The 288358-nt window shown below is 46.1% G+C and overlaps 1 protein-coding gene across 1 annotated transcript; it reads right to left on the reverse strand.

Annotated features, from left to right (window-relative positions):
• Positions 1 to 74951: 74951 nt before the first annotated feature.
• Positions 74952 to 219857, reverse strand: MFNG (MFNG O-fucosylpeptide 3-beta-N-acetylglucosaminyltransferase). The gene is made up of 8 exons (XM_078657839.1): positions 219369 to 219857; positions 156036 to 156084; positions 152974 to 153076; positions 123992 to 124145; positions 123593 to 123678; positions 105250 to 105415; positions 89306 to 89391; positions 74952 to 77603 (listed from the first exon to the last, which is right to left on the reverse strand). The coding sequence occupies exons 1-8, from the start codon at positions 219618 to 219620 to the stop codon at positions 77534 to 77536; spliced, it is 966 nt and encodes a 321-aa protein (XP_078513965.1). The 5' UTR covers positions 219621 to 219857; the 3' UTR covers positions 74952 to 77533.
• Between the last annotated feature and the right edge of the window lie 68501 nt (positions 219858 to 288358).

A 288358-nucleotide genomic window follows, 5' to 3' on the forward strand; every position in this document is an offset into this window, starting at 1 on the left:
GCTGTGGGACAGGGGGGCATGCTGGGAGTAGTGAGACAGGCCTCCCTCCCTCCCTCACACCCACAAACAGCCTCCAAGTGAAGATGGCTACCAACCTGTAAGTTTGTTTGTTAAACAGTACAATGGCTGACACGTGCTCCTGGCTGGGGAGGCCTCCATGCTGCTGGGCTGTGGGACAGGGGGGCATGTTGTACTGACATTCCGGCCCCATACAGGCCTCCTCAGCAGAATGGCTGGCTACATGTTGGTTAGGGATGGACAGTGTATTGGTGGTTGGGTATTGCAAGGAGGTAAATCTCAATGTGGTGTTACACATTTGTCGGTACTTACCAGCCTCCGCTCCCCCGGCTACTCCTGTGAAACTCTCAGGTAGCAGGATAGCAAGCACCTTCTCCTCCCATGGTGTGAATGTCTTCGGTGGGATGGGAGGGCCACTGCCAGTCGCGTTTGCCAGCGTCCAGTTCTTGCTCCTCCTCTCCTTGACAACCCTCTTGAGATCATGCCACCGCTTCATGATCTCCTTCTTGGATCTTGGGGTGGCCCCAACTGCATTCACCCTTTGGACTATCCTTTCCCACATTTGTGTCCTGGTGGCTAATGGTGTCTGTTGGACTAGGTTACCAAATAGTTGTGTTTCTACTCTCACAATCTCGTTGACCATGACTGTCCACTCACTCTCTGTGAATTTTGGCATTTTTTGTGATGTCATGGTGTGGGGGGGTTGAGGTGTTTGTGGGTGCAGGGGTGTGTGGGTGCAGGGGTGTGGTGATGAGGTGTGTTTTTGTGTGCTGGGGGTTTGATTGTGATGGTGTGATGGTGGTGTTGATGGTGGTGGTGGGTGGGTGTGGTGTGCGATTTTGCCTCTCCTCTCAGATGTGGTGTGTGGCCTTCTGTTCAGGAAAGATGCAAAGGATTGTGGTGAGTGGAGGGGGTGGCTTTATACTCAGCTGTGTGGGTGTGTCCAATTGGATTGTGGTTGTCAGGTGTGTTGTGGGTGTGGTTATGTTGTTTTGTATATTTGTTTGACATTTCTGTATCTGTGTGTGTGTGTTGTATCTATTGGGGGCAGGGCTACTTTGTTTATGCAGTATTTGGCATCACTGCGGTGCTTTGACATCGACCGCCATGTATTTCATGTTCGTCCGCTGCGGTGAGTTTGCTGGTGCTTGGCCGCCATTTCTCCCATGCAATCCTGCCTTCGACCGCGGCGGTCGGTGCCTGCGGTTCCGCCCGCGACACCCTCGGGGATATCGTAATTTCCCGTGCGGTGTCTCCGCTGTCCCTGTGGCCGGTTTTGTATTTTCCGCTGCTTTTCCGACCGCCGCGGTCGGAGTTTTGTCATCACCGCACACGCCGGGCGGTTTCATTTTCACCGCTACCGCCGCGGTCGGTCTGTACTGGCGGTCGATCCTAATTTGTCTGCCGGTTGAACCGCCTCCATGGCGGGCGGTTGTTTTCCGCCTCCATGGCGGGCGGGGTGGTTTTCCGCCCGCTATCCTAATGGACCCCTTAGTGTTGAGTATGCAACCAATATTACCTTTGCATACCAAATAAAACACCTAATTGCCTTAGCATACATGCCAATCACAGTTGTGGCTGAACACTATAACATTTTAATAGAAAGTCCTTTCTATACACAAAATGAACAAAAACTAGCTCCACTTTTGGATTATTTCGAGGACACCTGGATGGGAAGACTACACAAGTGAGGCCACAGGCGCCAACCAAAATTCCTAATACCTTGGTGGAATGTCTATCTACCAACCCTAACCAAAGAAGCCAAAACAAACAAAGCAGTTGAAGGTTGGCATAATGCCTTCCTATCTTCAACTGGCCGAACAACTCCCACACTACACAAACTTCTAACAGCAATCCAAAAAGAACAAAGTTTTCAAGAATTAAGAATGGAGCAATCTGTCTTACAATTAAAACCCAAACTATCAAGACAAACTGCCCAAATGTACCAATATTTACAACAACAAGTACAACTTTACCCTTCAACAAGAGGACTAGAATACTTGAAAATGATAGCCAAAACACTCAACTAAAATCACTAACCATATAAAAAGTTAAAACTCCAAAAAATTCATAAAATATAACACCACACATCCCCATAAAATATTATACGATATGTATGTTGTCTAATATATTTAATCATTTTTTAATATATAGACAAAATAAATATCACACTAAAATAAATATGTTTAATAATAACACATTTCCCAACCCACAAAAATATTGTCATTAAATCACTTACCTTTCAAAGGAACGTAGTAGGAAAATCCAATTATCGTTACCAATCCATGTAGTAATAAATCCAAAACATAAAAAAAAGGCCCAATAAAATGAAAAAATACAACTGTGGTAAATCCATCGACCATCCAAATAAATCGATAATTCCGATTCCAACAAAAACCCGAAAATGTCTTAAAAATTTAATAAACGCTCCAGGAAACCCGAAAAATAAAGGAAGTGTAAAATACATCTCAGTTAAACAACTGAAACAAACTTCCTTTAAAAAAAAAAAACGTTACAACTCGGAAACGGAAAAGGCTGTATCTTAAAACCTAGAATAGAAAAAGAAACATTCCCACCCACAAAATACTGAAAAGTACACATAATTAATAACCATAACATACATATTTTTAACCAAAAGTCAATAAAATGCCAAAAACACAATAACTCCAACGCCGTGAAACGACAAAACGCAAAGAAAACGGGAAACCGTACATAAACAACTACATACTACCTAAATCTTAATATCATAGTCCACAAACACTAAATAACAAACTACTACCTTCAAAACTTACTTAAAATAGTTAAAATATAATGAAAACCACTCTTACCTGCTCTGCTTCCAACCGCGAGCTTCAATCTTCCAAAATAACCCAAAAAGACAATGAGCGGTTACAAAATAAAAGACCCAAATAATAGTATAATCACAAACATAGTGAAATAAATGTCTAAATAATTTATTTTACTAGTAAAAAATTAGTAAAACTGTTGTAAATGTTTTTGCTATTATTCAGATCAAAGAGAGAGAGAGGACTAGGTAAGCTAGCCCGTATCCCCTGTGTTAATATGTAAGTATCAATGGGGGCTAGCTAGCTTTAAAGGGAAGGTAAAGGGTGACTCAGGTACGTCAGACAATACAAGGAAAAAAGCAATATTTTCCTTTGAAAGCCCTCACCCACCGACCTAGTCGGTGGCATGCTTCATCATCGGGCCCACCACAGTGGCACCGAATGTGCCCCGGGTGTGCTGCAACGCCAGGAGACTGCGGAGCTGGTATATTGCTGCGTGTGCAGTGAAGGAGTGAGATGTGAAAGATTAAAAAGCTATACAAGCGGTCCCAGCACCCGAGGGTTAACAAGTATTTAATCAACTGGGCCTCCGTTAGCTGCTTAAAAAAGGCGAATGGACAAAGTGGAGTAATTAATGATCTCCCATGTCCAGTGTGGTCTACATGTTTCTGCCAGTGCCTTTTCTATTATAAGCTGGCTTTCCTCAGGACCAAAGAGTTAAGTGAAAAAAGTGCAATTAAATAATAAGCTAGTAAACTATATTAAGTGATTGTGTTATTTGTTGGCTATGTGTCGCGCTCGCTAAGGCGCTGTAGCTGTTAGAGGGGGATTCCCTCAAGCTTTTCTACATAAAACACATAGGACAAAGACAGGACGTACAGGGGAGAGTCATATTAGGTTGGCATTTTTTAGAACTCATGGTGGCCGGCTCATAGGGTGGTGAATGACGGAACACAGAAGCACCATAAGATGTGGGAAAAACATCAGTAAGCTCACAGACCACTTTCTGACCCACAACCACACACCCAATGACTTCACATGGACCGTCATTGAGAAATTTGACAACTTCAGGGATGAGAAACTCCTATTACAAAAAGAACAACGCTGGATTTACCGTCTTTCCACCCATACCATAGGCCTTAATGATTCCATTCCGTGGAACAGTCTGGCCACTTAGACACTCTTGTCAAACTCATGAGGTACCAGTGCCACCATGCTCCTACATGAACGTCCACCTCCCTAGCCCATTCTTCTCCAATAAAGACTGTCCCATGCGGCAGTAACGTACTTTTGCTGACCCAGCCACTTGAACTAAGCTAATATAGCTAAATATTGCCATTTCAGAGCATCGGCAACCCTTAGAACTAGTTCGAAAGAGCTTCCGCTACCGCGCATGCGCAATCTCTAGACCGCTACAGCAGCCTACCGCGCATGCGCTACCCATGCGCACTACTCCTCCGCACATGCGCATGCAGACTCTACATGAGACAGCGTTTACCGCGCACCCCTCCCTCTTTCTAACCTGAACAGGTGCATCGAGTCTACCAAACCATATAAATAGAGAGCGAGGCGGCCCTCTCAGCTCACACCGGGCGCCGCGGAAGGACGAATAGGTCCAAGGAGGAACCTGACCGAACTACTCGTGAGTAAAACCGCTTGTCCAACAACATGGGGTAAGCCAAAAACTCTTCTTTCCTTACAGGTTAGACAGCCTTGTGAACCTCATTTATCTCCACAGGGTCTCTTTCTCTGCCAGGCGACCCATGAGGCTTTTTACAAAGAAATAACAGAGTGAGGACCCAGAACTAGTACTTTCCTGTACCTCACCTTGTGATTTCGTTTTCTAGCCCACCACTACCCACCTACGGTTGTTTTTATACTCTCACCAGTCTCATACAATCGCTATGAGCTCACCCTAGCCGGTTTTAAGTCGTACACCACCCTATGAGCCGGCCACCATGAGTTCTAAAAAATGCCAACCTAATATGACTCTCCCCTGTACGTCCTGTCTTTGTCCTATGTGTTTTATGTAGAAAAGCTTGAGGGAATCCCCCTCTAACAGCTACAGCGCCTTAGCGAGCGCGACACATAGCCAACAAATAACACAATCACTTAATATAGTTTACTAGCTTATTATTTAATTGCACTTTTTTCACTTAACTCTTTGGTCCTGAGGAAAGCCAGCTTATAATAGAAAAGGCACTGGCAGAAACATGTAGACCACACTGGACATGGGAGATCATTAATTACTCCACTTTGTCCATTCGCCTTTTTTAAGCAGCTAACGGAGGCCCAGTTGATTAAATACTTGTTAACCCTCGGGTGCTGGGACCGCTTGTATAGCTTTTTAATCTTTCACATCTCACTCCTTCACTGCACACGCAGCAATATACCAGCTCCGCAGTCTCCTGGCGTTGCAGCACACCCGGGGCACATTCGGTGCCACTGTGGTGGGCCCGATGATGAAGCATGCCACCGACTAGGTCGGTGGGTGAGGGCTTTCAAAGGAAAATATTGCTTTTTTCCTTGTATTGTCTGACGTACCTGAGTCACCCTTTACCTTCCCTTTAAAGCTAGCTAGCCCCCATTGATACTTACACGTACATTTTTTTGCAACATTAATACAATGTATTTATCCTTTTTCCAATAACTATTTTATTATAATCATATTTTTAATTTCTTTAACATTAAATATTGTTACTTTGTAAATTGTTATGTTATAATTATGAGAAGAGGTTTTGTTAAAAATTGTGAAACTAAATGTATATTTTTTCTGTATTTATGTGAATTTTTTAAGAAATGTTTTTAATTTATTATTATTAATACTATATAATTAATAATAACAAATTAAATATATTTCAATAATATTATAATTTAATAATGTTATTATATAAATGTTTATTGCATGATGTGAAAACTTTTGAATATCAATGTTGATATGTAAAAATATAGAAATCTATATAACATAATTTGTACAGCACATTAATATGTTAAAAATCATTTACATTTCATGTAATAAAAATATATAATTTTTTTTATTTATCTCTAAATGTATGTACTCTCTGATTGTTATCTTCTATTTTTTTTCATGTACTATATTATTTTGATTTCCAAAAAATGTACTGCACTGAACAACTATCAAAAAATGTATATTTGTATTTAACATTGTACTTATATTTATTTGTTTAAATATTATACATGCTTTATCCAATCATTTCTAATTTAATTTATGTACTATATGAACAAATAAAGAAATTTTATGTTCCAAAAACTGAGTGATGTTTGTCTACTACCTATTATAAAATTATTACTAACACTATATAAAAATAATTTTATAAAAATATTATATATATATTATACATTGAAAAAAATAAAATAAAATATTTTAATGCTTTTAATATTCACATTTAAATATTAATTTAATGTATATACATACTACAAACTTAACCTATTTAATTTACTATTCCAACACCAATCTACATTTAATTAGGGTAGGTGCTGAACACTGAAACTATTTAATTTACAATTCCAACTCCAATCTACATTTAATTAGGGTAGGTGCTGGACACTGAACCTATTACATTTACTATTCCAACTCCAATCTACATTTAATTAGGGTAGGTGCTGGACACTGAACCTATTAAATTTACTATTCCAACTCCAATCTACATTTAATTAGGGTAGGTTATGGACACTGAACCTATGTAATTTACTATTCCAACACCAATCTACATTTATTTAGGGTAGGTGCTGAACACTGAACCTATTTAATTTACTATTCCAACTCCAATCTACATTTAATTAGGGTAGGTTATGGACACTGAACCTATTTAATTTACTATTCCAACACCAATCTACATTTAATTAGGGTAGGTGCTGGACACTGAACCTATTTAATTTACTATTCCAACTCCAATCTACTTTTAATTAGGGTAGGTGCTGGACACTGAACCTATTTAATTTACTATTCCAACTCCAATCTTCATTTAATTAGGGTAGGTGCTGGACACTGAACCTATTAAATTTACTATTCCAACTCCAATCTACATTTAATTAGGGTAGGTTATGGACACTGAACCTATGTAATTTACTATTCCAACACCAATCTACATTTATTTAGGGTAGGTGCTGAACACTGAACCTATTTAATTTACTATTCCAACTCCAATCTACATTTAATTAGCGTAGGTGCTGAACACAGAACCTATATAATTTAATATTCCACCTCCAATCTACTTTTAATTAGGGTAGGTGCTGGACACTGAACCTATTAAATTTACTATTCCAACTCCAATCTACATTTAATTAGGGTAGGTTATGGACACTGAACCTATGTAATTTACTATTCCAACACCAATCTACATTTATTTAGGGTAGGTGCTGAACACTGAACCTATTTAATTTACTATTCCAACTCCAATCTACATTTAATTAGGGTAGGTTATGGACACTGAACCTATTTAATTTACTATTCCAACACCAATCTAAATTTAATTAGGGTAGGTGCTGGACACTGAACCTATTTAATTTACTATTCCAACTCCAATCTACTTTTAATTAGGGTAGGTGCTGGACACTGAACCTATTTAATTTACTATTCCAACTCCAATCTTCATTTAATTAGGGTAGGTGCTGGACACTGAACCTATTAAATTTACTATTCCAACCCCAATCTACATTTAATTAGGGTAGGTTATGGACACTGAACCTATGTAATTTACTATTCCAACTCCAATCTACATTTAATTAGCGTAGGTGCTGAACACAGAACCTATATAATTTAATATTCCACCTCCAATCTACTTTTAATTAGGGTATGTGCTGGACACTGAACCTATTTAATTTACTATTCCAACTCCAATCTACATTTAATTAGGGTAGGTTATGGACACTGAAACTATTTAATTTACTATTCCAACACCAATCTACATTTAATTAGGGTAGGTGCTGGACACTGAACCTATTTAATGTACTATTCCAACTCCAATCTACATTTAATTAGGGTAGGTGCTGGACACTGAACCTATTTATTTGACTATTCCAACACCAATCTACATTTAATTAGGGTAGGTGCTGGACACTGAACCTATATAATTTACTATTCCAACTCCAATCTACTTTTAATTAGGGTAGCTTATAGACACTGAACCTATTTAATTTACTATTCCAACACCAATCTACATTTAATTAGGGTAGGTGCTGGACACTGAACCTATTTAATTTACTATTCCCACTCCAATCTACATTTAATTAGGGTAGGTGCTGGACACTGAACCTATTTAATTTACTATTCCAACTCCAATCTACATTTAATTAGGGTAGGTGCTGGACACTGAACGTATTTAATTTACTATTCCAAATCCAATCTACATTTAATTAGGGTAGGTGCTGGACACTGAACCTATTTAATTTACTATTCCACTTCCAATCTACATTTAATTAGGGTAGGTTATGGACACTGAACCTATTTAATTTACTATTCCAACACCAATCTACATTTAATTAGGGTAGGTGCTGGACACTGAACCTATTTAATTTACTATTCCAACTCCAATCTACATTTAATTAGGGTAGGTGCTGGACACTGAACCTATTTAATTTACTATTCCAACTCCAATCTACATTTAATTAGGGTAGGTGCTGGACACTGAACGTATTAAATTTACTATTCCAAATCCAATCTACATTTAATTAGGGTAGGTGCTGGACACTGAACCTATTTAATTTACTATTCCAACTCCAATCTACATTTAATTAGGGTAGGTTATGGACACTGAAACTATGTAATTTACTATTCCAACACCAATCTACATTTATTTAGGGTAGGTGCTGAACACTGAACCTATTTAATTTACTATTCCAACTCCAATCTACATTTAATTAGGGTAGGTGCTGGACACTGAACCTATTTAATTTACTATTCCAACTCCAATCTACATTTAATTAGCGTAGGTGCTGAACACCGAACCTATATAATTTAATATTCCAACTCCAATCTACTTTTAATTAGGGTATGTGCTGGACACTGAACCTATTTAATTTACTATTCCAACACCAATCTACATTTAATTAGGGTAGGTGCTGGACACTGAACCTATTTAATTTACTATTCCAACTCCAATCTACATTTAATTAGGGTAGGTGCTGGACACTGAACCTATTTATTTTACTATTCCAACATCAATCTACATTTAATTTGGGTAGGTGCTGGACACTGAACCTATTTAATTTACTATTCCAACTCCAATCTACATTTAATTAGGGTAGGTGCTGGACACTGAACGTATTAAATTTACTATTCCAAATCCAATCTACATTTAATTAGGGTAGGTGCTGGACACTGAACCTATTTAATTTACTATTCCAACTCCAATCTACATTTAATTAGGGTAGGTTATGGACACTGAAACTATGTAATTTACTATTCCAACACCAATCTACATTTATTTAGGGTAGGTGCTGAACACTGAACCTATTTAATTTACTATTCCAACTCCAATCTACATTTAATTAGGGTAGGTGCTGGACACTGAACCTATTTAATTTACTATTCCAACTCCAATCTACATTTAATTAGCGTAGGTGCTGAACACCGAACCTATATAATTTAATATTCCAACTCCAATCTACTTTTAATTAGGGTATGTGCTGGACACTGAACCTATTTAATTTACTATTCCAACACCAATCTACATTTAATTAGGGTAGGTGCTGGACACTGAACCTATTTAATTTACTATTCCAACTCCAATCTACATTTAATTAGGGTAGGTGCTGGACACTGAACCTATTTATTTTACTATTCCAACATCAATCTACATTTAATTTGGGTAGGTGCTGGACACTGAACCTATCTAATTTACTATTCCAACTCCAATCTACTTTTAATTAAGGTAGCTTATTGACACTGAACCTATTTAATTTTCTATTCCAACACCAATCTACATTTAATTAGGGTAGGTGCTGGACACTGAACCTATTCAATTTACTATTCCAACTCCAATCTACATTTAATTAGGGTAGGTGCTGGACACTGAACATATTTAATTTACTATTCCAATTCCAATCTACATTTAATTAGGGTAGGTTATGGACACTGAACATATTTAATTTACTATTCAACACCAATCTACATTTAATTAGGGTAGGTGCTGGACACTGAACCTATTTAATTTACTATCCCAACTCCAATGTATATTTAATTAGGCTAGGTGCTGGACACTGAACCTATTTAATTTACTATTCCAACTCCAATCTACATTTAATTAGGGTAGGTTATGGACACTGAACCTATATAATTTACTATTCCAACTCCAATCTACATTTAATTAGGGTAGGTGCTGGACACAGAACCTATTTAATTTACTATTCCTACTCCAATCTACATTTAATTAGGGTAGGTGCTGGACACGGAACCTATTTAATTTACTATTCCAACTCCAATCTACATTTAATTAGGGTAGGTGCTGGACACTGAACCTATTTAATTTACTATTCCAACTCCAATCTACATTTAATTAGGGTAGGTTATGGACACTGAACCTATGTAATTTACTATTCCAACACCAATCTACATTTATTTAGGGTAGGTGCTGAACACTGAACCTATTTAATTTACTATTCCAACTCCAATCTACATTTAATTAGGGTAGGTGCTGGACACTGAACCTATTTAATTTACTATTCCAACTCCAATCTACATTTAATTAGCGTAGATGCTGAACACTGAACCTATATAATTTAATATTCCAACTCCAATCTACTTTTAATTAGGGTATGTGCTGGACACTGAACCTATTTAATTTACTATTCCAACACCAATTTACATTTAATTAGGGTAGGTGCTGGACACTGAACCTATTTAATTTACTATTCCAACTCCAATCTACATTTAATTAGGGTAGGTGCTGGACACTGAACCTATTTATTTTACTATTCCAACATCAATCTACATTTAATTTGGGTAGGTGCTGGACACTGAACCTATCTAATTTACTATTCCAACTCCAATCTACTTTTAATTAAGGTAGCTTATTGACACTGAACCTATTTAATTTACTATTCCAACACCAATCTACATTTAATTAGGGTAGGTGCTGTACACTGAACCTATTCAATTTACTATTCCAACTCCAATCTACATTTAATTAGGGTAGGTGCTGGACACTGAACATATTTAATTTACTATTCCAATTCCAATCTACATTTAATTAGGGTAGGTTATGGACACTGAACATATTTAATTTACTATTCAACACCAATCTACATTTAATTAGGGTAGGTGCTGGACACTGAACCTATTTAATTTACTATCCCAACTCCAATGTATATTTAATTAGGCTAGGTGCTGGACACTGAACCTATTTAATTTACTATCCCAACTCCAATGTATATTTAATTAGGGTAGGTGCTGGACACTGAACCTATTTAATTTACTATTCCAACTCCAATCTACATTTAATTAGGGTAGGTTATGGACACTGAACCTATATAATTTACTATTCCAACTCCAATCTACATTTAATTAGGGTAGGTGCTGGACACAGAACCTATTTAATTTACTATTCCTACTCCAATCTACATTTAATTAGGGTAGGTGCTGGACACGGAACCTATTTAGTTTACTATTCCAACTCAAATCTACATCTAATTAGGGTAGGTGCTGGACACTGAACCTATTTAATTTACTATTCCAACTCCAATCTACTTTTAATTAGGGAAGCTTATGTACACTGAACCTATTTAATTTACTATTCCAACACCAATCTAAATTTAATTAGGGTAGGTGCTGGACACTGAACCTATTTAATTTACTATTCCAACTCCAATCTACTTTTAATTAGGGTAGCGTATGGACACTGAACCTATTTAATTTACTATTCCAACACCAATCTACATTTAATTAGGATAGGTGCTGGACACTGAACCTATTTAATTTACTATTCCAACTCCAATCTACATTTAATTAGGGTAGGTGCTGGACACTGAACCTATTTAATTTACTATTCCAATTCCAATCTACATTTAATTAGGGTAGGTTATGGACACTGAACCTATTTAATTTACTATTCCAACACCAATCTACATTTAATTAGGGTAGGTGCTGGACACTGAACCTATTTGATTTACTATCCCAACTCCAATCTACATTTAATTAGGGTAGCTGCTGGACACTGAACCTATTTAATTTACTATTCCAACTCCAATCTACATTTAATTAGGGTAGGTTATGGACACTGAACCTATTTAATTTACTATTCCAACACCAATCTACATTTAATTAGAGTAGGTGCTGGACACTGAACCTATTTAATTTACTATTCCAACTCCTATCTATATTTAATTAGGGTAAGTGCTGGACACTGAACCTATTTAATTTACTATTCCAACTCCAATCTACATTTAATTAGGGTAGGTGATGGACACTGAACCTATTTAATTTACTATTCCAACACCAATCTACATTTAATTAGGGTAGGTGCTGGACACTGAACCTATTTAATTTACTATTCCAACTCCAATCTACATTTAATTAGGGTAGGTGCTGGACACTGAACCTATTTAATGTAATATTCCAACTCCAATCTACATTTAATTATGGTAGGTGCTGGACACTGAACCTATATAATTTACTATTCCAACTCCAATCTACATTTAATTAGGGTGGTGCTGGACACTGAACCTATTTAATTTACTATTCCAACACCAATCTACATTTAATTAGGGTAGGTGCTGGGCACTGAACCTATTTAATTGACTGTTCCAACTCCAATCTACATTTAATTAGGGTAGGTGCTGGACACTGAACCTATTTAATTTAATATTCCAACACCAATCTACATTTAATTAGGGTAGGTGGTGGACACTGAACCTATTTAATTTACTATTCCAACTCCAATCTACATTTAATTAGGGTAGGTGCTGGACACTGAACCTATTTAATTTACTATTCCAACTCCAATCTACATTTAATTAGGGTAGGTGCTGGACACTGAACCTATATAATTTACTATTCCAACTCCAATCTACATTGAATTAGGGTAGGTGCTGGACACAGAACCTATTGAATTTACTATTCCTACTCCAATCTACATTTAATTAGGGTAGGTGCTGGACACGGAACCTATTTAATTTACTATTCCAACTCCAATCTACATCTAATTAGGGTAGGTGCTGGACACTGAACCTATTTAATTTACTATTCCAACTCCAATCTACTTTTAATTAGGGTAGCTTATGGACACTGAACCTATTTAATTTACTATTCCAACACCAATCTACATTTAATTAGGGTAGGTGCTGGACACGGAACCTATTTAATTTTCTATTCCAACTCCAATCTACATTTAATTAGGGTAGGTGCTAACCACTTAACCTATTTAATTTACTATTCCAACACAAATCTACATTTAATTAGGGTAGGTTATGGACACTGAACCTATGTAATTTACTATTCCAAATAATTTGTAAACACTCCCCAACCTTATCCCATAGAAACCCTAAATCCCACTACTAAAAAAAATAAATTATACAAAAATATTTTAATATTTCAAAAATCAAAATTGGATAAATTTTCTAATTCATATTTTTTAAATCAAAATTTCTTTTTTTAATAAAAATATATTAATATCTATATATATATTTTAAACACTCCCCACCCTTATCCCCTATAAACTCTACATCCCGCTACTAACTATTATTATTATTGTACAATTTAAATGTATTAACTATTTTTAAATTGATAAATAATTTCTAAATGTACATTTAAATTTCTATTTTCTATTTATTATCTAATTTCCAATTTCTAAATACATCATAAATTTAATGTATTATTTCGAATTTATATTTTTTGTCTTTTTTCAAATTTTGAACTATTTTTTATTATTAAATATTTATTTTATTTTTAATTTTTTTATTTATTTACAATTTTCAATTTATTGTCAATTTTCAAATGAATATTTCTATTTGTTATTAAATTTATTTAAAATTTATATTAATCCCTATATATATTTTTTATAACACTCCCCACCCTTATCCCCTATAAACACTACATCCCAATATTTAAACATTTTATTCATGTAAAATTAAAAACAAAATCCCAATTTTCTAATTTTTTGTACATTTTAGAATTTTTTTAAAATTTTACATTTTTTTTAACAAATTTCGAAATATTTTCTAATTTCAGTTTAATATTTCTAATTTCTAAATATTTTATTATAAATTTAATATTAATCCCTATATATATTTTTAAAACACTCCCCACCCTTAACCCCTATAAACCCTACATCCCAATATTAAAAATTAGAGTTATTATAATATTTAAACTTATCTTTTTTAAATTTTCAAAATAAATTATATTTTAAAATGTTATTTCGCTTTTTAATTTTTTTTTATTTTACAAATTTCGAAAAAATTTCGATTTTCTAAATTCTATAAAATTTTTGTAAAATTTATATAAATCCCTATATATATTTTTAAACCACTCCCCACCCTTATCCCCTATAAACCCTACATCCCGCTCCTAAACTTTTACATTATCTTGAAATTTCTATTTTCAAAATAATAATTATAATGTTTTATCTTCTATTTATAACTATATAAATATATATTTTTAAAACACTCCCCACCCATATCCCCTATAAAACCAATATCCCGCTCCTAAAAAAATATTATACATTTAACTATTAATTATTAATATAAACTATTATAGCTAAAAAATTACACACTTCTAATTTTAATTTCTATTACAAACAACACTTTTTTACATGTCGATATTTTTACTTTTCGATATTTGATACATCGATATTTCTTATCTCGACATTACTTAAATCGATATTATTGTCATTACACTAAAATTGATATTTAGTACTACGATATTTACTACTTCGATATTTCTTACCATCGAGTTTTTAGACTCGATATTAGTGCTATTCGAAATTTAGTACTCGATATTTTGACTGTGTACCATCACATTATATCACTGCACTGAAGGCACTGATTAAAAGTAAGTTTTTAGACATGGTCTTAGAACCATACCTCCCCCGTCCCCATGACAATGCCATTTGTGCACTGATGAAAGTAAGTTGTCATGTCCATCCTGTTTGTGGCCCACATTCTTATAGAGGAAGCAACATTATAGTCTATTAAATCAAACACAATATGTTTGTTTGCCTCCTATGCTGAACTCACCTATTTAAAGGTGCTTTCAAATACGATAATGATGAAAATGACATATTTCTGAATTAATATATTTGCCAAAAGTCACGCAATTTGGTTATGCGGGAAAGCCGGGATACATCCCAGGTCTTCTGCTTTCACTTTGTACAAATCAGCCACTAAATGGGTGTTTGAACTGTGAAATGCAGCAATAATCAGCTTTCAGTGGGCCCCTCTAGCTCTGGGCCCTGGTGTCGCTGCACCTACTGCATCAATGGAAGCTACGCATCTGCACAACACTAATTGTAGCACTTTCTTTAGAGGCATCAGCTCACTGTTTCCATGTAGTTTGCATGAGCTGATGTTATTACCAGGGGAGTAGCTTCTTTGGTGCAGCAGGTGCAGTGGCCCCAGAGACCATTAAACAATGTAAATTTCGTTTTTTTCCTATTCCAACAGCAACCAAAGGGCCATTTTCCTTGCTTGCTCCAGAGCCCATGGCCCCATTCCTATGCTACTGGCTAGTACTGTTCTTTTCTGAAATATACATAAACCTGAGCAAGTAATGTGCCACTTCTAGTAATGATGGAGGATTGTATTTTTTGATAGGAAAGTGGATTTGCGCGGGACCTTGCACACCACAGATAACAATACCATCTTTATGTCTACCTGCAGCACCACTGTCTGAGCAGACGTGAAACCTTTGCCTACCTCTTCTTTGTTCATGCAGGCTTCCATTTAACCTGAAATAAAATGCTCTACTTGTTTCATTCACAAGCACAGTTTGATTTTTAATAATGTAGCACTAATAATAATCAATGTACAGTACCTACAATGGTAAATCTGCATGTTTTGGAAGTACACACCACACACATTCTTAATAGTCACTCCATTACAGCCCATTTAAAACAAAATGCCCTGAGATGCATGGATTCTTCATGTATTTCATTGTGCATTACCTGAGAAGATGCGGTTTTACAAATGGTGTGTATTTGCAGTTATTCCTGCAATATATGAATCATGTGCAGTGCATATTGTAAACTGAGCTGCATCCACGTGTCCTACCAAGGAGCCGAATCTGATGCGGTTAGAAAGATCCCTGATTGTCGGTGGGAGCCATTCCGACCACATTGGAATTGGCTTTTCGGATTTCTTTCCAACTGATCCATTTTGATGGGGTCGGTCAGAAAGGAACCAGACTTCTGAATGGCTTGCGACAGGCTCGGAGAGCCCGGCTGCCATTCGGAAAACCTCCATCAATCCCTCGGACGGCTCTTTCCAGCCAAGGGATTCCAATGGAAGATTCCCACAGCCTTTTTGTGCCGGCCTTTCCAACACAGAAAGGCTGTTGGAATCCTACTTTGGGGGCCCCCAGCAGGGCCTCTGAATGGCCCCTTTGTTGATTCCTGTACGGGGTGCAGGGATGAACTGCACATCTGCTCTTTGCAATGAGAGCATGCATTTCATTCGGAATGCATGCTCCCATTGTAAAGAATAGGATTGTGACCGAATAGGGTTCGGTCCATCCTCCTTGCGTGGCTGGAACCGACGACAGCAAGCTGTTCGGTTCCAGTTCCAAACCGATGTCGGACTGAATCGGCCCCGAAGTAGAAACTGTGTGTGTGTGATTATGATAGGATGTGAGTGGAAGCTCTGTAGCTAAAGCAGGGTGCAGTGCCAGTTTCTCACAGAGCCAGTCATTGAGTCCTAAAGTTGTTCAAACTACATGCGGCTCCAATGTTGGCCTCCATACAAACTCCAGAGAGTGATGGTCATATATATGCTAACAATAAATGTGGAAAAATGGGTGGAAGATTTGCACAACTTTCCAAATAAGACATCACAAAAGGGAAACAAAATGCAGCGCTTGCAGCAGGTGAGTGGATGGTGTGTGTGTGGGGGGGATCATTGAAGGATGAGCAGGTTTATGAAAAGGTGAGAAGATGGATAGATAAGATGGTTGAAAGGAAGAAGAAGGTGTGAATGAAACTCTGCCAAGGAGAGTCAGGTTCACTGCTTTGCAGGCCCCGTGTGACCGGAGGTATGTCTCAAAGTGGGGGTTATTTTAATTCTCTGGCTACTCCCTTGCAGGAACGAGAACCCCAGCGGGCAATGTAGATAGGTGTGATAGTGTCACTTAGTGGAGTCCGTTCAATCAACCATAAGCATAACTAGCTTAGTAATGTGGACGTTAGAAATAGCAGGGTCACATCAAAGCTGAACTTGGGCTACTATTGGAAGTGGGGTCATGAATGGTTTGAGAAATCTCAAGTGATGTGCTTCAAAGTATACATTCACGTGCATTGCTTGCGCGATGGTTCACTCAGGTTTTGGCCATCACTTCTATTTTGCTCCAGTTCTTTCTGTATATGTTTGCGGGGTAGTCCAGGTCTTTCTGCAGTGTGCTGGGTCTGAACATGCGTCACATCGTTGAACAGGCCTACAGGTCCACTTGCAGTGATTGAGCTGGTTGTGCCGCCGATGGCATGTGCACTGCTCTGTGTGAAATGCCAGGGTCTGCAAGGCAGTGTGTCATAAGGAGGAGTGAAACATAAGCAGCCAGGAGCAATGCCTGCCACGGGGGTCTCACTTCCTCTTGCATGGCAGCCTGGCATACCTCCTTCCCTTGTACCTGCTGCAGCAGCTGGTTATTGTATCAGCCATCTTCCTTGTATGGGCTCGACGCCTCTCCCGCCCCACTCCCTACAGGTTATCTTTAACAGAGTGATAGGGGCCTGTGTGTAGAGTCTTAGGGGAGCTTACCTAATACACCACTGTGCAGAGAAACCTACTGTTAGTCACGAGCAGGAAAAGGCCCGTGTAGCTCTTTGTGCAGAAGAAGACCCTGATTTTCCTGTTGGGCGGGATTGATTTAGGGCAGCAGATCTCTGGCTTCTGTTTGATCTTTTGCCCTTTTAATTCTTTTACACTGTATCTACCTGTTGACCTGTGAAATATTCCCATGTTGTGCACACCTCCGTGTAATTGTGTCCAAGTGTTGTGCTCAGCAACAGTGGCGTAGCAAGGTCAGGTGGTACCCGGTGCGGAACATTTGTTTTCACCCCACCCCCTGGCTTGATAAAATGGCAAAAATATGTGTTTAAAACACATAGTTTTGTCATTTTGTCAGTGATGACACACGGGGCCGCCCGCACCCCTCCTTCCTACGCCACTGCTCAGCAACCTCCTTTCCTTTTTAGGTTTCGCCTGGCCGTAGCAGGCGAAACCTTTTGATCCTACAGTGTGGGGCTTTGTCCCACCTTCTCTTCCATTGGCTAGCTCCATAAATGGAGACTAGCCATTGGAAGAGATTGGTTGTCAATCACTCTTTCCCCGTCACAACGCGATTCGGGGGCGTTTCCGTGTCTTTTTTTAAGTCCCGCCCCTTTTTTCGTCATGCCGCATGTTCCCGCCCCCCCTCCCGCTGTCCGTGTCTCCATAGATGTTTTATGTTTGAGCAGCTCTTGTTCTTGTTGTAGAACTGAGATCAACAGTGAAAAAAAATCCAAGTAACAGGGTCGGAGCCGGACTGTCTAGTACTTTTCTTTCATGGTCAGAAAGCAGTAAATAATAAAGCCACAGGCCTTAGTGTGTACACTGCACAGTTATTACGCAAACGTGGCAGCCATTTTAAAATCTTATTCTATTCAGTTCAGATTGGGCAGGGACATCTGTAATAAAACCGGTGTTGATCTGAAGTACTACAAAATTTAATTTTCTTGTACAAACTGCCGCTTACATTTATTGGTGAGGTAATTTGATCATAAATAGTGAAATAGCACACATAAAGTACAGTAAAATAAGAAGATAAAATAATGTTTAAGTATGCTCCTAGACTATGCTCTTATGTTGCCAATTATGTAGCTCTACGTTATTGCCGAGCGAAGAAGTGACAATTTGATAATACGATGAAATATATGCTCTTTAAGATGGCCACGTCTTTTCCTATTATGGCGTTAAACAGGGACCCCCTGAGTAAGATCAGATTCCTGGATCAGGGCAAAGCAATTGATAGCAAAAAATTCACATCCAGGCAATAACAATGTAGACAACTGGCAACAACTTAGTATGACATTATAAACACAAGTAAAAGAAAAAGATATAACCAATAATTATGATGACATAAAATTTAATAACAATGATAAAATTTGATAGACAAATTCATTTAGATACAAAATATTATAAAAAGATAATAAAGAAGAAGAATACAGTATTCAATTGCAGTATTCACTCTAATATTAGGGAGAAATAAAAAGCTGTGATAACTCCCAAGGCTGATTGTAGGAATTGATGTCTGTCTGTCGACGCGTTTCGACACAACCAGTGTGTCTTCATCCGGACAACATCAGCGTATTTCTATAATTTAAGAGATACCAATTTTAAAATGGATTTACTTGTGTTTTAAACATATACAGATATTTTCCTTTTTCTTTTAGTAAACTTTTTGTCTCTTTTTAAGTCTCTTTCGATTGTACTCTTACAAATTGCCAGATATGTCTTAACAAAAAAACAAATTAAACCACGATATGAAGACACATAGAAAGAGACACTCAACAGTAAAAGTGTTCAAATGGAGCTTTTGAATGTTACCCACTAGTCTAAGGAAATATTCACAAACGGCACTTGATATAGAGACATGTCATAACTGGTTCAGTTTACAGTATTAACGCTAACATTTTACATTCCAGAATTATCTATCCTATAACATTTCAAAATATAAACCTTAGAGACAAAGGGAGAGAGGTAGAAAGAACATTGGTGCCAATATCCTAAATGGAATGAGTTTTAAGGTCAGGGATACATATTGTCTAGAGGATATAGCTATAATCTATATGTTGTCTAATTATTGTCTAATTGGCAACAGTATCCCCAGACACGTGACTCGAAACGTAGGTATAGTATTTTATCCTGAGGAAAAAACATTAGGATATTTTACAAAGTCCTATGGTTCTTATCATTATGACTATTTTTTCTCTATCCTTCTTATACCTATTACTCTTTTCAATGTCCTCATCATAATAACTAGATAGCATCAAGATTGTTAATTTTTTACCGTTGGAACATACCTATTGATTTTTTCATACGTTTTCTCAGGATTCGTAGATAAGAAATATAGTGCAGTATATGATGTACTGTCCTATTACTACCTCACGGTCTGTGAAAAAGAATATAATTACCGTGAATGATGATTTATCTTTTTATAATATTTTGTATCTAAATGAATGTGTCTATCAAATTTTATCATTGTTATTAAATTTTATGTCATCATAATTATTGGTTATATCTTTTTCTTTTACTTGTGTTTATAATGTCATACTAAGTTGTTGCCAGTTGTCTAAATTGTTATTGCCTGGATGTGAATTTTTTGCTATCAATCACGTCTTTTCCTATTTCATCCGCAGCTTCTCATTCGGATCCTCCTATCAGGACTTTCCTCACAGTGACGCGACGCTCCGGAAGCGCTCTCTCCCCAGTAGGCTGTTCTTCCCCACGTGTGGCGGGGCAGTTCAGCTCGCTGCTGTGTTGTGCTGTGTGTGCGCCGAGGGAGGTGCACAGAGGCACCCAGTCTGGAGTGGCCTTTTTGCTGAGACCATGGAGAACCTGCAGCTCAGCTTGGACTCTCTCCAGCTGATAGCGGCCAGGAACGAGAAGAGCAGCACCGAGCTCCGTTACTTTCTGTCCAAGCAGGTCAGTGTCACTCTACCCTCTCGCCCATGTAGATAGACCTGCTACGTGCGATTACCAAGGATGGCGGGCTCCAGTATCTGGTCCCCTGTGCTATTTTTATTAGCTGTATGCGGTAACTCTTAAAATATTTCTTGCACATCTGCTACAATATTTGCAGTAGGCATTGACCCGCAGTGAGCGGGCAGCACACCTGCCGGTGCACAGCAAAGAGCAGCAGAAGCAGGACCCCAGATATGCACAAAAAAAGTGTTTGCAAGGACCGGGCACGCCCCTCCGTGATGTCAAGGGTGTCCCCATGATGATATCACAAAAGGGGCGGGCCCGGACCCTGCAAACACTGAGAGGAAGCTCACAGCGGCCATGACGCTGCCATCAAGCACACGTGGGCACAAGGAAGAACCGCCAAGATCCCCAACCCATAGAGCATCGCAACCAGTAAGCGACCTCTGTGTGGCTTCTATTTTTAAAAACTGGCCCTCGCGCCCCACACTGTCCCCAAGCCCACAGGAGCCCCTAGAGTCCTGCACTTGGGAAACGGGATCTGGGGTCCTTTTATTTATTGCAACAGGGGCTACGCGCCCCAATCCTCAACTTGGGCCGATCCCGCACCTCAGCCCCTGACAATCCCCAGAGCCCCGTCATGGTCATGAGGGCTCTGGGGTGACCACCACATGTTTGGGCTGTAGACCCCCACCGCCACACTGAGCGACGCAGTCTTTTTTTTATAAAAACAGAGGCCACAGCCCCCATCTCACCACTGCCGTACGAGACCCCAGAGTCCTTCATTTGGGGCCGCGGACTCTGGGGGCCTAATTTATTTCATCAGAGGCTTCAGCCCCAGTGCCGCCCCTATGCCCGAGCACCTCACATAGCACCAGAACCTGTACGAATCTCAGAGGGCTCTGGTGCTGCCCCCAGCATGTTTGCGACCACACCGGGACCGCCAACACTCAATCAACAGCACCCCAGAGCAACGCATGGCTGAGCATACTCTGGGGGTGGAATAGTCCTCCCGTCCAGATGGTGCCCCTTGTTTTATTTTCACAGGCGCGGCTGTCAATAAGTGGCGCTGCCTTCTCGAAGGGCTGACGGGATAACACTCCTAGGATACTGGGGAACCCTAAAGTAAAATTTTAAGTCCCTTACACAAGGAAGGTTTTAAGACCAATTTACACGAGTTGCAGATGGGCTACACCTTACATTAAAACTAAAGAGTTGTTGATCAATCAAGCAGACAATTGCCATCACAAAACTCTGAACTGACCCTCATTCTTCTGGCCAGAAACTGCCTGCGTTCCCTTTGGAATTTGTTGTAGGCACTCAACCAACCAAGCTATCTTTACTGGGGTTGAAACCTGGCACCTGGATAACACCGACACACCTCTGGGGCAGATAACCAAACTTTTTGTTCAGTACAGTGCACTTTGACAAAAAAGTTCAAGTTGGAAGTAGCCTTTTAAGGCTTCATGAGCCTGCCAGTTCAGTGCCATGCACGCCTTCTAAATTCATGCCATGCTTCGGTTCCATTTTATTTTTACCTACTGAGTACCAGCATCTTTGTGACACCTTCAGTCATAAGTGCTCGTGTTTTAGCCAACAACACTTTTGTGTGCTAGGGTGTGTAGCTTTAATTTTAACGTACATTTACGGCTGTGAACATCGCAGCATGCATAATGCTGCTGGGTAAAACGTCAGGACATGTGTATAATTATATCAAATAGACATGACAAAAGTAAACAAGCCACAAGCAAACCAAAGGCAGTGCATGTTAAATCATCAAATATAGAAAAATAGTAAACACTCAAATATCGTAGGCAATCAAATTTGTTTGCCAAGCTAAATGGGTAATCGGAGCAGCTTTCAGCTGCAAGTGGGAACTGTGTATTAATTAGATGTGACAAAGTAAAGATTTACTGCACACTTCAGACTGGAAGAAAGTTGTAGCATGAGTCACTGAGGCCACCGCAGACAAGACGTTGAGGGTCAGATTCACCTACCTCCATGTGCCATAGGTGGTGGCCTATGCTTTGTATACCAAGAGTCTGCCCTTTTGATGGTGCAGAATCAGCAATGGGCAAAATTACAGCGTAGGACAGTAAACAGAGCTGGGACTGGCGCAGCAACAAGGTGGGAGATAGCCACACCTGCCTTAGGGCAAAGCAAACTGACAGGTGTGCAAATTGACGTACCCCCTGCCCCACACACACGCTCCTTTACAACCACTCATCGGGCTACTCTACTCCATGCTCCAGATTCCTGCTGCCTTCCTTGCAGTTATCCCCAATGCATGGATTACTCTGCATTGCCACAGCGACTTACCCTTCAAATACAACCTTCAGCCTTTCTGAAAACAATGTTAAGAGCAGGCAGCCATGTCTGGAACGGTTCTGTAAGTTTTTACGTTTTCGTCTGAAAACTTCAGGTAGTAGTTTGACGACCAGAGCTGCCACCTCATCGTCGTCACAACCTCGTCAGGGGTAGTATGCCCTATGGAATGCAATTTAACTGCAATCGATGCACGCCTAATTGCATGAAGATGGAAATGCTTCAGTAATAGCCAACACCACTTAGTTTAAGGAGACAGAGCTTATTTTTCATCATATTTTAACCTACAACGTGAGAGTGTCAGAAAAAGGAAAAAAGAAAGTTGTAAAAATAGTGACAAACTGCGAAGCAAGGATGAAAGCGGACCAACCAGGGCGACATAAGGTGGACTCAAGACCGAGCAGCCTTGGCATTCAGCAATCCTGGTATTCAGCAGTAGCTGCAGCCGACTTCTAAGAATAACTTTGAACCCATGCACTTATTTTGGCTTTGATTTTTTTTTAAAGTTATGCAGTGATGTTAGTGGACTTAACACCCCTGCTAAAAGTGATTACAAATAAAAAAAGAAAATGTAATATAATAAAATAAAAATGTCATTTACAATGCCAAAAGCTCTAACTTTTGCAAAGGCGAGACCGTTGCATTGTAAATGCTTGTTTCTATTTTATTTGACTAAAGTTTCTTGTGTAGTAAAATTACTTATAGGGGCTTTCTGCTAGCCCTTTTCATCCATTGGTCTGTTGTTGCATCATTCATATTCTTACGCCCTCTACACCTTACAACATGGGGCAGTGCTCAGCCAGCTTCAGCCTCTGGCTAACTTCACTGTAAGTGATGGCACTCTACCTTGCACAAGGAGCACAGCTGCCCGCTGCACACAGAGTAGCTCTCTTCAGGGCAAGAGATTCCCATGGCATTGTGAACTTTTGGAAACTAAAAATGGTTTTTGTGTTAGCCAGATTTTTTTTACCCATTCCCCTGTGCTGTATCCTGCAGTGGGAGAAAGAAAAATGTGAATAGTACAACATACAAGTCACACCAATGGATGAAAAGGGCTGTCTGAAAGCCACTTCAAGTAATTTTACCTCCTGTTCTGAGTACACATACCTGCCAGGAAGCACCCATGCTGTTCTATTAAAATGATGAGTGATGTTTAACGCTTTTTAAAAAACTATGGGGCATATTATCAAGCCTGTGCGATAAAATTATCTCCGCTTTATCGGCCGAAAACGGCCGATAAAGCGGCGATAATGAGCTTGATAATATGCCCAATGGAATTCCAATCGAAGCCCATGTTAGATGTGAAGACATCTAACATGGGCTTCGATTGGAATTCCACAGAGCATATTATCAAGCCCATTATCGCCGCTTTATCGGCCGTTTTCGGCCGATAAAGCGGAGATAATTTTATCGCACAGGCTTGATAATATGCCCCTATGATTGCAAGCAATGGACGTCATCTGTTTTTTTTTCTTTTAGTGGCATAAGGCTGCAGGAAAAAAGGATTGGCCTAGTCCATAAGTCTGCCTTTGATTACCAGCCTTTTGGCTTTGTCAGTGCTTGCTTTATTTTGCCATGGGTTTTGTAAAACCTTATTTTTTGGGGTATAGTGGGGCCCCAAGCAGCATAAAAAAAAATTGACTTAAAGCAAAAAATATGTTTGTTTTGCCTCCAAAATAATTCTTTCTTATATTAGTTTCAGGCACTTAAGGGAACTACTTTGTGTGTGGATGTGCTAATTGTGAATGAACAGAGTGCCATCACATGCTGTGAAGTTAGCCAATGGCTGAAGTGGCCTACACCTAGCCCAGTGATGTAAGCTGTAGTGGGTGGATGAACAATGTGAGTGACACAATAACAGACCAGTGAACGAAGAGGGATGTCTGAAAGCCCCTAGAAGTGGGTCTATTATATACATAATTTTAACAAAACCAAAATGACAATCAGTCTTTCACCGGAAGTGCCTGAAAAACTAGAACTCACTTCTCCCTGCCTACATCTACTGCTGTTCCGTAAGGTGCCCAAAAATCTCTTAAGGAAGTATCTAACAAACGGAATATTATCTTCAGGTTTATAATCAATAATATAATAGGCTAACAGTTTTCTGCTTTAACAGATTTTTACTCGCAGAGGGAGTGACAAGGAAATATCAGGGTCTCCTGCTTTAGCAAATGTGTGTCCTGGCCACGTGGCATTAAATGAACCTGTGGCCCTTTACCATCTTAGGCTGGAAGACTTGGGCGAGGCCAGGATAACTGGTTTAGCGTGCTGTACGTTTCTTGATTTTTTGCGAATTTATATTTCCTGGTCCCATGGTTTTTATTTTGTTTTAATATAGATTTGTTTACCGCACTTGCTCTTTATTAATATGCTTGACCGGTGACACCCTATTGGATATGCACATTATTCTGTATGGGGAGGCATGTGAATAGTTCTCTGTATACTGCCTTGGGGAAGGTCATGTCGTGGTTTTTATATTGCTGCTATTCTAACCATGTAATGTTGAGCATACGGTTGATTATTAATGATGTATTTTATGTATTTGCTTTTATGGCCCTGGATACTGAAATAAAGTGTTTAACTGATAATAATTTATTAAATTATTCACATTATTTGACCAAAGGCTATAAATAATTTTTTTAAACTTTATGAATCTGCACTAAATTCAGATTGTGAGTTTCTGAATGCTAGAGTGGGCAGAAGACGTTTGTACATGATACAACAGATCAGTGGACGAAGAGAGCTCATGGAAAGCCCCCATACGTAAACATTTTACATCATTTTTTACCAAAATCAAAATGTCTTGGCTAAAACCAGAACAAAAAAAAATGAACTATTGCATCAGCTAGTTAAGGACAGACCTATTGGATTTTCCAATGCTTGTTTATTTTGAAAGATGCATTTATTTGCAAGATTTACTTTTGTCACAGTGCCAGGTACTTACATATTGCACCTTGGTCGTGTTTTTTTCTGAACAGAAAATAGAAAATGTATTTTTTACAAGTCAGTTTTTGCTTCTTATCAACAAATGTTTCATTCTAAAAGTTTATCAGGTTAACTTCGTGTGAGGTACACTATAATTCTGGGGTGAGGGAGAAAAATACAAAATAGATTCACTCGGCAAGCACCATGACTGCACTTCAGTGGATGATGTTTTACATGACAGACTTCAGCACGTAACAATGGGTGATGTCTACTGATTGAAGTTCTCACAGTGTTGAAAAGGCAGGATATTTGGGGAATCACATCCACTTCAGTTTTAGAGACAAAGGGCTCGATTCACAGAATAAACTTAAGACTAAATCCTAAACTTACTACTATTTGGTATTCACAGAATGCACTTACTACTTTCGGATTCACAGAGTGAACTTACTACTTTCGGCATTCACAGAATGAACTTACTACTTTCGGTATTCACAGAATAGATTTAAGACTACTAACTTTACGTCCGCACTCGGGCCGGAAATTCCGGCCCGGAGGTGGAGTTTCTGGCCTGGAGGCGGAGCTTCCGGCTTGGGGGTGGAGCGTGCAACCTGGAGGCGGAGCTTGTGGCTGGGAGGCGGAGCTTCAGGCTCGGAGGTGGGGATTTAGCCAAGGCTGAAATCTCCACCTCTGGGCCGCAAGCTCCGCCTCCGGGCCAGAAGCTCCGCCTCCAGGCTGCAAGCTCCGCCCCCAAGCCGGAAGCTCCGCCTCCGGGCCGGAAATTCCAGCCCGAGTGTTGACGTAAAATTAGTAGTCTTAAATCTATTCTGCGAATACCGAAAGTAGTAAGTTCATTCTGTGAATCCCGAAAGTAGTAAGTTCACTCTGTGAATTGCGAAAGTAGTAAGTGCAATCTGTGAATACCAAATAGTAGTAAGTTTGGGATTTATTCTTAAGTTCATTCTGTGAATCGGGCCCAAAACGTCTGAGACAGTGCATGTGCTGTCACTTGTGAGATCGTTTGTTAACTTAGACTTAAAAGGTGCTTAGAGTCTGCCAATTACTTACCATTAGTTGGCTTCATAATCACTCTTATTTCCTTGCATTTTGTTGGTCATCACGTTCCGTTGTCCCTTTCTGTTTGTGTGTTTGTCCCTTCGATGGAGCATTGGAGGGTGTCCTTCCGCTGCTCTTACTTGGATTCAGGTACTCTTTTTTTTCTTGCTTTCTCGTCATCGTTGCTTGTCCATTATTAATTGCACCTGTCCACATGCCTTTGTTGTTTCATGGCCTCCTGTCATTGTTGTTTGCACCCCTCCCACAGTTGCTGCTTGCCTCTGCGCCCTACCCATCTCTCATCATTGTTTGTCACCCCTACCCACTTCCGTCATTGTTGCTTGCCTGCTCCTCCTCTTCTTCGTCTCGTTTCTGATTGCCCCTCTCTCACCAGAAATACAACTGTTATGATGAGGCCTGTGATAGTTGCATCAAGGTGCATATTTTCCAAACTTTTAGCCATTTTTCACAGTAACTGCGCTATTGCACAACATGTCTAAAATATATTGACGAAGCCAATAGTGCTGGCATAGGTGAGACCTACTGGCTTTGCCAGTGCTTGTGGTGATTTGGTGTGAATCTATTCAGTAGTTTTGAAGAAATTAAGGTCTAAAATAAGTGTATATATCACACCAAGGAGTATCCATGTATCTAACAGATCAAAAGATGAAATGAAATTAAAAAAGCATTTATTAAGCTCCTAGCTACCCAGGGGCATCCCAGCTCTAACAGCGGTAAAACACAGTAGACACCACGACCACATTAAGAGAAGAGCCAAGTTTTTAGAAGTTTATGAAAGGCCAAATGATTGGATTCCCTGTGTAATCAAAGTGGAAGAGTATTCCTGGCAGCATTGTAAGAAAACAGGCGGCCACCACTTCTAGCCTTGTTGATCCAGTTGATGGATGGTTCCTTCCCTGCTAGCATCTTGTGGACAATACACATGGCCTTAAAATTAACTCTCTCCTGAATAGGGAGCAAGTGGAGAGATTTCAGGGCTGGTTTCGCAGATTGACAGTTCGGAATCCCAAGAAGCATCCGCACTTCGCAATTTTGCACCGTCTGGAGTTTTGAGATGGTAGCACACAGGGCTCCTCAATAAAGATCATACCCGTAGTCCAGGCGAGAAAGAATGAGCACCTGGACCATAAGCCTTCTTGCAAGGAAGGGAAGAAGTGGGAGGACTTTCCGAAGCATCCTTAGGATGCCGTAGCAGGAAGCTGACACATTCCAAGCCTGTACCTTAAAGCTCGTATCTCGATCAAGCCAGATACCTAGACTTTTCATCTCGGTCTTGGGAGCAGGAACGGAGCCCAGATAGGCTGGCCACATTACTTCTGCTTTAAAAAAGGAAGGATTCCCTAGAAGCATCATCTCTGTCTTTTCTCCATTCAACTTCAAATAGGAGTGATTCATCCACTTGGCTACTGCCTCCAAACAAGGACTAAGGCCAAGAGAGGAATTTTCAGAATGGTTCAGTGCCACGACAAGTTGAGTGTTGTCTGTGTAGGTCACTAAATGAGCGCCAAAAGGAAGCACAATCTCCGCTAGCGGGCTCATATAAACATTGAATAGGGTGGGACTCAGGGACGATCCCTGTAGAACCCTACAGCGGAGGGGCATCCATTTTGAGGTGACATCACTTTCGAAAACCTGCAAGGATCTATCCTCAAAGAATGATTGCAGCTATACTATGGCTTCCCCAGTCACCCCAAAATTTCTGAGTCTATGGGCCAAGATTTGGTGATTAACGGTGTTGAAGGCTGCACTGAGGTCCAAAGGGATAACAACAGTGGTGCCTCCCGCGTCCAGAATCTTCTTGGACTCTTCGACTACTTCTAAGAGGGCAGTTTCTGTTCCCTGTAGTGGTTGAAAGCCAGTCTGTGAAGAGTGGAGAACATTATGGGACTCTGAGAATGTAGAAAGTACTGAATTAACATGTTTTTCCACAATTTTACTGATTCCTCGGAGAAGCGAGATGGGGCAATAGTTTCCCAGGAGATCAGGATCAAGATTAGACTTTTTTAACAACACCTTCACCATAGCACTTTTCCACGGAGGGAGACCTACTCCAGTGGAAATAGAGGCATTAATCAGCTCCAATATAATAGGGGAGACAGTTATGGACGCTTGCTTCAGAATATATGGTGGAGCGGGGTCTCTAGGCGACCCACACTTCACGAGTGCCGAAATGGTTTTGAATGACTCAGAGTCCATCAAGGGAATTACCTCCAAGTAGTGTTCCCTGCTCTGAGGACTAATATCCAATGTTTGGGGATTGCTATGGCATATGCAAGGGGAAATGACATATAATTGGCATGAATTTTGTCATAAAAGAAATCTGCTAGATTGTTACAACGTAAGCCGGTAGCGTCAGATGTGGCTGGAGATAGAGGGGCTCTAAGCAGTTTTTCCGCAATGCAAAAAATGTTGCGAGGGGAATTAGCTGCCAAGGAAATTCTTTCTTCATAATATAAGGCCTGGGCCAGTCTGATTTCTGTTCTATACATTTTAATAGCCTCCCTATATTCCAATTTCTTGCTTAAGGAGAAATCCTTTCTCTAAATTCTTTCGAGTTTCTTGCAGATTTGTTTTAGCTCACGGAGCTTGGGAGAATACCATGCCATTCTATTGGTCCCAACTTTAGTCTGGGTCCATTTCTTCGGGAGAACCCGGTCTAGTGAACGCTCCATCCATTTATTAAAATTTTCATGAGTAATTATAGGATCTGGGTCAGGGATCGGCTTAGTATTTTCTAACGCCAACATCCACTGTTCTAAAGGGAGTTTAGACCAAAGACATGACAGGATGAGATTTGATCTGATTGGCTGTCACCCCATCAACAAAGATGTGGTGGCAGCCATTTCAGGACTCAAGGACTCTGTCCTGTCAACAATGACAAGAAAATATATAGGGGAGACAGGGTAGTGATTCCCTGTCCCCCTAGGCCTGGAGGGGGCACAAGAGGTGCCAACAAATTTGATTTTCTCAGCACCATAAATTCACAGAGAATCCCCAGACCTAAAAGATTTGCAGGCACCTGCCCATTTTGAGCTTCAGCCCCCAGGGTTGGGCCAGGCTCAGGGGGTCAGCGCATTAGTCGTATTTTTAAAGGGGCGGGGGCATGTTGCCCCATTCTGGCCTCTTTGAGACCCCCGGCACCCCACCACCCATAGACATTGAGGTTTTTGGGGGGCAGGGGGCTTTGGGCTCCCCCTCACTGGCCGTACATCATCACAAGGGACCTCATTCCCCAGGGTTCGATCCCCCAGGACACTGTAGTTCCCTGATCAGGAGAGTGCAGGCAAACCCTGCCCACACTCTCCCAGGTGGGGAACACAACTGTTACTTAATTGGGGTTTACTTTTATTTCTTTGACTGCAAAGTGAGGGGATTTTGTTAAATGAGCTATGTGACAATTGTGTTGGTGTGAAAGGAAAGGCTGTAGATTGTCATCATCATAATCATTTTATTTGGTTAATTAAGACCTTGAAAGTACACTACAAAAATTATTTGAAAACAACAACACATAAACAACGTTTATTGCAAATATTATTATGCACAATAAATATAATAATAAAAACGCCCCTCTCTTTATGATATACAGATAAAATCTTGTGCCAGTTCCTTTCCAAGTTAATCTTATGTACTAAGAGCATCCACTTAAGCATTCTTCTCCTTATATTTGTAAAAGAGTTAAAACATTACAGATAATGAGGTCCTGCTTTTTTCTTTTCTCTAACCACCGCAATTACAAATCTAGCAATATTAAAAGTTTCTCATACATTATTCAACATCTGTAAATATACTAGAGCAGGCTTTACCTGCACAAAACCTTTATTCTTTAAAATAGGTACAAAAAAACCTTGCAAATATGACAATAATGGTAATAAATCATGATAAAGTGCAAAGTGTCTTGGGTGGAAAAATTATCACAGGAACAGGGACCCAAATCTTCCGCCTTAATCCACCCCTGTGGTTCTGCCAATAAAAATTGCAAATCATGAAATCTCAATCTTGTTAAAAGAAAGCAGTGGTAGGGTTTTGTTACTTCATTTAGATAGAGTTCTATTCCTGAGTTTGTTTTCAGGAGTGAATGGGCTTGTACCATTGATTTCCTCAACTCTCTGACCTCTCTTTCTGCTTGTATCATACATAAGAAATGTTTCTTGACCTATGATAAATCCTCCTTTGATAGCTTATTTTGTGAATTAAACAATTCTGGGTGCCCTGATTTCAATTTTAACTTCTGAACATAACATAACCAATAAATTCTGCTTGCTCTATCCAGGGATAAAAAGTCCTGAACAATTTCACGATTCATCTCTAATTCGGGGTTGGTCCAGATCATTATCCATTTAAGTAGGGGTGCCATTCCAATCAGATCTGACACAAACCAATACTCATCCTCCTTATAGCCCCATACTTCAGACCCATTGTTACATTTCGCTCTAAATATATTTAACATTGTCATTTATTTTCAAACACAAAAAAACATTTAAATACATATAAATGAAGTGTAAAAATATCTCAGAGTATATCTGTAGTTACGACAGCACAAAATAAGTTATTTCTTTGTACTTCGAAAGTGCGATGGAAACAAAATCAAGACACTTTACTTGTTCATGACCAAATGACACATTTTTGCTTAAATCCATTTCCCACACATTATCATTTGTGGACTATATCGTTTTATTAGTAAAATATGTCTGTAAGTTCTTATTTCAATGGAGAATGTGCTCTCTGTAAATGACAGTGAGCTACCACACCATGCTATAATATATTTTCACAGTGTACTCCAAAATGAGCAACCTGCTACACAATGCGCCCTTGCTTCTTTCTTGCTGAATAGGTGTGGCTCATTTTCTACACTTAGTGAATCACTCGGATTTTTCACTCCCTTTGACTTCAGTGATGTAAAATTGATGGCAGCACCCCACTCTGAAAACTCTCACAGCACCACTGGTAGTAAAGAGGGAGGTTGACGGGTAGAGTCATGAATCATTGTATAATGGGATTTTTTTTCATTCTGGACCAATACATGAAACTGCACAGCATGATTAATAACTAAGGGGGTAAGGGGCATTTGGGACAAGGGAATGGCATGGTATGCATCTAAACAATGTTCCATTCCATGTGGAGGGCTATGTGCTTCACAATACACTGCTGAATAGATGTGCCACAGCATATACCAAAGGTGTACTAGCATATTGTTCAGGACAAGCGTTTTTCTACCTGATTTTGCAGAAAAAAATCAATCTCACAGTGTAGTTTTTTTATGTGACTTGCTATTACATTCACAAAGTTTAACCCATTTAGGCCACCAGGGGAGGATATTGATTAGCAAAATAAACAATAAATAAATTATGGTGCTCTCAGCTTTCTTGGTTCCAGCTCTTTGCTGCATCCCAGTCCATCATTAGTTTGCTCACTATGCCACATGAGATTAGACAAATCTATATGCAAATCAGCCTGGGTAAGGGTCTCTGCCTCTTAACAGAAGATTTAAGTCTTCCATCACATCCCTCAACTGTGGGCCCATTTATCGTTAGGCTCATCCATACGGATATTAAAATCCCCTAACTCAGGAAAATTCGAGCATAGTAAATTTTAAGGGGCTATCGCTTTTGCAATAATTCGCCAAAAATTGCGAGGCAGCCTGAGGGCCGATATATTAAGGCGGGAAAAAACCTTTACAACGCAGTCATTACATCGCACTACACTTACAATGCAGTCATTATATCGCTACATCCTTTACAACGCAAGTCACTACAACGCAGGTATTGCAACGCATACCATTACAACGCATGACACTACATCGCATTTCACTACAACGCAGGCATTACAACGCATATCATTACAATGCATACCATTACAACGCATAGTACCCCTACACTATCTAACAGTTACCCTACTGTTGCACCCCCTGGAGTTAGAATAGTAATTTTAACCCCTACACTATCCAACACTTACCCTACTGTTGCACCACCTGAAGTTAGAATAGTAATTTTTACCCCTATACTATTCAATACTTACCTTAAATGCAATGTAATGGTATGCGTTGTAATGGTATGCGTTGTAAAGGTACTATGTGATGTAATGGAATTCGTTGGAAAGGTATTTTTTAGGCCTCGCGCCTAGAGCTGCAGTGCGCAGCACTGCTCGCACAACGGGAGACCTCTTGTATGGGCTTCAGAAAGCTGACCACACGCTTGTGCGTGTGGTTTTGCTTTCACGGCCTGCCATTGGCTTGAGCGTGCTTTTTTTTAAAAAAAAGGCACGCAATTGGGCAAAGGCGGGGGCATGTCCCGCCTTTGCTCCGCCCATTCCCACCGGTGTCTAGGATGCGCATCAGCGCGTCCTAGACACCGACAGGCTCCCTCGCCCCCGCTCCTCTGTGGTGTGCGCGCACCACTAGTTTCGATTTCCACCCATTAGGTCTCGTTCATTCAGGAGGGTGAGAGGGCTAGCAGGGCCCGGCTGAGTTATGTGAGAGCGAAGGCAAAGGTGGAATTTTATCAACGTCAATATCAAAATAAGGCAACAAAAACTATACAGACGTCATGCGTGCAGACTGGCGAAAGGTAGAATAAGCAAGCCAATAATATTTAAGAAAATACTTCTATTGCGTACAATAACAGCTACATGCACTAGGATAGCTTTATCATTTTAATTGGAGGCTGCTGCTTAATTTAATTTCATGTTTATTCATCTGCTGCGGATACAAACCTTGTTTCTAATCGCGTATAGCACTGGTCTAGAGCTGCTGTGTAGAGCGGTGACCTGGGTCCGCCTGAGAAATAAACTGACACTACTCTGATGATTTTATATCTGAGTAACTCCGGCGAGATAAGCTAGGTTGCAGGGTGTAACCCTCCGATGGTTTACGCAGTGAGCGTCCCATACAAATTAAGATATTTCTAGAACTTTATCCTGCGGAAAAATAACCGCACTAGCTTGAGCTAAAAATATTCGCTGCTGTGCCCTGTAATTTAACCTAAAATGAGTGACAACCAAAATATCTGTGTTGTAGACACGGTTAGACCCAACACAATGAACCGATTTAGAAGTTTGCTCTGGACACAGCTATGACCACGGACTCCGCTCACTATCCACCAAGACGTTGACAGACACAGAAGTAAAGATAAGGGCCCTTTCTCAACCCCAATTAGCCCCGTTCTTTCTTTCCATTACTTTTCGTTCTCTCTTTTCGTTCTCTCTTTTCCCTTACATGTTGCTCCCTCCCACCTGGAGGGCGCAGCAGTTTATCTGTAGCCCGAGGACCACAGAGTCGGTCATATGTTGGCACCCGCATACGCCATCATTCCTAATGTTGAAAACCTATGGGTTGGAGTGCAATAGAGGCGTGTGTTCAGGTTCTGTGTCCCTTTGTGTGTTTGTGAGAGCAGCGTTCTGTGTCTAATGTACTTTTGAGCGCACATTTATCTATTTCCGGGTGTGCGTTGGTGTGTGCGTCTGATTATCGATGACTGTGAATTTTTTTGTGTGCTCCTGTCCCTTTATGCCCATGTGAACGCATTGAATTTGTTATTATTGTGTGCATGTGGCTGTGTGTGCCATTGTGGGCACGTAGTATTTGTCATTATTGACTGCATGCGTGTTTCTATTTTTGTGTACGTCTATGATTATCGATGGCTATGCCTATGTGTCTGTGTTTGTGAGCGTGTAGCACCTGTCTCAAGGTTCTCAATCAGTCTTCATTCCATTATAAACAATCATAAAAGACACATGTACAAAAAGACATTTAAAAAAAACAAATTGACCAATAAAACATATAAAATATCAGGGATAAAATCAATGAAATCCATTTTCAATTCTTATCTCAGTAAGCATGGGCGTGAAATCCGTTCCGCTTGCGGAATTTGCTGATTTTTGGCAAATTTGCAATCCGCGAACTCTCGCGGATTTGCCGAAAATTCGCAAATTCGCGCGAAGCGGATTTTTTGGCTTGGGGTCGCGCTTGACAAATACAATATTGCGGCGCGCGGCGTTCACTTACCGTCATTCAGCGTTTGAAGAGTTGTTTTTCTCCATGTTTGCGTGTGCTCCGCCATTTTGGATCTTGCTGCGGGATCCCGCGGGAGTTTGTCGACCGCGATTAGGTCATCGCGGCTTGCCACCATGCACAGCGAGAGTTTGTCAACGCGAGTACGTCATAAAGGCCCGTGATCACGCATCGCGGGAGTAAATACTTGCGAACACGTAGATGCGGCGGGCAGCGACAATCTCGCGTTTGCGAAATTGCAAAATTTGCAATTCTGCACAAGAAATCCACCAGCAGGAAGCATAAACCTTCTGAAAATGATGAATTTTATCAGAATAACTCCTCAGGTTGACATTTGCCTGCACTTTTTTTGCAAAGAGTCCATTTTGGGGGGGGGGGTGGGAGGAAGTAAGTGCCCCACAGTCTCCAACTTCCTGTTCCTGTCCAGCAGGCTCCTCCCAGTGCTTTGTTCATGTCCTGGTCACTTTGATTTGGATCTTGACCTGGAAGGATTACTTTTTGTGGATGCTGCTGGATATTTGGATTTGAGGCCTTTTTGACTTTCTTTGGATCACTTTTGGATTAGAAATTTCACAAGTAAGTTGATGTTGTTTGTTTGGGGCATTACAGTTGCTGCAACTACAATTTTGGAACTTTTTCAGAACATTAAATAAAATATATTGTGGGTAGCCACAGTATCCAGTAGGACCAGGGTTAGTTATGGGTGCATGATGCAACTGTTTTGTTGAATTTCAACATCATTTAGAGCATGGATGGCATTGGATTGTGGTGATTTTTGTGTGTTTTTCGATTTTGTTTGCTGTTCTTGGGGCCTTTTGCCCAGGGGTACTCAGTGGTGCATGGACTGAGTCTTTCTGTGGGGTCTCTTTAATGTAAAAATCATGGAGGGCATGGATGGCATTGGATTGTGTTGATTTGTGTGTGTTTTTAGATTTTTTGGGGTGTTGATGGGGCATGGCCATGTGGGTGGGGGCCATTTTGAGGACTGGTACAGGCAGGGGTCAAGGGGCCATTTTGAATCCAGGCAGTGTGCTTTGTGCCATAGGCCTGCATTCAATGTGCCTTGCTTTCATCCATTATGCCCAGGGGTACTCAGTGGTGCAAGGGCCTAGTCTTTCTGTGGGGTCTCTTTAATGTAAACATCATTGAGGGCATGGATGGCATTGGATTGTGGTGATTTTTATGTGTTTTTCGATTTTTTGGGCTGTTGTTGGGGCCTTTTGTCAAGGGGTACTCAGTGGTGCATGGGCCTAGTCTTTCTGTGGGGTGTCTTGAATGTAAACATCATGGAGGGCATGGATGGCATTGGATTGTGGTGATTTTTGTGTGTTTTTCGATTTTTTTGGGGTGTTGATGGGGCATGGCCATGTGGGTGGGGGCCATTTTGAGGACTGGTACAGGCAGGGCCTGGCCATGTGGTGGGGGTCTAGGGGCCATTTTGAATCCAGGCAGTGTGCTTTGTGCCATAGGCCTGCATCCAATGTGCCTTGCTTTCATCCATTATGCCCAGGGTTACTCAGAGGTGCATGGGCCTAGTCTTTCTGTGGGGTGTCTTGAATGTAAACATCATTGAGGGCATGGATGGCATGGGATTGTGGTGATTTTTGTGTGTTTTCTGATTTTTGGGCTGTTGTTGGGGCCTTTTGCCAAGGGGTACTCAGTGGTGCATGGGCCTAGTCTTTCTGTGGGGTGTCTTGAATGTAAACATCATGGAGGGCATGGATGGCATTGGATTGTGGTGATTTTTGTGTTTGTTTGATTTTTTGGGGTGTTGGTGGGGCATGGCCATGTGGGTGGGGGCCATTTTGAGGACTGGTACAGGCAGGGCCTGGCCATGTGGTGGGGGTCTAGGGGCCATTTTGAATCCATGCAGTGTGCTTTGTGCCATAGGCCTGCATCCAATGTGCCTTGCTTTCATCCATTATGCCCAGGGTTACTCAGAGGTGCATGGGCCTAGTCTTTCTGTGGGGTGTCTTGAATGTAAACATCATTGAGGGCATGGATGGCATGGGATTGTGGTGATTTTTGTGTGTTTTTCGATTTTTGGGCTGTTGTTGGGGCCTTTTGCCCAGGGGTACTCAGTGGTGCATGGGCCTAGTCTTTCTGTGGGGTGTCTTGAATGTAAACATCATGGAGGGCATGGATGGCATTGGATTGTGGTGATTTTTGTGTTTTTTCGATTTTTTGGGGTGTTGGTGGGGCATGGCCATGTGGGTGGGGGCCATTTTGAGGACTGGTACAGGCAGGGGTCAAGGGGCCATTTTGAATCCAGGCAGTGTGCTTTGTGCCATAGGCCTGCATTCAATGTGCCTTGCTTTCATCCATTATGCCCAGGGGTACTCAGTGGTGCATGGGCCTAATCTTTCTGTGGGGTGTCTTGAATGTACTTATATCAAAAAAGGAGGGAAGAGGATTCACGGTCCATTCGGTTCCCCTGGTTCAATGCTGAATTAATCAAAATGGGAATGGACACTAGTATCTACTTAACCGTCGGCTAAGTATTGACAACCCTCATAGACCACCTGGTTCAGATCGTTGCGGTATATCTTTTTTCCGCCCCGCCAGGAGTCATGGCATAGTCATAGGGTTGCCAAATAACGTGCGGTATGCCTGCCTCACCCGAGGCTACCTCTGGTTCAGGTAGAAGTGTCCAGAAATCATAGGGAAGGAAAAAAGGGGAATTTTTACTTTAAGAACAGTGTGTCACCTTAAAAGATTTTTTAATGGGAAAAGGTTGACACTGTATTAAAAATTAACGATATATAAGGTATAATCGAGTAACTAGATTACCATATATCTATCTGTATATGGATGTGTCAACATGTTTCAGCTCTTTTGGCCCAGCCGGGTCTGGAGAGCTTTCGTCAGGACAATAAACAAACAAACAACATATATAAGGTACTCACACAACTAGTGTTGGGTCCTATTTAGCTTTTTTTAGCTTATCATGTTTTGCCACCTATAATGGGGGGACACAAAATACCACATTTAGAGTATACCATATTGGTGATTAGGCATTGTACTATTAGGTAAAAGCACATACTAGAATTACTAGTGCAAAATTTTTTATATGTATGTAATGGGTAGTTCTAGTTCTATAGCCACTTGCAAGAGAAGCGTGCTTGTTTATTTGTTCAAACGCTAAGGCGCACAATAACATTAGCGTGCTAGGGCCCAGGCTTCCATTTATTGCTGACGCTGGCAAGCTAAACTTAATAAGGTATTTCCGCCGACTAATTGTGTGCTTGTTTATTTGTTCAAACGCTAAGGCGCACATTAACATCAGCGTGCTAGGGCTCTGTCTTCCATTTATTGTTTGGAAATAAAGCGACTAGACCACGCTTCTCTTGCAAGTGGCTATAGAACTAGAACTACCCATTACATTACCCCATGTATCCATGAACGTGATACTCTATCCGCTCCTTACCTTTACTTAAACCTAGTCTCCTTCCCTTCCTACCCTGCGTAATTTTATGTACTCTGAATTAGATACATATAACATTTTTTGCACTAGTAATTCTAGTATGTGCGTTTTACCTAATAGTACAATGCCTAATCACCAATACAGTATACTCTAAATGTGGTATTTTGTCCCCCCCCATTATAGGTGGCAAAACATGATAAGCTAAAAAAAAGCTAAATAGGACCCAACACTAGTTGTGTGAGTACCTTATATATGTTGTTTGTTTGTTTATTGTCCTGACGAAAGCTCTCCAGACCCGGCTGGGCCAAAAGAGCTGAAACATGTTGACACATCCATATACAGATAGACATATGGTAATCTAGTTACTCGATTATACCTTATATATCGTTAATTTTTAATACAGTGTCAACCTTTTCCCATTAAAAAATCTTTTAAGGTGACACACTGTTCTTAAAGTAAAAATTCCCCCTTTTTCCTTCCCTATGATTTCTGGACACTTCTACCTGAACCAGAGGTAGCCTCGGGTGAGGCAGGCATACCGCACGTTATTTGGCAACCCTATGACTATGCCATGACTCCTGGCGGGGCGGAAAAAAGATATACCGCAACGATCTGAACCAGGTGGTCTATGAGGGTTGTCAATACTTAGCCGACGGTTAAGTAGATACTAGTGTCCATTCCCATTTTGATTAATTCAGCGTGTCTTGAATGTAAACATCATGGAGGGCATGGATGGCATTGGATTGTGGTGATTTTTGTGTTTGTTCGATTTTTTGGGGTGTTGGTGGGGCATGGCCATGTGGGTGGGGGCCATTTTGAGGACTGGTACAGGCAGGGCCTGGCCATGTGGTGGGGGTCTAGGGGCCATTTTGAATCCAGGCAGTGTGCTTTGTGCCATAGGCCTGCATCCAATGTGCCTTGCTTTCATCCATTATGCCCAGGGTTACTCAGAGGTGCATGGGCCTAGTCTTTCTGTGGGGTGTCTTGAATGTAAACATCATGGAGGGCATGGATGGCATTGGATTGTGGTGATTTGTGTGTGTTTTTCGATTTTTTGGGGTGTTGGTGGGGCATGGCCATGTGGGTGGGGGCCATTTTCAGGACTGGTACAGGCAGGGCCTGGCCATGTGGTGGGGGTCTAGGGGCCATTTCGAATCCAGGCAGTGTGCTTTGTTCCATAGGCCTGCATCCAATGTGCCTTGCTTTCATCCATTATGCCCAGGGTTACTCAGAGGTGCATGGGCCTAGTCTTTCTGTGGGGTGTCTTGAATGTAAACATCATTGAGGGCATGGATGGCATGGGATTGTGGTGATTTTTGTGTATTTTTTGATTTTTGGGCTGTTGTTGGGGCCTTTTGCCCAGGGGTACTCAGTGGTGCATGAGCCTAGTCTTTCTGTGGGGTGTCTTGAATGTAAACATCATGGAGGGCATGGATGGCATTGGATTGTGGTGATTTTTGTGTGTTTTTCGATTTTTTGGGTGTTGGTGGGGCATGGCCATGTGGGTGGGGGCCATTTTCAGGACTGGTACAGGCAGGGGTCAAGGGGCCATTTTGAATCCAGGCAGTGTGCTTTGTGCCCTAGGCCTGCATCCAATGTGCCTTGCTTTCATCCATTATGCCCAGGGTTACTCAGAGGTGCATGGGCCTAGTCTTTCCGTGGGGTGTCTTGAATGTAAACATCATTTAGGGCATGGATGGCATGGGATTGTGGTGATTTTTGTGTGTTTTTCGATTTTTGGGCTGTTGTTGGGGCCTTTTGCCCAGGGGTACTCAGTGGTGCATGGACTGAGTCTTTCTGTGGGGTCTCTTTAATGTAAACATCATGGAGGGCATGGATGGCATTGGATTATGGTGATTTTTGTGTGTTTTTCGATTTTTTGGGGTGTTGGTGGGGCATGGCCATGTGGGTGGGGGCCATTTTGAGGACTGGTACAGGCAGGGCCTGGCCATGTGGTGGGGGTCTAGGGGCCATTTTGAAGCCAGGCAGTATGCTTTGTAGTGCCATAGGCCTGCACCCAGTCTGACATGCTTTCATCCATTATGCCCAGGGGTACTCTGTCACTGGTGCATTTTATTGGTCTTTCCATTTTGGGGGTGGGTATAATAAAAATGCTTACTTGCAAACTATTAATTGAAGCGCTACATATGCAACATTTATTTAACTGATGTTCCTCTGGCTTCGTTTGCTTTTAGGTGCAGAAAAACGAATCATGAGCCTCATCGTTCCTCATCAGTGCCAGGAAGAAGTCCTGCTGCGGTGTGTGAAGCACAACGTCACGTGTGGCCACAGACAACTCTGCAACTTGTGCAACTGCGGCCTGCTGTTCTGACACCTGAAGAAGATGGCCCAAAAAAAGTTGCCCGTAGCTCCTCTAGCCAGAAAGTTGCCAGTAAGGAGCAGAAGAAGCAAGTGGCTCCACTTACCAAGGAGACTGGTGTGCCGACCGCCGCATTTTTTGGTAAAAAAAAAAGGAAGCCTGCAGCAGCAGCGGGGTCTGCTGGTGACCAAGCTGGGAGCAGCACCTCCGCTCCATTGGGCTCAGTGCCACCACCACCACGCCAACTTAGGTCCAAGCCCTTGAGTGCTGCAGAGGCAGCCAGTATAGTTGTTCAATCACCATCGAGCAGTGATGTTGGCTCATAGCAGGAAAGTAGCAGCATCCCTCAATCAACACAGGTTGTTGTAACTCATCTGACGAGTGTTCAACAACCACAGCCGCAACAACAACCACATGTGCAAGTACAAGCACAAGTACATGTGGAAGGAGAGGTGGCGCAAGGAGAGGCGCAAGCAGAGGTGCATGGAGCGGCACAAGTGCCCATAATAGTTGTTCCTCCCGAAGTAGGGGCACATCAGGAAATCGACATTCAAGCCGAGGTATCACATGAGGAAGCCACTCCTCCTGATGATTCATTGTCTTCCAGATCCCCAGCAAGGAAAAGATCAAGGATGGTGTCTACTTCTTCTTCAAGCCCCCTTGCTTCTGATGATATGGATGAAAATTGGGAACCACCAGTGCTGCCTGAGAGTGAGGCACACCATGATCTGACAAAGGTAGCTAAGCGTAAAAGGAAGGTCCCCGAAAGTCTCAGAGTTATGGAGTGTGATGACGACGCTGAAGAAGAAGTGGCGTATACTCCTGCTGATGAAGACTCTCACGACGACGACGCAGTCATCATAGGCGTCACTCCAGCCTCAGCGGGCATGCAGCAAACAGACATTTTTATTCTATCCCGAAATGCTGCTGAGCGTGATGATGGTGACGTGGCAATGGGACCACCACCAATGCAGTTAACTAGTACACCACCACCTACAGCTTCCATATTTTGTCGCCAGAAGGGACCTCCATCCACCTCGACCTCCATTTCCTCAATTAGTGGTGCTGTAAGTGCACAACGTACTACATTTCGGCAACACACATCCTCCACTTCATCTGGCATTAGCAGCATTCCCAATATCGCCTCCTCTGTCCCCCACAGACATTTGAAGTCCGAAGTTTGGGACTTCTTTAGTGTTAGCCCAACAAGGGAAAACATGGCCATTTGTACCATTTGTAAGGTTCGAGTTAGTCGTGGTAAGCTTGGTACCAACTATGGTACCGGAGGCCAGAGAGGTCATCTTGAAAGACAGCACACTGTAAAATGGCATGCGCACCTAAAGGAGATCAAGGCAGGCCGAATTGCAAGTCAACAAATTGTATCCGTTGATGTTTCATCTGCTGATGACGAGGAGGAAGAAGCGTCAAACATTTCTTCATTTACACCCAGTACCCCTGTCAGCAGCACACCCCCTGCAAGATATATGAGCCAAACTAAGAGTGTGGGAGATTGAGACACCAATGCGAAAAAGTTCATCATCACTGAGCGTAACTGGGTCGAAAAAGTCATCATCATCCCGTAAAATGGTCCAGCCCACCATTAGAAGCATGTTGTTTTCAGATGCGCCATTTGAACGCAACCACGCAACGGCGCGTCTGTATAATACTAAGCTGGCTAAAATGCTAGCGCTGGACCTTTTCCCTTTTTCTTTTGTGGAAGGGGTGGGTTTTCGTGAAATGGTGGCAACGCTCTGCCCTAAATGGAAGGTTCCTAGCCGGTTCTATTTTGCCAGAGTTGCGGTTCCAGCACTACATGAAAATGTGCTGGAGGTGATTGGGGCAGCTTTGCAGAAGAGTGCTGTTCACACTATACATCTGACAACAGACATGTAGACCAGTTGCGCAGCCACTGTTTACATGTGCATCACTGCACACTGGGTCTCTTTTTCAGGGGTTAAAGCAAAGCTAAGCGCAGGTGTTGACACGGACAAAGTTTTTAAAGCTGCTCGGAAACATGCAACAATAGCCATGTTTGCCATGGAGAAAACTCATGCAGGAGAAAACATTTTGCATGAGTTTAACACAAAGGTCTTTGAATGGCTGTCCCCAAGAAAAAGCATGATTGGTTATGTTTCCACGGATAATGGCGCCAATGTAGTTAAGGCCATGGATAAGGGTAACTATCTCAGAGTGCCGTGTCTGGCGCACTGTATAAACCTGGTTGTTAAAAAATTCTTGAGTGAAGAAAGTCCAGTCTCCGAGTTACTGACCACCTGCCGAAGAATGTGCACACATTTCAACCATTCTTTTAAGGCCCGGAAGCAGCTGAGGTGCCTGCAACATGAACGTAAAGTGCCAGTGAAAGCACTCATCCAGGAGGTGGCAACACGTTGGAACTCAACCTTCTACATGCTTAAGCGTCTGTATGAGCAGTATGCGGTAGTCGATCAGTATTTCTTTAAACTGGGTACACCTATGATAGACATGAGGATACAGGTGGAGCAATGGGAGCTAGTTAAAAGCCTGACAGACATGCTTCGTCCTTTTGAGGTCTTCACGCGTGCAGTCAGCAGGGAGGACTGTAATTTGGGAAAAGCTATCCATTGTTGCGCATGCTAGAGGACAAACTGAAGGCGGTGTCTTCTACGTTTGAAAAATATGGAAAGGAAGAAGCATTTGAGTTGGCGGAGAAGTTAGTACAGCGCCTACTTCGCGATGATCGTCTTCAAATGATCCACACAGAACAGCATTACATTACTGCTACTATTCTGGATCCACGGTACAAAAAGGCAGGGGCAGGCAGAGTATTCTTTCCTTTTGATGACGCAGATATTACAAAGTACAAACATTGGCTAGCTGTGTCAGCCACTCGGTTTGAAAAAGAACGGCAGGAAATTGAAGGAAAAGGCAGTACATCAGCAGGCCATCTGCAGTCAAAAAAATCCACTTCTGTGGCAAAAGTGAGTGATCCCTCTCAGCCGTTAACGACACCAGCAACCATATCATCTGCACCAGACACAACAGCAATATTGTCTGAAGAAGAGGATTGGCTAACTCAGCTTGGGTTTGCTTCTCAAATGGTCCCAGAAAAAAGTAAGCAAAGTGGAGGAACCCTGGAGAACCTTGAGTCGATGGTGCAGGCCTATCTGAATGACTCAACAGAGGTCCATGTTCCTCATGACCAATTGGCGTATTGGCATTGGAAAACAGGTGTGTGGCCAGAGATCACCAACCTGGCTATAAATTACTTGTCTTGCCCACTCGCAAGCGTGTCTTCTGAACGTGCTTTCAGTGCTGCTGGTGGCATTGTAACTTCCAAAAGGACCCGCCTCTCGCCCAAAAATGTGGAGAGGTTAACAATGATCAAGATGGAATCAGCACTTCATACCACCAGATTACAAAATACGAGAATGCACGCAGGAAGAAGAGGAGGAGGACACCAACTTAGATGAGGGAAGTTCTTCCCTGTTAACTGACCTACTCCTGTCTGAATTAGCAGAGTTTGAGGATGAGCTCTTCTTCCCTGACACAGAGCCCTGAAAATGAGTCAATGAATCACTAACTTTCTTTTTCGTCCTTATTCACATTTATTCCTGTGTGTCTGTCTTTCTTTGTTTTGCAAAATCTATATAAAAAAACTTTAATCACCTAATCACAAAAACAAGCCCATCAGCAGAACTGTCTTCACTTATTTGCTTATTGATTTGAAGGTGCCGCAGTCTGCATTCCTCAGGTTCACAAGTTCACAAGAACATGCTCCTCTATCCTCCTCCTCCAGACTCCTATTTCCCTCAAAGCAGATGGCTGGATTACGCCCAATGAAGAAATACTCTGCACTTGTGGGGGTGTTCTACTTCTTTGCGGGTGAGTTGACGGGTCTGGGGCATTGCTGTGAAGGTCTAATACCGGATAAAAGTGGTTTGGAGAAAATCGGAGCAGAAAAAGATTTTGCGCTTTTGATCACTTGCCTGTCTTTGGGGTGCTGTTTGGCTGGCTTTTAGGTTGTTGTGGGTGGGTTTTGGGGTCTGGGAGCACTGCTGGCACAGTCTAATGTTGATTGCATTTGTTTTTCAGGAAATCCATGGTGGAAAAGGGGAGTTGGGGCCTAGCTGCAGAGCGTATTTGGACAGAATTGAAGGTAGTAGGCCCATTTTTGCTTTTTGCCTGTTTGGGGGTGTTCTGCTTTTTTGCGGGTGGCTGCAGGGGTGTGGGGCCATTGCTGGGAATGTCTAATACCGGATAAAAGTGGTTTGGACAAAATCGGAGGTGAAATTATTTTTGCGTTTTTGCTGACTTGCTTGTCTTTGAGGTGCTGTTTGGGGGGTTCCGGGTGTTTGTGGGTGGGTTTTGGGGTCTGGGAGAGCACTGCTGGGTATGGATACTTTTGATTGCAAGAGGTTTGAAGCAAATCCATGGTGGCAAAGGGGAGTTAGGGCCTAGCTGCAGAGCGCGCACGGAGTGATTTTGGAAATTCGCCTGAAAATTTCAAAGTCCCCATTTTTGTAGTTTTGCTTTTAGGCTGTTTGGCAGTCTTCTACTTGTTTCCGCCTGGGTTGAAGGGTCTGGGGCCATTGCTGGGAAGGTCTAATACCGGATAAAAGTGTTTTGGATAAAATACATGGTGAAAAAGTTTTTCACTTTTTATAGTTTTCGCTCTCTTTTCAGTTTTTGGGGGCCTGTTTGGGGGGGTTCCTGGTGTTTGTGGGTGGGTTTTGGGGCCTGGGAGCACTGCTGGGTATGGATACTTTTGATTGCAAGAGGTGTGAAGCAAATCCATGGTGGCAATGGGGAGTTAGAGCCTAGCTGCAGAGCGCGCATGGAGTGATTTTGGAATATTGCCTGAAAATTTCTAGGTCCCCATTTTTGTAGTTTTGCTTTTTGGCTGTTTGGGGGTCTTCTACTTCTTTCCGCCTGGGTTGACCGGTCTGGGGCCATTGCTGGGAAGGTTTAATACCGGATAAAAATGGTTTGGACAAAATCGGAGGTGAAAATTTTGTTTGCGTTTTTGCTGACTTGCTTGTCTTTGAGGTGCTAATTGGGGGGGGTTCCGGGTGTTTGTGGGTGGGTTTTGGGTTCTGGGAGCACTGCTGGCACAGTCTAATGTTGATTGCATTTGTTTTTCAGGAAATCCATGGTGGAAAAGGGGAGTTGGGGCCTAGCTGCAGAGCGCATTTGAACTGAATTCCAGGTAGGCCCAAAGTTTTTTAAGCGTGGCTTTTCTTGGGTTTTGCCTTTTGGCTTGTTGGGGGGGTTAAACTTGTTTTCGCCCTGGTTGACAGTTCTGGGGCCATTGCTGGGAAGGTCTAATACCCGAAAGAAAGTGTTTTGGAGACAATCCCATGGGAAAAAGTTTTTGCATTTTCTGAGATTTCGCTCACTCTACCGTTTTCGGGGGGCTGTTTGTGGGGGTTCCTGGTGTTTGTGGGGGGGGTTTGCGAGTCTTGGAGCAATGCTGGGTATGGATACTTTTGCTTGCTTGCAAGTGGTTTGAATACAATCCATGGTGGGTAAGGGGGGATTTGGGCCTACTTTACTTTCAAAGTACGTTTTGTCACCATTTTCTACTAGGCCTCGTTTTTGGAGATCTGATTGGGGGTCTTCTACATTTTTGCGACTGGGTTTAGTAAGGGTCTGGGAGCACTGCTGGGAAGGTCTAATTTTGTTCTAAAACACAGTTTACAGTACACCTAGCTTGAAGGGAAAGATCCGCTAAATTAATTCGCCCATACTTATTTATCCTTCAAAAGGAGACTCAGACAGAGTAGGCACTTTCAAAAATATTGTACTGTCTATTAGGAAACTTAAAGAGTGACTTTTTGCACTACACAGCGTACATACCTTATATTTATTTGTCAGTGGTGTTCTAATATCACTTCCTGTTTTTCCATCAATAATTACAGGCCGGGTTTCAGCCTGTGAAATGGGAAAAAAAGGATGAAGTCAGGCTTCACATTAGCGAGCCGCAATTCAGCATCCGCCAGGCAGGCAGTGGACAGGGTATCTTCTGGTCACCAACATTGATGGACGGAGCGTCAGATGGAATGGAGGAGTCCCGCTAATAAGAGGAATGGTTGGATGCATGCAACTTACCAAATTCAACAGGACAACTACAACAATATACAGATACAGTATCCGTTCTTTTCTAATTATCTTTTAAGTAATGTTATTGCTGTGAACTTCTATGAGTGTGACTCTGCATTTCTTTGATCTCTGCTTCTAAATTCATCCCTACAGCAATTCTATAGGTTTTACTTCTGCTATTTTTTAAACCTAATTTAATGTAAGAAGTGTTTCTCTGAGTGCAGAGATAGGCAAGTGAAAACGCATAATTATTACTGCAGCCCTGTACTGTCGCATTCTTTCATTCACGGTTGTCGAAAGTACTACTTACTTTTCAGTAACCATGCATGCAGTAGTGCATGCACTTCCTTTATGTCACTTAAAAGATTTATGGATAGCTTTGTACCCAAAGATTTGTTTATCTTCAATTATTGTTTGTCCATGCTGTGCTTTTTTTTCTTCTCTCAACAAAACTTTCCCAAAAACCCCCATTCCCATCCATTTTCCAAACCCTAACCCTCTTTCCCCGGGCTGTGTGGTTTTGATTGATGTGTGACTAAATGACAGCAATAATTCCACACACTTGCTGGGGAGGATAAGGTCATAGCAACAAGCTGGTGAAGGAATCCGAGGATATATTCTTACTCAGCTTGACACTGAGTCACTATTGGCAAATGAAATCAGATTTTCATGTGTGCCATCAACTTGATTGGTCATCAAGAACATCCTCCTCCTAGACGTGGCAAATTATTACGCTGCTGTGTCCTTCACCTTCAGTACTATTTCTTGTAGTAGTAGCCAATGTCGAAGAAATTCAGCGCAAGTACTAGTTATACTTTCAATACTTTACCATTTGTTAGGCTACATTGTGGCACTGTTCTAGTGTACTGTCACCTGCTATATTCTCTATCGTACCGTTCTAATGCTACGGTAAGGACAAACAAGGTTTCATTTTATTTTTTTTCAGATGCTGCAACTGCCACTGTGTAACACCACAAGTACCACCGCAATGATGACATTTCATGCGCCCAGGATTGCCAACCTTAATCGCCATTTCCCGTGCTGCCAGCCCTGTGCCTAGCCCTATTTCCAAACACAAATTACAGGTAAGATAAGCGTTTGGGGGGAGGTAGTATAATGGAGTATTAGGAGAGACGAGAGACTGACGGTCCTAGGACTATTGAATTCACTTACTCTGTGACAGGCACTTAGTTTTGAAAACATTTGGGCAATTACTAGTACTTACACAACTTGAATCAAGATGCCACTTAAGTTTCAGGAAAACAAACTTACTGAAAAAACCTCCACCCACCAGCCTCAAAAGCAGTAAAAAACACGTATGCTAAGATAAAGTTTAAAGTATATTTATATATCCCTAACATAAATAATCTCCCGCAAGACCCAACCCACCCCCCCTCCCGAACCAAAAACGAATGTCCGTGAAAACTAAGTCCAAAAAAGTAGAAAACCCAACTCCCAATTCCCACCCCCCAGAAGTCTTTAAAAAAGGGGCAAGGGACAGTCTCCTCCTACTGCTGGCTGCTGTTGACTTTTCGGGCCAGGTCGGCATGCTCCTTGCGGAGGGTCTCGAGCAGGGTTTTGATGTTGAGGAGCTCCTGCTCGAGGTAGGACACCCTAAGTGAAAGGCGTTGCACGCGTGCCTTGTACCTGCTGTGGGGAGCAGCTGATTTCTTTGCTGCTCGGCGGTGGCGGGTGGCTGCGGTACCCCGGCTCCGTACCGCTGGAGACCTGCTGCGCTGACTGGCTGACCCAGGGAGCGTGGAGGTGTCAGGTACTGACTTGCGCCTACCGGACTTCAACCCCCATGACGCTCTGGCAAAGAACTACACCTCCCTTGATCCTTTGCGGCGCGGTGTTATAGCGCGGCTAGACCATGGCGCAGGCGTACTTGATTCTTCTCTGTTTGTCCCGCGGATGCGCTGGCGGCTCGCTCCTTGGTGTCCTGCCAGGTTGGGGAGAACGTTGACTGGATTCCAGGGGTGGATTCGGCTTTCTGGTAGAGTACCGCGCTTTGCTGTGCAGGCGCTCCGGTGTCCAGTGTTCGTGAGCTTTGCTCACAGGATTTAGGCTTGCTCATCAAAGATTGTGTTCTGGATTTAAAGACTGTGGGGGAAGTGGGTGTTCTCGCTTACCTGCTGTTGCTAGTCAATTACTGGATTCGTCTAGTGGCGGAGTGTAGGGGGTTTTTACCTTCACATTGCCGTCATGAACCAATGCCTTAGGATTGTACTGTTAATGTTTAAGGACTACAGGTACCAAAGCGGAGGGCAGTAGTGCAGGAACTACGCTCTGCCGTGTTTGGGGTTTATCTTTCAGTTGTATTTAAGGACTACAGGTACCAAAGCGGAGGGCAGTAGTGCAGGAACTACGCTCTGCCGTGTTTGGGGTTTATGACTTCACTCGTGATTGTGGATTACAGGTACCAAAGCGGAGGGCAGTAGTGCAGGAACTACGCCCTGCCGTGTTTGGGATGTTTTGACACTACTATTGCTATTCTGGAACTCACCAGGATTAGTGGATGAAGGAATCCACTTTGTTGGTATACTATATAGTAGGATATGGATTGGAGCGGGAGGTTATTTCCCAGGGGTAGGTTTTACACCTTACCGATGTAAATACCATAGTTTCTATTGCGTGCATGTATACTAATGTTGGCTTTCATGTTATTCAGGGAAGGAGTGAAGAAGGCGTGCATGTTGGCTGGATGCTCAAAAGGACAGCAAAAGGCAGGTGGCATCTAGACTGTTGTTTCAGCGAGAAATGAATGAGAGTAGGGTTTTGAGAACATTATTAACTTGTGCATCTTTCTTTTCACAGCTTCCTTTCCCAGCTGCTCCCTCCCTTTCCTTCCCGGGTTTTTTCCCCTTTTTAGGGGTTTTTCCCTCGCCGTATCGCTTGAACACCCTGTGAATTCCTATTCAGGGTATTTGGGAGGTCCGGAGGTGGAGCTTTATCACGTCGCATCGATCCTGCAGAGTGCAGACGTTGACAGAATCAAGTACCCAAGAATTACACTCTGCCGGTTGGTGTGGCGTTGATAAATGGCGTCCATGGAGGATGTGTTGCATGCGTTAGTGTTAGTGCAGCAGGAGTTGGCTTCTTCCAAAGCCGAAACTGCCGCTCTGCGAGACAAGGTAGAACAGTTGTCAAACAACCCCTTTAATGCCTCATCTACTGCGTCTTCCATACAGGTAACGGTACCTCCGCCCATTCCTTTGGCCAATCCTGAAAGGTACTCAGGGGATCCAGGGAAAATACAAGTATTTTTGACCCAGGTGTTGATGCATTTTTCATGTAAACCGGCTTCGTTCCCAACCAATCATTCCCGAGTGGCTTTCGCCATATCTTATCTGGTAGGGGACGCCGCCAACTGGGCGGTGCCTTTAGTAAAGAATAACAATGCCATCTTGTCTGACTGGTCGGCTTTTAGAGCCGAGTTCGAGAAAGTATTTGACCGCAGGGCAACTAATTTTAGCGCCGATAGAGAGCTGTTGGAGTTAAGACAGGGAAGGGGCGAGTTGATTACCTATTTGACTAAGTTCAATAAATTGGTGGCTGAGGCTGAGTGGCCAGAAGAAACAAGCACTGGCGTTGCCAATAGGTCTCGCATTAGGAAAGTTTGAGCTATTGGTATTTTAAATGACACATTTTTTATTTATGTGTTGGTTTTGAAAGTAGCGAAATTAATATCTTTGTCATTTAAAATGCCAAAAGTTATAACTTTCGCAAATGTGACACCTATAGCATTTGTAATGCAATATGTGTTGTATTTACGTGACTTACATGTATTGAAATTACAAATAATAATGGCTTTTAATTGTTTTTTTCAATAATTAATGATTTTTAAAAAGTTATTGTAATTTATGATGGCAATAGCTTAAACTTTTGTAAATAACTTTTGTGAAGATTATGTTCAGTGTATTTTATTGTGACGAAAATCCAAGAACAGAAGTGAAATATTAACATCTTTTTTGACATTTGTAATAAAGCTTGAAACATTGAGAGAACATATTTGAACCAGTGATGCTGTGGTGATGCTGAGTGATGCTGTGGTTGCGCTGAGTGATGCTGTGGTTGCGCTGAGTGATGCTGTGGTTGAGCTGAGTGATGCTGTGAGAGAGTTGAGGGATGGAGACAACATAGCAGAGCGTTGAGAGGGGCCATAAAAAGAAAGGGTACACAGAGAGAGAGAGGGGGTAGGGAGAAGGTCTGAGGGCTGGGAGAGAGAGAGGCATGGGAGAAGGTAAGAGAGACGGCAGTGACAGTGAAGACGCGAGGGTAAAGAGATGTCGCCATAGCACCCATCAGCCTGTGCCACCTATAGAGACCCACACACCCATATGTAAAACTGCGCCGCATTACTTAGGAACCTGCAGTAATAAACATGTATGTCTATAATGCTTGCACATATAGAGAGAGCGTTTCATACGAGACCTGGTGTTTGAAAGCACCCTAATAATGTATCAATAAAATAAGCACTGTAAAATAACAGATGTTGCTTTTACCACTCCCTTTACCAACCTCAGAAGGATGACAGGCTCGGTCGGCATTGCCAGGATTTTAAATGGCGACTTTCAGATCACTATATTTGCCAGCAGGGAGTATTCAACTCGCTGTGCTATCTTGCAGACAGCAAGCCAATAAAGCGATGAGCTATACCCAGCCCTCGGTACCGTCCTTGCATATGTTTATATGACGACTATGACGCTACTGGCGTCTGATGCTGTACACTACGCTCTGCACCTGATCTGCAGCACTCACTCATGCATGCAATGTGACAACCACCTCACCCAGCAATGACCCCAATTGCTACCTTCTTAAACATCTGTGGCACATACGCTACCAGATTAGTGCACAATAGGAAATGATTTGCTCAGAATCACACGATGTGTTGGAGTGGGAAGCCGCGACCAAAGTCCACGTTTCACGGATGGCGCATGCAGGCAGTGGGCCTCGCTCTCCGCCTCCTCTGGACAAGCGCGGCGCCTGTATGCTCCTCTCTCAATATACCGATCAAGATGATGGCCAAAGACATTCTGCTTTTTGTGACCTGAGGGTCTCTGATGGGAATGCGGAAATTAAAGTTCCAGAATGCACCGTGTTAAGAGTTTAAAACAGGAGGGGGGAGGAGAAATGCGACAAGGCGGGCAGGGGAGGGGGCGGAGCGGCGATGAGGGTGTGAAGCAGCCGGGGCAGAGAGGGGGTAGGGAGAAGGTCTGAGGGGTGGGAGAGAGAGAGGCATGGGAGAAGGTAAGAGAGACGGCAGTGACAGTGACGACGCGAGGGTAAAGAGATGTCGCCATAGCACCCATCAGCCTGTGCCACCTATAGAGACCCACACACCCATATGTAAAACTGCGCCGCATTACTTAGGAACCTGCAGTAATAAACATGTACGTCTATAATGCTAGCCTTTAAAAAGCACTAAATCGGTGTGTGTGTTCCTTCATCTCAATAACATGAAGAGAAAATAAAAGATACAATATATCACTGCAAAAACACATTTGCCCATAAATGCTGATAACCGCAAAATATTTTTCATCGAGCGCCTTTTAGCTGTAATAATATATGGCAGGATTAGGGAGGCATTCATCATGTGTCTAACTAAGCTAACTGTAATGGATTTTTAAATGTAATGGTTTCTGTCACAAAGTGAAAACACGCGTCATGTTTTCTGACATCGTGCGCCATTATACGTGGGTCTGGGGAGTGGGGGTGAAATGTAAATGCTGCTTCCTTTTTAATTGGATTTATGAAGGCAAGCATATTTTCTTTTCCAACTGCGGAAGGCTGAGAAGGGGCCACGCCGTATACATGCGGACGGGTAATGAAACTACAAACCAAACTGCAGCCTCATTGTTTGAAGTGAAATAATGCACAGGGAGTACGTGTGCATGTGCTCGGGCGTGAGATGGGGGGGGGGGGAAGCACAGCGGAAACAAAAGCTAGCCTGAAAGGCAACGAGTGGGACTATTTGCAGTGTCAGGCAAGGCTACCTACAGTGAGTCAGTGACTTGGAAACTTACATTTTTAAGACAATACCGCAGCTGAGCTTCAAAATACACATTTGCGCAATACATGCATACCTGTCTCTGTGGAGAAAACACAATCAAACTACAGGTTAAAAATAATGTGCGGCAGCGATATTTCATTATAAAGAGTACAAAAAAAGGCAGGGAAGCAATGGAGCGACTCGTGCGCTGAGTCCTCAGCACGAGGTCGTGAGGAGTTGCATGAAACCGCAGTAGTTTTATAGAAGCCCCAGATCGCTTATGACTCTTACTGTGGGATGTTGACGGGGACATGGGGAAAATGCGAACCCAAATATATGAAGAGCATCATAATACAAACAAGCAACAACAAGGAAGCAAAGCAAACAGCCGGAGAAGAGAGAAAACGGCAGGAATCGAAGTAAAGAGGAGGATGCAAGGAGAGGTACAGAGGGAGTTAGCATAAAAGGAGACACGGCCGGCGGTACGAGGAGTACGAGGAGAAATGCGACACGGCGGGCAGGGGAGGGGGCGGAGCGGGGAGAGCGGCATGAGGGTGTGAAGCAGCAGGGGCCTGAGACGAGGCCGCCTTGCCTTTGATGTGGTAATGCGAGGCAAGCGGCTGGTGGCATTGTGCACGCGCTTTCACGTGCACTGGAAGAAATCGCCTGGGAATCGCCTGATCTCGGTAAGCTCTGTTTAAGCCGCAATAGATCGAGCTCCCGCTCTCAATGCGCATGCGCATTGAGATAGGTCGCTCGACCTAAAAAGGATGTCCCTTTTCTATCAGGGTTTGAAGGAAGACCTAAAAGATGTCATAGCTCAGGTAGACCCCCAGCCAAGGACATGCGTTGATATGGTTAATCTGGCTTTGAGATTGGACAGCAGAATGACGGAAAGAGGGGGTTCCAGGAGAAGATGGGAGAGAGGTTCATTGTATATGGATCGTTCCCCTCGGAAGGTGTCAGGGGGAACGGAGAGTAGCCCAGAACCAATGGAGATAGGAGCGCTTAGAGCACCATTGTCCAGGGAAGAAAGGGAAGTCCGGAGAACCCAAGGGCTATGTATGTATTGCGGTAAAAAAGGACACTACGTCCGTGAATGCCCTTCCAAGCCTAAGACTTCTGTTGTTAGCCGGTTCAAGAAAGTGGCGGTGTCTACCACAGGGGCTGAAACCGAACAGGCCAAGGACAAGAGGCAGGTGGTGGACGAAGAGAAGGAGTGGAAACTCACCTCTCTCTCTACTATAGGGATAGGAGAGACCGAATCCCATCTGGTTATAGGCATGACCTTGGAATGTGAGCAACTGTTCCATCAGGTGTTGGTCATGTTGGATTCCGGAGCCACCGGTAATTTTATCGATGATGGCTTGGTGTCTAGGCTGGCCTTACCTCGTGTACCCAGAGACAACCCGGAGGAAGTACTGGCGGTGGATGGGCAGCCATTGAAATCCGGACAGATAACGGAAAAAACCTGTGAGGTAGGGCTATCAGTGAGACAAAAGGGATTTGTCCACTCCGAAACTTTATCGCTAAATATTATAGCTGCTCCCCAGTATGAGGTGATCCTTGGTATGCCCTGGTTGTGTCATCACAACCCTGTCGTGGACTGGAAATCCAAAACGTTCCGGTTCTTGCCCGAGATTTGTGGAGCACATATGGTGCCCTATCCTTCCTCACACATCGCAGTTTTGTCTTCATCGTATTCCGCGGCCACGGCGGTGGAAGCGAATGTGCAACTACCAAGAGACTACAGTCTCTATAGCGACGTATTCAGTGAGAGCAAGGCGGAAACCCTGCCACCACATAGGGACTACGATTGTCGAATAGATCTGGTGGAGGGGGCTACGATACCCTCTTGTAGAGTTTACGCGCTATCCGTGCCTGAAACAGCTCATTGAGGGAATACATAGACCACTATCTTCGGCTGGGGTTCATTAGACCGTCCCGTTCACCTGCAGCCTCCCCTTTGTTCTTCATAGCGAAAACTAATGGCGATCTCAGGGCTTGTGTGGATTATCGCGTCTTGAACAGGAACACCGTGCGGAATCGTTACCCTCTCCCTCTCATTTCTGTTTTGCTCGACCAGGTGAGAGAAGCCAAGATTTACACCCGGTTGGATCTGCGGGGGGCTTATCACCTGGTCAGAGTCCGCGAGGGGGATGAGTGGAAAACCGCGTTCAAGACGCGATATGGGCTATATGAGTACCTAGTGATGCCTTTTGGTTTGTGTAACGCCCCTGCGGCGTTTCAGTTTTTTATTAACGACGTGCTAAAGGACTATGTGGACCGTTTTGTAGTGGTATACATAGATGATATCCTGGTGTACTCACAGAACGAGGAAAGTCGTACAGCACAAGTTAAAATGGTTCTGGATAAATTGAGAGAAAATCGGCTATACGTCAAGTTGAGCAAGTGTGAGTTCGGGGTCAGCGAGGTGGAGTTCCTGGGGGTCAACCTCAGTTCCAAGGGACTACAAATGTCCGTCAGGAAAGTGCAGGCGGTAAAGGAGTGGCCCGCTCCAGGGAATGTGCGTGAAGTACAGAGTTTCCTGGGGTTCGCCAATTATTATCGCCGATTTATAGTCCATTTCTCACAGACAGCTGCCCCCATTACCAGACTGCTGAGAAAAGGGGCACCCTTTGTGTGGACTGCAGAAGCGGATGAGGCTTTCCGGACATTAAAAAAGGCTTTCACTTCGGCTCCGGTGCTGGCTCACCCCGTGTTGGAAAATCCGTTTGTGGTGGAGGCCGACGCTTCGGACGAAGCGATAGGAGCGGTCTTGTCTCAACGAGATCCTCTTACCGGTCAACTCCATCCGGTCGCCTATCTCTCCAAAAAATTGACCTCTGCTGAATACAACTATACCATTGCAGAGAAGGAACTTCTAGCCATCAAGAGGGCCTTTCAGGAATGGAGGCAGTACCTATGGGGGGCTTGTCATGCCGTGACCGTGTACACTGATCACAGAAACCTGCAATATATGACCTCCGCTAGGCACCTAACGCAAAGGCAAATGCGCTGGATGCTTTTCTTTTCGGAATATAATTTCGTGGTAACATTTAGACCAGGTACAGACAACAGAAAGGCCGATGCGCTGTCCAGACAACAATTACCAAACGAACAGCAGACAGAAACTCAGCATGCTATCATCCCCTCAGCCAAGGTGTTGTGTGTGGTTAGGGCCGGGACCTTTCTGGAAGAAATCAGGAACTCCCGATCGGTGGCAGCTTGGGGGCTCTGGACTGCTGAGGCTCCGGGAAGGGCGTTGAAACAAGGGCTCCCCTTGCAAGGGAAATGTTTGTTCCTTCCTACTAAGGTGCTACGAAGAAAGGCGTTTGAGTGGTGCCACGAAGCTCCCATGGCCGGGCACCCTGGTGTGACTAAAACCGTGAATCTCCTTAAAAGGCACTTTTGGTGGGAAACATTGGCCCTGGACGTGGCCCAGTGGGTACAAAGGTGCGACACATGTGCAAGAGCAAAAGGAGACACCAATAAACAAAAAGGCTTGCTGGTGCCTATGCCATCGCCTGCTCGACCATGGCAGAACATAAGTCTGGATTTCACCACAGGCTTACCAATGGATCAGGGGTGTTCAGCAATCATGGTGGTGGTGGATAATTTGACCAAAATGGGACATTTTATCCCATGCAAAAATCTTCCTACAGCAGGGCAAACGGCTCAACTGTTGGCATCTCAGGTCATACGGTTACACGGTCTTCCGCGGGTGATTGTGTCTGATAGGGGTCCCCAGTTCGTGGCCCGTTTCTGGAAAATGTGGTGTAAAGCGTTGGGCATTGAAGAGGCTCTTTCAACCAGCTTTTATCCACAAACGGATGGACAAACCGAAAGGTTGAATCAAACTTTGAAGAAATACTTACGGTGTTACTCCAGGGAGGCGCACGAATCTTGGGTGAATCTGTTGTGGATGGCGGAGTTGGCCTACAACAACGCCTGGCACAGTTCCACGGGGATGTCTCCGTTTAAGGCCAACTACGGGTATGATGCACACACCATGCCAGTGGACATCCCTGTGGAGGTATCCAACCATCCCTCCGTTCTGGCACACGTTTGGGCGTTGAGAAAGGTGCACAAGGGTGTCCAGAAGCATTTGGTGAAGGCTAAGGAGGTGTACAAGAGGTGGGCGGATAAACACAGAAGGCCGGGTCCCTTGTTTAAGGTAGGAGACAGAGTATGGCTCTCCACAAAGAACATCCGATTTAAGCTGAGAAGCGTGTTCCACCCTCGTTACATCGGTCCTTATCCGATTGTTCGACAAGTGAATCCTGTGGCCTATAGATTGAGGTTACCTGGCTCATTACGAATCTATCCAGTATTCCACGTGCACCTTTTGAAAAAAGCTCATTCAGCGCGCAGAGTAGCGCCGCCGCCTGTGGATGGTGAAAATGGTGTGGAATACGAGGTGCGTTCCATACGTGATTCCAGGCTGCGCCGCGGAGTGCTCTGGTATCTGGTCTCCTGGAAAGGTTATCCGGCGGAGGATGATACCTGGGAGCCGTGGAGCAACGTCCACGCCCCGAGGGCTGTTCGTTCCTTCCATTTGAGGTATCCGTCCAAACCGGGCCCTAGGAGGCGCTTGGGAGGAGGGCGTACTGTCAGGTACTGACTTGCGCCTATCGGACTTCAACCCCCATGACGCTCTGGCAAAGAACTACACCTCCCTTGATCCTTTGCGGCGCGGTGTTATAGCGCGGCTAGACCATGGCGCAGGCGTACTTGATTCTTCTCTGTTTGTCCCGCGGATGCGCTGGCGGCTCGCTCCTTGGTGTCCTGCCAGGTTGGGGAGAACGTTGACTGGATTCCAGGGGTGGATTCGGCTTTCTGGTAGAGTACCGCGCTTTGCTGTGCAGGCGCTCCGGTGTCCAGTGTTCGTGAGCTTTGCTCACAGGATTTAGGCTTGCTCATCAAAGATTGTGTTCTGGATTTAAAGACTGTGGGGGAAGTGGGTGTTCTCGCTTACCTGCTGTTGCTAGTCAATTACTGGATTCGTCTAGTGGCGGAGTGTAGGGGGTTTTTACCTTCACATTGCCGTCATGAACCAATGCCTTAGGATTGTACTGTTAATGTTTAAGGACTACAGGTACCAAAGCGGAGGGCAGTAGTGCAGGAACTACGCTCTGCCGTGTTTGGGGTTTATCTTTCAGTTGTATTTAAGGACTACAGGAACCAAAGCGGAGGGCAGTAGTGCAGGAACTACGCTCTGCCGTGTTTGGGGTTTATGACTTCACTCGTGATTGTGGATTACAGGTACCAAAGCGGAGGGCAGTAGTGCAGGAACTACGCCCTGCCGTGTTTGGGGTGTTTTGACACTACTATTGCTATTCTGGAACTCACCAGGATTAGTGGATGAAGGAATCCACTTTGTTGGTATACTATATAGTAGGATATGGATTGGAGCGGGAGGTTATTTCCCAGGGGTAGGTTTTACACCTTACCGATGTAAATACCATAGTTTCTATTGCGTGCATGTATACTAATGTTGGCTTTCATGTTATTCAGGGAAGGAGTGAAGAAGGCGTGCATGTTGGCTGGATGCTCAAAAGGACAGCAAAAGGCAGGTGGCATCTAGACTGTTGTTTCAGCGAGAAATGAATGAGAGTAGGGTTTTGAGAACATTATTAACTTGTGCATCTTTCTTTTCACAGCTTCCTTTCCCAGCTGCTCCCTCCCTTTCCTTCCCGGGTTTTTTCCCCTTTTTAGGGTTTTTTCCCTCGCCGTATCGCTTGAACACCCTGTGAATTCCTATTCAGGGTGTTTGGGAGATCCGGAGGTGGAGCTTTATCACGTCGCATCGATCCTGCAGAGTGCAGACCTTGACAGGAGGAGGATGCAGGTGTCGCTGTGGATGTTGTCGACGTACTCTGCGTGTCCCCCTCCTCCTGGGCCACCAGCCGCTGATATTCGGCGACAGTGGCCTCCAGCCTCCGTTGCCGGGCCCTTTTAGCCAGCTCCTTCCGTGTTGGTTTGGAAGGAGCATCTATATGAAGAAAGAAAGACATAGTCTGTAACCAATGCTCTTTAAGATTATGATTCAGCAGAAAGTTGTGTCACAGTAGAACTAGCAACTTGCAAGCGCAGTACATAACTATTGTGGCCAGTATCTATCTAACCTCCCACTTCTTCATCCTTGCTCTAACATTAGTGGGAGTTTAAGGAATCAATTCTACGAGCACTATGGACTCACTCCATTAGAGTCGACTATGACAGTACACCAGTCTTATTCTTCTTCTTCTCTCTTGTTTAGCAAAATTGGTGCGTTAACTTCTGCAAGCCGGCATAATGCCAGCGCAGTCAACTTGCACCCGAGAAAAACAGATGCCCGCCATGATGAGTGAGACAGACTTGCGTTACTGTACCATTCCAGTACATGCAGGTGGTGATGCTCTTACTTTTCTATTACGGGTGGCACTGAGAATACTCTGTTACAAGGGCTACTGCTTAATTAATTTAACTTTCCCCCTACAGTGCCAATGAATACTAGAAAAGGAAAATGAAGAAGATAAATAATCTGATTATCTATCACTGCACATGGTATGTATTTGCTTACATATGGGATGACTTTAGGTGCTTTCCTTTTTATTGAGTGAACAGTGATACATCCACACATGAATGACCGAGTTCTACTAAACTTATTAACAGAGGTAGTGACTGGCCATCGTAATAGCCGGATATATGCTGTGCGTGCAATACAAACTACTGCTACTATTCATGGTAGTATTCGGACAAAATTACAACTTCTTTTCCTTGCCTGTCCTACACTGGGACGGACGTGCGGGTGCGGTGTTACATGCTCTTCAAAGTAACACTTAGTTCATCCAGTGACCGTCTACTCTCTCTAGATACACATATGCTATCTAAGAGTCAGATAGTACCATGATCCAGGCATCCATCCATTCAAACTATATGTCAATCATTCTTCTTCATGTCTCTCATCTGGACAAACCTTACGTTTTCTCACGGGAAAACAACCTTTTCATTTTATTTGAGAAACCGCAAGCCATACATCCGTGCTTGACTTGCATTTGAATTTCAACCAAAGCATATATTGCACACACATGCAGTTTCTGTTTCACCCACCCAGGCTGTTCTCCTTCCACTCATCCTTGCTTCATCCTTCACCCAGTCATGCATCATATTCCTTCCCAGCCACCTCGGGCACCAATCAAACACGTATCATTCTTCTTTGTCAGTCATCATTACTTTTAACTTGCTCGTCCTTCCACACTTACTTACACCCTTCTTTCGCTTTTCGTTCAACCCATCCATCAAGTTCATCTCAGATCTGATTTGGATTCTCGAAAAAAAATTCACCGCTGAGTTGAAGTAAATTTAGAGGAGGCTACTACCTGGTTGATAAAAACTTTGTTCTAAATTTGAAAGTCTGCTTAACAGTATAGTAACTTAACTGTAGAACAAATATACTACACCCGTGCAGAGAGCACACTATGGAGTCTGCAATCTCAATAAGTAAGGAATATAAGAGCTTACCACTGCCCGCCACTACCGTGGCAACCCGCACAGCAGTTTCGTCCGGCACTTGCATCGCCTCCTCCCCAGAAGTGTCCTCCTCCACCTCCGCGCTGGGCCCAGCACCAGATTTTCCACCTACAAAGTACATTTAAGAATTTTAGATGTCATAGACATACACCACTCACTAGTATTTTGTCTAGGAATGAAGAAATGTGAATACAGAAACCAATCTAATAATTTGTGACTGTCTACTCTAAAGTAAAAATGTCCCTTTTTCCAGGGAAGGGTGTTGTCTTGCTGCACTTTTTGGCACAACTGATGAATGCTTGCTTTTTAACACGCACCATTTTTCTCATAACAGACAGAAGCTTCACTTCTAAGAACAAATCATCATCACTAGGACGGAGTGACCAACGATTCAGCACCAAAAAGAAAAATTAAAGTTCAAACCAGGTGAGGGCTCGGCTCGCCCAAAATAAATGTGTGAAATAAATCACTAAGCACTTTTCCATTTTTAATCAACCGTTTATGTTTTATAACAAGCTTGATTTTAATAAATATTTTTACTTTTAATAAAGCTTTAAAACTTAAATAGACTCTGTGGTTTTTGGTCAAGAGTGAATGAGCAAAAGGTTTTGCAATTTGCAAGCATGAGTCCGTGCCTCTGACACTTCTGGACTCTGACTCCGTACTCTTGTCCTGCGTTGGATAATCATCATTGGGGATCAATCATCGATGAATTCGGGAGCTAAATGACTCTGCCACACTATCTAGTCAGTAAGGAGATTGAGGGTTCTTCAAAGTCTGATATCACTGAGGTATGTGGAAAGTCCACCTGCGCCTATTATAATTGATAAACAATGCACTATTTAGTGTTCATAGTTCTGTTTGTGCAGATTTGCCCCTGCAACAGTAGTAGTATGGATTGTCCTCCTATCCAAACCAAAAGTAAAGTAGTATCTTATTCTTTCTTGGTGGTCATTCACCTTTTTATTGTTGGTAATTGTCAAAGCATAAACATTTAGAAGACTTGAAAAGACATTATGGACAATCCCAGAGGACTGCACTCAGTGCATAAAGCTATTGCTGACTAGAATGGGAGTTTCGTTTAACACCTTTTGCCAAATGTACAATCTTAGTTAGCTACACAGACAGACTAATAACTAAGAATAATCTAGTAATACCACAGGGAGTCATAGTAGAGGCAGGATAAGAATTTAGATACAGTCTACAAGAAGATCAAAGACGATTTAGAAAAAATCGAATGAGGAACGCTAGGAAAAAATAGGTACTCTAGATTAAAATTAAAACTTACCGGGGCCAGCAAAGGAGCCCTCGCCTGACCGATCCTGGCCTTGAACAGCAGCAGCAGCCAATAACCCCTCCTCCTCTGTCCTCTTGCCCCTGGGGGGAGCTGATGTAAAACATGAAAGAAAGAAAGACCCGAAATCATGGATGATTGTTGTCAACCAAATCAAACATTTCAAAAGAACAATAACAAAATATTTTGGCGAAATAGCAAATAGACAACTATTCCACGGGATATATTGACCTATCTCATGTGGTCTACTACGATATTAGTATTGCTTGATTTGCGGACCGTCGACTTGGAAAGTTATGTAACTCACTAAACAAACTACTAAAAAGGTTTGCCTAGGACTGGCAGGCAGCAGTCCGCAGCACGCGAAGTGACAGACAAACTCCATCGTGATTGCAGATCAGCGACAACACTAAAAAGTTTCCTACTACATTAACCAGTCATTAAAATACTCAAACTATCAATCCACCACCACTATTTCTTCTTATTGCCAGGTGTACAAAGGAAGGACTGGACTTGAGTCTGTAGGGGCAGATTTACAAGCCCCTTGCGGCTCTTTTGCTCCATTGTTGCGTGACTTTTGTGACGCAGCGGCAGAACAAAAGAGGCGCCATGGTGCGGCGTATATTAACCACGTGACGCATATGGGAGATGCATCACGTTGTAAAGCCCTGCGCCATCAGGGGGCGTTCCAGCGCAAGGGAGGGCTTTCCTGCGCAGGAACGCATCCTAAAAGTGGCTGAGGGAAATCTACAAGATTTCAATCAGTCACTTTTAGGACAATGATGCGTGACTCAAACCCTGCGCCTGCTTGAAACAGACGTACGGCTTGATGCAGCATTGGGGAGATAGGGCACCCCAGAGCATTGCTGGAGCTGCGCCATTGTTGCGACGCAACTCCAGCAATGCGCCGCCTTTACGGCACAGATGCGTAACGCTTCGGTGATGTTTTGGGCCCATGGTGCGCCGCATTGTAAATACGGCGCACCATGGGTGGTGGTGGCGTGGCGCACAATTACTGGCGCATCCCTGCTACTTTGCAGGGATGCGCCGGTAATTGAAAATCTGACCCTTAGTGTCTAGCATTATGCAGTTCTTTAAACTACACTCATACATCATTTCTCAGGCCAATGAAATGAACACAAAATCGAAAACAAATAAGCATAGTAGCAACGCTACTGAGAAGGAGAGCAGTGCACCTGAAATGCACAGAAGATTTTGAAATATAATTTACCTACAATGTAATCGGCAGCATTATTGCTCTTGGTAAAAAACAAAGATTTGCAATATAATAACACACAGAGCAGGAGAAAACAGAGTAGTGATGAAATAGCTACTACTACTCACCAAGCCCGGGGATCTCGATGCCGAGCAGGTCGAGCAAGTCGCGTTCCCGGTCCAGGAGATCCGTCCAACGGTGGGTGGACTGGTTGTAGGTGCGCCGGACCCGAGAGTGTTGATACATGGCCCGGCACACCTTCTCCCCCCGCTTCTGGCGCTCCCAGAGCCCGTAGCCGCTTGCGATCTTGCCGCCTGCCATGATGGTCCTAGGGAGGCGGCGCTGGACATAAAACACTAGTGCGGCCACCTCCTCCGCGCTAAAGATCTCCCGTGGCATCACTAGCTCCCCCCTCAAACGCCCGCACGGGAGCCGGGCACGGGGTGCGGGACCCTTCTCCTTCTCGGGCTGCTTCCCGGCTCCCTTTACCATGGTCTGGGCAGAAAGGAAGGTAAATAATAAAGAAGAAATAGAATAGGGAAGAAGAAAAGAAAAGAGTTAAAAAAAATTAGTTTAAAATTAACCAAAAGTAGCAGAAAACACAAAAATATAGAGCTAGAAAAATAGAGGGATAGATAATAAGTAAAATAGATTAAAAAAAACTTCAAAAAAGCAAAGGATGGCAGAGATTGACAGAGGATACAGAAAGCATGCCCAGAACCATAGCAATGAATGAAAAACAAGATGGCCGCGCCCGTTCACGACCGCGTGGGTAAGTTCGCGTGAGATTTCCCTCGCGATCACACGCGAACTTGTACTAGCGAGCCGCACACTTTGCGAGATTACACATAGCGCCCGGAAACGGAAATACGTCACGCAAACAAGATGGCCACTCCCATGTACGACCGCTAGGGTAACTTTGCAATGTTGCGCTACAAGTGGCTTGCGAAAACGCAAAAAAATCACGCAAACTAACACGCCGCAAAAAAAACAAATCGTATATTTGCACGAATTCGCGGCTTCCGAATTCAATCTCGTGTGAATTCGCGCCCCGCGAATGACGCAAAATTGCAGAAAAACGATTTTTGCAAAACTGAAAGCACTCAGCAGGTGCAAAAGTTCAATCTTATCATTAGTAACCATTCCCTGTAGTGCTTCCTGAGGGGCCCCTCCAGAGTTCAGTTGCCTACTTGCAACTATTCTATGACCCAGCTCTGACCCTCACAGCAGGCTCAGAGAATAGCTACAAGTATGCCACAAAGGTCCTGTTAAAAAAAATCACACTGCAACAGAAAGCAATTACAGATAAGGAAGCAGGTGCGAGACTGGAAGTTCAAATTCAGTGACACATTAATCAGCCCCTATTTCATTCATGTCAGTTGAGGCAGGGCAGGTGTGCTAACAAATTTTACAAAACTGAAAGCACTTAGCAGGTGCAAAAGTTCAAGCTCATCATTAATGAGGAAGCACTTACAGCTAAGGAAGCAGGTGCCAGCTCAAATTCAGTGACACATTCATCAGCCCCAAATTAATTCATGTCAGTTGAGGCAGGGGAGGTGGGCTTTTCCCCCCATAATCTACAGTGATGAACAAGAGGGTGGCATGGGTGAGCCAGAGGGTGGCAGTGGTGAAACAGAGGGTGGCAGTGGTGAAACAGAGGGTGCTGTGATGAACCAGACGTAGAAACAACATGGTCGCGACCGTTGTTACCCGACAAGTAAGTTCGCGTTTGCGATCTGGTAAAAAACCCTTGCGAAATGGCAGAAACACTTGCGAACACAAAAAAATCTGCAAAATTCGCGAGAGTTCGTGAATTTTGCAGATTGCGAATCCGTAAATATGCAATTTCGCGGATTGCGAATTCGCAAAATTCGCCCATAACAAAAATTCAATCATTAAAGGTAAATAGGGTCGAAGCCAAAAAATAGATCCACAATTAAATGCAACAGGAAATTCGCGAGGAATAAGCACATATTAACCTATTTATATTAGAGAGTACTGAAACACCAAACTCAACAACCCTCTAACAGGATGGAAAATACAGTTTTATGGTGATTAGATAAATACATAATTACATAGTTACATAATGCCCTGCATCCTGATCCTTCTTATGGCCCATGTCTAGCTCCAAAATGTTGCTATAGCCACCACTACGACTTCACTGGTGTCAGATTTTATAATACGCAAAGCCATTTGAGAGGATCTTGTTCCCATTTTGGCGCAGACTGGTTGAGCCATTTTTTGAGAGGCGCCATATATGCAGGGCAGATGAAGAGGATATGCGACAAAGACTCTTCCCCACATAAACAGGAGTAACAAAGTGAGTCTTAAAAAGACCCCCAGTTTTTAGTAAACGATTTTATAGGGAATCTTCCCACTCTAAATTGGTGGTAAAGCTTCCTGTCTCCAAAACTGGTACTATGTCTCAATAGGCCTCCATACTATGCTCAATTTTATGGCACAGAAAGAGGCCAGTTAAGGAATCTCCGTTCACCTGAGAAAAGGATTTCTGCCAAATCATCTCCCTGCATAAGGCTTTGAATTCTGCTTTTGGGGGGAACGAATTCCCTTCTGGGTCCCGCCATAAGTGGGTAAGGCCCATACTTGAAAGAGTCACCTTAATCTTGTGTAACCATGTAATCCTATTGGATTTATCAGCCTTTTCTTAAGTGCCTGCGCATAGTCTGCCACCTCCGGGGTGGTCCAAAGCCGTTGCCAATAGGCGAGAGGTCTAAAACCCGCTTCCTCTTCAAAAGAAATACACCCAAGGTCCATCAATAACGGCCTTAAAGGTGTTGACATCGGGAGACCTGTCAATGCCCTCAGAAACTTGTTCTGAGATTGGACTAGAAAAGATACATTTTCGAACCCCCAGAGTTCTGCTCCATAGATTATTGAGGCTCTAATCTTTCCTTGATAAATTGTCATAGCCGGCGCCACTGGTTTGGTTAAGGATAGACGATATCAGGAGGGACCCCGCTAGTTGATTGTGCTTAGTGACCAGTAGATCCATCTGTGGCTTCCAAGTCAATCTTTTGCCCAAAGTGACCCCTAGATAGGTAAAAGAATCGGTTTGTTCAAGGGGGACATTAATCATTACTACTCTTGCTTTCACTGATTTACTTTTATGCAGAATCATGAATTTGGTCGTGGCGACATTAACTATAAGTTTGTGGTCATCGCAAAACAGGATAATTCGTTGAGGGTCTAAAACCCGCTTCCTCTTCAAAAGAAATACACCCAAGGTCCATCAATAACGGCCTTAAAGGTGTTGACATCGGTAGACCAGTCAATGCCCTCAGAAACTTGTTCTGAGCTTAGACTAGAAAAGATATATTTTCGAACCCCCAGAGTTCTGCTCCATAGATTATTGATGCAAAAACAACAGTTGATGGACAGAATGCAGAACAATGTCATACATTCACCCCAGTACAGGGATCTCTGCCTAAATCCATTATTTTTTTGCACTCCACACCACCCCAGTTCAGACATGGCCATATGAAAATCAGCCTTGACCCTGTGCCTCATGGGAACAGTCCAGTCCGAACTGCCAAGCCATGTCTTTCCTGGACCGGAATCAAGCATCCTAGGACCGGTTTCTGGCTATCAGCCGTCTTCAGCCAGGATAGCTTGACTCCAGTGGTGTGGAGAGCATGGATCTCACGTCTGAGCATACCCATCGCACTCGGGGTGACAAATGCAAAAACAACAGTTGATAGACAGAATGCAGAACAATGTCATACATTCACCCCAGTACAGAGATCTGGGCCTAAATCCATCGTTTGTTTGCACTCCACACCACCCCATCTCTGTACTGGGGTGAATGTATGACATTGTTCTGCATTCTGTCCATCAACTGTTGTTTTTCCATAGATTATTGAGGCTCTAATCTTTCCTTGATAAATTGCCATAGCCGGTGCCACTGGTTTGGTTAAGGATAGACGATGTTCTTTCAGGAGGGACCCCGCTAGTTGATTGTGCTTTGCGACCAGTAGATCCATCTGTGGCTTCCAAGTCAATCTTTTGCCCAAAGTGACCCCTAGATAGGTAAAAGAATCGGTTTGTTCAAGGGGGACTTTATTCATTACTACTTTTGCTTTCACTGATTTACTTTTATGCAGAACCATGAATTTGGTCTTGGCGACATTAACTATAAGTTCGTGGTCATCGCAAAACAGGATAAATTGTTCGAGGGCTCTTTGTAGACCAGCTTGGGTTTTTGACAAAATTAAAGTATCGTCCACAAACATTAATAGAGGAACCCTCGAACCAGCAAGAGCCGGAGCGTCTGTGGGATAGTCAGAGTAATATTATACCACAATGTTGATAAACAGGGAGAAAAGGGTAAGGCTAAAACACAACCCTGCCGCACTCCCTTGTTAACCATAAAACGTTCTGTTGTCTCCCCTTGTTGTCCCCATCTTACTCGGGCATAAGTAGAGTCGTGTAATTTAATGAGGAATGAAAGAATCTCTGCGGGCATCCCAGGTTTGTTGAGAGTGTCCCATAGTTTTTTACGGGGCACTAAGTCAAATGCAGACTTGAGATCTATAAATGCTGCATAGAGGGTGCCCCCAGCTAAGATCACAGTGTTCCAATATAACATTATAAATATAAAGACTTGGTCTATAGTGCTGGCATGGGAGCGAAATCCTGCTTGATAGGTGGATAGTATCTCATTATCAACAATCCACCTGCTTACCCTGCTCAGCACTAATCTAGCCACCAACTTTTGCATGGTATCAATAAGACTGATGGGCTGATAGTTGGATGGGGAGGCTCGGTCCCCTTTTTTGTATATGGGGATAATCTCCGCCCCGTGCCATGATTCTGGGATGGGGGCACCTCTAGCTAGGCCACTGGCAAGAATAAAGACGTATTTCAGCCAATTCTCCCGGTCAGATTTAAATATGTCTGCCGGGATACGATCCGGTCCCGGGGCTCCACCTGCAGCCACCCCATCAAGTGCACATTCTATTTCTAGCGGGGTAAATGATAATATCTCCTCTGAAGCAATACACTTACACTGTTCTGAGTCGTGTATGTGAGAGGAGAATTGTGACTGAAAGTATGTAACCCAAGCTTCTGGTAAAACGTTATTAGCAGGTACCGGGCCTGCATTGTCACCTCCCCACTTAATTAAGTGCCAGAAACTACACCAGTTTTTACCGTTGCATGCTACTGACAGGTCCTTCAATCGATTCTCATCATTGGCCTTTTTTGCCCGTTGTTGGATAGTCTTTACCAGATAGGATCCAAGCTTGGTGAACAGGGCCTCATGATGTGCTATAAGGGCTAAAAAGGGTCCTCATCAAGATCTAATTGGGAAAGGGCTACCAAGGAATCTGCTAACGTTAGCTTGATTTGGTTTATAGTGGCCTCATCCGCGGCAACCTGCGCCCATTTTAACCTGCGCGAATCATTGGACATAATCACATCTGATGGTACCGTGTCCGGGATACCACTCCGGTTCTGGGTGCAGATCACATCTAATGTCAGAAAAAGAGGTTCATGGTCTCTCTCTGGTCTTTTCACGACCTCCATATCCCTCAACCTGCGCCAGAGTTCTAGATTAGTGAGAAAATAATCAATCCTACTTTTCCTTGCCCCATTACTGAAGGTAGAGTTGCCTTTCGTGTCTGATATTGATCTATCATTTACTGCACGGACCCCACACTCCATTGTAAGACTTTTAAGCTGAAGCACAGCTTCAGTCCACTTCTTAACCGGGGCAAGTGATAATGACGGGACGCCCCAAACCGCATCTTCGTCACTGGTTAGATTCCCGTCCTCATAACCAAGAGGCTCAAACGTGCAGTTAAAATCCCCCGCAATTATCTTATTGGAGGACCCCTTTAAAGTTTTCAGAAAAGAATACAAGCTAGAAATGATCAGGGAGGCCTTTCCGCCTGCCTGCCCTCTGGCATAGACGTTTATAAGTATACACTCAGACACATAGAAGTTATTCTAATAGCCTGAATGTCTGGGTTATCAATGACTAGCTCCTTAACCTGAAAACCAGCTTGTTGTCTCACCCATAACAATAACCCACCAGATGGACGCCCTTTACTGCTAGGAGTTGCCGGCTTGCCAAATGCCAAAAAGCCTGTCCGAAAGATAGTGGCCATAGCCCAGGTTTCTTGGAACACAACCATGTCACATGTCTCAATAAAGTTAGACCAGTCCTTGGATCTGGTCTTCGAAAACAGCCCCGCAATATTCCAGGATATTATATTAAATGGCCTCTTGGCAAGCCCATCCTTTGCTCAAGCATAGACATATTCTCAGTACCCTGATCCCCATTGGGATTTATTGGATTAGGATGTGAATCCAACTGATGGAGGGGGTAAAATGAATTAGGGGTCTCTGCGTTCATACGTGTGACAGCAAGTGACAGTCAATCACATCCATCTAGATCAGACAATGGAGCAAATCTATTTGCTAAATTAAGACCAGGCGGATATGCCATAGCTCCATAGTGGTTACTACGATTGTCACTGTTAGCCCTCGCTCCTAGTAGGGAGTTGTGATAGGGACTGTAGAAAAACCCTAGAGGGAGCACAGAGATTTTAGCAGAACAAAATCCTTCATTCCTATCTCCCAGACAGTCAAGTATAAGCCTAACTACATGTGCATTATTGAAATTAGCCACCACACAATCTCCCCCTCCATTCTTCAAAGAATAGCCAACCCAAGATGCGCGTCTAGCCATTATAAGTTGTTTGCAGATGTCCCAGCCCCAAACCCCCACTTCTTTCAATTTAACATACAGCCAGGGCATAGTTTTTGCCATTAACTGATGCGTGGATTCCTCCTGGCCTTCCTGCAACATAGGTACATTCCCCAAAACTACTACCAGTGGTGCAGCAGCAGGAGGGAGGTTTTCTTCCCTGTGGTCATGTTTAGGTAAACTATTTCCCTGCCCATGATAAAGTACAGGTGGAACATGTCTATTGACCCCAAGGGCAGGGATTGGTTGGTTATCTAATCCAGGCATGCAGTTGTTACCTAGAATGCGCCTAGTAGTCCTAACAAGGGGACCATCTCCCTCCGCCCTAGGCGTACTCAGAATGAGCTGGGCAGACTCCTCAGATGTATTTACTTCCTCTCTCCCTCCACCTTCCTGGACCCCTGTGCCATTTTCAGAAGCGGTTGCCATCCCCCTATTACTAGATTGTATAATGGGTATTGAGTTAGATGGTTGTGAGATGTCAGGCAGTGAGTTTGGGATTATAGGATTGGTAATCACATTATACCCTGGTTCAATAGACCCAGTTTTCTCCCCCAGTAAAATCATGGCCGTCGCATGATTAGACACAGCTAAAAGTTCGAGGTTGGTTACTTTCACCTCTATTGCAGTCAGTTTTTCAAGAATTGGCGAGAATGATGCTATTAAAAGAGCCCCCAGTTTAGTCCATAGGCTCTCTTCATTTTCACCCATCAGAGTTCCAGTGGTAGCTGCATTCTGAGTGCCTGCTGTAGAAGTGGTGGGCTGTGACTTCGGTAAAGGTGGTATTGATAAAGGCATCAACCCTCCAGTTTAAGACACTTTAGGCATTTTTGCATTTTTTTGCCTCTGGGGGCCCCCTCTCCGCTTCCTCTTTGAGGCCAGTTCCGGTAACTTTTCCAGCACTGGAGTTTTTGATTGGGGAACAGACCTAGTGGTCACACGATGCACCGTGGGGATTGCTGAGCTCGATTGCACCGGATCATGCGGGGTGGAGCTAGTTGGTTGCTCCGCTGTAGTTGGATTATCCAACGGTAATGAGGGAGTTTGGCTACAATCCCCAGCCGAATTCAGTGAATCTGAGCCTAAGGTCAGGCAACCTTCTGGTGAACGTACATGCATTAATCCACCCAAGGATGACCATTTATTTTGCTGGGGATCAAGAGATAACCGCCGTTCAGTCAAGGCAATTTCATGAGCAAGTACCCAGGTGGCTCTCACATTGAATTGGTCCAAAGTCCCGACAACACTCTCACCCGTGAAGGCAGGCCGCCTCTTCCCCTCTCGTGAATTAATTGTAAACAAAACTCAATAGCTCTTAGATCGTTTGCCGACAGCCCAGGTGCCACAAAGCATAAGGAAACTAACCTTAAGGTGCTAGGCAGCTAAGAGGGGTGCCCAGCCTCAACCGGTCTCCAACGGGCTCAAACGGGCCAACCCTTGGCCCGGGCATCCCCGCGGAGAGGGGATCGTGATGCACTAAATAGGCAGTGGGCAATGCGGCTCAGGTGCAGGCGTGTCTTGTGGCCCCCTGGGACATGGAGTCCCACACCAATGCAGCATCAGGTCCTATCTCCAGCCTCCAACAACAAACAACAGCGCAGCGGCTCCCGCGAAGCGAGAGCGGCAAGCCGCTAATGAGGCAGTGGGCAATGCGGCTCAGGTGCGGGCGTGTCCTGTGGCCCCCTGGGACATGGAGTCCCACACCAATGCAGCGTCAGATCCTCTCTCCAGCCTACAACAACAAACAACAGCGCAGCACCTTTCGTTATTGACTTCGTTTGTGTGTTCCCTTGTGGACACACATTTTTTCTTTATTGACTTCATGTCTGTTTATGTGTTCCCTTGTGTATCTGCAGCATTTGTCATTATTGATGTCATGTGTATTTCTGTGTGCGTCTGTGACTATCGGTGACTAAGTGGCTGTGTTTGTGTGTGCTTGTGAGCTTATAGTATTTGTTGTTATTGACTTTGTGTTTGTGCGTGCCCGTGGGAGCGCATAGTATTTGTCATTAATTACATCGTGTAGGTTTGTATTTGTGTATGTGTCTATGATTACCATGGCTATGTGGCTGTGTTTGTGTGTCCTTGTGGGCGCGAAGGATTTGTCATTATTGAATTCATGTGTGTCTGTATTCCTGTGTGTCCTTGTGGGCGTTTAGGATTTGTCATTGTTGACTTCATGTGTGTTTCTGTGTGCCCTTGTGGGCGTGTGGTATTTATCATTATTGCCTTCATGTGTATTTGTGTCTGCGTCTGTGACTATGGGTGACTGTGACTGTGTTTGTTTGTGTCCTTGTCAGTGCGTAGTATTTGTCATTATTGACTTTATGTGTGTTTGTGTGTGCGTCTATGATGATCATGGCTATGTGACTGTGTTTGTGTGTCCTTGTGGATCCGCAGTATTTGTCATTATTGACGTCCTTTGTATTTGTGTGTGCGTCTGTGACTATGGGTGACTATGACTGTGTTTGTGTGTGTCCTTGTCGGCGCTCAGTATTTGTTATAATTGACTAATTATTGATTAGTTATTGACTCCATGTGTGTTTGTGTGCACACCTGTGACTATTGATGGCTGTGACAGGTTTTGTGCTCATCTGTGCCTGTGCCCTTCTGAGTGTGTACTTGTTGTCATTATTGCATGCATGTGTCTTTCCGTTTTCCTGTTTGTGTGTTCCGTGTGTCCTCCTGCTGTCATATATTTTACCCTTCCATCTTTTTAGTTGGGCAGGTAAAATGGTAACGGTGGATCACCAATACTCAATACACAAAAGAGCAGACCAGGTCTGGGAACAATGTGTAGCTCTACCAGTCACCGCAGGCAAACGTGGTGTATGTGCGGGTGGAAAGTTGCTGTCTGTGTGGAATCTTTGAGAACACATTTTAACAACAATGGTTGAACAAAAACTTAAGCAATTCCCATCAGACCACCCTTTTTGGTGGATTTTACGTCATGTGGGGATTGCTGAACATTCCTTCCGACCATATAGTGCCAGTGTGGGAATGAATAACAATAATGTAGTCATGATCAACATCTCAGTGTGGTGTTGGTGAACAAGTGCAGTGCTACAGTGATAGTGATGGATAAAAATGACTACACAGACTCAAAAAGTAAGTTTAAACAAGAGTCCATGTGCCAAAAGTTAAAAAGTGCGCCCAGTAGAGCTACTTACTGGCGCAGTGCAGAGCGGTCGACATGTTTCAGCCATAGGGGCCATTACCCCGGCTTTCTTCAGGACCTTATAACATAAATTTGCTACTGCACCTTTAGTGAAGGATATGCAAACATGTACTACAAAAACAACATATAAATTATTGTCTACCAGGAACTTCAATACTTAAGTGTCCACTGGAAGGTGATCAATGTGTTTTCTTCCCAGCTTTGTGTGGGTGAAGACCTCACCTCACCCGGCGACCGCTCGGGAGTATGAGGCCCCGCTCTCTCCGTCGGTACCTCCCGTCTGGTGGCGAGCGGAAGTGGAGGTGGTACCTCCCGTCTGGTCTCCTCCACTTCCGCTCGCCACCAGACGGGAGGTACCGACGGAGAGAGCGGGGCCTCATACTCCCGAGCGGTCGCCGGGTGAGGTGAGGTCTTCACCCACACAAAGCTGGGAAGAAAACACATTGATCACCTTCCAGTGGACACTTAAGTATTGAAGTTCCTGGTAGACAATAATGTATATGTTGTTTTTGTAGTACATGTTTGCATATCCTTCACTAAAGGTGCAGTAGCAAATTTATGTTATACGGTCCTGAAGAAAGCCGGGGTAATGGCCCCTATGGCTGAAACATGTCGACCGCTCTGCACTGCGCCAGTAAGCAGCTCTACTGGGCGCACTTTTTAACTTTTGGCACATGGACTCTTGTTTAAACTTACTTTTTGAGTCTGTGTAGTCATTTTTATCCATCACTATCACTGTAGCACTGCACTTGTTCACCAACACCACACTGAGATGTTGATCATGACTACATTATTGTTATTCATTCCCACACTGGCACTATATGGTCGGAAGGAATGTTCAGCAATCCCCACATGACGTAAAATCCACCAAAAAGGGTGGTCTGATGGGAATTGCTTTAGTTTTTGTTCAACCATTGTTGTTAAAATGTGTTCTCAAAGATTCCACACAGACAGCAACTTTCCACCCGCACATACACCACGTTTGCCTGCGGTGACTGGTAGAGCTACACATTGTTCCCAGACCTGGTCTGCTCTTTTGTGTATTGAGTATTGGCATGAGGGGTATGAGCAGACAGGTCGTTAAAGATTCCCCTTGACCCTCCACACACCTGTTTTGTTTAACGGTGGATCACCACCATACTACCCCCAACTTTGATTTCTCAATAGCAAGAGACTACGGAGTAGCCATCTATTAGTGCAAGTGAATTGCCCGGGCCTGAGATAATATTCATCCAGGTCTCTGCAATAAATAGCACATCCCAATAATTTTCAGATAGCAATTCCCAAATGTCCTCTTTCAGTTTAACTAAGGACCTGGCATTAACTAGGCATGTCTTTAGATGACATTTTTTGGGTGCTACCTGCCTTATGGAGGTAGTCTCCACCTTAACCCGAAGCAAGACTCTGCGTATGAAATTCGATGAGTCCCATAATCCAAGTCACTAATGTCCCGAATTAATATAACAAAAAAAAGTGTTTAACATAAGAAGTCAGATTTAGTGGTTGAACCACAGATAACTCGAAGAACAAAGAACTTATATATAAAAGGGTATATTGTATTAGATTTTTATTTTACTATTCTGTGTCTATGGGAAAATTCAATGATATGTAAGGGCCTCAATGTTTTTGGTCATCCTTGAATCAAATAGGCATAGGTGAAATTGAAAATACATGAAATTCATAAAGAATTACGCAGATTATCACGTTATTAGCTTTGAAATTTTGCATTTTTTGGTGCAAAATGCATCTTCACTTTGGATTGTCTGCATTCTTCCTGTGCTCCTGTATAAGGTTATTAACCTGAACAAAGTCTCTATTACGCAGCGCGACATAATGGCATAATCTCAGACACTTCTGTAAAAATTTTACATCTTGTACTGATTGATGTGTTGTGGGATTATCTTTGTTGATATGTACATCATTCCTTTCATGCCAACCCTATCTGTTCACTCCTGTCTTAAAAGGATACAAACTTGAATCATTGCCATTGGGATGAGAGCTACATGGGAGTCCCATATGTCTGCCCCTCAGGTTACGTTTATCAGTTTTATAAACTGTCTTGTGCACCGAGGATTGCATCGCAGCGGTCACCTGGCAAACCTAACATTGGGATTTTGAGTGCCTCCCTTATACCACTGCAACCGTTACAAAGTTTGAAAACAAATACTTTCAAGTATGAAACAAGATAGTTCACAAATTCCAATCAATAATTAAATACAAATAATTGCTGTAAAATAATCCGCATTTATTGAAAAATGTACAGTCTTACAACTAATACAAACAAGTTTGAAAAGAACGTTAAGTGCCTCCAGTTAGTTCTGAAAAAAAATATTTTATTGACTGAATAAAACACCTTTTTTTAAAAGCAAAATTGTGCCTTCACTATATGACTATAATATGAACGCTTAGTACTGAAATGTATAGTTTAAAAACGAATAAAACACATTTTAGAAAATAAAGTTCAGTCCCAGCAAAGATTAACCAAATCCCCGTATTTTCTATTCAGAGAACCCAGGTTTAGTAAAAAATACACAAAGTTTATAAATTAATTTTTTTAAAAATCCAAAAGAAACTGTAGCTACAATTAATGGATTGATTGTCCACACTTTCTACTGAGAAAACCCACGAATACAGAAAAATGTAAAAAAATTCAAAAAAACGTATACAAATGTTTTAAAAAACTAATGGATTTTCCAAGTCTTGGAAGTAACACAAACAGGTTACATAAACAACTTTGGGTGTTTGAACTTGATTTTTTGAAAGTCCATTTGTCACAGACAGAGCCAAAGTATAGCAAAAAAGTGTTCACAGTGGAAGTACTATTAAAAAGTTCAAAAGAAAAGAAAATTCACGGACTCAACACAATAAATTTAAATTCCACGCTTCGTATTTTAACAACCCAATTCTACTGAAACATAACCAAAGTCTTAAATCTATTTAAACAAGTAAAAAAACACGAATGTTCCATTCTTCAACTCAGTGAATTGAATGTCCGCTCTTCCCGCTGATATGACATAATATTACTGAACAATATACGTTTCAAAACTAATAGAACAGATTTAAAAAGCGAAGGTTTTCTGCCTCGACTAGATGAATCAGGTGTGCACACCTGCCTTTACGAAAACCCAAGATTATTGAAAGAAGTACAGATATATATATCCTTAACAGGCTCACCTCGCAGCTCTTTGTCGATATCTGAAAAATATAGCTAAATATCTATGTTTGTCGTAATCGTTCATGGATTCCAAGATTCCATCATTCATGAAATGCTACAGAAGTAAATCCTTATTATGTTCTTACACCACTCTCTTTCCAATGTCACCTGAAACAGCACGCTGGGAAACACCATCTGTGATCAGGCACACAATAACATCTCTCCCTGGATTTATGGCTTTACATCCCAGGTAACTACATCAGGATTCGCTGCACTTGGAATGCCATTGCGACTTCGCAGGAAAGTTAATTATACATTTTATGTTGTACTCCGTGTGTTGCACATCATTTACTGGTGATTTCTTTTGGCTTTTTATCAAATTTGTGTTCATGGAACCATAAATAAGCTTTAACCGTGCTTTTGTTCAGTGGATTATTTAGGTCTAGCCTAGAGACAGCGTTAGGTTTTTTCAAAAGTCTCATGTTTTCCAGAAAATCCATAATAAATATAGATACATATATACATAGAGGCGCTTTTAAGCCCTTTTCTTCGAGTGGTCAGTGCAAGTGGCATTCACATTTTGCTTTCATCCATCACACAATACTGCAAGGGGCAATGAATCATCCCACTAAAGTGTTTGGCTCTGATACCTGTGAGTGATAGCATTTTGCTTGTATACATGATGTGCACACTCACCTCAAAAGTAGCTCTTTTTATTGCCAGGACTGGTAAGTAAATCTTTCTTTTCTGCTACCATTCCAAGTTTTGGGTAATTTCTTTCCACAAACACAGTTTTAGATGGTAGTATTTTAAATGTTTTATTGTTTTTCACTTTCAATACATATTGTTATGTTTCTTTAAAAAATTGCAGTCTTCACAATTCCAAACCTACTAGCTTTGTCAGTGCATGTTTTATGAGGTTCTGCATTCATCTGCTTTGAACCCTTTTCATGATGCACATAGTCTTTTGCTCTGCACATTGGGGTTTGACTGCAGGTGCTAAGGCTTCTTTTGCAGCCTTCAAAAGCCTGCACCTATTCATGAGCCCTTTACCTTTTTGGGATTTTTTTAATACAAAGAAATATATAGATGATTTTGTGGAAACTTGTGAATTTCAAAATGTGCAAATATGCTTAAACTTGTAAAATGATGGCCCTTTCTGAATACAAAATGGCAGCCCCCATTCTCATGAATTTTATAAGATTTGTGAATTCTTACAATATGGTAAGTGCATTTCTAACTTGTTCTTTTACAATATACCCATATCACACCCCTTTGGGGCTTAAATCCCACCACCAACGCACATCAAATCACGACATCGAAAGGTTGCATCACGTTGTCGAGCTAGTCCAGTAACCTCGTTGAAGCTAGTAAAATCACATTGTCTCCTTCATAATGCCCACTGCAGTCCGATGGAAATCAAAGAGCGTATGAGCAGTCTTAGAAATGTTTCTCTGCTTCAGCTTCCATCTCCTGGCAGGCACTACTAAACATGGCCATCTCGGGTCAATCTCCATAGTAGTTTGTAACAAGGTGATGACACCGTTGCTACTGGATCCTCAACGGGACATATGGCGGACATCAGTCTGATGCATCTCAGTGTAAAGCAAGATGTGAATTCACAACTTTGCGGCTGGTACCTTTCAGTGCAGTCAAGGATGTGCCGCATGTGGATGGCACCATGATGTGTCCGGATAGAGGAGGCAATGGAGACAGCGAAACCTGCAAAGCAGGGAGAGAGGTGAAAAAAGAGAGATTAGAGAAAAATATTTTTGGGTGAGGCAGAACCTGTCAGCTCGAGTGGTAGGTGAATTCAGGTGCTTTGCATGGGCTATAGAGCCTCTCGTTTCTAGGGATGGGTGGGATCAGAGGATGGGCAAAGGAAAACTAAGACTCTCAACTCTAGGGTCATGTGTAATTTGGTGAATTGGACGAAGACTTCTCAGCAGGGCCACTAAAATGAAGTGGTAACTGTGGGCCAAATCATGCAGTAGGTTTGACTAAATTATGTGGCAGGAAAAGACAAACAAAATGACATAATGCTGCTAGTTCCATGGTTGTATTATTTCACTATTTTGTCACTTTGACTCACAAGGATAGAGCCTGAGCAAAAGTTTTACCTCCATAGTTCCAGTTTTATACACCTTAATACAACAATAAGCATCTCATAAATGACGAACTAGTATTTGTAAAGGATCTGCCTCTGAGATTAATTATTTAATTGATTATTAATTAGGTAAATTATGTAATGCTCATATTTTTTTGTTAAATTTTAGGTGTGGGCTGCTGGGTTGGTAGAGGTAGAGGGTGTAATTAAGCAATAATTAATTAATTTATTATGATTTGTAATTTATGTACATTGTGTAAAACTATTATTTTAGTTATAATGTAGTTGTGGGTTTGTAGTGGTAAAGGATGGGAAGTAATTTAGGAAATATTTAAAAAATATTTTACAAATTATTATTATTGTAGAATTAAATATTTAAGTGATTAATAATTATGTAAATTGGGTTATACTTATTTATTTTAGTTATATTTTAGTTATGGGTTGTCAGGCTTGTAGGGGCATAAGGTGGCAAGTTAATTAAATACCAATTATCTTTCAATTGAAAATTAATTATTACATTGTTTATGAATTTTGTAAATGGGTTCATTGTTTTTAATTTTTGATAGATATATATTTTGTTAAGTTACAATGTTTATGTTAAGAGTTTAATATTTTTTCTAAATGAATATGGTTATTCAAATATGTAATGTGTTTGAAGTGAAGTAGTTTAGCTACTGTTGCTTAGATTGGAGTGGGAGTAGTAAATCTTACACCTCTGGAGTCCAACGCTTTCCCTACCGTCGCTTAGACTGTAGTGAGGATAGTAATTTTAACCCCGCCGAAGTCCAACGCTTTCCTTAATGTTGCACAGACTGGCGTGGGAATAGTAAATATTACCCCTCCAGTGTCCAATGATTTCCGTAACTGTTGTTAAAACTGGAGTGGAAATTGTAATTGTAATCCCTCCAAAGTCCAACTATTTCCCTAATGTTACACAGACTTGAGTGAAAATAGTAAATTTCACCCCTCCAATGTCCAATGCTTTCCCTACTGTTGCACAGACTGGAGTGGGAATAGTAAATGTAACTCCCCTGAAGTCCAATGTTTGCCCTAGTTTAGCACAGACTAGAGTGGAATAGTAAATGTAACCCATCTGAAGTCCAATGCTTTACCGACTGTTGCACAGAATGGAGTGAGAATACTAAATTTAACCCCTCTTAAATACAGCACTTTCCCTACTGTGGCACAGACTGGAGTGGGAATAGGTAATTTATCTCCTCTGATTTCCCCACTGCTGTACTGTTTGGGGTTGGAATAATGTATTTAACCTCTCCGCAATTCTACACGTTCTCTACTGTTGCCTGAACTGGAGCAGGAATAGTTTAAGTATTAATCCCAGACTCAAGTACATTTCTTAATATTGTTTAAATAGATTTATCATTAGTATTTGTTTCAAAGTATTATTTTAGAATTTTTGTTTATATTTTCATTCGTTTCTAAATGTGTATAGTTGTTGTAAATGTCTTTTTTTATTTTTTATTTTATTTGCTTAGCAATTTATGTAATGTTTTCCAATGTAATTGTTAATATTTTGTATGTCATAAAAAAAATATATATATATATATCACTGTATCCCGTCGCAAGGCCCGCCTGATTTCTGTTTGAGGGGTTTGAACGATTGTGGGGACCCAAGGGGGCTTGAGGACATGCTCAAAACACGGAGGTAAAAACGAAAATCCTGCACCTTGTGCCCCTGCAACACAGACTATTGTGGTCGTCAAAATTTCTTTCCCCCAGCAAAGCCAGTCCCGATACAAAGAACTCTGGGACCTGTAGTTTCTCCATCGTGCTGCAGCGGGTATGCTGACATGTAATCTAAGGGGAGGTGCTCCTCGACGAATGGGAGCACACCAGGACGCAATTAAAGGTGTGGGACATCAGAGACTGTATTCTAATTGACATCTGAGGAAGGCGCTTGTTGCGCCGAAATGCATTATGCCGCATTGCTCTCAATAACAAAGCCTCCAACAGGTTTCCCCCGTGTGGCTTCTCACCTTTTTTCAGCGGAGAGGTGCTATTGTGGAGATATATATATATATATTTTATATATATATATATATATTTATATATATATACAGTATACTTGCTACTTCTAGCATCAAACCACTGGTATGGCTAAGATACATTGATGACATATTTATAATATGGAATGCAGGAAGTAGAACATTGGAACAATTTACAGCTAATATCAACATTATCCATCCTACCATCAAATTTACCAGCAGCAATACTAAACAGAAGCATCATCTCCCTTTTCTGGATGTGCTAGTCACCATTCATGAACACAAAATTACAACTGATCTGTACCACAAGCCTACAGATGCTCATTTGTATCTAAACTGGACTTCATGTCACCCTCATCACACTAAACTGAACATCATCTACAGCCAAGCACTCAGAATAAGACGCATCTGCAGCAATGAGGAAACCTGTAAAGACCATCTACAGGAGCTTGCTACATTATTTAGAAGGCGAGGCTATCCTCTGCATATCATACAGCAACAAATTGACAAGTCTTTGCAGTTACCCAGAGAAGCACTTATTTGGAATACCAGCGCCAGAAACAAAAGTGACAGAACTCCATTTGTAGTTGACTATCATCCATCAGCTCCCAACTACAGAAATATAATGCAAAAAACATTTCCCTTACTGTCCACTTGCGAAAAATTGCAAAAGGTTTTTCCAAAACCGCCAGTCATTGCTTACCGCAGAGCTCCAAATTTACGATCTCTTATTGTGAGAGCTGAAATCAAGCAAGCTGTAACAAATGCAGGGGTTCATTGCTGTGACTCTAAAAGATGCATCACGTGTGAATACCTTTTACAAACATCATCAGTTACTAGTTATGTTACCAGAAGAACCTAAGCAATAAGGCAGCATCTAACATGTCGCTCAACATGCATTATTTATGTGATTCAGTGCCAACGGCAAAGCTGTAAAAAACAATATGTAGGCCAAACAGTGAATGACCTCCGCACACGATTCAGGAACCACAAATCAGCAATAATTAATAAGAAAATTGACCAGCCTGTAGCCAATCATTTTAACCTTGTGGATCATTCACTATCAGATTTGAAGATTTTCCCCGTAGAACATGTCTCAAAGGAAGAACTACTGGACTCCAAGGAAAACTTCTGAATGTACCGTTTAAAATCATTGCATCCAGATGGACTGAACATTACTGACAATACAACCTGATTAATGCATATCTCAAGAACTCTCAGGGCTGCATTGATTCCACATTCCAAATGGAATCTTCACTCATGATGCTTTTTGAAAATTCAGCTGTGTCATCTGTGCAGCCACTGAGCTTACCATCTTGAAACTACCTGAGGAAGGCGGAAGCTGAAACGTTGTAGTGGAAATATATTTTTGTTCTTTGGTGAATCTATCTGTTTGAGTCACTTCTTTCTTATATATATATATATATATATACATCCTACTGGCAGTTGCCGGTAGGTAGTTATAGTTAGGACTTTGTTTCTATTTACTTCAGCTGTTGTATTGAAAGCTTCGGGGAATTTCTCAAGCGGGACCGAGAACAAGGGGGAGGGGGCCCAAAATGCTTTTTCTCTATGTTAATTTCCATTGGAAACTTTAGACACGGCTACTGCCTGAACTGCTGAACAGAATTACACCAAATTTGGCAAAAAGGTAGCTCTTGGTTCAGAAAGCAATCTTTTAGTTAAATGGTGTAGATCAGTTCAGTAGTTATGGAGAAATTTAAACATTTCTTAGATACATAAATCTGACCACTGAGGATCCCCAACCCTCCCGATCTCGTGCCTGAGATACGATTGGCTGACAACACTTCAAACCAGGAAGTGTTTGGCAGCCATCTTGTGACTTGGTTGAACCGAGTCACAAGAAAAAAGGTGAAAAAGGGATACAAAACAAGAAAAGGGGTCAGGGTAGAAACACCCGGATCCCCTAGGGCTGCTCAGGGGGGTTAAAAAAAGCATTACAAAAAAAGATTTCAGCGTAAGTCAGGTTGGGTGCGCGAATTCCGCCGAAAATGTTTAAAAAGGTCTCCTTCGTTTCTTTTTTTTTTTTAAGCCCCCGCGTGGGCCTGGTCCCAGGCAATGCAGATAATGATGTGGGGACCAGCGTGCGCACCCGCAGCCACAGGGACCGTCACTTCCCCGGGGCTATATTAATGAAATGCAGGGGGACCATGTGGCCTCCTGCAGCCCCGGGGACCGCCACCTTCCCGGGGCTTTATTATTTTATAAAAGGTGTAAGGGGCACCTACCCCCCCCCCATGCAGTACCGGGACCGCCACCTCCCCGGGGCTTTAATCATTAGGGGCAGGGGGCTACACGGCCATTCTGCAGCCCTGGAGACCGCCATCTCCCCGGGGCTATATTTAAAAATGAAGAGTGGGGGGCTCAACCCCCCCCACACAGCCCTGGGGACCACCACCACCCCAGGGCACCAATTAAACATGGGGGTCTATTGCAGCCTCCCGGCTCAAGGGACCACCACCTCCCTGGGGCTACACACAAGCCCTTCATGGCCCTTGGGACTGCCATCCCCCCACCAGGGCTGGCTCCAGAAATGTCCTGGAGTACCCACCCCCGGGACACTGCAGTTTGCTATGCTCCCGCCAAGCCATAGAAAACTCTGATTCGCTTCACGGAAGCGAGAAGCTATGCAGAATTGCTATTGAGCAAAGGGAGCTGCATGTTAGCAGCTCCCTTTGTCCAAAAGCAATGCTGGCTCCCGCTTGGACCTCAGGGGCCTTGGGGCTCCCCGCGATCCCCAACGATAGGCCAGGCCCTGGGGGATGGGGTCCTCGGTGCCGAAAATGGCCCGGGAGGGGGGCCACTATGCCCCTGTCCATTTTTTATTTAAAATAAAAAATGGCCCAAAGCCAAAATCGGCGTGGAGAGGAGAACCCCTACTTTTTCAAAAAATAAAATAAATGGCCAAGCCCCAAGGAATGGGGTCCCCGGGCCTTTAAAAAAATATATACATTTAAACAAAAATGGCCGGGCCTCGGGGGATGGGGTCCCCAGGGCTGAAAATGGCCTGAGAAAGGGGCTGCACAGCCCCCTACCCTTTAAAAAAAAAGAAAGGCCCATCCCCCGGGGAGTATATCGGCCTCAGAAGGGGGGCTGCTTTGTATTTAATTTAAAATAAAAAAAATAGGTCAGGCCCCGGGGGATGGGGTCCCCTGGACCCAAAAGCAGCAAGGGCAGGGGGGCAACACAGCTTCCTTTCCTATAATAAAAAAAAGAGATGACCCGGCAACTCGCCAGAAGTCCCTCCCCTTTCACGACTGCTCTGCAAAAGCGCCTCCTGGCACGTTCTTGGTTGGGGAATGAAGTCCCTGTCGCTACTGAGGGTCCTTGAGGGCCAGCTAGCCCACTAAGTACCTCCAGTAAGCACCACACAGTGGGATTGCTGAGAGGTGGTCCGAGGCCACACCCCTTTTTACAACACTCTACAAACCTGCCTCTTGGTGCACTGCCTTTGGTGGGATGAGGTCCACTTGTGGCCCCGGGTAGGTGGTAGTCCCTGGGGTCGTATATAGAGCGGAAAGAATGCCATGCAGCCCCCTCCCATTCTTTAATATGTATTTGGCCTGGGAAGGTGGTGGTCCCTGGGGCTCAGGGGGAACCGCTGGACCCCCCCAATTGGTATTTATTTAGCCCCAGGGAGGAGGTGGTACCCAGGGCATTTGTAAGCCCCAGGAGGAGGTGGTCCATGCAGCTTTCCTCCTTTATTTCAGTTGAAGCCCCAAAGGAGGTGATGGTCCCCGGGGCTTCTAGAGCACAATGGAGAGACGTCCACGTGGTCCCCTCCATAGTTTCAATAAAGCCCCGGGGAGGTGGTGGTCCCAGAGGATCATAGGAGCCTTAGGAGGTGGGCCCATGCGCCCCCTTCTTTATTTTTAAAATGCATTTGCACGCCCCCGGGACAAGGCCTACCGGAGTGCTTTTTAACAACAAAAAAAAAACGCAGGAGCACATGCTTTAGTTTTTTTCATTTTGCTGCCCATTCGCGAATCTGTTGTGATTATCGCCACAAAATGTTTTTAAAAAATGCTTTTTAGCCCTGGACTTCTAGGGGTTTTAAAAAAAAACGCTTTTTAGCCCTGGAAGTCTAAGGGGGTTAGGGTATTCCTACCTACCTGCCTCCTTCTCTTTTGTATTTTAGGTTTTTGTTTGGGAGTCTGAAGATGGCTGCCAATACTTCCTGGTTGAAGTGTTGGCAGTCAATCAGATGTCTGCACAAGATCAGGAAGGTTTGTGTGCCTAGATATACGAATTTGGATTTATTTAAATAAATCTAAAACTACTAAACGGATTTATAGCAAATAACAAAGAGGGTGCCTTCCGGACCAATATCTACCTTTCTGTCAAAGTTGGTGTCATTCCTTTAAGTGGTTCGGACTGTAGTCGTGTCTAAAAATTCCTATGGAAATTAACATGGGAAACGCACATTTGTTGACCACCCCCCACCCTTTTTCTTGGGCCCGCATGACGGATCGCCCCGAAGTTTTCGATGCACCCAACTTGATACTTTTTTGGGAAAACTTTTATGAAGATTCTTCACACTGCGCCTATGTATAACTTCCTACGCCAGTAGGTTTTATATAATATACCCTGCATTTGCATATGGCTAAGCCAGAGGGATCAAGTTGACAATTGATCACCCAAAGTTAATTAGGCCCGCCGGACCTGACAAAATCCCTGCAGTGCTGATTGAGGTAAACTGTGGCTGGTGGCCAAGGGTCAATGCTAACTGGTTTAGTTGGTTAGTTACAACGGGGTCCTATCCACCCTCATGGAAAGGCTCGGTATTGAAGCCCATATTGGAAAAAATGGGAATTGTAATCGCCCTTAGAAATATAGGTTGATAAGCTTCCTAGGTATTTCTGAGAAGATTTTGTTAACAAATCCTGTTACCTAATCAGGAGGAATAGGCTTAGGAGAATAAGATTATTCCTATTGAGCAGGGGGTTTTCGTAAAGGCCATTCCACAGTGGATCATTGCTTTGCTTTATGGGCAATTATTAACTAAATTTAGAAAATGAGTGGAGCTTAACCCATCTTTTCTTGCTCTGTCTGGTGTTAAGAAGTACGTAGCAAAAATTATGTTTGTGCATGCCTTTCTCATGTAAAATGCTGTGTATGCCATCATTTGTTGGAGTGTACCTTTTATAAGAATTGCTCGTATTACGTTTTTAAGACCCTTGTTTTATAAGTAGCAGATGCGCTCCAGGTGGGAGGGAGTGACTCTACTGTCAGAAAATCGGTTTTACGATGTTGCAGTGAAATTTGCATGTTTATACTGTTTATCTTGCAAGGTTTTTAAGTTTGGATCGGGGAATTGGTTTTAGTGTATGTATTAGTGGTTTTCTGATGTTTTATCATTTTTGATGTTTTATGGATATGTGTCCCAATAATGTTATTCTTACTACTAGAACTATTAGTTGAGTTAATTTGGAGGTGAGGATGGCCCAAAGTTGTATTAAGGAGGTTGCAGTTACCAACTGATGGAGGAGGACTGGGAGCCATGCATTTTAAGGGCCCTTACCTTGCAGCTCAGTTGCAGTGGCTCGCCAGATTGCTGGCAGGAAGGAACCGGTTGGAAACTAGTCTTTCCACCTTCCAGTGGCAGGATAGGCTTTTACATGCTGACTTTTTCCTGGGTCAAAACCCATCCATAGGCTCCCTGAGACTTTGTTTGCATCACATTGTCCAATTTACAGAGTGCCTGCGCCTTTCACGAGAAATAGAACCACACGCTCCAACACTTCTGCTGAAGGGGCTGCAGAAGCCTGCAGAAATACTTTACACACACTACCATATCTGATCTGAGGAAGTAGTGATCTCGCATTTAGGCAACCTCTTTCAAGAAGAGAAGCAATCTCAGTACTTGCCAAAAGAAACAGGCATTGTATTAGGCCAATTTCTGCTCCACTCTAGAATTGGGAAGGTCCTACAATCCCATTGCAAAATTAAACAAGAGGAACCACCCGCACATGCAGTATTACATTCCATACATAAAGTGGATGAAGGTCAGATTAATTAGGGGGCTTTATAAAGCCTTTATTGATAATTCTACAGTATCCCTTCAGTCAGTGAGGGAGAAATGAGAATCTGTTGTAAGTAGGGTATTCAATGACAAGGAGGGGGAAGGATACTTCAATATCCTCAGAAGGTATCCCGCATTGCCCAGTTTAAACAGATACAGTTATATATTTTGCATAGGGCATATTTAATCCCAAGTAAATAAATCACAGAGACCTATTCTAACTCTCTTGCCCCAGATGTCACAACGAGGATGGCTCATTTGAGCACATACTGTGGGATTGCCACAGGTTATCGACCATTTGGCTTTAAATCACAAACTTTTTAACTCAGACTGGCAGTATCACCGACTAGGTTTATTTCAAGCATTGTATGTCTGGACTGTTAAATACCTCAATAAAGACACACTAAGGGCCTTATTACGATGGCGGTCGTTGGTGGTGGTCAACAGCCTTTCGGTCCGACTGCCGGATTACAATGCAGCCAGTGGGACCCACAGCGGTTGGGGGGAATAGGGCAGGCACCACTGTCGGGATTACGATATCCCTTACAGACAGCTTTTTTATGTCGGGAAGACCGCCATGAAAAGGCTGTTGAAATAGAATTTGGGGCCCCCAAACAAGGCCCCCACCCACCTCCATGCACCATGTGCCATGCATGACATGGTGCATGGATGTGCAGGAGGTGCTTCTTACCACGGCGGCTTGTGCTGCGGCCCTTTTCCTTGGCCGCAGCACAAGCCATAGTGGTATAGAGAACTTTCCAACTGCTAGAACAGCGGTCAAATCATAAATCAGCGGTTGGACCGCTGCATGCTTGTTGGGCAGTCTCCTGACCGTGTCAATAGCAGTCGGCAGTTCTACTGACCACCACCGTAATAAGGCCCTCACACCTAAATGTTGAGGGACCTTGCACTTCTAATTGGAAAAAGGGAGCTGATGTGTGTTTGGAAGATCCTAACGACCCGTTCTTTGCCAAGATGAAAGAGTAATGTAGTCTATTAGGCAGATGCTGATAGCAATAGCATACGTAGGTAAGACACATGGGGTCTGTGTAAACACCCAATTGCTTTCCAATGGGATGAACGTCTGTTCACCTTAAAGAAAGTAAGTAAAATGACGACAAACCTCCGTGACATTATGTATTATCGCAGTAAATCATAATCACATTTAGATTAGCCTAATCATTATTTTAGATTTGATCAAAATCATTGTATTTTAGATTTTATATAACAATTCGTCCTGGTATTTGAACAATTTGGCTCAAAATCACTCCCTGAACACTGTATATTACTGTGTAACTGGAACTACGGCACGTCTTTTTCGACTCTTTAGGGTGGGTTTATTTACTATTTGTTTCATTGTAAGTTTTCAACATGTTTCACAGAAAATGCGCTTGTTTTAGCCATTCCTATTGTTTGCTATAACTAAAGAGACATTATCTTGCAGGCCATTGCCTTCTTGCATTACTGATCTGATGTAATGTGATGCCCAAATTTAATGTTACTCTTCCATAAAGTGCAGTGAAAAGATCAGTACTTTAGAAAAACAATGGGGCTAAAATGTTTTTGAGGAAAACAAAAAAGTGATGGGTCGGTGTTTTGATTTAATCTCAGCCATTGATAATTACTTCAGTTGCATTCCAGTCCATCAGGGTGTTTTTTTGCCCACCATGCCACCTCTGAAAGGAACCAGGCATAAGCCAGTTAGCCTTGGCCCAGCACCATTATCGACAGGCCAGCCCAAGCCTGCAGGGAAAGTCCCCTCTGAATGAGAACAGAACAGGCCTGGCCTAGCTGTTTGGGAAGGAATGTTCCTCTTGAGATTAATTCAAGCAATCCACCCACCATTTTTTTGTTTTGTTCAGTCTGATGTCCTGAGTATGACGAGCATCTACAGACGCGGGCCTTGTGCTTACTGTACAACAGGAATGAAGCTGCACCATACTGGTGAGACCCAAATAGCTCGAAATTGTTTTAGAGTTGCTTGGGTCCCCATTCAGATGGGCCTTCCCTGGTAGTTTGGGCTGGATTTTTCCTATTGGAGCCATGACCAACGCTGATTTGTGTATGGCTAGTTCTTGTAAGGAATGGATTGGCGCCCAGACTCATTACCAATGATTGAAACTCATTCAAGCATTCTACCTATCCCTTTTTAATTGTTTTCCTAAAATGTTTTTCAGGCAAAGCCCATAAATGGAAACAGGAGACTGATTCAAAAAGTGGAACCAGTTCATTCTGTGATCAGCATTTGCCCTCGTATTGTGCCCCCGAGCTTAGCTTGGAAAAGGAAACTTTAATAGGTTCACTCACTGAGCTATCCAAAGCTCAGCAAAACAGACATGGTTCAGATGCAATCCGGTTTGACTCGTGCTTGGCTATGCACCGGGCTGCATCTAGCCAGAGAAGACGTAGAGGAAGGGATATTGTAGTGGGCACACACATACAAGGTTCTTGGTGTGCATACTCATGTGAATTAGGGATGCACACATAAATATACTTCCCAAGCTCAATGGCGCACCACCTAGCGGTACAAGTCCTACTCTCAGCACTCGGTTGTATGACATCACAACGTATGCTTTTACCACGCATGCCATTACAACGCAGTTTTTACAACGCAAGTCGTTACAACGAGTTGCGTTGGGGGGCGCTGGATAGTGGAATAGTTTAATTTTCTATTCCAACTCCAGTCCCCGTGGATAGTAGGGAAGGTGTTGGATAGAAAATTAAGCTATTCCCTCTCCTACAGCGCCCTCCAGCGCAAGTCGTTGTAATGACTTGCGTTGTAATGGTAGTGCGGGGTAAAAGTTGCGTTGTAAAGGATGTTCCCCCAGCACTCCTTCATGTGTTTGGCATAATCTGTTCACAAAGACGACATTCACATTTTGTGTTCTTTATTTAAAAGGCTGTAATAGCCCTCGTCTTTGGTAACGCTGTGTGTGTGCCCTCGGAGAGTATACATCTCCAGTGCAGGCGTATCCACTTCTCCTGGAGTATGCACACTCCCTATGGGTGAAGAAATGTGATAGACGCTTCTCTCCCATCTGAAGCAGTGCACGATTGCACGAGTAAGTGCACTCATTCGTGCTCTACATCATGGAGTGCATTGTCGGATGGCATTGGGACACCACTTTACTATATTGAGGCCGCCTCTTGACCTCGCCATTATAAAAAAAGAGCTGGATAAAGGCTACAATGCAAAATGGGGTGTGACACGCCCTTGCTGTCTCCCTTACTCTGGGTTTCTAGTACTGTGCTCTGTGCAGGCCTGTCTCACCTGGAAGGATCTTCCTGCTCGGAGAATGGACCAGGAATTTTTACCACGTTCTGCTTCTTTTGGAAAACCCCATAACTCAGAGTGACCTGTTGGGGGGAATAAAGAAGAGAGGTCAGATGCAAGCCGAAATATTTTCACAATTGTATCTACCCACCTACAGTGTTAAAACCCTTCGTGTCGACACTCTTGACTCAACTTTGTGCACAAGACCATACATCTCAGGTGTAAGTGTTTCATTCTGTTCTGTTTCTATTCTATGCATTCTATTACATTTAAATAACTGCCATCAATGCTTTAAGTGGACTAGGTCATGCTGGTGCTGAGCGTAAGAAAAGCAGAAAGAAATGTGGACACGTACCCACCAGACCCTCTTTTCACGGCTTTCCATCAGCATAGAATTCAAAGCAGTCCACTTAAAGCATTAATGACAAGTACTAGATTGCAAAGAATAGAAACAGGACTGAATGAATCGCTTTCACCTAGTTTGTATACTTTGTGTGCAAAGCCAAAAATATCGTCTACAAAGATATAGACTACAGTAGCTTAATAAAAGAGGTAAGTATATCAAATTCTAAATATTAGGCATTATACTGTTAAAATATACATTAACTTGAAAATAATATTACATTTTCAAAAGATATATACTTATAATGTCAAAAATATATTAATACTATTTGTAATTCCAAATGCTACATATTAAAAATATTCAATACCAGTATTACAATTAAAACTATTGCTACAAAAATATATATAATATAAACTGTAATTTACCTTAAACTAACTTTTAAAATTAAACGTAAATAATCAAGCATATATATATATGTCTTACATCATTTAAAAAAAAAAATCAGATTACAAAACTTGACTTAGAGCAGTCAGATTCACTACTGCCACTCCAACTTGACCAAAAGTAGGGAAAATGTTGGACTTTGGAGGGGTCAGATATAATATTGTCACTCCACTGTAAGCAAAATTAGGATTTTGGATGCATTAGATGTACCATTCCACCTCCAAAGTAAGCAACAGTAGAGGGGCGTGACCAAGATGGTGGCAGGCTACAACGGTCGAAGCGGAGCTCCGTCCTCGCTGCCCAAGAAGCACGGTTTTGAGCCCCCACAGACTGAAATATCCACTCCTGTTTGCTGCTCAGAGCCCCCTGACTCCTAGGGTGCAGACAGCGATCGAACAGCGACTGCAAAGTTGATGTATGCAAAGAGCTGCTGAGGTGCGCACAGGCTGTGGAGCACTGGCGGAGGCTGGAGATGAGTAGCAGCCCTCGCTGCCCCACCAATTGGCATGGACTTTTGGCCCCTCCTGTGCGGTCGCCCTTGGCGACCTGGTGCTGGTGTGGCCCCCCCGGAGCAGGTGCCAGCCATTTTGCTGGCTCTTGCACCAGTGAGGCCTAAAGCGGAGGTGAGGACTCAGTGAGGTCAGCTCTTAGAGCAGGGCCTCGGATCCTGCACTTGAGAGCAGACGGTAGAGGAACAGACGAGAGGAGGTAGGAAGCAGACCCCGTGCCCTCCCTATAGTTGCATCACTTGGCCCGCCTGGGCTGCCAGGGGCTTTTTGGGCGGCCTGCTTTTCTGGCAGCATGGCCAACTGATGGGGGGCCTTCTGATCTTGGAAGTGACTGCCCCGGGCCGCGGTGGTGATTATCCTGATGGGACAGGGGTGAGGTGAAGTGCCTGGCGGGACTTGGCCTCCCTGCCCCACGCCCCTGTGAGATCCTGAATACTGGAAGGCCCACATTTAGCTTTGGATATTGTGTCTTCTGCAGAGGACTTCTCTACCCTCCATCCCGACCTGGCGGCTGACGGGTCTGAGAGAGGCTGACCGGAGCCTCCCCCACACATACCAGTGGACCTGACTGGGTGGCTGGCAGTCTGAGAGAAGGGAGGCCTGGCGCTGTACTCTAGCCCAGATGAGCACCAACTTACCCTCCATACTAGCGTGGTGATCCTCTCTTGAAGCCATCTCTACAAGAAACGCGTCCACATCTCCCGCTCTCCCTCGGGAGCGGTGCATCCCATTTGCAACTCACTGTAAGGCACTCCTAGGCCTCTTACTTCATATATAAGCATCTTGGGTAAGCATTGCAAGACTTTTGCAATCAAATGTTTATCCCTATGCCCGGTGGCTTGCCTCATTGGTCAGGGTTGCTGGTCAGGCCCACTAGCATGGCATCCACTAAAGGTAAAATGGGCTGTTCAGTAAGGGACATGCTCACCAGCCAACATGATGGAGCCACAGGCAATACATCTGCAATGGCAAACACAGAATCTACGGGCGAAGTTGATGACACAGACAGCCCAGTTACTTGCATGTTTACGGAGTCCATGTTCACCTCTCTTCATGAAGACCTGCAGATGGTTAAGAGGGATCTCTCTTCGGACCTGCAAGAAGTTCGTAGAGACCCGGATGAAGTAGGGTAAAGGTTTGCCTCCTTAGAAGATGAATATGCAAAAAGAGACAAGGAGGTTGAGGGCAAGCAAAAGGAGGTGATTCGCCTCCAGGAACAGCAGATATACTTACAGGCACACATCAAAGACCTTGAAAAATGGTTTCTAAGAAATAATATTAAAATCTGAGGTGTTCCAGTTGCTGCAGAGGGTACCAATCTGGAGAAATATGTGCCAGCTATGTTCCACATGGCGATAAAACTGGATAGATGCCACAGAGTTTGTCTACCGAGATCGGCGAAGCAACCCCTGGTGGATATCTTGGTGTGCGTTCATGACTTTCAAACTAAGGAGGCCATTTTGCACAAGGCTAGAGATGCTCATCCACTTCAGCTTAAAGGCCACTTCGCTCAGTTATACCAAGACTTAGCAGCTATCACCTTGCAAAAACGGAGGGATTTCAGGCCATTCATGACCACCGTTCCCTCTAAGGCGTGCGCGCGCGCGCACCGCTCCTGACCTCACCGCGCACCACCTAGCGTGGAGCGCGCACACGGTCAGGAAGTCGAGCCGCCGGCTGCTTTGAAAGAGAGCGGCGCGAATGCGGCGGAGCGGTCGTGAGGCGTGCAGGTAAGGAGGTGGGGGGAGGGCTTGTGGCGCTTGAGGCTAAGAGGGAGGGCGGGGTAGACTCTGGCCTTTTGTTTAAGTATTGCTGTTAATCGGTGCCCCTTCACGGGCTCCGATTAACAGTAATACTTAAACAAAAGGCCAGAGTCTTCCCCGCGCTTTCCTAACAAAAGAGTAGACAGTTTCCAAACACAACGTATGTTTGGAAACTGCCTACGCTTTTGTTAGGAAAGCGCGGGGAAGACTCTGGCCTTTTGTTTAAGTATTACTGTTAATCGGAGCCTGTGAAGGGGCTCTGATTAACAGCAATACTTAAACAAAAGGCCAGAGTCTACCCCGCCCTCCCTCATAGCCTCAAGCGCCACAAATTGCTATGTGTCACATTTTCATAATTTCATTGTAATTTCGAGTGACATTTCAACAACTATGAGTGACACTTTATCGGAAGCAAAAATCAAGCATGAAACATATGGAGAAACATATAAATATAAAAAATGACACCCATTTGAGCAACAAGAAACTCTAAGAAGTGCACTAACAGGGAGGGGCCTGCCTGTGAAGAGCGCGCTGCTCTGCCAGACAATGCTGCCAGTGCTGAGTGGCGCCCTGAGTAAAAGCAACCACGAAAAAAAAAAAACCATCATCAAAAGCGAGTGGGGCAGAGGGCAGAAGGGCACCAAAAGCGAGTGGGGCAGAGGGCAGGAGTGCACCAAAAGCGAGTGGGGCAGTGGGCAGGAGGGCACCAAAAACGAGTGGGACAGAGGGCAGGAGGGCACCAAAAACGAGTGGGGCAGAGGGCAGAAGGGCACCAAAAACGAGTGGGGCAGAAGGCAGAAGGGCACCAAAAGCGAGTGGGGCAGAGGGCAGGAGGCACCAAAAATTAGTGGCATTTTACGCCGCAGACACGCGAGGTTCGGTTCCTGGCGCACATAGCCATGGTTGCAGCGCACAGAGACCCTCCACTGCCGCACACAGAGGAAAAAAATTAGAGGGAACATTGGTCATGACCCATTTGAGAGACTCTGGCATTTCCTATTGTTGTGACCATCCATTTCGTCTCATCTTTTATTTAGACAGGAAAGTCCACCAAATCAGATCTCTCTCCGATGCTTGCAGGGTCCTTGGCTTAGAGCATCCTCCCCAAGATGCTCATCCTTCAATTACACAGGAGCGATTGGGAACATGTGGAAGGGCAGGAGTCAACACAAATCCACTCCTGACTGCCTATGCCCTGACCCGGACACCATAGCACAAGAAAAGGAAGCCATCCTGCGCTCCCAGTCCATAGAGCGGCTGGAACTGAAGAGTCTTGAATCCTGGACTGTTAAATGAGTTATTTGGCCTTGGCTGGTGGGCCAGGGGGCAGTGGAGTCTGGCCAGGAGGATTTACTGACATTTTGACAATGGAAGTCCACGTTGATGTCACCCCTTTGCAGTTGTTCCCATGTTTAATGGACTTGTTACAATCAATCTCAGACTGTTCTTTACATATTGTGGCTTTTGTTTTTTGGGGTTTTCCTTTTCTTTCTCACTGTGCGATGCAAACTAGACCAATCTGCATGCTTCGTCCTAGCTTTACTTCTTGGCTTACTTTCCGCTACCTAATGTTACATGCAGTCCAGGGGGTGGTCACATCAAAGCGCTGCTTCCCCATTTAGCCTTCCTGTGGCTTAAATTGGTCAGTCTCAATGTACAGGCCTTAACAAACCCATCAAGAGATCAGCTTTCATCCCACTACTTTGATCAAATTTGGGGGATATCTGTCTCCTCCAAACGATACACCTGGTCAATAAAGATATTCAAAGAATGCAATCCCAGTGGTTTCCACTGCAATATTGGTCCTCTGGTCCTACTAAGAAGAGTGGGGTTGGTATTCTTTTTTCCAAACGCTATAGTGTCTAGGTGTTTGCCACGGTTGCAGAGACCAAGTATCGCCTTCTGGCACTCTGCCTACATATAGGCTCTTTTCACTTTACCCTAGCAAATGTTTATGCCCCTAATGAACAGCAGGAGAGCTTCCTTATATACTCGTTGGCCTCTGTCCTTCAGCCCCCAGATGTGTCCATATTGGTTGGGGGAGACTTGAATCTTGTGATGAACTCTGACTTAGACTGTTCTGGCCAGCGTTCCATCCAGACTGGGGCCTTTTCACCAGTAGGCCTCGGTTGGCTTGCAGAATGCAGCCTGCATGATATGTGGCGAGGTACGCATCCCAGTGATAGGGACTACACATTTTTTCTGCTGCACATAAGACAGATGCGCAAATCGACCAGTTCTTAGTTACCCTGCCCCTCTTAGACCTCATCTCTGGTGCCACAATTGAGCCACGGTCTCTTTCAGACCACGCGCCTATTCCTCCGACGATAAGGATACCTGCCTCCCGGTTCCAGAGCCCATCCTTGCATCTCTGAGATGCTATGTTGCAGACCCGGCCTACAGTGGATGTGATACAGGCGGTTATAAACAATAACAGGGAGACCTCGTTGGCCTCTGTTTGGGAAGCCTTAAAGTTAGTAGTCCGAGGAGAGCTTATTGCTCTCTCAACGTAGAGAATCGTAGGTGCAGAGACAAGCGTAGTGGCCTGGAGAGGAGGGTCTCTGAACAGGAGACTATCCACAAGAGGACTTGCGCTCTTAGAATTTGGACGGAGTTGGAGAAGGCCCAGTTGCAACTTAAACGGTTGGATCTAGACTGGGCAGAATTTGCTATGTTGCGCCTTAAGCATAAATTCTACATGCGTAATAATAGCTCAATGGCTCCACAGCACACTGTGCGCTGGCTCAATGAAAACCACACGCCAAGGTGCCAAAACTGAGACAGGTAGTGATGAGGGCATTGCTGCGGCTTTTCAGACCTTTTATGCCTCATTGTATTCATCTTCAGAGGGTCCAGTTGATGATCCTGTGGGATATGTCAGCAAAGTTGCTCTCACTCCCTTGCCTGCGGAAGAGTCTTGTACTCTGAACCAGCCTATCTGCGTAGAGGAGGTGATCTCGGCTATTGCTCACTTGAAGCCTCTGAAGTCCTCCAGACAGGACTGCTTCAGTGCCTTGTTCTACAAGACTCTCTGCCCTGACTTGGCTCCCTTGCTTAATCAACTTTTCAACTCTTTCTCCGAGTTGGGCTCGCTGACAGATTCCATGTTGGAAACCTCCATCTCTGTAATACACAAGCGGGGTAAGGATCCGGCCCTCTGTGTGCTGTAGGCCCATATCGCTGCTAAATATTGATGCCAAACACTTTGCGAACGTCTTGGCACATCGTCTCAATCTCCTTATGCCGGGCCTTATAGAACCAGACCAATCAGGTTTTATTCCCTCTCTCCAGTGCGCAGACAACACTAAGCGTCTATGCCCCCTTATAGACAACGTGCACCGGTCACGTAACAAAGATTTGCTGCTTTCTACAGATGCCGAGAAGGCGTTTGACCGGATACATTGGCTTTACCTTTTCGACACATTGAAATTGTTTGGCATTGACAAGAGACTAGGGAACTGGATTCTGAGTATATATAGCGCACCAAGAGCATTGGTTAGAGTTAACGGAGTTCAGAGCCATCATTTTTCTATCTCTCAGGGCACTGGTCAGGGATACCCGTCATCGCTGGTTCTTTTAGCTCTGTGAATGAGTCCCTGCCACATCGGCTTTGGGATTACCCAACTGTAATGGGGATCCCATTTGGGTCCCATCACCACCTGATTAGTCTCTATGCCAGTGACGTCATCTTCTCAGTTACGGAGCCTTTGACTTCACTACAGGCTTTGGTTGCAGAGCTCCAGACATCCGGGTTGGTGTCTGGGCTCAGGGTTAATATGCAAAAGTTGCAGATCTTCAACCTCTCGGTTGCCCCTATGAGTGAGCTGGTCTTGAGATCTCAGTTTCCCTTTGAATGGTCCTCAGAGGGAATTCCGTACCTAGGCATTTCTTTGATGCAAACTTTACCCATGACCCTTGCTGTTAACTGTGGGTCCCATGCCACTCAGATTCGTAAAGATCTCTCGATATGGAATCGCCTACTTCTCTCTTGGATGGGATCGGTTGTGGCAGTCAAGATGCCCATATTCCACGACATTCTCTATATTTTCCTGACTTTACCTCTGACCCCCTCCGCCCAAAGCAATTCGTTCTCTTCAGCTGGACATTAGTACACTTATATGGGGAGAAACCCAGCCTCCATAAACATCTCATCTATTGCTCTAAGCAAGAAGGGGGACTAGTGGTGCCCCAGTAGCTTCGATATTATCAGGCTGCCAGTGGAGGCTTTTGTTGGAATGGAAAAGAATTCGTCTGGAAATGCACTGGGCCTTTATGGACCAGGCAGTGGCGGGAACACAGTTAAAGAAGGAGTTGTGACTTCCTTGTCAACTTAGAGAATGAGGGCTGTACTCTTTGCCAAAGTTTAGGATGTGGTAGCAATAAAGTCTGGCCTAACCATCTTCCCCTCACCAATGGCTCCTCTTTTCACTAACCCTGAGTTTGCCCTGGGTAGTCCCAGAGCAGGTTTTCCAGGTGGATTGACGGGGCTGTAAGTGACTGAGATGCTTTTTCAACTTGAACGGACCTACCCCTGTTGAGCAACTCAAATCCAATTATTCCGACTGACACTGACCATGTCTGATATCTGCAATTACGCCACTGGGTGACGTGCTCAGAGACGCGACAAGGTGCGGGATAACTGATGACCCCATTTGAGAGATGGCTGTTCCTCAAGATGGATGATAAGCACCTAATAGCCGTAATCTATGCACTGTTGGGGAAGGGTGGGCCACAGTCCAAGTCTCTGGGCCAGCAGAGATGGGAGGCCAAGATAGGCAAGACCTCTTTCCGCTAAAGATTGGGATGATATATACTGCCGGGTGTATCATACTGTTCATACTATGGCTAGCACTGAAACAGCCTACAAAATTGCTTCTTATTGGTATTATACTCAGATGAGTCTTCATAAGTGAAATAGGGATCGCTCTGGGGATTGCTGGAGGGGCTGTGTAAGCGCTGGGACTATGCTTTATCTTCTTTAGCACTGTCCCAAGCTCACCAGATATTGAGAAAAGGTCTTGGATGATATTGATTCAGCTTTCCACACTACTATCCCAAGACTCCCAGCTTACACTCTCTTGGGGCTCCCGAAACCCCTGACGTATCCCTTTCACTCCATCAAAGGAAGACAGATGGCTCTTGCTTTAAACGCAACCCACCAGATAATACTCTCACTATGGGGCGAGGATTAGACACCGGATCACATCGCTTGGCTGCACAAATTGTGGTTCCTCCTAGGGATGAAGAAGCTCTCTCTAGCAGTCACCCAGGGACCATCCTTCTTTTGTAAATTTGGCCCTTTCATACACATCCTTTCTTTCTCCTTCCCCCTGAAGTTTAGCCTACCCAAACCAGTTACCCTGTGGCATATACACTTTTTTGCCTTAGTATTTGATTGCTACATTGATTATTTTCTCATAAGCTTGAAGGGATTGATGGGGGAGGGGGGAGTTATTGTTCACCTTCGTTCTTTTCTCTTTAATAAAATTCAGTCTATATCACACTCCTGGTCCCAGGATTGTAGGCAGCTGACATGGAATAAAACCAGAACGCAGCCACCACCGAGGGGTTGTAGGCGACATGCTGTGTCATAAGGTGCTTTGGCTGTACCAATAAATAGAATGAATCCCAAAGTAAGCAACAGTAGGGAACGTATTGGACTTTAAAGTGGCGACTTTACTGTATCCACTCCAAAGGTAATAACTTACACCCGATCTCAACTTTTGTGTATTGGCAAGACTTTAACTGATAAACGATGTTCCCATTTTTGTGCAGACTCTCTGGCCAATCTACCTACTAATCCTTGTCTAAACTGCGCTTTTAAATCTACTCTTCCTCACTCTAATCTAGCTGCCCCTAGGTTCCCACTAATCCCTGAAGAATATATACATTGTGCTCTTATAAATGCCCGCTCCCTTGTCAAACACAGGGATGAGGTAGCTGAACTTATAGCCACTCAAAATTTAGACATCCTGTTTATTACAGAGACCTGGGCAGACTCTACTTCTGGCCCGAATTTCAAAATAGCCACTCCTGATGGCTATTATGTCACCCGACTAGATAGATCCTCTGGAAAAAGAGGGGGTGGTCTAGCTATCATACATCGTATTAACCTGGCTCTAAAAACTGAGCCAATGATCCATGATTCCATGGAAGCCTTATGTTTCACCTTTACACTTTCGCCTACTCAAACCTTTAAGGGAACATTACTTTACCGACCTCCCACCTCACGCACATCTTTCTTAGAAGCTCTCAATCCTCTATTAGAACCAGTAGCTGCCTATACAGAATATACAATACTGGGTGATTTCAATTTTCATCTAGAAAATCATGCTGATAAAGATTCCATCAAGATTATCTCTGACTTTCAGGCTGCAGGCTTGGAACAACGAGTCTCCTCAGCCACTCACCAAGCTGGTCATACCTTGGACGGATTATTCACTAACAACTCCTTTATGAATCAACCTACTGTGATTCCACTCACCTGGACTGATCACTCGGCAGTCATATTCTCTATACTAATCAGGAAACGCAAATACTGCGCGCTCTCTGCACGCTCACAGATCAAATGTCGTGACTGGAAAAATATTAACCACCAGGTCTTTAATAATGTACTTAAAGCCACTAAATTCAAAGATTCAAATGACCCAGGTGAAGCATCCAATAACTATGTGCGCTGGCTGAATAATGCACTAGATTATGTGGCACCTGTCAAAAAACTGCAGCCTAACCGCAATAAACCTTCTGCTCCTTGGTTCTCCGAACTACTAAGGCTCGAGAGACAACGATGTCGTAACCTAGAGAGACGTTGGCGTAGGAATTACGACAATAACGATAGAGAGAGATATAAGACAGCCCTACATAACTATAAAAAACTTATTACTAAGGAAAAATGTAATTTCTATACCACATAAATAGAATCAGCTCAAAATTCGAGCAAACAGTTATTCCAGGTGGTAAAAAAGCTATCCAACCCTACGGTTCCTGACTCCATAGAACCTTCTCAAGCCTTCTGCAATGAAATTGCGGATTTTTTTAAAGGAAAGGTCACAGACATTTTTAATAACTTCACAAAAAAAACTTCTGATATTATAGCTGGCCCAGTTGCTCCTCATATATCTACCAGGCCAACCCTGGAAACATTCTCTTCACTCCCTCAGGTGTCTATAGAGGAAATTATGAATGCGGTCAAATCAGGATCTCCTATGGACCCTTGCCCCCCAAGCATTCTTAAACTAGCATCCGATCAGGTAGCCCCGGTGCTTACCCATATTTGCAACACGATGTTCCAGACAGGTGATTACCCTAAAGTCTGGAAGAAAGTCATCGTGAAGCCCCTTCTAAAAAAATCAACACTAAATCCAGCAGAGCTAAAAAGCTATCGACCCATTGCCTCGCTTACATATCCTTCTAAGGTATTCGAGAAGGCAATTAATTTACAGCTCTCAAGCTTTATTGATAACAACAACCTACTAGATGATACCCAATTTGGGTTTAGAAAGGGTCACGGCACCGAGACCGCTTTGATAAAAGCAACCGAAGAAGTCAGAATAATTCTGGACCAAGGCGGTACAGCAATCTTAATACTCTTAGATCTATCGGCTGCCTTCGACGCGGTCGATCACAACATCTTGATCGACCGTGTCGATGCCATGGGCATCCAAGGCAAAGCTAAGACTCTTCTGGCATCTTTTTTATCAGACAGAGAACAGTCTGTAAAAATGGGTAGCTACTACTCGCCTGATTTCACCTTGCATTGTGGAGTTCCTCAGGGCTCCTCGCTAAGTCCGACGCTCTTTAATATCTATGTATCGGACTTAGCGAGGGTGATCAAGTCATTCGGCATTGGAATAACATCATACGCCGATGACACTCAATTAGTCCTGGCTATTCACAGAAACGGAGCTGCAGTGGCCGCTAACTTCCAGGAAGGAATGAGAGCGATCTGCACCTGATGGACCAGAACTGCTTAAAATTAAACTCCGACAAGACGGAGGTCATGCTTTTTGGTGACTTGACCCCGTCTTGGTCACCAGTCTGGTGGCCAGCAGAGCTGGGAGATCCGCCTCTCCCGGTGTCAAAAGTTAGGAACCTCGGAGTTCTATTCGATAATAAGCTTACCTTCCACAGCCATGCTAACGCAGTGGTTTCAGCGTACTTTTTTACCTTGAGAATGGTAAAGAAACTTCTCCCTTTCCTATCTCCAAACTCAGGCAAAACCCTAATGTCTACGCTAGTCCTTTCAAAGATTGATTATTGTAACGGACTATTGCTGAATGCACAGGAACAAGTTATGAATAAACTACAACTAGTGCAAAACGCTGCTGCAAGAATTTTAACCGGTACACCCAAATTCTCATATATATCTCCCATCATTCGCCAACTTCATTGGCTGCCTGTCAGAAGCCGCACAAAGTTTAAGGCCTTGTGCATCATTTATAAAACATTGAACAATACTGGACCGGACTTTTTAAAAAAATCCATCACTCTCTATAAACCCAATCGTTCCTTACGCTCTGCGGCATCTCAGCTACTTGATATTCCACGCACTAAGAAAGCAACATGGGGCGACAAACGCTTCACAGTTGCTGCCTCCAAACTGTGGAATGAGCTCCCCCTTAATATTAAATCAAGCTCTTCCTTATTTATATTCTGGAAGCACATTAAAACGTGGCTTTTCAACCAATAAGTCTTGTAGGAGCCCTCTGCAATCTTGACGAACTCTAGCGCCGAGACACCGGAAGGTATTTGTGCGCTCTAGAAATTTTATAAATAAATGTAAGCAACAGCGGGGAAATGTTGGACTTTGGAGGGGTTACATTTGCTATTGCCACTCCAGCCTCAGCAACAACAAGAGAAAGTCTCGAATTTGGAGGGGTGTGATTTACTATTCCCACTCAAACGTGAGTAAAAGTAGGGAAAATGTTGGACTTTGGAAAACTCAGATTAACCCCTTGCATTCGCCACAAATTTTCGCGCTGTGCGGGCAATTGACAATTTGGGCGGGATTCGGACGGCCCCTGGCTGTCGTGAGCACACGCCCACGGTGACTCATGACAGCCGGGAGCCATCATGTGCATACGAGGGGTTAATGTTTTCCAACCCTAAAATAGTAATAATTAAAATACACACACAAACAAGGACATATAAAATATATTCCCTATCACACATAAAAAATAATACTTTAATCAGTATATGATTAATATAAATAATTAAAAACTAAAAATACTAAATCATAAAATGTACAAAATTAGACATACAATATATTAAAAGCTTATATGAAGTAAAAAATCAATGTAAACACTTCACACTCTCTCAAAATATAACAAATAATACCAATATAAAAATATTCTTCAAAAAACCTAAGACTTAAGATAATTAATATCCAAATTATTAATAGCAATTAAATTATCAAAAGCAATTATCTAATTAACCAATCAACAATTAATACATGCATTACTATATATTACAAAATATTTAGTAAATAATTATAAACATTAATTTACATAATAGATCATCAAATGAACAAATCGAAACTGATAGGGAAGAATTATAATCAATTAAAAAATATTTTAAAAAGTCACACCCTATTCCCCTAGAAACCCAAAAACCTGACCAAAAGAATATAAATAAAATAAAAAACCTTAAAACCTATTACCAAATCATAAAAAACGAAACTACACTAAAAAGAATTCAACATACTTAACGTGAAAGTACTACCTTGTAACACAAAAACTAATAAAACTAAACAAACTAATTTTAAAAAGACATTATGTACAACTATATTTAAATAAAATATATAAAAGCTAGAAAAAAAGATATACTTACCTGCAATATTCTTTCCAATTATATTTTGACTTCATAATATTTCTGTTAATATTCGTGCCAATATTTTGCTGGAATACTATGGCTAGTCCCGTACGGTTTTAGTGCCCCTGCCCTGTGGTTCTGGCCACCTCCATGGTACATGTGAAATTCAAATTCACAAATGTATTCATTCGCTTTTATTAAAGTTTCCAAATTTAGAGAGGAACATTTTTGAACAGAAGGAAAAAAATATGTTTCCTCCTTTAGGGCACAATTATTTTGACTAACCGTTGAAAAACAAATACAACACAGAGTCCTCTGTCTTATGTGAAAGTCATCAATACATAAACGCCCAGATTCCTATGAGACCTCTGCAGGCTCCATAAAACATCAACTGCTTTACGCTTCACCTCCAAGTGCAAACTGATTGTGCCAAAATGGAGACTATCAAGATTCGGAGGCAAAACACTGAAAGTGGTTGGAGCAAAACTCTGGAACAAACTCCCCATTAAAATCAGGTTACTGACGACTTAACATGCTTCAAAAACTTGCAAAAACAACTGTGACTCTGAAACAATATTTATTCATCAATGCTACTTCAGAAATCCAAATACCTCTTAACAGTCCTTCTGCATCCTTTCCTACGCTACCACACCTGTGAGGTTCCTACAATCACTCCAACTTTATACAAAATAATGCCATCCATCGGCTAATGGAGAATATTTCTAAATCACCTCTGTACTCTGTCCCGACACCACTCTCATTCTGCATATACTCTACACCTCTATTTACCATCACTCGGTCCACGCTCACCCCTCCTTTAAACAGATTGCTTTGCAAAGACCAGGAATAGAAGTGACAGTAGAAGGTTAGTGACCATGAGAAGGAAGGTAGAAATTACCAGGAGAGTCAGAATCACCAGGAGAAAGAGGGCCTAGAAGACCAAAACAAGGAGGAAGGACCAGGCATAGGACCAGGAGAAGAAGGAGGAAGGAATTAACCAGGCGTAGCAGGAGGCCAAGGAGTAGGTTTAGGACAAGTACCTGAGAACCAGGGCAAGAAGGACCAGAAAGCTTGAGAGGTAGAGGGCAGCCAGGAAGTCTGGAGAAGAAAGACCGGAAAGAGGACGACAAGGAGGAGGACCAGAACCACCTGGAAGAGACCAGGACCACTAGGATAGCTATAACCAGGTGATACATGACCGTGGAAGGAGTAAGAGGTCTAGGAAAAGATGGAGCAGTCTAGGAAATGATGGAAGAGGAGCAAGATGGTCAGGAGGAGGAGACAGACCAGTTGGGAGACTAAAAACCTGCAAGCTACCATAAGAACTAGGACTACGAGGAGAATCAGGAGTAGAGAATCAGAAGGGCCAGGACTAACGGACTAGGTCCTCGAGGACCAGACCAAGGAGGACCATTACTTCCCAGAAGACCAGGACCAGAACAACCAAGATGAGGAGTAACAGGAGGACTCGAAACAGGACAGACTGTGGAGAGGAGAACCAGCAGGGCCAGGAGGACCAGAAAGACCAAGAGGAGGAGGCCCAGAAAGACTTGGACTACCAGCATTGGGATTACCAAAATGGCCAGGACAGTAGCATCAGCGGGATGGAGAACTGGAGAATCAAGATAAAAAATGACCAGGGTCTATAGCTCAAAGGGGACAGAAAAATGAATAGATGGAGGAGTGCCAAAAGGAGAACCAAAAGACCCAGGATCACCCTGAGGGAGAAGATCAGGTCCAAGGCGACCAAGACCAAGAAAACCAAATGGACCAAGATGACCGGAATAGCCAGGGTAAGGAATGCTAGTGGGAGGGGGAGAAGGAGGAGGAGTACTAGGAGGCTGTGAGTCAGATGACGGAGGTCCACCAGGTAGTTTAAGATCACCAGGACTCCTCTCTGTTTAGTCTCTTCGCCCTTTCACTTGACGGTTGTGTCCTTATACCAGAGCGCCAGGATACCCGTAGGGTGGCAGCTTGAGCTATATAAGAACACCTAGAATACAATACAACCAGGAATACAATGATCAGAATGGCCAACACTGGGAGGACTAGATGTGAATTTTGGTTATATGCTTAAGGGCATAGTCTTAGTAACAAAGGTCACACTTCATTTGACCTGTTCTTAGTTACATTTCTTTTAATGCAGATCTATGAAAGGGCAACTAAGTTATTTTCAAACTTTCCCTCCACCCCAGCTTTTTCGCTCCCCCCTACTTAGTATAATTGAAACGAGAAATCTCGGATTGTGGCTTAGCTTTTTAACAGCCTATACACCTCATGGAACTGTTATTAAATAGTACCCCAGAAAATGTATGTTTTTTCTAAATACCCCCTTATCTGTTGCCCAACTGATGAATTTGCATGACACTTAAAGAACTAGTAATAAGCTAAACATCTGCCAAGTGTCTGATACAACCATGAAACTGCACCAAAGTTGTTAGCAAATCAATGATTTTTTTTACCCCCTTCCCTTTTAACTTTGAACCCCCGCCCCGTTGGCGCTGCATGCTAATAGCCTACCAAATCTTATACATATTCATGAACATCAGCAAAGTTATTAGCACCAACATTGTTAGCACAAAACCTCCTCCCTCAATCCCATGATGGATCTACACGATCTACACGAAGGCTGCCATCCACAAAGGCTAAAGATGCCAAATGTTTGCAATGTTTCATGTGAATTCATTACAATAGGGCACATATCACAAAACAAGCACTTTTTAAACCCTTTTTTAACTGAGCCCTCAATTGACATACTTGCATAAATAAAAAAATACAAAAGAGTAAACTAAACATTCTAAACCTATGCCAAATGTTATGCAAACGGACATTTAAAAACAAATTAAACTGTCAAGCAATCTCTGTATTACATAACAATTCAAAGCCTGCTTGACACCTTTTTCAAATGAAAATAACTAGAAAAAACAAACAAAATACGGAGCACAAAGCCACTATAATATGCAGACTGTGAGGCAGTAAACAGGTTTTCTCTCTCCATTCGTCTCTCGTCTCTCTTTCTCCTTCTCTCACACTGTCCTCTCTCCCATCAACCCTCAACCCCACCCATCTCACCTGCTTTGCCAGCTGGGTTGTGGGGATCTGCGGCAGGTCCTCAAGGTGGGAGTGGAAGAGGGGGCTCCGCTGCAGGCGTACCCCCAGTTTTCTCCCAATGATGTAACCCACTGTGCAGTCATCTGGTAGGTGGATCTGCTCTGACAGCTCCATGAATTGGTGACCACTGGAATAAAGTATAGGGTTTGGGGTCAGAGAGGTTTTTTTGTGAAAAAATTGTGTTTATTAGTGTTTAGTCAGTGAAATAGTACATTACAATCATTAACATACAATAACAGACACAGTATTGAAGAATATAGATAATGCCTTCTTCTCTCAGAAAAAACGATTTCCAGTATGAGGAGGTAGTAGTTCAGTCCAAGATAGCATAATTGTCCTCTTACTAGTCACCGCACATCGAGGCAAGTCTTACAGCAAAAATAAACCTGTGATTTTGGCATTGATTACACATGAATTGAAGAAACTATCATCACAATAGGGCCTGACATGAACATCACAGTACTGGTGTATTATACAATGCAACATGTCACTGGGCTTGTCATGGAGGGAGGCAAGATGAAGTGGGCAGTCCGACATATGCCCCACCCACACCCCATACCCTCTTAATGTGAACACCACTATGGCATCGCTACCTCCCGAGTGTCAGTTGGGGTATCTGGTTGATGCGGTAGAAGATAGCTTTTGAGAGGGTCCCAAATATCCTTAGGCTGTGATGCCAGGGGAAGTGTTACGGCATAGTTAGTTAATTGTTCCTGGCAGGATAGTAAGTCATTAAGCCATTCTTTGAACTTTGGCGCTCCTCCCCTACCCAATCTACAAGCCACTCGGCATTTGGCCAGCAACAGAGCAATGGTGAGATATCGGTGGTATGGTTTTGGGATGAGTTTGGTGTAACCTAATAAAGCTATCAGGGGAGTGCGCTCTGCCGATTGTGTCGCGAGGGAGGTGTCCTGATTGGAGTTGTGTGAGAGGTAATCTTTAATGGCATGTTGTACCTGCTCTATGACATCTTTGCGGTGTAGGAGAGTGTCGCGCAGGCACCAGTGATGGGTAGGGCATTGTAGAGGAGGAAGTGTGAAGGTAGCTATTACTGGTGCGTGGTTTGAGAGTGAGGCAACCCCTATTTCGGCAGTAGTCAGGAGTGTGTGCAGGGGTGACGTACCCAAGAAATAGTCGAGCCTAGCATATGTTTTGTGAGCACTTGAATAAAAGGAATATTCACAGCTGTGGGGGTGGGAGCAACGCCACAGATCCTTTAGGTCTAGGTCTTGTAGTCGAGCTAACCCTGCTGCTGAAAGCGCTCCCGTCTGGCCTGTGCGCTGGCACGATCTGTCCGATATGACGATTCAGATCCCCACCCAATAGTATTCGGCACTCAGCTGTAGCTGTGGCCTCAGTGAGTGCTGCATGTATACATTTATCTTGCCCTTTGTTAGGGGCATATATCGACCCAATAGTGAATGTCAGGCCACCTAACGTGAATAGATAGGCGAACAGCCTCCCTTTGATTTCGGCCTCTTTCTGGTGGATTTTTCCCTGAAATGTGCGGGAGACCGTGATAGCTACCCCGGCCGATTTAGCTGGGCCTGATAAAAACATTTGGATCAGGAACATGCGGGATTTGAGGCAGTGGCAGTCTTTTGACAAGAGATGCGTCATCTGTAGGAGGCATATGTTAGCTTTGGTATTATCGAGGTAGGAAAGGACCGCCCTGCGTTTGACCGGATTGTTGAGTCCCCACACATTTTGGGTGAGGATTTTAAGAGTGGTGGGTGGCATCTATGTGGATGTGACGTCAGCAACCGCAATAGCTAGGTGCACAAATGGCCTCCAGCGTTGCAGTGGTCTAGCCAGTGGAGCAGGGAGGAGGCCGAGGTAGGTGTCTGTGTGATTAGGCGAGTGGATGGTCAAGGGATCCCATAAACAAAGTTAAAAAAAAAGGAACAAGGAATCAAATGCAAAACTACAAAATTGAAGTAGAGTTAAGGAGTAAAGTCTGTCATCGCTGGATGACCCGAGAAGGGTCAGTGTGGGGTCCATGTTGTGACCAAGTGTCTGAGCTCCCGTCCCGCCCGCGCCCACCCCAGAAGCAGTGATAGAGAGCGAAGTCAGCCGACCCACTCATATGTCTTCTGTCGTGGGCTGTGTGGAAGTTTCTGACATAAATTCAAGGACTGCCTGTTGGCCTTTGGCAATCTCAATCTGATCAGGCCGCCTGCTTCATTGTAATTGGCCTTGTCGTCTCCAGCCTGATGGGGCGACCTCCGGATCGGTGCCTGCACTGCGACGCTCATCTTCCTTGGACGGGGGTAGAATTCCTAACAACTGGCGGACTTCTGTGAGGGAGCGCAGCTGTGTCAGTTTTCCGTTGTGCTTGAATATGAGTATGAATGGATGGCCCCATGAGTAGGGGACACCCTGCTGGCAGAGGTAGTCCGTAACGGGTCTGAACTGGCCTCTATGATGAAGGGTGAGGAGAGCCAGGTCCTGGAATAGCACTGGGGTCTACCCCCAGAAGAAGATTGGGTGCATGGCTCTGGCCTTGTTTAAGATCTCCTCCTTGGTCCTGAAATCATGCACGCAGGCAAGAATATCTGCAGGTGGAGCGTTGCCTGTCTGAGGAGGCCCAACTCTATGGGCCCAGTCTAATTTGATGGGAGCATCGGGCGAGGCACCAAGAATGTGATTAAAGAGCTCCCTAGAGAAGGTGAATAGATCATTAGTGTCTGCTGTAGCTTTCACTTCCCGGATGCACACTTTATTTATTTATTTATAACATTTATAGAGCGCACTGTTACCAAACGGTGTCCTGAGATGTCTCCGAGAGCGGTTCTCCAGGTCTTCTAGGTGAAGCTGTAAGTCAAGGTGCTAATCCTGTAGTCGTACCACTTCCTGTTGAAGGCTAGACAGTTGAATGTCTCTATTGTCTCCTCTATCCTCCAGAGTAGAGACCCTCTCCCGATACCATCCATGTCCCTGCGAATGTCTTTTACTTCGGAGGTGAGATCTTTCTTCACCTTCTGCAAATCCTCCCTTAGGGCTGCGAAGAGGGACTTCAAGAAAGCCTGAGTTATAGGCTCCTTTCCCTGGCCCCCGTGTTCCCAGACGTTGAGCCCCCCCCCCCCGCCCCAGGCGGAGTGCACCATGGTGGATGGGTTCTGTTGGCGAGCGAACGGGTCTTTTAATGATTTTTCTTTTTTCGCCCTCGTAGTGGACATAGTCCAGGGCCTCGTTGGTTCCTGGGGGGTTGCAAGGCGAAGCTGGGAGGTGGTCCGGGTGTAGTCAGTCTGTTGAGTGGCGAGTGCTGGGAGCAGGCTCCAGAGCAGCGGCGCTGCTTTGGCTCAGGGACTGAGAGCGTTGAGAGGAGGTTCTCTGCAGTGGCGCACTGCTAGGCACCCCGTTAGAACCAGGCCAAATCGTTTGGTTGCTGCGACTTGCGTTGAGGTGCTACAGCGCAAGTGCTGTCTTTGGGTCATCCGTGGGAGCTTGCGCCAGGCAAGGCAACTCGGCTGATGAGTTGTGGGGCAGTCCTGTAGGCCCCGGATTATGGTATGTCCAGCCAGTGATTCCTGACAGGCTATTACCTGGGTTGCCACCCTTCAGTGGGCAGTGGGTCGCAGGCTTGTGGGGGTCTGCTCCGTGCCGATGTAGTTGCCTCCGGGAAGGGGGGGGCCTCTGCCTCTGTCCGGCAGTTCACTACTCTTCGAGTATGGCCAGCATGGGTGCTGCTTACTGGTGCAGTAGATCCAAGGGCTTTTTTCGTAGGGGAGGGACAGGTCAGTGCATGAGCGTCCCTGCCCAGCGCACTCCGTCCCACTTGGTCCCCTCCGCATGCTTTCACAGTCCCCCCCAGGCGTACGCTCTCCTTACTTTGTGGTGGTGTCCAGGGGAAAGGTGCTGTCGCCTCATGCGGCGAATCTCCAGTGTTGGCCACAGGACTCCGTCAAGGGTGGAGGCCTGTGTCTCTCAGAAGGCCAGGCGCCGGGACTCGTCATCGGCGTCTGCACCACAGCTGTCCCCGGAGCTCCTGTCCCACCGCGCCACGTGGTGCAGTTTGCGCCCCCCTGGAGAGGGGAGCTCCAGGCCGATCGGCCGTTCCCCTCTGGGCCACCTACCCCTCCATAGGCTCCAGACCCCGGGGTCATCCGGCATCAGGCAGGGAAGCTCCGGTATACCAGGAGTCCTCGGTTGCCTCTTTGGTCTCGCCGTTTCTCCATGGGGAGGGTGTTGGGTCGTAGGACTTCGGGCGCGAGGTAGGCCATCACTAGAGGCCGGGTCCTCGTGTCGCTGCTGGGCACCTTGTATACAGGAGACCGGGGATTGTGTCTGAGAGGGGCCTGAGGGTTGGCGATGTAGTAATGTGGGTGGTGGAGCTACAAGGAAGTTGTGGTGGGTTAAATAATGAATAGTGTACAATAAACCATGGAGTGCAGAAGTGGTGAGGCTGGAAGAGGAATAGAGCGTGGTGGGGCGGAGCCTGCATCTGGGCTTGCTCCAGGATGAAGGATCCAGGAGCAGTGAACAAGCATGTGGATTGCAAAGAGGATGCATGGGAGAGAGGCAAAAATAAGCAGAGGGTTTCTAGGAGATCTCCTGTATATAGACACCAACCGCAATTTTGACATGTCTAAAAAGACAAATCCGGCATATTTTTTAGTATTGCTGGGTCTAATAGACGGGGCATATTGTGTGTGAGGAGTAGCAGGACTGGATCGCAAAGCATCAGTGCAGCCCATGTCCAGTGTCAAGTGGGCACCGCCTCTGGCAGTGCCTAACCGGCTGCAGGGTACTTGTGTTCAGTGAACGGTAGGTTTCACCATGCCCAGCGATAACCACAGGTATGGATATTTTGGCCACAGAGAATGCCTAAAGTACCTAAAGTGTCGAGATGGATTGTTGTGGTAACGCAACTTACCATAAATGGTTTTAAAGCCTGTTTTTCACAGGAATTATGTCATAACTGCTAATTATTTATTATGCATAATTCACTGAAATTGCATTATGCCTGTACATAAAGGGTTCCAATAAGTATTAATGCTAGAAAGTAGTACAGCAAATGGCTGCATGGAGCAGTATTATGCAATGCAATTTGTAATGCCCGTTTTCCTTTAAAAACAAAAAAAGGTACTATAAACAATGTGTAAAACCTAATATTGTCTGGAATTATGGTTACATTTACAAATCTCTCTCCCTCGTGGTTGATTATCGTGTCACAATAATTTCATATGGCGTTATATGATAGCAGGGCTGTTTGATTTATAAACTAGACCAGAGGGAAATTTTATAAAGCTTTTAAAATTCAGATAATTTCCAAATTTAATGTTAAGCAAAATTCACGAAATTACTTGAAATTTTGCATTACACAATGCTGTGTCATTTTTTTGCCTGATAGGTTCATTCAAACGGAAAATAAATCGGCAAGAGAAATTTCCTGATGGAAAAGAGGTCTCCTGATGGTATCTAGTGAGACTTTTTACTTGAAGTGCATGCTCACCTAAAAAAAAAAGTGAGAGGTCGGCAAACCACATTTTGCTCTAAAACATAATTTTGTGAACTTTTTATTGCAGTTCATGAAATTGAGAAAATAAATTATGTGATTTCACCCACCATTAGTAAATTTTACTTTTGAAGTTGCTATTGATTGTAGAATACAACACTGAAGGCTGAGTTCTTTTTATAAGGTCATAGAACTCAAAGGTGACTTGCAATTTCCTTATAGTGTATGACAGGGGGTACCTTATTCCTAATAATACATGGTCATACTATTACCATTGCCGCTCATACATTTAAATCCTTGGTGTGTTGCTCTTTCATATGAAAGAAATAGGTTGTTTCCAGTCATGAAAAATAAAAGTAGAATATGTAGTTCAAAATTAAACACTCCCATAAAAGCATTTAAACATTTATTTAAAAATATTTTTTTTAAATTAGCTGAAGAGTCAGATTTAAAAAACACTGTAGCTCAGAATGTGTTGAAACATGCAGAGGGATTAAATATCTCCTTTTTGCTTACCAATGTTGAGCTAGAAAAACAGACCAAAAGAAGGAAAAGCCAGGTTTAGTTTTTGCTCTTTAATTAAACCCCTGCCTTTTCCATTAGCTGCTGGCTCTGGCAGCAGACCTTATGAGGTCAGACCTCAACTGTAATAAGTTGTTTGAGTTGAGCAGCTATGTCACTTCTTTATTACAGGTGACACCAAACATCACAAGTTGTCGGTAATAAAGAAATTAGATATTGACTTGTATACAGGTATTTTAGGCTCCCACATAACACATAATTGTTCTATTCAGAATCCTTGACTAGCTAGGTGTAAATGATCACCAGTATTTGACAGTTTAAGTCCATGCATTATTCTAGAATAACTAAGATACTTGTGTAGTGCTAGTATAGGGGCTATTACAATGGCAGGCGGACAAAGTCCGCCCGCCATCGCAAGGGAGCCAGCCACCGACCGCCAAAGTTGCGGCAGTCCCGCCATTGGCATTAGGATGCTCCCAACACACTGGCGGGTGCATCCTGGGCCTTTTACATTGTGGGTGGATCTGCTGGCTGCAGACCCACTCACAATGTAAAAGTACTGTGCACAGCATTGCCATGCACTACATGGCAGGCACCACGTGGTGCCTGCCACGTAGTGCATTGCAATGAGAGGGGGGAACCATGCACCCCGCACCCCCCCAACACCTTTGGGGCCCACAACGGGCCCCCAACAGCAGAATCCACATGCCTTTCCATGGCGGCAACACCGCCATGGAAAGGCTGCTCTCCGCCTGCATCTTAATATGGATGGCAGTGTCTTGCAGACACTACCACCATATCATCCCCCTTTTGCGCCTGGTCGAAGAGTCGACCGGCGGAAAAGCGGCGGACAGTCTTTCCGTCTGCCGCGGACCCCCCAGCCATACTAATATGGCGAGGGGTCTTTCAAGTATGTATGGCGGGCGGATCGCCCCCGCCGGGCCATCAGTGGCTACGGCCGGCCCGGCGGGACCGAGCCGCCCACCATCCTAATGGGCCCCTCAGTGTTTTTATTTTTTAGAAAATCTCAATAGATGTGTGTCTTTGCCTTCAAAATCTGTTATTTTATATGCTGTAGTGTGTTCCCATTGTACATTTAACCACTTGCCATCCCTCAGTACCTATACATACATCATTCTTGAGGTTAGAAAATATGTTCTTATGGCATGTATATGTAGGTCAGTGGTTTGTAACCTTTTGAGTTTTGTGTACCTCCACTTAATCCTTACTAGAATCCGGGGACCCCCACTAAATCAATATTGGAACTCGGCGACCCCCAACTGAGTCATCATTTGAATTCTGGGACTCTTAAGCAATTCTGATAATTTGAACTGCAAAATAATACATTAAAATACAGAAACAAGCAGTCATCAAACAAATAAACAATTTCTGAAATATTTTGTTCCATTCATAAACAAATACAAAATCAATCTAAATTTTAATTTTAATCGAAAGGTTGGAGCTTTTATAACTTGGATTAAGATCACCCATTGTCCATAGTATATTCTGTTGGATGTATTTGGACTGCCCCCATGAATCAATCTGAAGATGTCAATTTAATTTTTATCCTCATAATTCCAATTCCTTCACATTTACAGAACGTGTAAACATTTTCAAATTTATATTTTGCTTCTTTATTTATATAAACGTTATTAATCTGTTACTATTATTTATTTGAAAGGCTGTCGCGGACCCCCTGTGTAGTCATCACTGACCCTGTGTGGTCTCTGGACCACAGGTTAAGAACTGCTGATCTATGTAATAGGCATAGGGCACATTTGTCAAAATAAGCCCCCTTTCCCAAATGTTTATACAAGCTCTGTTCAAACATTGAAATGATTTGACTATCAATCTATTTAAATCTATTAATATTAGAATGATCTATATTGTGTATATTGAAACAAGTGCCTAGGATACACCATTCAGGTTGTTCACTTTCTGTTTAATGTATTTTTCATATAGCACTGCAAGTTAGGAATGGCTTCACAGTAGGAGGAAAATAAAGCACTAATAAGATACTTGTCATGATTCTATATTGTTGTTTTCCTTTCCCAGGAAAGCAAAACCTATGTTCAGATTGGTTCTGTTATGTAACTGTCTTTAACTATTTTTATATTGGTCCTGCTATTTCACATCCTTTAACTCTTTTCCGATTGTTTCTGTCATTTTACTGTCTTTAGATCTTCATTCGCTTCTGATGAGAGGTGCATTCCGTGTATTTTATTGTGGTGGGAGAGTTATAATATACTCTTTATTTGTGGGTGGGAAAAGATGTGAAAACATCAGCTTCCCTACCTGCTGACTTCACAACTATTCCACACAGACATTGCTAGTTATCTTCCAAGCGAGACAATTAGGCAGAGATATGGGTCTTGAATGCGCACCCTTAGTGCTTTAAATGGGCTGGTACTGCCCAGTACTAAGTACCGGCACTTTTTTATTTTGAGAGGGAGTGTACCGGCACTTCTCAAGAGACGTAATACGTTTAATTGGTGAGTACCGGCACTTCTTAGAAACCAGAAGGTACTCTGGTACAGGGTACCTGCAGTTCTATTTTTCCATTTCAAACACTGCGTACCCTAGTCATTAAAAACTAACAGAGAGCTGCTCCTACACTTATGAATGGACAGTGGGTGGACCAGGAAGTAGGGTGCCATCCAAGGTTTAGAGAGGCCTGGCACACTTGCCTCTGCCTTCTAAAACGAGGTCTAGTGTATGATCAAAGTATGCAAGGCGAGGTAAGACTATGAGTTGGGCAAATAAAGGTCACAGCTAGATAGGGGTGTAGGACTTAAGGGTATGAAAGGCAGTGGTATTGCTGATCCTGGCTGGCATGATGTGAGGTAAATGGGAGTATATTTTACAAGATAGGGTAAGCTAGAGAACCAATAGGAGGTGGGACAGTACCAACAGGAAGGTAAGGGTACTATTAAATAAATAAATACTAGAGATACAGAGTGGTAGGGTGTAGAAAAAGGGTTCAGGGACAACCAATAAACAAAGATCCTTAAGTATTGCCCGGCGGTTTCGCCTCTTTAACCCACAAAATATTAATCAATGAAGAGGCAGGCGCTGGAGACTGGAAGGCAGGAAACAAGGTTTTATTCTCTCCGGAGGAGAACACATCAGTTCGGACAGCAAGTATCGTCACGAGGTGCTCTAACCGCATCTCTGAGGCCTGGCCTCTTATACACAGGTTTCTGATCTTTATTGCAAGTAACACATTCTTCAAATGCTTTGAAGTATGAAAGGACATCCTCGGAATCTCCCCTTCAGGCCCATTCCCACACACATTTACAGTTGAAGTCCCCACCCCGGTCACAACAGGTGATGATTATCGCGCAGCTGGACATTCCGCCGATTCACGGGATGTGTGGGGTTGATCGGATCTCATAGGGTGGGGGCTTTGATCAATCCGAGGGTCCTTTAATGGGGGAAGCTTCCTACTGTACGGGGGGGGCAATAAACAGTATCCGCAGAGCCAGGTGGCGGCCTGGGAACGGGGAAGACAAACGGGCACACAGGAAAAGGGGGTTTGTATCAAAGGGCCTGGGACCATGAAAGGAATGAAGGGAGGTGTTGCGCTGGGAACAGGATGGGATTTCGAGGCAGAGCTGCGCTGAAGAGGGGTTTATGACCCAGGGCATGTGAGAGCGGGGGTGGCCAGTGCGTGGGGGGGGGGGCTTGCGAGGGCGAAGAGCTGTGCTGGGGGTCAGTGGTGTGCAGAAGGTGGTTCTGATCGAGGCACCTAAAATGGCGGGAACGCACGACAAAAAGTGTGGCATCAGGGGAGAAGGCAAGATGGCGCAGATAATGTTTACCAAACCGTACTAATTTTCCACAGTCCTCCCTTTAACATTCCCAAGACATCTTGCTGGCCTATTTCCTATCCATGTCTACTGTGGCGATCATGAGTAAAGAAGTAGGAACCCAGGTGAAGGAGCTGTAAACATTACATTTAAAATCTTTCATCCTAGGAGGCGGGCCCATCGTTAAGCTCGTTGCAGGAAAGTCATAGTAATGCAATATCGGACAAAAACAATTCTGTGGTGAGAGCGTTGGGTATATTTCATAGATGCTTATAGTCATTCGGAATATGAACTGATAGGTTATTACATATGTAAGTTCATTTCGTATTCGGTTGGAGCATTAATCAATACAATGGTGGTTGGGAGAGAAATGAGACGTAGTAAAAACGATAATCAGGGGTGTCACTGTTCGAAGGGGAAGTCTTATTGTCGTGGACCATCATTAGTGAGTTCTCAGCATTCTTTGTCGTCTTCTGTTGGCACTGTTGAGCACCGGCGGTGGAGCTAAGTCCAGCTCTATTCTAGGTCCTGCGTTGCAGGGCATGACCTTTTCCTCGCTCTCCTGGTCAAAAAGGTCCTTTTTCGCCCTGTGTCCTAACTATTCTTTCATGGGTACCTTAGACAGGGCACCCAAGTTTCATTTTAGTTTGCAACAAAACCCTATTCTATTTGACCGCAGTTTTTCTTTTTCGAGTTGATTGTCAAAGAGTTCAGGTGGAAGAAGGGGTGTGTGAGTAGTCCTTAGGGTAGGTCGGAGGAAAAGGGGATGGAGCAGGGCCAGATCGGGAACAGACCAGGGGGACGGAAAACTTCAGGTAGGCGGGCCCATGACCGAGTTCAGAGGGCGGGGACTTTTCGGCACATGTTGATCATCGAGCAGGGGCATCAGGTCAGCCCTTTCCTCTCATTTTGTCGGAAACAGTGCCTCGTCCTGCGACTCCTTACTGTTGCGGTCTCGCCTTGGCCAATGTCGCAGATGTTCCACGATCTGCAGTCAGGCCGCGTGCTCCCACATCCGGTCTCTCTCTCCTCCGACAGTGGTACCCTTAAATGAGTTTGAAAAGACAGTCTTTAGAGAATTGGCAGAGGAAGGTAATCACATAAGTCTATTTCTCTCCCAACTCCAAGCAACTGAGAAACATCCGTTACATTGGGGTTTACAACCAACATATAAATAATTGATGATGGGTTTGCTGGATTTCCTATAACTTTCCTTCGTAACTATTTCTTTGGTGTTTGTTGGTATTACATTCATTGTCGTGGTACGAGATCTGATACTTATTCATTGCATTTGTTTATTACAGTCACATCAGTTCTTCTGGCAGAGACCCACTTTCCTAGTACGAGCCTTACAAAGCTATACCGTTCTCCAGGGCTTTGTATTTTACGAAAAAGTGCAACGTGCTATCACCATGGTCTGATAGGTATCTTTCTGAGGAATGAACATAGGCTAAACAATTTTCCATTATATCAATGCATCCTATCTTTCAGCTAAACATTTTACTTTCAACAGGGTTTACTGCAACAATTTCTTCATTTCGGTTTAATCTTAACTTCGCAAACATCATTCTAATTTCTACATAGTCTCTTACAACCTGACTACTTCATTAAAAACCAGGGGGCTTGCGATAACTATTCGACTCATCCTTGGGGTGACCGGGGTCTTTATGGAAAACAACTAGGAACATAGTAAACTGGGGTGAGGGACTATCGTCTTGCTTTGTGTCATGAGGGCGTTATCTAGCAGAAGGCCACAGTTCAGTTGGTAAGCGTTCAGTGACATTTCTCGAATTCTAAACTCTGTAGCTTGCTCATCAACAAATCATTTCTAGGAACAACGGCTGGCCTGTGTCAGTTGTAAGTCGACCCATCTCTTACAACCGGGGGTGAGGGATATTTTTTTTTAAACTCTCGTCCGGGGCAGCTGATACAAAACTGGGGGCGTTCTGGGAAGACGGGGATGCTTCGATCACTTTTACTGTTTGGGTATTGAGACAATTCGGGACGGGGAAGGTCGCGTTACCTGAGGCATTTTATCATAGAAGCCACTGACATGTAGTTCCCTTATTACGGGTCAGATTAGGGAACCTCAGTCGTCTTACCTGTCCTTTCCTTTTTTGGCCAATTCTAGGTTTCATCAATATTTAGCAGAAAGGAGAGGTAGTAACATGGCATCAAGGTGATTTTATTTAAGACAAATTTGTGCAAATACTTGCGGTATTTGGAGCCAATTGGGTGGTGCACCAGGGGTGGTGGTTTGCCAATTAGGTGCCAGTCGTTAGGAAGAGTGAGAGTGTGGAGGGGAGAGAGAGAGAGAGAGAGAGAGAGAGAGAGAGAGAGAGAGAGAGAGAGAGAGAGAGAGAGAGAGCAACAATAGGCTAAATAGTACACGTGCGACATGGGGAGTGGCCGTGTATTAAGATAGGCTATTCAGCGCATTACACAACATTGAGACATTACGGGTCTGTGTTAGAATTTCGAAAGCATGCAGTTTGGGACGGACGAGCATTAGGCCGGGTACAAAGGGACATGCATTGAGTAAAAGGCACCATTGTGTCGCACTTCTCGCACTCTCGGTCCTTTGACTAGTTAAGTCAATGCTTCAGTCGCATAAAAAACATTTTCTCATAGTTTCAGACATACGTGACATGTGCTCATTCAGGCAACACGGATTAGGGGTGGTCGTGTTTCATCATATCATACAACTTATTGGCTCTTTCGTTACAAGAGTAGTTTGTGGGTGTCCTTAGGTGCCACCTTGCAGCGTTAGTCCGCTTCATGTATCAGACATGGCGAGGCTTCAGATCTTCACCATACCTCAGTCGTGAGTCCAATGTAACCTGTAGAGGGAGGAAAAGAGGGGAAGGGAGGGGGGGACAACATTCGAGCATATCAAATGCATGGGCACGAAAGTCCTTTACTTACCACATACTCGTCTTATCTCCTCGGGATATAATCCCTGGGGTCTTGGTTTCTGGAGTCAGGGGGGGCGGGCAGTGTGGCAAGGATGGCGAGCGATAGGTTGTTCACGAGGGAGACGGTCCGAGTGTGGCATTATAGGCCGTGTGTAGGGAAACGTTAAAAATCAGAGGCGCTTAGTGCGAGGTATCTAGTTTGTAGATGTATCTAGCTATCGGGGTCCTTAAATCTTTTCCAACGCTGTGATGTCCTAAGGCATATCAGCTCTTCGGCCAACCCTGTTCCCTTAGTACCTTTGAGTACCATACCTTTATAACATTCTATCATTTACACCGCTTCACTTTACCCGTCCTCAGAAGTCGAGGTCCTTCTCCATGCGTTAGTTCCTGAGCCAGTCGCATTTCTGGAGGCAGAGTATCGTGCCTTAGATTCGATCCTCAATCCGGGACTGAGCAACCATCTTCCAATAACCTTAAAAAGAGAACAAAGCAGAGCGCACAGAAAAACTCTCCCGCTGATCCCACATTTTACAAAAGCATGCAATACCTGTTCATAGTTTGGAAAACCTTTATTTGCACAATCGTTCAGCATGTAGATATGAGAGTGCAATCGTATTTGGCCGGACACGGCGATGGCTGAAGCGCGTACAGTAGGGGGCTATTTTGCAGCATTAAAAACATTTTAAAAGGGTTTATTTAGCCATTTGCAAGAAACTAAAAACGTCTATCAATAGGTGAGGGATCAAGGGGCATTCATTTCATAATTGGAAGCACAGTCAGACTAGTTGCAATCAAATTTCCTATATGCATACCGTGGGCGTGTGTCATAAGCGATGTTATGTATCAGTTACAATAATATCATAATAAATCGTACATTGAAACCAACATTTTAACGGGATCCTTTTACATGTTCGCCAAGTGAACCCTCCCTCTTTTTCGTCAAGTGTACAAAGGATCATATACATATCTCAGAACATCAAGTCTTATTAGCTAAAAACACCACGAGGTGTTCGTAAGTTCCTATTGACACCGGCGCCATTTTGGGCGAGGCCGGGTTAGTCCGGAAGTAGCATCAGGGACAAAATGTTTCCCACAACCGGCGGTTGGACCAGAGTCCCTTTCGGCAGTTCAAAAAGACTTGCGCTAACAGAAGGGGTGGCTATGTCGTGGTTATTTCGTTAGCGATCAAGGCAGTTGTTCCTCACCGGAAGCCTACAGGGGCCGAGGGCTCCGGGGACTTTTGTAGATTCTTCAAGGCTGTGGGGATGCTGTCGGAGGTGGGGGCTCGTGCCCCGGTGGGCAAGCGTCCGAGTTATATTGCTGGTCAAAGTTACTCTAGCGGCCTAGACCCGCCTTCCAGGGGGGCCCAGACGCCATTTTGAGACCCCGCAGCAGCCGCCCTTCGTCGTGTCTGCAAGAGTGGAAGAGACTTCTTGGGGCGAAAAAATGGAACACCGTGCCGTAGGAGCAGGACATTCGGTTCGGGCGCTAGGGTGCAACTGTGGCGCCTCCACCTGGGGAGGTGAGGGAGACTCGTTCGCGCCGCCTCCCTCTCCCAGTGCACCCCACGCCGCCCCTTTTCATGGGTATACATGATGGCCACCCCACATCCCGTGCTCCACAAGTACACTTGAGGGCCATCGTATGTCTTGTGCTGCGCAAGTATGGTTGCTGGCCATTCCATGTCCTGGGCTGCGGAAGTATGGCCGCCGCCATCCTATGTCCTGTGCTGCGGAAGTATGGTCGCCGCCATTCTATGTCCCGTGCTGCGGAAGTATGGCCGCCGCCCGGCTGGAGGATTTCGGCGCCGGGCCGGGGCTGGGAAACCTCCTACCTGGGGAGGTGGGAGAGGCTCGTTCGCGTCGCCTCTCCTTCCCAGCCCACCCTGTACCAATTCTTCAGCGGAGGTATTTGTGATGGCCGGACCAGGAGATACGAGGGAGGGGGTCATCTGCATCCGCCCCCTCCCTACTCGTGGCCCGGGGGACGCCGCCCCAGGAAGAAGAGGATGGGAAGGCCATTTCAAGCCGGGCCCGTGGTGCCTCCTGGACATCCCACTGGCGATCTTTTCGATCGATGGCTGTCAGTAGGCCCCGCCCCACACGTGCTGTGTGTTTCACCTTCCGGATGGGCGTGACCGGTGACCTGCTGCATTTCGGGAACTGCCGGAGTGGGGGTAGGTATTTTGTTTGGACAGGCATGTCTGGGTAATGGGGGGGGGGTTGTCTATGCAGGCCTGTAATTGCTTTTTTTCCTTTCACAGAGTGGGGGGGCAACAGAGAGTAATCAGTCCCATTGCACTCGGAGTTTGAGCTCATTAATGGAATGTATACTAATCTGTCCGAGACTACTCTGTGTATTGTTTCTGTATGTTATCCGAAAGGGTGGCTTTTGTGTTCGGGAACAGTAGCGGTAGTACGGGGTTCGTCACCGGGTAACTTAGAGCTAGACTGGGTTTCCCGTCTTAGCGTTGTTCGATCTATGAGGACTCAAACATGTCGCTGAAATTGGTCTGGCGAAATCTGTGCCATCGGGCGTAATCGAACGCGGTGGTTCTATCCGGCCTGTCTGTGCCAGTCTGATTCATCTTTGTCTCACGCCTTTTCCCTTTCTGCCGGCCTGTTATTTCTGCCGGCCCTCTGCTCTTACCCTTGTTCAGTAGAGTCGGGCATTGGGCTTTCCAGTGCCCGGAATATTTACAAAAAGCACATTGGTTTTGCCCTAAGTCTGGTCGTCCTGCGCGTAGTGTCGGGGGATTACTTTCGGGTCGTTGTGTCTTGGGGTTGTCCTGTAGGTATATTCCTTTACACCGTTCCCTTCCTGCGTTTACTCCTTGGAACCGTGTTGCCGCTATCCCTTCATTTTGCCTACCAGATGCTTGGAAGGTTGTCTGTCGCTTTTCTTTACCTACTCTGACTTCGTCTCTTTTCTTTCGTTGCATTGCTTCTTTGCGCCACATACCGAGACTGTCGAGCATAATAGGCGTCGTCTTACTACTACAAAGGGCTATTTCTAACGTTTCTATTTTATCAAGATCGAAGGATCCTATCAGTGGCCACTGTTTCTCTTGATTTTCTTTAGTATACTTGTGCCACAGCTTACTATAGGCTATGGTAACTAATCCATACTTTGTGAACATGTCTTTATTAGGGGTGCCTTCCAGCGGAGCTAGATGGTCCACCTCTAATAAAAGGTCCGGGCTAAACAGGCTACCAATCAGTGGGGAGAAGACAGACATGACGGATCACAACGGGGACAAAAGTCAGCACTGCCTATCTTATCACTGCGTGCAAAGACTAGACAGAATATTTCTATTCTACGTTGTTTGCAGGTAGTGAATACCTCATGAACCAATATCGAATAGTCAACGTTCGGTCAATCAAATAATTCAGTGGGGAGAATAAGTAGGCCCGCAAAGGTCTGCGTTACCTACCCTTTCACTATCTGCAAAGAGGAACCTGTTCTTTCCTGTTTGCAGACAGAGGATCTCCAGAAAACAATCCGCGAACAGTAGTTCGGGGTCAAAACAATTAATCAGTGGGGGGAGAAAGATAGGCACGACGGCTGCGTTACCTATCCTTCGCTGCTTGCAAAGAGAGAGCCTGTTGTTTCTCCGTTTGCAGACAGCGAATCTCCAGACAAATCAACAAAGAGTAATACTAGTATTTTCTAAACAATCAAACAATCATTTCGCAATTCGTCGTGTTTACACGACCTTACCCGGACCGTATGGACAGTTTCTTGTCTTCCGAATCCAGCGCCCGATCGTCCTCTTTTCCTCGTATTCCTCGCGGCACTCCTGATGGTTCCCAGTCAGGACCGTAGATCACTCGAGAGAGGTCTGTTCGGAACTAGTGAAGTTCGGATGATCGGCTGCCAGACGAGGGTCTATTGGGCAGGAGCTCTCCCGATCGTTGCAGTCGTTCACTCTGTCGTCAGGACCTCTCCCACTGGATCCACGTGTCGCTGATGGGCCCCACGCTTGGGGCGCCAATTGTAGAAAAAGGGTTCAGGGACAACCAATAAACAAAGATCCTTAAGTATTGCCCGGCGGTTTCGCCTCTTTAACCCACAAAATATTAATCAATGAAGAGGCAGGCGCTGGAGACTGGAAGGCAGGAAACAAGGTTTTATTCTCTCCGGAGGAGAACACATCAGTTCGGACAGCAAGTATCGTCACGAGGTGCTCTAACCGCATCTCTGAGGCCTGGCCTCTTATACACAGGTTTATGATCTTTATTGCAAGTAACACATTCTTCAAATGCTTTGAAGTATGAAAGGACATCCTCGGAATCTCCCCTTCAGGCCCATTCCCACACACATTTACAGTTGAAGTCCCCACCCCGGTCACAACAGGTGATGATTATCGCGCAGCTGGACATTCCGCCGATTCACGGGATGTGTGGGGTTGATCGGATCTCATAGGGTGGGGGCTTTGATCAATCCGAGGGTCCTTTAATGGGGGAAGCTTCCTACTGTACGGGGGGGGGCAATAAACAGTATCCGCAGAGCCAGGTGGTGGCATGGGAACGGGGAAGACAAACGGGCACACAGGAAAAGGGGGTTTGTATCAAAGGGCCTGGGACCATGAAAGGAATGAAGGGAGGTGTCGCGCTGGGAACAGGATGGGATTTCGAGGCAGAGCTGTGCTGAAGAGGGGTTTATGACCCAGGGCATGTGAGAGCGGGGGTGGCCAGTGCGTGGGGGGGGGGGGCTTGCGAGGGCGAAGAGCTGTGCTGGGGGTCAGTGGTGTGCAGAAGGTGGTTCTGATCGAGGCACCTAAAATGGCGGGAACGCACGACAAAAAGTGTGGCATCAGGGGAGAAGGCAAGATGGCGCAGATAATGTTTACCAAACCGTACTAATTTTCCACAAGGGCCTAGAGAAAGGAATAATGATAGGCCTAGGGGAGTCTAGCTGTAGGGGATATTAGGGGAAGTGGCGGCTAGGGACTGAGAAGGTAATGGTGGTAGGCTCGGGGTAGTGTAGAGTACGGGTTAGCAGAGGGTGGGTAAGCAGCACTTAGTGCCTGTGAAGAGAATGGCAGTGGGTAGAAGGAATACGCTGAAAGTCAATATTGCATAAGGAAAGCATAGAGCGGATAAGGTGACGGACCGGTGGCCGGGTAGTTTGTGGTGTCGAGGAAGAATGGGATGCAGAAGTTGGAAAAGCATGAGTAGGTTTGAAATTGATATGGGGTACTGTAGTGTAGCTAGGAGCTATTTGTGGCAGGGGGATGACGAGAGGGCAATGGGTGTGGAATATGAGGAGTTGCCTTCAGGAGGGGGACTCTCATACGATAGAGAGAAGTGGGAGGCCTCAGCTGGATGTTCTAGTCTTCTTGCCCTGTCTCTCAATTGGCCTCCCTCCCACACCATGCCTCCTTCCCACACCATGCCTGCAATTACTTATTTTAACTCTCCCTACGAAACTGCTTCTAGTTTTATTTTAGATTACAAATCCCAGTATAAGCTTTTCTGCCTTTCACCACCCCAACCCCTGAATATCACACCGTCTAAGTTAAGCCAATTGTGCAAATGCAGTTCTTTCTCATTGTGCCATAAAAACATCACTCTGTCTTGGGCATTTCTACTCACCTGACCCACGGCGCCATCCTGCCTGCCAGTTTGCGGGTGATGCAAAAGCCTGCCCCGCCAGTTGCAAACCAGAAAAACACAGGCCTCTATGAAAGAAGAGAGACACACGCAAGAGCCTTAAGCACACAGGTAAAACCGTAAGAAGTCGCCTGCAGGAAAAAGAATTTACATGTCTGGTAGCCCCTCAAATATTTATACATATCTGTTTAAAACTCATACGAATGTAACCATTTGTATAGCTTAATGTGTCCAAAACAAGGCCCTCTCTTCGCTCGTGGACCTTCAAATTTTGAGATGCTGACTGTCAGCACTTCCAACTTCCACCTTGTGTCAGTGAAAGTCTTTTGTAAGTCTGACCTGCAACCCTCATCGACCCCCCACCAAAGTGTTGTAAATTACCGTCTTGTTGTTTGCCAATGGTTCGGCCGCCTGGATGGGTCGGTTCAGACTGGGTTTTCCAATGTAGAGGCTATGTTCATAAGAATAGGAAGCGAGAAGCAACAGCATAGCATCAAGGTTCAAGTAGTTGTCATCATCCAAGTGGCAGAACCAGCTGTTCAGTGAGACAAACAGAGGTATAGAAACATACATGAATAGACAATGATGGCATACACGAACCCCTGGACTTAGTGTGTCTGTTTCACTTTCTGTTGTAAAACTTAACTGCATAGGTGTCCAGTGTAGGCACAGGAAGATCATACCATAGCTGGCTGTACAGAAAAACCTCTGCTGATACAGTATTAATGTAAGATAAATTAACATACATTGAATCTAAATTTCATCCATTTAGATTCATAGCATGCACATGTATCTTTTGTGGACATTCTGAAAAACCTGACATGGATGTGGCCTTTGTGAACGAAAGCTAGAAACTCATGTTCTTGATATTACTTTAAAAGAAGCACAATTTTCATAAGTCAATGATCTACACTTGAATTAGGGTGAAGGTTTCTAGGTTGTACTGCTGAATATGGACAATAACAATATTGATATACAAAATATTGAGGGTAAGAGAGGTTCACAGATGGCCCTCGATTTCCAATGAGAACCGGTTAGCAGTTTCAACGTTGGAACTGAGGGGGAGTGGCTAGGTGAGTTTTCCGACCACTTACCGGTCTTTGCGGCTTCATTTGCGTGCATGCCACCCCTCCTTACTCTGAGCCGCCCCTCATTTTCTCCTGCCATAAACTTGATGTTTTGATTTAGAGAGCCATGCTGCCAGACTGTACTGTGGCAGTGTTCTGGATATAAGGACTTATTTCCAGTTTTTAATTCATGTGCTGATCTTTTTCTATGGTGCCACATCTAAAGGTCCTCTGAGTGAAGCCTCTTTAGGAAAAAGATGCTGCGTCAATGCTCATCATGTTGATATGACCTTTCTTCTCTACTCCAAGGATGCGTATATGTGCGGCAGCAATTTAATATTAGAACCCCCTTGTCTTTGTCTTGTTGATAGACTCTTTTCCAGTCAGCAGTTACTCCCACCAGTTTTAGTACTTTCACTAGGTGCACAACATCTACCATTTGTCCTCTAGAATGGATAATCAAGTCCCCTCTGTCCTCAAGTCTTTTACCTCACCTACCCCTCTAATTAATCCCTGTAACAAATCGACTGGGTATGTTAATAAACAAGCAAAGAAGAGTCCAGTTTTCTCTACAAAGTAGCAGCTTCCTCCAACGCTGAAGGATAATATAAATGAAATCAAGAATTTAAAATCTTTTGTGATGAAAGCGAATGCCCCCTTTGACAAATTGAAGAAAAATAGTCTTAACTAGATTCTAGAACCTCAGAGGTCAAACAAAGAATTAGAGACACCCAAGATGTTCCAACCAAAGTTAATCTCTTGTCTGAAGAAGTTGCTATTCTTAAAAAAAAAAGCTGGTGATTTAGAAATCAGTAATCAGCAAAATAATCTGATGATTTATGGGGATCCTGAAGGCACAGAAGGCTCAGACATGATAGCATTTCTAAAGACCAAAATTCACAAATTTGTCGGATTAAAGGATGTCTCTGATCTCAACATACTGCGCACCCACCAGGTTGGTTCTGTATTCACTTTCAAATCTAATTTCACTCGCCCCAGAGGTAACATCTCCTTTTTTCTATAGTACTTGGATCTTATGATTGTCCTCTGCAAAGCATTGAAAACAAATGTTCTGGTCAGAGCAGAAGATATTACTCATTCAGGACATACCGTTCAGCAGCTGATAAAAGAGAGGAGTTTCTGGCTCTGCTCAACTTTACGATCCATGAATGCCAGATTTGGCATCTTCTTCAAGGTTACTTACAAGGACAAAACTTCCACTGTTGACAATCCAGAGGATTTGAAAAAAATCATCCATTTCCAAAAAAGGGGAGGAGATGGCTTTTGGCACGAATTGATTACCCTTGTTACAAATGACTCACTATTGCCTCATTTTCTTAAATAATCTCATTTGTTGACCATTTTTTTCTAATTTGTTATGGACTACTGTTTAATATTTTCTTTTTCTTTATAGGTACATTGCACATCCTTGATACTCAGATTGATGTGTTCCATGTTTCCATGTTCTTATGTTTCTTTCCCTCATCTTGTCATATTGTCCCTTCCATTGTTGGTGATTATCCCCTTTTCAAATGTCTCTCCTTTTTATTGATATGACCCACAATTTTATACTCTTCATATTTATCTTATTATTATCATTTTCTCTCTTATCCTTTTTAGGTCTCGCCTGTCGATGCGCATGCGCATCGAGCTTGCGAGCCTATTGCGGCTTAAACAACCTTTAACTAAGAAGCAAGGAATCGTGGCGATTCCTTGCAGTGCCCGTGACTTTTAAGCTCAATGCGCATGTGCATTGAGCTTAAAAGCGCGTGCACATCAGTTCCCTCAGCCGCAATTGCAGTCTGTTCCCTCACCCGCATTTCTCCGACACCTTTTGAAGTGAAGCTTATCTTCACTTCAAAGGCCCCGGCTTCTTGACACCCACATGCCGCTCTCCTCGCTCCGCCCCCTCCCCTGCCCGCCGTGTGCATTTCTCCTACACCCCCTCCCCACAGCAATGCCCTCCGTCTGTTTTACAATTTGAAGAGGTAATCGGAGTGCCTCCTCACATTTCACTTCACTGCCTCCCAACCTCCCTTCCAAACTCTCCAAGTTTCTGCCTCTTTCACTCTCTCTTCCAACTCTCTCCCCCCTCTCCATTTACTTACACAAATCTCGCAGATACCCCAAGCAGCAGTGCCCGCACTACCAATCCTTCTGTTATGCCACATCTCTCAGCTTACAGATTCCTTCGCTCTTTCTTTTACTCTCCACGTTTCTGCCTCTTTCACTCTCTCTTCCAACTCTCTCCCCCCTCTCCATTTACTTACACAAATCTCGCAGATACCCCAAGCAGCAGTGCCCGCACTACCAATCCTTCTGTTATGCCACATCTCTCAGCTTACAGATTCCTTCGCTCTTTCTTTTACTCTCCACGTTTCTGCCTCTTTCACTCTCTCTTCCAACTCTCTCCCCCTCTCCATTTACTTACACAAATCTCGCAGATACCCCAAGCAGCAGTGCCCGCACTACCAATCCTTCTGTTATGCCACATCTCTCAGCTTACATATTCCTTCGCTCTTTCTTTTACTCTCCACGTTTCTGCCTCTTTCACTCTCTCTTCCAACTCTCTCCCCCCTCTCCATTTACTTACACAAATCTCGCGGAAACCCTAAGCAGCAGTGCCCGCACTACCAATCCTTCTGTTATGCCACATCTCTCAGCTTACATATTCCTTCGCTCTTTCTTTTACTCTCCACGTTTCTGCCTCTTTCACTCTCTTCCAACTCTCTCCCCCCTCTCCATTTACTTACACAAATCTCGAAGATACCCCAAGCAGCAGTGCCCGCACTACCAATCCTTCTGTTATGCCACATCTCTCAGCTTACAGATTCCTTCGCTCTTTCTTTTACTCTCCACGTTTCTGCCTCTTTCACTCTCTCTTCCAACTCTCTCCCCCCTCTCCATTTACTTACACAAATCTCGCAGATACCCCAAGCAGCAGTGCCCGCACTACCAATCCTTCTGTTATGCCACATCTCTCAGCTTACATATTCCTTCGCTCTTTCTTTTACTCTCCACGTTTCTGCCTCTTTCACTCTCTCTTCCAACTCTCTCCCCCCTCTCCATTTACTTACACAAATCTCGCAGAAACCCTAAGCAGCAGTGCCCGCACTACCAATCCTTCTGTTATGCCACATCTCTCAGCTTACATATTCCTTCGCTCTTTCTTTTACTCTCCACGTTTCTGCCTCTTTCACTCTCTCTTCCAACTCTCTCCCCCTCTCCATTTACTTTCACAAATCTCGCAGATACCCCAAGCAGCAGTGCCCGCACTACCAATCCTTCTGTTATGCCACATCTCTCAGCTTACAGATTCCTTCGCTCTTTCTTTTACTCTCCACGTTTCTGCCTCTTTCACTCTCTCTTCCAACTCTCTCCCCCCTCTCCATTTACTTACACAAATCTCGCAGATACCCCAAGCAGCAGTGCCCGCACTAACAATCCTTCTGTTATGCCACATCTCTCAGCTTACATATTCCTTCGCTCTTTCTTTTACTCTCCACGTTTCTGCCTCTTTCACTCTCTCTTCCAACTCTCTCTCCCCCCTCTCCATTTACTTACACAAATCTCGCAGATACCCCAAGCAGCAGTGCCCCCACTACCAATCCTTCTGTTATGCCACATCTCTCAGCTTACAGATTCGCACTTTCTTTTCCTCTCAACGATTCTGCCTCTTTCACTCTCTCTTACAACTCTCTCCCCCTCTCCATTTACTTACACAAATTTCGCAGATACCCCAAGCAGCAGTGCCCGCACTACCAATCCTTCTGTTATGCCACATCTCTCAGTTTACAGATTCCTTTGCACTTTCATTTACTCTCCACGTTTCTGCCTCTTTCACTCTCTCTTCCAACTCTCTCCCCCTCTCCATTTACTTACACAAATCTCGCAGATACCCCAAGCAGCAGTGCCCGCACTACCAATCCTTCTGTTATGCCACATCTCTCAGCTTACATATTCCTTCGCTCTTTCTTTTACTCTCCACGTTTCTGCCTCTTTCACTCTCTCTTCCAACTCTCTCCCCCCTCTCCATTTACTTACACAAATCTCGCAGATACCCCAAGCAGCAGTGCCCGCACTACCAATCCTTCTGTTATGCCACATCTCTCAGCTTACAGATTCCTTCGCTCTTTCTTTTACTCTCCACGTTTCTGCCTCTTTCACTCTCTCTTCCAACTCTCTCCCCCCTCTCCATTTACTTACACAAATCTCGCAGATACCCCAAGCAGCAGTGCCCGCACTACCAATCCTTCTGTTATGCCACATCTCTCAGCTTACATATTCCTTCGCTCTTTCTTTTACTCTCCACGTTTCTGCCTCTTTCACTCTCTCTTCCAACTCTCTCCCCCCTCTCCATTTACTTACACAAATCTCGCAGATACCCCAAGCAGCAGTGCCCGCACTACCAATCCTTCTGTTATGCCACATCTCTCAGCTTACAGATTCGCACTTTCTTTTCCTCTCAACGATTCTGCCTCTTTCACTCTCTCTTACAACTCTCTCCCCCCTCTCCATTTACTTACACAAATCTCGCAGATACCCCAAGCAGCAGTGCCCGCACTACCAATCCTTCTGTTATGCCACATCTCTCAGTTTACAGATTCCTTTGCACTTTCATTTACTCTCCACGTTTCTGCCTCTTTCACTCTCTCTTCCAACTCTCTCCCCCCTCTCCATTTACTTAAACAAATCTCGCAGATACCCCAAGCAGCAGTGCCCGCACTACCAATCCTTCTGTTATGCCACATCTCTCAGCTTACATATTCCTTCGCTCTTTCTTTTACTCTCCACGTTTCTGCCTCTTTCACTCTCTCTTCCAACTCTCTCCCCCCTCTCCATTTACTTACACAAATCTCGCAGATACCCCAAGCAGCAGTGCCCGCACTACCAATCCTTCTGTTATGCCACATCTCCCAGCTTACAGATTCGCACTTTCTTTTCCTCTCAACGTTTCTGCCTCTTTCACTCTCTCTTACAACTCTCTCCCCCTCTCCATTTACTTACACAAATCTCGCAGATACCACAAGCAGCAGTGCCCGCACTACCAAGCCTTCTGTTATGCCACATCTCTCAGCTTACATATTCCTTCGCTCTTTCTTTTACTCTCCACGTTTCTGCCTCTTTCACTCTCTCTTCCAACTCTCTCCTCCCTCTCCATTTACTTACACAAATCTCGCAGATACCCCAAGCAGCAGTGCCCGCACTACCAATCCTTCTGTTATGCCACATCTCTCAGCTTACAGATTCCTTCGCTCTTTCTTTTACTCTCCACGTTTCTGCCTCTTTCACTCTCTCTTCCAACTCTCTCCCCCCTCTCCATTTACTTACACAAATCTCGCAGATACCCCAAGCAGCAGTGCCCGCACTACCAATCCTTCTGTTATGCCACATCTCTCAGCTTACATATTCCTTCGCTCTTTCTTTTACTCTCCACGTTTCTGCCTCTTTCACTCTCTCTTCCAACTCTCTCCCCCCTCTCCATTTACTTACACAAATCTCGCAGATACCCCAAGCAGCAGTGCCCGCACTACCAATCCTTCTGTTATGCCACATCTCTCAGCTTACAGATTCCTTCGCTCTTTCTTTTACTCTCCACGTTTCTGCCTCTTTCACTCTCTCTTCCAACTCTCTCCCCCCTCTCCATTTACTTACACAAATCTCGCAGATACCCCAAGCAGCAGTGCCCGCACTACCAATCCTTCTGTTATGCCACATCTCCCAGCTTACAGATTCGCACTTTCTTTTCCTCTCAACGTTTCTGCCTCTTTCACTCTCTCTTACAACTCTCTCCCCCCTCTCCATTTACTTACACAAATCTCGCAGATACCACAAGCAGCAGTGCCCGCACTACCAAGCCTTCTGTTATGCCACATCTCTCAGCTTACATATTCCTTCGCTCTTTCTTTTACTCTCCACGTTTCTGCCTCTTTCACTCTCTCTTCCAACTCTCTCCCCCCTCTCCATTTACTTACACAAATCTCGCAGATACCCCAAGCAGCAGTGCCCGCACTACCAATCCTTCTGTTATGCCACATCTCTCAGCTTACAGATTCCTTCGCTCTTTCTTTTACTCTCCACGTTTCTGCCTCTTTCACTCTCTCTTCCAACTCTCTCCCCCCTCTCCATTTACTTACACAAATCTCGCAGAAACCCTAAGCAGCTGTGCCCGCACTACCAATCCTTCTGTTATGCCACATCTCTCAGCTTACATATTCCTTCGCTCTTTCTTTTACTCTCCACGTTTCTGCCTCTTTCACTCTCTCTTCCAACTCTCTCCCCCCTCTCCATTTACTTACACAAATCTCGCAGATACCCCAAGCAGCAGTGCCCGCACTACCAATCCTTCTGTTATGCCACATCTCTCAGCTTACAGATTCCTTCGCTCTTTCTTTTACTCTCCACGTTTCTGCCTCTTTCACTCTCTCTTCCAACTCTCTCCATTTACTTACACAAATCTCGCAGATACCCCAAGCAGCAGTGCCCGCACTACCAATCCTTCTGTTATGCCACATCTCTCAGCTTACATATTCCTTCGCTCTTTCTTTTACTCTCCACGTTTCTGCCTCTTTCACTCTCTCTTCCAACTCTCTCCCCCCTCTCCATTTACTTACACAAATCTCGTAGATACCCCAAGCAGCAGTGCCCGCACTACCAATCCTTCTGTTATGCCACATCTCCCAGCTTACAGATTCGCACTTTCTTTTCCTCTCAACGTTTCTGCCTCTTTCACTCTCTCTTACAACTCTCTCCCCCCTCTCCATTTACTTACACAAATCTCGCAGATACCACAAGCAGCAGTGCCCGCACTACCAAGCCTTCTGTTATGCCACATCTCTCAGCTTACATATTCCTTCGCTCTTTCTTTTACTCTCCACGTTTCTGCCTCTTTCACTCTCTCTTCCAACTCTCTCCCCCCTCTCCATTTACTTACACAAATCTCGCAGATACCCCAAGCAGCAGTGCCCGCACTACCAATCCTTCTGTTATGCCACATCTCTCAGCTTACAGATTCCTTCGCTCTTTCTTTTACTCTCCACGTTTCTGCCTCTTTCACTCTCTCTTCCAACTCTCTCCCCCCTCTCCATTTACTTACACAAATCTCGCAGATACCCCAAGCAGCAGTGCCCGCACTACCAATCCTTCTGTTATGCCACATCTCTCAGCTTACATATTCCTTCGCTCTTTCTTTTACTCTCCACGTTTCTGCCTCTTTCACTCTCTCTTCCAACTCTCTCCCCCCTCTCCATTTACTTACACAAATCTCGCAGATATCCCAAGCAGCAGTGCCCGCACTACCAATCCTTCTGTTATGCCACATCTCTCAGCTTACAGATTCCTTCGCTCTTTCTTTTACTCTCCACGTTTCTGCCTCTTTCACTCTCTCTTCCAACTCTCTCCCCCCTCTCCATTTACTTACACAAATCTCGCAGATACCCCAAGCAGCAGTGCCCGCACTACCAATCCTTCTGTTATGCCACATCTCCCAGCTTACAGATTCGCACTTTCTTTTCCTCTCAACGTTTCTGCCTCTTTCACTCTCTCTTACAACTCTCTCCCCCCTCTCCATTTACTTACACAAATCTCGCAGATACCACAAGCAGCAGTGCCCGCACTACCAAGCCTTCTGTTATGCCACATCTCTCAGCTTACATATTCCTTCGCTCTTTCTTTTACTCTCCACGTTTCTGCCTCTTTCACTCTCTCTTCCAACTCTCTCCCCCCTCTCCATTTACTTACACAAATCTCGCAGATACCCCAAGCAGCAGTGCCCGCACTACCAATCCTTCTGTTATGCCACATCTCTCAGCTTACAGATTCCTTCGCTCTTTCTTTTACTCTCCACGTTTCTGCCTCTTTCACTCTCTCTTCCAACTCTCTCCCCCCTCTCCATTTACTTACACAAATCTCGCAGAAACCCTAAGCAGCAGTGCCCGCACTACCAATCCTTCTGTTATGCCACATCTCTCAGCTTACATATTCCTTCGCTCTTTCTTTTACTCTCCACGTTTCTGCCTCTTTCACTCTCTCTTCCAACTCTCTCCCCCCTCTCCATTTACTTACACAAATCTCGCAGATACCCCAAGCAGCAGTGCCCGCACTACCAATCCTTCTGTTATGCCACATCTCTCAGCTTACAGATTCCTTCGCTCTTTCTTTTACTCTCCACGTTTCTGCCTCTTTCACTCTCTCTTCCAACTCTCTCCATTTACTTACACAAATCTCGCAGATACCCCAAGCAGCAGTGCCCGCACTACCAATCCTTCTGTTATGCCACATCTCTCAGCTTACATATTCCTTCGCTCTTTCTTTTACTCTCCACGTTTCTGCCTCTTTCACTCTCTCTTCCAACTCTCTCCCCCCTCTCCATTTACTTACACAAATCTCGCAGATACCCCAAGCAGCAGTGCCCGCACTACCAATCCTTCTGTTATGCCACATCTCTCAGCTTACAGATTCGCACTTTCTTTTCCTCTCAACGATTCTGCCTCTTTCACTCTCTCTTACAACTCTCTCCCCCCTCTCCATTTACTTACACAAATCTCGCAGATACCCCAAGCAGCAGTGCCCGCACTACCAATCCTTCTGTTATGCCACATCTCTCAGTTTACAGATTCCTTTGCACTTTCATTTACTCTCCACGTTTCTGCCTCTTTCACTCTCTCTTCCAACTCTCTCCCCCCTCTCCATTTACTTACACAAATCTCGCAGATACCCCAAGCAGCAGTGCCCGCACTACCAATCCTTCTGTTATGCCACATCTCTCAGCTTACATATTCCTTCGCTCTTTCTTTTACTCTCCACGTTTCTGCCTCTTTCACTCTCTCTTCCAACTCTCTCCCCCTCTCCATTTACTTACACAAATCTCGCAGATACCCCAAGCAGCAGTGCCCGCACTACCAATCCTTCTGTTATGCCACATCTCCCAGCTTACAGATTCGCACTTTCTTTTCCTCTCAACGTTTCTGCCTCTTTCACTCTCTCTTACAACTCTCTCCCCCCTCTCCATTTACTTACACAAATCTCGCAGATACCACAAGCAGCAGTGCCCGCACTACCAAGCCTTCTGTTATGCCACATCTCTCAGCTTACATATTCCTTCGCTCTTTCTTTTACTCTCCACGTTTCTGCCTCTTTCACTCTCTCTTCCAACTCTCTCCCCCCTCTCCATTTACTTACACAAATCTCACAGATACCCCAAGCAGCAGTGCCCGCACTACCAATCCTTCTGTTATGCCACATCTCTCAGCTTACAGATTCCTTCGCTCTTTCTTTTACTCTCCACGTTTCTGCCTCTTTCACTCTCTCTTCCAACTCTCTCCCCCCTCTCCATTTACTTACACAAATCTCGCAGAAACCCTAAGCAGCAGTGCCCGCACTACAAATCCTTCTGTTATGCCACATCTCTCAGCTTACATATTCCTTCGCTCTTTCTTTTACTCTCCACGTTTCTGCCTCTTTCACTCTCTCTTCCAACTCTCTCCCCCCTCTCCATTTACTTACACAAATCTCGCAGCTACCCCAAGCAGCAGTGCCCGCACTACCAATCCTTCTGTTATGCCACATCTCTCAGCTTACAGATTCCTTCGCTCTTTCTTTTACTCTCCACGTTTCTGCCTCTTTCACTCTCTCTTCCAACTCTCTCCATTTACTTACACAAATCTCGCAGATACCCCAAGCAGCAGTGCCCGCACTACCAATCCTTCTGTTATGCCACATCTCTCAGCTTACATATTCCTTCGCTCTTTCTTTTACTCTCCACGTTTCTGCCTCTTTCACTCTCTCTTCCAACTCTCTCCCCCCTCTCCATTTACTTACACAAATCTCGCAGATACCCCAAGCAGCAGTGCCCGCACTACCAATCCTTCTGTTATGCCACATCTCTCAGCTTACAGATTCGCACTTTCTTTTCCTCTCAACGATTCTGCCTCTTTCACTCTCTCTTACAACTCTCTCCCCCCTCTCCATTTACTTACACAAATCTCGCAGATACCCCAAGCAGCAGTGCCCGCACTACCAATCCTTCTGTTATGCCACATCTCTCAGTTTACAGATTCCTTTGCACTTTCATTTACTCTCCACGTTTCTGCCTCTTTCACTCTCTCTTCCAACTCTCTCCCCCCTCTCCATTTACTTACACAAATCTCGCAGATACCCCAAGCAGCAGTGCCCGCACTACCAATCCTTCTGTTATGCCACATCTCTCAGCTTACATATTCCTTCGCTCTTTCTTTTACTCTCCACGTATCTGCCTCTTTCACTCTCTCTTCCAACTCTCTCCCCCCTCTCCATTTACTTACACAAATCTCGCAGATACCCCAAGCAGCAGTGCCCGCACTACCAATCCTTCTGTTATGCCACATCTCCCAGCTTACAGATTCGCACTTTCTTTTCCTCTCAACGTTTCTGCCTCTTTCACTCTCTCTTACAACTCTCTCCCCCCTCTCCATTTACTTACACAAATCTCGCAGATACCACAAGCAGCAGTGCCCGCACTACCAAGCCTTCTGTTATGCCACATCTCTCAGCTTACATATTCCTTCGCTCTTTCTTTTACTCTCCACGTTTCTGCCTCTTTCACTCTCTCTTCCAACTCTCTCCCCCCTCACCATTTACTTACACAAATCTCGCAGATACCCCAAGCAGCAGTGCCCGCACTACCAATCCTTCTGTTATGCCACATCTCTCAGCTTACAGATTCCTTCGCTCTTTCTTTTACTCTCCACGTTTCTGCCTCTTTCACTCTCTCTTCCAACTCTCTCCCCCCTCTCCATTTACTTACACAAATCTCGCAGATACCCCAAGCAGCAGTGCCCGCACTACCAATCCTTCTGTTATGCCACATCTCTCAGCTTACAGATTCCTTCGCTCTTTCTTTTACTCTCCACGTTTCTGCCTCTTTCACTCTCTCTTCCAACTCTCTCCCCCTCTCCATTTACTTACACAAATCTCGCAGATACCCCAAGCAGCAGTGCCCGCACCACCAATCCTTCTGTTATGCCACATCTCTCAGCTTACATATTCCTTCGCTCTTTCTTTTACTCTCCACGTTTCTGCCTCTTTCACTCTCTCTTCCAACTCTCTCCCCCCTCTCCATTTACTTACACAAATCTCGCAGATACCCCAAGCAGCAGTGCCCGCACTACCAATCCTTCTGTTATGCCACATCTCTCAGCTTACAGATTCCTTCGCTCTCTCTTTTACTCTCCACGTTTCTGCCTCTTTCACTCTCTCTTCCAACTCTCTCCCCCTCTCCATTTACTTACACAAATCTCGCAGATACCCCAAGCAGCAGTGCCCGCACTACCAATCCTTCTGTTATGCCACATCTCTCAGCTTACAGATTCCTTCGCTCTTTCTTTTACTCTCCACGTTTCTGCCTCTTTCACTCTCTCTTCCAACTCTCTTCCCCCTCTCCATTTACTTACACAAATCTCGCAGATACCCCAAGCAGCAGTGCCCGCACTACCAATCCTTCTGTTATGCCACATCTCCCAGCTTACAGATTTGCACTTTCTTTTCCTCTCAACGTTTCTGCCTCTTTCACTCTCTCTTACAACTCTCTCCCCCCTCTCCATTTACTTACACAAATCTCGCAGATACCACAAGCAGCAGTGCCCGCACTACCAAGCCTTCTGTTATGCCACATCTCTCAGCTTACATATTCCTTCGCTCTTTCTTTTACTCTCCACGTTTCTGCCTCTTTCACTCTCTCTTCCAACTCTCTCCCCCCTCTCCATTTACTTACACAAATCTCGCAGATACCCCAAGCAGCAGTGCCCGCACTACCAATCCTTCTGTTATGCCACATCTCTCAGCTTACAGATTCCTTCGCTCTTTCTTTTACTCTCCACGTTTCTGCCTCTTTCACTCTCTCTTCCAACTCTCTCCCCCTCTCCATTTACTTACACAAATCTCGCAGATACCCCAAGCAGCAGTGCCCGCACTACCAATCCTTCTGTTATGCCACATCTCTCAGCTTACAGATTCGCACTTTCTTTTCCTCTCAACGATTCTGCCTCTTTCACTCTCTCTTACAACTCTCTCCCCCCTCTCCATTTACTTACACAAATCTCGCAGATACCCCAAGCAGCAGTGCCCGCACTACCAATCCTTCACACACACAACGCCACTCACACACGCAACGCCACTCACACACGCAACGCCACTCACACACGCTACGCCACTCACATACGCAACGCCACTCACACACGCAACGCCACTCACACACGCAACGCCACTCACACACGCCACTCATCCACGCAACGCCACTCATCCACGCAACGCCACGCATCCACGCAACGCCACTCTTCCATTTGCAAAAAGAAAAATGTCTAACTATTCTATTGCGAGACCTATTGCATTTCCAATGCTTGTTCTATTTTATCGTTAGGTCGGTGGCTGCCTGAGGTTAACCTCTTCTTCCTTTTTAGCTCTCCACCTCCTCCTACCGGTATTGCTCTTACTTTTTCTTGAATACATTTTATGGGTAAAGTCTTTTGGCCATCTGCCATCTCTTCTTTCTTCATTATAATGAGTTAATTTATCCCCCTTCTCTTCATTTATTTCTTTTCTTTTCTTTTACTTATCACTTCTCTGTCATTTCTTTCTCTTCTTTTATTATATTTTGACCTTCACTTTAACAGCCTCTTTTTATTGTTGTGTTGTTTTTTGCATTTATATTATTCCTCTATTTTGTCTCCAACATGTCTAAAGGTTCTTACTTAACTATATTATATCCCCCCCTCCTTCGTGACCATTTACTATGAGTAATTTGTGCATTCTTTATCGGAATGTTAAAGGACTTCAAATCCCAATCAAAACTCAAACTGTACTCCCTCATTTATTGAAACTAAAATGCCAGATTACCTTATTACAAAAATCCACCTGAAAGACAAATGTATTGTTTTTCTAAAAAAAAAGATTGGCTGGTCAATTGCTCCTTTCCTCCACACAGCATAACAAAAATGGTGTAATTATTCTTTTTAAATCTTTATCTCTTGATATTGCAAGTACAGTTACAGATGATGATGGCAGGTGAATGTTATTAACTCTTTTTGCAGTGTTCATGGTTCCACAGGTGTTGATGTACAATTTTGGGAACATTTCTCAACATAATTACTATCTTGTCTTTTTGAAAATTAAATAGTGGGAGGAGACTGTAGTCTATTGATAGATTCCTTCATAGATGGACGCTGACAAGCTAAATATAGCTCAACAAAATACAATACAGTTTTAAAAACTCAATACTTTCCTGGTGCTTATCTGGCGCTAGGCAAACCATAAACCCTGTTGTTATGCAATTCACATTTTTCCCCTGTACTCCATTCTTGCCCAAGGCTAGATTACATGTTTCTAACTCATAACATTTTGAAATATACGGTATGGGATGAAATTATTTCCTTTTTTCTGCTCATGCCCCTATCATATTCAACTTAGATATCCTGCCAGATGACTCACGTTCAAAAGAAGGACATTATTGACTGATAAATTTGAAAAGTTTACTATGGAATTCTTTGAGCTTAGTCTTATTACTGAAACTGCAATTAACTTTGTTTAGGATGCATTTAAAGCAGCTGCTAAGTGTGTTTTATTGACTATGTTGCATTTAAAAAACGTACCTCACTCAAAGAAACCTCCATGTTACTACAAAATATTAAAACTCTTGAACACAAGTATTTTTCCTCTAATCACAAAGACACTCTTGCCCACCTAACTAAAGTTAAATTAGATCTTAATAAATAGTTGTTGAACATGCAAGGGGATCTTTATTAAAAGTCAGTGCAAAATGTTATGGTGGTCATAATAAATCAGGTAAAATGTTAACTAATTCTCCAAACTTTAAGAAACAAAAATCTAAAATAAATGTCATCTCCGACAGCTGTGGTAATAGCTATTGTATGGATAAAAATATTTTAGGAAGCTTTTGAAGTATTTTAACCAATTATATATCCTAGAAAATAACCCATCGCAAGAAGGCATGGAAAATATTTTAATTCTATACCTAAAATGCTAGCACCACTCAGTTGACCTTTCCTCTTTAGAAATGGTCATGTCTATAGCCGAGATTCAAGCAGCCATAACTTTTGCCCAGATGTATTATCTTTTAATTTATATATTCCATATTCTCTCAGATATTATTACCAAAACTATTATTATTAATTCAACATTTTCTTTTATTAAATGCAGCACAAGGCACATTTGTCGAGGTTATGCTCTCTGTAATACCTATGAAAGACAAGGGCCTCTCTCTATGTGGAAATTGAAGACCCAGCTCCCTGAATAACATGGATTGCAAGATTTTTGCAAAGATCTTGGCTCTACGTATTAATCAAGTCATTCCTGATTTAACTGGAATAGAACAATCAGGATTTGTAAAGGGTAGATATATCATTGACAATTGAAGGATCTTTTTTAACATTATTCACCAGTGCCACGACCCACAAGCAGTCATCACATTTAATTCTAAAAAAGCCTTTGACCGTGTTCCTTGGGATTTTATGTTTCGAGCATTAAAATGGCACAGTTACAACTTTCAAATTTTAGTTTGCTCCACTCCGCAACTACCACTTCAATTTTTGTTAACGGTTTGCAATTCCCTTACTTACTTAGTTGCATCGAGGCACTATGCAGGGATGCCCAGTATCTCCCTTACTTTTTATACACTCTTTAAAGCCTTTTTTTAGATAACATTTGTTGCTCCAATCAGTTTTCGAGTTACAAGCATAAAGACATTGAAGTCAGATGTACTGCTCATGCAGGCAAAGTTCTTCTTTTCATATCTAACCCTCAAGCAACAATTCCTGAATTCTTTAGGATATTAAAAGAACATTCTAATATATCAGGGTATAGGTGGAATAGTGACAAATCAGAAGTCATATCCCTTAATAAGCACTGTTTCAAAGAGATGTTTAATAAAACCGGATTTAAGGGGAATTTCAAACATATCAAATGTTTTGGTATCCTATACGCTAACTCCATTAAAAACACTATCTCTAACAACTCTGTGACAGTTATACAAAAAACAATGCAAAGTACAAAAGTAGGAAGCGCACAGCTTCTTTTGAAATTTACACAAAGTTTTTTATAGAAAGTTCCTTAAAAGATTGGGTGCTCCTGACAGGTAACGTGTCCGTCCTTAACACGTCTCTTAGTAATACATCATGTGCCACCATGGGATCATGGCGACATCCCTGAATGTAGGGCACTCCTTTAGGTTCTCAGAAAATGAGATTCCAGAAAAGAGTTCGAAAAGAATTTTAATCATTCATTATTCGATTTTTTACAGAGTTCATCAGTTGAGTATTTCACAATAAATGTATCCAAAGAAACTTATTTCTATGCTCCAATGCATTTCGGGCTATGGCAAGCCCTTCATCGGGGAGCCTCTGCAATTAAATCAGACATAGCAATCGGTATCATGTACTAAAAACCTAAATAACAATAGTCTACTGATTTAAATGAAATCTGAGTGAAAGTGAAAAAATAACCGTGAGAATTACGTGCGCATCGAGTGCTCCACGAAGAACCTTTAAGTCAGATCAAACAGTATACGTGAGTGAGGGTCAAAATCATTAAAGTGCGAAAACATGAGTTGCAAGCATAATGTGCCATTGAAAACCAGACTCATGAGAGTGCCTGACGATATGCAGAGTGAAGACCTTAAGGGACGCCTAATGGTATCCGCTGTTAAAAAACACGTGAGTGAATCTTACAGTGCCTAACGGAGTATAGGTATCAACATAGCGTGAACAGACATGCTTACGAAATACAGGTATGTTTAGTGAAGCGCGTGTGGGGCGGTTAACGATGTGGCGAAAGAAAGGCTATGGGTACTCACGGTGAATCAGGATCATTGCGCGTGTAAAAAACGCCGATGTCGGTAGCCCAGGAAGTGCGGTGAGATTCGTAAACAGAAAAATCAAAAACGGACTAACAGGCGGTCAGCCAGAAATTCAACAAAACGTGGTGGCCATCTTAAAGTGGTGTACCAGAGGGTAAACAGTGTGGGTGAATTAACTAAACATTAGCTAGGGATGATAATTTACAGTAGTTGCATGTAACGGAACAGTGTATATTTAAATAGCAATAATTACACAAAGCATGCAAATTCCAAACGATCATTGAGACCAGCCGGTCTCATGGTTTGCATACGATAAATCCAGGCCATCTCTCTTTGGAGTAAGTGCTTACTGTTATCAATTCCTTCCCTTTTTCGCACTTGTTCCAAGATTAGAAATTTTAGCTGAGAGACATTATGTCTATGTTCATTAAAGTGCACAGCCACATTGGATTTGGTGTTCCGAAGTCTAATGTTCGATTTATGCTCATTGATTCGAGTTTTTATCTTTCTCTCAGTCTTCCCAATGTAGCATTTCCCACAGGGACATTTAATTAAATACACAACATTTGTTGAGTCGCATGTAGCGTCTACACACAGTTTAATGGGATTGCCTCTCATTGGGTGATTAACTGTAGTTCCAGGAATTATGTTATTGCAGTTTCCACAATTTTTACAAGGTCTAGTTCCTTTAGGAAGTGTTTTCTCTTGGTGTTTGTTGGTCAGGAGTTCCTTAAGGTTGGCACTACGAGTGTATGCGAAGAGAGGTGGTTCCTTAAAAGTCATACCAAAATCTGGTTCAACACTCATGATGGGCCAATGTCTCAAAATTATTCGTTTGTATGTGGAACTCATATTAGAAAATTTAGACACAAGTACCATTCTGTTGCTGGTCTTTGGAGGAACCTTAACAAACAATGATTCTCTTGGAGTTTCAATGGCTTTCTTTTTAGCACTTTCAATGAGTGTCGGGGGATACCCCCTAGCTAGAAATCTCTCACCCATTTCATGTAGTCTAACCTGTGTTTGTTCTGGGTTGGAGGTAATCCGTCTGATTCTCAACATTTGTGATGCAGGCAAGTGTGTTTTCAATGAACCTTGGTGATGGCTTGAGAAATGCAATGCATTATTGCGATCAGTTTTTTTACGAAAAAGATCAGTTTCAAAACCATTCTTAGTGATGGTGACTTTAACATCCAAAAACGTGATGGATTGGTTGTCAATCTCCCAAGTAAATTGTATACGTTCGTTAGCTTGATTCAAGCTTGTGAGGGCCTGGGATAAAGATTCTTTAGTATCTTTCCATGCGAGGAAAACATCGTCAATGTACCGTGCGTACATTATGGCATTGTTGGTCCAAATAGGGTTGTCATAGATGTGGGTCTGCTCAAAGTACTTCATGTAAATATTGGCGTAGGTGGGCGCCGCGCAATTACCCATCGAGGTTCCAGACAGCTGTAGGAACCAGTCGTCATCAAGTTGAAAGTAACTCTGATATAGAGTAAACATGGTGAGTTCCATGAGGAAATGTTGCATGTCTGGTGCGAAGTTGCTTTCCAAAATTGATTTCTCCATAGCTTCAATGCCCCCAGCATGGGGGATTGAAGTATATAAAGAGCGGACATCCGCAGTGCATAGTAAGATCTGTTCATCTCCCACGAGGTTCAATTCTGACAGTTTTCTCAAGAAGTCGGCAGTGTCCTGAATATAACTTTGCATGTTCCTGACGCTCGGTTGCAAATACCGGTCAATGAACTTTCCGACCGGTTCATGGAGTGAACCTTTGGTAGAGACGATAGGCCTGAAAGGAGGGTCCTCCAGGCTCTTGTGTATCTTAGGTATAAGATAAATAGTAGGACTCTTAGGAAATGGTGCAAGTAGGTATTTCTTTGTTCTATCATCTATGGTGCCGTTTTCATATGCTTTTTGTACAATGTTAGTCAAGATCTCCTTAAATTGCGTTGTGGGGTTCCCTGGTAATTTCATATAGGTTTGTTCATCTTGTATATGCTCTAACATTTTGCGATGGTATAAGGATGAATTCATTATCACCAAGGCGCCGCCCTTGTCAGCCTTTATGCATTTGATTTCTTTGTTTGTTGAAAGTCTTCTCAAGGTGTCCTGATCTTTTCGAGTGATGTTTCTTTGATTCTTCTACATTCAGGGATGTCGCCATGATCCCATGGTGGCACATGATGTATTACTAAGAGACGTGTTAAGGACGGACACGTTACCTGTCAGGAGCACCCAATCTTTTAAGGAACTTTCTATAAAAAACTTTGTGTAAATTTCAAAAGAAGCTGTGCGCTTCCTACTTTTGTACTTTGCATATCTTCTGATCCGCCCAATCAGGGGGCAGCACGCATTGATTGAACATGCAATATGAAGAAATTAGTAAATCCACTGATGCCAAGGCGGAAGTCTTGGCATTTGATGCTGATGAAACAGCTCGCATCTACGCGCTAATTGATGAGGACATTGCATCTAATACCTCTAGCCGCACTAAGGAACAGTGTATACGACAATTGTTGTACTTATCCAAGAGGGAAATGAACCAAAAATTGCACGCTAGTACGCTTTTGAAATATCATCGCGCCCTACGCATCCCGAGGGGTTTGCGCATAGCATTGAAACCGTCGTTATGCAAGAATTCCAAGTCCTTTCAGGAAAAATGGAACGCAGTGTTGAACAAGTGCAGCCTAGACTTGATATTGCTTATTATCCAGGAACTTTCAAACATCTTAATTGAATTGGGAAAAGAAATCAAAGAAGTGGAGAGTGAGTTATCTGAAATGACCAGCACTGAGGAATGGAACAACATATTGGAAGACACCAAGGTGCAGATTGATAAGCACACTCGGGAAATCAACGAGAGAAAGATAAGGAAATTTAGGAGAGATACCCAAGATTACAAATTGGGAGAAGTATACACGTGGGCTGATGTATACGCCCAACGTAGGAGAAACAAGTCACCAACTTCTCAAACAGATACATCTTCCTCTGAGAGTGACACATCTAACCGTACATTTAGAAAAACACCCATAATTATAAGCAAACCAACTAATTCAAGTCAACAACCAGGTCCTTCCACTGCGGTTCCTTTTTTGGTCGAAAGTATAGACACTATAAACGACCCAGGCGGGGTCTTAGAAAAGGAAAAAGAGAAAGAGAAAAAATCTACTCATCCAAGCACTCGGAGCACACAGAAAGAAAAGAAGAAGCAGAACACTTGATTATTAACATTTCCGATGTTACTTTGAGCAAACATGAAATGGATCTATTATCTAAAGGCACATCTTTTGTACCAACGTACAGAACCAACCCTCTTGAACTTCAAGTCAATACGTATAAGTTTACACGAAAACTTAAGCTACGCCATTATTTTGATCATGTTTTACCACCACTTCCGGTCAAACAAGACTTACTCATGGGCCTCAGACCTTCTAGTACTTTTGAGGCGCCTACAAGCCATAAGAGTATTGATCTCTTTGAGAGTTTGGTGAACCAAGACATCCTGAAATTAAACTATAAGAAGAAGAATCAAAGAAACATCACCCGAAAAGATCAGGACACCTTGAGAAGACTTTCAACAAACAAAGAAATCAAATGCATAAAGGCTGACAAGGGCGGCGCCTTGGTGATAATGAATTCATCCTTATACCATCGCAAAATGTTAGAGCATATACAAGATGAACAAACCTGTATGAAATTACCAGGGAACCCCACAACGCAATTTAAGGAGATCTTGACTAACATTGTACAAAAAGCATATGAAAACGGCACCATAGATGATAGTACAAAGAAATACCTACTTGCACCATTTCCTAAGAGTCCTACTATTTATCTTATACCTAAGATACACAAGAGCCTAGAGGACCCTCCTTTCAGGCCTATCGTCTCTACCAAAGGTTCACTCCATGAACCGGTCGGAAAGTTCATTGACCGGTATTTGCAACCGAGCGTCAGGAACATGCAAAGTTATATTCAGGACACTGCCGACTTCTTGAGAAAACTGTCAGAATTGAACCTCGTGGGAGATGAACAGATCTTACTATGCACTGCGGATGTCCGCTCTTTATATACTTCATAATTTACAACAAGGGGTGGTGATGGACAGAGTCTCTGAATTAAGCAGAGTACTCTCACCCAGTCAAGAGATCAGGGCTAGATCCAACACCGTTTTTTAGCTCATTGCACCATCCCAGTTTCAGAACCTGGCTGTATGCAAATTAGTCTGTCCCTGGCCCAGTGCATCATGGGAACAGGGCAGACCAGACTACAAAAGCCAATTCTTACACTGGGAAGGAAACAAGCTTCCGGGGACCGGTTTCTGCCATTTCAGGCGTCTTCGGCCCGGCTTGCTTGAATCCTGATGGTGCAATGAGCAAGGGACTCACATCTGAGTATACCCTTCCACGCTTAGGGTGGACAAAATAATTTACAACAAGGGGTGGTGATGGACAGAGTCTCTGAATTAAGCAGAGTACTCTCACCCAGTCAAGAGATCAGGGCTAGATCCAACACCGTTTTTTAGCTCATTGCACCATCCCAGTTTCAGAACCTGGCTGTATGCAAATTAGTCTGTCCCTGGCCCAGTGCATCATGGGAACAGGGCAGACCAGACTACAAAAGCCAATTCTTACACTGGGAAGGAAACAAGCTTCCGGGGACCGGTTTCTGCCATTTCAGGCGTCTTCGGCCCGGCTTGCTTGAATCCTGATGGTGCAATGAGCAAGGGACTCACATCTGAGTATACCCTTCCACGCTTAGGGTGGACAAAATAATTTACAACAAGGGGTCATCACCACCCCCTTTTCTGAATCGTTTTTGGCCACTATAGGTGTGGCAGGGTATACTCAGACATGAGTCCCTTTCTCACTGCTCCATCAGGATTCAAGCAAGCCGGGCCGAAGAGGCTGAAATGCCAGAAACCGGTCCCCGGTAGCTTGTCTCCTTTCTGGTGAAGAATTGGCTTGGTAGTTTGGTCTGCCCTGTTCCCATGATGCACTGGGCCAGGGACAGACTAATTTGCATATAGCCAGGTTCTGAGCTGGGATGGGGCAGTGAGATAAATAACGGTGATGGATCAAGCCCTGATCTTTGGACTGGGTAAGAGTGGTCTGCTTAATTCAGACACTCTGTTCATCACCACCCCTTTTCTGAATCGTTTTTGGCCACTATAGGTGTGGCAGGGTATACTCAGACATGAGTCCCTTTCTCACTGCTCCATCAGGATTCAAGCAAGCCGGGCCGAAGAGGCTGAAATGCCAGAAACCGGTCCCCGGTAGCTTGTCTCCTTTCTGGTGAAGAATTGGCTTGGTAGTTTGGTCTGCCCTGTTCCCATGATGCACTGGGCCAGGGACAGACTAATTTGCATATAGCCAGGTTCTGAGCTGGCTGGGATGGGGCAGTGAGATAAATAACGGTGATGGATCAAGCCCTGATCTTTGGACTGGGTAAGAGTGGTCTGCTTAATTCAGACACTCTGTTCATCACCACCCCCTTTTCTGAATCGTTTTTGGCCACTATAGGTGTGGCAGGGTATACTCAGACATGAGTCCCTTTCTCACTGCTCCATCAGGATTCAAGCAAGCCGGGCCGAAGAGGCTGAAATGCCAGAAACCGGTCCCCGGTAGCTTGTCTCCTTTCTGGTGAAGAATTGGCTTGGTAGTTTGGTCTGCCCTGTTCCCATGATGCACTGGGCCAGGGACAGACTAATTTGCATATAGCCAGGTTCTGAGCTGGGATGGGGCAGTGAGATAAATAACGGTGATGGATCAAGCCCTGATCTTTGGACTGGGTAAGAGTGGTCTGCTTAATTCAGACACTCTGTTCATCACCACCCCCTTTTCTGAATCGTTTTTGGCCACTATAGGTGTGGCAGGGTATACTCAGACATGAGTCCCTTTCTCACTGCTCCATCAGGATTCAAGCAAGCCGGGCCGAAGAGGCTGAAATGCCAGAAACCGGTCCCCGGTAGCTTGTCTCCTTTCTGGTGAAGAATTGGCTTGGTAGTTTGGTCTGCCCTGTTCCCATGATGCACTGGGCCAGGGACAGACTAATTTGCATATAGCCAGGTTCTGAGCTGGGATGGGGCAGTGAGATAAATAACGGTGATGGATCAAGCCCTGATCTTTGGACTGGGTAAGAGTGGTCTGCTTAATTCAGACACTCTGTTCATCACCACCCCCTTTTCTGAATCGTTTTTGGCCACTATAGGTGTGGCAGGGTATACTCAGACATGAGTCCCTTTCTCACTGCTCCATCAGGCTTCAAGCAAGCCGGGCCGAAGAGGCTGAAATGCCAGAAACCGGTCCCCGGTAGCTTGTCTCCTTTCTGGTGAAGAATTGGCTTGGTAGTTTGGTCTGCCCTGTTCCCATGATGCACTGGGCCAGGGACAGACTAATTTGCATATAGCCAGGTTCTGAGCTGGGATGGGGCAGTGAGATAAATAACGGTGATGGATCAAGCCCTGATCTTTGGACTGGGTAAGAGTGGTCTGCTTAATTCAGACACTCTGTTCATCACCACCCCCTTTTCTGAATCGTTTTTGGCCACTATAGGTGTGGCAGGGTATACTCAGACATGAGTCCCTTTCTCACTGCTCCATCAGGATTCAAGCAAGCCGGGCCGAAGAGGCTGAAATGCCAGAAACCGGTCCCCGGTAGCTTGTCTACTTTCTGGTGAAGAATTGGCTTGGTAGTTTGGTCTGCCCTGTTCCCATGATGCACTGGGCCAGGGACAGACTAATTTGCATATAGCCAGGTTCTGAGCTGGGATGGGGCAGTGAGATAAATAACGGTGATGGATCAAGCCCTGATCTTTGGACTGGGTAAGAGTGGTCTGCTTAATTCAGACACTCTGTTCATCACCACCCCCTTTTCTGAATCGTTTTTGGCCACTATAGGTGTGGCAGGGTATACTCAGACATGAGTCCCTTTCTCACTGCTCCATCAGGATTCAAGCAAGCCGGGCCGAAGAGGCTGAAATGCCAGAAACCGGTCCCCGGTAGCTTGTCTCCTTTCTGGTGAAGAATTGGCTTGGTAGTTTGGTCTGCCCTGTTCCCATGATGCACTGGGCCAGGGACAGACTAATTTGCATATAGCCAGGTTCTGAGCTGGGATGGGGCAGTGAGATAAATAACGGTGATGGATCAAGCCCTGATCTTTGGACTGGGTAAGAGTGGTCTGCTTAATTCAGACACTCTGTTCATCACCACCCCCTTTTCTGAATCGTTTTTGGCCACTATAGGTGTGGCAGGGTATACTCAGACATGAGTCCCTTTCTTACTGCTCCATCAGGATTCAAGCAAGCCGGGCCGAAGAGGCTGAAATGCCAGAAACCGGTCCCCGGTAGCTTGTCTCCTTTCTGGTGAAGAATTGGCTTGGTAGTTTGGTCTGCCCTGTTCCCATGATGCACTGGGCCAGGGACAGACTAATTTGCATATAGCCAGGTTCTGAGCTGGGATGGGGCAGTGAGATAAATAACGGTGATGGATCAAGCCCTGATCTTTGGACTGGGTAAGAGTGGTCTGCTTAATTCAGACACTCTGTTCATCACCACCCCCTTTTCTGAATCGTTCTTTATATACTTCAATCCCCCATGCTGGGGGCATTGAAGCTATGGAGAAATCAATTTTGGAAAGCAACTTCGCACCAGACATGCAACATTTCCTCATGGAACTCACCATGTTTACTCTATATCAGAGTTACTTTCAACTTGATGACGACTGGTTCCTACAGCTGTCTGGAACCTCGATGGGTAATTGCGCGGCGCCCACCTACGCCAATATTTACATGAAGTACTTTGAGCAGACCCACATCTATGACAACCCTATTTGGACCAACAATGCCATAATGTACGCACGGTACATTGACGATGTTTTCATCGCATGGAAAGATACTAAAGAATCTTTATCCCAGGCCCTCACAAGCTTGAATCAAGCTAACGAACGTATACAATTTACTTGGGAGATTGACAACCAATCCATCACGTTTTTGGATGTTAAAGTCACCATCACTAAGAATGGTTTTGAAACTGATCTTTTTCGTAAAAAAACTGATCGCAATAATGCATTGCATTTCTCAAGCCATCACCAAGGTTCATTGAAAACACACTTGCCTGCATCACAAATGTTGAGAATCAGACGGATTACCTCCAACCCAGAACAAACACAGGTTAGACTACATGAAATGGGTGAGAGATTTCTAGCTAGGGGGTATCCCCCGACACTCATTGAAAGTGCTAAAAAGAAAGCCATTGACACTCCAAGAGAATCATTGTTTGTTAAGGTTCCTCCAAAGACCAGCAACAGAATGGTACTTGTGTCTAAATTTTCTAATATGAGTTCCACATACAAACGAATAATTTTGAGACATTGGCCCATCATGAGTGTTGAACCAGATTTTGGTATGACTTTTAAGGAACCACCTCTCTTCGCATACACTCGTAGTGCCAACCTTAAGGAACTCCTGACCAACAAACACCAAGAGAAAACACTTCCTAAAGGAACTAGACCTTGTAAAAATTGTGGAAACTGCAATAACATAATTCCTGGAACTACAGTTAATCACCCAATGAGAGGCAATCCCATTAAACTGTGTGTAGACGCTACATGCGACTCAACAAATGTTGTGTATTTAATTAAATGTCCCTGTGGGAAATGCTACATTGGGAAGACTGAGAGAAAGATAAAAACTCGAATCAATGAGCATAAATCGAACATTAGACTTCGGAACACCAAATCCAATGTGGCTGTGCACTTTAATGAACATAGACATAATGTCTCTCAGCTAAAATTTCTAATCTTGGAACAAGTGCGAAAAAGGGAAGGAATTGATAACAGTAAGCACTTACTCCAAAGAGAGATGGCCTGGATTTATCGTATGCAAACCATGAGACCAGCCGTTTGGAATTTGCATGCTTTGTGTAATTATTGCTATTTAAATATACACTGTTCCGTTACATGCAACTACTGTAAATTATCATCCCTAGATAATGTTTAGTTAATTCACCCACACTGTTTACCCTCTGGTACACCACTTTAAGATGGCCACCACGTTTTGTTGAATTTCTGGCTGACCGCCTGTTAGTCCGTTTTTGATTTTTCTGTTTACGAATCTCACCGCACTTCCTGGGCTACCGACATCGGCGTTTTTTACACGCGCAATGATCCTGATTCACCGTGAGTACCCATAGCCTTTCTTTCGCCACATCGTTAACCGCCCCACACGCGCTTCACTAAACATACCTGTATTTCGTAAGCATGTCTGTTCACGCTATGTTGATACCTATACTCCGTTAGGCACTGTAAGATTCACTCACGTGTTTTTTAACAGCGGATACCATTAGGCGTCCCTTAAGGTCTTCACTCTGCATATCGTCAGGCACTCTCATGAGTCTGGTTTTCAATGGCACATTATGCTTGCAACTCATGTTTTCGCACTTTAATGATTTTGACCCTCACTCACGTATACTGGTTGATCTGACTTAAAGGTTCTTCGTGGAGCACTCGATGCGCACGTAATTCTCACGGTTATTTTTTCACTTTCACTCAGATTTCATTTAAATCAGTAGACTATTGTTATTTAGGTTTTTAGTACATGATACCGATTGCTATGTCTGATTTAATTGCAGAGGCTCCCCGATGAAGGGCTTGCCATAGCCCGAAATGCATTGGAGCATGGAAATAAGTTTCTTTGGATACATTTATTGTGAAATACTCAACTGATGAACTCTGTAAAAAATCGAATAATGAATGATTAAAATTCTTTTCGAACTCTTTTCTGGAATCTCATTTTCTGAGAACCTAAAGGAGTGCCCTACATTCAGGGATGTCGCCATGATCCCATGGTGGCACATGATGTAATACAAAAAACAATAACATTGTCTGAGAAATGGTCACCTCTGTTTTTATCTTCGTTGTGTAGACCATTAGGATGATGCTGTTGCAGACAATAATCTAAAAACGGCCTGATAACATTTTATGGAACAAAAAGAAAGCACGTAAATCACTGTGTAGGTTTCTGCAACCCAAAGATTCCAGTGGTGTACATTTTCCGAATTTTACCAAGTATCATTCTGCTTTTACTCTTATAGAGATTTGGACCTTTCTATCGAATAGACTATCTGGCAACAACATGAACATCCTCTTGTTGCTGCGTTTTCATTTAGGGATATAATTTACAACTATCAACCTCCCAAATCTTTATTTTCCCCTATGATTACGCATTTATTGTCCTTAGCCAATTCTATACTTCCTTGCACGCACCTATCATTAGATCATTTTTAATTTTATCCCATGTGGTGTAATAAAAATATAAAATTAAATAACAAAATACTCAACTGAGAATTGGACTCATTAAAAGAATTATAAATATAGAACACCTTTTCTCAAATGGTCATCTCCTTACATTTCTTGAATTGTTTTTAGAACGTCCAAAAGTCAGTATATTTTGGATTCAAGTTTGGGACAAGGTTAATGATACCTGTCCAACTACTATACCATTTTATAAAATGCATATCTTTTTAGGTGCTTCGTCTTCTCTTTGACATAATAATGTTATGATCGGAGAGTTTGTTGACTTACTTCTTGCAATCTCTTTACAACTTATTACTTCTAGAGGGAAGGATACAAAAATATAACTTTCATCAGATGGTGGAATATGATATGTCATAGATTTGACAGGTTAAATATACATTCCACACAGCTTTATATTAAGCAAGACATCCATTGGTTACCATTTAGTTCCTTTCTATCTAGGCAATCAACCACTCGTTCCGATCAAAATACCATGTTTAAACTACCATGAAGTATTTCAATATATCTTGTGCAGGTTATTCTTTGGAGACTTCAATTAGTCAATTGTAAATTTGTATTTCATCTATCTTAAGGTTCTGTTTTTTCTTCTCTCTTTTTCTTGCTCCTCCTTTTGCTTGCTCTTTTTCCTTAAAACAAAATCTCTTACAAATGCTACTTCTCTCGTTACCCACTTTTACTCCCAATATCCAATGTTATGCAATAGTTTGGTTCTGTGTCTTGTTTCCTATGATGTGCATAAGTCCTATTGCTAGACACAGTGGTTCTTATCTGGTTTTTATAATGCATTTTTACTTGTATTTATTTAGATGAAGCATTTTCAAACTAAAATAAATATTATTGAGGATAGAATATTGAGGGACAAAATAGTGAAAGGTAAGTGTGTATAGGGAAGTATAGATTTACTATTCCTAACACCACACGTATGTACCTGCACACTGCATAGGTACACACATGTGGAGTAAGGTAAAGAAATTCTAGCCTTACTTACCTGGCAATATATTTTTTCGATATTTGGTCCTTCGTGTTCTGTCCCGCAAATATTGTTATGTCATAATGATTTGTATAGTGCACTAATCACCTAAGATGGTATCCAGGCACTGGGATGGGTGTATAGGTTTGTGGGCCCCAAGGTGCTTATATGAAGATCCAGGACTTCAGCTTCTTGCGGAACTCAAGAAGTGAGGAGGAGGCTCTAATACGTTGAGAGAGGTTGTCCCATGTCTTGGGTGCGATGTTGCAGAATGAGCGACCTCAAGTTTTGCTTTTGCGGATGCGGGGAATGTGTGCGAGTTCGAGTGAGGCAGAGCGTAGGTGTTTGTTGGGTTGGTGAAAGTGAATGCGGCTGTTCAAGTATTCTGGTCCTGTGTTGTGTAGGGCTTTGTATGGGTGCATGAGAAGTTTGAATTGGCTGTGCTTGTGAATGGGGAGCCAGTGAAGCTTCCTGAGGTGCAGTGTGATGTGGGTTCAATATGCAGGGTGCGCATCGGGTTTATAGTTAGGGTGAGGATCAGGGGTAGGTTTATGCTTAGGAATAGAGTTATGCTAATGTTTATGTTTAGATTAGGGTCAAGTCAAGTTTAGGGATGGGGTAGGAATATAATATTTGATCGAGAATTAAAAGATAGGGTTAAGTAAGGATAATGAATGACTTTTGGGTTAGTTTATGAAAGGGGTCTCCGGATGAAATTTAGAGTTAGGTTAGTTTAGGCTTACGGATATGTTTAGGGTTTGGGTTTCAGTAAGAGAGTGAGTTATTGTTGTTAATAGGGTAAGGCTTAGAGTTAGGGTAGTGAAAAGGGTAAGAGTTTAATTGTTGCCTGGAAAAGAGGATGTTAATTGTCCTTTTTGCCACTACATTTTAGATTGGTTTATATGTAATACATGGAAATGACTACATTCTTCTAGGATCTTTGTAGGTCTACATTTTTGCACTCTGCATTTGTGTATGGGTCTGTTTTACACACTTGCAGTACTCCCATAACCTCACTAGTTTGCCAGAATAGTGGATTTCCATCAAGTTATGCCCAGCCTATCCCAATGCATTAAGAAATACTTGCTTCCTACCAACCATCCTGTGTAATACATCTTCCTTCCGCAACCCCACTCATTTCTCCCCACTTCAACACCAGCTCACCTCTTTCCACTGGCCAGAAATGCGTCAAGTTCGGCAGCCATCTTGCAGGAAAGTGCCTGGTGGCTATGCTGGTCAGAGCAGTTGGTAACCACGAGCCTGGGACCTTGAGAATCAGGTTGCGAACGAAGAGAAGGCAAAAGCGGCCATAGAAAGATAGAGAGAGAGAGCTGCGTTAACAAAAAAGAATATCTTCTCTTTATTAGTTTATTAGTCCCTCATTGCACTTAACATGAGCCTTAATGCATTAAAAATATAAAAGCTCAAAAAGGAACAGAAATAAATATACCAAATACAATTCCGCTGTAAAAAAGAAAAAAAACAAAGTACTATTTCGCATATTGTACCATCTCAATAATTTGGGTTTTATAGTTATTCATAATATGGAACTGTATGCCCTTTTATCGCTAATGTTTCATTCTACCAGGATGGATAATTGAACTAAAGCATCTAAATTGACATCTCTGGCTTTCACCTCATCTGGCTTTTCAAATTTCCAAATACTTCACTACTGTGATTAAAGCTCAGTTTTGATGTTATACAACAATGCTTTAAATATAATGATCGTAACTTTAAAATAAGAGCATACAGTTGTCTTTTAACAACTGGTATGCATATCAGCTCGTGTGATCACTAGAATAATGTATGAATTTTCTGCACCTAAAACATCAGCCCTTAAGCCTCCTCATTTCTGAATTAGGCAGTGCCTGAAACCCTGAAGTAGTCGTGCCTTCCGCTCTGCAGAAGTTGCCATCCATTACACAGCACCCACTGGAGTTGAGAGGTGTTATGTAGTGACATGCCTTTCCGGCTAACGTCTTATACCTCTCGACTGTGTCACATAAGGAGGAACAAATATGCATGATGAGTCGCCCCGAGCAAACATTTTTTCGCCAAATTCTACCACCAGCCACAATTACAAGTTGGGTACCAGGAGACCGGCGGGGTGGATATATTTTGCTGGTGTTATCCTTTAAGGTGTGCATAGGGGGGGGTCCAGATCTACCAACCTGCATGGTGCCACTTTGCATCACACAATATCGCCTCTCTTCACACAGTCACCTGGTGAAGAGCTGATATCATTCGGTGTGCATGAGGTGAGCTGGGAACCCTTGCAGATAGTTGGTTTCCAAGGAGGTTCTGCACATTCGATGTTCTCCATAAGTCTTTTAACCTCCCTAGGACAATGGTGCCAGCCTCAGTAACTATTGTGTTTTGTTTATTTGCTTTTGGGTGCAGGAGGGGTGTGGGGGGTCTAAGTGCTTCTTAGGCAGTGCTTAGCATAAAGCCCTGCCCTTTCCAAAGCCATGCCCCTCCTCACACCAGACTTCTCTGAGACATCACAAGGTGCTGAGGGGTTCCCTCCCTCACATTTCTGAAAGAGTAGGGCTCCCACCTTCCTCAAACATGAATTTACATTTTGCTATTCTCAAAGGATCCATAGCTGGTAGCGGAATATGAATTTATATAAAATCCTAAGTATTCTTTTTTACCATGTTACAATCTCTTTGCTTGGGAGGGTCATGCTAATACAAAACACCCACCCACAAATGAATAGCACGATTGCTATTCAGTAGCTACACTTCTAAAGTTACTACAGCCGTAAATGAAAAACCAGGCTCACACGCAATCCAGCCCAGTTTTGAAATAAGTCAAGCACCATACATGGCCAACCACTGCTGCTGCAACACTCTTTCGTAGAAAACAATGGAGGCAGTGCAAAAAAATAAAACCCCACTGAGACTATTGTTTCAAAAATGACATTATTTTGACATTGGTATTTATCTTTCTATCTATCTGTCTCTCTCTCTGTCTCTCGGTATATATATATATATGTTCATAGTTTTATTAACACTAATATATAGGAATACATACATATAAATATATATCAGTGTTATTAATTAAATGTTTTATTTTAAAATGTAATAGAGATAATTTACACAAATAACCGTTAACCCTGTTTAAGGAAAAAACAGGAATGTAAAGTAGCATATTACCTTGACTAAATTCATAAATTTAAAAACAGTATTTCATACAGATTTAAGGGCTCATTAGGATGGCTGACGGACTTGCGTCCGTCCGCCACCCTAGAGTAGGAGGGACCGTCCGCATGGGCTGCGGCGGTCCCTCCGTGCAAATTAGGATGTGACTGCCACCCTGGCGGTCACATCCTGGATAGTTAACATTGCGGCGGGTGCAGCTTCAAGCTGCACCCGCCGCAATGTTAAAAAAGCATACATTGCATATGTATGCAGCAAGCAGCAGGCACCGCGCGGTGCCTGCCGCTTGCTGCATACATATGCAGGGGGGTACCATAGGTACCCCCCATGTGCACCCCCCACCCCCCTTCACCCAGGGGGCCCGCAACGGGCCCCCGCAGTGAAGCACCGTATGCTTTTACACGGCGGAATATCCGCCGTGTAAAAGCATTTCTTTCTGTGCATCCTAATATGGTGGACGGTGTCTGAGAGACACTGTCACCATATTACAGCTTTTCCGCCGCGGTTGTAAGCCAACCGCGGCAGAAAAGCTGCGGACGGAAACCAGGACCCACCAGCCATCCTAATGTGGCGGTGGGTCTTTGGTGGGTCCGCTGCGGTTTTTCCGCATCCTCAGGGCCGGCGGTGGATTCCGCCGGCCCAGAGGATGCGGAAAAACCGCAATCCTAATGAGCCCCTTAATGTGATGAGATGCACATTTTTATTTTTATTCAAAGTTTAAAATAAATATATATAATTAATTTACATTTATATTATGAACGATACTTTTTTAAGAATAATAAACTGGGACACCCCAGTCCAGTTAGACCATTGTGCGGGAGGGTGCGCACACTGGGGATTCAGTGACATCCAGACTGGCTAGTCACAATTTAGCACATGGAAAATGTTCGATTGCTGTAGTGCTTTGGAAGAGAGAAAGGGGAAATGTGTTCTACTCTCACAGGACATAGGCATATGAGAAATTGGAAATGGTTTCAGACTTGTAAATCAATATTTTATATTCCGCTTTCAATCTAAACTTTATTGCAGTCTTGTAGATAGAGATGTTACGGTTTAATGTTTTACCCAATTGCTTTCTGAGGTCTCCGTCCTCCTCATCAGTGAAGACGTAAGTCTGTTAAATAAATAAAAAAAAGAAAGCGAGAGAAAGGGAACAGTTGAGGTGATGTGCAAATACAGATGTGGGGCATACATAATAGTTCATTATTGTACACACCATCAATCGGGCGCTCTAAATTCAAAACCACAGCACTGCCCAGTTAAAGCACTCATTTTTTTCGGTTAAGAGCAAATGCGTCTGAATCTCTGCGAACAAACTTCAACAACCAGATATTTCATAAAATAGCCCACCAGCCAATCTGGACAGTGAGTAGAAGAATGTACAAATCAAAACGCTGTAAATGTTTGATTGGTCATTAGTCTAGTCTTATTCATTTAAATATAATTATAAGTGTAACCACTTTTCTATCAGGAATAATGTTGATCAGGCAACTTGAACGTTATTTGTGGAAGAAAAGTGGTTGAGTGGTTAACTGCTAATCCTTCGTTCTCTTCCATTTTTTTAAAGCAATTGTCATATGCATTTCAAATTGTGTGTCATAATTGTCTTTGTTCAAGTATAAACGAATATAGGAAGACATTGTTGATATTTTTGCAGCTAATTCATAGGAAATACAACACAAACGGTAGAATTCCGAGTTGTTTAGGGTTTTCCGAGCAGAGCGGGTCGTATTTTAGAGATAAGTAGTATTTACCGCACCGGCTAATTAACGAATGCTTTCAATACCTCACCCTTCGTTAAATTTAGACAGGACAAAACGCCGAAATTTAGCAAGGGAAAACAATACCGTTTTTGCTGTCATGTGGATTTTGATGCAACAACCACCAATACCCATGTTATTCTACAAAACCTCAGAATACGTGATGTTTATTGCACCTGATAAATTCCAAACCCAGGGTTTTATCAGGTGCGAACAATAGCTCCGCCTAGTTATGCTGATGTAAGCCAGTAGGAACAGTTTCTCCTCACTCCCTGCATCTGCCATCTTCCTCTTCTCTTCATTCACCTTCTGACTCCTTCGCCCCTTGCCTCTCATACCTCCAACCATCGCATTCAGGAGCAGGCTACTATTGTCTTTCAGCTGGGCCAATAACAATCCAATCTGCCATTCCTGAGTCTTCACTTCTTGCTCTCCAAGTCAGGGAGTGAAGGCCCAAATAAGAGTGGCCTAGAAAACACACCACTACCCCTCCTTCAGGAATTGGTAATTCCAGAAAGGGAATGATCCCCTATTAAAAAAGTTGGATCCGAGGGGCTGCTAAGATTTCAGGCATTAAAGGGGGAATCGAGGACGTGGCACCTGAATCTTACTGTAATTCCTTCTTTTTCCCAAAATGTTGATTACTGACCTATTGGAGGCGTTTGTGGAGCAGTGAGGACCTGGTACATTATAGAAATGAACTGCAGGAGCTTATTAGATCAACCTATGCCACTAAAATCCCATGGATTAGGTATATTAGGGATATGTGCATTTACCTTGGAGTCCCAGAATTAGGGTCCAACCCGGAAGTTGTGTCCGTAAGGCTCTCTAGAAGAGAACTTTCAAATTTATTCTACAGAGCCATGCATCAGAAAGCCATGTCCTCTCTCCGGGAAGGATCTTTAACTGACTCATTTATCAAGATAAAAGACTCCTACAGCCCTGAATATGTACTGGACACTATGACACCTGTGTCTGTGCGGAAGATCTACATGCAATGGAGGTATGGTTCTCTTCCCCTGAGGTCCCTTACAAAATCGTGGGAAGGCAATCTGGACTCAGGGGCATGCCCCGCATGCAATTATAAACTGGAAAGCGATCTTCATGTGGTCCTGTTCTGCAGAGCCTACAGCAGAATTAGGAGTTACTGGTTGGTCCCTCACTTAAGGAACTTGGGTTTCAGAACTTTCGCTCCGGCTTCCAGAGTCCTCAAAACAGATTTAGCGGCTCCAACTGTGTTTGCAATGGCAAAATTCCTGACAGCTATGTGGCGAATACGCGCCTTAATTATTAGAGACACTAAAGCTACATGAAACAGCTCCATTCTCTCCCTTCTTCGAATTATGATGTTTTTTAGTAATCAGATTTTAACTATGACTTTTTATAGTATATGTACAAATGTCTTAACTGATAACAATTATTTGTATATCTTTTATGGTCTTTCATGACCGAAATAAAGATTTTTTTGAATTTGAATTTGATTACAACATTTCTGCTGCTTTATGCGGCCAAAGCATCTGGGTGAAAAACACCTGATCCATGGAGTTACCACCGATCCCGTACATTTCTAATACCAGCTCTGTCTCGATTAATGTTTTAAACAGAAGATACAGACTTAAAGAAACTGCACACTTTACTAAAAACAACACCAAAGACTGGTCTAGTACAATCACACAGCAACCTGTGGACAAGGACATATATGGTACTCTGGCATTTCCCCCAGTAAATTTCAGACAAACTATTGTAAGGAAAACATTACATTCAAAAAAATTTCTTTGGAAAGGGAAATCAAAGAAATAAAAATCCCAGAGATACATTTAAACTAGATTTGTATAATGGGGGTTTCAAGACAAGGTTAGAGGCTGATTTTGAGTTGTGGTAAAAGTTAGGGTTATGGATAGATGAATGGTTGGGTTGATGTTAAGATTTGGTTTTTATGTTAGGGTTGAGATTGTGAAAAGGATGAGGGTTTGAGGAAGGGTTTGAGTTAGGGTCAGAGCTAGATTTGTGTTAAAGTAGGGGTTCATGTTAAGATTAGGTTTCGTGGTAATGGTAAAGCAAAGGTTATTTTATGGTTAGTGTATGGATAAGGGTTAGTATTAAGGCAAGATTTAGGGTAGGTTTAAGGTTAAGGCTAGAATTAAGTTAGAGTTAAGGTTAGGGTTAATATTAGCGTTACGAATAGGATAAATGGTAGGGTAAGTGTAAGGGTAAGGGGCAAAGTTATGGTTAGTATTAAGTTAAATTGTGAGTTAGTGTAAGCGTCAAAGTTAAGAATAGGTGCAACTTTAGTATTAGGTTATAGTTGTTATTATTGGTAGAATGCAATCACGATTCAGGGAAAAATTAAAGGTTAAGTTTAAGGTCAAGGTTAGGATACAGCAAAAAACACATAATCATATATTAACAATTTCCCATCATTTCTCAGTACACATTACATTGTAGCATTGATACCCAATAAAACAACCATTTGCAATGCAATCGGTCTCGCCTTTAGGACCTTATATGTATTTAGCTATGCAGCACATTAGCCTGGGTGCTGAAACATCTACTGTTCTTTAACATGGAGGGAAAGTAAGCACCAAACTGTGTGACACGTCAAAAGTAAAATATTGTTCTAGAAACACCCTGCCCTGCCTTAAAACGTCCAAGACGGGAGAAGTATAAGGGTCTGCACCCCACATAGAGCAGAAGGAGCTAGGGAGCGGTACTACAGGTTCCTCTCTCTCATGCACATGTGCCTGTTGAATCACCACCACTACCAGACCGGCTGTCAAGTTGGAGTAACTAAAGAGGAGGTGTGCGGTACTTGGCTTCGTGTGTATGTTTGCATCATCTCTGGGAGGAGGACACAGCAGTGACTTCTGGATCTACTTTGATCAAATGCACCCATCTGACGTTCCTCAAACATAAAACAAATTGTTTTTTGTCCAGCACTTGTTGCCGTACTAAGTCGGCGCCATGACACTGTACATACTGAATTTGGTCTTGTTCATCCACCTGGTCTCATTGTATTGTCTTTGACAAGATGAAATACATAGTCAAACTTCCCGGGCGGGAATTGTAGTATAAAATATACACACAGACCAGTGCAGTACAGGCATTGACTGGCTAACAACTCACACCAGCAAATAAAGTGTTATGAATGGCTATATTGCTAAAACTGAATAGAATATGTGATTTCGAAATGCCAAGAAATAATGACCGGTTCCCTGCCTGGTCTTATGCAATGCTATTTCCGTCCTGTTAGTACCAGCACAGTGTTGCTGTTGTGTCCTGTCACACCTGTCTTGAGTGGTGGAATCACAGTCAGGGATTGCTTGTTTATCCCCGGTGACCTAGGCACACTTGCTGCTGGACAACAAACTGAATTACCAGGTAATCTCCTTTAGAACCTGACTCTAGGGCGAGTGAGGCAGAGCTGCCAAAGGCTTTCTTAAGAGTGGGGATGGTGAGTGGCAACACACTCAGATACAACCTAACACAGAAATATCACCCAATGAGCGAACACTTCACTTTGTGCTTTACTTTGTCTATGAGAAAGTAATATACATATAACAAACACTATACATAAAATAGGGCTATGCTTAGAAATACAGAACTAGCACATTCCTCGTCAGACATCAGACCCCAAACTGCTATAGCGCCTCTGTGCTAAACGCTATAGTTTTCCTTCCCGCCCCACTCTTTGCACAATGTCTGTCACGATCTTCGGGTCCGTGGTCCAGGGGTGCTGTTTACAGTCTCAACAGTCAACACCACATGCACCGACCCAGCGTTCCTCTTGCCACCCCTAGCAGCCACCAGCCCCCGGTGCCATGAAGTTTTACCATTAACAGGGAGTTGGACTAAGGGTTCTTGTGTGTAAGCGTGTTATAAGTGTTTAACACACTTCATATGAAACCCCTCCTAACCCACTGAACAGGACCTCTACCCCAAGCACATGGTGGAGCGTCCACCCAGAGGGACCCTTACAGGGGCTTTGCAGGGCGGCGTTTAGTGCCTGCTAAAAAGGGCATGATGAGGCACAAGAGGGGGCTAGGGGTGGTTCTGGTGCCCATTATCTCCCTGTAAGACAGGGCACACGGGACTTGAAAGGCACCTTAACTTTTCAATTTCTGCTTCAGGTTAGGTGGTGTCAGTGCCAGGGTGCCAACAGATAGGGGCATGCACTCCCAAGGCAAAGCTGCCGACACAACAAGGGCTTATATCCTTGTAGCACGTGACGGGTCTTCATGTGGTCAGCACTTCCTGGGTCAGTGCAGGCTCAGCCTGTCACCTCTCTGCATTGCTCCAGTCAGAGAAAGGACTGAGGTGGTCCCTGGTGTTCCGGGAGGGGGGCGGCACACTAGAGAATCGTACAGGGCCATAGACAATTCAAGCATCTGTGCCACGTTGTAGGCAACAGCTCTTTCTCCAAACCAATGAAGTTGCGTCCAGGTCCTCACACCCCATCCAGAGGCACCCTCCTGCGCCGTAGCCTCATTTCAGGGGCAGGTGGGAATCACGGAGTTGGGGCTCCTGGGACCCGGGCAGCCGAGCACAGACCTTTCCACATGTTCACCTACTATGTAGCCAACGAGCTGCAAGCTGAGAGGTAAAAGAAAGGGCGTGCCCGCCATTATTATTAAAACATCAGGCACGCCGTGCTGTTAATGAAAACAAACTTACAAAGATACTTACAAAGATATGTACAGGGTTGTGGTGAGGGAGAGTGGTAAAAAGATAATGATCAGGCGTGCTGCAGAATTGTAAAAGTGAAAACGCGATAGCAGGCTGCCCATAAAAGAGATGACAACGGAGCTCCAGCAAGCTCTTTAAAACAAGCTGAGGCTCCTGCTTGCCCTCGGTAAAGCGCACCGCAGGACGCGCATAGACACATCATGGCAACAGGACCCCCCACCCCACAACATAGCATGCATCCCGCAAATAACACACTAGACACCAGTGTTAGATTGGGAAGAAACTGCTGCAGGTTTATTACATACAACGTTATGTAATCATAGTGGGTTATCTTACGGGTGATCCAAGGGCAGGCCGCATTCTCGCCACCTGCCCGCCTGATGAGCCCGGCAGCACCGTGGCGAACCACCATGTGCTGCCCCTTATGGTAAACATTATACTCACGCCCCTTGCGGGGCGTAGCTAGGCAAACTACCGGTTGCACAGGCCCACAACCGCCTGAAGGACTACTGGGGCGCCGACACGTGTTCCCGGAACCTCCCATGAGGCCCCAGGTCTTAGGCTCTGGCACCCCTATGTGCCCGCTGAGGTACAGTGCTGCACCTCTCTGCTTCCGGATCACCCTGTAACTCCGCCACAGCCCGGCCGGCGGCAACCGTCGCGCCCGGGCCCCCCACTACCTAGCTTCCTTCCTACCTGCACCCTTTGCCTTTTGTCTTGCAATTAACTTATTCTCAGTTAGCAGTGTCCCTACAAGGCATAATAGCATATATTTATACTATTGTAGCTTTGAACTCGCTTACTCACAGCCATCCCTCCATAGCATCCACAATTGGCACAGCCTTTGACCAGTACTTGACCCTAAAGTCTAACTGATTATTAGAGCATTGAGAGCGTCCATAATGAAAGGGGATACTGTTGGGAGTTCTATTAACAGGGAATGCACTTTTGAGAATACTGGAATAAAAACATGTAGGGTAAGCTAAAGGGCCCGCTGACCCAGCTACTCCATCTCTCAAATAACTAAAATAAGTATAAGGTTAGAAAACGAGGTAAATTAACATGACTTTCAGAAAGACAATATTCTTAATATCTGCAGCACATTCTAAGGATGGCAAGCTGTCAGACTGGAGCTGGTCTTTATCATTAGGATGACATAGCTTTCTTACTCCTAATCTATAAGAAAATAGGCTCAAAATGCACTCTGTTCACCTCGCACTTCTAGCCTTCTGCCTTACCACTGCATTGAGAACCGAATTGTGCCCATTACTATCAGCTTAAGAACGAACACATCTTCTAAATTTCTAGGGAGCCTCCGCCCTAGGTTGCATTACATGAGAATGGTCCCAGAAAACCTGCTAGATCCCCTGGGGGAACCGGCCACGGTAGCACGCATATGCACTTTAGCTGCCGTTTGCCAGCCTCTCCAACTATCAATAACGAGAGAAGGACATGTTAAAACAATGCAGTGCGTGATTCCTGGAGTACTGGTTGCCGCTTTCCTCGTTAGACTCTTTGTACCTACTGCATCATAGGGCGCCATGGTTTCAAGAGCTCATACGCTGAGCAGCCTATGTAGTCCAGCTGACAAATCAGACAGGGATGCGATCTCATCGCCCAGGAAAGGATGCAGCTGAGTACAGGCCACCCTGTCGTCTATTCTAGAAGGGCAACAGGCAGAGCCGCCCTGCCCCCCACACGACAGAGGTCAGGCTAGTTGTACAGTACGAGCACTAGTTAGCCCACAATATATGCTCGAAGGAGTTGGGTGTGGCACATACTTGCGTAACGCAACCAAGTGTTAACGCCAGCAGAGCATGGAACGGTGTCAACGGGTCACCCCACAAATGCGAAATCTGGCCGACGGACACCCAGCAGACACTGCACCCGTCCCTGTATGAAGCGCCGAAATTCAACACACAGCGACCCTTGAGGCGCAATGCATGCGCACGTGAACACAAGAAAGCACCCTGTCTGTACACCTCCAACATGGACCGCACGAAAACCGAGCGGCAACAAGCAGGCCAGCATCGGGCCTGGTGGTGGACACGGCAGCCCCGACCCCCACCATCCCAACAGGGGCACCCGAACCGGAAGAAACGGCACGCTAAAACCGAGGACACCACCACCGCTGGCGAAACACTCCGTCCCAGACGGGCGGTGCAAACAGCCTAGAGTGCCTGCCTGTGATCCCCGACGGCCCTCCCCAAAATGGCCACCGGTGGGGGGGCATTCCGTCACACACCTTCCTGACCGCAGCAGACTCCGAGCCAGACAAACGTGACCCAGTCACCCGAGCTCGAGGCCACTGATTCATCTGCCGCACAACACCACCCCCAGCCAATGAGGGGGGGGTTCGCGGACCTCCCCGGCCCCAACCCCTGCCCAACAAACCAGTACGACCCGACTCCCACACGGAGCCACAAAAGGAAAGGGGGGGAGGGACCCACGGCCACAGTGCCCACACTCACCAGAACAAACCCGACGCCAGACAAGGCACGACGCGTCACCAGGACGAGCCAACGGCACCAGGGCAGCAAAGGACAAAATGTGTGTCCCCGCTACGAGGTCATCACGACGCGTCCGGTGCGGCAAAGAGGCAGAGAAGGTGGCGAGGGGGGCTTAAGTACCCCTCGCCCTGCCTGCCGCACCGGACGAGACCACTTAGCTCCTCCTTGCTCCCCTCGGGACACCTCCTGCCCGGGGGAGGAGAGGATACTAGCGAGGGGCAGGGGAAGCCCTCTGTGTCTAGGGGGCCGCCCTCTTTATGGCCACTGTGTGTGCCTCGGGCAGCCGCATTTGCTTTACATCCGCCATGATGCTGCTGACATTCACCCTTCTGCCTTCTTTTAGCCGTGCTTCCGCTTCCAGGTAATGTCTGTATTGCACATGTGTTGAGGACAAGTCAGTCAAAATAGAGTGGGAATGAACTCAGCCAATCCCAGGTTCAAACAAACATTTATAAATGCAATAGGACTCGTATTTACGTGAGCCCTATTGCATTGTAAACAAAGTGCAGGCGTCCAAAAAGGCAAGAACGAGAGTGGGGGGGGGGGGGGTTGTGGTGGGCAGAAAAGTGATGGACTGTGAGAGGAAACGGGGGAGGCAGGGGAACAAAAGAGTTTTTAAAGAAAAGGGGCTGATATCCATGGAAGGAGAAAAATGATGATATGGTCGTCAGGAGGCGGGACTAACTTCCCAAAAACCAATCACAATGCAGAATTTTATATTTTGGCCAATTAAAAAGCTAGGTAAAGCTAGGAGGAAAGTGGGCGGAGCTTCCCTCGCCATACTGTATACAGCATCTCGAGACGAGGCAGCGCATGCGCTGCCTAGCCGAGAACTAAAATGGCAGGGCAACAGCAGTACATATGATTTAAATTATTAGAATAAATGCACATGTAGACATTTATATATACAATGATTGGTCATCCGAAAGTAACCAGAAGTGTCCTTGTATGTAGACTATAAAGCATCCTGAGTTGAATCAACCTGAATCCAGCTATAACTGAAATGTCCACTATCCCCTGTCGAGTCTCATCCCATTCCTCATCAAAAAGGTCTTCTGCATCTCCATCCTGGCTATCCTTGAACCCCTCCTCCCCAGGGGGTCAGGGAGATTATTAAATTTTTTTGTATATAATCGAGAGTCCCTTCCGTGGCAGAGGTTCAGCTCTAATTTCCTTCCGCTAAAGACTTAGGTTTTTTAATCTGTATATCTTCAAGCATGTCTACCGGGGCATGACGGGGATGTAAATAGTGAAAAACCTCCCCCTTTGGCATCTGATATACTTCCTTAAGCTCCCTGTAACCCTTAAGGCCCATACTACCTAGATATCCCCTAACTTACTAATTACAATTAAATCCCAGCCATTAAAACCCTTTAATTTGTTTGTTTCACCTAATTGTCCTGTAGTCGTGTATCCCTGGTCAAGGTCACCTGCCATCCAAGTCATTTTAGCATTCTGTCCCATAGTCGAAGGATTACAATAATGCCTGCTGGACAGTTCTGTGTGTGGTTTGTACAATATATTGTACCCAAATACCCATGTGTCCCCATCCAGCGCCTGTCAAATCTGACCGACGGCTCCTCAATGGCCCGTAAGCCCAGTTATGACCAACACTGTCCGAGCAGCCCAGAAAATACTTCCTTACAATCCGGGAAGGCTTTGTTCCTGTCTTAAACCCTCCCGTACCGACTTGGAGAGAACTGTGTTCAGCACCCTATCATTCTATAGCAACTGACAGATTTCTCCAGCCATCAACTGAAAAATCCCCTGGGGACACTAAAAAGAGCATTTTAGAGAGTGTACATAAACTTGGGCAAAAAGACTATTTTGAACTTGGACACCCTTCTAAGCATAGATAGTGAGAGGGACCTCCAGCAGCTCGCATCCTCTCATCTTCCCTGGGATGGTATGTAAATTACTTTTTAGGAATATCTTTGGATCTCTCGTGACATAGGTGCCTAAGTAACAAAATCTTTCCCTTAAGATCTGCAGTTGCCCCCTTATTGATGCCATGGAAATCCAGTATGTCAGTTGATAAATTAGCAATTTAATCCAGTTTATTTTGAAGCCACTGTACCTCCCAAAGACATAGAATAGGAAGTTGTCCGAATAGAATTATGTTCTTATCTAGTATTAGGGTATCTTTCATAGATTCACATGCCTGAATCATTCCCCGCAGTTGGGATGGGAGTCCCAGGTACGTAAGTAAATTAATGTCCCATTAGCCATAGGAGGCCTCACATTAGTAACATATCCAGGTCCTTTTGTAATAAGGACCAAACTCTAGAGAACAGCCAATCAGCTGTCACCCTCCACTGGAACCTTCCTGGAAGGAGCTCTAGTCCCTCAGATTTTCTACCGCAAGTCGTGCTAAGGGAGTCTTCACTGAGCTCTGCTCAGGTTTTCCTTATTTCTTGGATTCAAGGTATTTTCTTCAAGATTATCTTTGTCTGAGTGAAATCTTTAGTGTCTTCATGTTGGACACTCAAAAAAAAAGCCTTTTTAGGCCCTGTGGTACCTGCAACAAGAAGAAGTTACATGTCGACGACCAACATAAGGACTGCCTCTACTGTCTGTATCCGGACCACTCACCTAAAGCTTGCAAGGTATGTTATACCTGTTCTACAAAAACGCTATAAGACCGTGAGGGAAGGCTTTTGACTTTTCTGCAGAGGCTTAAGGGCAAAGAAGACCCCTTGTCCTCTGAGGAGAGTGAGAGCTCATCAAAATCCCCTTCTAAAACTCCTCAAAAAAGGCCCAGAGATGTCTCTCCAGGTCATTCTTCGCAGCAACCTTAAAGGAAGACACACAAAAAGTCTTCAGAGGCTTCAAAAATTAAGGATTTGCCTGCATGGGAGTCTCGTCCCCTTCAAAGTTTGCAGAAACCAGCTTCAGACCCTCTGACTCCTCTGCCGAGGGTGAAGCTCACTTTTAAAAAGCCTTCCTCAGCCCTGTCGACTACCATCTCATCGACGGTGGCCTCGACGACGACAAGATCTCCTTATACAGCTACTGGAGTGACTTCGTCGACGACAACGTTTCTACAATTTCAGTCTCGTCGGCATCCCTTTCGTCGTCGTCGACGACGTCTTCGTCGTCGGCACATACCCCTCTGTCGTCGACGATCAAGATAAAGAAATCTTCATCGATGTCGAAGGTAGCGTTGGCGGCTCGCTCGACGACGAGCACGGCGACAAGTGCTTCGTCTTCGATGATACGCACGTCGACGAAGAGTGTACCGTCGATGACCCTCCCGTCGACGAAGACTTCGTCGACGAAAGGTCCTTCATCGACGGCAGTGCCCCTTGTGACCATCGATGAATGGACCATCGACGAATATTCCGATGTCGGCCTTGTTCACGACACCTAAATCAAAGACAGAAAATACATATTTTAAACAGAAATTCAGCAAGCAGAGGCTGACGCCTTCCCTGACATCACCCAGTAGGGTCCAACCTTTGCTTCCCTCTCATCTTTTGGACGAAGATGATGATTCGGTCGAGGACAGTATGTTTCGGGCTGCAAGAAGTTCTTCTGAACTCAATGTTAAATAGCAGGAGGACTCTGAGTATGAGATATGGTTGAGCAGGCGTACTATCAAGATGAATGTCATCATCAACAGCCACAGATGGTTTGTCTTCCTTCAGCCCTGGTCTCTGACCTGCAATTTATGATTTCAGACTACAAGAAGAGGTTTTCTACCTCTGCTCCGTCTCCTGCTCCAGTTCTCTCTCCACCTCAGAGAGCGCAAGTTCCACCTCCACCGCCTCCTACCATTGAAGTGCCTGGGCCTCCTCCTCCCTCTACGGAGGTTGAGGAGGAGGAAACATAGGAAGAAGGAGAAATTAAGGATACTCAGTCTCATCATGACGAATGGGATGACTATGTTATCCCTCTTCCAGCGTCGCCGTTGCCTCCTCAAGTGAACTCTCCTCTAGAGGATATCGGAGGATTCCATAATCTCCTGGAAAGAGCAGCACAACGTTTTCAACTTCCAATGCCGTCTCTCCAACAGGACTGTTTCCTTTACGATTTCAAGGAACCTTTCAAGAAATCTGTTAGATCTATGCCTATCATAGATTATATCTGGGATCAAGGCATCAAAATAATGCAAAACCCTTCTACAGTTCCACCAGTCTTGCCAAGATTGGATAAAAAATATAGTGCTCCAGACAACGCTCTGGCCTGCCTTATAGGCTATCCCAAGCCTGATTGATTGATTAGTCAGGCAGCTCAACGCAAACCAAAAAACCCATCTGCCCCACTTTCAGCGCCTCCGAATAAAGAGGGCAGATGCTTGGACAATATTGGAAAGCTTTTTTCCTCCATGTCAGTGTTAACTGTGCGGGCATCTAAATCATTGGCTTTATTGGAACGCTAAAACAGGCAGATGTGGTCAGACATTGCACCTTACCTAGAGACCCTGCTGCAAGAGTCTAAAGAGGAAGCAAGAAAGGTGTTGCTAGAGGGTGAAAGATCGGCTTCTGAAATTATCGACTGTGCGATGGACATCACATCCACTGGTTTCCGCCAACTGGCTGGGGCGGCGGTCCTAAGGCTCTAGGATGGCTTAAGGCAACACCATTCCGGCCTGAGATTCAGAACAAGATACTTGACATGCCCTATGATGGACAACTCTTTGTTGGAACTCATATCGATGAAGCTCTCCAAGGGATCAAAAAAGATACAGACACAGCCAGAGCTTTGGGTACCCTTCAATATAAAGGCACTCCTTTTCGAGGCTCAAGGGGTAAGGGCAATCTTCTTACAGAGGAGGCTACCAGCATTATAGGCCTGCCTACTCCTCCTCTAACAAACGATACAGGCCACAATTTCAACAGAGGCAACAGACACTGATTTCATACAACAAGTCTTCCTTTCGCGGAAGGGCCGGATGACAGAAGGTTTCCGCCCGACACCAATGACTTCTCTCTGCTGCCGATCTCCGTTTCATCTCCACCTTCAAAAGTAGGAGGAAAGATATCCCACTATCTTCAAAATTGGAATCAAATCACAACAGATCGTTGGGTTCTCCATGTAGTGCAGTTGGGACATTCTCTAGAATTTGTGCAAACGCCTCCACCGACACCTCCTCAACCTATGGCTCACAAACATTTACACCTCTTACTCCTGAAAATATCATCAATGATCCAGAAGGGAGATATAGAACCGGTTCCTGTTCATCAAAGAGGACAAGGTTTTTACTCCCGATTCTTCTTGTTGCACAAAAATAAAAAGAAATGGAGGCCAATCCTAGATTTGAGAAGTCTAAACAAATTCTTGAAGAAACAATCATTTTGCATGATCACCATTCAAGAAGTCTTGCAGCTTCTCAATGAGAATGACTACATGGTATCTTTGGACCTCCAAGATGCCTATTTTCATATTCCTATCCACAGGAGACACAAAAAGTTTCTGAGGTTCGCTGTGGCCGGCAGGCACTACCAGTTCCAGGTCCTGCCCTTCGGATTCAAGTCAGCCCCACGCATCTTCACAAAACGTATTTCCCCAGTGGCTGCATACCTCAGGCAGCAGCATCACCAAGTCTTTTCTTATCTCGATGACTGGCTCATCAAGGCACCCTCTCTCGACAGCACGAGGAATTCTCCCAGAGCCTGTCTACAGCTTTTCAAAAAATTGGGTCTTACCCTCAACCCAGACAAATCGGTCCTACAACCTTCTCAGCGGATAACATTTCTGGGAGCTGTCCTGGATACGGTCCTGAAAAAAGCTAACCCGTCTCAGGAACGACAACAAAAACTCCTGCAATTAGCAGAGCGCATACAGAAAAGAAAATCTCTTTCAGTGTGCCTATTCAAATCCCTCCTCGGAATGATGTCCTCCTGCATTCTTCTAGTTCCCTACTGTCTCCTCCGCATGCGTCCTCTCCAAGAGGCTCTCTCCACTCAGTGGATTCAAATCGACGGATCCTTCGACGACATCATACAGGTGACTCCTCAGATGGTCGTCTCTCTAAGCTGCTGGACTCATCCACAACATCTCTCTTGAGGCCTACCTTTTCTAATTCAAGCCTCTCCTCAAGTGATAACCACGGATGCGTCTCTAGAAGGTTGGGGAGCCTTCCTTCAGGAGCTTCAGATCAGCCGGAAGTGTTCCTCTTCCGAGCAGAAGCTACACATAAACCTCCTAGAGCTGAGAGCAGTCCATCTAGCCCTCCTGGCATTCCTTCCCAGGATAAAAGGTTCACTAGTGCTCTTCAGAACAGACAATACTACGACGATGCACTACCTAAACAAACAAGGAGGAACTCGTTCGCTGTCACTCTCTCAAGAATTTCAAAAAATTTGGAACTGGTCACTTCAACACAAAATTTCCCTGACAGCGGAGTATGTTCCAGGGAAATACAATACATTGGCAGATTCGCTAATCAGACTGCATACAACCTGCCACGAGTGGGAGTTGAACCAAGATACTCTCAACAGCATCTTCTCTCAGTGGGACGAACCACTGTTGGATCTGTTTGCCACACAGCACACAAACGCCAACACTTCACAAGCTGGCATCCCCAACATGGATCTCTGGGGAATGCATTTTCAATAGCATGGTTTGGTGTATTTGCCTACACCTTTCCACTGATTCCCAGGGTCCTCAGGAAGAAGAAGGCAGAGCCCTGCACAGTAATTCTAATAGCTCCAGCATGGCCTTGCCAACATTGGTTCACGGAACTCCATCTCTTCGCCCTGCAACCTCCAATTCCGTTAACACCGTTTCTATCTCTCCTCACAATGGACCAGGAACAAGTCCAACACCCGGATCCAGCATCTCTCAAATTATCGGCCTGGCTCCTGAGTTCCACGAATTTCAGGGCCTAAACATTCCTCCAGATTGCAGGGCAGTTCTATCTCGTGCGGCCACTCGCTAAAGACTTTGCCGTTGCTGTTGTCCCTCGCTGGAGCCCTGAATCACCGCCTGAAGCTACAGGAGTAGCTAATTGACTTTCACCTGCTGTTGCTGGAGCTGCGGGGACGCCGGAAAACACCGCGTGGCCGCAGAGGAGAGAGAGGCGCCGCCCCCGGGACTGCGAGGACCAGCATGCACCATCTCTAGCTGGTCCTCTTCCCGTGAGAGGCGCGCCCCCTCCCAGTGCCACACCCCCAGCCAAGCCCTTAACATCTCGCGGCACCCGCTTCGCGGGTGCCACTCGCTAAAGACTTTGCCGTTGCTGTTGTCCCTCGCTGGAGCCCTGAATCACCGCCTGAAGCTACAGGAGTAGCTAATTGACTTTCACCTGCTGTTGCTGGAGCTGCGGGGACGCCGGAAAACACCGCGTGGCCACAGAGGAGAGAGAGGCGCCGCCCCCGGGACTGCGAGGACCAGCATGCACCATCTCTAGCTGGTCCTCTTCCCGTGAGAGGCGCGCCCCCTCCCAGTGCCACACCCCCAGCCAAGCCCTTAACATCTCGCGGCACCCGCTTCGCGGGTGCCACTCGCTAAAGACTTTGCCGTTGCTGTTGTCCCTCGCTGGAGCCCTGAATCACCGCCTGAAGCTACAGGAGTAGCTAATTGACTTTCACCTGCTGTTGCTGGAGCTGCGGGGACGCCGGAAAACACCGCGTGGCCGCAGAGGAGAGAGAGGCGCCGCCCCCGGGACTGCGAGGACCAGCATGCACCATCTCTAGCTGGTCCTCTTCCCGTGAGAGGCGCGCCCCCTCCCAGTGCCACACCCCCAGCCAAGCCCTTAACATCTCGCGGCACCCGCTTCGCGGGTGCCACTCGCTAAAGACTTTGCCGTTGCTGTTGTCCCTCGCTGGAGCCCTGAATCACCGCCTGAAGCTACAGGAGTAGCTAATTGACTTTCACCTGCTGTTGCTGGAGCTGCGGGGACGCCGGAAAACACCGCGTGGCCGCAGAGGAGAGAGAGGCGCCGCCCCCGGGACTGCGAGGACCAGCATGCACCATCTCTAGCTGGTCCTCTTCCCGTGAGAGGCGCGCCCCCTCCCAGTGCCACACCCCCAGCCAAGCCCTTAACATCTCGCGGCACCCGCTTCGCGGGTGCCACTCGCTAAAGACTTTGCCGTTGCTGTTGTCCCTCGCTGGAGCCCTGAATCACCGCCTGAAGCTACAGGAGTAGCTAATTGACTTTCACCTGCTGTTGCTGGAGCTGCGGGGACGCCGGAAAACACCGCGTGGCCGCAGAGGAGAGAGAGGCGCCGCCCCCGGGACTGCGAGGACCAGCATGCACCATCTCTAGCTGGTCCTCTTCCCGTGAGAGGCGCGCCCCCTCCCAGTGCCACACCCCCACAACTTCTCACTTCCTATAAAACATCTAGGGAACGCGCGCCGCGGGACGCGCGCGGGACGTAGCCCGGGGCGAAGACCGGGCAAAGAGCGGGCCGTTTGAGGCCGTTCGAGTACGAGAGAGTCCGGTCCGGCCCACCCCCCTAACGTCACCTCCACGGCCATCTTCTCATAGGTATTTATTACGCTCTGATCCCCCCAAAGTCACCCATTGGAAAATGAATACGCGATCTAACAAACAGAAAAAAGCCAAAAAAAATGGGATAGGAGATAAATTGCTTGGTCCTATGGATGATTTCCTCGCCCAAGCAAACACATTCATTGATCAGAGCATAAGCTTAATTGAGGGGAGAGTTTCAACAGAACTCGCTATTGCACGCCGATCCTCATTGGGACTACTAGCTACCGCAAGAACTCCAGATGCCCAGCCAACACCAACTCCCATGACTGTGTCCGCGAACAGACTTAGTCTCCCAAACAACGTGGACCTTTCTGCCACACAACTCTCAGTAGCCTTCTCGGACAGTGACCTAGAAAAAACCCCAGACATCTTCCCTGACCCAACCCCTGAAGAAATAAGGCAAATGAGAGGGAGGAGGGAGGGAGCAATTAAAAAAAGAAATGTTAGCAAACAACCAGACCATTTAGAAAACATCGAAACGGCTGATCTTATAGTTCTGGTAGGTGACACAAATCCAGTAGCGTTTCCCCTTCACTCTGCCCCCCCGCCCAGTAATATAACAACGATACATCACCTACCACACGATCCTCAAGACTTCCCACTCCTGGAACCTAAAAGCCCACGATATCTAGGCAAAGAAAGAGAATCAGCCAAGTTAATTAAGGAGATAGCTTCTCTGCTGAACTCTTATATTCGTCCCTTAGAATCTAGACTCAGTAACATCGAGAGTCTAATTTCAAAAATTTCCTGCCCTCCCAAAACCACACCCCCACAAGTCCCTTTAAAGCCTCCTTCAGATTCCTCGACCATAACTCACCCAAACAAGAAATCGGTAACGTTGCCTCCTCCACAGACCAAAGAACAACCTACACCAAAGGTCTCAACAGTACCAAACCCTCCCACTGCTCAAAAAACCACTCCCAACTCCTTGACCATCCCTCTACCACCCGTTCCACTTTCCGCACCAATAGTAAATACCCCAAGCACAAATACCCCTTCCTTTAAGATCCCCGCTACGACGAACCCTCCCCCCCCCCATAACCCCTGCTATAACCAATATAAAACAAACAATAACAAAAGGAACCCCGAGAGAGAGCACCGACCAAAGACCCCCTGTAAACCTGCCCCCCGCGGCATGCCCATACGTAGTGGTCATGACAGGGGTCCCCGAACTCACTGGGGAGGGGGCTGAACCCAACTGGTCACTGAAGAACAAAGTACAGTATTGGCTGAACACTAACCGCCCTGTTCCCCAACACTGGAAAAGCACAATAGCCTCAGTCTCCCGGACCTCGTGGGTGGGACACAGAAAAAAAACCATCCGGGGTGATTGTGTAGTAATCACGTTCGACGATCCAACCACAGCAGAATATATCTGCTCCCGGGAGTTTAACACCTTTGGGGGAATTGCCACAAGACCCCTGTCATACTTCTACCCAAAACGATATCACAATAATAACTATTCCCGTGATACCGATAGTATTTGGAGGAAACCAATATTACAACCATGGGAGCTAGACGTCGCGGGTCCAAAATTAAGGCCGCAACACAATGAGCTAGACCACCCTTGGTGGCCTTCAAACCAAAACCACCAGCAAAGAGAAGCACCATGGCAGATCATGGGCCCACATAATAGATCCAGAAATTGGGAGCAGTGGGAGAGACCACCGCAGAATCCATATGGCACCAGCTACAGAGAGCCCACTAATGGGCAAAACTGGCAAGGGATACCGTTAATGAATCGTTTTAGCGGCCTGGAAATGGTTGATTGACAAAGAAGTAATTCCCCGGAGTCAGTACTAACAACTGTGGATCTGACTAATCCCACAATAGAACTTCCTCAAATGGAAAAACCACCCCTAGACAACGCACTCTCGTCATTATCCATTACCTTCTGGAATGTGGCAGGCCTCCGAAACAAAATAGAGGATGGTACGGCCGCCGGTTTCTTGAAGGACCCACAAATCATTTGTTTACAAGAGACCTGGACAATGATTCCTTTACATCTTGCGGGCTATAGGACATTTTCATCCCCCGCTCTCCCCAGCATCGCAGGTAGACCGAAAGGGGGTCTGGTAACATACTTGGCCAACACAATTGCTGATTTGAAGATCATTAAGGTAGACTTAACTGCACACTTCCAGATTCTCACACTTACAATTGGGAAAAAACTTTGTTTTACAATAATAAACCTCTATAACAACTTAGAGGATGACATCTTTTTGAATGTTCTTTCACTAATTCAATCAAAAATAACTGATCATTGGCATGCCAAGCAGAAAAAGGAAACACCGCAGATAATCTGGGGAGGAGACTTTAACATTCATCCTTGTCCCTTGAATGATATATGTGGGTTGAAGGACGAAAACGATAACTCATTGGTACACTTTTCCCACTCAGGAGTGGGGGCTGTCATGAACAGAACATTAGCTGATCTGGATCTACAAATTCTGAACCCCATACAACAGCGTTATAGCAAACTAGAACCTACCTATAGGGGAAGGGGCCACGCGACCACCGTAGACTTTGTATTTGTAACAGAAGGCTTAAAAGACCATATTAAAAATTTTAAAATTCTGGAAAATAATCTTAGTGATCATTCTGCCTTAAACCTGACCTTCCACATCTATCAACCAAGATCACTGATGGCATCGATAGCAAACACGCTGGCCCAGAACAGATTGGAACTGGGGAAAAATAATGGTTATACCATAAAATGGGAAAAGGTGGACCCAAACATAATAACAAAGCGGCTAGTAGAATCCTCCTACAACAGCTTTCTGATCTGCCTTGACCCTTACGCAGAGCCAAAACAAATTCTGGAAAACTTCGGCATAATAATAGAGCAAGTTAAAAAACAGCTGACGAAAACACCTAGCCAAACAAAAACAAATCCCACAGGTTGGTTTAACCAAGATTGCACAAAAGCACAAACCAAATTAAGGAAAGCTCTCGGAAAACCAATTAGAGATGCAATAGAGATCCAAGCCCTCCGACGAGCGTACATCATTTCCAGAAAAGAGAGGAAAAAAGAACTGAAACTATCCTTGTGGAATGCCCTACATAAGAGTGCACTCCTGAAAGACAGTAAGACCTTCTGGAAGATTGTTAAATCACCCGCGCTGGCTGATTTCGCCGGCCCAAAAATAGATGTGGCCATTGACGAGGAGACATGGGTGAATCATTTCACAGAAATGTTTAAATTGTCACCAAATAGCGAAGAAAATCACTCCAATATCCCTTCAGTCGCCTATCCTATAACCATGGACCTCGATATGCAGGACCTAGCATTGGCACTATCTTCAAGCAAAAGCGGGAAAGCTCCTGGCCCTGATGGGGTTCCAGTTGACTTGTTCAAACATCAGCCGGACTTATGGGTTCCAATACTGACAAGAGTCTGTCTAGCTACAATGGAACTCGGTCTGTTAGAGTCATGGTCCTCTTCAATTATGGTTCCAATTTTTAAGAAGGGGGACCGTCAGGACACAAAGTGCTATCGACCGATCTCGCTTCTAGACTCTTTGGGAAAAGTAGTTGGAAGAGTTCTCCTTGAAAAACTTCAGCAATGGGTAGAAGATAAAACCATTCTTTCGGACTTACAGTTCGGGTTTAGGGAGGGCTTCGGGACGGTTGAGCAGGCCCTAAACCTGAGTCTGCTAACTTCAAAATATACCCATGCTAAACCTGGCTCCATTTACATGGTCTACGTGGACTTGTCCTCCGCATTCGACTGCGTATCGCATGCGAAGCTTTGGTCACTGCTGAGCGTAATGGGGGTCGACCCTCCCCTTTTAAACTTTCTGAGGGAACTATATAGTGAAGCCACGGCGAGAGTAAGATACGGAATTAACGGAGAACTGACAGCACCATTCAGGGTAGAGCGGGGAGTAAGGCAAGGGTGTGTCCTTGCTCCCTTTCTCTTTTTACTGTACACAAACGGCCTAGAAGAGTCTATGCTGCGAGGGGCGAGGGACCTCCCCAGTGTAAAAGGTCGCTTGATCCCCGCGCTCCTATATGCGGACGACGCAGTCATTCTAGCTCGTACCCCCAACGAACTGCAGAAATCACTAACTAAATATGCAGACTTCATGGGGGCTTTGGATCTGCGCATTAACATCAAAAAAACGTTTGTTATGGTGGCCGGTGGATCAAGAAAAGCAACCAAGTCAATCAAGTTGATCTATCTGAATAGTGAAAAAATTGAAAAGACCTCACAATACCCGTATCTGGGCATCATGATCGATAATACCCTAAATTGGAAAGCGGCGGTTGAGACTAGGAGGCATCTCTTCAAAAGAGCAATCATGGCGCTGATAAAATTCTCGAATAAACTGGGAAAAAGAGCACCAGTAGAACTGCTTCAAATCTACGCTGCAAAATGTCAATCTATTGCATTATATGGAGCAGGGATCTGGGGCCATGTTTCCTCCAGCCCAATACAAAAAGAAGAGAACATCTTCATCAGTTTCCTCCTTTCAATTCCTAGAGGCACCTCCACCTATGCCTCACATTTAGAGCTGGGAATCCCCCACATTGAAGACTTAATAAAAATTCAACCTCTCCTGCTCTGGAGGCGAGCCTGGCTGTCGGAAAAAAACACTCTGACTAAAAGCATCCTACAGGACACTATGGATTTGGACCACTCTCATAAAATCGCATGGCTCTCGTATGTTAGACATTTTTTTACTGATTTGGGCCAACAAAAGTACTTTTTTACCCCAGAAACCTTGAGAGAAATTTCCAAAGAAGAACTGAAACGACTTGCGCTGGGCCATTTGGAATCATTGAGGCTGACTACGCAGATCACAAAAAAATCTGTTACGCACGCAATCATGACCCAGCAGTCCTTGAGAATTCAGCCATATCTGACCATGGATCTAACAGTCTACGAGAAAATGCTCATAACAAGATTCAGAATGAATCTTTTTTTCAGGTTAGTGACTTTCCCTGATAAAAACAGCTGGAATGCACAGTTAGATCCATGTCCGTGCGACGACTTTTCCAATCAGTCCACCATACATACAGTACTGTTCTGTAAGTTTTATCATCCCCATCGGAAAATCTGGTTAATTCCTTTACTTAAAAAATGGGGTCACAGACAATGTCGACCAGCCATGCTGGCACTCCAAACCTTGGACTCTGAGTGTACTGTCTATTATGTTTTAAACTTCTTAAAGTGTATTATGAGGCATCGAAACAACATGTAAAACAGTGGACTAATTTTTATTAATATCTGAAAATGCAACACCTTTTTAAAAAAAACGTTTATTTTAAATTCTACTTTTTAAACAATTCTAATTATTAATTCTGTATTATGTGATATCTTTTATGGTTTTGCAAATGCTAAAAAACCGAATAAAGATTATTATTATTATTATTATTATCTCGTGCTCGAGCAGATAGTACAAACAGGACTTATTCTTTCAAATGGAAAGGTTCTGTATCTGGAGAAGATCTCCTAAGGTGCATCCTCTCCAGAAAAAATATTACCATAACTTCTCCATCTAGCAACTTCAGGCCTCGCTCACGTTGCCATTAAAGTTCACCTGGCTGCAATATTCCGTTTCATTAGATCATCTACAAGACCATCTCTTCGGTCAAATAGACTGATAAAACAATTTCTCAAAGGTATATTTCGGACATTTCCTCCCGTAAAGTCTCCACCTCCAACATGGCAGCTCAACACTGTCCTTGCTCAACTTATGAGACATCCTTTTGAGCCGATACACAGAGCTGACCTCAAGTTCTTCTCCTGGAAGACTTCACTTCTTCTAGCCCTTGCATCCACAAAACAAATCAGTGAGCTTTACGCATTCACAATACCAGATCCATTTCTTCAATACAAGAAGACAGGGTGATTCTTCGGACTAACCTGAAATTTATACCCAAAGTCCCGTCTGACTTCCACCTTGATGAACCTATTGTCTTAAAGACCTTTCCAAATCCTCAAACAGCAGCTGAAAGAGCTCTACATTCATTGGATTTGAAATGCTGCCTTAAATTCCACCATAACAGGACAAAAGCATTCCGCAAGTCCAACCAACTCTTCGTGGCTTACAGTTTACCTAGGAAAGGTTTTCCCCTTACAAAACAAAGTATTTCTAGATGGATCTCTAGTGCTATTGTCTTCTGTGACCAACACGATGGTCAACGATTTATCAATCAAGAATTCGTGCCCATTCCACTAGGGTAGTTTCTACTTCTATGGCATTGTTTGCAGGTGTGCCTATCACAGACATTTGTAGAGCGGCAACATGGAAGACGCCGCATACATTTACCAAGCATTATTGCTTGGATACAGAGCTAATGAAGGATGCTGCAGTGAAACAGGTGGTGTTGCGTCATCTATTTCGATAGAGGTGAGCCTTCCTTCCTTCCCACCAACCTCTCTCTCTCTTTTTAGATGCACATTTCTCTGTGACTTTTATAACTTTTGCCATAATTGCAACTTATTGCTTTGCATTTTAACATTGATATATTTATTAACTGGTTCATTTATGCCTTCTGTACAAAAGTGTGAAATATGCTCATCATTGCTTTCTATTCTGATTCAGGCATGTGAATCTATGAAAGATACCCTAATACAGTATAAGAAATGCGTTCCTTACCTGTAACTCAAGTTATCCAGTGTTGGTATCTTTCATAGATTCACATGCAACCCACCCACCTCCCTTGGAAGGGCTCACCTAGTACTCTCCGTTGAACCTCTATATAGCACTGTGCTTCAGAAAATCTGAGGGACTGGAGCTCCTTCCAGGAAGGTTACAGAGGGTGGTGACAGCTGATTGGTTGTTCTCTAGAGTTTGGTCCTTATTACAAAAGGACCTGGATAAGTTGCTAATGTGAGGCCTTAGACCTATTTTACTCTCTGTCTAATGGGACGTTACTTTTCTTATGTACCGGGGACTTCCATCCTGATGACAGGGAATGATTCAGGCATGTGAATCTATGAAAGATATCAATACTGGATAACTGCAGTTACAGGTAAGTAACGCATTTCTTTCTTCCCACTCTGCACCAATAGTCAGGCCCCTCACCAGTGGGTCCTCGCTCACCTAACACACATACAGCTCAATTGCCAAAGCAAAAATAAGTGGGTAGAGAGGGTCCCTATGTCTGGCCCGATATATTGGACAAGGATGTGAAAATTCCTCATTCACTCTTACATATGCAAGAAGTCAATGATAAAGCAGTCTGACCTACCTCATGAATTCTGGTCCAAAGTTTTTCTTTTCTATCCCTTGGAACAAAAAGTTCCACTCCATGGAGTCAAAAGAATTGAAGGTGTCCAACGATATCAGAACCACTGGCTTCCCCAGTGTCTCTGCACTTGTCATGCATCCATATACTTGTATAAGAGTCAATATTGTGCTGCGGTCCAGAACAAAAACCAGATTGGACCGGGTGCACCAATCCCCAAACAATTCTAGCTAGTCTGGGCGCTAGAATCTTAACCGATATCTTGATTTCAACATTTAGTAGGGATATAGGCCTTGATAAGGAACACATATCAGGAGGTTTCCCCCTCCTTGTGTATCACTACAACAATGGCTGATCAGACCTGTTTGGACATGGACCCTTACTCCCTTGGCACTCTATACATGTTCAAGATGTAAGCAAACAACCAACCACCCTGAGAGCCCTTTATAGAATTCTACTTATAGACTGATTGCCTCTTCCATCTCTGTTTCTGAAATCTCTGCTTCCAAAAGGTGCCTGTCAGCCACTCCCAAATGCGGGAGCTGAATATGTGCCAGAAAGTCCTAATCTCCTCTTCCGAGCCTATGGTCACTGATGCATACAGAGGCTGGTAAGTTTCAGCAAATGGATCAGTGATTTCCTGATTTTCCATTACTTTCTCACCTGTCACTTCCTGAATCTCACTCACCCATCAGTATTCCTCCTCCCTCTTCCCAAATCTGGACAGCGGTATTTCCCTTTTTGCCCACATCATTTAACCACCTCTGAGTCTCCAGGTAGTGATTGCAGGCAGCAGTGAACGCCAGCGCCTGGTATTCCTGCTTGTTAAGCTCTATATGTTGGAGTGCTTCATCCTAAGGCTGAGTAATGTTTTGCTGCTCTAGTTATATTAATTGTTCCTCCATCCGCCTTACACCTGCCAATCTCCTTTTTTTTGGCCCCCCCACTAACGAAATAAGTTCCCTTCGAAGCATCGCTTTATACACCTCCCACAGGCAGTGGCGGTGCAGGGGGCCCCAAGCTCCAGGGGGCCCGGGGAGGCGGAAAACAGAATATCAGAGTTGAAGGAGTCTTCCTCACGAAGGGAAGATCAGGTGCTAAGCATGGAGTGCGTATTGAAGGTCATGGCGGCAAAGAATGAAAATCTAGAAGTACGATTGCGCAGAAACAACATCAGAATTTTTGGGGTGCCGGAATCCACCTACACAGGGAAAATGGAGGAGTACGTGGAACAGATGCTTACAATTATCTTCGGTCCGGACGCCTTCTCCTCATTGTTGGTTGTTGGAAGGGCTCGCTGACCACTGACCTCCCTTTGGCACCACGCCAAGACCCATTGTGGCAAGGCTGATAATTTACCGGGACTGCGATGCAGCAGTTCAAGTGGCCAGAGCTGGCCCTATACTCTGGTTTCACACTGGCGGTCCAATAAGCTAGGAAAAAGTTTCTCCCACTCTAGCGGAAACTCCAACAAGCTGACATCACCTACACCATGTTTTACCCTGCCTGCCTTGGAGTCACACACCAAGGGAAGCAACACTTCTCCGCTAATCCACAACAGGCCACAGATTTTCTGCAACAGCTTCCTCGGGATTCACCCTCGAGTAAGCTGAAATCGCCAAAAGCCAGATCCCAGTCTCCCCTATCGGAACTGGGATAGGATGCTCTATTCAGTATAACAGCGACTGAAATCATGGACTGGATGATGTGCCGATCAGAGAGATGCTGACCAATTGACACGATCGCCCCCGGAATTGTTGGGACGTATACCACTCAAACTCTATGCAGGCCGAGGCCATCAACCAGGTTGATGGATATATGTGACCCTCTCAAATCATGCATGCTGCTACACCCCCCCCCCCCCCTCCATATAGAAAAGAGTGGCATTTCAGACTGAACTAGACCATGAGGGGTTGGGACAACGGTGGGAGGGAAGAGATCAACGAGAGAGGATATGTAACCATTGGTCATTAACGTATAGAACGCTAGAGAAACTTATATGGAAATTGCTGTGATCACAGCTCTCATCACAACCCGGGTGGGCACATCCTAGAGCCTGTGGATTACTGACAGATATCCATTAAGGACTAGACCCTGTCATCAATGTGACTTAATGTATAACTCCTTATTTCAAGACTTTTGTGTGACTGTAGCAAATGAGAAAGCCAATAAAAAAACTGTAAAAAAAACTTTGGAGCCTAAAACAAGGCTGTGATTCCTCATCCCATACTGTCCTTTACACATATCCTATCCCTCTGCAGTCAGTAGCCCCTTCTTATTTCAGGGCCACCATTAGTCACATACCCTTCCCTTCCTGCCAGTCTGTTAGCATACCTCCTTACAGTACCCACTTAGATTGCCAGTAGAGAACAAAATCGTCATATTGTTCCAGGTCAGGAAAGCCTCCTCCTCCCACCCAGTAGTCATATCTTAAGTGGTGTGACAGTCGGATCCACCCTACGCTAATTCGTTTTCATCCCCTCTAAGTGCAGCATTGTTGCCCAGCATTGTGGTTTGGTCTCTCATTGTCGTAGTGACCAGGGTATCTGGACGGGGCTCCTACCAGATCCAGAGCTGAACGCCCCTGTTGTGGACCCACCAAGTCTTCTCTGCGGGATTTCTCTTTAGCAGATCTTCGACGCTCACGCTTCCTCTGGTGTTTGGAAGGTTCACAACGTTGCTCTGCAGTGATCCGCAGCTGGGGAGGGAATAGCATCATGTACTTGACCTCCTTTTCTCTTAAGCGTCTTTTGACTTAATCAAAGGAGCGCCTCTAAACAACCATCATGAAGTCTGAAAAGATAAGAATGGACACATTCTAATATTGCAAATCCCCTTGAATCCTGGATGCCTGTAGGATTACATTGTGATCTCTGTGGTTGAACATTTTTGCGATTCATTTTCTTGGTGAATTGCTGTGTTTTGATGGGAATACCGGGCCCCATGCATTCTTACTACTGAAACAAATTAGGAGAGACATTTAGATTGGAGATGATCGAGTATCCAGTATTAACTCATAGGAGGATTCTTGGGCCTTCAGCCCTCACAGGGACCCCAACTAGCCAGTCATCATTTCTTTGCGACCTACACTTTGCATCCTCAATTGTGGCCTATTGCAGTGGCACTATCTTTTTTCAGGGTGTAACCTCAGATCGGAGAGTGGTCATCTCCTGTTTTTGCTACTACCTTTACGTAGGTCTGTGTGAAGAAGACCCACCTCCATGCTATTGTAGCAAATGTTAGATATGAGAGTTGTTTTAGTGTCTTTGACTGCCATAATCACATTACATTGGATGGGCTCATCCTCCTATCAAGTGTCAGGTGGTTGCTTTTGTTACTCCCCGGCACTGTCAGCCTTCTTGTTACGTAGGAAGGCATAGTTGTTTGAAAGGGCGAGATTTTGATCGATACCTTATATCTATTGATCCAAACCTCGATCTGGTCGACTGAACCTTTATTGCCTGTCTTGGAAGGAAACAGTACACCTATCTGCAAATTAGTTCACCCAAGAAAGGACTCTACTCTCCAAGATCACGGACAACTTCTAGGTTTCAAAAGTTTATTGTAAAGATATAATGAGCTGCAAATACAAGCATCTCAGAATGAGATTCACGAGATACACAGGTCCAATTACATACATGTGCTCTCGAAAAGCCCTCAGACGAGCAACAGAAATCACTAACACAAGTTCTAAAAATAGCAAAGCTATCAGCATAGACGCATATCTCTCCTTCATTTAGGTTGGAGGAAAACAAACACAGGTTAGGCGTCCCTACCCTGTTCTAGATGGTATCCCTACTTAACCAAATCCCAACCTAACAAAGGTGTCAGCAATGAATGACCCCCAAGGGAAGTCACCCACTCTAAGTCTCTTGGTGAAAACCTAAAGTTCTCCAGTCATGACCCCTCACTGCCTACCCATCCGCTCTCTAAAGGGTCCTCAGGTCTCTGCCCTAACTCCACCCAGGGGTGCTGTCCCTAATACAAAACAGTCAACAACATTTGAGACGCCCCTTGCGAAACGCCTCTCACGTGGTGCAACTTCAGGCTTTTTCCATGATGCTTTGTATTGGGCCTCAGACGTTAGAGTTGACCTTGCTTCTCAGTCTCTTCTCCGGCCCGCTGATACCCCTTAAACATTCCAGAACCCTCCTCCAGGTCTGGGCCGTCTACTGAACAGACCTCTATTCATTCACTTATAATTGGATCCCCCCTTTCCTGTTGCAGACAGATATCTGCCGCCAAGAACCCAACTCTCATAGACTTCAACAAAAAAAAAAAAAAAAGCTTGCAACATTTCTCAGCCCAGACATGTACGTGTAAATCAATGCTAAAACATTTCAGGCCTACAATATTTCACATTATGATTATAGCATTCAATTTCTTCATTTAATTAAAGCATGTTAAAACTCTTATTCTATTATTTAGAAAACATTACTCTAAATCATGGCCCATTAATGCAATGACCAAAAACGTTAAACAATCTGTGTCGTGAAAAGAAACACCTTCCCTTTTAGCTCCAGCTCTGGCCCTGAGGCCTACCACGTTCTGCGTTTTACCACAGACCATCTTATATGTTAACAGCTACACGACATAGATTCAAAATAATCACGTCTAATAAAATCATATAATGTCACACATTTCTGTATTAGTTCCACTTCTACTTAAATCTCTATATTAGCTATACATTTAGAATATAATTTCAGATACTATTAGCACTCATGGCATTTCTCTTCATGAATTATGCTCTCTATAGGTAAGTGTGATGTACTCATATATTTATATCAGTTTGCGCTCTCTCAGTTCCCCCCTTTGATGACCTCTCGGGGTCATCACTAACATTTAAACTGCAGTTATTGCTGGCATTCTCTGCGCTTCCAGAGCTCTCAGGCTCCTGTACTGATTATCTTGTATGGCAGCCAATCTCTGCAACTGTTCTCTTTGGGCCCTTTCTGACCTTCTTGCTCTGTACCATTTGAATACCCTCACCAATCCCCACAATATTATCCCACAGATCAATATTATGATGATAGGCTTTAGGATATACCAAATAAAGCTTTTGCCTAAGGTGGAAAACCACCCTCCAACTGTACTCATTCCGTGGCCCACCTTTTCCCAGACATTTTCTCTACTCAAGTCTTCGATCTCTTTGTGTATATTAGTTATGTTCTTAATAACTTTCTCAAGGGGTTTTGAAAGGTCTGGAATGTAAGTGCAACATTCCTGAACCTTCAAAGCCTTACAGACTCCGCCCTCTTTTGCTAATAAGACATCTAATGCAAGCCGATTTTGAAGAACCATAGCCCTTATCGATTGCATCTCTCCTTCTACCAGCATTAAGGACTGAGCAGTGCTGGCAGACAACCTGTCGACAACTGTTGCCAGTCGTCTAATTTTAACATCATTAAGGATTATTCCCAAAAGAGGGAACATAGCTCCAAAGACATCTCCAACCATTTCTGCATCGCCTAAATCTCTCCTTCCCCTCGATGATGTCTGGCCCTCAATGATCAATAAGTCTTGTGCATGATATATTTTGGGGAAGACAATTGCCAAGTAACATGATCCATACCAGTTGTCAGGTAGTCTCACGTAAGCATTTCTTCCACATACAAAATACACATTTGGAATCACTTGCATTCCCTTCAGGAAATCCTTAGTGTAGTACTCTAAATTAAAAGCATGTTCACAGTCAACTTCACCCACGTATACATTTTCATAATACGTTTTGGCTCGGTGAAGACATAACTTTCCTCTCTGCGCTTTATCTAAAGCTATTGGACCACTACTACCCTTTCTCTTGTGTGACTTCTCTTCCTCGGTCCAATCTAATTTCCCTTGTCCTGATTTTTTCAAAATCTTTTGTCTCCTGTAACGATCATCCACCTGCCCTATGAACTTTTTCTCGACTTCTGACACCTTGCATGTCAGATTATTTCTACGGGCATGTGAAGTATCTAAGGTAATCCAAGGAATGAAGAACTTGGCCAATCTGTCTTCACTCTTCCAGTAATCCCATTTATTCATCTGCTTATAATTCGGGACTTCTGGCAACACAGAATCATAATTGGAGAAATAGTATTCAAAACTATCTCTCTCATAAAATATACTAAGCAATAAGCTACATGTAATGCCATATGTCAGAGGGAGGTGATGATACCGAATTCCTTCATCTACAGACGCAGGCAACTGCATGCAGACGTAGCAATCCTTAACCTCCATGGCATCCACGTATTCATACAAAAGTTTAGCATAAGCATTTGACCTAAAGTCTCCTTGGGACTCGTCTACATGTAACCTGCGGGCTTCTGCAGCCAATAACGCTTTCTCTTGAGTGTTTTCCCTTTTCTCACCTGCAACAGTGGGTGTAAGTGTTACTACAGAATTCGCATCAGTTACCTTTACCTCTTCCTCATGTCCCTTTACATAAGAAATTGTTACCACTAAAGCTATTAATATTATCACTCCTACTATTAGTGTACCTATTATACATTTAGCTCTGCGGTTCGGGGTGCCGGCCTCCATTTCGTCAGACAATCTAGCTTTTCCCTTTCTCTTTGCAAAAAAAGTTCTTTTCCTCTCGTTCCTTTACAGTCTCTTTCAATCCTTTTTTGTCTTTAGAATCCACACAGCTGGAGGCTGACAGCCTTTTTCGCAAAAAGTCCTTTCACAGTTCAAAAAGACAACCCTAGCCCTTCTCCATCCACTCAAGGGGTTCCCTAAAATTCTCTGCTTCCTGGGCGCTAGGTAATCTTCTTTTCTTCTGCTTGCTTTATTTACAAAGTCCTTTAACAATCGACTATTAGATTTGTGGTTGCAGCTTCAATAGCATAGTTCAATATTTCCATGCGAAGAGTATGCTCTTCATGTGCTGTTATCGTGGTACCAAAGTCGGGGAATTTCAATTCTGTAAGAAACATGTGTTTTAACTTGCTGAGGCGGGGAGGTCTGGGGAGCACGAATGTTAGTGACCCTTCTTGTTCGACACCGGGTACCAACAGTTGTATTTCCACGGTGATAATGGGCTCAGAACTGGACACCACCACCGCTCGGATCCTCCCTGTCTCCGGTTTCACAGACATTTGTCGCCAGATATGTCCACTCAGGTGTGGAGTATCTTCTGTTAGGCACACGCACTCTTCTTGACCTCCTTCGGTTCGGTGCCTCAGCGCCCTGAGCACCTTCTTCTGGGTCTGAGTCTTCTGATATCGGAGGAAGGGTTGCTTCTGGAGTTGACCTCAGGCTAGAACTTCTTCTTTGCGGCCAATTTGCTTCTCCACGTGCCCTTCTACTCCTTCTCCTTCTGGTCTGTTCTCGCTCTCTTTCAGACCTGTCAGGGTCAGACTCGTACTCCCAGCTGTCTTCTCCTTCTGTAGCGTCTTCTGTTTCGCTGTTGTACTGACCGTCCTCAGCTTGGTCAGACTCGTTCCCTGCTTCCACTGGCACCTCTACAGCTTGGCTAGCCCCCTCTATGGCTTCTTGGTCCTCAGCTGGACGTCCATCCGAGAGAGGAGCTGTTTCCAGAGGTGCTGGAACCCTTTTCGTATGCGACGCGTGTATCCAGTTGGGCAGGCCTCCCACCTTTACAGCTGTACTTGTGATCAGGATGACCTGGTAGGGCCCACGCCAACGAATATCCAAGCAGCTTCTTCTCACATGTTTCTTCACCAGGACCCAGTCCCCAGGATACAGGTCATGGCAAGGGCCCTGGCACGCTGGAACCTCTGCAGCCTGCACCTGAAGGGACACAGAACGCATGGCGTCAGACAGCCCCTTACAATAGTCCAGGATCATATCATCTGTGATATTTAACAGTGCAGTAGCTGGAATAGATGGCAGTCTCATTGCTCTCCCCATTAACACCTCATGTGGTGACAACCCTGTTCTTCTGTCTGGGGTACTACGAAGGCTCATGAGTACTAATGGCAGGGCATCAGGCCAACTCAGGGTCGTTGAGGAGCAAACTTTCGCTATTCTGGACTTGATCGTGCCATTAATTTGTTCCACAATTCCTGAGGCTTCTGGTCGGTAACTGCAATGGAGCTTTTGGTCTATATTCAGTGCAACACAAATCATCTTCACAAGCTCGCTGTTAAAATGTGTTCCCCTATCTGATTCCAAAAAGGCCGGCACCCCGAAACGAGGGATAAGTTCTCTAAGCAGTAACTTAGCCACTGTGAGGGTGTCGCACCTACGTGTAGGGTATGCCTCAACCCATCTGGAGAACACACAAACAACCACCAGGACATAGCGGAGGCGGTTGCATCTTGGCATTTCAATGAAATCTATCTGCATTCTGTTGAATGGACCTCCAGACCTTCCTATGTGACTTAGTGCAACTGGTGTTCTTTTCCCTACATTCAGCTGCTGGCAGGTCACACAACGCTGGCACACTGCTTCTGCTGCTATTCTAAACTTAGGATTGTACCAAGTCTGTCTAAACACTCTCAGCATAGCATCTCTCCCTAAGTGTACGGGACCATGTATGAGTCTAGCCATTGGACTCACCATCTCATTGGGCAACACTGCTCTGCCGTCTGCTGAGACCCAAAAATGAGTCTCACCCATTACACATCCTGCCTTTACCCATGTTTCCTTTTCTGAATCAGGAGCATTTTCTTGCATGGTTGACAATTCATCCCAAGTATCAACAGTTTCCAGTATCATGGCTAATTCAGTTCTTTCATTTATTCCACCCACATCCACCTCTGTGAAAGAGTAACCTTGTTCTGCGCAATACCGCGCAACTTCATCAGCATATCTATTGCCTTTCGAAACAAAGTCCTCATTTTTGGTATGTGCGATGCACTTTACAACTGCGATACTTGCTGGACATTGCAATGCTTCTAACAACAAGCGCACAAACTCTCCATTGCGAATGGGAGAGCCTGAAGAAGTCATGAACCCTCTTTGAGACCATAACTGCCCGTAATCATGAACTACCCCAAACCCGTATTGGCTGTCGGTGTAGATGGTGACTCGAATTTGATTGCCTGCTAAGCAAGCACGTGTTAGGGCAATAATCTCGGCTACCTGAGCGGAGTTTACTCCTTCCAGGCACCCTGCTTCCACAACTCCTTCAATTGTACAAACAGCATAAGCTGCTCTCAACTGCCCAACTTCGTCTCTTACACATGAGCCATCGACAAAGAAAACTTCGTCTGGGTCGGTCAGTGGCTCATCTACGATGTCGGGTCTGGGTTTGGTGCATAGTTCAGTCACATCGAGACAGTCATGGTCTGTATATTCATCATCATCATCAATATCATTTGGAAGTGGCATTAAGGTAGCAGGGTTCAAAACAGAGCATCTCTTGAGGGTCACGTTCTCTGCAGCAAGAATAACTTGCTCATAGCGCGTGAGCCTGCTATTGGTCAGATGCTGTGTTTTGGTCCTGGTCATCAACAGTTCAACAGAATGTGGCACGCACACCTCTAACGGGTGCCCCATGACGATATTTTCACATCTCTCAATGCTGACACCCGTTGCAGCAACGGATTTGAGACATCCGGGCAACGCTGCGGCTACTGGGTCTAAAGTAGCTGAGAAATAAGCAACTGGTCTACGGGCATTCCCATGGATTTGGACCAACACAGACAACGCACAACCTTCTCTCTCACAACAGTAAAGAAAGAATTGTTTATTGTAATCAGGCATTCCCAATGCCGGAGCACGACACAGGTCCTCTCTCAGCTGTAAGAATGCCATCAAACAGTCTTTGTCCCATGGTACCGGATCACTCACCTCCTTGTGCGTCAGTTTTTGCAAAGGTTTTGCTTTCAGTGAAAAGTTCACGATCCACTGTCGGCAATAACCCACCATCCCTAGGAACATCCTGACCTCTCTCTGGGTCTGAGGCGCATTCATTTTCATGATCGCCTCTATCCTATCTGGTGACACTTTTCGTTTGCCTTTCTCAATTCTGTGTCCCAAGTACTGCACTTCTGTCAGGCAGTACTGCAATTTTCCCGGGGATACCTTATGCCCATTGGCAGCTAGGTGATTTAACAAAGCAATGGAGTCTTCCCTGCAAGCTTCTTCTGTGTCTGACGCCACAAGGAGGTCGTCTATGTACTGGACCAGAACTGACTTCTGGGGCAGCACTAGACTTTCAAGATTTTTCTTCAGAAGCTGGTTAAAGATCGATGGACTCTCTGTATACCCCTGAGGGATACGACACCATGTTAGGACGCGATTTTCCAGCTTAAATGCGAAAAGAAAATGGCTATCTTCGTCCAAAGGGATCGAAAAGAAAGCCTGACAAAGATCTATCACAGTGAACCACTCAGCTTGGAATGGAATCTGAAACAGTATCACTGATGGATTCGGTACCACTGGACAACATGAAACGACTATGTTATTAATCTTTCGAAGGTCCTGCACTATCCGAAATTTCCCATTTGGTTTCTGCAGACCCATAATCGGGGAGTTACATGGACTACCCACGATTTCTTTCAGTATTCCCTGTTTAATCATGGACTCGATCACGGGTTTTATGCCTGCAATCGTTTCTGGAGTCAATTTATACTGGGGTGTTCTTGGGAACTCAGCATGCGGTTTCACTACAATTTTCACTGGGTCCACCCCTTTGACCAATCCAATCTCTTCCCCAGTGAAATCCCATACCTCTGATGCCACTGTCTCTCTCAAATCCCAGGGAAGCTCGTCTACTGTCAAAGTAGGGTACAGCTCCACACATATTCTTGAGTTTGCAACTTTGAAATCTGCATCATCATCATTAGTCAATACCTCCACTCCCTGGGGTGTACAATATATAGTACAATTCAATTTGCACAACAGGTCTCTTCCTAGCAGACACACAGGGCTTGAATCGCAAACCACAAATTGGTGCTCATCGCTGTACTTCCCTATTTTCACCTGTACCGGTTCTGTCAATTGGCTGGTTATTCTCCTGTTTGCGACCCCTACCACCTGTATGGTCTCTCCAGACATGGGCAGGTCTGGAACTGCAGCTGATCTGATCGTGGATCTAGTGGCTCCTGTGTCCACCAGAAATGTCGTAGGGCACCCTGCTACTTCTGCTTCCACATAGGGTCCCCTCTGATCTACCTCTAAGGCTGCCCCAAGGGTGCAGTCTTCTCTTTCCACTCTCTGTCCGGTTAATGGGTCCACATAATAGCATTCTTCCCCTTCCATAAACAGGGGCATTTGTCTATAGGTCTTACCCATACTCCCTACTCGAGGAGGTTGCGGGAACTGGGCTCGGGGAGGAGCCCCCCCCCCTTTGAGCACCTTTCCTTGGTATGGCGTCGCCCCTCTCATAGGTGCGCTCTGGACCTCTTCCTCCTCTATCTCTTGCTCTCCGATCTCTACATTGTAAGGGCACTCGCGTTTCCAATGCCCCAACTCGTTGCACTGGTGGCACCTAGTCGTTTTCTTCAAGGTAGCTATGTCTACTCTGGGTCTAAAGGTAGTACTCTCCTCATTACCCTTGTTCTGACTGTACTGCTTCTTACCTCCTGTACCTGTCCCTTGCTGCTGTTGTTGCGGTCCCCCCTTTCCTGCTGTCTGCAATTGTACCACCATCAGCTTCTCTTTTAGTTTCTTAGCCTTGGAGTCTACCTCATCACAGCAGTACCTGGCATATCTCAGTATTTCATCTAGGGGTTTACTTTGCCAACAAATCGAGTGTTGCTGAATCATTAAACTAATATCCGGTCTCAGTCCCAGGACGAACTTGGACACGAATTGCCCTATGTCCTTTGGATCCATTACATCCAAGCCGCTATACTGTTTAAACGCCTTCAGCAATCTCTCGTAATATTCATGGACTGTCTCTTTGGGTTCCTGTCTCGTTCTGTCTATTCTGACCCAATCTATGTCTTGCATTGGCACTTTTTCTTTCAGCCAAGTCATCACTCTCTCGAATTTTGCCATCACGATCTCGGACGGCCCATTAGTCCTAGCATCTCTCTCTGGCTCCGTTGTGGGCCACTCAGCGCTAACCTTGCATGCTGTCCACAGATCTCCTGGTACTACAATGTCAAACAGCGTGTTCAGATCTATCCATAGGACTTTTGAGATCTTTACAAACCTCTCGACTTGCTTGTACCACTCCACGGGGCTCTCTCGTAACTTGGGGAAAGATGTGGTAAAAGCAGCTAAATCTCCCCTACTCCAAGGGACATGTACATAGCTCCCATTGGCAACTTCACGCAAAGGGTAAGCTTCTATTCCCTGCTGTCCTGGTGTTATACCAATCATGCTTCTTCTGCCGGTCCCTTTCTTGGACCACCTCTCTTCCCATTTATCTAGTGCCCTCCATGTCCTTATTCCAGTAATCAGTTCCCTTATGTGTGTTTTCAGCCCAATCGTTCTCCTCTCATCTAGATCTCGATCTGAGTAATGTAGCCTGTGGTTACCCTGTAATGCTTTGGTTCTTGACAAGTCCACCATATATTTGCCTGCTAGTTCGACTAACTTCTCATGGACTGCTCTCGCCTTTCGTGTGATGTCCTTTGCCATATACAGTATTTCATCCTGTTCATACATTTCCATTCTTTCTAAAGGCAGGGTACCATCTACCATGTCATCCAGATCTGACCTTAAGCTGGAGACATCAAGTCTCTTGGCTTTTATCTCAGCTCGCAATATGTCTTTTGAAGGGGGCTCACTGGTCTCCCTACCATCCCAACTTCGAGCTCTGCGTTTGGGCTCAGGAGAATTAATGGGTGGCCTCCCTTGCTCCCATCTCTCCAGGTCCCATGCTCGGCCATCCGATCTTGGAAGGTGATGGAACACGGGCCTTTTATCCCTACTCTCTCTCTGCCCACTCTCGTCTTCTTCTCTCCTCTCACCGCACATCTCTCTGTTATTTTCCCTCTGGTCGCTACACTCCCTTTGCCTCGTATCGCTCAGTATCCGATACGATCCTTCCTGGTTCCCCATATTCCCTGGGCTGCGCTCATTTCTGTCATCACAGGGACTATGGTGCGACCTCTCACAACTCCCATTCTGTTCTCTGGTGGCAGGCACACAGTGTGGACACTTAAAGCTGTTCCTGTACTCTTGCGCTCTCCTCTCCCCTTCACTGAGTATTGGGCACGCCACCCCTCCACTCCCGGGGCCCCCGTTTTCCAGGTCTGTTCTACCTCCATTCCGGGCCCAATGGGTGACTCCCCTACTCCCTCTACAGTCCCACTCCGGGCTACTCTCCCCAGCCCCGCAGTGAGTTCGTGCTCTGCTGTCCTGACTTTCCCTTTCTGCTTCTGCAGCATTGATGCACTTTTGAGCCTTCACTGCCTCATCCCACTGCTTCATGTACTCATTTAGCTCTTGAAAGGATTTTCGTCCAGATCCCCTCAGATCCATTGGCCATCTAGGGCCCCCAGGATCTCCTCCTGGGTCCCCTGCTGTGTGCATCGGGGTGCTCCACTCTCTGGGTATCGGCATCTGACTTGGGGAATTAGTGGTATCGTTCCTCCTTGCCTGCTCTGCTCTTTCTCTGTCTTTCCGTTTCCGTTCTTCCCCTTTTGCTCTCTCTTGGTCATATATCGATATTATAGGACCTATGGTAACAGGTACCTGTAGTGCATCTGGTAATGGGTAGGATGTGGCGCTTTCCGTTTCCGGCGCTCTTTGTACCACAAACCTACCGACTACCTGTTGCACCTGACTAGGCTGGAGCAACTCTTTCTTTGGCTCAGGATCCCACTCTGAACTGGGAAGCGGTCTATGCTCTCCTGCATTGCCCCCCTTTTCTCCTTCAGTATTCTCGACCTCTCCCCCTGCTCTATTATACGGGGGTGGCCTGTCTGTCAGTAATCTGTTTATCAGGCTGTCCTCTGTTTCGCTCTCATCATCTTCTTCTAGGGGGCTTTTATTTACTGGCGCCTCTAACACTGGGTACAGTTTATTTATTTCCAAATTATGCACTCTCCATCTTTTAGCATCCGCATCCCACCTGGCATCCTGTACTGCCCTTACCGAGCGTTTCACCCTTTCTTGTCGTCTGTTCATATTCCTTTCATGCGCTGCCCTAAGCCATGCATCAAGGGCTTCAAACTGGGTTGGTCTAGGCAAGGGTCTCTTTGAGGTCATGACTGATTTCAATCGATGTAACACCTCTAATCTGAACGTCCCGTACTTCGGGAACGTCAGTTCCTCGTTTCCTTCAGTAATCTTACTCCACTCTGATATCCAAAGGATCGTATGCAACCCAACATTTACTGCCATATAACGAGCTGGCGTACCCTCCGGCGGGGCTTCTTCCCCTTTATACGATCCTCGCCTCTCTTTCTTAAACAGCGCTTTCAACCATTTAAAACACTTCATAATTATGCGCACAAAATTCAGCCTCGCTACTCTGTTTACTTCCTGATGACAATCCACCAATCCTGTCGCGGCTTTGCTAGCTTGGCCTATCACAGCGCGGTCTTTCTCCGGTCAGCCAATCACTGCGCGACACCACCTGACGTCTCTTTTCTCCGCTTCGCAGCAGCACCCCTCCTTTCTCAACTCGTCTCCCGGTTATGCATGCGTCCCATTCATACACTGAAAAATGACTACTTCCGACCAAGCGGTCACTTCTCTCGACTGTACGTCCACAGTCTATCTGTAATTGTCAACACAACTGACGAGATGTCTATCGTCTCTCTGATAGGTTACTTACACACACAGTAACTTCCGACCAGCGTCCGTTACTCACGCACTCACTCTTACGTTCCCCCTATCTCGGTCTCTCGGGTGATCAATGGTACCTCATGACCCCCTTCACACTAGTTGACAATTACTCTGGGTGTCCGATACACCCGAACCACTTAAGCTCTCCTTGAACTTAAGATTTCCACCGGTTGCGCGCGCTCACAACCTGTTCCACAGTCACTCTACAGACATTCAACTCCGCCAGACATTACAACATAGATACAATACAAAAACACCGCAATCTAACACGCATAACCCTTTATACTCACTCTCGACCGATACTGCTGCTTTTTCTGTCTCACGTCATCCGGATCTTCATCTGCGGGCTGTTCTTCCGATCATCGATTTCTAGGGGCCTTGGGGTAAGCTAACCTGGCCTAGGTCACCGTCCTCAAGAAGGCAACCATCCTCTATAGCTACCAACTGAAAGGGCGAGATTTTGATCGATACCTTATATCTATTGATCCAAACCTCGATCTGGTCGACTGAACCTTTATTGCCTGTCTTGGAAGGAAACAGTACACCTATCTGCAAATTAGTTCACCCAAGAAAGGACTCTACTCTCCAAGATCACGGACAACTTCTAGGTTTCAAAAGTTTATTGTAAAGATATAATGAGCTGCAAATACAAGCATCTCAGAATGAGATTCACGAGATACACAGGTCCAATTACATACATGTGCTCTCGAAAAGCCCTCAGACGAGCAACAGAAATCACTAACACAAGTTCTAAAAATAGCAAAGCTATCAGCATAGACGCATATCTCTCCTTCATTTAGGTTGGAGGAAAACAAACACAGGTTAGGCGTCCCTACCCTGTTCTAGATGGTATCCCTACTTAACCAAATCCCAACCTAACAAAGGTGTCAGCAATGAATGACCCCCAAGGGAAGTCACCCACTCTAAGTCTCTTGGTGAAAACCTAAAGTTCTCCAGTCATGACCCCTCACTGCCTACCCATCCGCTCTCTAAAGGGTCCTCAGGTCTCTGCCCTAACTCCACCCAGGGGTGCTGTCCCTAATACAAAACAGTCAACAACATTTGAGACGCCCCTTGCGAAACGCCTCTCACGTGGTGCAACTTCAGGCTTTTTCCATGATGCTTTGTATTGGGCCTCAGACGTTAGAGTTGACCTTGCTTCTCAGTCTCTTCTCCGGCCCGCTGATACCCCTTAAACATTCCAGAACCCTCCTCCAGGTCTGGGCCGTCTACTGAACAGACCTCTATTCATTCACTTATAATTGGATCCCCCCTTTCCTGTTGCAGACAGATATCTGCCGCCAAGAACCCAACTCTCATAGACTTCAACAAAAAAAAAAAAAAAAGCTTGCAACATTTCTCAGCCCAGACATGTACGTGTAAATCAATGCTAAAACATTTCAGGCCTACAATATTTCACATTATGATTATAGCATTCAATTTCTTCATTTAATTAAAGCATGTTAAAACTCTTATTCTATTATTTAGAAAACATTACTCTAAATCATGGCCCATTAATGCAATGACCAAAAACGTTAAACAATCTGTGTCGTGAAAAGAAACACCTTCCCTTTTAGCTCCAGCTCTGGCCCTGAGGCCTACCACGTTCTGCGTTTTACCACAGACCATCTTATATGTTAACAGCTACACGACATAGATTCAAAATAATCACGTCTAATAAAATCATATAATGTCACACATTTCTGTATTAGTTCCACTTCTACTTAAATCTCTATATTAGCTATACATTTAGAATATAATTTCAGATACTATTAGCACTCATGGCATTTCTCTTCATGAATTATGCTCTCTATAGGTAAGTGTGATGTACTCATATATTTATATCAGTTTGCGCTCTCTCATGTTCATACTGCATTGTAGTACTTTCCTCACTGCTCAATTGTTACCTATTGTGCAGTTCTCCAATGCGTAATGGTCTCCATGCAAGGCTCCCCCGGAGGCAGCAACCGCCCCAAACGGTGCCGCCTGCCGCCCGCACGTGGCAGGTGCAAGTGTCTCTGCAATTCACCGCCGCTCTCACCTGCACACCCCCAGTGACGAACGGACTGCCGATCTGCACAGCTGCTAACCTACTAATTAATTCTACCATGTGAGGAGGGGGCAGGGCTTCATGTCGAAAGCAACCTAAGAGGCACGGTGCCCTTCACCACCACCGCGTCCCCCTCCCCCCAAGCCCCATACCCCCCTCCGCGCCTCTCCCAGAAAAATAAAAACAAAGGGTCATTAAGTCTGCCGCCGATGTCCTGGGTTGCTTTCACTCCTCTTAATTTTTTTAAATATTTTTTTGCAGTTTTATATAACGCGAACTCGACCCGAAGGTAGTGGAGCGCTTTACATGAGCATCAGTTACATTGCACAAGAACACTTTCATTTTCTTAATGCATGGGGAGATTAAGGCCCACATGCATCAATATCGGCTTTTGCGAGTTCTAAATTGCGAAAAATAACGATTCGCAATTTAGAATTCGCAAAAGCCTATGCATGAATATTTTAGCTTTTTTTTTGCAATTCAGTAAAAATCGCTATTTTTACCGAATTGCAAAAAAAATGCAAATTTTCAATTGCGAATTCACAATTCCCATTCATTCCTATGGGCCAAAATGCCCATAGGAATGAATGTGAATTGCGAATTCGCTATTTGAAATCGCAATTCATCAATGCTTTTCAAGGGTGGAGAGGGGGGTCCAAATGACCCCCCCCTGCACCCATGAAATGTACTTTTCAGTATAAGTTACATACACAAATGTCCTAAGGACATGTGTGTCTGTAACTTAACAGTTTAAAAAATGCATTTTTGTGCATTTTTAAACAATTTCGCAAATTACCACGAGGTTGAACTTCGTGGTAATTTGCACTTCCTATTTGAAAAATCGCACTTTTTTTTAAATGATGCATAGCATTTAAGAAATCGCACAATTGCGATTTCTTATATGCTATCGCAATTTTGGAAATCGTAAAAAGTTGCAACTTGTAAAATAACATGATGCATCCCAAACAGCACTTTTGGAATCGCAAACGGCCGATTTTAAGGAATCGCACCGTTTGCGACTCCAAAAATGCTTGATGCATGTGGGCCCTTGTGATTTGCCCAGAATGACAGGATATTGAGCCGCCGCCAAGACTTGTACTTCGTTCCACAGCTGCAAAGTAAACATCTCTGGCCGTTATGCCACCAACGGCTGCTTACAGCCTCTGAAAACGAGCTGAAAATCTACTGTTTACAGTGGTTCAGCTCGTTTTTCCTGCCACCGTTTGATTTCGGCTCCTCGGTGCATAACCGTGTGAAGGGAGTCGAAATCGTGTGACTTCTGGTGGCACTCTGTGAGTTGACTGGTATGGATTCGGCCTAGAGGCAGCCGCTGCACTTTTCCCTCTTTTGCCGAGTGCGGCAGCCCTCCACCGGTTGGGGTTCCTTTTCAGCAGGTGGCCATTTCAGCTTTTGTGGCTCATCTCACATCTCCAGCCTGACACTGCATAGAGCCCTTATTTCTCAAAGTATCCCAGCTTAAATTGGCAACCATGTTAAAGGCTCCGGCTCTGCCACTTCATACTGCAGGATGGCGGATATTAAACAAGATATTTTGGATCAAAAACGCTACCCCTTACGGGAGCTTCTTCAGCACTCTGCCATCTTTGGCAGCGCCTAGCCACATCACCTCTTAAAAATGTAAACATTGTCAGGCCAGCTAGTTTGCAAATTTTCTTATCTCATGTGCCAAGACACAAAGTGTCCAAGGCTGAGAGATCAGCCCATCTGGGAGGATAAGTTATAATAAGCAAGATAAACAGGTTAATGTGTTATCATTTTTGTACTGTTTAGACACTTGGTTACCTATAGCCATTTTTCCATGCCTTTCTTAGACTTAGCCCAAGGATTCCAGGTTTGCCTGTGGAGGTCATAGCTCAGTTCCTTAGAGAAGGGTTAAATCTACTTGGGCTTTTTAAATTGCTGGTAGATATACAAGTAGTCTTCCGCCAAAGGATTGTGAATATCTCACACAGGCTTCCGCTATCTACAAAGGGGTATGGTGACGGACTAGCAGGAAGGGAAAGGTATGTGACTAATGGTGCCCCGATATAAGAGGATACTGACTGCAGAGGGATAGGATATGTGCAAAGGCTTTTTTTACAGCTTCGATGAAGCAGGATATTCAAGCTGCTTTGGGGGAGAAAGCGGTCAATAGGTATTTCTAGGTTACTTTCTCAAGGCAATCTTTTCCTAGGTAGGAATGTGTGTGATTTCCTTTTGCTGTCTCAATACCCTGTGCCATTACTTTTGACTTTGAGTGATTGATTTGAATTTGATTTCTTTTGGAAGGCTCCACTTTTTAGGGCTCGGGCCTACGTCACCACGAAGTGGGGCGGAGCTTCCGAGCTCTTATGTATTAGAAAAAAAAAATTTCTTTAGGGGTCCGGGCTGCAACATTCCTAAGTGCGTGGCCGTGTTTCTTGGCATCTGTCTAGTGATTCGTCTTCGCTGTGCTGTCTGTTTAGTAGCCTTGACGTGATAGGCTATATGTAATTTACGTGCGCCATGTTTGGCATTTTCTCTGCGGTTTCACGCACGGCCGTCCATAAATATCAATTAGGAGCTGTCAGGGAGGTGCTGTAATGGAATCCAGATGCTGTGGGCGCGTTCACCATTCTGCAGTGCGTTTTGGTGGGCGCGCGCCATGCATTATTTTGTTGCTCCTTTCATCTCAGATTTACTCGGCTAATTTCAATGTTTGAATAGCTGAAATGCTTTTACCGAAATTTAAAATGTTTGTTTGGAATAAAAGGTTTACATTTTTAGGTCGAGCCTGTCCCATTCCGCAGGAATGGATAGGATCGAATTCAAGTGCTTGATCCGACTCGTGAAACCACTGGCGTTTCTTCACAGTGCATGTGAGGTCATGTGGCCACAAAAGCGGGTCACGTGACCACACAAGCACGCGCATCTCCCTAATCCGCCTCCCACGGCCGTCCTTTCTGCCCACCAGCACTTCAGTTCCGTCCCTCCTCCCCCGAGCAGAGGCACCATCTGGCTTTCCTCTCATGCACGCACATCGCTCGCGATCACTTTCACCGCGCGCACCACTCGCAGACTCACTTCCTGCGTGTCCGACTCTTCCAGGTGCAAATATCACAATCCTATTCGATGCTCCTTATAAACATTCCATGATGTGCCGTCTAGCGTTTCCTTTAATTTCTCCTCCCCCTCCCCAGCCCGTAGCAGCACTCCTCCCACACCAGCACCTCCCCCCTCCCACACCAGCACCTCCCCTCTCTCTCCCCGCAAACACCTATCTATGCCTGTCCCTGTCTTACTGTCCCCTTGCTAGAGAGTCTTTACTTCTTTTCAGGATCTGCGTGTCCGACTCTTCCAGGTGCAAATATCACAATCCTATTCGATGCTCCTTATAAACATTCCATGATGTGCCGTCTTGCATAGCATGCAAACACCACATCAGTGCATTTAAAAATACATTTGTAGAATTATAAATATGATGAAAACATTGTAGTCACGGGATAATGACTTCTCCGGTATTTACTTAACAGACGAGCCCAGGCTTCTGAGGAAGGGCTGGGCTCACCACTGCTCCCGCGGGGGAGCGTCTCCCCAGGCAAAGAACAGTCCCTTCTGGCCGGGATACACCGAGAGCAGACAGGGCCGCGGCGGGCGAGCGGCCATTCACCCCGCGGACCTTAAACACGGCCATCAATCCACCGGAGACGAGCAGAGGCAGCCCCGACACTGAAAGAGTGCCGCCAAGCACACACTGCAGACAGACACGCACGCACGCACCCAGCAGATAAGACATAGCACCACACGCAGCCGATAGACCCCACACATGGCAAACAGACACACACACACACACACACACACCCCCCACAGCAGACAGACACACAGGAGAGATACAGACGCAGGCATATAGCAACAAGCATTGGCATAGCCAATAGGTCTCGCTTGTGGGACCTTATAAGTATTTTGTTTTGCAGCACAATATCCTTGTAACTAAATACTTATAAGGTCCCACAAGCGAGACCTATTGGCTATGCCAATGCTTGTTCAGCTAGCTTGCACCTCCTTGTTTGAACACGGAATGTAAAGCGAGTTTGTTTTAGAGCACTGATAGCCCTGCGAGGTGATACTTCAGGGTCGACGTGGTGGGTGCTTCGGGCTGGCTTGCCAGTTTGTTTATTTAAGCGGCTGACATGGTAAGTGGAATAACGAGGGAAGAACACGGTACCAGCTGTATATTTGACTGTCACTCTTAGCTGCGATAAAAATAGGTGGGAAAGTGCAATTTCGGATGATATTGAACATTCACTCATTTCAACGGGTGGCGAGTTCAGTAAGAGGTAAAGAGTGCGCTTTTCATGCCCTACTTCGGGTTCACAGTGTGAGTTTGGGCGGCTGCGACACCAGCTAAATATAAATCTGGCGCAGTCCTACTGGGCACCATGCTGTATGTCAGTCTATGAGGGAAGGCGCCATTCTGCTCTGTGCTGTGGTGAAGGATAGGGTAGTGCAGAGTGCAGAGTGGTAGTGCAGAGTGCAGAGTGGTAGTGCAGAGTGCAGAGTGGTAGTGCAGAGTGAGAGTGCGAGTGGTAGTGCAGAGTGCAGAGTGGTAGTGCAGAGTGCAGAGTGCGAGTGGTAGTGCAGAGTACAGAGTGAGAGTGCAGAGTGCAGTTTGGTAGTGCAGAGTGGTAGTGCAGAGTGGTAGTGCAGAGTGGTAGTGCAGAGTGGTAGTGCAGAGTGCGAGTGGTAGTGCAGAGTGCAGAGTGCGAGTGGTAGTGCAGAGTACAGAGTGAGAGTGCAGAGTGCAGAGTACAGAGTGGTAGTGCAGATTGGTAGTGCAGTTTGGTAGTGCAGAGTGGTAGTGCAGAGTGGTAGTGCGGAGTGGTAGTGCAGAGTGCAGAGTGGTAGTGCAGAGTGGTAGTGCAGAGTGAGAGTGGTTGTGCAGAGTGGTAGTGCAGAGTGGTAGTGCAGAGTGGTAGTGCAGAGTGGTAGTGCAGAGTGGTAGTGCAGAGTGGTAGTGCAGAGTGGTAGTGCAGAGTGCGAGTGGTAGTGCAGAGTGCAGAGTGCGAGTGGTAGTGCAGAGTACAGAGTGAGAGTGCAGAGTGCAGAGTACAGAGTGGTAGTGCAGATTGGTAGTGCAGTTTGGTAGTGCAGAGTGGTAGTGCAGAGTGGTAGTGCGGAGTGGTAGTGCAGAGTGCAGAGTGGTAGTGCAGAGTGGTAGTGCAGAGTGAAAGTGGTTGTGCAGAGTGGTAGTGCAGAGTGGTAGTGCAGAGTGGTAGTGCAGAGTGGTAGTGCAGAGTGGTAGTGCAGAGTGCAGAGTGGTAGTGCAGAGTGGTAGTGCAGAGTGAGAGTGGTAGTGCAGAGTGGTAGTGCAGAGTGAGAGTGGTAGTGCAGAGTGGTAGTGCAGAGTGAGAGTGGTAGTGCAGAGTGAGAGTGGTAGTGCAGAGTGAGAGTGGTAGTGCAGATTGGTAGTGCAGAGTGCAGATTGGTAGTGCAGAGTGCAGATTGGTATTGCAGAGTGCAGAGTGGTAGTGCAGAGTGCAGAGTGGTAGTGCAGAGTGCAGAGTGGTAGTGCAGAGTGCAGAGTGGTAGTGCAGAGTGGTAGTGCAGAGTGGTAGTGCAGAGTGGTAGTGCAGAGTGGTAGTGCAGAGTGCAGAGTGGTAGTGCAGAGTGCAGAGTGGTAGTGCAGAGTGCAGAGTGGTAGTGCAGAGTGGTAGTGCAGAGTGGTAGTGCAGAGTGAGAGTGGTAGTGCAGAGTGCAGAGTGGTAGTGCAGAGTGAGAGTGGTAGTGCAGAGTGCAGAGTGGTAGTGCAGAGTGAGAGTGGTAGTGCAGAGTGCAGAGTGGTAGTGCAGAGTGGTAGTGCAGAGTGGTAGTGCAGAGTGGTAGTGCAGAGTGCAGAGCGCAGAGTGGTAGTGCAGAGTGCAGAGCGCAGAGTGGTAGTGCAGAGCGCAGAGTGGTAGTGCAGAGTGAAGAGCGCAGAGTGGTAGTGCAGAGTGCAGAGCGCAGAATGGTAGTGCAGAGTGCAGAGCGCAGAGTGGTAGTGCAGAGTGCAGAGCGCAGAGTGGTAGTGCAGAGCGCAGAGTGGTAGTGCAGAGCGCAGAGTGGTAGTGCAGAGCGCAGAGTGGTAGTGCAGAGCGCAGAGTTGTAGTGCAGAGCGCAGCGTTGTAGTGCAGAGCGCAGAGTTGTAGTGCAGAGCGCAGAGTGGTAGTGCAGAGCGCAGAGTGCTAGTGCAGAGCGCAGATTGAGAGTGCGAGTGGTAGTGCAGAGTGCAGAGTGGTAGTGCAGAGTGCAGAGTGGTAGTGCAGAGTGCAGAGTGCAGTTTGAGAGTGCAGAGTGGTAGTGCAGAGTGCAGAGTGGTAGTGCAGAGGGAGAGTGGTAGTGCAGAGTGCAGAGTGGTAGTGCAGAGTGCAGAGTGGTAGTGCAGAGTGAGAGTGGTAGTGCAGAGTGCAGAGTGGTAGTGCAGAGTGAGAGCGGTAGTGCAGAGTGCAGAGTGGTAGTGCAGAGTGGTAGTGCAGAGTGCAGAGTGGTAGTGCAGAGTACAGAGTGGTAGTGCAGAGTGCAGAGTGGTAGTGCAGAGTGCAGAGTGGTAGTGCAGAGTGCAGAGTGCAGAGTGGTAGTGCAGAGCGCAGAGTGGTAGTGCAGAGTGCGGAGCGCAGAGTGGTAGTGCAGAGTGCAGAGCGCAGAGTGGTAGTGCAGAGTGCAGAGCGCAGAGTGGTAGTGCAGAGTGCAGAGCGCAGAGTGGTAGTGCAGAGCGCAGAGTGGTAGTGCAGAGTGCAGAGCGCAGAGTGGTAGTGCAGAGTGCAGAGCGCAGAGTGGTAGTGCAGAGTGCAGAGCGCAGAGTGGTAGTGCAGAGTGCAGAGCGCAGAGTGGTAGTGCAGAGCGCAGAGTGGTAGTGCAGAGCGCAGAGTGGTAGTGCAGAGCGCAGAGTGGTAGTGCAGAGCGCAGAGTGGTAGTGCAGAGTGCAGAGTTGTAGTGCAGAGCGCAGAGTGGTAGTGCAGAGCGCAGAGTGGTAGTGCAGAGCGCAGAGTGGTAGTGCAGAGCGCAGAGTGGTAGTGCAGAGCGCAGAGTGGTAGTGCAGAGCGCAGATTGAGAGTGCGAGTGGTAGTGCAGAGCGCAGATTGAGAGTGCGAGTGGTAATTGAGAGTGCAGAGTGCAGATTGGTAGTGCAGAGTGCAGATTGGTAGTGCAGAGTGCAGATTGAGAGTGCAGAGTGCAGATTGGTAGTGCAGAGTGCAGATTGGTAGTGCAGAGTGCAGATTGGTAGTGCAGAGTGCAGATTGAGAGTGCGAGTGGTAGTGCAGAGTGCAGATTGAGAGTGCAGAGTGCAGATTGGTAGTGCAGAGTGCAGATTGGTAGTGCAGAGTGCAGATTGAGAGTGCAGAGTGCAGATTGAGAGTGCAGAGTGCAGATTGGTAGTGCAGAGTGCAGATTGGTAGTGCAGAGTGCAGAGTGGTAGTGCAGAGTGCAGAGTGGTAGTGCAGAGTGCATAGTGGTAGTGCATAGTGGTAGTGCAGAGTGGTAGTGCAGAGTGCAGAGTGGTAGTGCAGAGTGCAGAGTGGTAGTGCAGAGTGGTAGTGCAGAGTGCAGAGTGGTAGTGCAGAGTGCAGAGTGGTAGTGCAGAGTGCAGAGTGGTAGTGCAAAGTGCAGAGTGGTAGTGCAGAGTGCAGATTGGTAGTGCAGAGTGCAGAGTGCAGATTGGTAGTGCAGAGTGCAGATTGATAGAAGTATTACGGGCAGCAGTACCACTACCACCAATGCTACTGCTACCAGGCAGCTATCTTGCATTCTTTTACAAGGCTCACTCACCAGCAACCGTTAGTGCAATCTTTCACCAAACACACACAACATCAGCCATGTGTGCACTGTTCTACTAAGCACACACACACCAGCCGGCAGTGCACCCTTCCACTAGGCACACACACCTCCAGGCGATAGTGCACTCTTCCACCAAGCACACACACCACCAGCCATCAGTGCACGCATCAATTGTTAACACATCCACAATTAACTTTTGTAGCAATCGCAGTATGGTACACTTTACTTTTAAACATATTCATCTAAAGCACAGCATTACACAATACAACTCACATAATACCACTACACACCACATGCACACACTCCTTCACACATGACGAAAACACATTGGCATTTACAATGCCATTAGCTCAAAATTAAATAAATCCGAGCCACCACCACCAGTACTAACACTACCAGTACCACCACCACCACCATTACTACCAGTACTACCACCATCAGTACTACCAGTACTACCACCACCAGTACTATTACTACTACAGCCACCAGTACCACCACTACTACAGCCACCAGTACTACCACTACCACCACCAACAGTACTACCACCACCACCAGTACTACCAGTACCAGTACTACTACAACCAGTACCACTACCACCACCAGTACTACCACCACCAGTACCACCATCAGCAGTACTACCACTACCAGTATTACGGGCAGCAGTACCACCACCACCACCAATGCTACTGCTACCAGTACTACCACCACCACCAGTACTCCCGCTACCAGTACCACCACCACCAGTACCACCACTACTACCACCAGCAGTACTACCACCTCCAGTACTACCACTACTACCAGTACCACCACCGTCAGTACTACCAGTACCACCACCACCAGTACTACCACTACCAGTACCACCAACACCACCAGTACTACCAGTACTACCACCATCAGTACTACCACCACCAGTACTACCACTACTACAGCCACCAGTACTACCACTACTACAGCCACCAGTACTACCACTACCACCACCAACAGTACTACCACCACCACCACCACCAGTACTACCAGTAGCAGTACTACCACAACCAGTACCACTACCACCACCAGTACTACCACCACCAGTACCACCACCACCAGTACTACCACTACCAGTATTACGGGCAGCAGTACCACCACCACCAATGCTACTGCTATTAGTACCACCACCACCAGTACTCCCTCTACCAGTACCACCACCACCAGTACCACCACTACCAGTACTACCACCACCAGTACTACCACCAACAGTACTACCATTACCAGTACCACCACCTCCAGTACTACCACTACTACCACTACCAGTACCACCACCAGTACTATCAGTACCACCACCACCAGTACTACCACTACCAGTACCGCCACCACCAGTACTACCACTACCAGTACCACCACCATCCCCAGTACTACCACCATCAGTACTACCAGTACTACCACCACCAGTACTACCACTACTACAGCCACCAGTACTACCACTACTACAGCCACCAGTACTACCAATACCACCACCAACAGTACTAACACCACCGCCAGTACTACCAGTACCACCACCACCAGTACTACCACTACCACCACCACCACATTAACACACTCCAGTATTACGGGCAGCAGTACCACCACCACCAATGCTACTGCTACCAGTACCACCACCACCAGTACTCCTGCTACCAGTACCACCACCACCAGTACCACCACTACCAGTACTACCACCACCAGTACTACCACCAACAGTACTACCATTACCAGTACCACCACCTCCAGTACTACCACTACTACCACTACCAGTACCACCACCAGTACTATCAGTACCACCACCACCAGTACTACCACTACCAGTACCACCACCAGTACTACCAGTACCACCACCACCAGTACTACCACTACCAGTACCACCACCACCAGTACTACCACTACCAGTACCACCACCATCACCAGTACTACCACCATCAGTACTACCAGTACTACCACCACCAGTACTACCACTACTACAGCCACCAGTACTACCACTACTACAGCCACCACTACTACCACTACCACCACCAACAGTACTAACACCACCGCCAGTACTACCAGTACCCCCACCACCAGTACTACCACTACCACCACCACCACATTAACACACTCCATAACACTTAGCAAAAATACATTACCATTTACAATGCCATTAGCTCAAACTCAAATAAATCCGAGCCCAATTGCATTTCTAATGCTTGTTTTTACTAGATTCCGAAGAGCTTTTAGGGGTTTTGCCATCAGCACTGAGCGATTGACATGTAGGAGACTTGTCAGTTGCTTGGATGTAAGCTGGTAAATCATTCATATACAGGTTAAACAGAAGTAGAGTCCGGAGATACCCCTACTTCACGTCTCTGCAGGCTTATTGCAAGTGAGAAGTCTCTCCAGATAATAGTCCATTGTCAGGACTTTAAGTGGGCCGGGTCTCACTGGGTTTGAGCACCAGTAGTTTTTTTTAAGGGGGCCTCGAAACGGGTCTCTATTGGGTTCTCTTTTGTGCCCTGGCACTGACGGTCCTTTTTTTTTTCCAGACTGCAGTGGCAGCAGGCATTTCATGTGCGTGTGTGTGGTGAGCCTTGCAGGGGAAGGAAAATCCTTTAAAGAGAGTAATTTTCTCTCTGGATTTCCGTTCTCTTTTTGAAACTCAGGAGAAGCAACATTGTCGTGGTGTCACTAGTGCTTTAAGTGAAACTTTTTTCCAATATTATATAAAAGCCACTGTTGCTGCTTATTTATCTTATGCAACTAGCAACCACTAATGAAGGCAATAGTTCTGACTTGTAGGTATGATGTTACTTGTTGTATCATATATCTGGACGCAATGACAGGAACAGCAAAATACAAGTCGGGCGGCACACTATGCTAAACACAGATTTTTTGTTTACATGTTTTTAAGCCATGCCCTTAATTACATTGACCACGCCCCTTTTGAGAGACCCCCAGTTTTTTCATCCTACTTAAAGCCCTGGTCCATGTGATCTTCAATAATGTACTTGCAGTGTGGACTCGGCGGAGAGTTTACATATTATTGCTTTGGGTGGGTTCACACTGATGCTCTTAACCCCTCCCATGCTGGTGACGGAACCGCTCCGTCACCAGCCTCGGTCGCGCTGTGCTGGTGACGGAGCGGTTCCGTCACGGCTCGCTCGGCGCGCCTGCACGGTGCTGATTTTGCGCCTGCGCGGCACGTTCTATTAAGCGGGCAGGGCCGTGACGGAACCGCTCCGTCACAAGCACAGCGCGCCGAAGGCTCGTGACGGAGCGGTTCCGTCGCGACCATGGAAGCGCCGTGCGATCCCTCCTTCCCCCTAGCGCTGCCGCGGAATTGCCGCCGCAGCGAAGGGGTTAAGCATAGACCAGAGTCTTTCCCTGTTGACCGTGTTGAAAGCAGAGAGATAGTCCAGGAATGCTGCATAGATGTTTGATTTCTTTTGGATGCTGTTCTTGATTATGACCTGTTGGGGTATAAGGGCCAGGTCCACTTTTGAAAATCCTGCCCTGATGACTCCTTGGAACAGAGTTTATGTCTACTCTTCATTTGGGAGCAGGTCCCGGCCATGGTCTTTTTTGTTCTTCAACCCTTTATTTTAATTTCGTTTAAACTGAACCAGCTTGGCATTTCTTCTTTCAGTGCCTGATTTTGTAGACTGTTAACTAGAGCTTGCTGTTTATTTTCATGCCCATATGTTTGTTTTCAGGAGATCTTTTGGAAGCTTTAAGCCCATGTTGCAAATTGTTTTTGTTTGGGTGCTGATGTTCTGCAGCTCGTGATTAATTGCTACTTCTTTAAGCTAGAGATATTTCCTACATAGATACTCTGGACCCAGGGCAGTCTTAATAGGATTATACGCCCCAGGACAAAGCAGTGCACTGGGCCCTACCTACACAGGCACTCACAGGAATACAAATGAAAAATGTATGTGGATAGATTAGCATTGGGCCCTCTATGTTCAGGCAGCCCGGGGCAACTGCCCAGGATGCCCATGCATTAAGACGGCACTGTCTGGACCTGATTTTGAGTTTGGCAGATGGTGTTAGTACATTACTCTCTCCATGGCTAGGGTACTCCGCCCGCCAAATCTAAAGATGACATTCCTGCCCTTTTCTTTTGATGCACGGCAGGGTGTCAGGAAGGCTTCCTAAGCTGCTCTACGTCAAAATATTGTAAATGAGGCCTGTAAGTTCCAGGGCAGGAGAACTGACTGGAAGTCACATGGCCAAAGTAGTTTCTTTTCATTCTAGGGTTTCCTGTTTTCTATCACTTATATACTGGGGAATGGTAATTGCCAATAAACACTAAATACAATTTGAATTGATATTGGTATGGGTTGAATCTAAATTGCTGATTTTTATTATGTTCAAATCATTATTTTGGGGGACTTCATTCAGTAATTACTACTCTTTTCTAAACATGGACAACCCAAGTATTTTCTTCTGATAACTCAATGAAATGGGTGCAGGAGCAATTTCAAAATTGAGCTCACGGCTGAAGCATGCAAAGATGCTTGTACATGGTTTACAGCGTTGTTCCCCTCACAAGACACAAAGGACCTCATTTACAATATTTTGACATACAGCAGTACAGCAATCCTTCCCGCTGCGCTGCCCTGCGTCAAAAGAAGGAGTAGGAATGTGCCATATCTACAAGATACGGTACAAAAGGGGGTGGTGATGGACGGAGTATCTGAACCAATCAAACACTCACACCCAGTCAAAAGATCTGGGTTTGATCCATCACTGTTCTTTAGCCCACTCTGCCACCCCAGTTCAGACATGGCTATATGCAAATCAGTCTGACCCTGTGCCTCATGGGAACAGTCCAGCCCGAACTGCCAAGCCATGCCTTCCCTGGACCGGAAACAAGCTTCCGAGGACCGGTTTCTGGCATTCCAGCCATCTTCAGCCCAGCTTGCTTGAATCCAGTGGCAAAGTGAGCAAGGGACTCACGTCTGAGCATACCCTGCCACACTTATGGCGGCTAAAGCGGTACAAAAGGGGGTGGTGATGGACGGAGCATCTGAACCAATCAAACACTCACACCCAGTCAAAAGATCTGGGTTTGATCCATCACCAAGATCTACAAGATACGGCGCATTCTGTCCTTTTCCCATGCGCTAGTTCACAATGGGCTGTCATGCGCCAAGGCAGACACCCTTGCACCATGCTGCAAGGGTGTCTGCATTGCAGGGGTGATTGTTTTTTGCAGGAAGGGACACCTTCCTGCACAAAAACAATAACAAGGCGTGATTTCCTCTTTCCATGCAGCACACATAGAAAAGGAAAAACGAAGAGAAATAAAGGTTTTGTTCCTGGTTGCGCCTCCCTTACAAGGAATCTGACTCATTCCTAGGTTTACAAAACCTTGTAAATCTGGGACAGAGTTAGGTTTCATGGATGTTGTGTAGTAACACCCACAGCAACACACATGGAACTCCCCCTTTCACGCAGAGCAGTGCGTGAAAGGGGCCATATTTCCAAGGCCATGAAAAGCCACGCGGGGTGGCTTTATGTAGCCTTGTAAATATGAGCAGGCACACTGCGCCGCTGGTGCATCAAAAACAGTGACGCACGAGCGGCGCAATGGGCTTGTAAATAAGCCCCAAAATCTTAACCATCCACACACAGAGGCTTAAAATAACCCTTTTACTGGCACACTGAACACGAAAAGAGAAGTTAAACAGAGCCTGTGTTGAGGGAACCTGAGAAGGGGGGAGAGGTGGGGGCCAGGACCTAAGAGGATAGTGCAGAAACGAGGCCATCTGTCCAGCTCTCTTCTGCCAGCTGTCAAGCCCACGTCCTCCCTCTCTAGCTACCCACGCCACCACCACACATCACCCTTTGACCTTGTACGTTTTTTAAATGTAGTTGTGAGGTTTTATACGGCTGCGAATAAGGCCCTTGAGTCCTTGCACAATAAAATACTAATTTTGCAAAACAATGAGTAGCAGTGTTTCGGATTACACAAAATCTGTGTTCCTCCCTATACCTTTCCCTACTCTGTTCTCTTACCCTCTCTCTCTGTTCCCATTTTCACTCTTCCACCTGCTCGCCTCGTATCAAGTCATCTAACCCATGACAGGCCAAAACACAGGGGACTGACCCCTTTCTTCAGCAAGACCCTCCCCTGCCGAATCTGTCTGCCCCTAAACACAAGAAAGCACAAGCGCCCTCCCGGCTGGACAAAGAACTGTCCCCTCCCCCTTTTATGCAGCAGAGGGCCCAGGGGATGCCCCGATCTGGATGAAGCAGCCCCCTCCCTGGAAACAACTACAAGCGCAGCGAGCCCTGCTGGTGAAACAAAAGGCCCCGACAGGCAGAACACAGGATAAGGGAGGCGAGCACAGGAGGGGTACAAAGTTCACCCTATAAACAGATTAACCAAGCTATAAGGGCTTTAGGGCGGGGGTAGGGGTGTCTGGGGGACCGAGCCGGAGGCGAAAGGGGGTAGGACTCGGGGGTTAGGGGTACCAGTTCATTGGGAGTGGGGATATATGGCACATGGCCAGGGAGAGGGCTGGCATGGCCGGATGATATGGGGACAGGGCAGGGTGTGTGGGGACAGGGTGGAGCACAGACCTACGGGGTGTGAAAATGGAGGACAGATGTAAGGGGCGTGGGGGGCAGGTGATCGGGGAATAGGGGCAGGGTCGACAATGGGCAAAAGGTGTGCGGAAAGTCCTTAACTTTAGTGGCAAATAACAATGATCAGTTTCTGATGAGCAATCATGTGAAAAAAGTTAACATAAACCATTTCATTGATGTAGTTCCTGTTTATATTTCACGTTTTACTTAAATTGGCTCCAAAATACTGGTCGGGTGGCACATCACAGGGACCACAGAATTGCAGCCAGCCCTTAACTAGCCAGGACCTGTGTAGACACCCTCCACTTTTTGCATGACACTTAAAGCCCTGTTCACACTTGATGTCCATGCGACGCCAGGTTATCGATTGATGCACCTGTCCCTGTGGTCTGTACTGCCATCTCTCTCACGGCTGATGACTCTGGTAATGCCTGTCTATATATGAATGCTTTGTCTCTGTTACCTGCACTGTTCCCTCATACGCTATCCAGTGCTGAATTTGTAAAATAATATGTTCCAAAGCCCTCGTCATTAGACTAGTCTCTAGGCTACTGTCGCTTGCACCACTCATTGCCCCTGTCAGCGCTCCCAATTACAGTACCAAACCAACTACGAACCATCATACTCATACAAGTGCGACAGTACAGACTATTCCAGGCCGGGGCAGGATTTTGAACCTAAAGCAGCCCTGGCCAATTTTGTCAGATCAGTCTCCATACGGTGCATAGAAAGCGAACGGAGCAAGCCTGACCACGACAAAGGGGGCCTGGGGGGGGACGGGGCTCTCCCCCCAAGTACATTTTGATAAAAAATTACAAAAATTGTGTATTCTAAAGCACATTTTCATTATATATTCAATGTATTAGCTTTTAGAGCACATCAAATGATGACCTTACAGTGCCCCAGGATGCAACAATCTTGTTTGGGGCCCTTCAATGATTTGATTCCATCACTATCACCCTCTCACCAGGGGCTTAGTTTGGTCAGTAAGACTGGGGGGGGGGGCTTGTACATACGGGTCTCTTTACCAAATTCTCTTGTAGTGAAGCAGCCCAAAATGCTGCACTGTGCAGCATGAGCAGGGGCAGGGGCGGCCTTAGGCATGTGCAACCTGTGCCCCTGCACAGGGCCGCCAAATCTCAGGGGCCGCCACGCCAATATATATCCTTAATATAATAATCCTCTGAGGATGGATACATATTTGCGTTGTGGCCCCTGGCAGGGATTTGGCGGTCTCTGGCTCTGTTCCACTTCAACGTTTTATTAAAACACCTTCCTAAGCTCCGGGGGGTTCCACCCCGCCCGGACCCCCTCTTTCAGGGCCCCCTACCTACGCTCCCTGCCCAGGGCCGCCATGAGCCTAGAGCCGCCCCTGACAGGAGAGCGCCATATTTACAGAGATATGGCATTCTCCTCCCCTCTCCCTAGCACCGGTGTACAATCAGATAGCTGTGCACCACGTATACACCTTTGCACCATAGGAGTCTAACATAGGTTTTATACTTGAAGGATAGCCTTCCACTACAAAATACAATGCTTAGACTAACTTTAAAACGTTTCCCACTTTGTATGTGTGCTGTACAGTGCAGCACACTACCAAAGTCTGAAAGAGGGATAGGCTCCCTTGCTCGTTGACATTGTTCCCACTATCATGGTACCTCCATTTGTAATGGCTCTTCTTTAATGCACACTGTGACCCCCCCTCGTTGCCCGTGTACACCTGCTTATTGTATTACCCTCCTGGGCGTACTTGTCCCGCATTCTGCGACCATTCCAGTCTTTTTTTTCTCTCTCTCTCTCTCTCTCCCTCTACCGGATGTTGATATTGCATTTATGTTCTTCCTCCCATCATATTGTAAAGCGCTCTGATATCCTTCGGGATCTTGTTCGCGCTATATAAAACTTTAGAAATAAATAAATAAAAGCATGTCTCCTTGATAGTGCCTATTTGAAATGGGTGTTATTATGTGACTCGTACCTCTGTCTAAATTATTTTAGAATATAGGGTTTTGCATAAAAAACCATGAGTTGGTTGCATGGGAACACCCAATGACCACCCAAGGGACGCCCGCTTGGCGCTAACTAATTCAAAGCAGTTTTATGCGCTGCTTTGCTTTACTTTCAAGTGAATTTCTAGCTCAAAACAAGTTTTTCACTGAAAAGCAAAATGAGAAACAAAGTTTTCGCGTCGATTTGCGTCACTTTTGTGATAAAAACACGGCACAAAATCTTAGTAAATATACCTCATAATGTTAAAATACATCATACGAAAAGCAGGGGGCACAAGAGGGGCTTAAAGGGCAGTGGAAAAGGAGAGTAATGCAGATTGGTCGGTGTACTAAATGAGAAAACATTATTTTGTGAAATAACCAACATTCTTCCAAACAGAGAGAGGGAGATTGAGTGTCTGTGTGTGTACATTTTTAGTTTTGTATGTAAACAAATCCTGGTGAAATCCAACAGGCACCTCACCATACCCGACTGAAAGCACCTGTACCCAAATATTTATCACAAAATACATTGTTTATGGGAGTGTTACACCCCTAACACCCCCCCTGAAGCTACGCCACTGCCTCCAACAGTACACCTCATCTCTCCATATCCCTTCTCACATGTATTTCATTTGTTTTATAGTGCCTCCCATCCAGTGTAGCGAGTCGGAGCACTTTACATCATGCCCACATACAAAGACAATAAATCATACATGTGTAAACCAGTGTTTGGAAAATGTTACATAAGACAAAAGGGAATACAAGGTGTAGGATTTACATGTCATCCACACTGGTAGGCACTTTTTAAGAGTGCTTGGTCTTGGGCTGAAGAAGCTCAAATTCAGGATTCAAAACAATACACAGTGGTTGGATTTCCTAATAAGAATGTATTTCTCCCCAAACAAACCCATTGTAGCAACATTTGGATAATGAAAGACTGGGGAAAAACATAACTTTCGTAACCTGTACCATGCAGTTTGTATGCCACTCTGACGGCAGTTTATAGCTCACTGTGCTAGATTTATTATGATTGTAAGTTATGAATTGCAAGTAACTGAATGATCTCTGTGACAAAAGCAGTAGTTCACTGAACTATAAACATTGAATACAGTTCTGTGATCTGTATGGTACACTTTCTTTACAGCAGACATATTAACCCTCCATACTACCTTAGATGAGTCAAAACTACCAATAGGCAAAACTCCAATCTCTCTCCTGCAGGAAGATAAACCCCCTGTGATATCAACCCTGACACTTTTATTGTTGCCTGAAAACTGTAGGGTATACAAGGTACTCTGAAGTGAGAGTGGGAAGTGAGTCATTGTGCTGGACAGTCCTGCTGAATTTTTTTCCTGGGGCTTGATCTTGCTGCACTGCTGCAAAACCGGCCCCCTGTACCAAACCAGCCTCCCACCCCTCCAGACTCTTGGGGAAACGCCCAATGCCGGGTATGGCCACTGTGGCCTTGTTCCAGGCCCCTAAAGCTATAAGAATGGCTGAAGGGCGTTTATGGATGGTCATATGATGGAAGTGAATATATGTATGTTGTGTGGGCTATTTGGTTAGGGTATGATATTGTGCATGAGGCCCAGAATTGTGTTCTTTTCATGTGTTCATCACTGTGCCTGTGAGTAAATATAAAGTGAAAAGAGTGATGGGGAAGAGGCTGAAGTATTAAGTGCTGTTCCCACTGATCACTTAAGACACATGTAGCTCAAAGATGTTGTTCAGTTCAGGCGAGGTCAAACAGATCACCTGCAGGGGTTGTACCACTAAAGTTGTTTACGTTTTACACCAGTAGTGCTGTTCACAAGAACATGGGCAGATCAGGAATATATTTGATTTCTAGTGGGTCTTGATAGGTCTGCCCACGTATGACATAGATCGACTCATAGGAATGAGCATCTTGCAACCTTCTGGGGTATATGTTATGGTTTAGTCTAGGAGAGCAAGTAAGCGTTCCTAAGGATGATTGCAAGAGAGTGGGGCAGCCCAATAAAAGGGCACCTTGCAGGCACCAACGAGGGTCTGATAGTTCAAACACCACCTCAATTTAACTTTATGCTGATGGCCTTTTTCACACAAACAACTGCTTTCTCCGAATATATTTCAATTCATGCAATCCTCAAACAGATTACATAATGCAGAGACAGTAGAACAACAAATTGCACTTTATGGCGGTAGCACTGTTTGCACAAACATATAAAGATCAAACAGCTTTCAGGTAGGGTGGGCTTTAACAGGGGTCCTGACCAGGAACCCACTGCAGCTTGTACCACCCATCACCCCTATCATCACTGCCAAAACAGATACTAACTATCTCTCTCGCCTGTAATTGTGACAGCTCAGATTATTCCAGGTCTCCAAAGCTAAAGGAATTGCTTGGAAGACAGCTATTAGTAATTTTTAATGTATGTTGTATTCATAAACAACAGTTGTTCTGCTCATCTCTAAATTAGATGAGCAGCGCCACCATGTGGCAGACTGTCCTAAGTGTGATGTTGACAATTATGTGCAGGTGCCGAGCACCTGGAAACCAATTACGTGCTGGTGCTGAGCACCAGAAACCACAGCTCAAATTAAGCACTGGGCTTTAGGTTGCTTGATTGATGTTTAGAAGCTTGTCTCTCTTTACCCTCAGACAAAGAAAAGTAAAAATAATTATGTAACAATCTTGCTGAGGCCAGAGAGAGTAAAAGGAAACGCTGTGGGGTGTCATTTGTTTTGTAACACACCACTAAATGCAAATACCTGTAATTCAACCGGTCCTAGGATGCTTGATTCCGGTCCAGGAAAGACATGGCTTGGCAGTTCGGGCTGGACTGTTCCCATGAGGCACAGGGTCAAGGCTGATTTGCATAAGGCCCTGTCTGAACTGGGGTGGTGTGGAGTGCAAAAAAACGATGGATATAGGCCCAGATCTCTGTACTGGGGTGAATGTATGACATTGTTCTGTATTCTGTCCATCAACTGTTGGTTTTGCATTTGTCACCCCGAGTGGGATGGGTATGCTCAGACGTGAGTCCCTTGCTCTCCACACCACTGGAGTCAAGCTATCCTGGCTGAAGACGGCTGGTAGCCAGAAACCGGTCCTAGGATGCTTGATTCCGGTCCAGGAAAGACATGGCTTGGCAGTTCGGGCTGGTCTGTTCCCATGAGGCACAGGGTCAAGGCTGATTTGCATAAGGCCATGTCTGAACTGGAGTGGTGTGGAGTGCAAAAAAACGATGGATTTAGGCCCAGATCTCTGTACTGGGGTGAATGTATGACATTGTTCTGCATTCTGTCCATCAACTGTTGGTTTTGCAGATGTGATGCTAGCCTGGAACAGAGCGTTCTTTCCTGTGGGTTATATTTTTAACTTCTTGGATGGGAGCTGGGCCTTTGCTATTGATGGCCCTATTTTTGATGCACAAGATCTTAGAAGATGAACGTTGGGAGCCAAGGAAGTACATATAATCACAAGGAAAGGAGAGAAAGATTTCCACTAAAATGTCATCCTTTCCGAACAGTCCATACAAAGAATATAATACAGCATTCTTACTCATGTGTTTATTAAGACAAGACAAAGTACCAGTGCTTAATTTGAATCAGTGGTTGCCGGTGGGGGGGGGGGGGGGGGGCAATGGCTCTTTGGGGACCGGAATTTATTTTTCTCAACAAATATGTTCTGAGCGCAAGAGATAGGAAAACATACAGATCAGATATGGTAGACGGTAGAACCGTCACAAAAGGGGAAAGCAGGAATCTACAAAAGTGAGATGAAGGGACAGGGACTGTCTGGTAGCGGATTAAAGAGGCATGCGCTGGATTTAAGACTGCCAGCTTTGATATTTAGTGCCCTGACATTTAATTGAACCGCCTGAGGTCTTAGGAGCAGAGCTTCGGGCACTGGAACTCTTTCTTTTGACAAATTAAGCACTGCAAAGCACCAAAGAGTATATGGAGTGGAACCCTCACCCACTTTTCGTTTCATGCTTCTTCGTAGGCTCCTACCCCTGGAAGCAACTGTATACTGCCTGGCCGGGCTCACCAGGATCTAGGAGCTCTTATATATAGTTGTTCTTTGGGTTTGGGATTAGAATAATTACCTAAAACTAGGTTAGTGATACCCTAAAAGTACCTTTAGTTTCCGGGTGCCTGGGAAGGTTAAAAACGATCATGTATAGGTATAATTACGCTACAATGCCTCCTACCCCCTGTAGTCGACATGTTCAAGAGTCCGGGGGGGGGGGGCCGGGGGGAGGGGGACGACTCTGGCTTTCATCAGGACCGGTGATCTCTGTTCAAAATGTATCTATGTATACAGGTAATTAGGCAAAGAGTAATACTTCTGGTAACAGCATCCAAGGTAGTGCCCTGTGTTGAATATATGTTTCTTTTGAGCGTGGTTTCCACGTCCGTTACCTCTTCTGCGCTCCATTCATGCTAGTTATGTTTTCAATGCCTTGGCTGGTGAGGAGGTTTATATGGGAGATCGGTTATGGCATTATGAATTGGAACTTGACTTGTAAGGATTTATTAAACCCTTCTGAATAATCTCCGATGACTATCTATCTTCATTTTATTGGATATCCGACTTTTCCCACACCCTGGATAAACGTTGTTAGTCCCGCTTGGATGGCAGAGTGGGGGTAATCCTTGTAGTCGCACATTTGTCAAGGGTATTTATCCATCTGTGCACCTACTGTCCTTCCTGGGCAGGCGTATGATACATCTGTGCTTCTAGGCCGACGAGATGTGGTCAGGTGGAGCAACCATTGTCGCACCAATCAGTTCTGGCTTCTTTCCATTAATTTAAGTAATGATAGAGTCCTCCTGTTAAAGTCACTTTGCACTGTCAAAATAAAACTTAACGAGGGATGTAGTCGCCAGGAGCCTTTGTGGGATCAGAGATGTGGGAAGATTTTCGTTAAGGTATACAAGATGCTGGCAATGCTTCTCTTGATTGGTTAACATGCGTAAGCAGAAGTAGGCTGGAATCCTTGAACTCTAATCAGTGGCGTAACAAAACTTGAGGGGGGCCCCCTGCAAAGAACTGGGAGGGGCTCCACTCCGGACTCAGTCAAGAGTTCTCTGGCCAGGGTACTGTGTTGAGGGGGCCCCCTGGAGCTCGGGCTCACCCTGAACCGCAGGGACTGCGGGCCTATGTTACGCCACTGACTCTAATAGGTTCCTTACTTCAGTAAGTTGTTCATAGTATGCCATGTCACTCAGGTGAGACTGATGAGGGATGGTAGTGCTTCCACATTCAGCATTTTAGGATCTCTACTTCCAAAGAGTAAAGCTTGAGGGAGTTAGTCAACTTCCATTGGTTGATGCTACGGAGACACTTCTCTAATCTTGATCCGTTAAGATCACTTGGGTTTTCCAGTTTTAGGATGATCTGAGTGTCACCTTTGTAGTTGTTGTAGCATGTAAAGAGCTGAACTAGACATTGAAGGGGAGTGCGGCAATGATGAATCCTTGAGGTATGCTGTCTTTGAATGAAGAAGATGATGCGTGTGGGAGAAGCAAGGTGGTGCTTGATCTATCGCAGAGGTAGGATGAGATCCAGACAGACCCAACCCCTTTCAAGCCATTTTGACAAGAAGGTGCGGGAAATTATACCCTGTGACATACCATCATGCTGAATGTCAGGCGATGTAAGTGACTACTGTGAGGAAGGATACTTTTGGAATCAAGATCTAGAATAAATGAGTGATCAGAAATATGCAGAATCAATTGGATTTAGAACTTCACCTGGGGGGAGGATCTGTTTTGAGTTAAATGGATACTTAGACACATGAATTTATGAATTTCATTTATTACCCTGAACAAGTTCAGTGGATAGATTTTTTAGGAAGGAAACGCATGTCAATGAGAAGTCATTGTTTATAGATGAAGACTTTTGAATAAAACTATAACATGAAAAAACGAATTTAGGATATGTAGACAATACTTTCTTTTTGATTACACTGGAGCACTTAATCTATTAATAATTAGGCGTGTGGTGTTATAAATTGTATAACATAACCTCCTTGGTGGGATACAAAGTATGACTGGACAGTGTACGAACCCAATGACCCTCAACTACTTCAGCACGCAGTTAATGCGTTGTCAGATGCTGCTGGTTGTTATAATTGTGTGTGGACTTTATGAGGTGTGCAACGTATTATTGTTGGTTGTAGGATATATTGTGAATCCCTTTAGGCCATGTTCGTCCTAGATGGAAAGCGGGGTGGATTCTGTGCCTCCCTATGTGTTGATCTTAGAGTAACTAGTTATCTTCTAGGAATGTTCAAATCTGAGTCAAAAATGGCTGTCAGTTGTCTTATATCCAGAGCACAAGTCCTAAAAAAGGAAGTGGGGGGACGCTGACGTCACAACAGGAAGTGACGTCACAAAAGGTGGCTTGCACCATCAGACTCATTGCCTCTCCTCGGTCACCCCTTAGATGCGATTGCATCAGAGAAGCCAGCGTGTGAGCAGCGTTCTGAATGAGCTCCGATCACGCCCCAGAGAGGCCAAAGAGTGAATGTGTGGCTCCATTTGCCCCAGTTATCGAGCTCCTGGTAAAATAAGTGGGGGGACGCCATCCACCCACGTGGTACCCCGAATCGAGCCCTGCTTATATCCTCTACCTGTGTTGCCTGAACATTTCTCTCTCTCTCACCTTATATATCTGGTATATTATAGATTGATGCCAGTATTTGTGTTGTCCTTACCTCCCTGAATCCCCCCCTTCCATGACCCCCGGAACCCTTACCTGCTCTCCCGCCCGGGACATCCAGGTGTGCAGTAGCAGGTCCATTCTGGAGCGATGAAACCTCTGGGTGGTCTTGATGGCCAAAAAGAGGTCTTGCAGCGTGACCCCCTGCGCAGATGCTCCCTGGGCCCCCAGTGTAGGCGCCAGTGGGTGGGGGTGATCCCCACTCAGGTGTTTACAGACAAGCATCAGGCAGCAAAGGGTGAGTAGAAGGGCCCCTGAGAGCCCTTGGTGGAGGCTGGGACAGGGCATGGGGAGGGGGGAGGCAGGGGATGTTAGCCAAGGGTGGTAAGGTGGTAAATGTAGAAATGGGAGTGTTATTCCAAGATTAAGTAAAAAACACAGGGGGTAGAACTGCAGTGACGGGGTGGGGGGCAAACCAGGAGAAAATGAGGAAGAGAAGAAGAAGGGGAGAGGAGGAGTATGAGTGATAGAAGGAGCAATAGGAGAAAGGGAGGACGAGGGTGGGAAAGAGAGGAACAGGAGAAAAAGAGTGAGATTGAGGACCCGAAAGAGAGAGGCGGGAGGCCTGGGCGAGATAGTTCGCAGAGACTCCTCCAAGAAAGCTCTCAATCACTGCTGCGAGGGAGAACGAGACATCCGCAGGCACGGCTTCCTCCAGTGTTAGGTATCCGTGACTGCTCCGAGGGAGAAAGAGACGGCCAGCAGGCCCCGCCTCCCCGGAGCAGCTGGCAGGTGTCCCGCCCCACCCTGCCCGTCTGCTGCCCGCCCTGCACCTGCTGCCGCCCCGCCCGCCCCCAGAATAACTCACCCCGCGACCCCGCGCGTGGCTCCGCGGCTCACTCCTCTCCACAGAAGCGGCCGGGCTCCTGCAATGCAACGGCCTCTTTGACTCATCTTTCAATGGGTTAATTGGGGTCTGCAGCGGTGACGGTTTTACCCTCAAAAGAGTAAACATGGTCAGGAGAGACAAAGGGTTCGTCTTTCACGAATATTACCAAAGAAAATGGATTTTACCCCAATTAAATAAACATTAATGAGTTATAAGGTGTTTTCACAAATAAAAAAACTCATGTCCCAAGAGCCTGAACAGAACAGGCAGGGGTAGCGGGTTCACTCCAGCACGAGGAACATCTCATCTGCGCGGCCGAGAGAGGGTTCATCTCTCCCGGGAAGAAGGGTTCGCAGAGACGGCAGCTGTGCTGCTGACACACACTCCTCATCTCGGCGAGCCCCTGAAAATGTGTTGTCATAGGCGGGCACCTTCGGGCTCAATCCTGGGCGAGGATGTGGCGTAAGGGCCACAGCTGTCAACTTTAGATTTGGGGTACTGGGTTCGAGTCTCGGTGTCGGCTCAACATCCTATGATTCTGGGGAAGTCCCTTAATCTCCCTGTGCTAACCAAAAAAGAATGCTCCCTGTGTAATGTAACTGGTGTTCGTGTAAAGCGCTCCAATACCTTCGGGTGGAGTTTGCACTATATAAAACGGGGCAAAACGGGCCAGGAAAGAGCCCCGCCGCCCGTGGGGCCCCAGTCCGAAGGAGTGGTGTCTGCTTTTGTGCAGTGGAAGGACAGTGGGGGTGCGCAACAGAACACAGAGGGAGAGCTGCACATGACTAGCAATGGCGGCCGGCAACGTGAGGGGCAGCTGTGCTGCCTGCTGCCTCGGTCTGTGAGACCCGTAAAGACAGCTCCGCAAGTTGATGCCCGAGCACGGGGCACCCAAGGGATTGTTCTGTGTCCGCCGCTTGAAAGCGTGAGATTTCTGTAACATGAAGCATGGCTTTGCTGTCTAATTCCCGAGCCTCTGGGGCACGTTTAATATGAGAGTCACCTCTGCTGTCTGTGAGATCTGTTTAACCCGAGGCATAGTGGTACTGTATGAATCCGGAGCCTGTGAGGCATGTGAGGCATGTGTAACACAAGAAACAGCTGTGCAGTCCGAGGCCTGAATCAGCAAGGACTGTGTTTCTCAAGGGATTTCGGTGAGGATTTAAGCTATGAGTGTATCCCGAGGGATAGCTCTGCAGTCAGTGAGATTAGTAGAACCATTAGTGAATTAGATAGCTGAAAAAGTGGTACAGTTTTCATCTAAGCACACGCCGCACAAGTATTTTTCAAAGTATGGGAGACCGCATGGATTTGAGCTTGCTGCAGGCAATGTTTGTTTCATTGTAAGGGAAATCCTCAGCAAAAACCAGCCCAGCAGACGAAAACAAGCCCACACACTGACCCGTCAGACCAGCCTGTCGGGCATTGCCTGGTTGCCCTATAGGCCAGTCGAACCCTGTCACGGGCATTTCCACAGTGGGCTGGAGCCCTTGGAAGCTGGTTGTGAAAGCCCAAGGCTGCTCCTGGTGCATCTGTCATATTTCCCAGCTCCCCAAGGTCAATTACAGCAAGCACAGCTGAGAGGTCAAGGCAGAATCATAGAGATAGTGAGGGAGGGGGGAGGTGGAGAGAAAGTGACCAGAGAGAGGAGGGAAGGGAAGAGAGTGAATGGATGGAAAGAGAGAGGTTGTGCGAGGAGACAGAAGAATCGATTCTTGGTCGAACATTTTTGCCAGGGCTGCTTTTGGTTCCCCAGTCCAGCCCTGGACAGTGCAGAGTTCTGCTTCTTACATGTCTTTGTTTATGTGTTTTAAACGAGGAAGTTGAGTTTGGTTTTGTTTCTTCAGTGTCCATCATGCTCTGCGTCTGGCAGGACGGCTGGGAGACATTCCACATGGAATAATAATGGGTCCATCTGTGTGGGTATGAATGTGGAGATCAGATGGAGGAGGAGGTTGAACAGGAACTCTTGGTGGTGCACAAGGTATACATATATATATTTATCATCATTAGTGATTTAGTACTAGATAAAGGAGCCACCTACATGAACACCGAAATCCAGTTTCTTTCTCCAGCTTTAAAGCTGTCTTACCCGAGGAGTAACCTTGACAGCTGCAGACACCGTCAAACACGTAATGAACACCAGCCAATATCAAACATGAATGAACTGACAGCTGCAGAGCAGAGTTGGCACCACTCCCTCCCAGATAAGCCACTGTTAGACATTTAGAGATCATTGGCCATTGTCAAAGCCCCAAAGAGGGACAACCTGTCTGAGCAGCACCTAAACTCCCAAACGTGCTTCATTGTGTGCCCAGTACTGGGTACTGTGAAGATTAAACTAAAACTTCTTGGTTTGACTCATAAGAGGCAGCAGCGGTGGAGGAATAAAGGTCTGAGCTCTGAAGGGGAAAATCAGAGGATTAGCTAAGGACAACAATATGAGACAGATATTACTAAAATCAATCAGTGTGAATGTCCAGCCAAAGTGATTTCTGTTTAAGAAGTAATATATTAATTTCACAGGAAATAGCATAGTAGTTTGACACAAATGAGACACTTAGAGGAAAATCAGACATTTCTTACCCTAACATTTACAAATTTCTGACTTTGGCAACCCAGGTTAGCTTACACCACTCCCCAGGAGGCAGCGAAACAACAGCAACAATTAAAGAGAGCGTAGCCAAGGCCAACTTCTTGCCCCCGAAAGCACGTGGCAAACAAAAAAGGAAGTGATAGGGTGATAGCCACCTTGGGTCTTGGCGGCAAAACCCAGCCTCTGGCAACTCCAGCGGAATTCGAGGACATCAAGCGCCCCCTTTCCCCCACCTTGGATGACTGGCCCGACCACCTCACCACAAGATTTAACATCATCCCGGTTCCAACCGCGGGGCCATCATCAAGACCATCACCACAAAGTACCACAATAGATGACAGCAAACAGGAGCTTAATCAAATTAGAAAGCAGCTAGCTACAACGACGCAAGAACTTAACAATGTCACCAGCGTGGTACAAACCCCAAGGCCCAAACTGAGAGACGACCCAATGAACAACTCCAGTGAGTCATAATAGAGGTCACAAGGGGAGAACGAGCATAGTATCAACACATATTAAAAAGACCAGACATCAGCTGAACCCCCTCAAATTTACTACACTTGCGCTAAACAAGGAGCCAGCAAGAGCAATCCCGCCCTACCAAAGCCCCAACTTCATGAAGCAATCCCTTCCCAGGAAACCGAGGCCAAAGATGCAAAGGGAACAGACACCATCATATTTCTTCCCCAATACGAAACTCAGGGACGAGCAGACATACTAAACAGAGGGAACATACTGCAGCTCCTACACTCCATCACAAGCCTAGAAAACCTAAGTTCAGTAGACTTGCTCTCTGTTAGAAATGGGAATTTTGGCAGGCTAGGGCATGTGCCAAAGCCGGGCAGAAACCACCACTCTAGTCAGGATAAGGAAGTTACACTCCTGAAATATCCCCTGCTCACCCCCTTGGTAGCTTGGCTCGAGCAGTCAGGCTTATCTTAGAGGCAGTGTGTAAAGCATTTTCACATACACAACAGTAATACAGTTTATGCACTACAAAAAGACACCACAACAGTTTAGAAAAATATCCAATTATTATATACTTAAGACAAGACCAAATACGAAAATAAAATCCACAATAATATACTTAAAAATCTACAGTTATCAAAATAAGTTTCAAACAAACCCAGTTCCTTGATGTTGATAGCTCCGTCCAGGGCTATTACAGCATCATGAACAACAAAGCCAACAGTTCTGGCTGGTCGCGGGCCAGCTTCGGAAAGTCCCGCAAACAGTACCTTTTAGAAATGCAGGGCATCGGCGACCTCTTGTTGCGCTACCAAAAACACGGCGTCCGCAGGCGTCGGTTCGGAGGTCGGTGCAGGAGTCGTCGGGCCCTTGAAGTCAAACAAATTGCAGGTCGATCTCCTCTCTGATGGAGTCAGGAACGCTGGCGTCGGCAGGCGTCAGGTGCTGCGGTGCGAAGTGCAGCAGTGCGGTGCCTTCAGGTCACGGGGAGAGCAGCGGCTCGGTGGCAGTATCAGATGGTGTCGTCGGTGAGACAAGGGTCGCGGAAGGCAGTGCTCGTCATGGTACTGGCAGGTCACGGTGCAAGCAGCGGCCTCGTCATTGCTGCAGTGCTATCGTAGGCCAAGGCTGCGGTGCGGGATGAGGACGGTACATTGTGTAACTTTACAAGCAGTGCCCTCGAACCACGGTGCAAGCAACGGCGTTGATTTTGGCGTGGAGCGGCATAGTCGGTGATACCAAGGCGTCGTCGTGCAGCAAGGCTGTGCAGAGTGTGGTGCCCACAGGGCATGGTGTGAACAGCAGCTCGGTGGCGGCATCAACAGGCCTCGTCGGTGAGACCAGGGTTGCGGTGCGGCGCTGCGGCTGTGCCCTCTGCGGCGTCAAGGCGGCGTCGTGAAGTGGTGCAGAGTGCTGTGCCCACAAGTCACGGTGCATGCAGCGCCTCGGTGGCGGTGCCTGCAGGCGACGTCAGTGAGACTAGAGTCGCGGTGCAGCATTGCGGCGGTGTCCTCTGCGGTGCCTTCAGGACACGGAGTCGGCAGGGGCATCGTAGACGTCGTCGGGTTGCATTTTTTCTGTTGCAGCACAAAACACACAGTCCCCAGTGCTGAGGACAGAAGAGCTTGAAGTCTTTGTTGTTCCCGAGACTTCTTGAACAGGGGCAAGCTCTACCTCAAGCCCTTGGAAAAACTCACAAAGTAGATTTCAGAAAGTTCAGTCAAGTCCTCTCACTGCCCATTCACATACACTGCACCCTGCCCACAGGGGTACCTTGGGCCTAACTTAGGGGTGCCTGACATGTAAGAAAAGGGAAGGTGGGGGACTGGCAAGTATGTGCACTGGCCAAGTCGACATGGCAGTTACAAACTGCACGCAGACTCTGCAATGGCAGGTCTTAGGTACCTTTTCAGGGCTACTCACATGGGTGGCACAATCAGTGCTGCAGGCCCACGAGTAGCATTTGATTCACAGACCCTGTAAGTAAATCAAATATCCAATCATGGAAACACCAATCCATAGCACAATTTACACAGAGAGCATATGCACTTTAGCACTGATTAGCAGTGTTAAAGTGCCCAGAGTCCTAAAACCGGTACAAAAGGGGGTCAGGAAATGATAGGAGGAAGTAGCAAAGAGTTTGGGGATAACCCTGAAAAAAAGGGCCATTTCCAACACAACCCCCTTTCAGCCTAAAGCCAGGGTAGACCAATTCAACCCTCGATGGACTTCCTTGCTTGGGGTGATAGAACATGGAACCTGGCCCGCAACAGCAGGATTTTCTTCCCGTTCCACGCCTTCCTGAACCTAGTTGAATCCCTCTAGCCATACTGTCAGGCCCCACTAAGCTGACCCGTGGGGAATTCATCTCCTCACCTGTGGACCCCATCTGTGCAGCACCTAAACTTACTTTGCTCACAGATGTTTCCAAACAGCCAGCCACAGTGGCTAAAGACAACTGTCAGTGATGTGAGCCTGCCCTTATGCCTTTCAGGCCACTCCAGCCGTTGTGGCGTCAGAGAGTGGGGGGCGTTAGCCCCAGGTGCCTGGCACCCTTTCTCTACTCTCCCCCCTGCCAAGTCAGGTATTGCATCCTGACACTGGCCCACCAGCCCAGGGTCAGTACCCTGCGGCTGGACAGGAGGCGCGGTGGGCTCCCCCACACCCTCTCCTTCACACTGGGGCTCTGTACCCTCCCACATGGAGCGGTACCCCATTCCAGAATTGTAAGGGCACCTGTGGCAGGTGTCCTGCACAATTCACCCACCAGTTCAGGGGGGCTATCCTGTAACTGGTACCTCAGTCCAGGGTCTGTACCCCGAGCTTGAACAAGGGACTTGGGTGGGCTCTCCCACACCCGGTCCTCCTCCCTGGGGCTCTGTACCCTCCCACCTGGAGCAGCACCCCCAGAAGGCAAACTGGTACCGTTAGCAGTCGCCCCTTCCCCCAGGTCAGGGGGGACACTCTGAACTTGGTTCTCCAACGCAGGGTCTGTCCAGCAGGTGGACCAGAGGTCTTATGTGAGGTTCTCCTCCCCTTAACTCTTCTTCCGGGGTTCCGCACTCTCCTCCTGGGAGAAGCACCCGCAGAACAAAAAACTTTCAGGACACTGGAACCAGACCTCTTACACAATTCTTCCACCAGTTCAGGGCCTTGACCCTGCAATTGATCCACCACCTTAGGATCTAAACCCTCGGGTTGTACCGGGTCAGAGGCGAGGACTCCCTCCCTCTGCATCCCCTTCCAGAGTTCTGCACCCTCCCACCTAGAGGGGTACCCCTAGAAGATAAACCGGTCAGGACACTGCCTACAGTTGTCCTTCCCTCCAGGTCAGGCAGGACCTGAACCTGGCCTCCCATCCCAGAGACTAACCCCTGTGGCTGAGCACCTGCCTGGCGCGCCAGTACTTCCTTGGGAGCACGCATGTCCCCCCGGAGGGTAACACATGATTCATGTGCCTGGTGCAGATCTCCCGACCCCTTTCCATCTGAAAGTGCGCAAGATCCCCCAGGACAGAAGTGGTGTCACCATGGCCACTCCTAGGAGGCTTAGACCTTCTGGCTGGCCCCTGAGCCACTGGTTCTCCCACTGGGGAACGCATCCCCCTCTCACCCCTCAGTCTGGACTTCTGCACCCTCCACTTAGGAGCGGCACTGCCAGACACCTAACCCGCTGGAGCTCTGTTTACAGACACTCCACATTATCTTGCCACTGGAAGATCCTACTAAACAGACGGCCTACCAGTACAACGCGATACCAAAGGGGATGATGGACGGAGCGTTGGAACAAATCAAACACTCACCCCCAGTTAACTGATCTGGGTTTAATCCATCATCATTTTTGAACTCACTCCACCACCCCAGTTCAGACATGGCCATATGCAAATCAGTCTGACCCTGTGCCTCATGGGAACAGTCCAGCCCGAACTGCCAAGACCGCAAACAAGCTTCCTAGGACCAGTTTCTGGCATTTGAGCCGTCTTCAGCCAGGCTTGCTTGAATCCAGTCGCATAGTGAGCAAGGGACTCACGTCTGAGCATACCCTGCCAATTTATGGCGAACAAAGCGGTACAAGGGGGTGGTGATGGACGGAGCATCTGAACCAATCAAACACTCAGTCAACAGATCTGGGTTTTATCCATCACCGTTCTTTAGCCCACTCTGTCACCCCAGTTCAGACATGGCCATATGCAAATGTACCGCACTGCATGGGACGAGAGCAGCAGCAAGCCATGTCTTTCCTGGACCAGAAACAAGCATCCTGGGACCGGTTTCTGGCTAATCAGCCGTCATCAGCCAGGCTAGCTTGAATCCAGTGGCAAAGTGAGCAAGCGACCCACGTCTGGGCATACCCTGCCAACTTAGGGCAAACAAAGCGATACCAAAGGGGATGATGGATGGAGCGATGGAGCAAATCAAACACTCACCCCCAGTCAACTGATATGGGTTTCATCCATCATCATTCTTTAGCTCACTCCACCACCCCAGTTCAGACATCGCCATATGCAAATCAGTCTGACCCTGTGCCTCATGGGAACAGTCCAGCCCGAACTGCCAAGCCATGTTTTCCCTGGACCGGAAACAAGCATCGTGGGACCGGTTTCTGGCTAATCAACACTCCGTCCATCATACCCTTTGGTTTTGCTTTGTTCGCCCTAAGTTGGCAGCGTATGCCCAGATGTGGGTCCCTTGCTCACTTTGCCACTGGATTCAAGCTAGCCTGGCTGATGACGGCTGATTAGCCAGAAACCGGTTCCAGGATGCTTGTTTCCAGTCAGGGGAAGACATGGCTTGGCATGTCTAGGTAAGAGGAGGCTTTTGTTGAATAAAATATAGTAGTCGGTGGGTTGTCCTCCTTAAAACGGACATTCAGTGCTCTCATGTTTAGGTGTTCGAGTTCCTGAACCAGGTACTTCGTGCATCGTATTGGTTTCTCAATATTTGCTGGACCCTGATTCAGTATTCCCCAAGTGGTGGTTAGGTCCAGGGTAAGACCAGGGTAAGACAAGGGTCGCGGTGCGAGATGAAGGCGGTGCTCGTCATGGTGCTGGCAGGTCACGGTGCAAGCAGCGGCATTGTCGTTGCTGCAGCACTGTCGTCGACTGAGGAACTGGAGTCGATGGCGCTGGCGTCGGTAGGCCAAGGCTGCGGCGCGGGATGAGGGTGGTACGTCATGTAACTTTACAAGCGGTGCCCTCGAATCACGGTGCAAGCAGCACCGTTGATTTCGGCATGGAGCGTCGTCGTCGGGGATACCAAGGCGTCGTTGTGAAGCGAGGTTGTGTGGAGTGCGGTGCCCACAGGTCGCTGTGCGAGCAGCGGCATAGGTGAGACCAGGGGCAAGTTGCGGCGGTGCCCTCTGCGGTGCCCTCTGCGGCGGCAAGGCTTCGAAGTGGTGCGGAGTGCGGTGCCCACATGTCACGGTGAGAGCAGCGGCTCGGTGACAGTTTCAGCTTGTGTCGTTGGTGAGACCAGAGTCACGGGGCGGCATTGTGGCGGTGCCCTCTGCGGTGCCTTCAGGACACGGAGTCGGCAGCGGCGTCGTAGACATCGTCGGGTTGCTTTTCTTCTGGTGCAGCACAAAACACACAGTCCCCAGTGCTGAGGGCAGAAGAGCTTGAAGTCTTTGTTGTTCCTGAGACTTCTTGAACAGCGGGAAAGCTCTACCTCAAGCCCTTGGAGAAACTCACAAAGTAGATTGCAGAAAGTTCAGTCCAGTACTTTAACTTCCTAAGACAGAAGCAGCCACCACAGGTCAGCCCATCAAAGCACTCAGCAAAGCGGTCGTTCCTCTTCACAGCTTCTCCGGCTCTTCTTCTTGGCAGTCTTCTTGATCCAGATTAGTTCTAAAGTTCAGGGGTCTGGGCCCCAGTATTTGTATCTAAAAATCCATTGATCCTCTAGGCAGAGGGTGTGTGTGCCCAACCAGAACCAGTTCTGCCTTCTCTGGTGTGAATTCCTGGCAGGAGGTGGAGACGGTATTGTCAGAGGCAGACCAGGCCCTTTGAGGTGCAAGGAAATCTCCTCCCCCTTTACCCATTGCAGCCCAGGTCTATTCAGCCCTTTCCTGACCCTACCTACACTATCTGGAGCCCTCCTGCTTCCCAGCCTTCTGTCATCCGATACCCAGACAGGCAATCCACATTCCAGCAGAGGCACACGGGATGAGTTAGGAAGAAAATGCTTACTTTCTAAAAGTGGTATTTTTAAACACAGGTTGTAAAAATCACCTTCACTAAAAGATGCATCTTTACATTCTGAGTTCAGGCGTACGAAACTTCATTTTCGTACCTAATTCCACGGGCTTGTTATGTTTATAAAATATTATAAACACACTTCCCATTCTGTCCTATGGGGAACAAGTAGCCTTGCAATAGCGAAAAATGAAATGGGCTGTAATTCACTATCGGATCATTCCACACACACCAGGGCATGTCCTAACTTTCACATACACTGCACCTTTCCCACAGGGGTACCTTAGGCCTACCTTAGGCGTGTCTGACATGTAAGAAAAGGGAAGGTGGGGGACTGGCAAGTGTGTGTACTGGCAAGTCAACATGGCAGTTACAAACTGCACACAGACTCTGCAATGGCAGGTCTGAGGTACCTATTCAGGGATACTCACGTGGGTGGCACAATCAGTGCTGCAGGCCCACAAGTAGCATTTGATTCACAGGCCCTGGCACACTCAGTGCACTATACTGGGGACTAACAAGTAAATCAAATATCCAATCATGGAAACACCAATCTATAGCACAATTTACACAGAGAGCATATGCACTTTAGCACTGATTAGCAGTGGTAAAGTGCCCAGAGTCCTAAAACAAACACAAACCGGTCAGGAAAAGATAAGAGGAAGGAGCAAAAAGTTTGTGGATAACCCTGCATGAAGGGTCATTTCCAACACTCTCTATAGAATTTTAACCAACCAACAATTTGCAATGCCCAGAGGCAACTAAAACAAGATGGAATACTAATGAGACAGGACCTGATGGCCTTCAGATGACTTCTCAAGACCTGGCTTTTCGAGTAGCGACTTTAGTCACCGCTCGGGGGGACTGATGATACTTGCCTCAATAACCACAATAGGAGATATCTCATCAATAGAGGCACAAATCGAAGCTCCAAGTGCCATCCAGACAGTGATGATAACACTTAAATTTAACACGGAGTGCCAAGAAATCATAATAATTAACACCTACGTGCATCCCAAACAAAAGTCAAAAGCTACAAAAGAGCTGACAAAAACCTGAAAAGGGTTATGGAAGAGCGGGGAGCAAACCATTTCATCCTGGCAGGCAACTTCAATTGACATCCTATTGGATCTGGGCCAGAGGGTGACTTCGTGCAAGATCTAACCACCACTTGTGGAATACTGAATCAGGGCCCAGCAAACATTGAGAAACCAACACGATGCTCGAAGTACCTGGTTCAGGAACTCGAACACCTAAACCTGAGAGCACTGAATGTTTGTTTTAAGGAGGGCAACTCACCGACTACTACATTTTATTCAACAAAAGTCTCTTCTTACCTAGACTGTACCTTCACAACCTTACCTATGTTCAACAAAATCATTTCCTTTAGAATAGGCAACAACGAACATAGTGATCACCTACCCCAGAAAGTAATATTAAAAGCAAATACAGTTCATCTACTAGAGGCATGGAAAACTATTGGCACAGAAGTGAACTCAAACTTAAGGTGTAAAACCTAACAACATCAAGAAAATATCAGCCACAGCAAAAATACTTCACAACCAAGGAAAAGACGCACCAATCCAACCAGTGAAAGTATTGAAGAACTTCATAATGACCCTAAGTGAGGGGGGCGTGGTTTGGCGCGCAATGGAGGCAGCCGCGGCCGGGTAGAGCTCCGATCCGAGCTCCCCTTTCCCGGGCCGATTCTCCGAACCAAGTATCCTTGCACGGCTGCAATCACAGGCGGAACCGAGGGAAGCCCTTGTCCGCCCACTGGCCAAATTTGAGCTCGACAGCTTGCGGCGCTCCACACGGACACGGCCGCGGACCTCGCGACCGCCCGAGACGCTGGTGTCCCGGCGGGCCGACCCACGCGAGGTCGCGGCTTCGCCCGGGCCACTGGGCCTGGATCGGCGGCCGGCGCGACGCCTTGCCAGCATTGGTGTGGCTGCACCCTAACTGTACATCGGACCTGAGACACCACGCCGAGGGCCTGGCATGGCGGGGCGGACCAGCACATCAGACGGAGCCGGACCCCGTGGTTGCTGCGGCCGGGAGCTGTGAAGGTGAGCTGCGCTCAGACGTCGCGCTACTGGCTGTGCGGTGGAGGGACCCGGAGGTGGCAGCAAATAGTTGTAGTTGAGCTTATATGTAGTTGAGCTTATATAGCGCACAGCTACCCGCAAAGCAGGTGTCCCGGCGCTTGCTTAGGGAACCCTTCCTGATATTCCCCTGTGAGATAGCAGGGTATCCACAAGGTGAAAGTCAGGCATCCCGCCGCGAGGGGCCGTTGTGGAGATTAAGCAAGCTGTTGCCCAGAGTCGCAGAGTGTGAACCCGTGAGTCGAGGAGGCACCGAGGTGAGAATTATCGAGTCCGTGGAATTTTTAGCCCAAGACCCGCCGGGGCGGGGAATTGAACCCTGGTCCAGGACCGATCTCAGATTCCGGGTCTGCCGCCTCTAACCCCTGAGCCACACTTCTCCACTTGTCCGCTGCCCGTGACACCCGTGACACCCTGGCGGACTCTGCGCTGGGGGAGAGGAACTCTGCATTGGGGGCTACGGACATGCTGCTTACCGCCGCCCCGGAACACCCAGCCACGTGAGGCCGCGGCTCCCGCCTGCGTTCTAGTCCTCAGACTACGGCCTACACGGCGCATCGCCAGAACCAGCGCATTCAGCGGGGAGGGGCGCGGTAATTCCTCCTGCCCCCCCCGGCCGCGGTGCCCTTGTGCCGGAGCTCACGCGACACTGGGTGCTTGCTGACGACGTGGGAATCTGCCGAGGAGACGGGACACCCGGGGCTCTCGGCCGGGAGCCACAGGGGGCCGTGCTTGAAGTGCCCTGCAGGGGCGAAGGAAGTGACGGACTGCGACGGACCCTCACAGCGCCGGATGGGCCACGGCTCTGACCAGACTCACAATTGTTTCACCGGCGCCGCCTCTCACATAGCAGCGGAACCATCAGAGGAGCGGGGGCACCTGCGGTTTCCAATGTGGTGCGCAGTTGCCACTGATCCCTGGAGGCAGTGACGCTGCGGATCCGGGGCATCGCCTGGTTGGGCGGCGGCGGATGGCAGTGGGCCCCATGACACCGACGACACCGGGACCCGGATGATGGATGTTTGGGCTTGGGAGTCATACACGGAACATCCCCGACCAAAGCACTAGCTCCCCAGAGGGCGTGGAGCCGTTGGAGGAGGGCGGCGAACGCCAGACGGAGGAGACGGGCATCGAGATGCCTATGCCCCAACTGACTCAAGGGGCCACCTCTGTGAGCTGTAATCGCTCGCATCTATCGCCTCGCACATGTCTGGAGGGGTGAGGTCATGCACTGGCACCGGCAACACATCCGTGAAGGGGAAGCAGGCCAAATCACCACCCACAATGGATACCGATGTAAAATCCAAACTGGACAGTGTCCTGGCTGTGATGGAACGCTTGGAGGAGTCCCTCCAGCAGACACGCACCTCCCTAGAGAACAAGATCGACAGCGTGGCAATTGATCTTACTCATATCAAGGCTGATCACAAGAAACTGCAAGACCGCACCACCGCGCTAGAAACCACGGCAGCAGATCTGGGACCCCGAGTGAATCAAGCGGACAAACATATCCGCGACCTTCAAAACAGAGTTGAATTCCTGGTTGAGCGCGCTGAGGATGCGGAAGGACGGGCGCGGAGAAACAACATCAGACTGGTTGGCATACCGGAAAAATGGGAGGGGACGGACCCTACGCGCCATGTGGAGGACTGGCTAAGGAATCTCCTGCCGGAGGGTACACTATCACAACACTTTGTGGTGGAACGGGCCCACAGGGTGCCCACGAGACCCCTCCCTTCGGGATCTAATCCCAGACCGCTTATTTTCCGCATCCTCAACTACAGAGACCGCAATGCTGTCTTGCGTGAATCCAGGAAATTACGGGATATACGAATAGACAATGCCACAGTAATGTTCTTTCAGGATTATACCATCCAGGTGCAACGACAGAGACACTCCTTTCTTGCGGTGAAACGCAGGCTGCGACAAGAGGGCCTCAAATATTCACTCCTCTTTCCTGCGCGCCTACGAGTGGTGGCGAAGGATAACACTCACTTCTTCACTGACCCTGAGGAGGTTGAAGCCTGGCTGGATGCCGGTGCGGAGGGGACGCCTCGTCAGACGCGAGGCACTGCAACAATGACACGCTCCCGAGGATCGAGAAGACGGCGCAGGCGCAAATCACCTGCACCTCACAACTCACAAGAGGCGGTGACCCTCTCCCCGCCGGCGGACTTGGTCTTGCAGGAACAACGAGATGCGCTCCGCAGGGTCGCAGAGCTTAGCAACTCTCCGGCACCATCCTCGGCCCCACACACCAGCCCATGCGTCTTTCCTAGTGACGACGAAGCAGTCTACGGCATCCCGGACTCTCAACTATCCACGGTCCCGCCTGATGTTACACCACAAACAGTGGATCTACTAGGCTGAGGTGGGCTCCCCTTGGGGCCCTCGGGACAGCGGCGCTGAGCTGGACATTGTGTGCTCGCGCCTCCCCCTGTCCGACACGGGACACGGATTGGTTGGACGGCGGAGACTAGTGGGGGATCCCCCCACGCCCCCCACTCTTCATGGGCTGGAGTTGGTGAAGCACAGTGAGTACCACCTTACAAATGTTGCAAATGCTAGAACTGTGTCATCGGGGCGCCTCCTCACCCCCCCACTGTACCTGTACTTGCTACTGGGCTGGCTTTCCCCGGCCCGGCCTTATTGGAGATGTGCGCCCTCACACAGACTTCCTTACTAATCATGGCAACGGATGAACGCTTTCCCGCCAAGTTACACTTGCTGATGCCAGTTACAACCTGTTGGATATGGCCCATGATCTTACGGCCCGGGATGGAACTCCATCCATCCCCCTTTGAGAACACTACTGTTATCTCACCACTGCACCAATTGCCCATCACCCCCCCAGAATTGAACTGTATAGTTAAGAGTTTATTCAACTCACTTGAGTGTTTGGACGGCAGCATGTTGCGCAGCCGACCTTTTGGTATTCTTTCTTGTATTGCCTCCTTCAGGCTCCATGCTTCCCATTTACCCTCATCCCACTGTTTGGGTTGTTCCTCTATGTGGCAGCAACTAGGTCTGGCTTGGGTGGGGGGGAGATACCGGGAGATCAGTGGGGGACCACACTAAGGGGACCAACACTGGAGGACAGGGGTGACACCCACACACATGAAGATAATGGCTGAAATTAGGATATGTACTTGGAGTGTCCGAGGCATGCACACACCAGCGAGGCGTTACCAGATTTATTCTTACTTGAAACGCCATAAATTCCTCGTAGCACTATTACAAGAAACGCATTTAAATAAGGCGGAGGTCTGTGCCCTGCGCCGCAGATGGCGCGGACAGCTTTATGCTACTGAGTATTCCTCCTTCGACCGTGGGGCGCTTCTATGGGTCCGGCCTGGAACCCCATGGGCGGTTATGGACACATGTATAGACCCAGACGGCAGGTACGTGTTGGCTCGGGCAGACTAGATGGTCAGCCGGTGGTATTGGCTTCACTATATTCCCCAAACACTGATCAGAGTAGTTTCTTCACCCGCCTCCCGACGGTACTGGCGACTTGGCATGGGGCCCGTGGGTCCTGGGGGGTGACTACAACTGCGTCCTAGATGCAACTCTAGACAGATCTTCCCCACCCCCGACCACTGCACAGACACACATCGCCACGAAAGCATTAATCGCCTGGGCTACTCAGTGGGACCTCCATGACGCATGGAGGACGTGTGAGAAGTTGGCCTGGTATATGATGTCCACAGTTCTGTGGGCACCCTGTATCAGTCCAAACAATCCCTTATGGTGGTGGTTGTAAGTCAACCTTACAGACAAGCTATCCTAGGGGTAGCATGGACTAAGCAGCCTTAAAGGCTTAACTCCAAAGGACATGTGAAGCCAGCTGTTTTACCATATGCAATCCTGTAATATCAAATGAAAGGACACCACACAAGTTATATATTATCAAAATATATGTATTAATTCTTAGAATAATCTCCACTACTCTTTATGAGCAATGAAGCACAAGCGTTTAAATAAAAGCACAGTTAAACATAGACAAATTGCACGTTTTTGGATGAGGCCGGTGGCCACTCAAACCATACATCAAAAAAGTGGTATAACAATCACTAATCGATCTGGGGTAAGGCCTAGGGCCTTGGGAATCGCTGGGACTATGATGCACTAACAGCAGTTAGGGCGGGAGTAGCCCGCGGGATTCGGGTGCAGTGCGGGAAGCACGGCTTTCACCAATGTACAGTCAATGGTGCGTAAAAGTTACAATGTTATTGCAAAAGGAGTCTTCCGACTGGACTAGGACTACCAAACTTTAGACTTAGGCACTAGAGGTGTGTACCAGTGTGGGAACACCGGCGCTAGTAAGTTACCTCACCCACAGGACGCGGGTGGACAGGTGCCAACCTGTGTCGGGTTTCGTCACGCAGTTCGATGGTGCCTGAGGATGAAGATGCTGCAGGCGTCCAGAAGAGAAGTGTCCGGTGCGATCCAAGGGTGGATCGAAGTTGAAGGGTACCTGAAAGCAGATGGGACAGAGTCTGGGTCACTAGCCAGTGACCAGGAAGGAACCAGGAAGGAACCAGGCAATTATGGGCGCAATCAGGTCAATGTCTAGTGCCTTGTCTCCGTTGCCACGTAGTCTCTGGGGCACCGAGGATGTCCTGGAGTGGATCACGAGCTGTTCCACAAACGCTCTCGCTGTCGGCAGTGTTGGCTTCCGTATCGGAGTCAACAAGCCTTGGCAAAGGCAACCCACGCAGGATTCAAAGAAGGCTTAACACTCGGACCAGCAAGGTCAGAGCGGGTGCTCCTTTTCAGGGGAGCTGGTGCCAATCTGGAGCAACCAGATCAGCGGTGTAAATTTGTAGGTTCATCGGTTCCGGGGCCACTAGCCAAGGGGCAAGCGACCGGACCAACGCGTCGAGCAGGAAAGTGCAAAAGGGCCCCACGCAGCACTCATCGAGTGTGGAGGGGTGAGCTTCGATGCACAAGCTGCTCGGGGCTGGAGCTTCTTAGACTCCAATGCACAGCTTCGAGGGAGCCTCGGGTGCTGCACGGTTAGCGCTTCGTTGTTTCTCCAAGATGGCCGCTCCCACGCTTCAGGTCGCCTTCATGGGTCTCAGCTCTGCATAGACTGTGGATCGGGCTGTTGGAAGGCAGGAAAGCTGGCTTTTGTCGATCTCTGTTGCTCGAGTTCCGGCTGGAACTGCAACAAAGCAAACGTCGAGGTGCTGGATGGTGCCTGTTTGCACAGGGTGGTCACTCCTTGACCACAAGGGAGATTCTTCAGTCTTCCACGTCGAGTGGGATGTCGAAGGGTCCAGAGTTTCGTTTCAAAGTTTCAGTCAGGATAATCTGATGTGCATTGGCACTGCTCCCACCTATATTCCAAATCTGGGGGCTGGATTACCTGCTAGGTCCCTCCTATGGGTGGGACCCAGGAAGGGGGTGGTTACACCCCTTTCCTTTGTCCAGTTTGCCGCCAAGACTGGGGCTGGAGAGCCCCAGAACCGGTTTGACTGGAATCTGCCCAGTGACACCTTGTGTGCCCCAGGCAGTGTCTAGTTTCATTCAACCCTCCCTGCTACAATCCACTATCTCCTGTCTGGGGTGGGTTGACACCTCCCTGTGACAGGAAACTCTTTGTCCAGGCGTCCTCTGCCAGGTTTCGGCCAACAGCAGGAGGTCAGACATGTGTCTGTGGCAGCAGCATCCATTTTGTGATGCTGAGGCTCTGGTTAGGATTAACCGCGTTTTCAGTAAAGTAACATGTCTTCTCCCTCTAGAAGGGTGGAATGCTACCCCCGTCGCCAGAACTGGCGAGGGGGTAGTATTCCAAAATGTATGACACCAAACACGACATGTTTTGATAAAGCCAAACCAAAGTTAGCATTAACCGCAAGGATTATAATGCACTTAAGAGTATATGGTATGGCAGTATCACTGGAACAGCAGCAAGGAAATGGTTCCGAACACTGCAGACAGGCTCAGCTCATGCTAGAGCACCATCTCACATAAAACTAAGCACTCTGCCTCCAGGATTGTAAAGGCCTGCCATAGGAGTGACTTATAGGTATATATGTGTCCAGATATAGGTTTAGACATAGGTATACTATATCTAAGCAAGGGGTGATTACACCACCTTGCCCCAGCTGAGTGATCAGCCAGTTGTGTCAATTTAAGGACCAGCCAGGGGTGGCAAAAGATATGCTGCAGCCCCTGGTAGGCCTTGGATGCACCTATGCCCTGGGCACCTATAGTGCACTGTACAGGGGCTGATAAGGTGTCCAGTACCAAATTGGTTATGTACCTATAGTACATGGAGTCCATTTAAAGAGAGAGCAGATAGCCTGGGGCCCTGATTAGCAGGATCCCAGGCCAACTAAGTCGAAAACCAGCTAAACACAAGGCAAAAAATCTAGGGTAACCATAGTCAGGTATCCACCTTCCTACATAGCCCCCCCCCAAACGAAAGGAGATAAGGCTATCCTTGACCAGGTAAGCCTATATTGCCTAAGTGGCCATATAAGGATGTACCTGCACTAGCATGGTTACCCCCTGTCTCATGGTCCACTAATCAATCCCTCGCCCTAGGGGTATCAGAGGGTCTCCACCATAGGGAATCACTACCTTTGGTGTGTTTTGGCAAAGTAAAAGGCTGGTGTTGAGATGGAGTACTGAAGTGAGGCTCCACTAATGTAGGGCTCAGCTTCCTCCAATCATTCTCCACCATGTGTGCCTTTCTTTCCTTGACTGAGTTGCACTGTGCTCTCAGGGTCAACCTCTGGCTGCCTACAGCTGGAGGCTGGGTCCCTTCTGTTGGCTTACTGGAGGGACAGGTCAGGTTTGGGGCCCTTAGGTCCCAGGTTTGTCTGTGCCCAACAGTTTCCATCTGTGGGAGGTCCCTAACTAGTGGTAAAGGGGATCCCTCAGTAGTTTTTAACTTTTTCACCTTGCTAGGGCTGCTAGCTTTGGTGCCCCTAATCTGCTGATGGGGGTGCTTTATTTGACAGGGGGCCCTTTGGGGCTCCCTGACCTCCTTGCCCTCTGTAGCCCTGGGCTGACTGAGGCAGGGTAGAGAGGGGCAGGTTACCTGCTCCAGACTGGGTCCCACCTTGGAAGGGTCCACTGACATCAGGGGCTCTGCCAGGCTAGGCCTGACTACCTCTGGGGCAGTTCCTTCACAAGGGGTAAGATCAGTTCCCTGAGGAGGCTGATCCTTTCCTAATGTCTGGTAGGAGGGAGATTTCTCTTCCTCCTCAATGCTCTCTGTTTGTGTGGAGTGATCCATAGTTTCAGGCTTCACAACACATGAATCAGTTTGAGTTTGGGCTGTGGCCATCACAGCCCCACCAACCTTTTCAGGAAGGGACTCAGTTTGGGTATGGGCTGTTATCATAACAGCTTTGCTAACCTTTTCAGGAAGGGATTTAGCTGAAGATGGGGCTGAGTCTTGCACAGCCCTACCAACCTTTTCAGGAAGGACATCTTGGATTGGGGCTGTAGCCATTACAGCCCCACTAACCTTTCCATGGAGATTTACCATTTTGGAATGGGTTTCTTGTTCCACCTCAGCCCAGGCTGAGATTTCTAAATCATTCCCAAGTAGACAATCTACAGGCAAGTTTGATGATACTGCCACTCTCTTTGGGCCAGTGACACCTCCCCAGCTGAGATTTACTACTGCCATGGGGTGATTTCTCTGCGCTCCATCAATGTTTGTCACCTGGTATGTGGCACCAGGTAAAAGTTGCCTTGAGGGGACTAGATTCTCAGTCACCATGGTGATACTAGCCCCTGTGTCTCTGTAGGCCTCAACTTTTTGACCATTGATGATGGGCTCCTGTCTATACTTGCTTAAAGTGTTTGGGCAATCAGTGAAGTTGGCAAACCCCATGCCATTTTCATAGACAAGAGTATCTGGACTAGGGGACCTGGTTAGGCCAGAATCAACCTGAGCTCCAAAAGTAAACCCACCCAAATTCTTGGGGGTGCTCCCACCACCTGGGGGATTACTGCTGACAGTAACAGGAGGTGTTGGAGCTTTACTTGGAGGTATATTTTCTTTATTGCTATTCCTTAGACAACAGCTGTCTGTTTTCCAGTGGCCAGGCTGTTTACAGTCATGGCAGTAAGGTTTCTTCTGGGTAGAGGAGTTGTTTTGGGACCCACCCCCATCCTTGGAGTTTTGGGGCCCTGTGGGAGACTTGTCTTTAGATTTATCCCCGCCCTTCTCTTGAGCCTTGGAAGTATCTTTCTTTTGGTCATTACCCTGATTCTTAGGCCTAATCCTGGTTCTGACCCATTTGTCTGCCCTCTTACCCAATTCTTGTGGAGAGGTCAGATCTGAGTCCACCAGGTGCTGGTGTAAAAGCTGGTTCTGACAATTACTTAGGATCTGCTCCCTCATAATCAAATTATACAATCCTGTATAGTCTTGTACTTTGCTGCCATGTAGCCAACCTTCCAGAGCCTTAGTAGCACAATCTACAAAATCAGTCCAGTACTGAGTCTGAGCTTTTTGGGTGTCTCTGAACAACAACCTGTATTGTTCAGTGGTTAATCCAAACCCATCAATAAGAGCACTCTTCAGGACAGTGTAATTTTTAGCATCCTCAGCTCTAACAGTGAGGAGCTTATCTCTCCCTTTCTCAGAAAAGGAGAGCCACAAGATTGCTGCCCACTGATCTGAAGGAACCTGCTGTACCATGCAGGCCCTCTCCAGAGCAGTTATCCATTTGTGGATGTCATCCCCATCTCTGTAGGGGGGCACAATCGTACTCAGGTTTCTAGTATCATAGGACCTGTCTTTATCCTTTGGGATATTGCTGCCACCAGTGGGAGTCTCCCCACTCAATCTCTGCTCTCTTGCAAGAGCAAGTCTAGCTTGGGCCAGGGCTAATTCCTCTCTTTCTATTTGGAGATTAACTGCTCTCATCCTGGCTTTATGCTCTCTTCTTTGAGGGGAAGTCATTCCTCTCTGTGATTCCCTTGAGACACTAGAAATGTGAGAATCCCTGGAAGGGCTTCTCTCTCTTCTATTGCCTGGGAGAATCCTGTTATGTACTCTGGGGAGGTGCTGGCCCTCTCCATTTCCATGTAGGTCCAAGTTGGCTTGGCTAAGCCTTACCACTGGTACCTGGTTATTCCCCTTGATCCAAATCTGAATCTTCACCATTAGATTCTGGGTCTGCCTCCACATTTTCTACTTCTGGGGAGGTGTTCTCAGTCTCTGGGGGATCTACTCCTTCTCCTGAGGGAACTACCTTAGCTCTCTCTAAGTCATCTTTCTCCAGGATGGCTATCATGATAGGAATAGTAGGGTTGTGACCCTTTCTCAGCTTCCTTGCAGTGCACAAGGCACTCAAGTCTTTGTAGCTGAATTTGTCATAGCTGGAGGTTGCCTGTGGAGGGTCAACCCTCACAGGTAGAGACCCTGTAGGTTCACCTGTGCCAGACATGACTCTAGTGTGGTGTAAGTGATTCACCTACCTACACTAAGTGTTTTCCTACTGTCCCTTACTAGTGAGTTGTAGTCAGGGTGTGCTAAGCCCTTCTACCTACAACCACTAAGTTCAGTAGAACTCAAATATGCTAAGCTTTTATTTATATGTACCTATGGTACTTAATGTGATCTTTCAATTTGATAAAAAGATTGCAAAGGTAAAAAAAAACAAAAGCTCAAATCCGTACCGCTGCTCACCAATGTGAGAAGTTGGCCTGGTATATGATGTCCACAGTTCTGTGGGCACCCTGTATCAGTCCAAACAATCCCTTATGGTGGTGGTTGTAAGTCAACCTTATAGACAAGCTATCCTAGGGGTAGCATGGACTAAGCAGCCTTAAAGGCTTAACTTCAAAGGACATGTGAAGCCAGCTGTTTTACCATATGCAATCCTGCAATATCAAATGAAAGGACACCACACAAGTTATATATTATCAAAATATATGTATTTATTCTTAGAATAATCCCCACTACTCTTTATGAGCAATGAAGCACAAGCGTTTAAATCAATGCACAGTTAAACATAGACAAGTTGCACATTTTTGGATGAGGCCGGTGGCCACTCAAACCATATATCAAAAAAGTGGTATAACAATCACTAATCGATCTGGGGTAAGGCCTAGGGCCTTCGGAATCGCTGGGACTATGATGCACTAACAGCAGTTAGGGCGGGAGTAGCCCGCGGGATTCGGGTGCAGTGCGGGAAGCACGGCTTTCACCAATGTAAAGTCAATGGTGCGTAAAAGTTACAATGTTATTGCAAAAGGAGTCTTCCGACTGGACTAGGACTACCAAACTTTAGACTTAGGCACTAGAGGTGTGTACCAGTGTGGGAACACCAGTGCTAGTAAGTTACCTCACCCACAGGACGCGGGTGCACAGGTGCCAACCTGTGTCGGGTTTCGTCACGCAGTTCGATGGTGCCTGAGGATGAAGATGCTGCAGGCCCAGAAGAGAAGTGTCTGGTGCGATCCAAGGGTGGATCGAAGTTGAAGGGTACCGGAAAGCAGAGGGGACAGAGTCTGGGTCACTAGCCAGTGACCAGGAAGGAACCAGGAAGGAACCAGGCAATGTCGGGCGCAATCAGGTCGATGTCAGGTGCCTTGTCTCCGCTGCCACGTGGACTCTGGGGCACCGAGGATGTCCTGGAGTGGATCACGAGCTGTCCCACAAAGGCTCTCGCTGTTGGCGGCCTTGGCTTCCAGATCGGAGTCGAAAAGCCTTGGCAAAGGCAACCCACGCAGGATTCGAAGAAGGCTTAACACTCGGCCCAGCAAGGTCAGAGCGGGTGCTCCTTTTCAGGGAAGCTGGTGCCAATCTGGAGCAACCAGATCAGTGGTGTAAATTTGTAGGTTCTTTGGTTCTGGGGCCACTAGCCAAGGGGCAAGCGACCGGACCAACGCGTCAAGCAGGAAAGTGCAAAAGGGCCCCACGCAGCACTCATCAAGTGTGGAGGGGTGAGCTTCGGTGCACAAGCTGCTTGGGGCTGGAGCTTCTCAGACTCCAATGCACAGCTTCGAGGGAGCCTCGGGTGCTGCACGGTCAGCGCTTCGTTGTTCCTCCAAGATGGCAGCTTCCACGCTTCAGGTCGCCTCCAGGGGTCTCAGCTCTGCATAGACTGTGGATCGGGCTGTTGGAAGGCAGGAAAGCTGGCATTTGTCGATCTCTGTCGCTCGAGTTCCGGCGGGCACTGCAACAAAGCAAATGTCGAGGTGCTGGATGGGGCCTGTTTGCACAGGGTGGTCACTCCTTGACCACAAGGGAGATTCTTCAGTCTTCCACGTCGAGTGGGATGTCGAAGGGTCCAGAGTTTTGTTTCAAAGTTTCAGTCAGGATAATCTGATGTGCATTGGCACTGCTCCCACCTATATTCCAAATCTGGGGGCTGGATTACCTGCTAGGTCCCTCCTATGGGTGGGACCCAGGAAGGGGGTGGTTACACCCCTTTCCTTTGTCCAGTTTGCCGCCAAGACTGGGGCTGGAGAGCCCCAGAACCGGTTTGACTGGAATCTGCCCAGTGACACCTTGTGTGCCCCAGGCAGTGTCTAGTTTCATTCAACCCTCCCTGCTACAATCCACTATCTCCTGTCTGGGGTGGTGTGACACCTCCCTGTGACAGGAAACTCTTTGTCCAGGCGTCCTCTGCCAGGTTTCGGCCAGCAGCAGGAGGTCAGACATGTGTCTGTGGCAGCAGCATCCATTTTGTGATGCTGGGGCTCTGGTTAGCATTACCCGCGTTTTCAGTAAAGTAACATGTCTTCTCCCTCTAGAAGGGTGGAATGCTACCCCCGTCGCCAGAACTGGCGAGGGGGTAGTATTCCAAAATGTATGACACCAAACACGACATGTTTTGATAAAGCCAAACCAAAGTTAGCAATAACCGCAAGGATTATAATGCACTTAAGAGTATATGGTATGGCAGTATCACTGGAACAGCAGTAAGGAAATGGTTCCGAACACTGCAGACAGGCTCAGCTCATGCTAGAGCACCATCTCACATAAAACCAAGCACTCTGCCTCCAGGATTGTAAAGGCCTTCCATAGGAGTGACTTATAGGTATATATGTGTCCAGATATAGGTTTAGACATAGGTATACTATATCTAAGCAAGGGGTGATTACACCACCTTGCCCCAGCTGAGTGATCAGCCAGTTGTGTCAATTTAAGGACCAGCCAGGGGTGGCAACAGATATGCTGCAGCCCCTGGTAGGCCTTGGATGCACCTATGCCCTGGGCACCTATTGTGCACTGTACAGGGGCTGATAAGGTGTCCAGTACCAAATTGGTTATGTACCTATAGTACATGGAGTCCATTTAAAGAGAGAGCAGATAGCCTGGGGCCCTGATTAGCAGGATCCCAGGCCAACTAAGTCGAAAACCAGCTAAACACAAGGCAAACAATCTAGGGTAACCATAGTCAGGTATCCACCTTCCTACATGACGCATAACCCAACAACGCGGACATACTCCTACTGGTCGGGCGCACATGCCCTACATGTGCGCCTGGACAGGTTCATGGTAACCACTGACCTCCTCCCACTAGTTGCGGACACACAATATATGGGCCGCACACATTCGGACCACAACCCCCACACTTTAGCCATTGCATCGGAGCGTCCACACCCGCCCATACCCACCTGGCGACTCCAGCCAGACCTCTTACTGGATGCGACCTTTCGCGACTCCCTCCTCACGCAGACTGCCCATTACTTTGAAAACAATGCTGGAACAGCGTCCACCCCCCAGATCGAATGGGACGCATTCAAGGTGGTGACCAGGGGACACTGCCTAGGCACACAGGGCCACATGCGGCGGTAACTTGAGGGTGACCTGAGGCGGTTGGAGACTGAATTGCTGGCCCATGAACGAGCCGCGGTGGGAGGCGCCAGCGACCCCCTGGCGGAAGCAAAAACGGACCATGAACGCCTCCTGGAGCGCTTGCGTCATCTCAACTTTGCTGCACACTCCGCCCGCACACATCGTCAGGGCGATAGGCCTGGCAAATTGTTGGCCTGGCTGATCGCACGGGAAGACCGCACGACCCCAATATCAGCGATACAAGTGGAAGGGAGAGGGTTACTCTACACGCAACGTCAAATACACGAAGCGTTCATAACTCACTACACAGGTTTATATCGCTCCCGACTCAGCGACCCATTACCTGCTATAGCTGACTATCTATCACCCCTACAGCTACCTACCCTTACAGCCGCGCAACAGGCCGACCTCGGGGCACCGCTTGCTACTGAGGAACTCCGTGACGCCATCTTCCACCTATCAAACGGCAAATCCCCTGGCCCGGACGGTTTACCCGCCGAATTCTATAAGGCAGGCTCGGACATACTCATTCCCCAGCTATTAAAAGTGTATGCTGTGGCTGCGGAGGACTTCTCCCTCCCCTCGACGCTCAATGAGGCCACCCTCATCTCCTTACTCAAACCTGGCAGGGATGGCGAGCAGTTGGGCTCTTACCGTCCCCTGGCCCTCCTCAATACCGATTATAAAATCCTTGCTTCCGCCCTGGCCCGGAGGCTAGCCCCCCTGGTGCCAACCCTGGTACACCATGACCAAAACGGGTTCGTACCAACGCGCCACACCTCCCATAACATTCGCTGCCTATTCCGCATACAGGAGTACGCCACACGCCACTGGCCAAGTGCCGGGTGCTTGGTGCCGGACCTAGAGAAAGCATTCGACTCGGTGGAATGGCCATACCTGAGTGCCTTGGTTGTTACTTTTCGCTCCACTCTCACTGATGCTGACACTCTCACTGACACTCTCACTGGCACTCTCACTAACACTGACACTCTCACTGACACTCCTATCGACACTCTCACTGACACTCTCACTGACACTGACACTCACTGACACTCTCACTGACACTGACACTCTCACTGACACTCTCACTGACACTCTCACTGACACTCTCACTAACACTGACACTCTCACTGACACTCTCACTGACACTCTCACTGACACTGACACTCTCACTGACAATCTCATCGACACTCTCACTGACATTCTCACTGACACTGACACTCTCACTGACATTTACTGACACTCTCACTGACACTCTCACTGACACTCTCACTGACACACTCTCACTGACACTCACTGACACTCTCACTGACACCCACTGACACTGACACTCTCACTGACACTCTCACTGACACTCTCACTGACACTCTCACTGGCACTGACAGTCTCACTGACACTGACACTCTCACTGACAATCTCATAGACACTCTCACTGACACTCTCACTGACAATCTCATAGACACTCTCACTGACACTCTCACTGACACTCACTGACACTCACTGACACTCACTGACACTCTCACTGACACTCTCACTGACACTCTCATTGACACTGACACTCTCACTGACACTCTCACTGACACTGACACTGTCACTGACACACTCACTGACACTCCCACTGACACTGGCACTCTCACTGACACTTTCACTGACACTTTGACTGACACTAACTGACACACTCACTGACACACTCACTGACACTCTCACTGACACTGACACTCTCACTGACACACTCACTGACACTCACTGACACACTCACTGACACTCTCACTGACACTGACACTCTCACTGACACTCACTGACACTCTCACTGACGCTGACACACTCACTGACACTCTCACTGACACTCTCACTGACACCCACACTGACACTCTCACTCACAATCTCATAGACACTCACACTGACACTCTCACTGACACTCTCACTGACACTCACTGACACTCTCACTAACACTCTTACTGACACTGACACTCTCACTGACACTCTCACTGATACTCTCACTGACACTGACACTCTCACTGACACTGACAATCTCACTGACACACTCACTGACACACTCACTGACACACTCACTGACACTCCCACTGACACTGGCACTCTCACTGACACTTTCACTGACACTTTTACTGACACTTTTACTGACACTAACTGACACACTCACTGACACTCACTGACACACTCACTGACACTCTCACTGACACTGACACTCTCACTGACACACTCACTGACACTCACTGACACACTCACTGACACTGACACTCTCACTGACACACTCACTGACACACTCACTGACACTCTCACTGACACTCTCACTGACACTCTCACTGACACTCTCACTGACACACTCACTGACACTCTCACTGACACTGACACTCTCACTCACACTATCACTCACACTCACTGACACTCTCACTGACACTCTCACTGACACTCACTGACACTCTCACTGACACTCTGACACTGACACTGACACTGACCCCCCCCCCCCCCCCCCCCATCGGGTGTGTTGGGTTTGACATGCACAAAGAAATGAAGGTCCTCTAAGAAGAGGCAAAAATAAAATGTAATTGTTTGACTATATGAAAGTGATGTAAGATGTAGGTTGATTTACATAATGGTTTTATAAAATTGTTTAAAGATGATAACTTTTTGTGAATATGTTATAGGTTAGTATTATTTTTAAATCTGGTTTTATATTTTTTCCCCCCCTTTTTTGTTTTCACCAATCAGGATACACGTGGCTACTCCAGAAGAAGGCGCTGGTCGCCGAAACGCGCGTAGAGAATTCATTAGTTAATGCCACAGTTTTATAAAGTTCTCTCATTCTATGTTTGAGAATTAATTTGTTTGAGAATTCATAAATATGTTTTGATTGTTTCTCTTTCTGATTCCATTGATTTTATTATGAAAAAAAATTTTCCTCCCTTTTTAAAGTCTTTTTGATATATACGATTTGTATTATTGTATGTGATTTTCTTTTTAATTGAATTAGTAATAAAATTTGTCTTCAGACCCACTTACATTCCTTCCTCTTTTGTGTAATCCTTCATCAATATTATTAATTTGTCACTTAAGTGCCTTGGTTGTTACTTTTCGCTCCATACCTGAGGGCGGTCATGGACAAATTTCAATTGGGGGAAGACTACGAGACCATGGTTGGCTTATTGTACCGTAGGCCTACAGTTCGTGTCCGCACTGGCACGTTGCTTTCGGATTCTATCCGCGTGCAGAGAGGCACCAGACAGGGTTGCCCTCTGTCGCCCCTGGTGTTTTCCTTGGCCATGGAACTGCTGGCCACAGTCCTCCGGACCAGAGGTGCGGAGTGGGGAATACCGATGGCGGATGGCCTCCACGTAGTCTCGTTATATGCAGATGATCTCCTCCTCTATATCAGAGACTTGACCAGTGTCCCGGAGTCCCTCGCCGACACTTTCCGCACCTTCGAAGAGATGTCAGGCCTGAGAGTCAACTGGGCTAAATCGGGGGCCTATTCCTTTGACCCGGACATCCCTGAAAGCAACATATACATCGGAGGCGACAGGCTACAATGGTACCCCACGACGTTCAGAAACCTTGGTATCTACGTCTACCGTAACCCCACGGATATTTTGGAGGGAAACCTAATGCGAGCGCTCGCATCCATCCGGGCGCAAATTGGATTTTGGAGGACTTTGCCACTAAACGTACCTAGCCGAGTGACTCTGGCGAAAATGATAGTCTTGCCAAAACTCTTGTACTACTTTGCCAATATCCCGTCCTATGTCCCCAAGGAATGGGCGATGGTGCTGACCAGGCCGGTTAACGTCCCGCGTAGTCCTCGCTTCAAGATCATACAATTCTACATATTACACCGCGCCTATCTCACACCGGACAAAATAAACAGATACTTTTCAGTGACAGATACTGCCTGCAGTCGTTGCTCCCTGGTAGGTGCCGATCTACTACATATGCTCTGGCTATGCCCCAACATCCAACACTATTGGGATGAAGTAACAGCGCTACTCACACATTGCACCAACGAACACGTGCCGAGAACTTGGGAAGCCTGCACCCTGGGCCTATATAAACACACGAAGCTGAACAAGGTGCCGGCCCGATACTGGGACCTCGGGTTGATCACGGCCAAACGACTGCTTACTAAGCGGTGGAAAGCCACCACACCTCCCCACATACGGCACTGGTACCTATCCCTTACTAACTGGGCACGGGCGGAGGGCGCAGTCTTACGACGGGAGGAGACGGCAGGACTTAGGAAACTCCCCATTGCACATTACTGGGACAACATCCTCCGATCCTTCCAGCAGAAATGCTTGGAGCAAGGGATTGCTTGATGGGGTCTGCGCCCGACCACCGCATCCCCACAGGGGACACCACGGAGCATGCTTATACATGCCACTCCCTCCCCCCGCCCCCTCCTTTTCCCCCCCCCACCGATGAGGCGATGCTAACTGGAACCCACGCCTCCACACCCCCTGCCACACTGTGCACACAGCGCCGCGCCTCGCCTGTGCAACACTTACACCCCGACATGCCTGAAACATGTGCCCTGCTGTTAGCACTTCTTGCCCCGCCACCACCTCCTCACCCCAGATCCCCACTTTGGCAGCCTGGACTCGGCCTCCCCGCTGACTGCACTCCAGAGGTGTCATTCATATGCCCCTATGGCAGAGCCCCCCCTTATGTATATGTATATCTGAAGTACCTCACTCCCAGACCGCTAGACCCGCACTACCATCGTGACACTGCTCCCCTTCCCTCAACCACATAGATACATCCACCTGCGCCTCCTCTTCCTTTTGCATATACCCCCCCATGTTAATGTTAATGTTTGATGCTCACTGAAGCGCTGGTTCTGTTCCTTGACCAGGCTCTCTTAAGTTTGTTGATAAAGACATTGTCCGCGTTGTACGAATACCTTTGGACACCATATTCTAGCCAATATGTCAGGCCCCTTCCTTCCCAGAGCCGGTGAAGCACAGCAATACTAGACCACGGCTAGAAGGGACCAACTACAGCATACACTACCCGTGGACGGGCGGATGGATCCGGGTTGTTTTATACAATCTCGGCTATCTCACTCACTTCATAGCCACTGAGAAACGCCACACACCCAGGGCAACTGAGAATAACAGCCATGGCCGTGACAATCCCTACGGAACGCTGCCGCCAACACGAGCTTATATCACTAGGAATAGTAAGCTACATGGATGCTCGCCCATTGACGCATTTGCAATATTGCATAGAACTACCCTTCAATTTAACTGCCCCGCACCCACATGGGAAAAGATACTCACCGACATACTTACCCATCTACTTCACTCATGGGAGCGGGCTGTTGTCCAACTGGCAACAATGATATCACGCCACCGGTGCTCTACCTCTAGACCTGTTCACTCACCAGGATAAGTAGTTCATTACATGTAAGTGCTGCCAATGACCACTTTACGCCGCCGGACCTCCGGGTTGTCGGCCATACGGCTGTGTTCACCTGATAACATTTCATATGGCTATTGATTCACGCGGCTGGCCCTGAGAGGTTGTAAGCAGTAAGCTGTGTAAGATGCGCTTTGTCCAATAAAGGTCTTTAAAAAAAACAAAAAAAAAAAATGACCCTTAGTGAGAAATTCGCCAGCGGGACAGGGAAGAAATCGCAAAAATATGTGGCCATCCCAACTAGCATGGCAACTAGCCCAGAATGAAAAAAATCTCCAACGTACAATAAACCAAACAATAAGACGGCTTTGCAAAATCCCTCAAAATCCAGATCTGCAAAGCGACCTGCAGAAACTGAAGGCACTAATAAAAAGAAAGAAATGGGATGAAAAAAGATTAAAGAACGATGACCTATGGGCCAGGTTACTTCATGACGCCAAACAAAAGAACAACGCCAAGTTCTGGCAAATGATCAAAAGAATCCAACGACCAAACCACCCAGGAATAAACTCCAACATAACGGAGGCTGTTTCGGTAGAATATCTTTCCATCCATTTCAACAACAAATCGCAAAAGGAGGACGAGGCAGACAAAGAACCCTGGATTGTAAAAAAAGACGGAGGTAACACCCAGAAGCGAAAATGGTGCAAAACCGCAAGCGATCAATAAAGCAGACAAAAACGTCCGGGAGTTGAAACTGTAGCAGTCTCTGAATCATCACCATTCAACAACGAAGAGTGCTATTGTTTAACTGTGACTCAGATAAAGAGACAAATAGTAAAGGGCAGACTCGTAGGAGCCCCAAGCCCCAATGGAATACCTCCAATGCTGTACAAACATGACGTAGAATACTGGAGCAAAGCATAAGTACCAGTTTTCAAGGACATAAAAAGTGCAATAACAATCCCGGAGTCCTGGAAAGGATCGATAATCAGCCCCATCTTCAAACAGGGTGACAGGAAAGCTCCAAACAACTGCTGATTAGTTGCTCTAATCGGCATTGAGGCAAAGTACTACGCTGGAACAAACTTGGAAGAACTAATATCCTGGGCATCAGAAAACTCCATCATCCCAATAAACCAAACTGGGTTTTACTGTGGACAAGAAACCATTACCAACATCATGGCCTTAACGTTGTTGATGGACGCGGCCAAAGTGGCAAAGTATCCCCTATTTCTATGCTTTATAGATTACACTGCAGCCTTTGACCACGTAGATGGCGCCAAATTATGGCAAAAATGGAAAAGCTGGGGATTCCCAAAACCCCTTTTAGACCAGCTGATACTGTTACACACTGATACCTGGATCAGGATTAAACTAGGAGCTGGGAGGCACCTCTCAAGGCAAACCACTAAAGGGCTAAAGCAAGGGTTTTTCTTAGCGCCCTTACTTTTTAACCTCTTTTTAGCTAATCTCCCTGGGGAATTGGATGAGAGAACATCACACGCCCCCAAACTGGGAAAAACCTTGTTGTCTAATCTGTTATACGGGGACGGGGAAACATCCTTTACAACGGAACTTTTACAACGCAGTGCTTTTACAGCGCAGGTTTTACAACAAAAACGATTACAACGCATTGCACTGGGGGGCGCTCTAGGATAGGGAATAGTTTTAATTTACTATCCAACACCTTCCCTACTATCCACGGGGACTGGAGTTGGAATAGTAAATTAAACTATTCACTATCCAGCACCCCAAAGCGCTATGCGTTGTAACAGCATGCGTTGTAAAAAGTGGATGTAACATCATGCGTGGTAAAAGCATGCGTTGTAATGTCATACATCCACGCGGACGACCTTGTGTTGATAAGTTTGACCCCCATCGGCCTTCAACATCTCTTGAACACCACCAACAGCTTCTCCCAACGCAACGCTTAAAAAATAAATCTTAAGAAAACAAAAATCATGGTAGTAAACTATCACGAAAGGAAAAAAATCAACTGGTACTTAGATGGGCAATGCCTGGACCAGACAACCAGCAACAAATATCTAGGTATCCTCCTGGCCCACAAAAGCTCATTCAAAACCCAGCTGTATTCCTTACGTAGGAAGGCAACCATAAGCTATCTAGCTATGAAGCCCCTGCAAAAAAATGCTGCCTTATTTAACATTCGACCCATTACTACAGATGATACATGCACAATTGTAACCAGCGCTAACGTATGGGAGCGAATCGTTAAAATGGAGAGATGCTGCAGCAATAGGAAGAAGTAATAGCCAACACCTACAGAGCAATTTTTCGTCTTCCAAACTATGTCTCACCGGCCCAAATATGCTTAGAATTTGGGCTCTAAAAGCAATCAGTGGAAAGGAGGGGCGCATATATAAAAAGTTGGCACAAGATCCAAAGCCTGGAGGCAGGATCCCTAAACTTTGGATCGAGCTGTCTCACTATGAAAAATGACCTGCCAGGTAGTATTTGTTTGACTCCCTAAAGTTATTGGGACTGTCTGATCTTTGGGGAATCTCCACAGACCACCAGAACTTCAAAAAGACTGTGAAAAAGGTAACAAAAATGGTATCTGTTTTAGAAGGCTGGCTAAACACTGACTAAAAATACTGTCTAAAAGGGCTCATGGCTGGACAGTGCTTAGTGATTATGAAGCACTCAAACCTCAATCTTACCTAAAAGTGGGAATCAAAACGAGGATAAAAGAAGAGATCCTAAAGTTGCAGTTGGGCAACCATTCCTCCCACACCTCGCACCATGGGAAAGGAGACCAAGACCGCAGTCCTGTAGTCTATGCGCAAGAGGAAACGAGGATCTTGTCCACGTCATCTGCATCTGTCACAACGTAAAGGACATAAGAAGCAATTTACTTTGATCAATATTCAAGCGGAACGGTACAAGGACTTGTAGGCAGGCAGTAAAACTATGCTTCAATCCAACCAAAACACAGCTAACCTGCCGACTCAAAACATTTTTCGACATAGTAACCAAGAGACTCAAACATGCACTGCAAGTGGACATTGGTTAAATAAAAATAGCTGGATCGGGCTGTTATTGAAGTCATACTTGGCAAGCTTTGGCTATTGCACCGTATTGACGGACAGGCACTTTAAATCCGACGAAGGTTGTAATCGCTAAAATGCGAATCTTAACAGGATGTATAATGATGGCTGCCTAACTCGGAAAGTGCCCGCTGGCTCAGCTTTCCTTGACGCACACACACTTTAGATTCTTTGAACAGCGTAATGACCAAATGTGAAATTTTGACATAATACATAATAATGGCTTTTAACATTGTTTTATCCATTGAATTATGTACATGGAATGTTGTATTGTTATGTGTATGCAATGGTTTCAATTAATCATGCATAATAAACGTACTTACTTACTAGGTTGGCAACCCAAAGTGGTTACTGTGACCAAAGCAGACCATGGGGACTACCTGGTTCACTGGGGATTGTTAGAAAATGGCACAATGTTATCCAATTGAGCTTAATGAACCATGTTACCCAAAGGGTAATTACGTTACTCAAAGGCACAATGTTATGTTATGGTGATTGTTGGGAAAGAGTGTCTTGGAAGAGTGTGCTCCCCTGCCTCAAGTTCATTATAGTAAGGTGAAGATTTTTTGCCCCATATCTCAGCCCACACCACGATCACGCATGTGCACTGGAGGAATTAGTGACATGGATTGAGATCCAGAGCAGACACACCATGCGCAATTTTTTTACCGAGCGCAATTAATTTCCACTCACTAAGCTGCAGCGGACTGACAGTGGGGCCAGCGATATTAATAATAATAGAAGCAAGACAGGCAACCCCTGCCAGGCCTACTGACCTGTGCCACCTTTGTTTAAAATGGACCGCCATTTCTCTTAAACAAGGTCTTTCACCCAACCATGTGTGACATAGAAGTCACATTTGTACACTGGTCACCCTGAGGAAGTGCATGGAGAATGTATGCTATATGTGGCCCTAGCCACACTGGATGCTGTTTTGGATTTACTGTATCCGGACAGTTTGTAAGATGAAGGGTGGGAGAGAGCTTAGACAGCAGGTATGCATTGCAAGGTTCCCCAAGGGGATTCGAGAGGATCCTTTATAGTCGGCCAGACGTGGGTGTGGAGTAGAGAAAAATAATGTCAATTTGACGATAGGGAATTTCCCCCTGCCCTTCACTGTCCCGATTTCACTGGAAAGGCTACTCCCATATGTTAACAGGTAGGTAAATGGTAAACCCACTGTTTGTTTTGAATCCTATTTTTGGATTCATCTAGATGTAAGGCTGCCAGATCTATCCTACCTCCTAGCGCGCACCTGAAATTAACATGATACAGCACCTTCCGGGCTGTGTGCCAAGATTTCTTCATAATCCAGAGTCTCCACCTCAGTGGCAAGGAGAAACTGTCTATGCTCCGCTGGGCTTGGAGTATTTACTGGCAGCATCCCATGCCAGTATGGAATGAGAAACCTGGGATCTCTGACCAAGATTGTCAGGAAAGGCTGACTGGACCTTGTTTCGAGGAGAGAGCTGACCTGCTGCTCAGGAGAGGCATTGGATGTGCCTTTGCCTGAAGCAGATGGCGCTCAGAAGGAGAGGGACCGTGAGGCCGACGTTGGCTGCTGCAGCAGCCAGGGAAGACCTGCACCTCATTTCGAGAGTGATAGCTAGGATTCTGTGAAGTGCCTCTTCAGTGTAATCAAAGTAATCCCCTGTGGTGGAGGGTACTGAGGAACTCAAGTCTGTCCTAATTCTGTTGCAACAGTAAAGCACCAAGATCCTGCAATGAGAAACCAGAGTCTGCGGCCCCCAAAAACGAGTAGCAAGAGTGTCGGAAGAGAGCCACTTCATCAGAAAGACCTGCCTGAAGCACGGAGCACTCAACAGAGGGGACCTGGTTTATATTGGTGGTGAGTTTTGTGTTAAGGACCACGGAATAGTATACACTGCAGCACCTGCTGAGTACCAAACTCTGTAGACCCAGTGTAGCCTCCTCGATTGGTGCTGGGGCTGCGTCCGCTTGTATGTAGCACCTTGCTGGGGATGTAAACACTGCCCATGCATCCATCGGCTGGGCTGGGACGAGGTTCCTTCCTCTGTACCCTGTGGCTAGGCTGTGCATACCACGTACAGCTTCAGCACCCCATCAAACGCCAGTATGGTCAGACTCTTTCGGTCCATCTTTACAATCCGATTAAACTAGCAAAGTACTGGCCTACTCCAGGGAACTCTAGCAGGCGTGGGCAATGCCCACACTAACGCGGATGGGGGGCAGCATAGAGGGGGAACATGAGAGCTGGATCGTGACCAGGGCGGTCGACCGTAAAAGACATACTGAATCCTGCAACCCTATTGGATTGAATTCCAGAAACTAGTTCAGAACTGTAACACAAAAAGTAAATTACCAGTTTGACCCATGGGAGAAGTCGATGCTGCCACCCAGTAATTGCTGAGGCATAGTAGTAATGCCAAACATGAGTTGTTACTTCTGAATTGTTACATAGCCTATTACATTGTGTTTGATTAGAATAAAGTACTCCTTCTTTTTATAAGACTAATCACTGGCTGGACATTGAGTTATTGACTTTTACTCGCAGGGGTTTCGAGTTCTAAGCATATAACCTCTCGCCACCTCCCTGAGAAAGCCTTGGACTGCTCGACTTCACTACTAAAGGGCCGATTCCGATCTGGGTCGGAAAGCACTCAGACCGAGCCGGATCCTGAGTGTTTTCCGACTGAGCCGGACTCCTGCAGTCCGACCGAGCGAGTACGATGCGGCCACATGCTGCCGGACTTGGTTCGGTCTGAATCCCATGAAAGTCAATGGGAGCCAGTCGTACGATGCGTAGATGGGCTCCCATTGACTGAATGGCTATGTCTCGCACAAGGGCGTCCCCTACAGTGGGTACCCGTCAGTGCCATCCGCACCGTACATGCCTGTGTTGGGGAGACACTTGGGTCTCCCCCTGTCTCCGAGTCGTAAGGCTGCGGGTGACAGGGGGTCCGACGCGGGCCCCCACAAGCAGCTTCCCAGACATTTTGCGAGCCGAAACTTCGGCTCGATCCAGCTGTCCAGCGCGTACATCATACTGGCTCGGTCGGAATTCGCCGCCATTGCACTGCACGGTTTGCTTACGGACGAGGCGTACGGAGCGGTTCGGACCCGGAAACGATTCGGTCGGCGATTTTGCGTTTCTCGCATCGTACTTGCTTGCTCGTACAGCTGTATGAGTCGGGCGGAGAACACGAGTACGGCTCGTACATTTTACGGCCAGATCGCATTCGGGGACCTTCCGAGCGAATCGGCCCCTAAGTGCTAAAGGGCTGTACTTAGTGCTCAGTTGTGGCAACAGTAACGAAAAGTTAAGCCCTAGGGCACCAGCGGAAAAAGGCTGTGATTGACCCAATCTAAGTTCAGTGACCTCACTGCCCTCGGACTTCTGAAACAGTTTCCACAGCAGTCAGTGTTAGTCAGTGGTACAATCCTATGTGGACTGATGTTACTCAGTAGTACTGTGTGTACTTCAGGGGTCCATATTAGCCAGGGAACAATGTTATCCAACGTGGGTCAATGTCAGTCAATTAATCCCTAACAGATTAACCCTGCTGTCCTCAGTGTTATATTATGGGGAAGAGTTGTGGTGAGGGAAAATGAACTGCCATTAAGTCTGGTAGGTGATGCACTTGTAGTTGTAAGCTTGGTTGCGACCTTCTTTTTCACATAAGAGGGGGCTTTCAGTCCACACTCATGGAGAAAAAGTTTCCTGTAGCTAAGTTGCAGCATTTAGATCCAAGAACCCTGGGTTCTAGTTCCAGCCTTCTGGTTCCAATGCTTAGTCTGAAGAGAATAGAGAGTGCTTAGAAGCTGGCAATGCTATATAAATAATTAGACATTGCATACAATGTGACAGGAGCAGGTAGCTGCAATGCAGGAATCACTTCCTACAGTGAGGGAGTACCACATGATCCTACAGGAACCACAGTCCTTGTTTATGGGGCTGGGTATTGGTGGCAGCACACCTGCCACTGCACAGCTCTTCTAGAAGTGGTTATAATGTGGACACCAGGTACTACCGGGCAAAGGCTGTTCTTGAGGAACCTGGAGACACAGGGGCTTATTTACAAGCTCCTTGCGCTGCCGGTGTTTTACGTTGCATGACGCAACGGCAGCTCAACCTGCTGTGTGACCCTGTGTGGCTTTACGTGTGCTTGTAAAGATCGCACCTTTTCACGTAACACTTTGCCTATTAGGGGCGTGAAATGGGTGTTGCTGTGGGTGTTCCAAGCAACACCCATGTCCACTGATGCATTTCCAAATTTACGAGCAATCATAAACCTAGAAATGCGTCAGACTGCTAAGCCATGAGGCGCAACAAGGAGAAATGTTTTCATTTCTCCTCGTTTTTTCCTCTTTCAATGCATGCTGCATTCTACAGCACGCAGTGGAAGAGGAAATCACCTCAACTGATTGTTTTTGTGCAGGATGGTGCCCCTTCCTGCACAAAAACGAACTCTCCATGACGCAGGCATCCTTGCACCATGGTGCAAGGGTGCCTGCGCCAGCGCATGGCTGCAGTTTGCGTGCCAGCACAAGGAAAAGCACAGAGATGCGACATATTGTTGTAAATATGTTGCATCACTGTGCTTCAACCCTAACGAAGCCCGGTGCAGCAAAATGACTTGCGGCACCGCGCTGCGTTAGTAAATAGGGCCCAAATCTGTTTCTGATCAAAGGGCACACAGGCTGCTCACTATGGCTTTGATGATTAGTAAGCCTCCTAGTTCCGACCAGCATCTAATACTGCAGTGTTATGCAGCATATATGGAGATGGGCACACAGACAACAGAGGAAAAAAGGCTCAAAGAGCATACCGAGTCCAGAGTACCAAAATACATTGAAACAATGTTGCCCGAAACTGGCACCTTGAGCCACCTACACTGGAGCTCATGGGTTTAGGGGTCAGGTAAAGGTTGTACTGGGATTTCACCAACTAGATGGGACATCAAACGACAACTCTGAGCAGGAAACAGGTTCAGTTTGTGTTGGACAGTTTAGGGAAAATACAATAAGTCACGAGTTGATTGCTTTTCATCTTGTGATCCAGCTCAGAAGGGAGGTGGCCTGGCAGTAAAGGCTGCCCGGTTACTATTGGGAGGGGCCCAGGCTGATTTGCATATGGCTGGTTCCTGGGTGAGATGACATGATGGGCAAAAATAAAACAATGGACTCGGAGTTATTATCAGTGGCTTAGATTAATTCAAGCAATCCACTCATCCTCAGTGGAACGCCATAGTGCAAAGTGTATGCCCAGACGTGGGTCATGTGCTCTCTGTGCATAAGACTTAAGCTGCACCAAACTGGAGAGACCATAAAAGGGCAAAATCGCCCTGGGGTTGCTTTTCCACACAAATGGCCCGTGGTCCATCAGATTGAGATGGATTGTTCCCATTGGAGCAACTGGAGAGACAATAAAAGGGCAAAATCGTCCTGAGGTTGCCTTTCCACACAAATGGGCTCTGGTCCATCAGATTGAGATTGATTTTTCCTATTGGAGCAGGGATAAGGCTAAATTGCATATAGCTGGTTCTTGTGTGAGGTGAGCAAAAAAACAAAACACAATTGACTGGATTGCAGCCCCCAGTAATCATCAGTGCCTTACTCAACACTTTTGCGTTTTTTTTAACACACAAGCACAAACATGGGTTTTATGCTCATTGTGCATACAACTTAAGGTGACCCTACTGAGAAGGTCCACGTAGGTCTCAAGCAGTCTGGGTTCCTTATGTTCCAGCTCAGAGGCGACCTGGTATGGCAGTTCAGGCGGGATTGTGTTTTGGAGCAGGACCAAAACTCTTTTGCATATGGCGGGTTCCTGTCAGAAGTGGCATTGTGGGAAAAAAACAATGAGCTGGATTACAGCCCCAGTTAATTACCAGTGGCTTAGATTATTTCAAGAAGTCCACCCATCACCTTTCAGTTCATTCAGGCAGAATGAAAAGTGTCCCTGCTGGGGAAGTAGAAAGCACCATGCCCACCCTTACCCTGGAAGGCTCTTGTGAGATCCTAGCAGCTCCCTTGAGTGTTACAAGGTACTGACTCATACGTACGGAACTTGTAGGAAAACCTTTAGTTGGAAAAGGGTTAGAGCTCCAACCACAGGGGAGCATTGTTCGAATTCAAAACGTTCTAGCTGCCCAAGTTCATTTGCATCCTTTCAATTCTTCCCATGTAATATGTTCATGGATTTCGATCAAGAAAGCAGGGATGTTCCAAATGGAGAAAAGTAGCTCAATATGAGTATGGTTCGACGATGGTCTCTCCTTCTCCTCGCAAATATCAGCTGTGGCCAGGGCCTGTTTTGGCATTCTTAGGGTGATACGTAAGATCTTGGACTTTCTCCCCCTAAATGCTAAAAGGTCATTGGGGAGTGCAAGAATGAGTGTGCCCAGGGTTCGCAAGGCGCGACTGGGCGGAAGATCATTTGGCTTCCTGGCAGCCAAGGCCTGGAATGAGCTTCCCGTGGATCTTAGGACAACTGAGTCGGAGTCCTTGTTTCGCAAAAAATTGAAGACTTTGCTCTTCCGCTCCTCCCATGGAGGAATGTAGTGGTCGGGTTCCACCCAGTTGGATGCCCGTGTGTGGGGCAGCTGGGGTGGCTGTTAGGGCTCTGTTTGTCCTAGCGCGGAGACACTCCGGTTGGAGTAACCATTGTGCTTTACAAGCTCACTAATAATAATAATATATGGTTAGGTCCAGCTCACCATTGTTTATGGGGACGTGGGTGCGTACTATGGAGTTTCACGCCCATGTGCCTCCTTTAAACGTAGTTTGTGAGGCAGATGCAAACTGTAAGGAGCCATTGAGGTTGTAAGGGGATCTGCACCGGACAGGCCATTTTTTTCACTCTGGGATTTTTCCGGGGTGCTGGTGTTTGAGGGCACAGGGCCGCTGCTGTCACCTCTGCAGTTTTGTCCAACTCCCCAGGTATTACAGGAGGCGCAGAGGGTGCTTTAGGAGAGAGAGGTAAGACGCAAGGAGAGAAAGAGAGCGTCAGAGAGGGGAGGAAGGGAAGGGGATGGTTTGAACTTCTTTCCCGAAGCTGCTTTTGGCTCCAAGTCCAGCCTTGAAGGGGATGATGGTTGTTAAGCGTTTTAAGGGGCCATGACTTTCTAAGGGGCTGAAGGAAGGTTGTAAGGAGGCTGAAGGTGGTGAGGGGAGGAAGGTTTTATGGTGCTCTCATGGTTGAAAATGGGGCTGTAGTTTGCAAGAGGGCTGTTAAGTGGCTGCAAGGAGATTGTACTGGGGTTTTGCAGTGAATGAACGTTGTAATGCGCTAAAGGTTGTAAGGGGTTCTGGGTCCTGAAGGTTGTCATAGGCCTGAATGTTCAAATAGGGCTGTTAGGTGGATTTCCAATGGCTGTAAACAGGTTGGTTTGAAGAATGAGTGCCGATGGTCGTAAGAAGTCTGGTGGTTGTTGTAGGGAGATTGCAAGGGATTCTTGCAGGGGCTAATATTTGTCAATGGCTGAAGATTGTAAAGAGCCCCAGGAGGTTGTAAAAGTCTGCACTTAGTAAGTGGAACTGGAGGTTGAATGTTAACTGGTGGTTCGAAGGAGGATGATAGGAGGTCGTGTAAATATTTTCAGAGGGTTACATTGTGTAAATTGTATGGGGGTGAAGTTTGTATGTAGCCTTGGCGATTGTAAAGGGCTGACGGTTGTAAAGGGGCTCAAGGAGGTAAGCAGCTAAAGGTTGTTAGAGACCCTCGAGGTTGAAAGGGCTTTATTTGGGTGTAAGTGGATGAGAGTTTTAAAGGGCCCGAGGTCTTGAAAGGCCTCTGTGAATTTAATTATTATTATTTTTTACAAAGAAATGGGGGTTGTACATGTTCTAAGTGCACCTATTCATTAAGAAGTACTTATATAGTTCTATTAAATGTATATTAAATGGTTAGCTTATCTTTACATTTTATTGTAAGCATATGCCCACCACATCTAGGCAGTAGTGTGTTTTTTTTTTAATTCTTTTCTTCTTTTTTGTCGAGGCTAGTTGTGTTAGTTTTGACAAAGCTTGTTTATTTATAAATTGCTGTGACTACATAAAGCTGGTAATACAGCTAAATCTGTCTCTGGGAGAGATTTAGAAGGAGAGGAATGAAGCGTTGAGAAAGAAATCAGAGAACACGAAGAGAGAAAATTATTCAGACAGAAGCTGAAAAAGAGAGATACAACGAGGCAGGGTAGTAACCTGAGTAAGAATGTCTTGACTAATAATCTAGATGTAGCCGTAGCGCTTAATATTTGGAGTGGAGAAGTGTGGCTCACTGGTTAGAGGAGGCAGACCCGGACGCTGAGATCAGACCCGGGACCAGGGTTCAATTCCCGACGCGGCAGGGTCTTGAGCCCAAAATGTCCACGGACTCGGTAATTCTCGCTTCGGTGCCTACTCGAATCACAGGTTCACACTCTGCAACTCTGGGCAATAGCTTGCTTAATCTCCACTACGGCCCCCCGCGGCGGGATGCCTGGCTTTCACCTTGGGGATACCCAGTAAGGGGCTATCTCACAGGGAAAAACCAGGACGGGTTCCCAATGCAAAGCGCTTTGAGACCTGGCGGTGATATTGCGCTATATAAAAACCCATCCATCCATCCAATATTTATGCCGTTTATAAGCGCACTAATGTTTTAGAGATGTGACAACTGAGGAGCATTGAGACAATAAGAGCTGCCGGGGAACAAGGAATGCAGCAAAGCATCGGAGAGGTGCTGCTGGAGTCTGGCTTTCTAGCTCCTCGGTTGCCAAAAGGCTGCTTTAAAAAGTGACCCTGCGAGCCCTCTGTGTGTGCTTTCAATCGATGTATATGCCAGAAGCACACATCTCTGGTACAGAACCATGGAGAGGGGCGGTGAAGGGGGACAGGAGGAAACAAGGAAAGAAGAAAGAAAGGAGGGCTGGACTCTGAGAGTGCAGAGAGTGCTCCAGTCGCGTCGACCCTTTTGTCCGTGGACCCTGTTCATCTTTACCGACCTGTGTAAGTGATCCGGCCCCGCGAGACAGGCGTCGCCCCCGGGCATAGCCCTGATCCTTATCTGGCGGTGAATGGGCACCGGAACTGGCACAGATGGTGATCCGCCCTGGGGGAGTGGATGGTAACTAAAGAGCCTTGGGTACCTGGGGAGGGGGGTTGGATGGGGGAGGAAGAGACGGACTGCCCGAGTGCCTGCTGATATGACCTCAAAGTGCTCAGAGCATATGGATACAGAGACCCACCCCCACCCCCGGTCAACTATTCTGACTAAATGCCCCACTGACTGCAGGTGAGAGCCGTAATCCAGTTTACACCTTTTAACAGGCATGCGATACGTACATTTAAATAGCTTTTTACAAACATCTGTATGGTTACCAGGCGCCTTTAGGATCTTGGTACGGTTTGCAGTTCTAGAGATACCGACTATGGTCAGAGTGGTCTGTTGACGTGTTGTGCTCTGTATTGTTTAAATGTGAGTCATAGTGGATAGTGGCCAATGAAGCCAAAATTCCACACATTGCATATGTATTGCACTGGACAGCACACATACAATGTGTGGGATGTTTAAGAATTTCTCTTGGCATAGGGTTTTGTACTGAAAGAGTATGGTTCAAGTACAAATCCTATCCTAGACAACACACACTCACCTCGGCATCATTATGTAAAGTTTATGCATAGCATTGGGCAGTCTGTTGGAGAGCCACTGCATGGGACGAGGCGGTACAAAAGGGGGTGGTGACGGACGGAGCATCTGAACCAATCAAACACTCACACCCAGTCAACAGATCTGGGTTTAATCCATCGTGGTAAAGGGATGCGTTGCAACGGAATACGCTGTAACGACATACAACCTGCTGGAGGCCCATATATGTTCTTGGTAAGCCTACAATACATATTTTGGGATGTATGACGTTATAACGCATACTTTTACTCCGCAGACCATTACAACGCGACTTTTACTCCGCATACCGTTACAACGCATAGCGCCTTGGGGCGCTGGATAGTGGTAAGTATAATTTACTATTCTAACTCCAGTCCCCGTGGACCCTAGGGAAGGTGTTGGATAGTAAATTATACTTATTCCCTATCCTAGAGCGCCCCCCAGCGCAATGCGTTGTAATGGTATGCGGAGTAATGGTCGCGTTGTAATGGTAGTGCGGAGTAAAAGATCCGTTGTAACGGACGTATACCCATATTTTGCAACAAGAACAGCAGTACAGTCTGGTAGGACCTAGAAAATGCTATGCTGCTGCTCTCGTCCCATGCAGTGCGGTACATTTGCATATGGCCATGTCTGAACTGGGGTGGCAGAGTGGGCTAAAGAACGGTGATGGATTAAACCCAGATCTGTTGACTGGGTGTGAGTGTTTGATTGGTTCAGATGCTCCGTCCATCACCACCCCCTTTTGTACTGCTTTGTTCGCCATAAATTGGCAGGGTATGCTCAGACGTGAGTCCCTTGCTCACTTTGCCACTGGATTCAACCAAGCCTGGCTGAAGACGGCTGAAATGCCAGAAACCGGTCCTAGGAAGCTTGTTTCCGGTCCAGGGAAGGCATGGCTTGGCAGTTCGGGCTGGACTGTTCCCATGAGACACAGGGTCAGACTGATTTGCATATGGCCATGTCTGTACTGGGGTGGCAGAGTGGACTAAAGAATGGTGATGGATTAAACCCAGATCTGTTGACTGGGTGTGAGTGTTTGATAGTTTCAGATGCTACGTCCATCACCACCCCCGTGTGTACCGATTTGTTCCCCATAAGTTGGCAGGGTATGCTCAGACGTGAGTCCCTTGCTCACTTTGCCACTGGATTCAAGCAAGCCTGGCTGAAGACAGCTGAAATGCCAGAAAGCGGTCCTAGGAAGCTTGTTTCTGGGTCAGGGAAGGCTTGGCTTGGCAGTTCGGGCTGGACTGTTCCCATGAGGCACAGGGTGAGACTGATCTGCATATGGCCATGTCTGAACTGGGGTGGCAGAGTGGGCTAAAGAACGGTGATGGATTAAACCCAGATCTGTTGACTGGGTGTAAGTGTTTGATTGGTTCAGATGCTCCATCCATCACCACCCCCTTTTGTACCGCACTGCATGGGACGAGAGCAGCAGCAAGGAATTTTCTAGGTCCTACCAGACTGTACTGCTGTTCTGGTTGCAAAAGACGTATTGTAGGCTTACCAAGAACATATATGGGCTTCCAGCAGGTTGTATGCCGTTACAACGTATTCCGTTGCAACATATCCCTTTACCACGCATGCGTTACAGCGGAAAGCTTTTTGTTCGCATAAACTTTTCCACGAATATTCCTTTACCACGCATAGATTTACACCGGTTTTCGTTGTAAATGTATGCATGTTAAAGGCATACTCGTGCTAAAGGTTATACCCCTCCCTCCAATCCTTCTTATATTTACCCCTGCCCTTAACCCTCAATCTTTTTTTAAACTAGAATTCCCCTTACCTCTTCACGTCATCTCCTGTCTATCTTCTTTTTTACGTTGGACATCGTAAAGAGGAAGCAGAAGTTTCTTTCCTTTTCGTCTCTAACTACGCTGAATGCCTCCACTTCGCTTCACATCAGGTGCGTTTTTTTTGGGGGGGGGGGGATACCCCCACAACCCCACTTTTTTTTTCCACGCTTTTTAAAAAAATCTTTGGGGGGAGACTCCCAAGCCCCCTTTTTCAAATTTTCGCCTTTACCACACATGCCTTTGCTACGTATCTCGTAGTAAAGGTATGCGTGGTAAAGGCTTTCGTGGTAACCACGCATGCGTGTAATGCATGCGTGGTAAACGTTTGCGTGGAAACGGCCGCGTTGTAGTGGCCGTTTCCCCTTCTAGCACACCCATTGCTTGCAATGGTCTGAATTTCCTGTCACTCTCATTTGCATGCTTCTTATTCACGTCCCAGCTTGTCAAACTTGAATTTGTTCCTCCCAATTTAGCTTTGCCTCTTTACCATCTCTTTTGATTGGCTAGCCTCCATGATTCCTTTGCTTGCTTTTGAAGCACTACTGTTTCCTTTAGGTTAGGCACCCAAAGAGTGCTGTGTTTTCCAGCTGTTCCCCCGGTGTCCTTCCCTCCCCTTGCACTCCACGTTTCCCTCTGTCGCCTGTGTGCTTCTCCTACCCCAGCCATGTTGCACTTGCCTGCATGTACTTCCCCTTTGCTTTCTCACCTGAGGCTTCCCCTCCCTAAGTGTTGCTTCCCTCCACCCGTTTGCTGTTCTAAGTTGAACTAAAAAAGGAATAAAACAGACCTCCAGAAAATGTCTCCCGATGGTGTCAGCTGCATCCTCCTCCTAGAAAGCATTTAATAACAATAACAAAGAAACGTCTTTTCTACACTGTGCACTAGAGCAGATACCATTGGTGTTGCCCAGTTAGCTAACTGCGAAGGGATCCAAGGTGGATGAACTGAGAATATTAGAAACATGCACTGCTCATTACAATTACTGAATGAGGTTAATGCAGAAAGTGTAAATACACAAAGCAAAAGAATTCCGCTATATGTAAATGTACAGGAATTTATATAGCGCAAATCACCAAGCGGTTTCTAAGCGCTTGCTTAGGGAACCCGTCCTGGTATTCCACTGTGAGATAACGCCGGCAGGGTATCCACAAGGTGAAAGCCAGGCCTCCCGCCGCGAGGGGCCGTTGTGGAGATTAAGCAAGCTATTGCCCAGAGTCGCAGAGTGTGAACCCATGAATCGAGTAGGCACCGGAGCGAGAATTGTCGAGTCCATGGACATTTTTTAGGACTCAAGACCCCGCCGAGCCGGGAATTGAACCCTGGTCCCAGGCTGACCTCTGCTTCCAGGTCTGCCTCCTCTAACCAGTGAGCCACACTTCTCCGCTATAGGGTTGCATGTACTATAATCAAGGACTGGCAAATGAAGGCCAAAAATATAACCGTAGTACTTGCAAATGTAACCTGCATTGGTATATATATGTATCAGTACGGGTGATAGCTGTTCAACTGTATGCTTAGCTCAATAAAGCTTGTGTTCCAAAAAAAAAAAGTCTTGTTTGATCAGTCTCCTCTCCGTCTCCTGGAAGAATGAGCTTTGTGAAATTCCTAAAGCTGAGTTAATTTCAGAAAACATTGAGTGCCAATAAGTGAAAGCACTTTTGAAACTTTGCACACACCTAACAATTACCGTACCTGAATTTAACCAAAAGCAATATCAAGGTGTTGGAAAGTGGGTTATTGGTAGGGGCAAATGTAGGTCTGCCACTGGCGATAAGGCCACTAACACATAGTAGGACCCAGCATAGGTCTTAGAAAATTATTCCTATACTCAACCCTTGGTAACGTGGCTGCGAGCAGACCGGCTTAACTTTAGAGACAGGTATGTAAAGCATTTAAAAACACCATATCAGTAAATATTTAAGACACAACACAAAATAACAATCCAACACCAATTTATAAAAATAGGTAATATTTTTATATTTTAAATGACAACAAAGCAGAAAAAAATCCACTGTAGGTAACCAGAGATATGAATTTTTAAAGATTAGTCACTTTCTAATGCTTAGAAACCAACAGTGCCCCTTTTAGTCATTTTGTTCTCTCTGACAGGGACACACCATTAGAAACTGTTCTGGAGAATATCTCACCACTGTGCCGCCGTCTGCATCAGGTTGGGTACAGTTAGAACTCCTTCCTAAAGTTCTGCTCGCGGGTCCCAAAGTATCCAACACACAATCCAAGGTTCTGGAATCTCCAAGAGGGTCCTTGAAACTGTGAGACTTCAATTCCGCAATACACTTGAACAACACCCTTATAAAGCCACTGGTACTCCAGGCTGGGAATTCTTTGCGGGGCTGTCCAGGTGAGCTCTGTTAACCTGTAGCTTGCAGGGAGTTCCACTATTGAGTCCTTTCGCAGCAAGAGAATCCACAGGGCTGCAATTTCACTTGGTGCAGTCTTCAGAGGTCAGGCCTTAGAGTTCGTTGCACAGCAAAATCTTTTCACCGGGCACTTCTTGCTTCATTCAGTTTCAAGCACCAGATCTGGAGGGCTCTGCCCCTCTCAGATACTTATTCAAAATTCTCTGGGTCAAGGACCAGGTCACTTCAGACCAATGAGAGCAGGGCAACTCCTCATAGTTATGACCATATCCTATAGAGTTTGGCATTATTTTGTCCCAGAGTGCCTCATTCTTCCAAATCCATAATGGCTGATTTTCCAGCAAGGAGGTAAGAGCTGGCTAAACACACCCCTGGGATGGCTTATTTCCATGGACTCTCCCCCTATCATCTGCATATGCCTTCCTTAAGCCAAGCCCTGACTCTGGGTCAAGAGTGTCAGAGTGAAACTGGAATCCAGGCCTCCCCTCTGCCTTTGAAGAGCATGGTTTACGACTCCACCTCCTGGCCTGGCATTCCTATAGACCAGCACACTGCTCTCCCAGCAGAGTGGTTCTTTATCACCTCCTCAAAGCAGCCTGGCTTATCCACTTAACTCTGACCAATCAGGGCAGACCACTGGAAGACTGAATTTGGACTTACAAACAAGAATGACTTATAACTTCTTGTATGTACACTTTAGGAGAAATTCAACAATATAATATTGTTGGGTTTACTACTACCATTCTGGGAAGTCTTTAAATGGCCTGGCTAGTCCTCTCCTATCAATATTTATTAATCAATAACTTCCTACCATGTTAACCTATGGGCCATGGGGTGTGCAATGGGGAAAATGACTTGGGCCAGTTTTCTAGCACCAGGGCTTATAAAAACATATTTTATAAGGATTTCCCTAATCTCTACAGGACCCCCACCCCCTGTGCAATTAAGGGAGACTTTAGGGGTTCTGAATCTGCAGCAATATTGCAGATCCTACTTACCCAGTTCTTCTAGCATCAAAATCGAATTCAAGCAACTCTTTAATACAATGTGGGGAGTGAAATATAAAATGTCACTTTACCCAGGCATATAAAAACTCATTTTACAAGGGTGTACCTTGTAGATAACTGACCCCCCACCCCATGGATACCGAGGGGTGACCCTGGGGGTCCCTAATATGCAAGAACATTGTAGGGTTTTCATTTTATTTTTAAACATATTTTTATAGTAGCGAAGTCATAGAAAAGAAAGGCACAAAGCATACCGACATCAACACTGTTGATATGCAATCAATAAGAGTATGCAATTCCAACGGCACTACACAGCCATATATGGCCCACATCCCGGAGGCTGGGCGGCGTAGGATCAGGGCATGGTCATGAGCAGAGAATTTTGCGGTCGTGCTCCAAAGATATGAAACCTATCAGTGTCTTCGCCATTATTGTCATTACACATTTTTATAGTACCAAACAGTTCAATAACAACTATTAACCCCTCGAATGGCATCACTAGTACTGATTCAATAGAGTAGGACATTTGTGTGAGGGCCAGCTATGGTCCAGTCAATTGACAGCGGTAAATACCTATGGGAATCACATCAATTTACATACATACATATTAAGGGATCTTAGCTTGGCAACGGGGGACACCTACACTGTCTCACGGCCCTCCTCTCCAGCACCCTCCCCTCCACAGTCAGACTCCGAGGCATCAGAAGAAAACAACTCAGCGCTGGTGGCATCAGAGTCATCCTCCGCCAGTCCCTCCATACACAGCGTCCTCCAGGCAAGCAAATCATCTTGCAACTTGTCGTCCTTGCGGGTGCGCTGCATATGAGTCTCCTCCGCCAAGGCCCATTCTCTTGCGTCCCTCAGCCACATGGGAATCTCAGGCGCCCTCTGACCCATCCAAGTGATAGCCACTCGTCTCCTCCCCAAAACTAGTAGGAGTTGCAGGAACTTATATGATAGTCCCCTTTTTTTGGGTCTGGGCACCAACGCAAGGGGGAGCTACGGTCATACAAAATCATGACGACTATGACCGGGAGTGTAGACGCCAATTAGCCAACACCACCCACTACAGACTACTGACTGAGGATCCCACCAATCGACTGACTACTACCGTGATGTCTCTTGTCATTGAAGCAGAGACTAATGAATGGATCAGCAAAAAAGAGGCAGAATTCCTGGTAACAACAGACCCGGTAACACCGTATTTTTACACCTTGCCCAAAATACACAAGGGCACCACTCCAGTCCCAGGAAGACCGATCGTGTCTGGCATCGGTTCCATTTTAGAACCCTTATCCCAATTCTGCGATGCATTTCTCCAGCCTCTGGTAAAATCGATCCCGTCTTACCTTCAAGACACCAGAGATGTGTTACGTCTCATTAACGACATGGATGGCAGAGAAGACATCGATCTCCTCCTGACCCTCGACGTGGAAGCGTTGTACACAAACATCCCTCAACAGGCCACACTGGAAGCAGTGGACTCCCGTCTACGACAAGAGGAGTGGTTGTCCCCCACCCCGATCTCTTTCATAATGGAGTTGGCACACATTGCACTCACTGAGAACTTTTTCAAGTATGAATCTAACTTATACCATCAAGTCCGTGGAACATCGATGGGCTCGACCTTTGCGCCGAGCCTGGCATGTATCTATATGGCATCATTTGAGGAGAAGTACATCTACCCCCCCGAACACAATCCATACCGTGAAAATCTCACGTGTTGGCGTCGGTATATCGACGACATCCTGGTGTTCTGGAAGGGTGACCGTTTGACTTGTGAGGCCTTCTGTATGTGGATAAACCAACAAGACCCATTTCTAAAGTTCACGGGAACGATTTCCAACCTTTCCATACCCTTTCTGGACCTTACTATAGCATTGGAACCAACCACTATCAGTACCACTCTATACAGAAAGGACACTGACAGGAACAGTTTATTGCCTTATACCAGCCATCATACTAGATCGCTAAGGGACAACCTACCTTTCGGCCAATTTCTCCGCCTACGGAGAAATTGCAGTTCGATCACTGATTACAAACAACAAGCGCAGTCCTTACAAACCAAGCTTCTGGACCGGGGCTATCCCACTCGTCTTTTGAAAACCTCCACCAAAAGAGCACTTAACAATAACAGAGAGGCTCTGCTCGAAGTACATCCCAAGGAGCAAGAGGACACGATTACCTGCGTGACTTCGTTCACGAAACATTCTACATTTTTCAAAAAAACAATCAATTCACATTGGGGCATTCTCAACTCTGCAGGGATGGAGATACCGCGCCCCCGCTTTGCTTTTAAGAGGACGGCAAATCTTAAGGACACGCTGATTCACACCCGTCCTAAAAAAACCAACACTCAAGTTGTCAATACTCTCTGGGACCTTCCTCCAGTTACTGGACACTATCGCTGTGGGTCCTGCGTTGTATGCCCCCAGACCATCCAAGGCAAGACCATTGTACTCCAAGGCAACTACACATGGACAATGAACAAACATACCAACTGTAACAGTTCCAGATGTATTTATGTGCTGATTTGCCCATGCGATCTGTCGTACATTGGGATGACCATGCGCCCAGTTAAACATCGAATAATGGAGCACAACAGCAACATTCGATGTCACAAATCACACACCAAACTGTATGCACATTGCAAAGAAAATCATCATCTCCCAGAAAACATCAGGTGGACTGTCCTTGAGAGTCTACCAAACTTCAACCAACAAGCCCTCTTCAGACTCGAACAAAGATGGGTACATCGATTACAGTGCGATGAACTGGGATTGAATGATGGGGTGCCCTGGACTACCCTCGCCAGATAGTTATCAACTGGACGTTTGTCCACCCCCACACGATTACCAGTATGACATACAGACCAGATTAATCTGCCCGTTCCAAGATGGCCCCCGCATTGCAACGCGTTAGCCTCGCTGGTTTGAGCTAACCCCTCTTTGCTCTCCAGTCCGGCGTGCCGGTGCCTAGCAACCGGAGGGACACGCCCCCCTGGTGCGCGCGCAACTCTCCCTTATCTGCACCGGACTTAGCCCAACTACTCTGCTGGCTGTCCGGACTTCGGTTCACCGTGGGATGGGTAGGTGCTGAGATGCCTGCCATCAGCGACCTTTGAGGTAAGGTGTCGAGCCGATCCTTGACAATCCGCGTGCTCCCTGCCAGCCGCGCGGCAAGTCACTTCTGAGCTGGCCCCCTACACGCGGGGTTCTGCGTGGAGGCGCATATATATATATTTGTCTAAAACGATCCCGCTGGGTTGCCTTACTCTCCCTGCAGGTACCCCTCTCTCGCTGCTGGCCCCACCTGGACAGCTCGTGAGGCCCCCAGGAGTAATCATAACGGGTAAGCGCATCATTGATTCTGACTCTGCCCTTGATCACGCGCACTTGTCGATCAGGGCATTCTGTTTGTTTTCAATACTTGCTGGTGATCACGACCATCACGCCAGCACCAACCTCACTTAGAGACAGAGTGTCAAACTCCACCCGAGCGGTTTTATACTTGCGGTTTCTTTGGGTTATGTGGCTAAACTTCTTAGTCGACATATACATATTTTTAAACATAGGCTCCTCACACCACCGGCCTGTATTAGGGTGTAACATTATCAATGGCCATGAATTTGGTGTCACACCCGACTCAGCACGCTGCATAGCCGTGAGCCCAGCCTTTTCACCTAGATGCATGCTATAATGGATAAGCATGACAGCCCAAACACAGAACGTGTCCTCCGCGCGCTCTGTATTGATTAACCACTTTTCTCTCATAGTACCACTCAACTTTGGTATGACATAGCAGTGTTTACTTCACTGGGCACTCATTTTAAATCACTTGGAATACAGGCACTTTTTGATGTAATTTGTTTACACCACACTTTAACATCATCAATGTCTGTTTATTTTTCTCTAGTTCCCAGGAGGTCCCGCGCATGGAACCAATTCTGTACGACACTAAACAGGTCGTATATTGGGGTCTTCTTAGCTAAGAGGATTCCAGCAATCATATGAGCACTAAGGTCCTGACGAATTGCCCTTATGGCAAGAAACATGTCGACCGCATTCACATCAAGGGTTGAATAAGGACTGGTCCCATTGTCCATCACTCCTTAATACCCCTTATTTTTACTAAAGCAGCGAGCCTGATCATTAAAATCATTCCCAAAGGACTCGACTGACTTTTTTTAGACACACACACCCCCTTGCTCACTATTGCACTCCTCAGGCCCCTCACACACACACACCCGTTGGCTCAGAATAAAAGATCTCCACTAAAGTGCAGCTCCCCTTGCTGCCCGACGGGCATTGCACCGCCAGCCTGCCGTAGGAGCAGGATACCAATGATGACGCTGGACGGTCATCGACTGGGACAACAGTTGTTGTCCTGTCGATAACCTGTGTGAGGTATCCTTACATTCTGAAAAGGGTCTACACCATGCACGTTACCTGTCATAACTATTGAGAGAAAAGACTAACCGAGCTAAACCACTAGCTCCCACTGGGGAACTCTGTACAATACTTTTTGTTTGCACCAACGCAAGGAGACATTGGAGTGGGTCCAGCAGAAGCTGAAGGTGCGTAGCCTGAACAACGTACCTCACCACCTTGCGCCAAAAATCCTGAACAAGAGGACACTCCCACGCCAAATGCAGGAAGCCCGCCCTCCCCATTCCACATCTAGGACAATTGTGGCGTCTATCCGCCGATATACGATGGAGGGAGACCGGTGTCATATATGTGCGGTGGACAAAATTAAAGTGTATAAGTTTAAAATGAGCATTACAGGAGACCTTATGGGTCAATAGTCCAATCCGCTTTCTCTGTGCAGGCTCCAACTCCACCCCTAGGTCTGCCTCCCATGCCACCCAGGCCGGGGCCAACGGGGGAGTCGAATCCCGGCGCATAGCGGAGTAGAGGAGGGAAATCAGGCGTTTACCTCTCCCACAGGACATGATGACGTCGAGAGTATTGGTGAGCGGAGGCGCCTCCGGGAATTGGGGCCACGTTATCTTGGCCACCTCTTGAAGGCTACCGTAGTGGAGGTATTGTCCCTCACGTAGTCCAAAGGACTCCATGGCACCCTCAAAGGACACAAAGGAGTCGTTCGGGTAGAGGTCTGCGAGAGTCGCACAACCACCAGATCACCACTCCCGAAAGGACATGTTTTCCTCCAAGCAGAGTATCGGGGCCAGGAACCAAACTGGGAGCTCTCTATGGAACGGTGCTCGTAGCAGTACCTTTTCAACAAAGCGCTGCCAAATACTAGCCGTATGACGCACCACGAAAGGTAAAGTGTTGTCGGCTCCGCGACCTTGCATCAGGGCCTCTTGGAGGGCCTTATCAGTTGCCACACCAGCCAGCAGTGCCAGTTCCCAATTCTCTCCTTCAGCGAACCATCTGGCGGCCGGAAGAAGCTGCGCCGCGCAATAGTAGAGGTCAAACCTCGGGGCTTCGAGGCCACCTTCATCCCAACATCTCGTCACTGTGCGCAGGGCGACTCTGCTGCGTCCACCCGCCCAAAGGAGGGAGGTGAGGAGAGAGTTCAATGTGCGGAACACTCGGGGAGGTAACGGACATAGGGAGTTCTGCAAGACATATAGGACCCTAGGGAGCATCACCATTTTGGCAATTGCCAAGCGCCCCATGAGAGAAAGGGGGAGTGTGTTCCAAAAGGTAATAGATTTGCGGAGGGCTGTGAGTATCCTGTCGACGTTGTAAGTCAGCAGGGTCTCCGTAGATGTGGCCACCTGGATGCCCAAATACCAGAAAGCCGTGCGCTCGTACCGGAGTCCCAAACGTTGAAGCTCCGCGTCTGGATCTGGGACAGTATTCGTCAGCGGGAAAACTAGGGATTTGGTAATATTTATACGCAACCCAGAGGCTGCGCCAAATTGGTCCAAGAGTCGCAGCAGTGCGGGGAGGGCCTCAGCCGGGGAGGTCAAATAGAAAAGTGCATCATCCGCATAGAGGGAGACCACATTGGTAGTATCACGCACCACAATTCCCCAAGCCTGTAGGTCAGTGCGGGCGGAAACGGCAAGGGGCTCAATCGCAAGAGCAAATAGGAGAGGGGAGAGAGGGCAGCCCTGTCGGGTGCCTCTCCCCAGTGACCACTCTGCCGAGCGGGCCGATCCCAATCGTACCCTGGCTCGGGGCGCCTTGTAGAGCGCCCGGATCCAGTCTCGAAATCGAGGTCCGAACCCCATTTTCTGGAGCACCTGCATCAGATATCCCCAGTGCACCGTATCAAAGGCCTTAGCCAAATCAATTGAGACCAACACGTGAGGACCCTCCCGTCCCTGCACCTCGTGCAGTATATGATTGAGACGACGCAAATTCATCGCCGTGTTACGACCCGGGATGAATCCACACTGGTCAGGGTGGACTAGGCGGGTCATGAGTGGGGCAAGGCGCTTGGCCAATAATTTAGTAAGGATTTTCGCATCCGTATTTAGCATCGTGATAGGACGATATGCCGCGAGGGTTTTCATTTTTAAGTGCCCCTACCCCCAAAGTCGAGTTTGGGCACAATTTAAGGGTTAAAAGCAGTCCTGGCAACCAGTGCTGCTTTTAAGCTGACCTCAGGCTTCAGCACTGCACACATGCTGGGGCAGAACATCTGCTGGCCTCTAAACTGCCATGCCCCAGGATACTTGGGATTTCTAGGTAGTTTCAATCCCCTGCCCTATTATATACTAGGGGCTTATGGGGTAGGTCATGTCAATTACAGGGGGTACCCCACCATATCATAGTGTACCCTAGTATATGTTGGGTGTCTTAACTGTATTCTAATGTGTTCCTTTTAGCTTGGCACTGGCACTGGGCCTGGTTAAAGAGAGCCCAGGGTCAGTCAGAGTCAGTTACCACCAGTTCCAGTCAGCAAAAAGTTGGGGGTTGCCCAGGGCACAGGATGACTTTGCAACACAGGGTTATTAATCCTCTGCACAATCCCAGGAAAATTGGCCCCAGGAATCGGTACCAATCACATCCTGGGTCAGAATTTGAAAATATAGGACTTAGAAAATTCTAGACCTGTCAAATAGCACAGGCAGCTTCAACTTAAAAATCTGTTACTCTCGCTCTCTTTCTCTTCCATCCATGCTGTACCTGCTTCAACAAACACCAGGGAGCTGGGCGGAGTGACAGAGGCTGCTGGAGCACGGGCACTCCAGCATCTAGAGCCCTTCTCCTGGAAATGCCCAATAAGATAAACTGCCAGTCAAACCCGTCTCGCCAGGGCCCAGGTACGAACTCACCCAACTCCTGCTACACAGTCTCAGCACGGCCTTCTATGAAAGAGATACAGAAACACCTGGGGGTACAAAACCGAGCATCAGAATCGGCCACCCTGGAAGAGCTCAACGATCAACAGGTGAACATTCGCAACTCCACATCTTTGGCAGCAGAAGATAGGGGTAAATGAAGCTGCAACCTTTGCATGCTAAGATGAGCGACATCAGTGATGCAGCAAGGGTGCCATGGATACGGGAAACAGCTGAAACACCATGGCCTCAGCCATATGTGTTGGGACCAGGCAAGCTCTACAGCGCTTTCCTTAACCACACATATGCCTTAACCACGCATATGCATGGTTAAGGCAGTGCGTGGTCTAGCTGCTATCTAGTGTAGGCAGGAAACAGCCAAGCAGCAGGAAGGATCGAGACAGTATACTATGCAGTAAGGTAAGTCGAGCTGAAGCTGGGTTTTGGGGTGAGTAGTTTGGATAGTTTTGGGGGGGTTCGTGTCGTTTTCAGGGCTGGGGGATCGGGGTCGTTTTCGGGGCTGTGGGGTGTTCGGGGTAGTTTTCAGAGCTGTGTGGGTTCGGGGTAGTTTTCAGGGCTGGGGTGGTCGGGGTAGTTTTCGAAACTGGGTGGGTTCGGGGTAGTTTTCAGGGCTGGGGGGTTCGGGTAGTTTTCAGGGCTGGGGGTTCAAGGTAGTTTTCAAGGTTGGGGGGATTTGTGGTAGTTTTTAGGGCTGGGGGTTCAGGGAAGTTTTCAGGGCTTAAGGGGTTCGAGTAGTTTTCAGGGCACGGGGTTTGGGGTAGTTTTCAGGACTTGGGTTTTGGGGTAGTTTTCAGGGTTGGTGGGTAGTTTCCAGCGCCGGGGGAGGGTTTTTTAGGATGGAAGGGGTAGGTTTAGGTGTCAGGGCCGTAGCTTGGGGGGTCGTTTTGGGGCTCAGGGCAAGGAGCAGGGTTCGTAATATTTAGGGCTTAAAAGGGCAGTGTATTTTTAAGGCTCAGGGCGGTTGGGTAGTTTTTAGGGATTAGGGGAAGGCGGGGTAGTTATCTGACAGAGACATCTAGCCGCAGATTCCTTAACTTAGAATATCCCCAGGAGTCAGACTGGATCTGGAATTTCTTTTGCAGCAGCACCTCTGCGCGCCAAGGGACTTTGCCACACAACCCCGCCCTGACGTCGTCCACAGACTTGACATCAACGAAGTCATATAATTCCCTCCCTGTGCGCTGATGTCAGTTTCCTTCTTTTTTGCGTGCAACGCGGATCCGGCGTAAGCGGTTCCTCTGGCCTGTTTTTAGGCCCCCTTTGATGCTTCGCGTCTGGAACAGTGCGCAATGCCTTCGGGCTGTAAAACGTGTACCTCCTGTTCGCTGCAAATGTCAGTGACTGACCCACATCTTATCTGCATGAGGTGTCTGAGCGAACACCACGACTCGACGGATTGCGACGCCTCCCAACACCTCAAGCCGAAGTCCCGGCGGGAGCGCAAGATGAAGCTGCTTTCAGCTCGCCTGTCCCGGTCAGAGTCGTCACAGCCCCCCCCCCCTTCTTCGGCGGCAGGTCCCTGTGGCAGTGGGTTCCATTTGCGGCATCGGTTGCCGCCTGGTTCCCGTGTGCGTCGCTCGACCCTTCCGGGTAAGTCATGGCTCATGTCGCTGAGGTCCTCGACCTCTGTTCCTTCTGTTGTCGGGGGTGCTAGTTCCTGGAATTCTCCGGATGTGTGCCCCCGGGAGTCGTCCCTCCCCTAACCACCGTATCCTGGCGCAGGGGTGACTCAGACCCAAATGGATGTCTATGCCGTGGCCCTGCAGGCCTCCCTTTGGTCCCCTCCTCTCCCTGGGGCATGCTCGGGGCATCTGCTACGTGCGGCGTCTCCAGTGGACTCACCGTCGGGTTCGCCCCCGGCGCCGGCTGAGCCCCTTGCCTCTAGGGATGATGGAGATATGGCATCATCCCATAGCACCCGTACCGCGCTGCATAGTCCAGTGGGGCTCACTGTGGCGTCACAGGTGGTTGCTGGTGCTCGCAGCTTTGCTTAGAGCCCACCTCGGCCTTCGGGTAGGTGGCTGCCTGTTCGGAGGTGGTGTCGGTGCCGGTTCGGCTCCGGAGACTTGCCTCCCCAGCTCCGACTCCATTCCTTACTTCGGAGTCGGAGCCTGTTGTGATTGAGGCTGGGTCGGCGCCGGTGTGGTGCAGTAGGCTTGCCTACCCGGCTCTGGCACCTTTCCCTTCTTCGGAACCGGAGCCCGTCGTGGTTGAGGTCGCCCTGGCGCCGTCTCGATGCTGGATTATTGACTCCTCTCTGGAGGCTTCCAGGGGGGTTCTGCATTGCCTCAACGTCTGGCGACGCCAGATCTGTCCTTGCCTCTCCCCCCTTGGAATTTGTGGCCCCGGCAGACTCCCCACCGCCTCAGGAGCCCCATCAGGACCTCATTCGGCAATGGGGCTTCCTTCTTTTGGACATTGGTCTCATCCTCAGTTCATTGGACAAACCCCTTGGGGTGGGAGGATCAGTTTACAGCCCTCACTCACGGATGAGTTGCTGTCCCCTCCTCGGAGGGCTACCGCGGCCGGCGTGGCGTTCATACCAGTTGTCTCATTGGCCGCCTGTGTTCTAAGTATGCAGTCCCCTTCCGTCCCCCTGCCTGTTGACCCTCTGCTGGATGTCCTCCACCACAGGTCGGGGAATGTAGAGCCGCTTCTGCCTTTGGAAGCTTCTCTTTATGATGCCCTATTGGGCACCTGGGCTCGGCCAGCTTCCGGTGATCCGGTGGCTCATTCTTTCTTGCACCACTGCCGTCCTGCTCCACACGACCCAGTTTGCTTATTTGTTCACTCAGATGTTCAGGGGTTTGTTCTGCAAGCTGCTCTCCCTTCCTTGCCTCAGCTTCTGCATCCTCCCTCCCGGGAGTCCAGATAGCTGGAGTCGTAGGGTCGCAAAATGTGTGCCTCCACTAGCGCAGCTCTTCGCGCACTCAATACAGTGTGTGTCTTGACTCAGGCTACATCTGCTCTTTGGGACTCTACCGAGTCTCTTCTATCTTCCACCTCTGAGGGTGCTCGTGTTGACCTCCTCCATCTTCTCTGTGATGGCCGTGATCTGGCGGAATTTACAATCCGCTCGGCCGTGGATACCGCAGATTCCTTAGGCCGAGCTATGGCTGGTTCGGTTGCCTTAAGGCCATGCTTAGTTGCGGGATGGCGTCTTCCCGGAGAATATCAGGGAACGCCTTGTTGATCTTCCCTTTGATGGGGTCCTTTTGTTTGATGCCCATGCCGATCCAGCTGTTCAGCGCCTCCTTGCAGGCTTTCCCCCTCCCTAATAGGTCTGTACTTTGCAGGTCTCAGTCTGTCATGTTCTGGAGTGGTTACCATTTCATTTAGCATCCACCAGTTGCACTATGCGTTTTTGGGCTGGCAGTAAGCCTACTGTGGTGGTTTTCCACAGGCTGTTTGTGTTCTGTCCGCTGACTATGTTTTACCCTAAGGGGTGTTCCCCTGTTTTACTTGGGGGTGTGCTATACTCCAAGTGGGGTACCTGTATGCAATTGTATAGCTCTGCTATGCGCCAGGCGGGCATGGAGGTCCCTTTGGGATCTCTACGTCCACTGACGCCATTATCTTACCGTTGCACGGTGTTCAGTGTAGTGCCTTAGGCGCTATCTCCTATACACCATGGGTCTCGCCTTGCCTGAGCCTTGCTTATGTGCCTCATTTTTCTCTTTTGGAGGTTCTCAATGTATTTCAACATGCTTCAAAATACGGCTATCTCCTGCCACTGGTGCACTAGGTGGGTTCCTCCTACGGCACCCGTGGTTGTGTAATCGTGGCTCGCCCCTTTTGCTATATATGTATATACCCATGGATTTCCCTTGGGGTATCCCTTGCTGTACAGCTCCACCTCTCTTCGCTGATGCGAGGTCTGGTCCTATATCTCCGTGTTTCAAGGAGCAATTCAGTGCTTGTACTCAAGCTTGCCCTCGTCCTGCACGGCGATATCTTTTCTTTGTACATTTATAGTGTACTTCGGTGCCTTTTACTGCATCTTCAGCAACAACGGTTCCTTGCGTTCCACTCCCTGGGGTGGTCCCCCGCTTCAGGATGCTCTTTCTTGCAGTTCATGTATTAAACAGTCCCACTCTTCTGTGGGGGGTGTATTTCCCCTCCCAGTCGGAGGAGGTGGTCTGGAGATCTGAGGTTCTTCATAACAATTATGCGTGTTCCTCTTCACAGCTCCTATTGGCACCTTCGGTGCCTCTGCTGCCACTCCCTTCAGATGTGTCCTTTGTCATTGGGTGTCACCCTACTCTATGCCTGCGGGACAGCTCCTGTAATGCAGGTCTTCCCAGGTGCTGCACCCTGCGTCTCTGTCTCTCGTGGGTGAGTTCTCACCTTGGCCTTCAGGCTGCCTTGTTGGGCAGTCCGTTGCACATGTTAGCTATGCCACCTTGTTGTCTCTGTGGCTGTCGGCTCTGGCCATGTTTTAATTGCCTGCTTCAGCGTGATACTGTTCATCCCTGTCGCCCCCCTTTGTGACTAGGTGTGCACTTGGCGTGTCTTTTGTTCCCGCCTGTGCTTCTGAGACGTTGCTCAATTCCTGCCTCTGGCCCTTCACTTCCTGGATGCTGCCTCTCCGGCCTCCCTTGCGTGGGCTAGCCTGGTAGGCTCTGGTTATGTCTCTCCTTGTTGTCCCCTAGCTTTGGTTGGTGTCAACTTAGTGCGCTATTAAGCTCTGGATGTGGTTATTCTTCCTCCCTTTGTTGTGGACCTTCTCTTCTGTTATGGGATATGGCTAGTGCCGTTTCTACATCGCATTCTCACATAGGTATGGTGTTGCCCCATTCTGGCAGTGTTGTGATACCTTGTCTCCCGTTGTCTTTTGCTGTTCGGAGCTACTTGGGTTGCTGTTTGCCTACTCCGCCACAGCCTTCCCCATAGTCCGTCACACTGTTGCCGGCTTAGTTCTTCGGGCACTTTCTGTAGTTCTGTCGCAGACCCACCTCCCCCTTGGGGTATGGCTATGGTATCTATTCTAAGTTAAGGAATCTGTGGCTAGATGTCTCTATCAGATGTGCGAGTTACCTTCGGTAACGATGTATCTAATAGAGACGTTGTCTAGCCACAGATTCCTTTACGCCCATCCATCCTCCCCATTCTGCGAGGACCTTGTCAGGTGGGCTTCCCAGCTTTGCCTCCTTTCAGTTGGCACTGGTTTTCATCCAGGGTGCTCACATTGGTGCAACCCTTTTAAGAATTACCATATGCAGCTGCCCACTCCAAGTGGCTTCTTTACTGTACAACGGTACTTTTTGATTCACCTTCATCAGGAGATTCCTCTTCTCCTGTTGCCTTCCCTCCCTCCCGCCTTCTCCATTGACTCAGGGCTCTTGTCTCCTCTATAGTCATCTTCTTTGGGGATCTGCTGGGTTGTGTTTCGGCCTTCCATTACTATAAGGGAAGTGCCATTCTTTTCATACCTTCTCGCAGTAGATTGTTGTTCTTTCTGTGCTCCGTCCTTGTTGGCCGGCACAGTTCTACGTGGTAATAACAGTCTACCTTTGTCTGTTGAGATGTTCTCCCCTTGCTACTCAGCCTTTGGGGAGGGTCCACACTTCGTTTGTAAGGTTCTTTCTCAGATCTTTGCTCTGCCTTTAATCCCTCACTTATATGTAGACAGTATCTGATACTGTCTTTTATGATGGTGTTTTGCACCATACGCCTTCTTTATTTTACAGATTTCTCATCTTTCACACACTGTTCCCATACTTTCACAGTTTTGTTGGTCACTCTGCGTTGTGCTGCGGAAAAGTTTCTCCGAAGAAAACTGACGTCAGCGCACTGGGAGGGACATATATGACCTCGCTGACGTCACGACCATGGACTACGTCAGGGCGGGGTCGTGTGGCGCCATGCCCTGGCGAGCAGAGGTGCTGCTGCTGCTGCAAAAAATTCTGGATCCAGTCTGACCCCTGGGGATATTTTAAGTTAAGGAATTTGTGGCTAGACAACGTCTCTACACATTGTTACCGAAGGTAAGTAACTCATACTTTAGGTCTTGAGGGAAGTCAGGGTTGTTTCTAGGGGTGGAGTTGGTTTTCAGGAGGTAAGGGGGTAGTTTTAGGACTTAGGGTGGGGGTAGGGGTAGAGTGGTTAAGACTTACCTGGTAAGTCTTAACAACAGATGTGTTTACCATGCATACCTTAACAACACATGATTTGTTGTAACTGCAGGAGTGGTAAAGGTATATTCGTGGTTAAAACGTGCTTTGTTGAGGCTGTGTGGAACCGGCATGCGTGGTAAACGTATGTGTGGTTCCATCACACAACCCATGGACACTAACGCAAGCAATGAACATGGTGTCCCACGATGCAGCTACCCCCTCGCTCCCTTTGGACTCCAGTGTTATTGCACCTGCTGCAGATAGCTATGCGCCTAGGCGAAATCGGGAATTTTTACCCCTAATAAAGGTGGATGAAGATTCCTGAAATGTAATTTTGTCCAGCCACTCGGTTCATGCTGCTAGATGTCCTGCCAAAGAAGAGCGAAGGTTAAAAAAATTATACACAGATTCGTGAGGACTTTATCTTTGTGTGTGCTCACATCCTCTTCAAAGAACTACCTGGTGTCTATAGTTCATCACTTCATCATCAGTTCTACTCGTATCCTCCGATTCTGCATATCTTATCTAATCATGTAGCCACTCTAAATCCATTCACAAGAACGAAGGGATTAAACAATTAAATGACAGCTCTAGCATGCCTTGCAAGAAGAGAGCAGGTGTAATTAATAAAACACTGACTGTTCTTCACCTGTTAAAGAAACCTTCTCTCGATCCTTCTCCAGATGAAATCTTCTCTTGATCTTCTATAGATGAAACCTTCTCTTGATCTTTCTCCAGATGAAACCTTCTCCTGATCTTCTCTAGATAAAACCTTCTCCAGGTGAAACCTTCTCTAGATAAACCCTTCTGCTCATCCTTCTCTAGATGAAACCTTCTCTCGATCCTTCGCTAGATGAAACCTTCTCTCAATTCTTCTCTAGATGAAATCTCCTCTCGAACCTTCTCTAGATTAAATATTCTCTTCGTTCTCCTCTAGATGAAACCTTCTGTCAATCATACTCTTACTTGAAAACTAATACTCTATCTCTCTCCTTTCAATGTAGTTAAAATTCTGTAAGCTTTTGTTGCCCGACAACTCTCTAAATTTCTTGAATCTCATAACATCTTGGACAATAAATAGACTGGACTTCCTTCTAATAGAGGTCCAGTCTCTTATGGTTTCAGTTTTCGATTATATCTGCTTAGAAGTTGGTGTTGGTGGCATCAGCGTCCTTATAATATTGCATGTGTCGGTACAGTTTCACACTGTTGATCACAGCCTGTTGTTAGGCCCTGTAGTGGTTCTGCTCTTATCTGTTAGATCGAATTGAAAACCAAAGGATTACTCTGGGTCCTTCCTTTTCATCTTATAAATGTTCTTGCGGTGATCTGGAAGTCTTGCACTCTCACCTCTTTCTGCTTAAGCCTTTGGATTTAAAAGTTTACCACACCCAAATGCTTTGTAGATTGAATGCCCTTTTTGCTACCATCTCTGTGCTCTAAACAGGCCATTATTAGCTGAAGTTAAATACAGAAAGGACCGGGATTTTACTCACCGATTGCCCACTCATTCACAGCAGGTGAAGATGTTGGGTTTTAAGCTTGATACATTTCTCTATGTACATAGTCAGGTCTCTTCAGTTGTTTCCTCATGTATTTTTACTTCGTCACCTTCTTCCACCTCTTTCTGTTAATGCACGCCGCACTACCATCATGAACTTAATTGGATCTAGATTGGATTGTTGCATGTGTTTGGGTACTAATGTTCACTTGTTACATCACTTTCAGGCAGCGCCCTACTGATACTTGAGGGCCCTGCCTGCAAGATACATAAAGGGGCCTTCTCAGAACTCAATCAGCGGCCGGGGTACAGTGCTGAGGCGGGGGCTGTGTGGTCCTATGTTATGCCACTATTTTCAAGCAAGTTAGAATCGAGACTCTCGACTGGTTGTTCATATATCCCACTACAATTCTATGCTTCCCATTTTGAAATCACTCCTTGGCTACCCATTCAGGTGAGGGTGTGCATTAAAATCCTGTGCATGGTGCTTTGCTCTATCTATGGGGCTCCTCACCAAGTTTGTTTCCTCTCCTCTCACCTAACAAGATAGCTCTAAAATACTGTGACCCTTGTCCTTTTGAATGCTTTGCTGGTGGCATAAGATCCACTTGATCACCTCCGCTTCAAAAAGGAACTTTAAATGTATTCCTGATGGCATATGATTAATCACATCCCATCAGCTATTTGTTCTATCTGCTTCTAGCTTAGATAAACCCACTGGGTGTTTGTGTGCTTTGCAAAGAATTATTATAACAGCACAACACAACATAACGTACCGTAGTGTTGTGTAACGTAACATAACACAACATAACATTTCACATTAGCAAAGACCAGATGCTACAGCCCCAGGGCTAGTGCTCCAAATAAGGCTTATCACCACTATGGCCATCAATACGAGGGGCCTTTAATTTGAAAATGCCAGCAGTTACCAGCCCCAATGGAATTATAAAATCTACTGGAACACAACAGAGCTCTTTATTTTCTCCCGTAGATTTCAGCTGCTGAAAACAGCTTAAATCTCCAGATGAAAATGAAGGGCAAAATAAGGATTTGATGGGGGACTTAGACATAGAATTACCCTTTCCTGGGTAATTGCTTCTGCCTTTAGTCATCTGGAGGGTCCAATTTGTAATAGACAGATTTTTTCCGCCCCCAAAGTTATCAGTAACCCAAGTATCAGCAACTCTTGGAGAGATAAAAATCTGGCCCATTTGCAGGACCACTCATAATCAGAAGACCTAGGTGGGGACAAATGCTAGGCAAATCACCAGAACATTGCTGGTTTCTTAGTAGATGTGTAGCGCTGCTGATAGAGACTTCTAGCCGCAGATTCCTTACCTTTGAATTTCCCCCTGGTGCCAAACTGTATTTTTTCGTGAGCAGTATCCCAGTGATAGGTGGTATTGATCAGCTCTGTGTCCATGGTCAGCATTGTCTGTGCCCGAAATTACATCGTAGTACCTATATAGGCGCCACTCAGCCGCAATGATGTGAGTTCTTTTCTTTCTGTGCTACCCATCGCTGATCCGGGACAAGAGCTATCCCTCAGACAGTTTTTGACTGATCGTTTTTGACAATTTCTCAACAGTTTTTGAGGTTTTTCTTCCTGGTGTGTTGACAATGTCATCACGTAAGACAGGATTCAAGCCCTGCAGAGCCTGTTAATGCCCAATGTCAATGATGGACCTGCACCTCGTCTGTGTGTGGTGTTTGGAGCGCAACCACGGTCCAAATTCATGCTCCGATTGCCCTGCCATGCACCCGAAGAGTTTGAGGGAGCGGTCCCTAAAGCTTGTGGCGGCCTGGCATGCGACTCCACGCAAGTTGAGGTCCCGGTCGAGGGTAAGGTCCAGGATCAGTTTACAGAGACTTAAGTCTACATTGTCCCATTCAAAGTCCTGTGGTCGAGGCACAAGAAAAAGAAGAAGCTGAAGCGTGGGGTTGGAGGGGACCCCATCTGGTTCTGTGCATGCGGCTCCGGCCCCTGCGCTAGTCGACCCCCGAGGATCCATTCCTGGATCCGGACCAACACTAGTCGTACTATCTCGACTTTCCCAGGTGCTGCCAGCGCCACCTGACAACATCATCCCCATTGTCATCTCTGAGCGAGAGGGGCATCGCCGACGCCGACTCAGACAGGAGCCTTGCCTTCTAGATCAGAGCCTGACCCCTATTCTCTTGGGCTAGGCTTTGGGGAAGACTGGGAGGGGTCTCTGGACCCTTTAGAATACCAGCCCTATGAGGAAGAACAGAATATGGACTGGTAAGAAGAACTGGGTGATGCCAGCTTCCTGGATTTATCTCCAGCTGCAGGTCTGCTTTCTCACCATACCATGGCTAGGGAGGAGGGAGCTTCCTACACAATGGTGGTGCTGAGGGTGGCTGAGGTTCTTGACCTTCAGCTACCCCTGGTGGCAGTCAAGACTAACCTCTTGCTAGAGGAGCTGCAACCGGGAGTCTCCTTGTCTGAACCCCTACACCTGCTCAATGATGCCCTTACTGACGTCCTTTTAGGTACCTGGTCCAAACCCAGCACAGGGGTCCTGTGAATAGGACGATTGCACACCACCATCGCACTGCACCTGGGGACCCAAACCTCCTAACACAGCACCCTACCCCTATGAGCTTGGTGTTTGAAGCCTCAACCTCCAAGGCGCTTTCCCTACCACTCCCCTGGATTGGGAATCCTAGAGGCTGGACTCCTTTGGGAAAGATGATGTTTTCTTTCACTGGCCTGGGATTGAGGTCCATGAACAATGCATGCCCTTTGGGCCATTATTCCCACACTCTGTGGGATACAGTTGCGCAAGTGCTGCCACAGGTCCTGAGGGAGGCCCTGACCACACTATCCCAAGTTGTCATCTACAGGAGAGATGCAGCAAAGTTCACAAATCGATTTAGACTTGACACGACGACTCGCTAGGTAGAGCAAATTCCATGACAGTGGCCCTTAGGCGCCATGCCTGTCTGAGGACGACTAGCTTTTTTGGGGGAATGTCCAAGCTTCCCTTATGGACATGCCCTTGGATTGCACCCATCTCTTCGGAGACAATGAAGAATTGGCACTCGAGTGCTTCAAGGACTCTGGGGCTACGGCCAAGTCTGAGGTCTTTGTAGCGGTCACCCATCCACCTCAATCCACCTTTTACTCCTTTCATGGATCCTTGTGGGTCAGGTGGCCAGTGGTCTGGTCGGCCACCCCGACTGCAACAACCTCCAAACCCTCATAGTCTACCCCTTTACCATTATTGGCAACCAGTTGGTGGCAGGATTCACCATCACTTGCCCCACTGGCAGTCCATAACATTGTATCACACAAAAGGAGAGAGGAAGGGCACAGGTGGGCTTACGCCTACCCTTAATCGAAAAAATCACAACACCAAGAAATGTATGACACCTTAGGTTTTTGCCCCAAACCAATTTGGTCATGAGCAAAAAGAAACTCTCCAATGTCTATTTTCTACTTAATAAATGCTAAATTCCAGAACGAGGGCATTCTAAGAATTGGACGACTCTGATTCAGGAAATGAATCCGTACGACGATTCGTAGCCGTTTCCGTACGAATCGTACAAATCCGTCCGAATCGCATAGTACAATCTGTTGCGAGAAAATAAGTCTGAATCATTGCGAACCGTAGGAAAATGAAGGGTAAATCCGTACGACATCGACCCGCACAGTGAACCGTCCGATTCGTAAAAATGCCATACGACCCGCCAAGTACGATCCGGAACGGTGAATGAGTACGCGATTCATACGGTAAACGTCGCATATGAGCAATTCGTACAGAGGGCAACACTATCACATACGCACCGTACCCCTAAAATCAAGGGTTGTACGCACGGGGTGTACGCACCGTACACCTACGACCTTGGGGTGTAAGAACCGTACCCCTACGGTCTGTACACCTACGACCGCGGCGAGGCATCTGTACCCCCAGAGGTTAGCGGCTATACACCACCACATCATGGCTAGACCGCATCCGCCTGCAGGTGAGAGGCTCAACGTCTGAGACCGCACTTTTCCTGCACCGCATGCTCCGTGCTGACCGCAGCACCCTGCGGGCTAAAGGAAGGACTGAAGCCTCCGTCGACGGGAGTAGGGCGAGCCCCTGACGCCTCCTGCATACCCCACTGGCAAAGTAAGGTATGAACGACAACACTAGGGAGACTACCACTGCCTCGCAAGACTTTCCTGTGCCACCCAGCGGTCAAGGCTGCACTCACCTGACTGTACCAGAGGTGCCCGCAAGGGCGGAAGGACCCGTAGTAACAAGCTTCCCTGCCATCCAGCATTAGCAAGGAAGCCGCTGTGCGCTCCACAAGTCAGCTGCACCCCTACTTGCCACTGAGGGGGTCTCACGCTAATGCTGCCGGCGGCCCCCAGCTCACATCAGCTCCCATCAAAGAACCTCATGCTCTCACTCGCACCGCTACACCCCCAACGGTCACCAGGCCTGCAGCGTCAAGGAAGCTGTTGTGGCCTTGTGAATCATTGCGCCGCCACCTGGTGGTCAATAGGCCTCACTGCACTCGGCCCGGGAGATTGCTGCTGGAGCCCCTACATTTATGCAGCATACAAGGCAATGCGTCCAGAGGGCCAGCAGTGCCCACAGCTATGCTTCAGTAATGCACTGCCCCACCTAATGCAAGGCTAGAATAAACAGGGACATCTACAGCTCTGCACCGCCCTTGCTCAATGGAAACTGAGGCTGCAAAGCACAACCAGTACAAGAATTGACTGCACCCAGCTGCCCTGCAAGGGGAAGGGGCGTGAGGAGCTACAACGTCTCAGTCCCTACACAGCAAGCCCAGTGCACCAGGCGAAGGCACGCACAAACAGACTACTAACCCCTCCACAGAGCTCCTGCCAAGAGAGCGGCCAGGAGCACAGCACAAGCCAAAGCTGTGAAGCCACGTGCAGCCAGGGACAACCCAGAGTGAGGGACTCAGCACTGCTCCAAGGCGACAAGTCCACAAAAGACGCAAGGAGAACGAGCGTGGCGCACATCCCCAGTGGCTGTTCGTCGCCACGGCCAACAAGGAAACTGCGCCACATACTCCTGGTGGGCTGCCTGCTGGTTTCGGAAGAGAGAGAAACACTGAATACTTCAGCAAGAAAGTCCAGACTGAGGCAAGAGACTGATGCATCCATCAGAGAGTCCCAAGCAGTGACTCCCAGAAAGCGCAAAGTTGCCCAGCCAAGGAAGCTGCCAAGAGTCCAGTGCAAGGAGGAGGACCGGAAGCAGCCAAGCCCCATAAAGTTGCACATAGGGTGAGCAACCACAAAATGGCCGCCCAACCCATAGGAGGGGAAGAAACTGTTGACTGTTAGCCCCCACAAGAGAGTCACAGCTGCCCAACTGCAAAAGCTGCCAGGGATCCAAGTACACCCACACAGCAGAGTAAAGGACGGCTGGTCCCACAGTGCAGCTAGTACGCCACGAGGACCCCAGAACACAGCACGCACAAAATCCCAGGGAATGTCCACAGACTGAGCCAGCAAGAAACTGCCTCACCCACCCCGAGTGGCGAACGGCTGTCACTGCAAGAGAGCCGACCATACAGCAACGTCACAAGATAGCTGTCCCCATCAACAGCGCAAGACCGACTGGTGCAAAGTGCGCACCACAAGGGAACGCCCAACGCCTCCACCGGAGCAGAGATCGTGCCATTTACTCCTCCCGGTGTACAGACACAGCCGCAAGCTGCACCACAGGCAAACGCAGTGCCGGAAGAAAGCGTCCACAGAGCACACTTGGTCCAAAGCACGCAGAAGGCTACGCCAGTGAACCCGACAACACAGGCAGACGCCCTGGAAGGTGAGAGACGTCTCCATAAAGAAGCACTGCTGAAAGCAGTTCCCCTACATCTCCACTGCCTCAGC

Source organism: Lissotriton helveticus, chromosome 1_1 (assembly GCF_964261635.1).
Source record: "Lissotriton helveticus chromosome 1_1, aLisHel1.1, whole genome shotgun sequence".
Lineage (NCBI taxonomy): Eukaryota > Metazoa > Chordata > Amphibia > Caudata > Salamandridae > Lissotriton > Lissotriton helveticus.

Coding starts and splice junctions, on each gene's coding strand:
- MFNG (XM_078657839.1), bottom strand. CDS start 219,620: ATGCCCTGTCCCAGCCTCCACCAAGGGCTCTCAGGGGCCCTTCTACTC. Junction 123,679..123,991: donor CATTGGCAAACAACAAGACG/GTAATTTACAAC, acceptor CTTCTTTCATAG/AGGCCTGTGTTTTTCTGGTT. Junction 89,392..105,249: donor CAACCCAGCTGGCAAAGCAG/GTGAGATGGGTG, acceptor TCCCCCCAACAG/GTCACTCTGAGTTATGGGGT.